At 42.5% G+C, this 277,342-nt stretch overlaps 3 protein-coding genes across 12 annotated transcripts; 1 reads left to right on the forward strand and 2 right to left on the reverse strand.

Moving 5' to 3' along the window:
• The first annotated feature begins 21,374 nt into the window (after window positions 1-21,374).
• Window positions 21,375-55,301, forward strand: TFB1M (transcription factor B1, mitochondrial). 8 transcript variants are annotated; one of them, XM_076333816.1, is made up of 8 exons: window positions 21,375-21,390; window positions 22,783-22,940; window positions 24,488-24,639; window positions 28,238-28,346; window positions 30,092-30,243; window positions 38,276-38,395; window positions 49,285-49,412; window positions 54,997-55,301. In XM_076333816.1, the coding sequence occupies exons 2-8, from the start codon at window positions 22,808-22,810 to the stop codon at window positions 55,256-55,258; spliced, it is 1,056 nt and encodes a 351-aa protein (XP_076189931.1). In that variant the 5' UTR covers window positions 21,375-21,390; window positions 22,783-22,807; the 3' UTR covers window positions 55,259-55,301. The 8 variants fall into 8 exon arrangements, with proteins under 8 accessions (XP_076189931.1, XP_076189928.1, XP_076189927.1 ...); XM_076333813.1 differs by having other exon boundaries at window positions 21,383-21,410; XM_076333812.1 differs by lacking the exon at window positions 21,375-21,390 and adding an exon at window positions 21,417-21,478.
• CLDN20 (claudin 20) lies at window positions 42,221-42,948 on the reverse strand. The gene has a single exon (XM_076333819.1). The coding sequence runs from the start codon at window positions 42,926-42,928 to the stop codon at window positions 42,269-42,271; it is 660 nt and encodes a 219-aa protein (XP_076189934.1). The 5' UTR covers window positions 42,929-42,948; the 3' UTR covers window positions 42,221-42,268.
• Window positions 55,302-55,873: 572 nt separating the features above from the next.
• TIAM2 (TIAM Rac1 associated GEF 2) lies at window positions 55,874-204,142 on the reverse strand. Of its 3 annotated transcripts, XM_076333810.1 has the most exons (27): window positions 204,000-204,142; window positions 152,192-152,303; window positions 149,912-151,114; window positions 143,597-144,032; window positions 137,844-138,016; window positions 136,550-136,774; window positions 125,544-125,729; window positions 124,182-124,328; window positions 120,501-120,563; window positions 115,553-115,717; window positions 112,783-112,893; window positions 112,241-112,319; window positions 110,387-110,479; window positions 109,068-109,328; window positions 90,831-90,934; window positions 71,870-72,049; window positions 70,276-70,344; window positions 69,772-69,897; window positions 68,413-68,521; window positions 67,655-67,834; window positions 66,128-66,246; window positions 62,213-62,321; window positions 60,529-60,587; window positions 59,580-59,685; window positions 58,745-58,832; window positions 58,020-58,174; window positions 55,874-57,152 (listed from the first exon to the last, which is right to left on the reverse strand). In XM_076333810.1, the coding sequence occupies exons 3-27, from the start codon at window positions 151,106-151,108 to the stop codon at window positions 56,509-56,511; spliced, it is 5,184 nt and encodes a 1,727-aa protein (XP_076189925.1). In that variant the 5' UTR covers window positions 151,109-151,114; window positions 152,192-152,303; window positions 204,000-204,142; the 3' UTR covers window positions 55,874-56,508. The 3 variants fall into 3 exon arrangements, with proteins under 3 accessions (XP_076189925.1, XP_076189924.1, XP_076189923.1); XM_076333809.1 differs by lacking the exons at window positions 90,831-90,934; window positions 109,068-109,328; window positions 110,387-110,479; ... (10 more) ...; window positions 152,192-152,303; window positions 204,000-204,142 and adding an exon at window positions 88,187-88,287; XM_076333808.1 differs by lacking the exons at window positions 90,831-90,934; window positions 109,068-109,328; window positions 110,387-110,479; ... (10 more) ...; window positions 152,192-152,303; window positions 204,000-204,142 and adding an exon at window positions 78,784-78,805.
• Between the last annotated feature and the right edge of the window lie 73,200 nt (window positions 204,143-277,342).

The following is a 277,342-nucleotide window of genomic DNA, read 5'->3' on the forward strand; positions in this document are numbered from 1 at the left end:
AAATGGGAACTAGGAAGATTTGGCTTCCTGCCTTGTTTTGAATAACACTGAGCACACAGCAGCTATGATAATGTGAGTGCATATGTAATGACTCTATTATTATGTTTATATATGGAAACATCATTCACTGTCAGGGAAAATGAAAGATATCTTCATGGATTTGCCCATTCAACTTCTTCAGCGGGAAGTGTTCAGCACTGTGTAGGAAAATATTAGTAAATAAAATATAGTCATAACAGCACAGACTCACCACATCCTGTGACAGAAAACTAATCGTAGACAAGGATCGTAAATATACAGATTAATTACTTTGGCTCTTACAATAAAAAGAGTGGCATTATAATGATTGAAGTTGTGTTATGATAATTTAAGTTTATTCACTAGTAAGTGTAAATTGAAATACACAGGTTTACGTGTTCTGGACTTTCCCCCTCTCCCCCCAAGTTATGCATGTAGTAGAAATCAGTTAGGTAAGTTTGCTTCTTAGTTTACATTGAAAGATTAAACAGGAACTGCCACTCTTAACAGAAAGTCCATCATACAGTGCGTGTACCATATCATCATCATTATAAGGACTCTCCTGCTTCCTTCCTGGTTTTAGATATAATAAAATGGTTAAGAGGAAATACTGTTAACTGTAAAAAAGTGGCAAACTTTTCATATGTTTGAGTACTCCCTGATTAATGGGAGATTTTGTAAGAACTGCCTTAAAGGCAGCTCAGCAGCTACGGAAAAGTAATAACTAAAAGACATGGTAGGTTTATAATCTCAACTGGTCAACAATTTCAGTGAAGTTTTTTTGAGGGAAAATCACCTGAATTTCTTCAGGAAGAGAGAAAAGGAAAAGAAAAATGTGACAATGCTTCCACCCAGCTTGCCCTATGAAGACCAAAAGCTTAAATGAAACACATATAGTCAGTAAAGTAATGAGGAATGCAAACCCATGACGGTCAAAGCAGCATAGCAGGCGATGGACGGGAAGGTGCAGTCTGTGTGCAGCAGAGGCGGATTACCCCTAGGCCTTCATCCCTTCTCCTGACACTTCTCAGGCAATCAAATACCAGGTGTGAAGTCACCTTGGCGACCACTTACAAGGTGGAGGGCACTCTACCAAGGACTGGCTGGACTAAACCTTCTGAGTGCTGGAAACCAGCTGAGCTGAGGCTTTCTCACCTCAGTCAGGTTATCTATTCTGCATCAGCAACTCCAACTCCTCCTGTGGGATCGCTTAATTGTCTGAGAAATTCCGCATTTCTGTGGAATAAAATCATGTGTCCATTTCATTAAAGCTGCAGCCACAAAAAGAATCATTTTCCAGGAATGTCTACTTACATGTTACTGAACATGTTCAAACGAGAGTGGACTGATGATTTGCATTTTAAAACTCTAACCAGTTAAGTCTATTTAACAGGAGTCTTCTTGACCTTCAACAAATAGTGTCTTACAGTGAAAAAAAATCTCATTTACACAATGGTCTTAATATATGTGAACAAATGTGTTAGTTGACATGGAAACACACTTTTTCTCCTTTCAAAAGCAAGAAAGGATGAAAAGGCTTAAACTCTTTAAAAGATATATTAATATCCTTTCAGAATACATTGAAACAAACAAAAGTTGTATAGTATAATGAACCACTCAAACCAGCATATTTCAAAGGCTATCTGCTTCAAATACTTGCAACTATTATTTCTAAACAATAATGACTTCTAACATGGTAAGACATTTGTATTCATTGAGGATAAAAGCCTTGAGCCTGCCAATACTTACACATGTGCTTTACTAACTTCAAACAATCTTTTTACTGTCCTAGAGGACTAAATATGGTTTCCTTTGAAGCTCATGCACAGAAGACTGATGTCAGGCTCAAGGTTGGGTCCTGAAGGCTGATCTGTATTATTCAGCTATTAAACTACTGGACTGTCTTGATTCTTGTCTAGAGACCGTTCCTCTGGTACAGTAATTCTGAATATGAAAGACAATTTACAGTCATGCTTGCCTTAAGGTACACAGATAAGATTGCACTTATGCACTTTAATAAAAGGCCTGGTTTTCAGTGGTCTTACAGCTTCTATTAAGCAAAAAATGTGGGTTTGGGGAGAGCTTTTCTCTTTCTTTATTTTGGCCAAATGATGAATACACAGATCTGAACATTTTATTCCATGGTTATATGCAAATAAGCAGGAGAGAGGGTAGATAGGAGCCTGTCCTCTGAGACAGAAGTCCTGGTCTCCAGCCTACTGCTGAGCATTCCCCAGCATCGCTGCCTTGAACGCTGAATCTCCTGTCCCACGCAAAGGCCTGTGCCCTTGCTTGAGACAGGGGTTCTCTGCACAAAAGCAACATCTTTCCTCCTGCTGCTGTCCAAGGCTGCAAAAACCCTCACAGGAATCACTACTGTCAAAAACTTGAACTAAGCGGGACTTTGTGAGCAAAGATAAGGAAGCATACACAAGCTCAAATTAACACACAGTAGTTGTGGCGTGGATGCACACAGGAAATTTGCAGAAACCTATCGTCTACTTTAGATCTCACAGAAGCTGATGTCCACAATTCCCTCTTACTGTAACAAGCACAATGTATTTATTCTCATGTTTCCAGGAATTGATCAAGGTTAAAAAAATGAAAGACAAACTTTGAATTCAAAAGGTCATAGGCACCTAATCAACCTGCAACACATCACACTCATTAATTATACATTACTATACAATTACATTACATTTAGATAAAAACGTTTAGATTGAAGAATACCTACCATTTGCTCATTAATATTAGTAAAATATCCATGCAATTTTCTGAGTTTGTGTGCTGCTAAGGAAATTCAGAGGGCTACACAGAATGCATACCAATGCAAAGTTAGCCATTTAAGATCGTTCTTTTTTAGATTCCTTACCATGCTGGCAAGAGGAAGATAGTTAAGAGGCACAGCTGGACAACTTTGAATGTAATATCAAAGGTTTGAGGATGAAACAAACAAACGTATGCTGTGATACCGGTCAACACAGAAGTTACTTCAAATATAAATTGTGTGGAGAACAGCTAGATTTGACTGAACTGGACCTTGTGTAATACAAACATGCCCAAGTACAATTTCTCTGACAGGAATGTACATCAACTATTTTACTATTTAATGGAAGCTGTGGTCATCATTACAAAGATGTTTCTATAGTAAGAGACATCAAGCAAAATCGCAAACACTGGCCACCCTATGTCTGTTACAGCAAGTACAACATCCTATAACATTGTGCATTCATAAAAGAGCCTGAAAACATTTTAAAAATGGTCTGATGCTGGGAGGTGCTGAGCTGAAAGAGCTTTTAGTGAAACCAAAAGAAACTGTATCTGCTTGGCATTCTGCAGAACCAGACCTTTGGAGTCCAGACAATGAAATTAACTGGAGTTTTGCCAAAATGAGGACAGTAGAATTTGGCTCAGTTAGTCAATGTCAGTGCAGAATGATATATTGCAAATATAGAACACTGAACTTCAAACGACAAAAATTAATTCACTTCAAATTGTCTGACTTGTTTATAATGAAATAGCCAATGCTTTACTACATGCTGATTGTCTTATTGCTATACATGTAGATAGCCATCAATGATGAAGTCTGTAAGTGGGGAGACACCTTTTTGGAGATGGAAGCAATTATATCCATATATATAACAGATATTATATTATTAATGTTACTACACCAGGCTCCAGTTCAGCAGAGCATTTGTGCTTATGCTTAATTGGCATATAACCCATATAAGATTTTTTTTTGTTTCAAGGGGGTTAGACACATGCTCAAGGCTCAGTCCATATCTTGAGAGCTTTGTTCAAGCGAGACACCAAATGCCTCCACAGGGAAGTTTTTCCTAAATTAGAAGAGACTTTTCTCACAGGGTTAGTGAAGAAACTGGGAATCTCCTTGGCTTTGCTCTCCAAATAAGTCTTGTCTTTTATAGGTGTATGAAATTGGTTGTCCCCTTCTCTGGGGAGTCAAGTAAGACCAATCTCAATTCTTAGATTTGCATTTGCCATAATAACTGGTTGTAATGTGGTTCCCTAAAGAACTAAGACTTATGCAATTATGATGTCTGTCTGTCTGTCTGTCTGTCTACTGGTTCCCTTTTCTGCCCCTCTACTCAGCAAATATTGCTTAATTTGCCAACCAATTTCAATCAAGATATAAGGTAGATAATCTTATTCTAAACTCTTATATAGCCTGTATCACAAAACCAGGTCTGAATACTTTAAAAGCTTTAACAAGTGGGCAATGTCACAGAGCAGTCACTCAAACAAAAACTGTCTGAACGCACGCAAGTGAGAAGCTGCACCTCTCAGGGCACGGAAGGCATGCCAAACTCAGAGCATACTACTGGACCTTGGAAATTTGTGACGCTGAAGAAGAAATTGAGGCTTTACTAGACAAACATCTCATCACACGCACTCAGTAAAATAATGCAGCAAAAGAGATAATTGTTCCTTTGTACGTGGGAGGGATGAGACTAATACTGGTATATTTCAAATTTTTCTATTGTACATCTTAGGATGTTAAGAAATTAGGGTAGAGAAAAGAGCCACAAACGTATTCAAGGACTTCAGAAAATACCTTGCAATTAAAGGGCTCAATCAGCTTAGCATATCAAAAATTAGATTAAGAGATGACTCTATAATAGCATACAAGTACCTTCATGTGGAGAAAATCTAGGCACTAGCAGGCTCTTTAATCTAGCATATTAAAGCATAACAATAACAATCTCAAACAGGAAATAAGGCACTCGCTTTAGACAGAAGAGGTGATCGGCTACCGGAAGGCCCCATCGGAAATGGTAAAACCTGTATCTCTTGCTGTCATCCAGTCAAGCCTGGGTGCTACTATGGAAGATCCATGCTAGCCAGACACAAGTTAGGCTCATTTAAGTGGAAGTTATTGGTGAAGCTGGGTAACTGGGTTCAAATTATTGGCTGCTGCTACTTAAGCATCAAGTGTAAAAGGTGTAGTGGTCCCTTTGGGGTTCAAAATGCTTTGAATGTATGTTTTCTCATAATATCCTTGTCAGGTGGAAAATTTATTACTTCCAGTTTTAGATGGGGAACTGAGACATAGAAATGCTAAACAGGTTGCCTCAAGCTCTCAAAGGAACGGCAGAACAAGGCTTAAACCACAGCCTTTCAGGACCAAGACTATTGCTTGAACTGCTACAGCAATCTTCCTCTCCCATAAACTGTATTATGTGTATTTGACATGGCCCTTAAAAATATCTGTGAGCTTTCTGAATGAACATAAAACTGAATTGAATTATTTTCTTTTTAGTGGCAATGGTTAATATTGTTATTAGGCAGCATGGTTTGAAAGGCAAGTATTTTGATTCCCAGGACCAGCATGACACATGCTTACTCACTCTTAGAATTGTATGTATGATATAAACTATTTACATGAAAAGTAGGTCCTCTGGCATACAATAAATGATTTCTGTGATAAAATAGGAGGTTTAAAACAAAAAAAAAATATATATATCAGAAAAGAAACAAGATTTGAAGTTTTCTACTAAGCGATATTATCCAAATATCTGAGTACAGATTTTGATGCTGGACTCAAACCTGATGCTGCTCTGAGCAAAGAGCACAGGAAAATGCTTGTTGCCGCACATAGTAACAGGATCCGGCTAAACACCACATAGCACAGCAATGCACTGCCAGGAAAACCAAAATTTCATTTTCATGTAGGACAGACAGAAAATTTTCAAGTGTATTAAAGCTCCTCTTTAAATATTTCATGTAAAGAATATACAATAACAAATAATAAAGCTAGGTAAATAAATAATATTCTGCTTCAGTTTCCTGGGATGCACTTATCCCCTTTATGACCATTTGAGGCTACACTGCATTTGTTTGCTTTCTGATTTCTGCCACCTTGCTTGTACTTAGAGAATTTTCCAAGATTGAAAGGTGGACCCGGTTATTTCTTATGTCTATCCTCCATTAACATCTTAAAATAAATTCTAAGAGAACCAGATATGAAGCCTTCATCCCTACTCTTTATCACCTCTCTTACTGGCTCCATAGTAATCCAAACTAACGGTATTTGGTTATTGCCCTGCTTAAAGGTGCATTAAACCTGTGTCTGCAATAATACTATTTACAAGAGTAAATTCATTCCTTCTCATTCCATTCACTAATATTTTTTACTAAATTAATGCTAGGGGAGGGAGGATTTAGTACACTTCACCTCCTGCAGAAGTAATCAGAAAACATTTATGAACCTTTGCAGTTGTGATGGAAGGAATAGAACCGAAGGCATTTTATTATGCTGTTTTTATCCTCTTTCTTTTGGCTGCTGTTAACTACTGTACAAAAATCCAAAGCTCATCGGAGAAAACAGACTGAATTTTTCAAAATTCCCTGTCAATAAAATAAATTTGAGGGGGGAAAAAGTAATTCATACCTTACTGTGTAAGTTCAACTCCACTAGCTGCCAACACCACAGAGCACTGTGACATACTGTTATGCAGAGGAATGAAAACTACTCTAAAAGACAGTATCAATCTAGAAATTCAGTCATTGAGAGCTTGCTTCATGAACTGAAGCTAATTAATGCTCTCATGTAGGGTTGAACCTAAACCATCAGAATGATAGCAGCTCCACAGCTGAATTACTTTTTTAGTATGCTGCCACTTAAAATTCCACCCAGTCACTTTAAAAGGATGGAGCACACGATTAAATTGTGCTACGGGAAAGGAAAAGATGAACAATTAAAGTGAAAATCTCCTAAAAAACAAAGATGACCTAAGATATTTAAATACAGAATGACTTATATTGCAAAAAGGCTTTCTGCAAAAAGCATCCTTTAATTATCTGCACAGAGTTACTCCTTACACAGATCTGTTTGGAAGCTCCAGAAAAGGTACCTTTGTCAGCTCAGTCTTACATAGCTGCTTCAGTAAAGGAGTTGAATATCCTAGTATCAAAGCACAATGATGACGCCGACAGCGTGAACTATGCATTTTTTTTAACCAGAATAATTTGTCCATGCAAATGTCTAAAAGAATGTGAAAATAAAAACCAAGGGTAGATTGAGCAGCATGCTTTACCTTAGGAGTGGGAAACAGCACAGATCATTCATACAAAGGGTATGAATCTGGAATATTTGCAAGTTACTTTCACATTTTGCAAAATGACTTTAACTCAGGACATTGTCCATGACAGTGCTTTCAAGCTCTTCCAGTTTATTTGCATTCCCTAGCTGCTCTTGTCTGAATACTTTGCTTTCTGAAATAGACAAGAATGAGATTTCAATGTGTGTTTAGGCTGGGAGAGGATGATCAGATGTATATGGCTATAAAACCACATCTGCTAATGTCTCTAAAGCATGCTACAGCTGCTGAAAATCATAACATTTACTTGTCTAGGTTATCAACTAAATCAAAATTATATTTACAACTGGATTTTTCATCAAATACATGAGATTATTAAAGGTAACATTTCAAAAGGAATTGAGTTAGGAGACTAAATCACATTGACTTTCAATACAATGCAGGCATCTATGTGACATAAATATGTGACATATATAGATTAGTATTTTTAATACTAACCTGTGTCAAAGGTATGAGGCCTTTTGCTGAGTTGGGAAACAGCACATTGTAATTGGGAAGACGCCAAAGGCCTTAAGGAAAGGGAGTGGCAGAGGAAGCATAACAGGGGGCACAGCTTTTGTAGTGACCATTGTTCAGTGAAGCATGCTTTTGCCCTCAACCGGGAATAGCTGGAAGGCTTGCTCATGCTGCTCTGAAGGAGCATTAGTGTCGTCTTCTGTCTGGTGTTTGGATTTGTTGTGATATACGCAAACTAAGCCAGCTTGTGAGATTCAAACCAACATGACTTTGGCAATCCCTTGTCATGGTTAGAAGACAGGAAGACCAGTCCCATAGTGGGGCAAACGTGGACAATGAGGCCACCGTCAGTGGCAGAATGAGTGGCAGGGCAGCAGGAGCTGCAGGAGGGAGTAAAGCACATGGAGACCCAGCAACTACTCTTATTCTAGCTATTGGACTGGGCTCAGATATGCCACACAAGGTAGTGTCACACAAGGAGAGGGAATGCTAATATGGCAGCAGCTCCTTTACAGATGTTTCAGAGTGATCTGTGAGGCCCGTAAATGCCCCAGGCGTGTATGGGCTGTCTTTGTGTGATTGGCATGGTGCGTGGCACAGGGCATAGAGCTGCCACCCCTGACTGTAGCAATGTGAGTGAAGATGTCTACTGACGGTGATTTAGGCAGGAAATGTTCCTTTCAGACTCATACCCAGGCCAACATCACTGCAGCTCAGGAGTTTGTGCAGCTCACCCAGAAGCATGTTCCCCTGTTGAATCACTGATTTTGCAATAGCTTTCTATCTGGCACCACACAAAGAAAAGTTTTGCTTCCAGCAATGTCTCTAGCCCTGACAAAGTGATATAACGTGCAGAAAACTGATAGGAATTTTGACTTGGGCTTTAGACAACCAAAAGAGCCAAAAGCCTAAGGTCTTGAGCTCTTAAGTTTGTCAACTCCTCCTGAACTTCTAGGCTGTCCCTCTTCTGAGCTGTGTCTAGTTTTCTCTGTCCACATACACTGAGAATCATGGTAGATAACAGAAGTGATTTAGGAGAGGTGAGCACCTTAGCAGAAAGGAGAGGTCCTTAATTTATTTCACTGTGAACAAGTCACAAACCTAATGTCTATGGTTCCCTCACGTTGGGTACCTGTAGATGTATCTCAAAGGTTGCCAGAGAGCTTCTAGAACTACAATGGGAAGGATACAGGTAGCAGACAACTCAGAACTCCCAAAGCTGAGTATCAGGCACAAGGCATATTTATGGGATGCAGCTGTGGACCCTACCATGTGGCCAAAGAGACACTGATACTGAAGTCAGGTAAGCTGATGATGGCAAATGGCTGTGACCCTGCTGCATATAGGTTTAGGCTTGAAACTGGGACCTAGGAGACTGATTTCTGTTATGGATCACAAATCAAGTTCTGTACACTTGTGTAACCGCCTAGAAGAAACCATTCTTTCCTTTTATCACTTCAAAACAATGAAAATCATGTCCAGAATGGTGGATCACTGGAAGATAATGGTGTACCCCAGAAAAACAATCTCTGCAGGTTGACTGGAAAAAAACCCTGTGTTTCTGGGCAGGCACGATTCCAAGAGAGGTGACCAGGTTGTTCAACTCACTCTACGGATGACTGGCAAGTGAGATGCCAGTTTATCCCATACAGGCTTCCCAGTACTACAGGTAGCTATCCTGATGAGGATAGCACAGAGTGAAGGGATGAGGGCTTCCCAACACCAGACCTTGATTCCTTGTAAGACAAGATCATTCAATGGCAACGGCATCCCGGGCTGCATTAGGAAGTGCAGGTCGAGGGAGGTCATCCTTCCCCTCTACTCAGTGCTGGCTAGACACACCTGGAGTGCTGGGTCCAGTGTTGGGCTACCCAGTATAAGAAAGATATGGACTTACTGGAGTGAGTCCAGCAAAGGACCACAAAAACAATTATGGAACCAGAGGATGTTTCATGAGAGGACAGGCTGAGATAGCTGGGACTGTTCAGCTTGGAGAAGAGGAGTCTCACGGGGATCTTATCGGTGTGTATAATTACCTGATGGGAGAAAATGAAGAGAAGACATCCAGACTCTCGTCAGTGGTTCCTACTGACGGGACAAGAGGAAATGGACACAAACTGAAACACAGGACTAGATTATCTCAAGGCCTAAACAATTCTGTGATTCTTTAAAGACATTGCTGTATTTCTTGTTTGCAATTTAACAAGTCTCAGGGTCATCTATGGACTTTTCTCTCTTTCCATTATTATACATAAGGTAGCACCAGGGAATATTGAATCTGCAGAAAAAAAACAGGGACCAGAAGTAAAAATGTGATCTGATATATCCTCAATCTGAAGGAAAGGTTGCATGGAGTTGGATCCTTTGCCAAGAACATACATGCCACACAGCATTCTCAACAGTAATGTAATTCAGTGTTGAGTGTTACTTACCAAAAAGCTGATCAGATTTTGCTTTCTGATGAAATACAACACCAAATTGTCAGTATTTGTCACGTCTCATTTGAGATACCAAGGTGAGCTGGGAAACTGAAAATGTCATTTGTTTAGTAGGGAAAAGTGGCCATGATAGTCTACTGCAATTTTGGAAAACAAGGAAGATGCATTAAATTCAAGGTTGCCCTGTCCAAACTAACCTTAACAATTCAAATGTGTCTTGGCAGAGGACCTAAATGGCTCCTCAGAGAAAACCTATCATAGAGGAAGCTGCATGACTGGTTAAGAAGTTGTCAGATGTGTTTATAATCAGGTCAGCTGAGCACCTTTCTAAATATATGGAATCACTGCCTAAGTGTAAGATAACACTTTGTGAGGTGGTTATCAAAGACAATCAAGAAATAGTTGCAGAAAATAGTTCATTTAAGCATCTTCAAAAAGTCCCAATTGTTTTAGCTTGAAGTATCTGCATTTTGTATTGATTTCTAGAAGGGTACTAAAAAACAAAACAGCTGAATTGGACCCAATCTGATGCTTTGAAATTATGAAATGCAAGAGACTTAAGGAATAGCCATTGAAACAACAATCTTGAGTTAATGAATGGATATTGGCAAGCTCTGTTATCCCTGAAAACCAAGAGTTACATTGACTGCCTTTCTAGTCCCTACATCAGCTGCACCTGTTCCACATCCTGCTGCTAGGGCTAGATGGAATAGTTTGATAACTTGCAGATGGGGTACTTTGATAGTATGGATATTCAGACATATGTCTTGATACACCACCGTGCGAACTGAGTCCTTGCATAGAGAGCTCCTCAAGTCTCTAAGGAATTTTTCTCCAACAGTGTCACATAACTGACTGCAGGTTTTAGTAATATCTAATAAGGTATTTAGACCCTGTGCAGCCTAGTTACTGCAGGTTTAATCAAAGGAAGTCTCCATTTCTCTCACATCAAATATAAGCCACTTATCTTCACCCCAAAGTCCCCCAATGCCCTATTTCCACTCTGCTTATGATCTCTTGTTCACTAATGTGACTCTACAAGTCAGTGAGCTACTTATCCAGGTGAAGCCATACCTTGGATTCCTGCTGACTTTAATTCCTGTTTTAAGGCTTTTTATTTAACACGGAAACAAAGTTTCCAAGGTACTTAGAGCAACAAACCTTCAGAGTCTTGGTTAGATCTCCTTCTCTAACGCTCAGCTGTCCTTCTAGATCATAGCCAGATCCAAGCTTTTGTACCCTTCTCATTTACAGCTTCAGTCCTAGTAGACTCCTCCTATCCTTCAAATACTTTCCTAAATTCTTCCTGCTATCAAGTATATGGAGTCTTTCGCAAGTGCTTTCTGATCTTGATCTTCTCACTTCACTCTTAGCACGTGCTAAGAGTAGGGGGCAAGAACTAAAGCTTCCAGTGTGTACCTGTGTGCCCAGAATGAGGCCTGGGATGGCACGGTCTGGACAAAAAACGCCTTAAAATGTTCTTCCTGCACATTCCTAGCAATGCTTTTTCTGATCACTGTCAACAATATTACCACTGTGCTCCCATCTACTCATATAATCAGACTATCATTATCACCTTGGACCTCTAACTAGGCCTCATTCCCAATGTTTGTCTTCCAGATCTTTCTGCACAACATCTGTAAGATACTTTTTCACTCATGTAGTTAAAATTTTCATCCAATTCTCAACTCTTCACACCTTGCATACTGAAACCACCTTCTCCCTGTCCTTCATAAATGCTTCCTTGTCCCACTTGTCATATCCAGCAAAAATCACACATCCTTCATCACATATCTATCTACTTCTCGCTTTGGCCAGATCCCTCCTCTCTTTACACCTTCCACTGCTTCCCCTTTTATATGGCAACACATGCCACAACCCCTCATGTTCACTTGCCCCTATACAAAGATTTCTGAGTCTGCTTCCTGAAAACTTACTCATTGTTGAGAGGCCAGCTGGTTCATGAGAGCAGCCCATGTTTCAAAGAAGCACCTTGATGTTTTCTCCTCTCTGCCCTCCCTGTAAACATCTGCAAAGTTCCCTTATTGTGCCCTTCAGATCCTTCTTTTGTGATGCTATAGGAAAAATGCTGCCTTGCTGAGACCACAGCTTGTCATGCTGACCAGTACTAACTCAGTGCCTCCTTATTCTCTTCACCTGTCAGTATCTACTTTTCCCTATTCTTTTAGACTCACATGGCAAGGTTTTCCTGACAGAGGTCATATCTTCTGCTGTGTTAGTACAATTTCTGACATGCTGGAGTTCTGTTGGGGGCCTCTGGGTGTAACTACAATAAAAAAAAATCCATTCTAAGCTTTGAATACAACATTGAATAGTGTCTATTTAATACACAGGGCTAAACAGACACATTCATTAGCAGTCTGAGCGGAGCTGTGGCTCCAGATTCAAACAAGAGTTTCACAAGTGAAGAGCCAGAAAGAAATCAGTTTATCCCCCAACTACCACCATTTTCAGATCACAGTATGACAGAATATATCTGGAAGTGAGCAGATCACTGTTGTATTTTCAAAGATGTTAGAATATTTTGGTTTAAAACCAAATCAAACTAACAAGACATAAAAGAATTAAAAAGTATTCCCACCTGTTAGAAATCAGCACAGTCACCACGACTTTAATAGAATTGTAGCAATTTATGGGAGGTAAAGCCTAAGCACAATATATTTAGAAAAAACTCACACTGTTGATTAGGGGAGCAATTTCTTGCTGATGATTTTTAATTTCAGTTTAGCACTTCCCTTAGTCTGGACAGAGAAATCATTCCAGTTAGCTTTACTCTTCCATACTCATCACTACAGCAGTGGTGGTTGTTTGCTGGTTTGTCAGAAATGCATGGTCAGAATGCTGTGGTAGCTACAGCACCCTAATGAGATAAATAAGTCAAGGTTCAAACAGAGGCACTACGTTTTATTGTACCAACTGCATTAGATAGAAAAAGCTGACTTGAAATCTAACAGTAAATGAAATGCTTTCTTTTTAAAATAGATTTCTGAATCAGTCTTCTTACCCTTTTCTTAGCAAAATACAAATTCTGACCTAGCCTACTTAGGAGCTCCCAAAAAGCAGAGCAACTATGATTAACAACCTACCCTTTCATGTGGTATATTCAGTAAACCTGAACCTCCAGGTTTCGCGGCTTGGATTTTGCTTGCTAAATCTTCCTTTCTTGTTTACTGTAAGCGTCTATCAGTTGACCTTCTGCTTTTTACTTCTGCTAAGTGGAATATACGGCGTTCATATTCTGGCAGCCTGACTCGACATAAGGACACACAGTGGCGTCAGTAAACTTTTTGTTCCTTGCTAAAGACTGTGCAGCTCACTCGCCATGGAACAAGAGTGGCACCCAGTGGCCAGAGAGCTTGGTCCAAATACTCGTGCCCTGAAGTTTCTGTCTTCTGCCTTTTATAAATCCCCTTTCAGCATTTTGAAGACAGAAATCCATCCATGCTCAAGCTCACAGCCCCCTCTCCCACCTCTGTACTTGAAAGACAGAAGCTAGAGAACTGAAGCTAAAAGGTTTCCTCTCTGTACTCTTTCTGAATATCACTTTTTCTGAGAGCATAAATAACCCACCACAGGTATTACGCGCTTAACAACAGGGTGCCGCTTATTTCATAGAATCATAGAATCATTAAGGTTGGAAAAGACCTCTAAGATCATCGAGTCCAACTGTCAACCCAACACCACCATGCCCACTAAACCATGTCCCTAAGCGCCTCATCTACATGTCTTTTAAGTACCTCCAGGGATGGGGACTCCACCACTTCCGTGGGCAGCCTGTTCCAATGTTGAACCACTCTTTCAGTAAAGAAATTTTTCCTCACGTCCAATCTAAACCTCCCCTGGCGCAACTTGAGGCCATTTCCTCTTATCCTATCACTAGTTACTTGGGAGAAGAGACCGACACCCACCTCGCTACAACCTCCTTTCAGGTAGTTGTAGAGAGCGATGGGGTCTCCCCTCAGCCTCCTTTTCTCCAGGCTAAACAACCCCAGTTCCCTCAGCCGCTCCTCAGAAGACTTGTTCTCCAGACCCCTCACCAGCCTCGTTGCCATTCTCTGGACACGCTCCAGCATCTCGACGTCCTTCTTGTAGTGAGGGGCCCAAAACTGAACACAGTATTCGAGGTGCGGCCTCACCAGGGCCGAGTACAGGGGCACGATCACTTCCCTACTCCTGCTGGCCACACTATTTCTGATACAGGCCAGGATGCCATTGGCCTTCTTGGCCGCCTGGGCACACTGCCGGCTCATGTTCAGCCGGCTGTCGACCAGCACCCCCAGGTCCTTTTCTGCTGGGCAGCTTTCCAGCCACTCTTCCCCAAGCCTGTAGCGCTGCATGGGGTTGTTGTGGCCGAAGCGCAGGACCCGGCACTTGGCCTTGTTGAATCTCATACAATTGGCCTTGGCCCATCGATCCAGCCTGTCCAGGTCCCTCTGCAGATCCTTCCTACTCTCAAGCAGACCAACACTCCCACCCAACTTGGTGTCGTCTGCAAACTTACTGAGGGTGCACTCGATCCCCTCATCCAGATCATTGATAAAGATCTTGAACAAGACCGGCCCCAAAACTGAGCCCTGGGGAACACCGCTCGTGACTGGCCGCCAACTGGATGTAACTCCATTCACCACAACTCTCTGGGCCCGGCCGTCCAGCCAGTTTTTGACCCAGCGCAGAGTACACCTGCCTAAGCCGTGAGCCGTCAGCTTTCCTAGGAGAATGCTGTGGGAGATGGTGTCAAAGGCCTTACTGAAGTCCAGGTAGACCACATCCACAGCCTTTCCCTCATCCACTAGGCGGGTCACCTGGTCATAGAAGGAGATCAGGTTGGTCAAGCAGGACCTGCCTCTCATGAACCTGTGCTGGCTGGGCCTGATCCCCTGGTTGTCCTGCTCATGCTTTGTGAGCGCCCTCAAGATGAACCGCTCCATAATCTTCCCCGGCACCGAGGTCAGGCTGACAGGCCTGTAGTTCCCCGGATCCTCCTTCCGGCCCTTCTTGTAGATGGGCATCACATTGGCAAGCCTCCAGACATCCGGGACCTCCCCGTTAACCAGGATATCTGAGGGATCAGGCAGTGACTGACTTGCCTGACATAAACACAGAAGAAGGAGGAGTTCAAGGACCTCATCTAACTCTAACACATTGTCCAGTAAGTCCAGATGAGGTAAACATACGTTTTTAAGCTGCCCCGTCGAAAATGAGGCAGCAGGAAAGGAAAACCCAGGGACAGAGCCTGCTTTGTGATCTCCCCTCATGGGGAGCGTATAGGCTCCCAGTCTGTGGCTGGGTTTTACCAGACCATAAATTAGATTGTTGCACAGAAGGTATAGATGGTGAGACAGTGTGGCGATGAACAGTTACCTGTGTGATAGCACAAATTTCATGTGCTTCCCAGAGGTTCACGTGATTTTGTATTCATTTTTCAAGATACACAATTGAGTATAAAAGTCTGGGTTTCAGTTGGTATGGTATGCTGTACTTTTAATGAAATTCTTTGTGGGAGCTGTTGCAAGTAGCGACAAAGCTTTTACTCTCAATTTTTTTCTTTAACTTAGGGATACTTAATGCTTAAAACTGGAACATCAATTTTGAAAACACTCTGCCAGACGTAAACAACTATTAACCCTCATGGGAACATTGTCTAAGATGGAGACTTGGGTGTTGGGTGAACAAGACCAAGCTCACTAAAACACCAACATTTCACAATGCTGTAAAATTCCCAGTGATAAAACGGGTGATAATGGTGCATTGGCTTGCAGTGCTGAGTCTGGGTTTGTGTTTTTCTGTGAAAATCCCCATTTCTACAGAGGCCAGCAGATAACATAAGTAAGAGTAGTCTTGATTCTTGTAATTCCTGGCATTCCTAAAATTTTTCCCTAAACTTTGCATTACCTGATATTCCTTCTAAATGCCCTAGCACCTAGAATGGTATGATCAAGTGGAAGTCAAACTGTCAACTAAAAATAAACTTTCTAGCGTGGATGGCTACAGCTAGAGCTTGACAATGTGACCCGAGTAGATTAAATGGCTCACAGATCAAAAGGCACATCAGAAGAATCAAGCATTAAAAGAAATTCTAATGTTTTAAAATAAATATAATGAGTTTTAGACATCTGCTGTGGCAATGCTGAAAGCCATGGATCTTCGTACTTCCTGAGTTATGTTCGGAAAGAACTCAGCAGTCTGGACAGAAATTTCTGCCAGATTTTCTGTTAACGAGAAGTCTTTGTTCCTTGAGTGTTTAGTTTTTGCTACACAACATTATGGAAGTGGTAACAAGGAAAATACTGTTCTTGATTATAATGTGGCCTGATGAATCCACAGTGGCAGACTGACAAAAGTAGGAAGGTTTGCACCGTAACCGGATTGTTTTGCTCAAGGGGAAGAAACGGATGTAGTAATACTGTTTTATTTCACATTGAATGTAACCATTGCACTGAGCAGAACATTTAGTTCAAAAGAGGTATTCTAAAATGCATTGCCTCCACCATCAAAGAGCAAGAAACCATCTTACAGATCCTCTACACAGTTAATACTGAAGATGTTTCATGGCAGTTTTACACTTTTTTTGCAGCCTGTGGCTTCTAAAATTACTGCGACCATGCAAATGTACATCTCTCCGCTGTTATCTTACCTAAACTTTTTCCCATTTGCTAATTTATTTTCTTCAGCATTTTATCTGGTCACAGAAGTTTCCCTGAGGGAGGGCAGTCACTGCGTTGTTTGTACAGTGCCTGGTGCAATGGGTTCCTAAAATCTGTTTAGGATCCTTATGAGGTAGTGCAACAGAAATAATAAACATTTTATTTTAACAAACAATAGAAAACAGTGTCTTTGAGAACAAGCTGAAGAATAGAGGCCTTGTGGTATGAAAATACTTCCAGCAGGGTGGAAAAGAAAAGATTTTCTGTATCTATCTAACCTGTTTTGGGTGTTACATTTCCCTATCTTTTTTCAATGCAATCTGGCCATTTACAACTTGTCATCTTATTTACCTTAAGTTGATGTAAAATAATTGCCAAATAGATTTTTCTGTCTTAGAATTCGAATTGAGTGTGGCATTTCAAGAGCATGGTGTGAACCTTGTTTTCTACAACACAATGCCCTAACATAACACTAGTAACAATAATCCCAAGCAACACAATCATTTCAGGTCAGTGACATTGTACTTCCTTTTAGAGGGGGTTATTTTTAAGTTGTAACAACCTGAACATAGAACCAGTAAATAATTAGTATGTATGAATGAGCTCATCAAGTCTGTAAATTTAAAAACTGAAATCGCCACTGAAATCCCACAATTACTGTGGAAACTTTCCACTGGTGCACATGCTTTTTCATAATTACGGCCGCAACTTCGGTTTCAACCCTTGCAATGCTGGCAGGTGAACCTGAACTGAAGCTGCAGAAGAAGAACTCCAAGTGATCCCATAAGGGTGTCTCTGCACAACTGATCTCAGGACCTGAATCTGAGCTGCTTCAGATGCCCAGTTTATCTTTCCCTGGCATCTATCTGATCTGTGGAAAACATGCTCAATGTTTCATTGGTTTCAAAATCAGCAGGCTCTGTCTCTCAGGTCAAGACACAATTGAATGATGAAATAAGTCAGATGGTGGATTCCTGCCATTCTCAAAATAAAGTATTTCACCAGCATTCCAAAATTCTGTATTATTTTGTTTATTTTTTTTTGTCAACTGCTCTCACCCTGGAGGAAGGAAAGAAAATAGATTAAAAACTTCTTTAATAGATTCTTGGGCCAAGCTCCAGCATCAAAACGTAGTTGCCCAAAGTCTAACTTGAGGGGTCTTTAAAGTTTTATTATTGCTATTTATGGTAGTGCTCTCCATATTCCAGCTGCTTTCTACATACTTAAGGACTGTCCTGACCGTGGTGTTCATAACCCTTCGTTGTTACACAAATACCGGAAAGTCAATCCTGTCACCATAGACCTTACACTCAAAGCAGGTAAGACAGCTGTAAGGCAGTGAACGTAGAGAGGCATGCACGGTATCTCCCAACGATCACACAGCAGATCACCAGGACAGCTGGGAAAAAAATCTTGATCTCCCCACCTATGGGTCACTGCCTTGTCCGTGGCAGCACAATGACTCCTCAAGGTTCTCCTCTGGACAGTGAACTCTGGAAAACAAACCTTTCACACATAGTGTGCAGGCCATTAGGCGACCACCTTCTTAGCAATGGCAGAGCTTGAGATGTGACACGATAACTAGAATAATGCGGAAGATCTTCCAGTAGCTTATTCTTCTTCTTGCAGACTTCGAGGCATGTAATCAGAAATGCCTTCCAGTGACAATTCCAACATGTCAAGGGAGAAAGTATTTTCTGTTAAGAGGCTGGAGAGTCGCAGGGTGGGTGTCAGGCATTCACAGGAATGGAAAAATTCCTTCCAGTTTCTTCTTCTCACATTTCTTCCGTGAACTTTGTTAGGACCGTTAAGAAGGAAGTGCTCTTCCTGCAGGCCCTACATAACTTGCAGAGGAACGAAAGGGCTGGGATAAGCAGAAGAAAGCTGGGAAGGCTCACTTTTCCTCTTGCAGAATATGTAAGACTTAGTTGGAGACGTCTTCTAGAAATGACCAGATGACGTGATGAGTTAAGGCTTAACTCATCCACTTTCCCTTCATGAGTTTTAGGGACCACCTTGACTCTCCAACCCATACACTACTACCCCTATAGCAACTTTAGGAGTCTGGAAAACATTTCAACTATAAACTGGAATTATTATTTTAGCAAGTGATTTTTCTACCAAAATTTTTCTACAAGTAGACCTATTAGCACAGATTGCTATACTTCTTTCAAGTACCTAAGTATGAATCTATTATATCTTGTTATTATTACAGTAAGAGTTATGGCCACATGAAATACCTGGAAACTTCTGTATGTGCATCTAATCAAGAAAGAGCTTGTACTTTAACTATGACAGAACAGTATTTGTATACAAAGACTGAGTAGACTTGAGGTTGCAAGACGAAAAAGCTCAGCCTTGGTGACAATCAAGTATGAAATGCATTATTAAAACAATGCTCTGACATGACATTCTTTATGTACTGAGAAAAACTTTTAAGCTGGCGTCTTTTTTGCTTTAGAGTTAAAATAGCCTGGATGCCTCAGCTGGTCATAAAGCTGATTCATCCCATGCCATTTTCACACTTGCTCCTCCTAAGACCCAGACCATATTCCTTCAAATTTCTTCAGATTTTAAGTAGAAAAATCATCATTATATTATTTTCTTGTAAAGCCCTTTTGGAATTGGGCGAAGTAACAAATATCATTTGAAATCCCACATTTTCACCAACAGGTGGAGCTTACATTTTATATTTCATTTATAATTACTTTAAAATCAAATAATATATATATAGACAAATACTTTATACCTCACAAACTCAAAACTCCAGTGTTTCAGATAAGATTAGGACCATGACATTTTATTCCAATATTCCACTGTATGTAAACAATAAACCCTAGGCCAGCTCCTTTTCTTACTGACACCAATTGCAAACTCCCTGTTTTTAATGACCGCATAATTAAATCCATTTTGATTTTTCTTTAAATGTGGCCCCTTCGCATTATATTCTCTGTCCTGTTGACTCCACTAATGTTCACACATGTATTATTTATCTCACACGCACAGGTTTTAACTGTGACAAACTTGATTGATCTCAGAATACGACTGAACCCACATCTGTAAGGAGATACTGATGCAGATACTGTGTATCAACCTTCTTCCACTTAATTCTTCACAACACTAAAATACATTACAGTATCTGCTGCTATTATTTAACTAGAACAGGCTATAGATGGCAGAGGCTATGTCTAATGCACAAAGCTATTTAGAATTAGACCCACTGTTTAACCTGAGTGAGGAATTACATTTTGCAAATCCTTTAATGTCTTTATTTTCTTACATCTACCTAACAATATCCTTGATTATCGGTGGCTTTTTAGTAACTGTTTAGATTTCTGGAAACATCTTCTTAGCATTCACTTGCACTGTCATAATAATCATCAAGCATGGAATTATAAAGGCAAAATGGAAAAAAGAACCTTAAAATCCAACTATTGTTCAAAAGTGCTGTGGAGAAGGGAACTTCCTTAATCCACCGTGACAAAAGAGATTGCAGAAATACTCTGCCAAAATGGCTTCTGATGCTACCAGTGAATTTTAGGATGAGCAAAACTGGATAATGTTTTAAGAATATATACACAGCTATAAATATACATGCACATATACACGAACACATGCACTTACATGTTGGTACAGTATATTGTAGCTAAAATTCTGTTGCAACATGCAATTGCTCAGTTTATATAATGTAATTACTCATAAGAACACTATTATTAAATCTGTTTCTTCAATGCTAATTCCCCAGTCAGATCAAGACATGAGTATTGTACGGCTCCAATTGGAAAAAACTTAGATATACAGAAACATAGAAGCATTCATATTTTCAAAGGAAATGCAGAGAACCGCAGGTTCTGATCACAGTCCAAAATTAACCTCTAGATACACAGAAATGAGCAGGGCCAGACATTTGTGCAATATCCAGATCAGCTGAAAAATGGCCTAGCACTTGGCTCATTCAAACTAAAAAAACCCCCAAACCTCCACTGTAAATACGGCAGGCCAATTTAATTCCAGACTGATCTGCAAATCTGTGAACCTGCGTTCCCATTCGACTTCCGTGTCTTTTGAGAACACACCACCAGCACCCACGTGCCCGATCCCGGAGCCTGCAGGTAACAGCTCTACCCATCTGAAAGGGTGTCAGACAGATCGAGTTACCACAGAAATGAATAAACTACACCTTAACCCACAATGATGACTGCCAACGGGTTTTTTTTATTGCCTAGACTCATCTTTGCCGTGGTAACGCGCACCCAGAGCCACTGCCGTTTCAGGCCCACTGCTGCCATCCCCGCCAGCGGAGCCTACAGCTCCAACGAGGCCTTGCTCCGGGGCCTCCTTCGTGGACGCGGCAGGAGCCCTCCCTGGCAGCCACGGGAGCAGCCGGCAAATGAAAGCCTTCTGGAAGGTTCATACAGTGTGCGCGGAAAGGCCTCTGAGGCCGCCCCGACCTGGCAGAGCTGCTCCGTTAACCCACGGAACCGCAAGGAAGGACGAACGGCGGCGACGCCGACCACACCGCCGCCCCCGGCCGCCCACCGCGCATGCGCACGCGGACCGGCGGGTGGCCTCCCGCCCGCCCCGGGGCGCACGCGCGGCCCCCCCCCCCCCGGACACGGAGCCAATCAGGGCGTTGACCAGGCGCATGCGCCGCTAGGGGACACCGGGGCAGAAGCGAGGCACTTCCTTTTCCGGGTTAGCTCCCGCCGTACACCGTAAGGAACCGCGGCGCTGCTGGGTGCTACTCTGAGGTTTCCTTTCCGCCAGAGCAGCGGCAGGAGAAGTGCGTGCGGCCGCATGGCGCCTCCGCCCCGCCCCGGCCCGTGCGGCGGTTCCGCGCGGCGCCCCGCTCCGCTCCTCCCTTGGATCTTGCGCGCCCTCGCTTCCCCCACCACGCTGACGGCTTCTGCGCCTGCGCGGCCGGCCGCCGTGCCACCCCTACGGGCGCCGTCACGGGGAGCATGCGCGCTGGGGCGCCGGTCCTCGGGCGGGGGGGGGGGGGGGCGAGCGGCCAATGGGTGGGGCATGGGGCGGGGCCTCCCCGAGCCCCTGTTCCGCTGCGGGCGGGGCCAGAGCGCTGCCGGGGCTCGGGGGCCCTTCCGGGAGGGGCCGCGGGGCAGGGCGGTGGGGCCCGGCCCTCTGCAAGGGGGGGCTGCCCTCCTGCCGCCGGGGGGGTGGCCGGGCCGCCCCGGCCGTCTGAGTGCGAGGGGCGGCTCGTGCTCCGTTCGGTGCGAGCGCCGCTTGTGACGGCGCTCCCCGTGGCGGGGGGCCGGGCGCTGCCCCCGGCCCGCCAGCCGCTGTCAAGCGGCGTCCGCGCTGAAGGCTCACCTCCGCCTCCTGCCCGCTGGTCTCAGCGCTCCGCGGCTTTGCCCTCATCGGTCCCTGTCGTGAGGCCACTGTGACCTAGGGTGCGGAAGGCGGCCTCTCCGCAGACGGCCCGTTGCGTGTCGGGCTGCACCTCAGAAAGCAGTAGCGTTGTGTGGCGGGCCCCGCTGCCAAAGGGCGAGCGCTTGGTGCCGAAACTTGTTGGCCCGAGGTGTGTAATGGTGAGGCTGGGGCTGGCGAGCGCCAGCAGAGAGAGGTGAAACGTTTTGTCCTGTCGTGCTGAAAGTGGAAAGAATTTTTTTTAAAAGTAGCTAATGCCGTTGTTTACACTTGGGGTTCCTATCTTCACCTCTGCTTAGAAAAGCAGGTGATTCAGTAATTAAAAAAAAAATCTTTTAATTCTTCTTCAGGGACGCTTTAATTAAATATATTGTCTTTATCTGATACCGTGAATTCCAGCAGATCATCCTTAATGAGTCTTTTTTTAAAGTAATGAAAGATTGACGTTGAACAATTGTGAGAGCGTTTTGTTTTAGCTGATGTTTTGGCAAAGTTACAAAACAAGACCGTTTCCCAAAGCCCGCAAATACATGCTTAGCATAAGCACTGCATACAGTAGTCAAAATACTGATGTTTAAAATTTAGCACTTGTGTAATGATTTGTAAATCATGTCTTGGTTTGTAAACTTAGTAGGGTTTTTAATATTAAGTACATTAGAACTTATTGCATGTGCTGCAGTCATCTTCTCAATGTCTCTCTAGGAGGAAGGAACAAGAGTTTTGTCTTATGGCTGTTCCAGGAAAGGTGGCGGCTTTCCGTCTGCCTCCCCTGCCAACTGTTGGAGAGATTATTAAACTTTTTCGCCTTAAAGCACAGAAACAACTTTCCCAGAACTTTCTGCTGGATTTGCGATTGACAGGTTAAATGTTTTATTTTAATATTTTTAACTACTATAAAAGATGTATCCCAGTTTCCTTCAGAATCCAGATTTTAGCTAAGGAGATGATTTTTGCATGATGACGTCTGTCAAACTCATGACAGCTCAATGGTAAACTTTTAAAAACTTCTTTTAAAAGTAGTTTTAGCTTAGACGAATTGATTTTACTTGTAAATTCCTAGAAAATGTTTCTTTATAAATTATAGAGTAATTTTTAGATAGAAACTATATTCCTGTATAAAATATGAGCTATAGATTGAAATGCAAAAATCCAAGCCTTAGTAGTACTTTTACCATTCAGGTACTATTATAGTTTATAAGTTTGATTCAAAAATGAGTAATTTTTTCAGATTATTATGTATCATAGAAAGTACTGTAACTCATTGTGCAGTTTAATTTACTGTATACTGTGGTTAGGAAGGTCATTTGTCTCAGTTTATCAGAAATGTTGTGGCTTTTTTGAACCAGCTACATTGTTCTGAACAATTCAGTTTTCTCCAGCTTCACGTCAGCAATAGGTGACAAAGCTGGCAGTGCTCAATCAGTGGTGAGTTTCTTTACTGTCCTAGCGGTGTCTGGGTTTTGCAGTAATAAATGCAGTGCAGCTTCTTGTAACTGGTGATTTGATTACATTTGAAGATTTGGGTTGATAAAGATTTAGGATATGAACATGAAACTCAGTTCCACTTCCTGAATAACTGGACTCTTACCCTTGAATAAAAATATCCACGTGCATTTAGTAGAACCTTACAAGTAGATGAGTCTTCGGATATTTCTTGGTTTTATTGCATACTTAAGAAATTACAGAGTGAGCCACATAATGTCTTTCAGCATCCCTCTCTCCGTGCTTCTTAATGATCTCTTTGTTTCATTAGCTACGTTTTTAATCCTTATTTTAATCCTTTTTCAATCCTTATCTGTTCTCTTTCCTGGCTGTAATGCCTTCCAGTGTTGTATCCTCCCACTTACGTACAGGTATTCTTTCCTCATCTTTCAACTGCCCCACTTTCTGTAACTTCCAGTCGCCTGTATTCCAACTTTTACTTTACTCCAGCTCCTCCCTCATAAAATTGCTCTGTACATATTGTAATCTTCGTAGAGATTCACTGTAACTTTTTTGCTTCTTAAATTTCCTTGAAACTGAGGTACTGTAGTGAAATACCTTTATAAGGATAAGTAGTGAGACTTTAGGACACTGAACACAAGTGCTTACTTGCAGGAGGAGAATAGAACTGCTAGTTTACAGATGATAAATAATACTCTCTTATTCTGTAATGAGCAACAACGTATATTAAAGCCATTAAACTTTAAATAGTCTTTTTTTAAACAGTTGAGTGTATCTTGTAGTATGAAACCGATCTGAATTCTGTGCAGTCTAGCAGGCGTGCGATCATTTAACTGGGATGTGTCACTGTTTGTGTCTGTTCTGTGATGAGCACACTTGTGCTTTAACAATAAACAGTGAGTTTATCTTAGTGAGCTGGATCTTTTGGAGAATAAAGGCTTAGTATGTTCTTTGTGTCTTGCAGACAAGATAGTGAGACAAGCTGGCGAGCTGAAAAATGCCCATGTTTGCGAAGTGGGCCCTGGGCCAGGAGGAATTACCAGATCCATTCTCAGTGCTGGTGTTGAACAGCTCCTTTTAATTGAAAAAGATGCTCGATTTGTTCCAGGATTGCAGGTACCATCTGGAGAATAGTTTGTATAAATGTATCCACAACATCGAATAACAACATTTTAAGAAAATAGAAAGGTTCCAAGTATCTTGTTGAGATCTCAGCATTGAAAATAGGTTTGCTTCTTTGGCTTAAATCAGAGCTATCATTTGTTTGAAGATGAAAATACACAGTATAGCAATTAATTGCTCCTGCTTTCTCATATGCCTTTTCATTTAAATACCCATTGTCTCTTCAGGACCTGATCCTGCAACAGAATTAAGGCTGAGGTGTGGCTGTTTTTTTCAGGTTGAGACGTTTCAGGTGCTTTAAAGGTCTATCCGTGCACGTGAAATAGTAGTTTGAAGGTGGAACGTAATGTCCTTTGGTCTTATTTTTCATTTTAACCCTAATAATTATGCTTTAAAGCTTATAAAATTGTGAACGTATTTCTCCAGTTAATACAGTTTAATGTGGATTAACATCCACATACAGAAGAATAAAGCAAGCATTTATTTTACATTTTCAAAAAACCCCACTCTTAAACTTTTGTTCCTTTCTTTTGAAGTTGGTATAAGTTCACAAGTCATTGTGGCATTTTGAAACACCATCTAGTTGTGTTGATGAAGTTTGGCTGTATAAATTTAGCAAGAAAAACTGAGTCCAAAATCTCTTCAGATTTGACTGTTTTCTTGTGCCTCTACAACCTCAAATCACAGCAATTCAAAGGGCTTTCCATATATTGTACTGTGTCTTCTGTAGTAAATCAGCAGTGAAAATAGGTAGTTCACTTGAGAACAGCTACCATCTCTTTGTAGGACAAAAACAATGTAAGATACGAATGAAACTGCTCATATCCTTAAACCTGAATATGCATGTAACTATGTCTTTTTAGGGTTAGCCACTGATAATTTACAGTATGCCATCTTTGCCTTGTGAAGTACGAAAACGTTATGTTTTCACTTTTCTTGAATGGTGGCAAATCTGCATTTTTGTTTTAGATTTTAAGAACTGTTTTGGAGAGTATTTGAGGTTAAATGATACTTACTTTAGTTAACAAAGTTTTTTAAGTACTTAGACAATTTTTCCGGTCTTCCAAAATGCAGCCACTACAACAGATTTCTCTGAATAAAAGTATACTTTTCAGGGTCTTTAATGATCTTTTGGTATGTAATTATCTTTACTATTCAAGTGAATTAACGTTAGTCATTATATTTAATTAGCAACCTCACAGTAGAAATAAATATGTCTGAATGAGGTTATTGAATATAAAGATGCTATAACTCAGTAACAGTGGATGTAAATGAACAAGAAATATGTTGCATCCATTAGTGTTAAATTTGGTATTGTTTTTTTCTCTCCAGATAAGACAATACATAACAGAATCTTTTATTTTGTGATAATGTGGGTTGTATTAGCTATTTTTTTTCTGGTTTCCCATTAAAAGCTCTATCAAAACCAAATGCTTACAGAAGGGTTGAGATTTGAATAACAGAAAATGTCAGAGATTAAAATAACAATTGGGGACTTTTACTTAAAAATATCTCTTTAGATACTTATAAAATCACTGATGTAAAGCGTACAGCTTTTTTCATTAACTGTTTTTCTATCACAAAACTGAAGTTGCGATCCTCTTTACTGCAATATTGAAGTATAGTGAAGAACATATGTGTACAGAGTAACAGTTTACACAAGCTGAGAGTCTGTCAGTTCTGTCTTGCTTTTAAAGAATCACAACCTCACTATGCCATATGCCCTAATAGTTGTTAGGCTGGAAAGATTTATGAGGAGAGAAAGGGTGCTCTCAGCTAGAGAGTGGATTGAATATAGAATTCTTCCAGGAACACCATTTTAATTTTTTCTTTGTGCCTTTTTGGTTGTGTGTGAAGAACAGGAGGATCTGTATGATGGGGAATCACTTCGCTTATGTGCTTGGTGCACAAGAGCTCCTGGAACTGTGTTAGCTGCACACATTGGCCTTAAAATGGAGAAAGTTTCAGTGGGTTTCTAAGTCTTTATTTCAAATTAGAAATATACAACTGTGTTTTTCTGCTCACAAATTAAATGCAGTTCTCAATTATGTTAAGTGTGATACTCAAAAAACCCCAAACTCCTCTTGACATGAAAACCATTATTAAAAAACAATATAACATATGTTAATAATCCATTATTGTGTAGGCAGCTGTCTGCTTCCTCTTATGCTATTTTCTAACTTTATTGATCTTACATTATCTTTCATCCTGTTACAGCATTTATAACAGCTTCAAAGAAAGATTTGAGAAATCATGGCCAATTAGTGAATTTGTATGCAATATAATTGCTAGTGTAATGCCGAAAAATCTGTTAAGTGGTTTGGAGTTGAGGTCAGATTTATTTTTTCTATTTGGAAATAATTGGTCTTAAAACATGGAACCCTTTTTTTGTTTTTTAGCACGCTACATAAAATTTAGCTGTTTTGACAGTAAAATAAACCTTTACTCAAAAAAATTTCATGCAAACATTTTGTGAACAGTATGAGAAAGCAGCACTTTCCTTTGGCTCAGAGACCTGTGAAAGCTGTTTGTGCCCCTGAGCATGTTAACACGATTCAGATTGGAGATGGAACTAACAATGGTGAGCAGTTTATTTCGTCAGTTAAGCCACTAGCACTTAACTGTTCATGGATTTGGATTTCTGTGCAAAAGCAAAATTGTTCTTTAAGTCGTTTTTCATTATTCTGACTTAGGAACAATAAATATACTCAAATGTCATCTTTGTAAAAGTTGACTTGGCTTTTGAATTATGCTGTTTGTGCATAGTTTCATACTGTAAGAGAAAAGATGAGTACAACACTAAACAATGTAACTCATTTTGATTGTGTAAACTGACACCAGAAATGAAAGAATTGGTCATCAAACTACAGCCGGTTCTGAGTTTGCCTTTCAGCCTTTATTAAATACTAGATAAGCTGCAGAAGTGGGATAGAGAAGTTGACAACAGAGTGGATTTTGTAGCATCTAACAAGATACAAATTTTTGAGATTTTCTCTAGTGCTAGGTATTAATTCCCTCATTTTTGGGAACTCCTTGGTTTCTAATGGTGTGAGTTCAGACTACTACAGGGAGTATCTTTTCCCCCTTTTTTATGTAAAAGAAAAAATGACTGAATATTTCTGCAGCCTTGTATCACATATGGCTATAATTAGATAATGGACTCTACAGCTACGGGGGAGACAGAATAAACAACATGAGCCTTGTTTCCATAGGTAATGGATGTAAAAACTTTTCAAAACCTGCTGCTTGCATTATTACTTAAATCAGGTGGGGTCCTGCTAGTGGCCCCGGGTTTGTTAATTGTCATTGTTGAAGAGACTCTTAGCAGTCTTTTTCAAGTTTAAATTCCCTGTTGAGAATTCTACAGCTGTGAATAGTAAGCGTTTACAGAATCACACATTAAACTTTTTTGTTAGTGTTTGCTTTTTGAAAGTAAATACTTACTAATAGTGTGCTCAGTTTTAACTGCTATTGTGTTTTTTTGTATGTTGAAAATAAATACATAGCAATGGTTTCATTCCTGTTGTGGCTGAAGCTGGAAATCAGTTTGGTTAATACTCACTGTGAATTCTGCTTGCTTGCTTACAAACAGATGCTATCTGAAGCAGCTCCAGGAAAAGTGTGCATTGTTCATGGAGATATTCTGACATACAAGATGGAGAAGGCTTTTCCAAAGCACTTAAAAAAGAACTGGGAGGATGGTTAGTATTTGGGTTTGGTTTATTTCATTCTTAAGGCTTCTGAGTTAGTCTTAAGTGTGGTGATATAGTTGGAGTTCACTCAGCGCAGGTGTACATTTTGAAGGTAAGAAGGGAGAAACAAGCTAACTTTCTTTCTAGAAGGAAACAGAGAATCATCTTCCTCTTCTAAGACAAAACAGTGGAATTTGTGTGACATTCACCATAGTCAACATTATTGAGGAACTTTGCAGTTATTAACCTTAGGGTATCTATCTTGACCGTACAATAACGACTCTTGGAAAGTATAAAAGCAAATCAAATGGTATACTGTTTTCCCAGCTTCTTCCTCTTTTTGAAGAAGCCAGAAGCCACCACTGCTGGCGTTCCACTGAAGAAATTTCTGTAACTTTCTTTGAAGCTTTTAGGAAACTTGTCCTCAAAAATTTAATTTTCTCATTGCATTGGCTTCAGCTGGATATTTTTGGCAAAAGTAGAATCTAATCAGAGATTTTTTTTTTTTCCAAATCTGAGGTTCTTGTAGGACTCAATTTCACTTCCCTTTAAAACATGTGATAGTATTAGATAAATCAGAGAGAACCTCCCAGGCCTCTTTTCCAAATTTCTTAATTTAAGATAGAGTCACTGTCTGTAGTGCCTGAAGAACAGTAAACTGCTTTCTGACTTAGGACATAAAAGACCATGCCACATTATGTTCATCTTGAAAAATTCCATGCCATATTTGCCTCATTGCAAAAGGTAAGTGCTTCACAAAACAAAACTATGAGCAAATGCATGTATGAAGGTGTAGAGCAGTTTTTAAAAATTTACCTTTCTTGACCACACATATAAGTCGTTGTTGTCTTTGAAGCTAACTAATTAGAGGTAAGATATACTTTTGCTGTATTACTGCTATATGAAAATCTGAAAGGCTGGTGGATTTCAGAAAAACACTTAGCCATCTCTGATATATGTGTAATATCACAAATACGCTAGAAATATCACAGCCTAAAAAGTGCATAAGTGTGCCAGAAAACCAGCTTGAATTCGGTATCATCATGTCTTATTCATGTTATTAAATGCTGTAGTATCTAAGAAACAATGACATGCTTTTGTCCACTTCTGTTGCACTTCTGCTTAGACATAAGGATCCCCGCTAATGAAATGCCTGCTTTGTGTTGTACAACACATAGATACTGATACGATACGTAATTGGACAATACGTATCACTTATTATGGCTAAGTCTTGTACTTGCTCTAAGACCTTTTGATTTCCGAGGACTCTACAGAAGGAGAGCTCTGTCCAGTTTGAGCTAGGTGATTGTTCTGGGGATTATGAGAACTCAGTAAAATGCCCCTGGGAGGAACGTGTTGGACAGAAGGATGAGTGTACCTAATAGTCATAGTTTACAATCATGAAAACACTGTTGTAGTTTTGCTGTTGTTACAGTTTTGCTATTCTAGAGTAGCTCAGCTGAAATCTACCGATCAGCTGAAAATCAGCTGAAAGCTACTGATTTATTCAAATGTTAATGAGAACCAAACATAACCACTTTTTTCCAACTAATTACTGAGAATAGTAACACAGTTTTGTCAGTGTAAGACAAGTATAAATGGAAAGGCATAATTTTGGTGACACGATAAAAATTGTTTTCATATTTTAAGTCTAGGTTGATACGCACCTATCTTTCTTACTTACATGTTCTTTCATGGCAAAATATTATGTAAAACTTTTTGACAGTTGTTTTTCTTCCATCAAATGTTAACAGAGCCACCAGATATACATATCATTGGGAATCTGCCCTTCAGTGTTTCAACTCCTCTAATCATCAAATGGCTTGAAAATGTTTCCAAAAAGGATGGACCTTTTATTTATGGCAGGACACAACTGACGTTGACTTTTCAGAAGGAAGTTGCAGAGGTAAGATGTTATTGTTTTCCCAGAATTTTAAACAAAAATTTGTTTATGTGCAACCTCTTGTTTAAAAGTACAAAACCAATCTTAGTTGGCTTTAAAAAGAGAGGAAAGACTTGGTTCAACTTTTAGTTTGTGTGCTATAAATTATGAATTTTAATGTTGAATTAATCATCTCTGATCCTTTCAGAGCACTTTTTTTTTTTCTTTAAATGTCTTATGGAGGGATATATTTCCTTGAGGTGCTTAATCTGTGCTTTTCTGAAGTCTGATTTGTTCGACATGAATAGATTCCACAGGACTCTTCTGTTTTTAAATATCTTTCTTCTCTCACAGTCATTCATGCATCGTTTCATCAGTCTGTTTTTCCTTACCTTTCAATCATCTCAAGAAGTACACTCATAATTATTTCCTTTGCCCTCTTAATTAAAATAATCTTTAAAAAAGATAACTTCCTTGAAATAAGGAAAAATGGAAGGTTAGCATTATTTCCAGTTGTGATTCAACACTTAAAACATAGGGGGTGTTCTGTCAAGACCATGGAAACTGACTCTGGCTTTTTTGAATGAGACTTCATATCAGAATTATTAATGGATTGCTGCCAGTCTTATGTGTGTAAAAAGGCATCATTTGAGTTCTGTCACAGCAAGTCCAAGAGCAAACTGAGATTTTACTTTGTCTCAATAGTTAGATTCTCAAAGAAGACCAAACTGATGAGCTGTGTAGTAGTGTTAATTCTACATCAGTTGATAATAGGTTGACTTACTCCACAATCCTTTCAGACTTAACAGTTTACCTCTGTTGCCATTGCACAAAATGTATCATATCATAGAGGCTGGAAGACTTTCTGCTTTGTATTTATGAAAAGCAGTATGGCTTCTTACCAGCATCTCACTTGCTTTTAAAAAAAAAAAAAAGGAAAAGGAATTACACATCAGTCTGAAAACTGAATTTCCATCTAATTACTCCAGTGTTCATAAATATCTGGTTTTCTGTGTGCAACCTAAATGTGTGTGCTGTTTTAATTTTAATCTTTCACAGTAAAAATTCTAATAGGAAAATTTTGCTGTGGTTTTTTCAGTACGCAGTTTAGTAATAATTATATATGCAAGTGGCATGTCTGCTGTCATTTTGGGATCATAGGAAACCATATTGTGCTGTCCGGAAACCAGGACACCTTGCAATCAAGATTCAAGACAAGTACTGGAGTATTTCCAGTAGGTGGCTCTAGAGAACTCAGGGACAAACGTTTAGTATGAAATAAGCTAGATTTCTTAATTCAGTTCTAAGCTCATGTGGTTTCAGGCATTAAAAAATCCAGATCTGTTTTCCAAAAGGACTTCATGTCATTTGAGATTATACCTCGTTGCAAAATATGGCTAATGGACTATGATATAAAATGCAAAGTGATGATGGGTAAGATGCAAAGATCTGTGACAGCAGTGAAAAAAATGGCCTAGCACTGTGTGAGAGCATAAATGCACTCTGTGCTTTATATAGCTGTAACCAGCTGCATACACCATTGGTGACATGCAGATTATAGTACTTCTGCACCCAGCATAGCTCAATGAGATGCAAAATACAATGCACTCTAAAGTTCCTTGTACTTAGAAAGCTGAGAAGTTAGAAACACTAGGAAATTGAATTATATGTTGTTCAAGGTCATGCAGTGAATCAGTGTTAATTGTTGTTGAGTTTACATTCTGGGATCTCTTGATTCTTGTTCTTACATCTATTTAAACACAGATCTTCCACTGAAGACAAAATTGTTTGTAGTTTCTGGTTTGCATTTCCATAATTGATTTGACATAATAAAAAACTCATTTGACAGAGACTACTTTGTTTTATGATTGGGAGAAACAATGATAATCAAAATCTGTGTCTTTTTTCTGGCCCTCTGAAGTTGCTGAAGTTAACCATTGTAATTTGGCATATACAGGAAAACTATGGTATAGTTGCCATCACGGAAACATGGTGGGATGACTCGCACAACTGGAGCGCTGCAATGGATGGCTATAAACTCTTCAGAAGGGATAGGCAAGGAAGGAAAGGCGGTGGGGTAGCCTTGTACGTTAGGGAGTGTTTTTGTTGTCTAGAGCTTAATGATGGTGACGATAGGGTTGAGTGTTTATGGGTAAGAACCAGGGGGAAGGCCAACAAGGCAGAGATCATGGTGGGAGTCTGTTATAGACCACCCATCCAGGATGAAGAGGCAGACAAAATATTCTATAGGCAGCTGGGAGAAGTCTCACAATTGTTAGCCCTTGTTCTCGTGGGGGACTTCAACTTACCAGATGTCTGCTGGAAATACAATACAGCAGAGAGGAACCAGTCTAGGAGGTTCCTGGAGTGTGTGGAGGATAACTTCCTGACACAGCTGGTGAGCGAGCCAACTAGGGAAGGTGCCCCGCTGGACCTGTTGTTTGCGAACAGAGAAGGACTTGTGGGTGATGTGACAGCTGGAGGCTGTCTTGGGCACAGCGATCATGAAATGATAGAGTGATGGGTTCTTGGAGAAGTAAGGAGGGGGGTCAGCAGAACTGCTGCCTTGGCCTTCCGGAGGGCAGACTTTGGCCTGTTTAGGAGCCTGGTTGACAGAGTCCCCTGGGAGGCAGTCCCGAAGGGCAAAGGAGTCCCAGAAGGCTGGACATTGTTCAAGAAGGAAATCTCAAAGGTGCAGGAGCAGGCCGTCCCCATGTGCCGAAAGACGAGCCGGCGGGGAAGAAGACCCCGCCTGGCTGAACAGAGAGCTTTGGCTGGAACTCAGGGAAAAAAAGGAGAGTTCATGACCTTTGGAAGAAGGGGCAGGCAACTCAGGAGGACTGCAAGGACATTGTGAGGTTATGCAGGGAGAAAATGAGAAGGGCCAAAGCCCAACTAGCCCAATCTGGCTACTGCCATAAAAGACAATAAAAAATGTTTCTATAAATACATTAGCAACAAAAGGAGGGCTAAGGAGAATCTCCATCCTTTATTGGATGCAGGGGGAAACACAGTGACAAAGGATGAGGAAAAGGCTGAGGTACTTAATGCCTTCTTTGCCTCAGTCTGTAATAGTAAGACCAGTTGTTCTCCAGGTACCCAGCCCCCTGAGCTGGAAGACAGGGACGGGGAGCAGAATGAAGGCCCCATAATCCAAGGGGAAATGGTTAGTGACCTGCGACACACACAAGTCTATGGGACCGCATGGGATCCAGCCAGGGGTACTGAGGGAGCTGGTGGAAGTGCTCCCCAAGCCACTTGCAATCCTTTATCAGCAGTCCTGGCTAACCGGGGAGGTCCCAGTTGAGTGGAGGTTAGCAAATGTGATGCCCACCTACAAGAAGGGCCAGAAGGAGGATCCGGGGAACTACAGGCCTGTCAGTCTGACCTCGGTGCCGGGGAAGGTTATGGAGCAGATCATCTTGAGTGCCATCACGCGGCACGTACAGGACAACCAGGTGATCAGGCCCAGTCAGCATGGGTTTATGAAAGGCAGGTCCTGCTTGACTAGCCTGGTCTCCTTCTATAACAAGGTGACCCACTTAGTGGATGAGGGAAAGGCTGTGAATGTTGTCTGCCTAGGCTTTAGTAAAGCCTTTGACGCCCTTTCCCACAGCATTCTCCTGGAGAAACTGGCTGCTCATGGCTTGGACGGGTGTGCTCTTCGCTGGGTAAAAAACTGGCTGGATGGCCAGGCCCGAAGAGCTGTGGTGAATGGAGTTACATCCAGTTGGCGGCCAGTCACAAGCGGTGTTCCCCAGGGCTCAGTATTGGGGCCAGTTCTGTTTAGTATCTTTATCAATGATCTGGATGAGGGGATCGAGTGCACCCTCAGTAAGTTTGCAGACGACACCAAGTTGGGTGGGAGTGTTGATGTGCTTGAGGGTAGGAAGGCTCTGCAGAGGGACCTGGACAGGCTGGATCGATGGGCCGAGGCCAACTGGATGAGGTTCAACAAGGCCAAGTGCCGGGTCCTGCACTTGGGTCACAACAACCCCATGCAGCGCTCCAGGCTTGGGGAAGAGTGGCTGGAAAGCTGCCCGGTGGAAAAGGACCTGGGGGTGTTGGTCGACAGCTGGCTGAACATGAGCCGGCAGTGTGCCCAGGCAGCCAAGAAGGCCAATGGCATCCTGGCTTGTATCAGAAATGGTGTGGCCAGCAGGAGTAGGGAAGTGATTGTCCCCCTGTACGCAGCACTGGTGAGGTCGCACCTCAAATACTATGTTCAGTTTTGGGCCGCTCACTACAAGACAGACATTGAGGTGCTGGAGCATGTCCAGAGAAGGGCAACGAAGCTGGTGAAGGGTCTAGAGCACAAGGAGGAGCAGCTGAGGGAACTGGGGTTGTTTAGCCTGGAGAAGAGGAGGCTGAGAGGAGATCTTACTGCTCTCTACAACTACCTGAAAGGAGGTTGTAGCGAGGTGGGTGTCGGTCTCTTCTCCCAAGTAACTAGCGATAGGACAAGAGGAAACAGCCTCAAGTTGGGCCAGGGGAGGTTTAGATTGGACGTGAGAAAAAATTTCTTTACCGAAAGAGTGGTTAAACATTGGAACAGGCTGCCCAGGGAAGTGGTTGAGTCACCATCCCTGGAGGTATTTAAAAGACATGTAGATGTGGTGCTTAGGGACATGGTTTAGTGGTGGACTTGGCAGTGCTAGGTTAACGGTTGGACTTGCTGATCTTAAAGGTCTTTTCCGACCTAAACAATTCTGTGATTCCATATTCAGTACCAGCAAATAGAGAACAGTGTAATGCAGATAATAAATGTGTACTGATATTTTATGTAATTGTGGATTTACATTCTTGAAAGGAAAATATCTTATAGTCAGAAGTTTGATGTCTTCACTGGATGTCTCTAAGCTGAGAGCCTAAATATCAAAGAAGGCCTCAGTGTATATGCCAGAAGCTCAGCAGAAGGGTAAGATGCTGTCATGGAATGGAGCCATGTGCTTTATAATCAATTAGGATAACTTCCTGTTAATAGTAAGAAAACAAAGCAACATGCTGTGTTACTTGTGGTCAAGCTCGTTTTTGCTAGTATAACAGGTAGAAAATACCTTTGCCTTTCTTGCTGTTGGTAGTTTCCTGCTTTTCTGTTTCGTTGTAGCACAGCTGCGTTGGCATGAGTTATGTCAGTGTAGACCTATTACTACAGACCATTCTGTTCTGATACGATTTGATTAAACCGATTAAAACTGTTGATGAGAACCAGCAGTTATGTTATGTACTGAATTCTGAGGCCTGTTAAGGAGGATAAGGTCAGATATCTACAGTAGTAAAAATGACACTTTTAAGTGTCAAGCAGATAATTTTGTCTCTTTGTAGTTTAACTTTGTAAAATTGTTACTTTGTGGATAAGAATTTTTGCCTTGCCCCAAATTCCTCAGTGCTTCACCTCAAATCTGGCACCTGGGCCGGGTACTTTCTGGCCCACTTCCATTAATATGAGTCATATTTCAGTTTAAATAGAAGATCTTTGTCAGTCTCTAATTTTGAACAAAACTGGGCAGAGAGAATAGTTCGCCTGAACTGCTCTGCCAGCGTGATCTGCAGGCTGGGAGGTGGGGTGCTAAACTGTTAGATATCTCGAAGACAGGCATGTTAGAAGAGCAGAATACTTAATCGTTTTGTATCCAACACTGCTGTCTATTTAGAACACTAGGCAAAAGGTGCTAATAAAGTAGAAAATATTTCAGAATTTTGAGCAGAAAACAGAAGAAAAATTACCATTATGTTTTCATAACTGATAAGGTTAGATACAAATAGTTATGTTCTAAAAAAAAAAAAATTTTTTTGCAGAAAGTGTTTTGTGTCCTAAAATTTTTTTAATATTCCTTTATATGGTCAGCTTTGCCAGTCTAATTCTTCATGTAGGTTAATTCCTGTGACAGATTTTGCAGATTCATTGATAATGGGGGTTTAATACGCGTTTATGAAAAGCACAGTTGTATGGCATAGCTTACTGAAGAACAAAACAAATAGTCGTTCCTGAGGTAGTCATTGAGAGTGGTTGATAGCAGCATTAGAAGAGATGTCAAGTACCACCTTGACTGTATTCCAGGTTAGGCTTCCGAATCTTTGTTCTGCTTCATGCCTTGCTAAAATTTTAATAGCGGATGCAAAAATGTTGCCTAGTTAGCTGAACTCCAGCATGGTTTACTTAGTGCAGTTTCAGATGCTATCCATATTTTAAAAGTAGGAACAAAGAAAATTTTGAGAACTGAGGGAAAAATCCTGCAAAAATAGGTCAGGTTACAGAAGTATGGGGACAAACTTTTTAGCAGGGCCAGTTGCGACAGGACAAGGGGGAATGGTTTTAAACTAAAAGAGGGTAGATTTAAACTAGATAGAAGGAAGAAATTTTTTACACTTGAGGGTGGCGAAACACTGGCACAGGTTGCCCAGAGAGGTGGTGGATGCCCCATCCCTGGAAACGTTCAAGGTCAGGTTGGCCGGGGCTCTGAGCAACGTGATCTAGTGAAAGATGTCCCTGCTCATTGCAGGGCACTCGGACTAGATGATCTTTAAAGGTCCCTTCTGATCCAAACTTCTATGATTCTATTCTATGAGTATATTCTCAGCATTTTTGTGTTCCTTGAGCAGTGCCATACACAGGTATGTTCCTGCAGATGTGGTTGAAGTGGTTTAAGATGTTACTGCCCAGAAGTGGATGTTGTTAAGTAATCCCTTCTGTAGCTGAGAAGCCGGAACTAACTGCCCGAGACTTGTTAGATTGTTTCTGTGGGAAGTAAAGACTGGCTTGTTTGAATTGGCATTGGAAGGACTACAAGTGTTGTTATTAGGTCTGTTTCATTTCCACTGCAGAGGTTAAGGAAGTGCATATCTGATGGCATTGTTAGACTTCACAGCCTGTTTTTTTCAGAGAATGATAACAATGGCTGATAGATTTTTTTTTTTATTACTTTTATTTTTTTTAATTAGGTTTCCTCTGAAACAATAATGAAGGTAGTCTTAAATGCTGATGTAGGCAAAAAGAATCACTGAGCTTTCTTTCTGAAAAGTCGTTGAAAAGTATTTTATTTGCTCTATGCTGATACTTAAACTGCCTTTCAGGAGAGTTGTTTAAAAAAAAAATTAAAACTTCAGCAATAGGTTTAATTTTACTTTTCAGGGATGGTTTTAATAAGCATGGCAGTGTTTTATGAGTAGGCTTTTCATCTGAAGCGACATGATGTACAGATGTTACCAGATACGCAGATTGGTTTTCATCTTTTATTTTTTATTAAAGTAGTGGTAAATAAGAACATGAATCTTCACAATTCTATTTCTGCATAGTTAGTGTAATGTCTTTTACCATATGAGGCTTGTTTTACTTGGTGCTTTTTGACGTTTAAATCTCGTTTGTGCTAGAAAAACACACAGAACATGTTTCTTGCCAGGTCATGAAAGTGTAGAAAACCTCTGTCCAGGCTACTTTTTTGATAATCTTTGTAAGAAGTTTCTTGGGAAAATCAGAGAATTACTAAATAGAGCTGTAAGTATTAAATGCTCTTACTGTTAGGTATTCTAAATTTATGTAAAGTAGATCCAGCTTCCTTGCATATATTGTAAGCGTAGACCGGTTAATAATGAAGAAATTTTGGGTTCTACCTGATTTTGAGTTTATGGAGGTTTGTTTCATCTTGAAGGAGAAAAAATAGTAATATTTGATACAGAAACAGTGGAAGGAAAGGATGTGGGAATGTTGTCAGCTGGTGTGTTTTGAATCCTGCAGTCAGAATAGTTTTAGTTTTCTCTTTTGCCCATACAAAATTCTTTTGACATTCATTAAGTTCTGCAGAAGTTCAAGGAGCTCTTTTTCATGTGCATTTGATTGCAGGACTGAGGTTGTAAATTAGCATGGTATCTTAGTGAAATGCTGCTACATTGGAGAAAAAAATTCTAGATGAAGTGGACATAAACTTTGATATGAGTTCTTAACAATCTTTTTTTTAATTTGTCTTTGCCTTTGATTATACTGAAAATCAAGCTTTAATGTAACTGACCACTTGGTCAATTCAGTTTCACTGAATCACATGTTTTGATTCTTCAATAGAGGCTTACAGCTAATCCAGGAGGTAAGCAACGTAGCAGGCTGTCCATCATGACTCAACATCTCTGCACTGTTGAAAACTGTTTCGTAATTCCAGGTCAAGCCTTTGTTCCAAAGCCAAAGGTAAGTTTTGATGTATTTCTTTGGGTTTTTTGTTAATTTGTCAGTCAAGCAATATATCTGATTTTGAGTAAGGAATGCAGTTGGGTGCTCTAGTTCAACATCTCCATACTACGAAGTGGAGTGATGTGATATTCCTGTAAATAAAGCATACTTGCTTCAAGAAGATGCTTTTCTTTTTGGTTCCTCAGAGCTTGGCTTTGACCTTCAAGCCTATCTGTAAGATCAGGGTACTTCTTTGGGTGTTTCTGGAGAGGGAGATTATGATTTAATGACAAGATAGTCTGCTAGGATTGTAGCATCTTTGGAAGGCCTGCTGTTTTACAGTTTGCATTTATAAACGGTTTGGGAATTGTGCCTAGAAAATTTGATGGGTCTTTTGAAAGACCCTGATAAATAAAAGCTTTTCATTTGTCATCTTTGTCAAAGATCTCTAATTTTACCATATCTATAATCTTTACATTTCACCCTACTCATCTTTAGCATATTTAACTCCCTCCTATTTGCTATAGCACTTTGTCACCTACATCCCACTGCCTGTTTAAAAAAGTAACAATCTTTTCTCCCTCCTGTCTGCTCTTGAGTTAGTAGAGAACAGTCTCTTTGCTGTCCTCTTATCTACTGTCACTGGTTTTTATTAATAGCCATTATGATTACAGCACTCAAGAATTAAGAAATTAAACTGCATTTTGGACAAGAATGTATCTTCTTTTCTTTTTTTTTTTTTGGTAAAAATGTGTGCCTGACACTAAGTGGGTCTGTTTTCCCTGAATGCATGTGGAAATCTACTGTTATGTTTCAGAAATGAACTTGCAGCTTCTGAAAGTTCCTCTTAAACTGGTTGGTTCAGCTCATCAATACATCTCCCTTCCTCCTTATCACAGTCTATCTCTTGGTCTTTTTATTCTTCAGGCTTATTTCTTGAGAACCTTTGGAAGGTCATTTGCTTTCTTTTATCACAATGAATTTTAAGGCCTCTATCTGGGCATATTCTGATGGTGATTTAAAATTCTATTAGTATTTTTTGAGCAAGTAACTGTTCAAACATGTTAAATTATTAGTCGTGACAGCAGTCTGTTGTGAAGAAAAATGACCGTGCTTAAGACATCTTATTTTTGGCTTTGCGTCCGTCCCCCCCCCCCGTCTCCTAGCTGAATGAAAAATAATTTCAGGATGTCATCTCAGTGTTAAATATGTGAAATAGTGTTCAGTAAGGCCAAAATTCCAATTCTGTGGTGGTGGTTTCTCAATGGTGGATACAATTTGAGGGCATAGTAGAGCTAGTGTAGTCAAAAGTCTTGTGCAGACTGTGTCTCAGAATTGGGAAGCTATAACTGGTATGTCCATTTTCCTGTACTGAAAAGGCCATAGCTGACTGAGAGGGAGGTAACTCAGAGAGTTGTGACAAATGTCTTAGTATAAGCAAATCCTACAGTCAGTTGGTGCTCTGTTGAATAAAAAAGGCAGTACTGCTAAAGGCAAGCGTATTTTTATTTAATGTATTTCTTTGAGTTAAAGCAAGTATTGCTTATATAGCAAAAGCAGAAAGTAGAAATTTTTCAGGCAGACCTGGCACCTGTTTTCACTATATTTTGTTTTCTTCAAACTCCTGTTTTAGATTGATCTTCTGTTTTGTCCCGTTCTTTTAGCCGTAGACTGACTTGTGGTTTTAGATACTACCGATTCTGATAGAATCTTTGTTTTCTTGGAAAGCTCTTGCAGCATACTGTGAATGAAGTGGCTCAGTGCTTGATTTTTGTTTCATAGGAATACAAAGAAGTTCAGGTACTTCTGTATAAAGTTCTAGGAAGAAAAATTTGCTGCTTCTGTAACCGATGAATACTTCATTTTCCTCATAGTATGCAATTATACCTTTTTCTTATGCCCTTCTGTAAAAGCACCTTTGGTTCTTATTTTACGAATGTTAGTTTTAATTCACATACCTAGCAATGATCACAGCTTAGTGTCCTGTCAAACCCCTTACTAAAGGTGGAGATGCATGTTTTTGGGAATGAGTTGTTTACCTCATTTGCTCAATGAATGAATATTATTTCAGCAATACCTATGAATGTCGAGACGTAAAAGACTCTTGGTTTATGGAATGTAATGGTACTGCCCAGCATTGTGTCTAAGCAAAGAAAATTTGGCTTTTTGGTCGTAGTTAAGTCTCTGCAGTACTGAATAACTGCTGATACTAGCATTAGGAATAGTGCAAAACAAGCTCCTTGATAAATACATAGGAAACTCAAAATGTCTACGTAACAGTAGTAATACAAGACGTAATTCCATTCTATGTATATTAGAATAAAGACTCTTTACATATCAGATGCATAAAACATTTTGCTTTCTCAAATGCTATAACAGATCTTATTTTTTTTCAACAAGCTATACATATAATTTTAAGGCCCCTTCATACTGTTTTAGTGACTTTTGGGCTAATAATAGGGAAATGAAAGTTGTATATAAATATGCAAAATAAACAGCAGTTGGTTTTGTTGAAAGACTTGTCAAACATTATCATATTCCTAAATTTCAAGGCCTGTATCATATCCCCTTTTCATTCCCTTACCTATGCTAGCAAATTAACATCAATTTGATTCTCGTTTAGGGAAACATTTAGGTAGAACATACTCTGCCAATGACCAATACAAAACAAAATCTGTGTGTTGAAAGAAAAGGTTAAAGGATCTAAGATTATTAATCAAAATAAGGGGGTTAAGAAGATAAATTTAAATGAAGAAGCTGTCTCTTTATCACCATTGTATATTACACTTTACAGTAATAGAATACATGGGAGTGGGCCTGAAACAGACCCTACTGGAATAATTAAAAATACTTACAAAGTTCTTTTAGAAGGCCAGAAACGTAGAAGACAATAAATGGTAGCTGTATTATTTGAGCTGTTAAAAGCTACTTTGAGCGAGTGTTAAAAGCTACTTTACTCTGGTATAAACCAGAACGCTTCCAGATTTTTCTGGAACACAGATATTTAGTTTGTATCCTATATGTTACAGTTGGCAGGTATTTTCATAGTCATGGTTACATTTCTGTTGTTGTATTGCTCTTCAGATCTAACATTCATTGTGTAGTGATAGATTAGCAGCAATTGGTGAATGCGCAGTAGACATTTCTTTAACAATAATAAATGAAACCCACAGCAGGTGGCAGTTTGGGGCGGGAGAGCCATTTTTGGCAAGATCTGAATGGTACTGCTGATTGTTCAGCCTGATATGCAGAATAAAACAATGCAGCTAAGGTTTGGGGCTATGGGGTTTTGTTGTGCTTTTTGTTTTGGTTTGGTTTTTGTGTGTGTGTTTTGTTTTAGTTTGTTTTTTTTAAAAAAATCTAGTTACCAAGGCAATTTAGAACTGAAAATGAAAGGCGGATGTGTCTGTTACTTAAAAACCATTGAATTGGTCTTCTTGGACAGAGAGTGGTTGGGTTTTTTTTCCTTGCATCATTATTAAAATAAAGATAAAAATGTAAAATACAGTATAAAACATTGTATGTTATTGATGGCCTGATTTGCTAAATACAAAGCAGTTAGTTTTTAAGCATCTTTGCTGTAACAAGCCATCAGTACATTAATTGTACTGTCAGTTACCTTTTAAAATAGTTCCTTTTTCTTCAATAAATGTTACTTGGAAAGTCAAAAAGAATAGTTTGAAAAATCAACAAAAAAAGTACTCTTGTAGCAGACTCAAGCATTGTTTCCTACTTTACTCTTTTTGTGGATGCTGCTATAAATGAAATACCTTGCTTAAACATAATTGCAACCCAGATGTAAGAAAAGCTAAGTGCTATGTTACATATTCTTTGAAATAATCAAACTACACTTAGCACAAAAAAAGCCTCAATGGATACGAATAACTGTATTTACACATAGTCCTTCAGGTTGTAACCTGCATTGCTGTCCTGCTCTGTGGATGGGAAATGGTGCTGCTTTGGAGGGTAAATCCATGCTCCTTGCTGCTTTTTAAAACAGGAAGTGCAGAAGATCACACCTGCGATAAGCAGAAACGCCGCTGAAATGAATCCTGTGTAAACCGCTCCTCCTGGTTCATGTTTACTGCTCTCTGGAATGGTCTGGTCCAGAAAATTTGAAATAATTTCTCTCGTGTACCAGGATGTTGGTACTAATTCAAAGATTCCTGCAAGAATGAAGCAGACTCCTCCAGCAAAACAAGCATGACTTTTGCTGTCAGTGTCCCCTCCCAACTTGGTGCATTTCATTCCAACCGTACTGATGCAGATCCCAAAGGCTGATAGGATACAAGACAGTACCATGGTGGTCCGTGCAGCCTGGATGTAGACGGGGAGAGAGAGAACGGAGTATTTCAGGGTACAGCTAAACATCCCAGTGCTGTACCATGTGCAGTCCATCCAAAGTCCTTGCATCTGTGTTATAGCTGTTATGATATTTGAACCAACATCTGCATTTACCTTCCAGTTTGGTAGCAAGGTGGCTGTGATATCTCCGAAAACACCAAACAAAGCCAGAATAAAAGCAAAGAACTGCAGACTTGCTGATGCCATGATGATTATCTGCTGTCACCTTTTGTCTGCCCGTTTCTCTCTTGTAAATGAGTGTAACCGGTTGGTAGCTTCGTAGCCAAGGCTGTAGCCCTCTGTGTAATAGGAAGGGGGGGGCGGGGAGGAGAAGTGCGAGGGGGAAAGAAAAAGAAATCAGCAAACAAAAAAAGCTTGCATTGAAAATTAGAGCTATCTGAATGAATATCTGAGCATGACCCTGCAGCAGATGAGAGCAGCTGAGCAGCTGTACACAAGGTACTTGAACATAAAACACTGTCCATTTGCCATCATTTAGAATTGCTTGTAAGAAGGAGCTGCTGCCCTTTCATACGTGATTGCAAGCCATCAAGCAAAACTTATTTTACTGGAGTTGGTTTTGGTAATAGTATACAGACTGCGGGCTTACTAGACAAATATACATTATAGATGGAACATTAGAAACTTGCAGATTAGAAGTCATTGTGGAAAATACATTGTACTCTTCAACTACCTTCCTTAAATGTGTTGATGGCTGTAGTCAGCTCCTCTTGACTATTTTATAACAATGAACATCGATAATATTATCTTTTGTTTAAAGTATGGTTAAAGGTAATGCTTTATGTCAGTTATTTAAATATTGTCTGTTCTTTTGTTTAATAACTGTTACCAAATTTTTTTTTTAAGGAGAATAAGATTGAAATTGGTTTATGCAGTATTTTCACAATTAAGTCACATGTGACTTCCCTAAATCAGTATTTTATTTTCAGTCAGTGATTCTCAGTCTTTCACTTAGAGCAGCAGTATTGAGCAAGTCATAAGAGTGAATATGATGTGCTTTTATCTATAAAATAAAATACTGTTTTTAACACTGATAGGGAACAACTCAGTTGTCTGAGTGCATTTTTTATCAGTCACTTACCTGTCTGAAATTGTTCGCAAATTTGCCATGAAGTGGCAGTTTTAAAAATTCATTAAAAAACCTCCCTGCTATTCTTGTATAGAGAGTCAAATTTCATTTGACAGTTGAGAACAGTTTAGGCAGTATGATAACTGTGCACCTGGGAAGAGAGAACTATTGCTGTTACATCAGCTGGACTGTTGGGATAGCAGATGAAGAAAAATGGTTTGAAACCTCTGTGACGAGGATTAGAAATGGTGTCCTGCCTTTTGAGTGGGGCTGCATAATTGGCAGGTCTTGTCTTTTATCAGAGTGATCGAGAAAGGGCAGTCCTCAATCTGGATTATGCTTTCTAAGACATTCTGTCTAAACATGAACAATAATATTAAAATTGGTCTTTAGCATTAGAACTTTTTTGGAAAGCCATAATAATAGGGGATAAAGTTGAAATAAGTGGAACACAAAATATCTGCAGCATCGTGCTCTTATTTCAATTCATTACACATAAGACAACAAGGTTTTGATCAATATGTATTCTACCAGTCTTTATTGGCATTACCTAACAAGTAATCCTCTAATTTATATATTGTACTTACTTCAGGTAATTGTTCAAGGATGCGCTAACTCTGTCCAGCATCTATATATTACAAATACTTAAGGTGAGAATGTTAACAGCTACTCATTTTTAAAATCTTATTTTAGATTTTAGATTTAGACCTGCCTATTTCCAAATCCCTTCAGTTTGTTCAAATACATATCTTTTGCTGTATCAGGCCCATGGGAAAGATAGTTTAACTTCCTTTTACAGAAGGAACTGACATGTCTGGATAGCTCAAAACTGATTCAAAAGAATATTCTGGAACAGCTAATTAGGATCTTGAGTTAGCCTTTTTCATTGCTTCCTTTTTAAAATTTCAGCATATACAAACATGCAAACATAAATGCAAACCACTGCAGATGGTAGTCATACATTACATTTAATGGGATCAACCAAATTAAAGGCATGATAAATTCAAGTATAAGCACTGCAAGTGTAATAAAAAATACAGTTATGTTTCATTCCTGTTTGTGTAGCACTTACTGCTGGATGTGAAGTCTGAGATGTTTTCTTCACTGTAGATGTCCTGGAAAAATGCAGTTTCTCTTGAATGGAACTATCCCTTCTCATATAAAACTGCATTGGCATGTATTAACAAAATTTCTTGGAATGTTGTTTTTTTTCTCTTCTCTATAGCAAGTGCATTACTGCTGTTTGTTCGCTCTCTTAGTTCCATCTACCCGAGAATAAAGGAGTACTTTGTTTAATGAGTTTTGTTTGACAAACACTCGGTAAGGGAAAGCAAAGAGATTATGGAGAAAAACACATGGAGGCCCTTAGTCCTAAATACATAATGATATCCAGGTTCTATGGTGAAAACTCTGAATAGTGATTAAAAGGAGTAAAATCCTGAGAATCCAGAAACTCTGTAGACTTATGGATTGGGGGGGCAGGGGGAGGATAGGATTCATTTAAGTTGAACTGAGAGCCAGAGCGTTTTGTTGTTTGTGGGTTGTTGCGGTTTTTTCATCACAGATAATCTTATTAAGAGTTTAAATTTCCTAGGAAAGAACTATGCAATTTATTTTAATTTGTAATTGGAACAGCAGGACATTTCTATTCAACTACAGGTTTTGCTTATCTCTTCTTGATAGCCATAGCCTTCTGTAGGTCATCCTGTAACTTGTTGCCTTTGTTTAAGTCTGTACAAAGAATAAAGGAATAAAGCTACTAATAAGGCTTATATGGTAACTGCAGCACATCGGTGAAGTGGCCTCAACAAGTTGGTGTGTGAAATCAAGAAGTTAGGAGAAAAGTCTTGCTGATTGCAGCAGCGATATACCCATAGGTTCTGTACCTGACTCTTGGTTTCCTGTGATCCTGTTTGTGAGCCTAGTGGGAATGGGGTTAAGTTACAGGAATTAGATTGTTGCTGTTTGTGCAGTGGCACAGTTATTTTCTGCTGGAAGTGAACCAAAATGAAACCCTCACATCAGAACAAGATCACTACGAGATACACATATCTGATGTTAGACCTAACATTTGTCTGTAGTAGACAGATAACATGCTGGTACTGAACACTTGGTTGGTGAAAGTGCTGGCTTAGAACTATCTTAGTGGGATCTCAGTCAGCCTGTTTTAATGGAGTTGTAAATGTTCTGCTTGGGTTTCAGTTCCCTATGAGTAAATTACAGCTTGAAAAAGGGTATGGGGGTTTGCTTTTAATACAGCCCCGTTGCAAGATACATGTATTGCCCATCATGAGACCTTTATTGTCAACAATTAGTAAAAATTGTCTCATTTAAGCTTATTCTGATTTAGTGTTGATTTCATCAGCAAGACAGCAGACTTCTCTGAATTAAATTGTACTGTCATGTGTTCCTCCTACCCTACTAGAACATAAACCTTCATTGTACTGATACACTAAAACAGCAAGGGGTGAATAATTGCTGTATTATTGACAGTTCAGGGTATATCAGTTGAATAATTTTCATATTCATTATTTTGTAAGAATTGAGTATTTTGTAAATACTTCTAACGTACTTGGTGGGGGGAAAAAAAAAGTGTTACTAATAAAATAATCCGCAAATTAACTTGTGTATTTTAAGTGCTGTTGTGTACTCTGTATTGGCTTTCATAATTCTGCTCTCTTATTTTATGCATATTAAAAAGGTTAGGGAAAAATAGCATGTGTAATTTTAAAGGAGTGGCCAATTACAAGTGAAAAGCTTTCCCCTGTATCTGTTGCTATAGTAACCAGGCAGCTTTCCTGGGGTCCAAAGAAAACAGCGTCTATAATGGAACAAATGCTGAGAAGGGCTGTGTTTTGTTTCAGAAGCAGAAATTATTGCCTGCTGGCCTTGAGATTGCAAATTGAGCTGGTTTTCTCTTAAACTGTACACTGCATCTAGATTGTGTTCTTTTTTTCTTTTCCTTCAGAAATTTTTGTTAAAGATGCAGCTCCTACTCCCAAAGAGCCCTCATAGCTTGCTTACAAGCAGTTCTGCAAAACTGAGGTGACTGTGAGATCCCAGATGGTCTCTGGTGGTTTTCTTATCCCTAATTTTGTGGGGGAAATACCTCGTTTTATTTCTTGACAAAAATGTAGATAAACGTATATGTGTGTAAATAGAATCATAGAATCATTAAGGTTGGAAAAGACCTAAGATCATCGAGTCCAACCGTCGACCCAACACCACCATGCCCACTAAGCCATGTCCTTAAGCGTCTCATCTACACGTCTTTTAAATACCTCCAGGGGTGGGGACTCAACCACTTCCCTGGGCAGCCTGTTCCAATGTTTAACCACTCTTTCAGTAAAGAAATTTTTCCTCATTTCTAAACCTCCCCTGGCACAACTTGAGGCCGTTTCCTCTCGTCCTATCGCTTGTTACTTGGGAGAAGAGACTGACACCCACCTCACTACAACCTCCTTTCAGGTAGTTGTAGAGCTTTTAGTGTTTCTGTTCAAGGAGCTGGTTGGTTGTGTGAAGTATATCTATGCCCTGTTCAAAAAGATAAACTTTTCTGACACTCAGTGTGAACACAAGTTTTCGCTGCGTCCCTGTGGTCTCCCTGACTGGTAGCAGCAACCTGTGGCAAGAGCAGAAGCTATCAACACTCAAGAAATTCAGAAAATGCTTTGGAAAATAAATTTATGCGCATTTCATTGCAGATTCCGTGTGTCAGGTTTTCTTTGTCACCTCTTTTTTAAATAAGTTCCTGTGTCTTTACCTTTTAGTAATTTAAGTATTTTTTCTGTCTTATTCTTGACTCTAGCTTTCAGGAAAGGTGGAAAAGTAGACAAGAAACACTATCTGTAACATATACTTGAGATCAGCAGTGCAAATACTGGAAACTTGCGGGTTTTTTCATCAGCACCGTTAATCAGTATTTTTGTTCAGCTTCATAAGTTCTGTCTACGTGAAAAACTTAGGTTGTTTGAATATCATCATTTCTGTTGAAAGCAAATATAGTACCTCTGCTGTTGAAGCAGTTGTACTGGATAGTACAGATACTTGACAGCCGAGCTGTTCCCACTGAAAGTACAACGTGGATGGATGGCACCTTTGTGCCAGAAGAATATGTCCACATCAGAGGTTACTACGATTTAATTGATTTAAAAAAAAAACCCCAAACATAGAGCAGTTTTGGTTAGAGCAGTAGAAAAAACCCTCTCTTCTTTTGAAGTTTTTTTTGATTTTCTCCAAAAGTTGGAACACTGAGAGTGTGCTTAGAACAGAAGCTGTTCTTTGGTCTGGGTGTATCTTGTATTTCAGTCAGAACTAGCACATCTTCAATTTAAAGTCACATAGAATCTGTTCTATGAATGCCAGTATTGACTTTCAGACTTTTTAAAAAGATGGATGATTGTCCATCGTGTTAGCAGATTTTTTTAATAAGAGAGTGAATATTTTTAAAGGTCTGGCACTTAAAAATTTTGTAGTAATTCAGCACCAGTACATGTACAAATTTCACAAATTTTCTCCACAGAAATTTTTCATTTTTATTGTTGTTAATATCTAGTTTGGAAGATGAACTGCTTTAGTCAATGTTGTGCAGAACTGGATTTTTAGCTCAGCCTGTATTTTGTAATACAGAAGTCTGAATTCAGGGCATTTCTGTATAATACGGTATCTCTATAATTGCATGACGTATTTTCTGTGTGTTACGTGTATATATGTGTACATTGAAGGAATGATGTTACTTCATTCTGTTTTCAGACACAGGGAAAGTGACCGTTCTGTGAACCAAGCTGATTTTAGAACTATAAAAGAATAAAACAAGCTTGAAAGAGATCTGGATAGAAGCATTCAAATATAACTGTGGATGAAACTGTAAATACAGAGTTGTATGGTCACTGCAACTGAATGCAAACTTACGTCTACCTACTATTCCTTTAAATAGACTAGAATTTTAAAATCTTAATATGTTGAAAAGTAATTCCTTGGCTTACATTTTAGAAAAGCCCTAGAGCAACAGAAGACATATAGGGAATAGGCTTGATTTCTAATTATAATACCAATTTTCTCCAGCTGCCCTTCAGCCTGTATCTTGAATATGGTCTAATTTGTGTATCATGTCAGAATTGTCTTGTGGAAGGATCGGAAGAAAGAAGTGCTAATTAGTTTACAGATTACATGGAAGTTGCTCTAGATAGAGGAAGTGCCATGGGGAAAAAAGTACTAAGTACTGATGACATGTGAACTAATTGGAAATATGTAGATAACTTAAGACAGACTAAAATTCTGCAGGGCCTTGAAAGTTAGGCCAAATCTTTATATTCAAGTACTATGACATTAGTCACTGCACAGCTATGTTACCTGTCACAATAACGTCTTCCTATGTTCTGCCTGTTTCCTGATGTCTAGCCGGTTAACTTCTTGGAAATAACGTGTCTTGGAGGAATATATCCACTCAAATTTATCTTACTTTTCCTTATAGGTGGATGTGGCTGTGGTGCATTTCACTCCATTGGTGCAACCAAAGATACAGCAGCCGTTCAAGCTAGTAGAAAAAGTGGTTCAAAGTGTTTTTCAGTTTAGAAGAAAATACTGCTTCCGTGGAATCGAGTAAGGATCTTTAACGAAAAATTCTCAAATACTGTTTTTGTAAATGCGTCAGCTGCTAAATCAGTTGAGAAACACTTGTAGCTATGCATTTGATTTTATTCCTCCCGTTTTAAATTTGTCATCATAGTTCATCAGCTCTTTCCATTTCAGAAAGGTTTCTGGAGACAAAACTGTGAGATGAATCTCTTTCTGCTGTAACTATGTAATAATTACTGTGCCTTTTTGTTAGAGCAGTTGAAGCTGTTAAAATTACTCGGATAAATCGGTGATCTTTCCAATAGTTTGTCTGTCTCAGAAACAAACAAAAAAAGCCCACCTAACACAAAAACTACAGCATTTGTTGGTTGAGTTAAAAAATGAAAGTCGCAAAATTCAGAACCAAAGATGGCAGCATGAGGAGGGAGAACATCATCTGTGGGAAATTTTACTTATTTGGGGATAATGTCAAAAGGTCAAATTCTTGTTTCTGTGCTTGCCCTTTTATGGAGTTCTTCCTGACTTTAAAATTCCCCATGTCTTACTGAGGGAATTTATTAGGTTCTCTAACTGATGCGAGAAACCTGCAGTCTGTTTGCCAAGAATCCTGTTAAAACTCTAGCATAGCCATGTGTCTGACTTGGTGTGGGGAAAACCCAGCATTCAGCGCTGTGGAACGTGTGTCAGAGCTGCTGTTAGGACTAGCGGCATGCCGCTGCACCTTGGGCTAGCTGAATTTTGCTGGGTGTGGTTTTGGCCCCGGTGCAGTCTCGAATTAGGGTGGATGCCACCTTACTGAACTACAAGCCTTGTATGTCACTATTCTAAAGGTGAACACAGAATTTTGCCTCTAGTTTTGGGTTTTTTTGCTTGAGGCAGTGAATGCCATCGATGTCTGGGATGCAGACGTTGGATCTAAAATGAGTATTGATTTGCCTGTGTTAAGGTTTGAGTACGCATTTGGAGGTGGTTAGAAAATGAGGTATCCGAACTCTGGATTGATTTGTATTTAATTTACAGGGTGGTGGGGGTTTTTTGTGCAAGAACGGTTTCAGTTGACAATGTAAGCAGAAGGCATGTGCAGTCAGCATATCTATATTATATAGAATATTTTTGCCAAAGTTTAAAAAAAACCCAACTATTGTGTAATCTCAAATTGCTAATAACCGCTCTACATTCTTTTGAGGCAAGGAGGGGGAATATGAACTTTTGGACATCACGTATCCCCTAGCAGCTTATCATACTTTAGCCCTAGTGTGCAGCTAAGAAACACAATCCTCTTATTCTTTAGCCGACCTGAAAAAAAATAGCAAATTTTGGTGTATAATAAGGCTTATAATAAGTTCATTATAAGGTATCTAGCTACCTGTCTATCATATATACTGTATAAAAACAAGGTAATAGAATCAGTTTACATTTGTGTGTAAATTCTGGCATCTGAGAGAGACATGGCATATAAGATGAAGCTATTAAGTCCATGAAGAAAAATATTGTAGTTTGAGTTGCTGTTCATAGACATTTATAAGACAGTTCATAGTTTGTATATAAAAGGTGATTAAACATTTTTGGCTCCAGGTAGATCTTTTAACTACCAAATCAAAGGAGAGACTAACTTAAGGAGGGATAGCAAAATAAGGATTGATCCATTTTAACCTTGCTGACTAGATGCTGAACTAATGGGGCATTTAATAACGGGGACAATAAGGCTACGACCTTATTGGCATCATGGAGACATGGTGGGATGGCTCCTATGATTGGAGTGTTGGGATGGAGGGATACAGGCTCTTTAGGAAGGACAGGCAGGGGAGATGAGGAGGGGGTGTCGCCCTCTATGTCAATGACCAGCTGGAGTGCATGGAGCTCTGCCTGGGGATGGATCAGGAGCTGACTGAGAGCTTGTGGGTCAGAATTAAAGGGAGGGCAGGGACAGGTGACATTATGGTGGGGGTCTGCTACAGGCCACCCGACCAGGAAGACTGAGCGGATGAGGCCCTCTGTAGGCAGACAGGAGCAGCCTCACGCTCACAAGCCCTGGTCCTCATGGGGGACTTCAACCACCCCGACATCTGTTGGAGGGACAACACGGCAGGGCATAAGCAATCCGGGAGGTTCCTGGAATGCATCGATGATAACTTCCTTCTCCAAGTGGTAGAGGAGCCAACGAGGAGAGGTGCTATGCTGGACCTTGTTCTCCCCAACAAGGAGGGGCTGGTGGGGAATGTGAAGCTCAAGGGCAGCCTGGGCTGCAGCGACCATGAAATGGTGGAGTTCAAGATCCTGAGGGCACCGAGGAGGGCGCACAGCAAGCTCACTACCCTGGACTTCAGGAGAGCAGACTTTGGCCTCTTCAGGGATCTGCTTGGTAGAGTGCCATGGGGCAAAGCCCTGGAGGGAAGAGGGGCCCAAGAAAGCTGAGTCATATTCAAGGATCACCTCCTCCAAGCTCAGGAGCGATGCGTCCCAACAAAGAGGAAGTCAGGCAAAAACGCCAGGAGGCCTGCATGGATGAACAAGGAGCTCCTGGACAAACTCAAACACAAAAAGGAAGCCTACAGAGGGTGGAAGCAAGGACAGGCAGCCTGGGAGGAATACAGAGACATTGTCCGAGCAGCCAGGGATCAGGTTAGGAAAGCTAAAGCCCTGATAGAATTCAATCTGGCCAGGGACGTCAAGGGCAACAAGAAAAGCTTCAATAGGTACGTTGGGGATAAAAGGAAGATGAGGGAAAATGTGGGCCCTCTCCGGAACAAAACGGGAGACCAGGTTACCCAGAATACGGAGAAGGCAGAGGTACTCGATGACTTTTTTGCCTCTGTCTTCACCAGCAAGTGCTCAAGCCTCACTGCCGAAGCCGCAGAAGGCAAAGGCAGGGACTGGGAGAATGAGGAGCCACCCACTGTGGGAGAAGATCAGGTTCGAGACCATCTAAGGCACCTGAAGGTGCACAAGTCCATGGGACACGATAAGATCCATCCGTGGGTCCTGAGGGAACTGGCGGATGAAGTTGCTAAGCCACTATCCATCGTATGTGAGAAGTTGTGGCAGTCAGGAGAAGTTCCCACTGACTGGAAAAGGGGAAACATAACCCCATTTTTAAAAAGGGAAAAGAGGAAGACCCAGGGAACTACAGGCCAGTCAGTCTCACGTCTGTGCCTGGCAAGATCATGGAACAGATCCTCCTGGAAGCTGTGCTAAGGCACATGGAGGACAGGGAGGTGATTTGAGACAGCCAGCATGGCTTCACCAAGGGCAAGTCCTGCCTGACTAACCTAGTGGCCTTCTATGATGGAGTGACTACACCAGTGGACATGGGAAGGGCTACAGATGTCGTCTATCTGGACCTCTGTAAGGCCTTTGACATGGTCCCCCACAACACCCTTCTCTCTAAACTGGAGAGGTATGGATGTGATGGGTGGACCGTCCGGTGGGTGAGGAATTGGTTAGATGGTGGCATCCAGAGGACAGTGGTCAACGGCTCAATGTCCAGATGGAGACTGGTGACGAGTGGCATCCCGCAGGGGTCCGTATTGGGACCGGTACTGTTTAATATCTTCATCAAGGACATAGACAGTGGGATCGAGTGCACCCTCAGCAAGTTTGCAGATGACACCAAGCTGAGTGGTGTGGTTGACATGCCAGAGGGATGGGATGCCATCCAGAGGGACCTGGACAAGCTCGAGAAGTGGGCCTGTGTGAACCTCATGAGGTTCCACAGGGCCAAGTGCAAGGTCCTGCACCTGGGTCGGGGCAATCCCTGGTATCAATACAGGCTGGGGGATGAAGGGATTGAGAGCAGCCCTGCCAAGAAGGACTTGGGGGTGCTGGTGGATGAAAAGCTGGACATGAGCCAGCAATGTGCGCTCGCAGCCCAGAAGGCCAATCGTATCCTGGGCCGCATCAAAAGCAGCGTGGCCAGCAGGTCGAGGGAGGTGATTCTGCCTCTCTCCTCTGCTCTGGTGAGACCCCACCTGGAGTGCTGCGTCCAGCTCTGGAGCCCTCAGCATAAGACAGACACAGACCTGTTGGAGCAGGTCCAGAGGAGGGCCACGAAAATGATGAGGGGGATGGAACACCTCTCCTATGAGGAAAGGCTGAGAGAGTTGGGATTGTTCGGCCTAGAGAAGAGGCAGCTTCAGGGAGACCTTATTGCAGCCTCTCAGTACTTAAAGGGGTCTTATAAGAAAGATGGGGGCAAACTTTTTAGCAGTGCCTGTTGCGACAGGACAAGGGGGAATGGCTTTAAACTAAAGGGGGTTAGATTTAGACTAGATAGAAGGAAGAAATTTTTTACGCTGAGGGTGGTGAAACACTGGCCCAGGTTGCCCAGAGAGGTGGTGGATGCCCCATCCCTGGAAACCTTCAAGGTCAGGTTGGCCGGGGCTCTGAGCAACCTGATGTAGTTGAAGATGTCCCTGCCCACGGCAGGGGGGTTGGACTAGATGACCTTTAGAGGTCCCTTCCAACCCAAACTATTCTGTGATTCTATTCTATGGTTTTGTGATTTTTGACCAAGGCCTTAAGTAGCACGTACTTTAAACCAGATTATTCCCAGAAGTTCCATCCTCCTCTTGTCATGTTAAACCCTTTCTTAACTTTGTATTCTGTCTGCCCACCAAGAGCCAACTATCACTTACTTAGACAAAGCCTTTTGACTAGCTTGTCCAGCCAGCCTGCAAAACACAGCTGGGGGTGTGGGGGTTTTACTCTATTAGATGCACAGCATTTTTAGGTCTTCTGTATGTATGACACAGGCGGATCATTTGAAAATTGCGACATGCACATGAACCATGTGCAGATTTTCTGCTTTCCTGATCCATTGTAGACTGAGAACTACTGCTAATAGGAGCTAGTCCTTTCAGTAGTTTGCACTTTGTAGTATGCATTTTTGTGAGACATTAAAAATCACTTGAACTAATACTATTCATTCAAATTTGGGGAATTGATGAGAGAGAGGTGCTAACACATCTGGCCACAGAGTAAATGAACTGATATGACTATCTCTGAACAGTGACAGAGCTGAAAACAAAATCTAGGACTCCTGGCACTTTCTCCAAGTTCTAAATATTAAAAAGTGAATGATAATTAAATACTCCTTTCCTCCCTCTTGGCTTTTTTTCCTGGCATTAGAATTGCGGTATTAATGACAAGTGATATCAATATCTTGCCCATTGGAATGAAACACTTAGCCTGAAAGAAAGTCACATGGTTTGGATATGATCTGTTTTACACAGTTTAATCTGTTGTTGCTCTCTAAACGTGAGTCTAATTGTAAGAAGGTTCTGTAACTGTATCCATACCCAAGGCTCTTTTTAATGTTAGCAAACGTGAACATATATGCATGTGTTTAATGTACAATGTATGTGTATGCTTTCCTATGTTGTCATAATTTGAATTTGCAGAAAAAGGGCCCTTACATGTTTCCATTTGCTTAATGGATATATATATCTCCATTATAATGAGATATATTAAGAGTGCCAGAGCTAAAATAATGACATACTTAATAGTAAACCTATATTAAGTAAATTCCCAGGAGGATCCTGTTACCCTTAGGGGAAGCTGAATTGTCTGTCTGAATTGTTTGAATTTGTCTTCTCCCCACACCTTTTAGGACCTTGTTTCCTGAAAGTGGACGTCTGAAAAGAACAGAACAGCTGATGATGACAGCAAATGTTGATCCAACTCTTCGTCCTTTTCAGCTCTCCATGTCACACTTTAGAAATCTGTGCAATACATACAGAAAAATGTGTGATGAAGACCCAAGCCTTTTTGCGTACAGTTACAGAGAAGAACTAAGGCAAAGGAAGAAGACAAGGAATTTACTTAAAAGTACCAGTCAGCCCGAACAGACTGAAGAGGAAAATCAGCTGTAACAGCTGTAATTGCAGCAGACTAATAAAAACAAATCAGTTTTAACTCCTTGATCTAGAGGTGTTGATTCAGTAAAAGGAGGCTTAAATATTCCTACATCTGTGCAGATATGGAAGAACTACTTTTGAGAAAGTGGTGGAGAGAGAGGTCTTTCCCATTTTATTCATTCTTTCCATTCAGCTGCAGACAAAAGTGAAAAGACAGTCCAGTTACAAGGTGCCTACAGGTTCTTTTTACTTCAGGGGAACGGCTAGAACACATACCAAGAACAAGGTGTGTTGTGAGACATGTAATTAAGATGGGATACTTCTGAAATAACTGAGTTTTGTATGAATGAAAGTGCATTATCGAAACGTAAGAAAAAATACTTTTCATACTTTGGCATGTAAGACGGCGTTTGGGTTTTTGTGCTCTTTTTATCCTGGAACATCCTCCTGTGCAGAGTAATTTAAAAAACAAAAGCCAAAACTCTTCTATAAATATACTTACAGGAGGATAAAGTGCACAGATTGCCTCAAGGTCTGCTAATAGTCGTCTTATTTATGCAGAATCAAAGAATTTGGGATTTAAAGCTCCAACTAGAGAAAAGCAGCATGATAAAAAGTAGAAGACATGGCTAAGTACAATACTTATTTGTCTTTTACTGTACAGGCTGGTAGAGAAAATAAAAAATACAGTCAAATAAAAGATTACAGGCCAAGCTTTGGTTTTGTATTTACACATATATATAAAGTATAAACAGCATCCTGAAACTTACAAAAATGAAATTCCTGCACTATTGTGCACTAAAGCACATTAAAATAACTTAATTCTGCTTTAAATAAAGCAAAAATGAAAACCAAAAAATAAAATGCCCAAGGTATTGAAAAAGTCATTTTGCAATGCTACTTTCCATTGTAATCCCCTCTGCCACTCACTAGCACCTTTTCCACATTACTTAAAATGCTAACGAGGCCATCCTTCCCTTCCCTTCCCTTCCCCTCCCCAAGAACACTACATCGTCCTAATAACTGCTTGAAAGGGATGAACTGATTTACAGACCTTGGCCAGCTTAATCTATTTTTGATCCACAATAAATTAAAATAACTTAAGAATCCTTTACAGCTGTTTTTGTGGAAAAAATGTATTAGTGCACAAAATCTGATAGTAGTTTTCCTGCAGCTTCCACGAATTTACTAGTTTTAAAGCAAAATAAGTTTGTTGAATTTTATGTGGACTTCAAATGAATATTTTAAATATAGTGCTTAGAAAGCTAGGATTTCCCATGCCTCTCCACAGCTTCATAAAAACAGTCCTCATTAACTACAGATGTTAAACTCTGGACGCTAAATTCTCTCTCTAAAATAGAGTTCAGATCCAGGTTTGCAGCATCAGAGTGACTGTCAAGGGACTGGTGACGTTCTTGCATTGCCACTAAAGTTCCTCTGTTACGCTTTGTGCTGTTGACTTTTCTCTTCACTGGGCAGAAATGGCCACGCACCAGCTTTGGATGCTCTCTTGTCTCGAAGCCGTCTCCTTCCTCATTTTCAGCAGCCTGATCCCGTTCGGAGTCAGTACTTGGTTCCTCTGAAATCTTCAGCCGTTGGAACCGTATTTCAATGTCTTTCGTAGGGCTGCCTTTCTTTAGGCTCTGATAGTCGTCGTCGTCATCATCATCGCTGAGAATATCAGATTCTTTGACAAGAACATTAGAAAAGTCGGATGCACAGCTCTGTACGTGTTTATCGGGAGATGAACTTTTGGGCTCCTGTATGCTCTCAGCGGTGTGGCAGCTGCTGCTCTGAGTACTGCTGCTCAGGCTGCACTCATCAGAGTCCTGGAAGGTGCCTTTCCCCGGGTCACCGTTCCACTCGCTACTGGATGAATTTTTCAGTATCTTCAAGGACCTCGTGGAAGCTGTGCAGAGGAAAAAAGCTGGGTTTTTTTTCAGCAAAACATCAGCTGGTTATACCGTCTGTCTCAATAGCCCACTTATAATTACAGTGTACATAGTCTCATTTGATAATCATCCCAGGTCAGACGTGTCAGCATTCTGATACCGACAGCGCGATCCCGTGTCAGAGCTCTCATTCCACCTACCCCAGGGCTATATGCTTGCCTTCATGTGTAATACATACACAATCCTCCAAAAATTCTAGTAGTGATTTACACACATCCGCAGGAAAGCAAGACTGATTCAGGCACCTCAAGCACTGGAGGGCCAGATTGCAGGTGGGAGTTGAACTGTCCCAGTTCCTGGGATGTTAAGGGGATTTTACAGACAACTGATCAGATGGAGAACTTGAAATACTAGTAGCTACTCATTTAACTAAAACATCTGAAGCCTGTTCTTAATTAGGGTATCTGCTGGGATGCAGATTTAGTGCATTGAAAGAAGCAAGACCCCTGCCTTTTGCCAGTTGTTTTAGCTTTAAATGTTATTAGGGCTGAGTTACTAAAGGGAACCCAGAGGAAAGAACGCTAATGCTGTATGCCAAAGGGAGTCTATTTCTTCCCAGCAAAATTAATTTGGGCCTTATTAAGTCTTCCCTTAAGAGAGCTAATGAAACATCACAGTGTGGGGGGGATGGCAAGCTTGCTTATCGCCTCTAGCCCTTGTCATGCCCCGAGTTGTGGAGAAACTCTACCACCTCCCCAGCCCGAAAAAGAAATGGGATTTGTGGGTCTGGCACATGACACGCTACAGTCATGGTAATAATTGCGAGCCTTCTGCCAGCGCTGGAGTCCAGACTCCATTTTTCACTTTGACAACGTGTTTCTTACCCAGTTTGGCTGTTGCAGGTACACGGTTCTTGAGTGGGACAAGGCGATCTTTACATCCTTTTTCCAGCGGTAGCTCACATTTTATGTGACGTCTGAAATTCTCCCGCAAAATAGAACGGATCACCTTCACGATGTTAGTCTTGTTCTCACAGTCACTGCAAGTTTAAGAAAACAGAGAACCTAATTTTCCCCTCTGAAGTAAGACACTGTTGGGATAAGATCTGCCCGCCTCCTTTCCGCTGATGTTCTTTAGGTGCAGTGGGTTTTTTCAGTAGCTTGCTTTAGTAGTGGTTTTGCAGCTAAAATGTCTTTATGTGGCGTTAGGCATTTCACACACTTTGTGTTTTGAGATCTTGGTTACTTCCCCTTAGAAAAACGGCCTGAAAGGTAACTTCTGTACCAAGGGATCGCCCCTTAAGTGGTCTTTATCAGAAGATAATTTCTGCTAACCAACTGAGAGTCTGATAAAATCAGTTACTTTGCCCATATCGTACTGGAACTTATGATCATACGTCTGTGCAGATTTCTGATGCTGGATCGCTGTGCCAAATTCACTCCCATTTCAAATTGTTACACTTTATGCAGTTAAACACTGGCGTAGTGCCTGGATTCAAAGAGTGAGAGCTGCATTAGAAGTGCTGATGCAAAGGTCACGCAGGGGAAAATTTTACTTTTTTAATTCCATTAATGTGATTTGTCAAATACAACCTCCATGTAAAGCTTACCTGCTGCACAACTGAAAAATTGTTTCTGGCCTGCCTTCTAGTTCTGACTTCGTGTGAATCAGTTCCCAGATACAGCTGTTCTCTGTTCCTGTGCATGGAAGGAAATGTTATTTTTGTATGTACTTCACAAAACCTTCGGCATTAGAAAGACCAGTGTAGAGCTCCTCCACCCCTGAAGGCAGTGTTAACATAGCCACGGGTGGATCTACAGAAGATCTCACCTGAGATGGGACGCAAAGGAAGTCCCCTGAACTCTCCTGTTGCAGCAGCCTAGCGCTGCCTTTGATAAGTTGCTTTCCCCCATTCTTACTGATTCTCACTGCCTTCCAGCCTTAAAAGGCCTTCTCCCAGGTGCACAAAGCATTTATTTGCTCTAAACACCTAGTGACACTTTACAGAAGATAAAGAACTGGATAGGATCATAAAGATCAACTCAAAGGGAAAATAAAAACACAGCCCTCTACTACCACAAATTACACAGTCAACTCTCCCACCTTTGGAAAAACACAAGGGTCAGCACACACAAGCATAAGGGCGTCACCAGGACGTCAACCATGGGAAATCACCTTCCTGTTCATGGTATCTTTTCATTTGGGATTTCCATTCTGTCATTCCTTCACATCATGTTGCATCTTCTCGAACTCACGGAAGAAGCCAACACACCAAATGAAGAAAGTCTGTTAACGTGTACCCCCTGAGTGTAGAGACAACAGTAGATACTGTTTTCTCTACACCTGCCTGTTTCCAGAGGCTCCAGAAAGACATACGGAAGAAGCAGTATTACAGAATCCCAGAAAAGCCTTCAGTCCTAAAGTATTCAGTGCAAGGGAACTACCTGCTGTGTTCCCCAGTCGAACTTGAAGAGCAGATAAAGGAATCAGCCAGCGAAATTTAAATGGATCCAAGTCACCATAATTATGTGCAGCACGAACATTAGTAGGCTGCGAAAAGAAAAACAACAAGGGTATTTCTAAGAAGTAAAAAAAGCGGGTTTTTTTGTGTTACTCTTAAAAGACCTGCCTCTGAAGAGAAAATAAATTCATTAGACTTTTTCCTTCAGTACCCTAATATGTGCTTGTAAACATAGTTGACATGGTGATAGACACAACCTTTGGAATTTGTAATTGCTTCAACTTTTAAAAGCACTTCTTTTTAATGGGTAAAAATAATACTTCGCATATAAGTACTACTAGGGAACTAGTTTCCCATGAAGGAACCCGCAGACTGTTGATTAGCAGAATACATTAATCACGTAGCTGCTGCTGCTACTTTTAGAGCCCCTCCGTCTGTTAATGACAAGCACGGTGCAGTACTTCACCACTGGTACGCGGGAGATGCAACTTGCTACTTGACTTCAGCATTCCAGTTTTCTAAATGGGGACAGAGGAGGTTGTGTTTATAACACCCCCTCTCCTTTCCTTCCAGGGTGGTCAAGGGTCTATACACAGAGGTCTTCAATCTACATGCTACGTTAAAGTAGGCCATTGTAAATGCCATCTGGAAGAATGAATGATTCCTACATGGCATCTTTCATATTCCACCTGACAGAACTAACGTGGGGCTCACACAGAGAAGATGCTGCTGCTTACTAAATAACAAAAAATATCTACTGCTACACAAATACTGAGCACTTGTTTTAGCTGTGATAGCTAGAATTCCAGTCTAGCGAGGGAAGGTGGCATTTCACCACAGTCACTCCCCCTTCAACACCGGTATGGTCCATCTCACACTGCAGTAGGATCCTGTGCATAAACACCCACCACCTCCACTGACACCAGACTTACCATTTTCTTTTTCAGTTTGTAGTTCTCCTTATACACCAGTATTACAGCCCTCTTAAAAACTAAAAAAGAAAGAAAAAAAGGAAAACTGTTAATTACAGGTGTAATAGTAAATGAAAATAGTATCTTGGAGAAGCTGATGATTGTAGTCAGGGGAATGTAAAGGATAAGCAAACTGATTGAAAAGCACCTGCTCTCTATTAAGATTACAACTGGGTTTTTCATCCTACACTTGGTTCATGCAATGGCAGTATTTTTTCCTCAGATTTTGTTCTGAACATTTAGGATGAAGCCCTTCTGCACCTTTATTCTGAAACTACCAGCAGCCTGTCTCCTGTAAGTCTTCACATAAGCAAATACAGCAGATGTAGGTTAGATGTAAAGGTTCAGATTTTCTTTTTGTAATCGGTGGACATTTTCAAGTGGAGTGAAGGGCTTATAGCAAGAGAGGGCTGTGAAAAAGGACACTAAGTCTGTTCTTCCTGCAGTTCAGCATTTGTTTAGTTGGAAACTCAAACATTCATCTCAATGCCTACTTTTCCATCTGCAGGAATTCTCTGGCTTCCACAACGTGCGACTGGAGTGGCTCACTAACGTTACCTAATCTCTCAGCCTCCAGGCAGGCAGGGACACGTTCGCTCCCATCTGTAAGGGGGAACAGAAACACGGGCATTGAAGCTGCAGCTGAACTAAGGGATGGCTCTGCAGAGCAGTCCTGGATCCCAAATCAGACTCAAGGGCAGTATAGCTCTATCCCTGCTCATGCATCCATGTTTCCTTCCAGTGGAAGAGGAGAGAGGGGTGATGGTATGCAGTTGAGTCTCATCCCTATGTGAAGCCGGGATGCGGCCATAGCGAGCACAGCATTAACCCCAGAGCTTGGCAGTTTCCTTCAGTTCCACATATTAGGTGCATTTTCTAAGCTGCCTGCATAGGGTCTGAAGTGAGAATAAAAGCTCATCCAAGGAACCCGGGAGGCAGTTCCTGTTTGTTCTTCTGTTAGAAGCATCCTCTCCCCTAATCTGTCATGCTTCCTGGGGAAGGAATGCACGACAGCCCTGAGAAGGAGAAACTTGTCTCTCGTCAACCTGGAGTTGTTCTGCAGGTGTTTATCCAATGACATTTTAAAGAAATATTTTTTAAAGAAACGGACAAGTGCCTAAGATGTTTCACTGGAAGATTTAATTACTTAGGTAATTATTAAATGATTAATCGTATATATACTATTAAATAAAACTCTTGTTTGTATGCTCTTATTTCCATATCCATTTTTCACGTTAAAATAACCTGGATGGGGCTTTTGATGGAGTAGCTGTAAAGCAGAAGTTAGCCTGAATTCACAGGAGTAGAATAAATCACAATTTTCCTACCAGCGTCCTTTGAAAGCTTGGTTTAGCAGATTGTTCTAAAGAGAATATTGCCTCTTGAAAATCACTGATTTCCACAGTTTACATATAGGCAGGAGAGCAGCTGAGGTTGGCTCACAGAGCAAACAGCAACAGCAAACAAACGAATGGAAACTTTTCTCGTATTAGGAAATATAACTATGTATTTTTTCAGATGTAAGTCTACCCTAGATATCACATAGCTATAGAGCAAGGAGATGGTGGCTTTCATCTTGTGAGAAGATTTGATGTGGTAATCTTTAGATTTGAAAGAGCAGAGAGTCATTAAGGAAGACACTTACCAAATACTGTAAGTTCAAGGTCTTTTCTTGCTTTGCCCAGCGATGGGAAAGGATTCAGCCAGGAAACTGTAGAGTGCATCAGGAGTTCTCCCATTGAAAGCTCTGTCACCTGCATTAAATTATAACAGTAGATAAGATAAATAAATAGTATAAATATATACATCAGTGCTGCGATCCACATGTAAAATGTTAATGAGTACACATCAATAACTTTAAGGATCTATGTTTTCCGTATTTACTGTATGTACAGAGGGAAAGGCAGAGAGATCTGCAGTACAGCAGGAAAAGTGTGAGTAATCCCCTTTTTAAAATAGGTAACAACTATAAAAAGTAATAGCCTCTAAGTCATGGAAGCTGGATAGAAGTTCTTACTATTAATAACTTAGAAGAATATTGAGTTGATCTGATGACCTGTCACTTACATACAGCCAGTTGTGAACTGGCTGATTTATTAGCTGTAAGTATCTTTAATTTCTATAGAGTAATTAGTATTAATGACACTGCCAATGGCAGAATTAATGGAGGTCTTGTACTCTGAGGCTGCTTTCTTCTGTGGGACACAACGTAACACTGTGAAGAATCTCCCAGGCTGTCAAGTTTTGCTTCCCCATAAATGATGGGAAATCAGGTAGCCAAGGGGGGCGATTTGGCTTTTACTAGGAGGAAATAGAACAACCGAGCCGGCATCTCTCATATCTGATCTTCACCTTTACAGATTTGATCTGCTTAGTAATCGTTTGATGTAAATAGCTAAGTTGAGACTCTGCTGCCCCAGTTCTGGGACATGCGTGCACACAGTCTAACTAATGGGTTTTGCCCTGACAAATACCCGTGGATGCCTCAGCACTGAAAGTGTAAAGAATGAGAATAACAGACCTTAATGTGAAATCCCTCCAACTGCCATTTTCATTTATACGGGTGAAAAAAATCTTAAAAACTTAAGAACTCTATAGCATAAAATCTGAATGCCTTGGGGCATGGATAAGCTCTGCAACATTTGAGGAGGATTTTTCCTACTGAGAATTATGTCTACTCCTGCTTGCAATTCTTCTTAGTCCAGAAGGCGGCTCTGGCAGCTGTCTGAAAATTTTACCGTAACCTACTGACAAAAAGAAACTTGACAGGCAGATATGAAATGGAAGTCATAGAATCACAGAATCGTTTAGGTTGGAAAAGACCTTTAAGATCATCAACCGTTAACCTAGCACTGCCAAGTCCACCACTAAACCATGTCCCTAAGCACCATATCTACACATCCTTTAAATACCTCCAGGGATGGTGACTCAACCACTTCCCTGGGCAGCCTGTTCCAATGCTTGACAACCCTTTCGGTGAAGAAATTTTTCCTCACGTCCAATCTAAACCTCCCCGGGCGCAACTTGAGGCCATTTCCTCTTGTCCTATCACTTGTTTCTTGGGAGGAGAGACCAACACCCACCTCGCTACAACCTCCTTTCAGGTAGTTGTAGAGAGCGGTAAGATCTCCTCTCAGCCTCCTTTTCTCCAGGCTAAACAACCCCAGTTCCCTCAGCCGCTCCTCAGAAGACTTGTTCTCCAGACCCCTCACCAGCCTCGTTGCCCTTCTTTGGACATGCTCCAGCACCTCGATGTCCTTCTTGTAGTGAGGGGCCCAAAACTGAACACAGTATTCGAGGTGCGGCCTCACCAGGGCCGCGTACAGGGGCACGATCACTTCCCTACTCCTGCTGGCCACACCATTTCTGATACAAGCCAGGATGCTGTTGGCCTTCTTGGCTACCTGGGCACACTGCCGGCTCATGTTCAGCCGGCTGTCAACCAACACCCCCAGGTCCTTTTCTGCTGGGCAGCTTTCCAGCCACTCTTCCCCAAGCATGGAGCATTGCATGGGGTTGTTGTGACCCAAGTGCAGGTCCCGGCACTTGGCCTTGTTGAACCTCATACAATTGGCCTCGGCCCATCGATCCAGCCTGTCCAGATCCCTCTGTAGGGCCTTCCTACCCTCAAGCGCATCAACGCTCCCGCCCAGCTTGGTTGATAAAGATATTAAACAGAACTGGCCCCAATACTGAGCCCTGGGGAACACCACTTGTGACTGGCCGCCAACTGGATTTAACTCCATTCACCACAATTCTTTGGGCCTGGCCATCCAGCCAGTTTTTTACCCAGCGAAGAGCACGCCCGTCCAAGCCATGAGCAGCCAGTTTCTCCAGGAGAATGCTGTGGGAAAGGGCGTCAAAGGCTTTACTAAAGCCTAGGTAGACAACATCCACAGCCTTTCCCTCATCCACTAAGTGGGTCACCTTGTTATAGAAGGAGATCAGGCTAGTCAAGCAGGACCTGCCTTTCATAAACCCATGCTGACTGGGCCTGATCACCTGGTTGTCCTGTATGTGCCGCGTGATGGCACTCAAGATGATCTGCTCCATAACCTTCCCTGGCACCGAGGTCAGACTGACAGGCCTGTTGTTCCCCAGATCCTCCTTCTGGCCCTTCTTGTAGGTGGGCGTCACATTTCCTAACCTCCAGTCAACTGGGACCTCCCCGGTTAGCCAGGACTGCTGATGAAGGATTGCAAGTGGCTTGGGGAGCACTTCCACCAGCTCCCTCAGTACCCTTGGCTGGATCCCATCCGGCCCCATAGACTTGTGTGTGTGTGTGTCGCAGGTCACTAACCATTTCCCCTTGGATTATGGGGCCTTCATTCTGCTCCCCGTCCCTGTCTTCCAGCTCAGGGGGCTGGGTACCTGGAGAACAACTGGTCTTACTATTACAGACTGAGGCCAAGAAGGCATTAAGTACCTCAGCCTTTTCCTCATCCTTTGTCACTGTGTTTCCCCCTGCATCCAATAAAGGATGGAGATTCTCCTTAGCCCTCCTTTTGTTGCTAATGTATTTCTAGAAACATTTTTTATTGTCTTTTATGGCAGTAGCCAGATTGGGCTAGTTGGGCTTTGGCCCTTCTCATTTTCTCCCTGCATAACCTCACAATGTCCTTGCAGTCCTCCTGAGTTGCCTGCCCCTTCTTCCAAAGGTCATGAACTCTCCTTTTTTTCCCTGAGTTCCAGCCAAAGCTCTCTGTTCAGCCAGGCGGGGTCTTCTTCCCCGCCGGCTCGTCTTTCGGCACATGCGGACGGCCTGCTCCTGCACTTTTAAGATTTCCTTCTTGAACAATGTCCAGCCTTCCGGGACTCCTTTGCCCTTCGGGACTGCCTCCCAGGGGACTCTGTCAACCAGGCTCCTAAACAGGCCAAAGTCTGCCCTCCGGAAGGCCAAGGCAGCAGTTCTGCTGACCCCCCTCCTTACTTCTCCAAGAACCCATCACTCTATCATTTCATGATCGCTGTGCCCAAGACAGCCTCCAGCCGTCCCATCACCCACAAGTCCTTCTCTGTTCGCAAACAACAGGTCCAGTGGGGCACCTTCCCTAGTTGGCTCGCTCACCAGCTGTGTCAGGAAGTTATCCTCCACACACTCCAGGAACCTCCTAGACTGGTTCCTCTCTGCTGTATTGTATTTCCAGCAGACATCTGGTAAGTTGAAGTCCCCCACGAGAACAAGGGCTAGCGATTGTGAGACTTCTCCAGCTGCCTATAGAATATTTCATCTGCCTCTTCATCCTGGATGGGTGGTCTATAACAGACTCCCACCATGATCTCTGCCTTGTTGGCCTTCCCCCTGGTTCTTACCCATAAACACTCAACCCTATCGTCACCATCATTAAGCTCTAGACAACAAAAACACTCCCTAACGTACAAGGCTACCCCACCGCCTCTCCTTCCTTGCCTATCCCTTCTGAAGTCAAAATATTAAAGGAGAATGGAGGAAGCCCAGCACAAATAAGTTTCCAAAATTACCTCAGGAAGAGCTAAAACACCTAATGGCAAGCAGGATAATGCTTCAGGACTGAATAAAACATGTTGTTCCTTCTCTTACCTCCTTCTCTGTTCCACTTTGATCTGCAACCAGTTGGTCAAATACAGTGCCATAATCTTCATATATCTTCTGCATCTCGTTGATGTGACTTGCTACTTTTTCCATTGCCTTCAGCGCTTCTGTAAGGTTTAAAAATTTCATAGACAGCTATGTAATTCAATTGTATTTTCTAAACATGGCATTTTTTATTGAATTCCACTTGAGGCAGGCAAAATGATGCAGTGTTGCCTAGGTTTGGTGATCAGAATTCTAGCTTTATTATCAGTGCTTTCTCATAGCAACAGTAGAAGATATGCTTCCTGGTCAGAATAAGTGAGAAATGCTCATCTAGTGTCTGAAGTGCCTGAAGAGGCTGCAATAAGCGTTCCAGTGATGAGTCCCTAAATGCATGAATATTCCTATCAACATGACAGTAAACAAGGTTAGGTTTTGCATCTTGTGTATACAGGGCCACTAGGATCTCTAGAGTAATCTACACCCATACTAGAGTAAGTCATTTGATGAGCTTTAATAGAAACAAATTGCATTTGGCTCACCACAGAATGGAGAAAGAAATACAGTGCTAGGTTGTACAACTTCCTCACTGACTGTATCCATGAAATTAAATGCTGGTGGCCAGGTTTTGTTTAAATTTTGTTTTCTAAGCAAGAATGACACTAGATTTCATTACACTTTTGTGTTAATTCACAGAGGAATTGGAGAAAGGCGCTTAGTTTCTCCAGTCCTGCCAACTCTTAACGGTGCAGCCTTTTAGAAGTTTGGCATTCATCCTGACCTGCAAGTAAGTCACCCCCAGCTTGGTTGTAAGGGCAAAGGAACTGTATTTGAAGCTCCCTTTGAAGTCAGTAACAGCCTTGTGACTTTTTGCTGACAGTGTATTCTGCCTGAATCTATTTTGTTAAAATGACAATCAATCCATAAAACAAATCTCTAGACTTTCATCCATGAGGTGCTGACAGACCTGAACTGGAATTTGCCAGGGTGAAGTCCCAAGCATCTGAGCCTAGAAAAGCAGTCAACTCTAATATATATTAGACAGAGAAGTCTTTCTATGTGGGAAGACTGCAAAGCTGTGAGACAGATCTCTTCTACGCAAGCAAGAGTCACAGCCAAACCTCAAACAACTAAAATTTCCTTCTGTGGCACTGTTAAACTTTGACACATTTCAAGAACCGAGTAATAACCACAAGATGGAGCTTTGGTCAGTGTTTCCCAAGTGGGGGAAAAAAAAAGCAACACTATGACCTGACATGCTCCTGTGCAAGAACTGAGGAGAAAGACCCCAGTCCTGTTTGCCATGGCAAATCCTGGGCGTATCTACTTCTCAAAGGGACTCGGACATACCAAGTAGGACTTTTTGCTAAAAGCATGAAAAAGCTACTGTTATTTTTAAGGAGACGGAGGGAATGCTCTCTAGGTTTTGACGAGTTCTGTGCTATCTACCAGAATGGCTACCTACATCTTCAGAAAGGGTGGGAAATAAAACTTAACTCATAGTCATTCCTGTAGAAGAAAGGAAGAAGTTACCTGTCAAATGATAGTGCTCCTCACTCTCGTTATCTGTCAGAGACACCAGCTCTTTTAAAAGCAGAGGATATTTCAGCACTCTCTGAACAGGCTTTATGAGATACGACTCCAGCGTAGAAGAGTGTTGCTTTGTGGGATTTCGAGCATCCAGAAAGGCCTTAAAGGCACTATCTGTTTTGGCTACATGTAGATAAAAGAGTTAGTCAGTTGAACATGGAAGTCACAGAAGCTACAATAATTCGAATGCACAGAATTGCAACTTGTAACCAGCACCAAAAGCCTCACCCTTTTCAATAGATGGTTTACAAAGTAGTTTACACTATTCATTTCATAATCATTTCCTGCATTAAACAACATACATAAGGGCTAAGAGAGCAATTGTATCAAGGTGAGATTATTCCTCAATGTAATTTTTCCACTGCACTGCAGTGGATGGCAGAGGAAGTAATTCCTAAGTTATTCTACCATTTGTTGCTGCTTTTTGGAGTATGAACTGGATCTTCAGACGGCACAAACTTGTGGAAGATGTTTCTGCAGCTATTCAGACTACTGCCTGGATGTTACAAAAGGAATCTTATCCCTTCAGTTCTATATCGTACTTCAGCAGAACCGCAGACCTTAGCTATTCCTATTGAATGATACCCAATTAGCCCTTGCTTTGTACCAATATTCTCTGCAAGTTGACAAGATTTGTTATGGTAGGTCACTGCAGTTTAAATTCATGCAAATGAATTACAATAATGAAGACAAGAAATTACCTCTCTCGAGAACTTTCTGAACTTTGATGTGGTTTGCACAAAAGCCACTGTACAGTTTAAAGTGGTCAGCGTAATACAGAAAGGAGCCTCCGAGGGAAAACAGCAATTTCTGAAATCCACACAATCAAAATATTAATTCATTACTAGAATCCTAAATAAATGTTCAGGCACATAACACAGAGGCTCAATGGTGTGATTATCTGATATCTTTCTATACATAACCTATATTTTTTATACATATATATACACATAACATGAATATACTACTAGTAGTAGCTCTGTGATGTTTCTCTATTTCTCTGGGTGTAGAGTTCAGCCTATTTAGGCAAAGTCTGCAATTTTTTGCCTGAGCAGGTAACACCACTGCAGCCATTCTGTCTTACTGTATCTTTCAGGCAGCACAGGAACAAAAACCAACAGACATGTAACAGGATATGTTGTGCTGGGAAAAACCATGAGCAATAGGAAGCAAGGCATAAAAGTGCCAAAGCCAGAAGGGACAGTATAAAACAAACACAGAGGATTGCTTTCCAACTGTTTTCCTTCTTTCAGGCAGGTAGTAATTACAGGGCACCTCTGATGTTCTTGGATGAAGGGGAGGCTGGGAAGATGTGGGAGGGACTGACTCATGAGAGAGATGTTTTTAGGAAAATGCTTCCCAAAGCAAAGATAAGAAAGAGGAGTAGCGAGGGAGGAGGAGGAGGAGGAGGAGGAGGAGAAAAAGGAGAAAGAGGAGGAGGAGGAAAGCAGCCCTCTCCCCTCTTTTTAATCAATGTTTGCGCCACAAAAGGCAGCAAGTGTCCGGGAGACCTGCCAGCAGTCTCGCCCGGTCCTGCGCCAGTGACTCTGTCTTTGGGGAACTAACTTCCTCCAGTTGGGGCAGGTACCGAGTGATGCCACTGTGAGTGAAACAGCACAGCGAGGGCACAGTCTGCAGCCGTTTACACGTCGTGGGCCCTCTTCTTGGACCTCGCAACATGAGAAACTCATGTGGCATTTAGCAGGAAAAGCTCCCAGTCAGTAGAGGGTGAACTGGGCACAGTGGGGAGGAGCACAGGGCAGGGCAGAATTCAGCCCAGTGACAATAACCTTTCTACAAAGGAGTTCTGCATCATAAGCATCGCCAGTTTATAGCATACTCAGTCTACTCTGCATCTTCCATGTTACATCCTCTGCCGTGGGAAAGAGAAAGATAAACCAAGAAAAATAGCACTTATCTTTCACTGCTGAATACATGTCTGTAATCCAAAGTAAAGCTTCAAACATAAAAGCAATCACATGAAACTTAGAGTTCCTAAAGGCAGATTTTCACAAACATTTCCAGGCACATTGCAAGGTATCGAACAACCAAATATTTACCCGGAACTGGGATGGCGTTTCCAGTGTATTAAAATCTGAGGAAGAAGATATTCCATCTTCCAGGGTCTCCAAAAACACCTTCTGGAAATCCAGCATTTCTGGCAGACTGCCGAACAAGGACTCCATCTGTAAAAAACATCAGGCTATGAAGTACAGCACTCCACGCACCTAACAGTGGTCTTGCGAAAACAGTCCACTAAGGCGATGTGACACACAAAGAGGTTGTAAAGGCCAGTAACATCTTCACTAATACTTTTCAAATGGGTTTTATAAAAAAATCCTTACAAAAAAGCAAAGATTTCTTAGCAGTTAAGTCAGAAGAACAATTACCCTTTAAAAAAAGAAGTGATGCACACACCAGCCATAAAGGCACTGACTGGTGTAATTCCTATTGTTATCTTCGTCGTTTGCTTTTTCTGTCATGCTCTCAGCAATTAAAAACCCAGGTGCCAAGGTCTTAACCCGTAAAAGAATGAAAAGCACATCTTTCAGTTATTCCCTCACCTCATCCTGGGTAAGGAAGGTTTCATTTTGAAGGGGCTCCAAGTATAACTCAAAGAGGCAGCTCAAGTCCTGCAAGAAAGAGAATTCGTTCACTTTTTATATAACAGTTTGAAATTGTTCTTTATGTGACAACTGTGGGATAGGGGTAATTTTCGGGAATGAACTAGAGATACAATTCCTTTTCTGTAACAGTATCACCTGCGTGTTGTTAGCACTAAAGTGATTACTAAATTAGACGCAAACTGATTTCAGTGTAATGTTTTTGTTTCATCCTTAAGGCTTTACAGCTTGATTATAACAAATTACATTTTAGTATAGCATGAGGAGAAAACGTTACAGATGATGGCTTTCTAAAGGGCCCATGTATATGAACAGCATCAAATGTTTTAATCATGTACGTTGGATAAACCATATAAATAGCCACTCATTTCAACATCAGCAGTAATATTCAGAAGGACACGTAACATTTTAAAATCCTATTAGTTACTAAAGCGTTCAGTTATGTTGTCAGGTGGGATGTGATCAAGGGCTTTTTCAGTCACTTATTGAAGCAACTGGTGCCACTTTTGAAGACTTACTATCCCACACCAAAGCATGACGGCAGGGCTGGGGCCCACTGCAGGGCTCTCCGACCCCGAGAAGAGAAATGGCAGAAATTCTTATGGAGAAGGAATAACGAGCATCTCCCTGAGAACGCCATAACGAGTATGTGCAACCTGCCAGGATTTTGCCTGGTGCAAAATGTCACACGTCAGTGACCTCCATGGTCATGCCTTTGTTCAAGCCATTCCTCTGTAAGAAACGTCAGCTGGACATACATGGGGGTCCGTGTTCTGTAAAGCTTCCTCAAGCTTTGCAGCATCTGGCTGTATTAGTGTATTGGTGGATGTACTAACAACAACAGCCTGAAAGTGTTTTCTATTCTTTTCCACATATGTTATTGCAGCAAGAACCGTTATCTGTAGGTATGTGTTTTGAGATCCAGTAAAGTAGATGATTCCTCCTTGCTGAAGGTCAATGAAATCAATGTTTTCATGTTTCTTTTGACATGCAGTCACAAGAATTCGGGGTTTATAAAAAGAAGAGACATGCATCTAACAAATTATGGACTTATCAGTCAGAAGAGAAATAACATATGTGTGATGCTACAACCAACTGGAGTTGTGCCTTTTAGCTTCGCTGATTCAAAAATAATTATGCACTATTTTCCAAAATTAAACTTTTTTTTCTAATTTGTAGGAGACTATTCCATTCTTCTACCAGATTTATTTTCATCTTGAAAACTAGGAAAACATCCCCTGGAAAACCCCTGTGTTAACATATTGCAGGTATCTACTCCCCACAAATTACCACTCTCCAATATAAATACAAATTAACTAGAAATAAAGCTACTAGATCAAATGCTACAGCCTCTATTACAGGAGCAAGCCTGTTGAAAACAATAGGACCAATTAGACAAGTGGACTTTGTAGGTTATGGCCCTCGTAGAGGGCTGGTTATGTAAAGGCAAGCATGAAATACGTTAAGACTATCCACAAATCATGGTCAGCCTCAAAAACACGGCTGTAGCTAGCCAGATTTTTTTTTTTTTTACCTTGACATAAGATTTCTCAGTGTCCATAAGTTCTTGGATGACTTTCCTCAATCTATCTGCGTCAGAAAGGTGTCGAGCCAGTGGCCGTGGAGGTGGATCCTGGTTGTCCTTCTGTCCTTCCATACTGCTGGCTTGGACTTCTTGGAAGTTTCGGCACAACGCACTGATCTGTTCTGCGCTCTGTTAAATGAGAAGAAAGAGAGAAGCGCCCATGTTTTAGAATACAAGCTATACTACAATTATTTATAAATTCCTCAAATTTTGCTCTTGTTCCAAATTCAGGGGCCTGAGCATGCCATTGATTTTTGTCAAATATGTACCCTGATAGCTTTGAACAGCTTGAATTTATAGCAGATCCAGATCACAGCAGTAAAATGAAATGAAAATTTTCTAGTGATTTTCCAGTGCAAATTATTTTCAGTCTTCAGATACAAGCTCGTGGGATGCCAAAGATGAGAGAGCACTCAGATATATCATATACTTTGATTCTTATGACACTAGCATCACACTGTTTTCCATCTCTCTTATTTTGCAAAACTCATTGCATCAAAATAGAAAGAATTAGTAGATAAAGATCTTTTAAGCATCCAGAATAACTGTTTTATTTGTCATCTGCTACCTATATAGTGCTGTGTGTTTTTTTCAGACAATGAGACATGGAGCTAAGGGTTCGGATTCCAGTGTCCTGGGTTGTCAAAAGATATTTAGATGCTTCCTCTCCAAGGAGACAACTACGCATCGATATTTTTTGCTTTCAAAAACGGCAAATGGAAACCTAAATCTTTGAGATTCTTTAGAAGAATGATAAAGATGAAAAAAACCCAGAAAATTTTCAAGGAAGGTAGGAATTGGAGATGGAACAACAACAGTTATTCTTACAAGGCAAAGATGGAAGAGAAAGAGATTTTCCCGACACTATGAAATGGTTGTGTACTTTGCTCTTGCACGACCACCACTAATATGCAAGAGCAACTTTTGCAGGCAATAATCTTTAATGCTTAATTTGCAAATTATACCACTGTTCTCTTTCTTATATGACATTTTCCTGAAAGCTAGAATATCGCTACCATTACCCAATTCTACCTTAACAGCTGTCGGTATCCACCTCTTTATACTGCATGAAACAATTCTTCTTCAGTGCTTCTGACTTTCAGACACTGTATCTCTAAGATACTGGACAGTTGCATATGCTGTGCCATATATTATCTTCTATTTAGCGAATGCATTCAAATGAGGACTACATGAATGCTGCTTTATTTCAAGTGGAAGTCCTGTTTCAGTGATCTTGTTTCAGTGAAGAAATCAGGACGTGAGTGCATTTCAGAACTGTCTTAATCTGTACTAATTTATTCCACACGCTGTTTCAAGTGGTCCTTTTTGGATCTCCTGATTTACCACTGATTATCTGTGTAGCTAGGTTCACCAACATACTAGGTCATCAAATGCGCAAATGCAAAAGTTATTCTGAAACTGAACTGAGCTATACAAAGCCTTCTATAAGGCGGAGGCTAAATGCACTAGCAATATTAAGTCTCAACCATTCATGTGACAAAACATAGGTACATCCCTCACACCTATATGATGGAAATAGATGTTAAAATGTCAAATATTTGCCATGTAGTCCATATTACTCTGTAGCTTCCCAGCCCCCAGTTTTGAACAATGCCACCACTCTAAAAAAAATTAAGTTACTTTCCTCACTAATAAGTGCAACCATCTTCACAATCCTGTGTAATGACAGCTTGCAGGACTATGAAATTTAGATACATTTTGTATTTACAACATGTATTAGGACCTGACAAAACGCAACGTAAATTGAATGGTGTTTGTTGGAATTACAGCTGCACACTGATTGAATACATTCAAAAATCAGTCACTCTGTGCCACTGAAATTAATTAGTGTTTTGGAAATAAATCACAATTTAGGAAATGGGGTGTGTATTTTAAAGCAACTTCTAAATAGCTGAATGCCAAAGTACTTGAGTTTTGTTTTCTTTGTTTCTTATGTCAGAAAGTTTTGTATTTGTATCAGAATGACTCAGATTTTACTCTCTAGGTGTGCACGGGCAGCTTGATTTACATCAACCTGATGCCTGATCAAGGACACTAGATCAAGGATATGAGACAGCCTATTGAAAGCAAGTCATAAACATAATCATCAGGCACAGTTTTACAAGGAGGAGTTAGAAGTTCTCTATTCCTCCTCAACCACCTTTGCATGTAGGGTAGGCAGACATTGGAGAACATAACATGTTCTCCATCCTCTTCAGTTTTGGCACCAGAGCTGCATCTGCCACCAAGAACCACCGGATAAGAAAGCATATGGAAACAGATGACACTCCTCAACATAAATACTATTTGAGCACCTAAGCAACATAATTTTGGTGTCAGAAATTGTTCTGCATAACTGGCCTAAACCCAAGGCACAGGATTACCTCTCAGCCATACTGCCAACAAGTAGTGATTTTTATAAACTTTAGTATGTTCCTGAACATGTAAGCGCTTTGCGTTTGCAAGTCTGGCATTAAAAATATTGCCCTTGTCCTGCAGTGCTGCTCATAAGCTCTTGTCCTTTCCTGTAGTCCTGCTGCTCTCTGTCCTTCCCTTTATGGGAGGCTTCCAGACCGTACAATATCCAGACCTCATTCTCACTCTTTGTACCCACTGTGGCATTTACATTTGGGGCAAAGCAAGCATGAAATGCTACTTGATCACAGGACAGAAGTATTTCATATTCACTCCTACACATTGCATGGACCATAGAAGACGCAGGAACCCATTTTGCCAGTGAAAGCACAAAGTGTACCTTAGGTTCTTGACCAAGAGCCCAGTATTCACGAGAAACTTCATAATAACAAATAAGTAGGGAGGAATAAAAACTATACTTGCTTCACATTTCTTCCCAAAACTCCCTTACCACCCAGATCGGGATCTCCACCTTTTTTCCACACTGCTCTGGATGCTATTTTCTGCCTCCCACGCTAAACAAAGTCCTGCTTTTTATTATTTTTGCTGTTTAAAACAGATCTTTTCTAGAATGGCTCTAGTTACAACCCCTAAGAACATCTCTTTTATATCTTTTATGTGTTGGCAGGAGAGGCCCAGCCTCTGCCCTGTTACTGATTGCAGCTGGGATTTCAAAGGCACCTGGGCATTCTAGATGTCAAAGCAGAGTTTGGCAGTCCAGTGCTCTTAAGCCAGGAAGTCTCAAGAGGAGACCCAAGTTGATACTACATACACCCACCGTAACCTTGAATTAAGGTGGGAATTAACCCTGAATTTGCTCTGACAATGACACTGCAACGGCTAACAGGCAGATTTGACTCTCAGATACATCTGGTAAACACCTCAAGCACACAGCTTCTTTTATTTGCACAAGGCCAAGACTGTCTGTACTTAGTAAATGATAAAAAAAAAATATTTATGCCAACCTTTATAGTGTGCAGCTCATCAGAATAAAAACGTTTAAACTGGTGAAAAGAAAAGCCCAGACGACTGACTGTGGACAAAGCTACAAGGTAGCTGGGTGCAGAGAAAAGCTGAGGAGAGCATACAGTGGAAGCAACAAACTTTCTCCAAAATCCATCACTTGAGCTTATGTATGCCACTTTCAGCAACATTTATAGGAGATTGCAAGCAGCTTCAGCTTACCTTTGGCACTGAACAGCAGACAGATGAGGCTAAAAATCCAAAAATTTAGACTAACGGTGCTAGAGTTGGGAAAGACAACTGGAGCTTATGCAGGTTTTATAGAAAAAACAAATACTTGCATTCCAGGGAGAATGAAGTTAAGCAGCACTGTACTGTTTTACCGGCCATTTTCACAGGTTTTCCAACAAGGCTGTATAAACACTCCTACAGACCTAGCAGTCAGGGGAAGCAGCCTTCTGCCCCATACTCTCTTGGCTTCTAAGAAAACAGAAGCATGTGTAGAAGCAGCCTTGAGAAACTTTTTTTTCATCCCTGCATATTTGTGACTCGTAGTTAGGCCCTACATCCTCTTGCACGGAGTATTCCCTGTGAATGAGGATTGCTCACAGTAACCTTAGAAGGGACGGTTCCAGTCCACATAATCGTCAGCTTGACCCATAGGTGTCAACCACCACAGTGGTGCTCAGCTTGTCAGATGGAGATGAAGCCCGTCCCATTTTCAATCATACTTGTAATAAGAAATATTAGAGATTATTCCTCTAAAGTGAACAAAGGATACTCCTACAAGGAACCTCTTACAGATTCTCTTTGCTCCTTGCAGACAAGCATATCACCATCTGAGGCTGTGCTATCCCCACCGGAGTTAAAAATCTCCATAAAACTAATTGGTGAGAGAGCAGAAGACATTAATCAGCAGTGGTTAAGCATTAGCACAACAATTTCATGGCTACCCTGTGACTTTCTACTGAATGATACTGACTGAGCATAAACGCCACACAAGGTCAATTAGTGTTACGGTGTCTCTGCTCATTGCTGTTTATCTTACCCTCATTTATACACCTCAGGTACTCCGTTGGTCGGGGTTTGTATGAAAAAGTGAGGGAAAGGAGTATTTTGAGTAGGCTTAGAAAACTCTTCAGCCTAAGAAAGACGCCGGGGTGGGGGTGGGGGGTAAAACCGTGCATGTCCTTTGATGAGTTTTCAGATTCCTGTACCCTTCTGCAGGACACTGACCACATGGAGATCACCAATCCTTTGAATTCCTTATCCAAAGAGGAAGCATGCCCAGAAAACATCCTGCAGAAACAGATTAGTCTTGTACCCTCTAAAAATGAACAGCTAACATCTCGGCTCTGCCTGATGTATGTATTTCCAGGAAATAAGACTGAATGCACCAGTCAGCAGAAGAAATACAATTACACAGGATTTTGAGAAATTAAGAACTGGCCAGAGAACTTTTTACATCCTTCGCTGTGAAAAAAGAAAAGCTTTTGGAGATGTCCATCACTTTTCCTTTGTGTTAGAAGATATTTCTCTCCAGAACGAAGGCAGCCCTAACAGCCATCTTTTTTTGTGGGTCCATCACTCTGCAGACTTCTCTGTCATCCTCGGACTGGGAGATACTTTGTAACCAACCAAAGTAAAAGGCTAGAAAATCCCAGGTCTTAGCTTCCTTAAAGACCACTGAAAAAAGTTGCCATATGTTACACACCAGTACAGTATGTGCACTCCTCTAAATTGTTTATTAAGACTGAAAAATGTCAACAGAGTTCTACTGAAAACTGCCTTGTGAGATTTTCACCATAGGTATCTGGGCAAGACTGCTGCTCAGCTTCAGGCAACAGAAGCTAAAACAAAGTAGTAGGCTCAGTCATCGCTTTTCTTCTGGTCCTTCTCCTTTTTTTCCCCCAACTTCAAGGCCACTCAGAACATGAAACTGTTCCTGACTAACACTGCTGAAATTTTGGGGGTCTGTTTTGTTTAGCTATGTCTCTTGCATGTTTTTTAATTTAAATGTTTAAAACATTGCTAAAGGAAAGGTATTTTTTAAAAAGTGCCCACTCAGATCCTTCGTAGCAATAAGCCAAGCATAGTTAGTTATACTTTAAGGAGGGAGAAGCAACCCCTCTACGCCACGTTTTGAAAAGTTGCCCTACCAGACACTACCAGACCAGACAACAGGGGAGCAGTTAAGAATAAACTTTTGTCTTTGAGTCAGAATTTCCCAATTGCAGGAAGATTTACATTACCAAGGTCATCCTGTTCTGGTAACGCAAGTAGGTATCACCAACCTCATTTAGAAATCACAAGTACAGTAAGAAGAGTGGTTGATGACCAACTAACTCTTTCCTGACAGCATAGGTTGAGGCCTGAAATAGGGCTGAACACATGGCTGTGTAAAACGCAACCCATCTGACACGGTGCCTGAGCTATTAATATGAATTGCAGGGTAGCAAATCTTCCCTGTCAGCTGCCACAGAGAGAGAGATGCCCATCTTTCTCCCTGGGTATAGAGGAAGAACCGCTGGTGACTTAGCTACTTGACTAAAACGCTAGTTATAGACCAAGTCACGCAGCAGGGATCTGGGCCCAAGAGCCTGCGTTGACCAGGTCCCAAGGACCAGCAGCTCCCACTGAGTTCATAGATGCTGTGCTCAGCATCTCTAAAACCAAAGTCATCTGACCTAACGCATACCAAAGTCAAAGGCAAAACAGAAATCATTACCATCATGGAAGGTTAAATCCCGACCGTACTAAATGTAAAGACGAGAGCATCAGGCAAACAAAAAGAGAGGAACCCTTACAGCCCAGGTCACAAAAAGGAAACTCTGGTCAGGTAATACTAAAGCACACAATGCAAATTTTCCCAAACCCTGATCTTGTGAAAATACTGTCATTCTCTCCTTCCCCGTGTCCTTATCCTGATGTTGTCAATCTTTAATGCAGAAGGCTCAAGTATTTTTCTACCACCTGTGTAATATATTTACAGCCTTCTTATATTCCCCCAGCAGTACCTTGATTGTACATCTTGTTTCCTCCCTTCTTCCACAACCCTAAATTATTAGTTAAAAACCAGAGAAATAGTTAAAAAATTCATGCTGCAGTTATTTCCAAATTTCCCTGAAGAATCTTGTTTTAACATCCCACTTCTTGTCAAAATCTGGATCATGACTTAGTTCTTTCTCTGACAGACGCAAGAAGTAACTATTTGCTTGAGCCCAGCAGCAAACAGTGCATGCAACCAACCCACCCTTCCCTCCCCGCAAACTTCAAAAAAACCTAAACCTTTTCCCATGCAGCATATTGGTATAAACTCACCTACCAACTACATGTTACCAGAATCCATTATTTGATTATTAACGCCGGGGCAGTCACTATTTATCAAGCACAGACACCCTGGCATGCTCGTGCAGCCCCGCCACCTACCTTAGCCTAATTAAGCAGCAACCCCCCAGCTTAACCCAGGCCGCTGCAGGACTCACCACAGAAAACATCCTGTGCAGGGAGCCGTACGCTGCTGCTGCCTGCTGCTGGGTTTTGCGAGCCAACGCTAAACTCTTAGCTCTGGTTTTACTCCTCCTGAAGGCAGGCATTGTGGCTTGCGAATACAAACTTTCCCAAAGGAAAAGCCCCCTCGGAAGGAAGCCACGGACGTTGCGATCCCCACGAACACACCTTCTCTCTGAGCTCAGCTGCACAAGTTTCTCTTTTGTGCCGGTTAACAAAAATCGGAGACGCTGTCAGTGTCCCAGTGTAACGGGGCTAAGAGCATACGAGGCACGAACAGACCTGCCATGCCTCCCTTTATTACTACAAATGCAGGGAAAACGTGCCAGATGAGGAGATTTTTTTATAAATAGCTTCACGTAGTGAATGCAGGACAAAGTGCAGTTATGGCAAGGGAAGATGGCTTTTATCTCCCCAGAACTGTACCTGCCTCTGTGCCCGTGAAATCGACTGCATAAACAAAACATCAGGTGCTTTGAGAAAATTAGCCAAATACCTAAAAATATCTAGAGGGTGCTGACTGCCCTGAAGGTCAGCATGAATTATCAAAGGTACTGATGCTCTGTCAAGGGTATATGCCGCTAAATGGTGTGGCATACAAATGCTCTTACAATGATAAAATGAAAACCAGCAGCTCTCTGGGTGATATCTTTACATAATTGTGCTTGTCCTTTGTTTGAACTTTTTAGTTGTAATTACATCAATAAAAAGAATTTTAAACTGTGCTCAGTAATAAACTCAGGCTTGAAAGTAAAAGTCCCCATGTCGATATATTTACACAAAACCAATCAGGTCTACAGCTAGGTTAGTCTAAAAACAACGTAACTTTAAACAAAACATTATAGGACATGACACCACTGAGCTGAAGAGTTACAAGATTGACAAGCAATTCATTAATAAAAAGAGAACTATACTAGCGGCATAATAAAACCCAGTAACTCCCATGTTCCCTCTATCACAGCACTGTTAGAGTGCAATGTTGTTGAGCTATAAGGGTTCATTCAACACTGCCCTTGCCACCACATAACGCTCTCAGGCAAGCTCTTTTCTTGAACCCAAATGACACACCAAGCTTTGGTATCCATATCCTTGGTTATGAGCGTGCTGCTTCAGAGGTTTCAAGGATATTCACCTTCATACAAGCAAGGGAATAACACAGCCCTCTCCTTTAATTACTGCAATTAAACTTACATCCATCTCTTTCCAAATCATTAGCACAACTTGACAGCTCAGCATTTGCCAAACCGTGACGCGCAGTTGCTGAGCGGCCGCCTATCAGAGGAAGGACGATGCTGGATCCCTGAAACAACATGCTGCTGATAAGGCTCACAGAATGCATCACAGTCAGAGGAAGCTCTTGAGAGCTGATGGACTATGCCCTTTCTTTTGGAGACAGATATCGGATTCACTGGGTGAGAAGACTATGTAACAGAAAACTGAGGGAATGGTCTCGAAGGAGCAAGAGAGGTTTTGGCTGCTCCCTAACGTTTCATTTTTCAATGGATGCACAGCCTGGTTTAAAAATCCAATTACGTGGACTACTGTGTAGCACGTACAAGGCTACTTTTTTTATCCACCATTAGTGGTTGCCTCTGCAGTAGTCCACAGACTCTAGGGATCCACAGACCAAGTCTGAAACGAAAAAAAAAAATCACTAGTCTGTGGAAACTAAATGTTTACAGTACTGCATATGGCATTGAAAAAAATAACGCAGGTCAGGTCACCAGATCCACGTTTATTAAGTGTATAACTATACTTTCTGGAAAGGTACTGTTTCTCCATTTTCTATTAGCATGAGTTGTGGCAATTTCAAGCTCTGTCTTTTCTAATAGATATGTGTTAAAACACAGCTCATCCACTGGGACCGGGAAAAAAAAGGCTGCTAAATATCAGGTCCAAGCAATATCATCCATCTTGATGAAAAACAATGACAGGCCTTTTTAATTCCATACTAGGAAGTCATTCTTCCCCAGATTTGCTAATTAAGCCTGAGTTATTAGCTAGCCATATGCCAGCTAAAAGATGTTACCAATTAACAGATTTTTTTTTAAACTTGTATTCATTAGAAAAAAAACAACGATGTTTTAGTAATACTTCCAACTCCTATTGAGGGACTTGGATAGATCAAAAAAGTGAAAAGCACAAACTAAAATAAACCAAATGAATGAAAGCATTTTCTTTAGCCTGTCTTCTTCTCTAGAAGCACGCAACAAACACTCAAGTCCTCTTCAGGTATATGTCTCCTACATAAAATTTACATGTAAAATAATCAATCGCCTTGAAATACTTTTAAGATGACTGGAAAAATGACATAGCCTTGTTGTTTGTTCCGGTGTGCTTTGAGTAAAACACATTCCCTTTACAGACATCTGGTTTTCATCTCTCCATTTTAGTGGCACCAGGCTTGATAGTTACCATAACAGTAACATCCTTCGTAATACAGGCTTCCCTCTATTGTCCAGATATGTCTAGGTGCGCTTATCTGCATCGAGTTTGTTTCCCATCCTGCTTTTGCCCTTAATGCATGAAGGTAAAAGGCTAATTTTGCTCTTGTATGTACTCTGAATGAAAGGAAATGGCGGCTTGCCTCCGGGACAATTCTGAGCGCTTGTGGGCTACTTTAAAAATCAGCCTGGACCACCAGCGAAGCAGAAGCATAATTTGTATACACAACATGTATTTTGTGTGTGTGTGTGTGTGTGTGTGTGTGTATGTATATGTCTGTGCGTATATAATACACACACATATACACATAAAAATATACAATAGGTACATACATACCCTGGACTAAAGAGGAGCTCTGTGATATTAGTGGTCTCTAAGCATTACAAGCTCATGCTTAATTCAGCTGGTCTCCAGATCTCTACAGTGATCTAGAAAGGACTCCAGTTTTTTATAAATGTGAGTGGATGATTTTTCTGAATATTTTTCTATCGCGCTTATTATACTTATAACATGGCTTTTAAATGCCTTCAAAATGTTTTTTCAAAGCATAATTGACCACAGTGAAGACATCTGCTTTAATTCCAGCACTAAAAAAAATTAGTTAACATTCCAGATGTTTAAAATGAATTCCTGTTTAATTTTTAATTTCAAGCATCTTAAATATTGTTTGTAACATTCTCACCCAAAGTGTTTTGTGCTGCATGCAAAAACTTTTCTCAAGTGCTGAATTAGAAACTATGGCAACCACCAAGATATCTTTGCAGTTGCATTCATCTTTCACAATATATTTTTGCACTGTGCCTTTTTTAGAGGTACAGAAGGTGACCCTTATCTCTTCTTGTTAGTAGCAGGCATATTGCATGTCAAATGTTAAAAGATGCAATAATCCCCCTGTAAAGACAAATGCAGATCCCCTGAAATCCACACCAACCTCTCCCCTGGTTTCGGCGGGGTTTTGTTTAGGCACTACAGAAAGATTCTGCTGTCTCAGAAGGAAACAATCACCATGTGAGTGAAAGTCCATGTCTGCCCACAGTATGTTAACAAGTAGAGACAGAGGCACACCACAGTGCTATGGACAACAGGTAACAAAACATGAAAATCTGTTGGAACTTCCTTGTGTATCTGACTCAACCGACCCCTTACATTTTTAATCCTCCTCCCTCTTCCTTCCTTTCACGTATCTTTTTGTTATCTCTGATTTTGCAGAATCTGCTGCAGGTAGCAGATTTTTTCAGTTTTGGCATCGTAGGTCTACCTTTGGCCTTAAAAAACCCCACCAAATAATCTACAGCTGGCAGAGAGGTTACCCAGTTCCCCGAGTCTGTCAGAAGTGTGATTAGATATCTCTGCCTTTGATTTCAAAGTGAAATGCTGCCGTCATATCCTGCACCGCAGGTGACTGGCGTTGCCTTTGGAGGCCCAGGGTGGTGGACTCCAAGGCAGCTTCCTGCCCTTCATCGGTGAAGTCACAAGCGCCTCCAGAGACACTGCTAACCATATCCTGTTGCAATGAACCAGGACTGTTGTCATACACATCCCTTTTCACCTGCAGGTAAGCCTCATGGATTTTTCCCAGAAGACTACAAAGAAAAGCTGTATTATAAGTCATCTCCCACCGGCTCCTTTCATTTGCAAGCATCAACACAACACAATTTCTTCTCCCGATCAAAACTATCCGCACATTTAACACCAACAGCTGTCACAGTACTTTTGAGAGGATGTTTCCTTCAGTCAGAGGAAAGACAACAAATACCACCTCTCCCCCAAACCCCAGCAACCCAATGTAATAGCACAAAACAGAGCAACACAAGTTCACACTTCTGCACGCAAGAACTGCACAGTCTCCCTTTGCTCTTCTTTCTTGCCGTTCTTGCGACTCCCCACCATTAACTATGCACACAGATCTTCATCCAGAGCTTGACCTAATGTCTGGTTGCAGGTTCACTCTGGATATAGCACCTTTCACACTTCAAGCTTTATGGTTTCTAGGCTCCTCACTACGTTAGCCAAGACAGGCAACTGTTGTATTTGAATTTTGGGCCATCCATAGGGTGGCTCTGCTGCATTTAAAGAACTGCAGGATCAAGGCAGCAAAGTGAAATCCAGGACTGGGGTCAGTAGCAAGCACTCACTGGTAGGTTTACAGCAAGCCTTCTGTAACCTAATCCGTCAGTTTTGGTGCCTCCTCTAAAGGATGGAATAAAATACTGAAACCTAAGTTAATTAGCAAAACTTACAGACTTCTAACAGGCTACAATTTCACTTGTATCACTGATATCCTTCTCAAAAGGCAGGGGTCCGGCTGCAGCTCCACACTGCTGGAGCCAGCAACTCTGGTTAGGCTCACCACAGGCTGGGCTGTCTGCGAGGGAAGCACAATAAATTAGCAGAGCTCCCCACGGGCTTCTGTCACGCTTTTGGCACAGGACTGTCCCCTCCAGGCACAACTGAATCAAGGAAAACCACTGCTGAGGAACATGCTATTTTCCCATGTTAGCTCTTAGACTCCCTAAACGCATCTCACATCTGGAGGGAAATGACACTTGAATTGCAGAGGAGTATACATGATTTTGAGAGTACTACGTTGTTAATCCCTTTCCTATGAAGAACAGAAAAAAAAGGATGTTAATTGCAGACTACTCCCCAAGCTTTTGGATCTCATCAGCTGCTAAAGAGAAGTTCTCACGATTAAAACAAAGGAAAGATCCTTAGTGTCCTATGGATGCTGAGTAAACCTTCAGGCAGGCAGCTCTCCTGCAATTAATGACATGCTGTGCAAGTGGGAACTGCCTGGGCAATGCAAAATAGAGCTAATGAGAAGCTATCACCTCGAACATCATTTAACTGGAATTGCCTCCATGCAAGAAATAGGTTTGGGGCCATATGGGCATACCAGTAGTTTTTTCTTCCTTTTATTTTACTTTTCCCAGAGGGACCTCTGTTGAGCTTCTGGTCATTTCTGCTTCGCTTTCTTTCAGTGTAGCTCAACAACTGGTGTTTACTTGATTAGTAGTAACGTTTGCCTTCCAAGATTTTTGATTTTTACAGTCTTTGCTTAACAAAATTACTCCACACACACTTTTTTTTTTTTTTTTTTTTTAGATTTCCCACAGTTTTATTTCAATGTTAATGTTTCTTTGGGGATGTTTTGGGTGTAGGGGTCACTAACTGACTAGCAAGAAAGGATGCCACTTACACCAAATGGAGAGAAATATGGCTCTGAAATCTACCAGACACATGTGAACATACATACATACTCTGCTACACCACCCTAAATGTAATCAAAACACGATTTGTACTTGTCAGTTTTTATGTTTTATGCACCATATTATTGCAAATCTTCCTTCTAATTCAGTATATTTTGGTAACTCTCTAACTTTCTCACCAAAAAGTCATACTAGGAAAGTGTTTAACTTTGTTGGGGAAGAATAAACACTTCTTGACATTTACCCACTAAAAGACAAGCATCCGCTGCTTATATACACACATTCAGACTGATGATCCCTATCGCATCTCCGAGAGTGAATGAGTGTCGTCACCAGATCAAAATAAATAAATGAACCACCACAACTGAATATATAGGATTACATTTACTGACAGCACCAATAGAAGGCTGCTGGGTGTGTTTTGAACAGTGATGCCCTGAACTATCCCACAGCACATATGCTACAGATCACATGCTTGTACAATGTTTTCTAGGCAACAAATCAGAGGAATACATCATTCCTAGCATCCACTTGCTTTCTTCTGGAAGATAAAATACCATTCAAACCATTCATAAACATTGAAGAACTGCATTAATTTTCTGCTGGGATTGGACTATATGAGTAATGATTACTAACTGCTTTCACCTCTACTATTCCATGGCAACTGTTGTACTTGCCCCCTTCCTCTCCCCACAATCAAATCACACTTTTTTCTTTAATAATTGAGCATTCAGACGGACTTGCAACGGGATACACATTCTTTCATTCAGGTTTGAACCTAGACCTGAATGTATATTGTACCTCAGGATTTTTACCCTTAAATTACTCTATCTGCATGAGAAGTTGATGGCTTTAGTGCTACTTCTAATGAAGTGGTTTCAAAATCAGTTTTAGACAGTTTGAAGACAAAATATTAATTTCTTCAACTTATGAGAACCATCCCTCCAGTATACGGCTATGCTGTATATACAAGAGGCCAAAACCACATATGCAGCAAACTCTTTACAATACTCGCTGATTTTTATTACAGAAATAGCTGTGTGAAATCAGCTAATAGGCAACACAAGGATTTCCTTTTTGAAATTGTGACACATGTATTTTGCATCTGTTGAAAGCACTGTTTTGAGAAGCCTGCTGTGGTAGTTGGATGATGCAGAAGTGGGAAGATGGGTTTGCTTTCTGATCCAGTCTCAGGCTCTGCATCCACACCTCTCGGGCACCATCTGACATGCAAACCAGCTGCTCAATTGCACATACACTTTAGATGGGTTGGAAGAAAAACCTCAACAGTTATCCAAGTTAGGCACGTTTGCACGTTGGCTCCTTGAGCGTGAGAAGCGGGACCGTATGCAGGGAGACTGAAAAGCAGATTTATCACCATGGTCCCAGACATGCAGAGATCATGGAAACATCTACTTCTCACTGCACTTGGAAAAGCTCTTCTCTGGCAAATGGAGGATTGTCCACAATTGGCATCACAATAAACAGAATACACAAGCTTCAAAAGCACTGGAAGGATGATTTGACATTACATAGGAAACTCGAGCATCCAAAAGCAGACTTCTGAAATGCAAAAGTACGTATTTTTTCTACTTTTTTTCCCTTGTATCTATAAATATGGACATTTCAAGCAGGGCCCATTATACTGACCTGCACCTCATCCCTACAAAAAGCTGAAAGCATTTGATGAAAATGCCTCATCCTGCAGGAGATGAAGATTTGTGTTTGCCAAAGGTGCCATGCGCTCTGCTGACCAGACTTGTCACGAGTTCTTCATTTCCTCACCAGATGGAGGGAAAGTGAATGTGGTTGTCAAACAGGAGCGGAGGAGTGAGTTGAGCTAATCTAAAGCAGCCCATGCTAGGGAAAGGTGTTCAGGGATTTTTAACCATAATTTCTGTTCATTGCATTAATAATGGTATTCCCAAGAAAAAAAGTTAGTTTTCTCCCTCTGCAGTGTGCAGTATTTTTTATTTATTTTTTATTAAGAGGTGATGGGGATAGACTTGTCCTCATATACACATACTGATGTATGATCAATAACCCTTTCTGAGAGTAGATTGACTATTTTAAGAGTCAACAGCAAAGCAAAGGCAATTTCTGTAAGTCTCTATACCCAACTTATTCCCAGAATCAATTTTACTTCATTGTTTGAAAGAAATATAGCACCACTTCAAAAGCATTACAAAATCAAACCAGTTGGCCATTCTTTAGAAAACAAATTCTTGTTAACATTCAACGTTTCTCACCACAGTAGCTTCTGTTTCTGCATCTGCAATCTTAATTTTTGAAGATGCCAGCATAAAACCATTCTGCATTCATTGACTGTTTTTACTGTGATTACAAAGCATCACACTAGCTATTTTTACTGGGTTTCTTGAGTTTCTTAAAGAACTCTAAGATACAGCTGAGAATATAATGAAGTTATGTGAAATATTTGCACAGAGTTTACTCTAAGGTTTTTTCTTATGATCTGTAAAATCTTTAAAGTGAAAATACATCTTCCCCCTCTCACACATGCATTTATATGAAGTTCCTTCTTTCTGTCTGTTAAATCTTAATATGATTTTGGAAATACTTATCTCTGATGATGCTCAAAAGATTCAGAGCAACCAAAAGCCAGATCACAGCATTCTTAAAAGACACCTTAGAATAGTAGCTACTTATATGGTAAATTTTCACCTTTTAGCTATATTTGTCTTTCATAAGAGGATATTTTTAATATATTGAAAATACAAAGTAAAGATAAGCAAATTAGTAAGAGACTACTGAACTTCATCTTAAAAGAAACCATGGGCTAGAGAAAACATTTCTAACCAATACAGTTTGCAATTAGAAATCATGAGTAGCTAAAGGAAAAGTTTCGGGTTTTTATTTATTCAGCTTCATGCTAGTTTGATGTACGCAGAGCTTGATTCTTGGCAACTGTCAACATACCAGGATTTAACTGAGCACCAGGAGCACGAACAATTAGTTCTCAAAATGATTAAACACTACTAAACCTAATTGCACTGACAGGCATACTCAATCCCCAGATTTTCTGAGGTCCTCTATTCTTCTGTCAACAGTACGCCTACATACTCGAGAACCAACAACTGCAAGGACGACATGCCACTGCCACATAAACAGTATTTTAACACAGTTTGAGAATGTACTGCAGCAGAATGTGTTAGAAGTATAACATCGATCCTTGTTAAATAAAATCGAAAATAAAGTTAAAGGTATTAAAGGTATAAATGGGGCATCCCAGAGAATACAGAGCTGACAAAACTAATGAGCATCTGGAATAGATGGTTCCTGATGTCCATGTGTTTTTAATCATATTTTATAACTTAAGGAACAGCTTCCATTTCTGGAATGAAAGAATCCTCTATTGCCCTTCTAATTCATTTGTTAGCTCTCAGATGAAAGACAAACATACAACTATTCTAAATTCATTCATTTCTCAGACTACAAAAAATGAATGAATGAATGAATGAATGAATGCAGGTTTGAATGTAGTACACATGCAAAAAAAGACTTATTCCTTTGAGATTACAAGGCACTTCTGAAATGCCTCACTGTACTTTCAGTCAAGATGATGCTTAACCTTAGCGTGGTATGAGATGAAGAAAATAATAGTGAAAAACAAACAAACAAAAATGCTCCAAATAAGAAACACAAAATCTAGAAATCAGACATGCAACCATTAAATCCAAGCTTTAAGACTTTTTTATTTACTTACCTGTTACGGGACAAAAATCAACCAAACTTCAAAGGAGTCTGCTCTCTCAGAGCCAAGTAATTACATCTACAGTTGCTGTCAACTGGGAAGTGAGCATCTCTAGCTGTCTCTCCCCTGAAATAATCCCAAACTGCCTGTTCCAGGCTGTGCTCAGAACCTCCTAGCGCCACCAACGTCTTCTCCACAGGGCTGTGCCTACAGATCTCCTCTCCCCAATACTTCTGTGACATCGCCTAATGCCGAGGTGTCTGCGCTACTGCTCTCCCACAGGCGTGGGTCAAGTTAGCACATGCAGGAAACAGAAGGCAAAGGGGGAAAAAAAAAGAAACAAACCCAAATCCAGATGCTATGCTTTTTGAGGCTGTGCAATTTCCTCAAACTAGCTTTTATTAGCAATAACTATTGTTCATCTGGCGAGCAGTCCCAAATCACAGCTATAAAAACAGAAATCATTTTCATTCCTTTTCTACCCAATCACAAAAGCCCATACAATATACACTACCTAAATTTACTGTGAGGTTTGTTTTTTTTTAATTCTACATCTACTGGAGTAATCAAAAGGGTCAGACAAAAAGCTCTGACAGTAATAGGCACCCTCCAACAGAAAGACAGCAATCAATTACAAACCATTTGCAGAAATTGTAGAGCTGTCACAGACTCGTTTACAGCTGCAGTTCAAGTCAGACTGCCTCTGATTGCCAAGCCATTCTCCCCCCTTGTACCTACAAAACTAGGACAGCTTCAGATAATTTTCAGAATGACACTAGCAGACCTGCATGCCAACCCAAGAAGTGAACCGCAATATGGCATGGGCAGTGACTTCAGCAAATTGTGCACAAGCCATTAATACTGCTAGACGTGACAGATTTGAGGCTGGAGAGAGGGCAGGGAGCAGACCTGTCTGTTTTCCTTTCTTCTTTGAGCTTTAATTGCAGCACGTAATTTAGAGCATTGGAGCAAATTCAGTGCGTTCAGAGCAACAGCTAGTGTACATGAATTGTTCTGTGTGTATTTAAATCCTCCTGAACTCTCCCTAATTTTCTGTCATCTTGTGCATTTGACACAGATGATCAGGATTGGCTTTGTTTTTCTACTCAAGCAAAGCTGCCGCCCCAGAATCTCCTCCCCTCCAGCAGGACGGGAGCTCAGTTGTGTATGTCTGCACAGTGCATGGGGGGCAGCGCGTACCCCAGGCGAGCAGGGCACCCCGAGGCACCCAGGGGAACCTGGCCAAGCACCAACCTGCTGGTGCAGCCAGCCACCAAAGCATCCTAAGCCTTGGGGTCACCTCCGCTGTGCTCCTGCAAAGATCCCTGCCTCTAAAACACTGCAGAAGCCCTAAAACAGGAGAGTAGAGAAATCCACATTACCCCTTCCAAAGGAACAATGTGTCCTGGGGAGGAAAAATCCAGTTTATTCTTGTCTGGTTGCAAAGACTTTTTGGGAGCGTAAGCAATGTGTGACACAGGATGTAGATTATCTCTGTGGGAATCCCCTGTGCAGCAGGAGATGGGCTAAAGACCCACAATCACCGGGCTTCTCCTTACTCTCTAGGGAAACTGCATAAAGTCACCTATATTAGACCGAAGTAGATTACAAAGTAATTCCAAAAGTAAGAGAGGATCAGCTCCTCTCGGTAGGTATGGCTAGAGGCACAATGTATCTTCCCTGTTCTGGTATTCTGAGTTTTTACGTTCTGCCTTATCTCTACTACCAATTTTTCATACAAATTAGTACAAGACAGTAATATATTCCAGAACCATAAAAACTCTAACTTAATTTATGTTATGCAAGAGTGTAACACAAGTGTTATCACAAATTTGCTTGGAGATACAACCAACTCATCAACAGAAGTAACAAAAACATTTCTGTTGTCAGAATGGCAATGCCTAGTAGAATGACAGCCACCAACAGGAAAACACCACCCGTGCTAGCAGTTGGAGGGTTCAAAAAAATATGCACTTGAGTTGGACACAGGTTGCAATCTGACTGACTCAGAGCAAAATGGACAAAAAAGTCACTCTTCGAAGACCAATGCATTCGAAGGTAGACACTAATTCTGGGGGTCCCTGCCTCAGCCTCCAAAGTCCTGACTGAGAGAAGGTCTACGCATCCATTACTCCAGCTGAAGTCAAACAGGAACTGCAGACACATAAAGGTTCATCCAAATTAGAGAGTGGGAATCACTGGGTCTCAAACACTGCACCTCTCCAAGTCTGTAGTCCAGTCTAAAACTATTGACGTTAAGCAAGTGTTGCTATGGTCGCTGCAATCTTAACAACAAGCCCTAGAAGTATCAGCAAAAAGAAAACATGAACCAAACTGAATCAGTTAGAAAGCTGTAGCAGCTTTACTGTTCTCTGCAGAACTGGGTTCAAGCAACACAGAAAGATAAATTTGACAAGTCTCTGCCTGTTTGCCATTTGGCCCCACCACACTGCTTTTGGAGATGCAGCAGCTGTGCCGTAGATGCTGACCTGTCAGGGTGACTTCAAGATAATAAAACACTAAATACAGCTAACGTGCATAAAAATTTTTCCAAATTAGTGCCATACATTAAAGTCTTTCCCACAAAATGCAGAGCGTTAACACTACAACACTGTCTTTTCGTTCATAAGGATTGTTATGTCGAGCATGTTCTTACCCTGAAAGGTGGATCAGTCTTTGCCCTGTGTGGCACTTGGTCCAGAGTGCCATCAGTACTGCTCCTTTTCAAGCTGGATGTGACATCAGGCACATTACTAAAATCTGCATTCAAAAGAAAACAAATAAATAAATTAGAGGGTTATAGGACAGGAACAGGAAAACTATTTGCTTTTATCTGCAAATACTTTCAGTGTCTAGTAGAATTACTGCAGGGGGAGAGAAGGAATACAAAATTTGCGATCCTCTCCACCCACCCAGAAAATAACACAAGAGGTCAAAGCAAGGAGCAACTATGCCTGGAAACTCTGCTTTCAAAACAGCAGCTGGACATCTAAGACAGTTTGAAGCAACGCGCATATTTGATCTACAAAAATAAACCTAACGCTCTTGCTAACAGCGTGCTTTCGAAGGTAGCATTATCTATAATCAGCACACCCTGTGCTGAGACAACCAGTGAGGATAATTAAATGCGCTCAGTAGTTCTCCTTGGATGAGCACACTACTGTTCAACACGACTTAGTCCTGAATCCCTTAAAGATTTGAGAAGAAAAAAGAATTTTGCCTTGGAACAAACACCACAGTTCATAATACGGACAAAATCCCTTCTTGTTACTAATAGTTTACTGATTTTACTAAGTTTGGAATCCATGTACATAGTAACTGGCACAATGCAAAAACCAGAGAAGGCACTGCCCTGCTCTACTTACTGACAGACTTAACTTTCAATAATATTTATGTGTAAACTCAAGATCTATCCAACAGTGCTGAACATTCATATAAACATGACGTTTTTTCTCTTTACATTTCCTCAATTGGCTGCTTAAAATCTGCAGACACGTTTACACAGAAATTCCAATTAAAACTCTTAGAAGTGAAGAAGTGATTTTTTATCTGCAGCATTATCAATCCAAGTAGCTGAAAAACATAAAGCAGCCATCAAAAAAATAATGAGGATTTTTAGCAACCTCAGATGATAAAATAGTAATAAAATGAAGGGGTTTTTTAATTTGCTGCTTTGTTTCCTAGCCTCTAAGCCTCTAGGTTATAATTCACACCACATTACCACATTTTCAAACTCTTTCTCAACACCTACAAATGTTGGGGATTTATTTTTAAGTGAAAGCTGAGATTCTCATTTAATCACTGACTCCAGCAACTGAGGTGGTAATTAAAACAAATATCACTCATCTTGCAGTAAAATCATGAGAGCTAGCAATAATGAAAAATTGCGAACAACAGTTGTATCTCTCCACCTGGGTGCTGCTGTTGTCCTGTCCCTGCAGAGCAGGACCAGCTCCTCTCAGCAAGAATTGACAAACATGGACTGAAGCAGGGAGGGAAATGGGAATTTTAGGCCCAGAAGAGCACCTTATAGCCCATGAGGAGCCTCCCTAGGAAGACAAAACATGGCAGACAGACTCCACAGGAAAGCCAGAGAGAAAGATGCAAATAACTCAGCACGATGTCATCTTGATACTTTATTTTTCCATATGTTATTAAGGTACCTATGCCAAGCTTAGCATTGAGGCTGACACTTTCCACCCAGATGCCAAAGACTTGACTACTCTGTCATTTCCCTATCCTTGCAGAACCAAGGTCCCATCGCTTTTCTCCCCTCCCCTTTCTACCTTTTCTTCCTGGAGTCAGGTGTGACTCCTGATATCTCAGAGCCTACATAACATGCAATACCTCAAGAGTTACCACCTTTGCAGAAAAAACATATTTTACACAACTCCACCAAACAGCCACCCATCTTTAAGATCTTAACAAGGAGTCTGCCTTGTCTATTTATTTTATTATGCTTTTACCACTCTTCCTTCACCGAGCCTGAATAATTTTCTCCTGCCCTCTGGACTTTTAAAGTAATTTTGAGTCTCTCTTCTGTATATGGGTATACATGAACGCTTATTGACTTCCATCACTGTCAACTCCTGGGTATACAAAAGGTAAGCTAACCCCTAAAACTTGAATTGACTTTTAAGTAACATTTTCTTGGGGGTGAGGCAATGCCAAGGATATTATTTCCCATTGTTTCCCAGTTGTGCTCTTTTTACTTGCCTTCTGGGTTTTAATGCACTTCTTCCCCATACCTCCAAACAACATGCACCTGAGATGGATGTTGCAGTCGCATAAAGGATCTAGAGTTTGATCTCAGGTAGCTATCTAATGAGAAAAAAACCCATATCCTTTCCCTGATTTTACAAAGTGACCATTAAACGTATTTGTCCTTTACAAAACAGGAAGTAAAACTAACCTACGCAAGCAATGAAGAGAAAGCATAAATGTAGGAAGAGGAAAATAAGGTAGAACAATCAGCAGACAACATGAACAGAAGAAATCGGGATAACAACACCCAAAATAGGCAAACAGAATATTATAGCACTTTGTCCAGATGATCTATCTTTTCCACCCTTCACCCTCATCTTTGTTTTTCCGTTGTAGTCCATAGGACTAGAGGTCCTAGAGGTAGGTCTGTATAGTCTTGCCCATTTTTATAGCATTTGCTGTTGGCAGAATATGTGTTACTGATGGTAGTTAGGGTAAGGAACAGTGAATGTTATTTTAAAGAGTAAAAACTAAAAAAAGTTACGTGGAAAGGATCCAAGGTGAAAAAGGACATCCTACTGCACGTTGTATGCCAAACTAACAGGGGGAGGGAAGGAAGGAAGGAAGGACGTAAGGCTTGTTGATCTGTTTAGCATCCATATCCTGTCTCCCTCTCCTTCTTTTACTGTGGAAGCAGACTTCCTTTGGATCTGCTCCTACAAAACCATCAAACTATTCCCAAAGAGCATAGAAGCATCAACATCAGCTGCATAGCTAAAAAAAAAAAAACAAATCAAGGGGCAAAGAAAATGAGTATTACCTCAGAGAACAGGTAATTTCAAATGCAAAGCCTAAGGACATAAACACAGCAGCAAGTTTAATATTGAAGTTCTCTCTACTTCTAGTACTAAATGGAAGGGGAGTAACAAGCCAAACCATACAAAATATATTTTCTTTAAACATTCAAATTTGGATTTAGCTCTACAATGGGATTCACATTAACAAAGATGTTCAAAAGTAGTAATGTAAAACTGTTACCTTACAGACTGGGTAACCACTATCCTTTCAGGCAAAACTAGCAATAAAACCGTAGAGAGTATGCATAGAATTAAGAGAAATGTTACAGCTGTGTGAGTATGAAATCGTTCTGGTATATAACCTTCTGGATCTTTGCTGGGAATAAGCACAGAAAAGTATTCATGGAGATATACATTCCTAAAAATCGTTCAAATGTGAGGTCAAACCAGCACTTCACGGCAATTTATTTTTTTTTATTAATATTATTATTTTTAAAAAACTATCTCTAATGTTACTTAACCTTACTACAATTACACTACTGACTAGTTAAAGAAAACATGGACTACTTTGCTGGAAACACTGCTTGAGAGGCTTTCCAGCATAGTAAGTGAGTATACCATGACTAAGTCTGCCTATACAGATCCATTACAGTAGTACATTTGATTTATTCTATTGACATTCTTGTGATAAATCTGTCTGGAAGAAAAAAGGGGCTAATAATAATGGGTTAAACAAAACTTGGTTTAAATCTTTTAACATAATTTTTCTCTACTGCAGCATACCTCTCTGTCCTGTCTACACACACACACACACACTCACTCACTCACGCATGGTGAGTTGAAATGTGTATCACTTCCATCTGGGAAGGACAGGAACCTCTTAAGCAGATATCTTCTTCTGATCTAGCAAACAGGACTGTCTCCAGACACTAAAATACCAAGTCAGTGCGGTGGGTTGACCCTGGCTGGATGCCAGGTGCCCACCAAAGCTGCTCATATCACTCCCCTCCTCAGCTGGACAGGGCAGAGAAATTATAATGAAAGGCTCATGGGTCGAGATAAGGACAGGGAGAGATCATTCACCAATTACAGTCATGGGCAAAACAGACTCGACCTGGGGAAATTAGTTTAATTTATTACCAATTAAATCAGAGTAGGGTAATGAGAAATAAAACCAAACCTTAAAAACACCCTCCCTTCTTCCTGGGCTCAACTTTATTCCCAATTTTCTCTACCTCCCCCCCGCCCCAGTGGAGCAGGGGGACGGGGAATGGGGGTTGCTGTCAGTTTATCACACGCTGTTTCTGCCGCTCCTTCCTCCTCAGGGGGAGGACTCCTTACACTCTTCCCCTGCTCCAGCGTGGGGTCCCTCCCACGGGAGACAGTCCTCCATGAACTTCTGCAATGTGAGTCCTTCCCACGGGCTGCAGTTCTTCACAAACTGCTCCAGCGTGGGTCCCTTCCCCGGGGTGCAGTCCTTCAGGAACGGACTGATCCAGCATGGGTCCCCCATGGGATCACAAGTCCTGCCAGCAAACCTGCTCCAGCATGGGCTCCTCTCTCCACAGGTCCTGCCAAGAGCCTGCTCCAGTGCGAGCTTCCCGTGGCATCACAGCCTCCTTTGGGCATCCCTCTGCTCCCGTGTGGGGTCCTCCACAGGCTGCAGGTGGATATCTGCTCCACCGTGGACCTCCATGGGCTGCAGGGGGACAGCCTGCCTCACCATGGTCTTCACCACAGGCTGTAAGGGAATCTCTGCTCCGGCACCTGGAGCACCTCCTCCCTCTCCTCCTTCACTGGCCTTGGTGTCTGCGGAGTTGTTTCTCTCACATATTCTCACTCCTCTCTCGACTGCAGTTGCGCAGGTTTTTTCCCCTTCTTGAATATGTTCTCACAGAGGCGCTACCACCGTCGCTGATGGGCTCAGCCTTGGCCAGTGGTGGGTCCCTCTTGGAGCCGGCTGGCGTTGGCTCTATTGGACACAGGGGAAGCTTCTAGCAGCTTCTCACAGAAACCACCCCTGTAGCCCCCCCGCTACCAAAACCTTGCCACGCAAACCCAATACAGTCAGCTTGTTGCAAACAAGAAGAATAGCAACCTCAGATAAATGCTAAAATTCTCAGAAAAGCACCGGGGGAAAACGCCATTATGTGAAAAGCGTAACTACATGGTATGAAATGCATACCAACCTTTTTGCTTGGTTTCTAGCAACGAACTACCAAGTACTAAGAACCTGCTCAGCACCTTCAGCTACCAACAGCATCACCAAAGGAGAATGCCATTACTCCTGCGATGTTGTGTCTTGCTGGCAGGCAGATACATAAGTTACAATCATTCAAGAGAAATTATAATGTAACCACTAAAAACTGAAAGAAAGCATACTTCCTAAGTCATGCTCCTCACTACTCATCATTCAATTAAAAGTAGTCATGGAGCACACAGATGGGACAGTCAGTGAGAAAAACAAATGCACAACGTATCCAAGAGCTCTGTACGCCTACAGGAATGTCTCTTCCCACGTCGTTGCGGTGATACACATACAAGTGGTCAATAGGGAAGTTATTCACATGTTTGTGAGTGGTGAGGTACAATGGAAACACATCCTCTAGCAGATGTATGAGACAATAATAATCTGTGCTACAATCCCAGCCGAGAAACCAAAGGAAATCAACTGGAAAACATCAACATCGACCATCCGGCAATTCATTTACCATAAAGAAGCCATCAACAAATGCAAATGTCACTTATCTCTTTTTTTCCTATTTAATTAACGAAGAAGCCTTAATTACTTTCTAGTCAGCGCTGCTCTTACCACTTTAGCCGCTCACTGCAAAGGCAAAATTACCATGAGGAGAAAGTAGGAACTAAGGATCCTGTTTCTTTTATAATTCTTTTTTTCATAATACTTCAGAACTTGTTCTGTTTTAGATTTTTCTCACCAATTTCGAAAAATGCCAAATAATCACAAGCATGTCAAGTGTTATCAAATGTCAAGCACTACGTAGGTGGTGTAATCACCCCCTTTTTCAAACTACAGCAAAAGGGTGTGTTTCCACCTGCCACTCTACTGACAACGATAAATTGAACAAAAAATTCCTTCTAGTTCTACAGGAGAAGACACAAAACACAGCAAAATTAAATGTACTCAGTCTCTCACTCCAAGACAAACTAAGACCACTGCAGGGCATCATTTTCAGATCTAGCAAGAGCAGCAGTTCTGTGCATCACTTGATAACTATCCTTAGCAAGTAAAGAAGCACTCTGACAGGCACAGGCAGTCCTGACCTCTGTAAAAATATAGTGACTACACCAATATGGAAAATCGGGTTTCCATTCTGCAGCATTTCTGAGATTGCAAAAAAGGTTTGCTTTTTATCAGAATGAAACCATGTCCTTTTTCATTATGCTATTTTATTTTTGCCAAAACGCTGAGAAAGAGACACCACAGAGCTTTCAAAAGAAGTAGCTTGACACCAGGGTATTCATCCATGATGCAGGAGAGAGAGATGAAGTCTCCTGCTCTGTCAGATTCAGGAGAGGAAACGGAACCTGGGTCTGTCTCAGCTAAGGTTAAGATGCTTGATTAACAGCTAGTAGCTGTGAGTCTTTCCTGGAATCCTCAACTCCACCTGATCCACTTTACCGCATCACCAAACATTCACTATAGCAAACAGATTCAGACTCTAAAGCTCATGATAAAGCTAGTCCCATAGGACACGACTGACCCAGGCTGAAATCTGTCTGTCCTCAACAGGGAAGAGTGAGGCAGGATAGCAATTAATGACTAGAAAACGACCATGTCTGAGGTGGGTGCAAACAGAGCTGCACTCATGAAACTCAGCACAGGATTAAACTCTCTTTAGCTCGCAACATTTAAAACCGGGCATATGAAATTGAAACTCAAGAGCAAGGATTTTAATAAATGATTCAACTGATGATGGGGAAAAGAGGATGATGCTATGCAGCTGGTGAATAACAAGCAATAGCTATGGTTAAAGAAGGAATGAGAATGTTGGGGAAATCTAATGTAGGAAACTACAGATCTGTGACCTACGTAGTAACCTAAGGCTTTCGCAATCAGTTCAAGGGAAGAAAAATTTAAAATGTGGAGATAAATGGAAAATTATGTACATACAGTATGGGTAAACAGACTGTGTCAAACTAACCTGACATCTGCCTTTGATAAAAGATGTTTTTAAAGACAAAGAACATAGGATAAATCCAACCTTCTGAAAACTTAGTTTAAAAAAAACCCAAAACACAAAACCAAAACACAAACCTTTAAAATATCCCAAGGCAAATTATTAGCTAAAATGAAAAGGATAGGAATTAAAACAAGGCAGAACTGGCTAGCAGGTCTGAATGAACTTCTAGGCCTGGGAAAGGCTAATGGTAGATTTTGTCCAAGGTGGGTTTAGGGACCAATTTTACGTGATATCTTCATTATTTGTCTCAGCAAAGAAAGTACAATAGGAAGTACTCTGATTAAATACTCTAATCATTCAAAGTTAATACACAGCATTAATTAAGAGCATGACTGGAGATGCATAAAGGAGATGCAGGATGACCTTGAAGATGGAGCCACAGTCCCAGAATGAAATCGCATAGAACAAAGTTTCAGGGATCAGTAAGAACAATTCCTTCTATAACCTGTGGTTCATCAGTTGGAAACATGAAAGGAAGAAAAGTGTGGAAGTCTGGAGGAGGTGTTAACAACATGTAGTTGTGAGCTGGAGCTACTTAAGCAATGGTCAAGGCCAGCAGATACTGATCAGTTGTATCACTGGCCAGGAATATGTCTATGCTGGCAATTAGAAGACTGGCTTTCAACCATCGCATGAACGAATTTCTGAAACAGCCTTACCTGGGAGCAAAGAATGCAAACAGTCTATCCTATTTTAAAATGGAATATGACATATGTATCAATAGGATTGTTGAAAGCCTCAACTAGCAGAGGACTGGACTCACTGAGTCTGGAAATTCCATTCCATCCTATGTTCCTCTGTCACCAACGTAGCACAAATATTACACAGATGCCTAAATACAGCTGCACAGGCAAACAGATGGCCAGAAGCCTCTGTCTGTTCAGTAGAGCACGAGAAATCCTTTAAGTTTCATTAGTGCTGGTATGTAAAGTTCCTGGTGAAGCGTGTTTATGACTAAGGGAATGCTTATATCGCAAGTGCACATTGGTGAAGAAGCCCCGACAGTTCTCCTACACCCCTGTCGCTTGCTGATTCCAGCTCAGATGTTCATGTTACTCTGCTACAAACTGATCTTTCTCTTGTTTGTAGTTCTCTGGCACTTGAGGGGGAAATGGGGCTCTCATTTCCTGTCCTCTCTGCTGCAGTTTTTAATCTACAGTAGTTAGATGCTTCAGATATGGCAACACACACACACAGAGCTTCAAGCAATTATGATGGGCTTGGTCTAGTCTGTAAAAGACAGATACCCCGATCTCAGATCAGAGCAATTGACAGCATTTTTAAACACTGGTATTGTCCAGTGATTTCAGATAGATGTTGCAAAACAGCAATAAAGTGGGCATCAACTTACCTCTGAGAATACTAAGATGAATTTTAGCTTGAAAAAAATTAAGATCCGTAATTATAAGGAATCATAGGAGGTCCAGTCTATCCACTAGGAAAAAAAGTATTCAATATTTTCACTAATTCCCAAATGCTCTAGAAACTGTCAATAAAACACAACACAGCCAATCTTCAGCATGTAGGATATTCTCTCTCTCTCCATTACAGAGAGTTTCCATAACACGGCTGCATGGTTTAGATGGAAATAAGATATTACATTTGGGTAATAAAGTTAAGCCAGGTGTATGGAAAGCTGCATTTTTCATTGTTGTGTGAATTCTCCAGACTGATCAGTTAATTACGATAAGCTTGCAGTTCCCATATTCTTCTAGCCAATGTTACTATCAAGAGAAAAGTAAGCTTCCAAGAGAAGATAACAAATATTTCCAAAATCCCTGGTGCAAATAATACTAAAGTCTGAGCCAACTCTCAGAAAGGTACAAAGCCTTGGTGGTCTTAATGCCTTCAGACTTACTGAAAAACAGGGAGTGGTAGGTGAAGCATTCCAGCATTGTCTGGAGAAGAGAAATATCAGTGTGGTGAACTCTAAAAATGCTCCCTTGGAGACTAGTACTCATAACTTCAGTTAAACGGTTCAGCCTGGCAGGTAGCACGCATGTGCTTATTTCTTTTGGTTCGATACAACTAAATATATTTCAGGTTTTCAACAGTATATTTACTCTTTTGTAATGAAGTTAAAAAATAGGTATGTAAACGTTTCGTTCTGTATCCTTTTCCTTTCTGAAAGACTTCAAGAAATATCTTTCAAAAAGTAACAGTTGATCCAAAGGAATTTATCGAATGGCTTTCCAAAGACATTCTCGCAATCTCTGTTAAAGAAGGAATCCAAGTTTCACCAGAGAGATATGAAAGGTTCTGGGTTCACTAGTTCAGTTATGAATAACTCGTACGTCTTGCTTATGTGAGGAGCAGATCTTTCAGCTCTTTGGCTAATGTTAACCCCTGGGATCAGCATGGAAGGGGCACCCAGCACCTGGCATCCAGGACAGAGCCCATGCAATCTCTGCAGCCCTTTAAATTTCTGTGTAGGTTGCAAAGAGCACATTAACTGTGGTCAGGAAGGAGAAAAGCAAGAGAGTTCTGGGAGGAGAAGACAAACTCCCATGGAAGATTCATTAACTGACCCACAATGGCCATTTGCACTGGAGAAACTGCTAGTAAAAGTGAGGAGGGTCTAGAAGATGAGGTGTGGGGATAAACCTAGGTAGGTTTAGTAAAGCTGTGATACAAGAGGACGCTGGAGTTGCTCCAGGGTTTCCATCATGAAGACCCAGATGTGGAAACATCAGGAGGTGTTTGGAGGCATACAGTTCTTTAAGGCCTTCATACAAAAGCAGGTTTTTTCCTCTAAACCCTCTTTGGCCAGAGAAGGATGATTATAAATTAGGTGATAAGTCAGCTGAAAAGAATTCAGAGCCCATAACACAAGAATGGTCTGGTGTCACAGCAGCAAATAAATAAACAAACAAATAAGTAATTTTTTTGCACTCTTATGTCCTACCAATACAAGCCTCGACATATGAAAAATGGCTGCTACAGACTGAGCTTATCCATGAGGAGGTTTTACAGCCACATTTGATTTCTAGACCAAAAGCTGTCTCCAGGTAGCTTCTGCACTAAGGAAACAGATCTAAGAGAAGGCAGGTAGGCTGCAGCCACAGATGAGAAATATCCATTGAAACACATCATATCCTCCACCACTTCAAGCTGAAAGCCAAATTTGATTCACCTTTCATCTTCACTGAGGTTCTCTATGAATCTGGGCAGACTGAGGTACCATGGACCCTAAGTGCAGATTCTTATTAATCTCCAATTAAGTCTTCCAGAATTATGGGAGTGTTCATGCTAGCTCAATTCAATAATTTTAACTGGCATTTATGTAAGTTTTTAACTATTGCACAGTGCCAGTTCATTTGTTTCCCCACAGCTGGTACTCACAGGCAAGTATTACTACTTAAGTATTCACACTCCAATGCTGGAGTAAATTCAAAACAATCTGTGGGCAGTAACTGTGGTTATTAACTGTACAGTGGTTTACAGCTTTCATGCTGCTTTAACCAACAGTTAAAAAGATAGTGAAATACTAAATTTATTACCAATTCAAAAACCCCTTCCTCTTTTTGCCTAGGTTTCAAGTTCTTCTGAAAGCCTTTGACCTAACTTCAGATACCAACTAGCTCAAATTCTCATTACTAAATCAACATGACTTGAGTCTACTAATACAAGTAACTTCAGTTTCTAGAAAACTAAAACTAAAACTAAACATGTTTAGTGGAATTCATTAATGTTAAAACTTGAGAGAAAATTAGCATACAGCTGTCATAGATAGGGTTCTTAAACACAGAATTAATAGATGCCTGTCACTGACAAGACTAATTGTTACCAAACAAGACATGCAATTACAGGCCAGACAAGAAGGTTCCCTTCATGGCTCCTCTCATCTGTATGTTTAGGCTTCAGGGAGCAAACTGTGAAACATCAGAAGGTGCTCTACATGCTTCCTGAAGGACAAGGCAACCAGGCTGCTTCTTTTTGCAGATCTGATGCTGCCTAGACAAAGAGAAACTCATACTTCTGGCCAGGGTCTGAAATCCCCAGGCAGGACAAGCCTCTCTCCTTTGTTCTCATCCTTCAGTGAGGAAAGTGATGCTTCTTCTTTAAACACTCCACATTTTCGTGTTTAGAAAAAGCCAGTATGTTCATGCAAACATTCTTGTATCGTACAGGTTGCTTAAGACATGTTGGGCCACATGCTGAACAGTGGCTTAGCTCCAGTCAGCCACTACTTCTGCAAGTGTGACTTTCTGTAGGCTGCTTTATGCTCTTTTTTCTTTTCTTTTTTTCTAAATATCTGCAGAAACATCCATTTTGAAGCTGGAGCAGAGTCCTTTAGATCCCTTGGGACTTCCTTTGTTGGTTAACTGATCATCGTGAAGCAAAGTAATTTGACTCATTTGCTAATTCAGTAATCAATAGGAGATACAAATTAGCAACATAATAGGAAATAGCTGCCTGCACTTCTGCAGCAATGCCTGATTAGCCCCTGCACATCAATGGTGTGTTTTTATAGGGTTATTTAACTTTCTAAACTTTCTCTGTCCAAGTATCTGCCCATCAGACAACTGTTCAGGCTTTTCAGTTTTAAGCTTAACACTTCACACTGGCTTCTCAAATTGTTACCTAAATACTTTCGTTTCCTAAGTGCATAACAAATGCCTTCTTAGATACAGTCTCACTGGAGGCCAGTGTCAGCCATAGCAAGTGCATCACCCTTCTATTCCAGTTCAACAACTGGAGATGTGTAGTACGGAGGAGGAAGGCACAGCAGAGCCCATGGCCACCATCCTCTACGAGTGTCAGCAAAGGCTGCAGCCCACTGCTGCCATTAGGTCTTCCAGGCTGGGGCTGCTGGACATGCAGGGGTGCTGTCAGTGGCTCCTCTCCTGGTTTCTGCTGCTACTGCAGGATTGCTTACATGGGACGGCTTTGGTCATTCTCAGAGGTCATTTGCACCGAGGAGAGCTGGAAAGCAAATGGAGCTGGCCCTGCCCAGGTACCAAGTGTACCACCTTAGTGGTACATTTTCTTCTCCATCTCATATTTATAGGCACAAAAGTCATGAAAACAGAAAGGAAAAAGGGGAAAAAAAGAAGTTACTTAATAGTTTAGCAAGAATTTGTGGCTAGCTTAGATAATTAGTTTTTGTAATTACTCAACCTACCTTACCTCTGTGAAACACAGAACATCTGCTGTTTGATGTGTTTTAAATTATGCCTAAGGCACTGGTCTATATGTGGATGTCTCTAACTTCATCATCATTAATAAATCTCCTTGCTGTCCATGTTGTCACTCTACAGAATTCAGTAGGATGTGCAATGTCATGATTTATGCCTACATATTGTCACTGAGCCAGAAGGTGCAGCTCCACAGGATTTAATGGAGTTTACACCAGGAAAAAACTATTTGGCCCACTGACTTCACAGGGATTAAATCATAGCAGCATTTAGCAAAGCAGAACAGAATGCTCTTTCAGTAGAAAAGCACAACAAAGAGCATTTAAAGGCTGCCCCATTTTATAGCATAAACAATCTTTTAATTTGCAGCATACACATCTAGCAGGAAGCCAATAGGACAGTTTGTCAAGCGCCAGCAAGGGCTCATTAAACCACCACTCTTGGGAAACACTCCGTATTGCAAAACATGCAGTAGGCAACGAGTGCTCCTATGGATCCAGCTTCTGAAGAGGCAAACGCTTTCTTTGAATTAACCTCTACACTGCTACGGTCCCAGGTATTGTCACAGACCAGACCTGTTTTTTTCCCAGTGGTTCTCAAGAGCACAGGACAAAGACACTTGCGTTAACGGCACTCAAACGGCTGGAGCGGGAGCCAACCTACCACGGTTGTCCAAGACTACTGTAAACACACACCTCACCTCTGAGCTTGCTTTGATGAACAGCCACTGCATGTGCTATCACATCTACGTGACTTCCTGCTGAAGTAAATTGGGTAATGAGTAAAAAAAAAGGAAAATCCAGCAGTCATCAATCTTCAGGCAGATAAGTAGTCATGCTGCACAGACAACTACATGTCTACATTAAAAAGAGGCACCGCTTTTCTAGTGTGTTGCCTTACACCACGCAAAACCACCAGATATCTGGTATTAGATCCACCAGGCAAGAGGGAGCAACGTGTGCAGACCTGCACAACTAACACAGATCAGGGCCCACATCTAACAGGACTGTGGGTGTCCTTGAGACTCGGGAAGCTAAGAAGCAATATTCACCTCTTCTGAGCTCAAAAGAGTTTCCTGTGAAAGAATAAAAATAAATTTCTTTGATTCCTCACACACGCAGCACAACGAAGGCCATTCACTACAGCATGATGAAGGGAATTTAAATGTCGAAACAGCAGCTAGGCAAACAAACAGGACCTGATTTGGGAAGAACTAAAAGTAGAAGTCACTTTAGAAATGTTTTTCAGTTAAGTTTTAGTTTTGCTTTTGTTTATGAAATGCTTTGAACGTTACGTTAAACGATGCTCACAAAATGCTTTAAAAACTATGGGCAAACAGCAACAAGCAGAGCGGTCCAAGCCAGTGCTCCAGGCACAGCCCCCAGCTGCTGGAGGCTACAGACCACCTTAGCTTCACGTCCTCCTGACTTTATCTCTTTTCTTAAGAGGGACACACAGGTCTTCCTGATATTCAGGCTGGGTTGGGGCTGGAAGAGGATGCAGAGTGCTACCTGGAGGGGCGTGCGCAGCAACATGCATACAGCCAGCTGGCTGCAGAGCCAACCTCTGTCTCCCTTTTCCTCCCTCAACTCCGTGGTATCTGACAAAGCTGAATGAAGCAAAGTTTTCTGGAGAATCTGTGAGTTGCAATTACGCTTTACAGAGACATGTAAACCATCTAGCGAAGCGTATTTAAAACAGAAAGTACCTTGGAATTGAATCCAGACCAATTATTATTACGACCACATTGTTAAAAAGAATTTAGTCATATCAAAATTAAACTTGTGGCCGACCGATGTGCTTTGCTTCTGTGTGTGCTTACAAAGATTAAAATCAGAAGCGGCTCATGTCTTGGGAAACAGAAGAGCCAATTCCCACGTGAGGGTTCAAACCACTGATCCTCCTCCTGAAACAGTTATATTTTGCAAAAATATCTCAATGTTTAGCTGATCAGGAGCTGAAATATCATTGCTCCTCTCCAGCACACATCCCAGCTACTTGTCAAACAGCACGAAGCCCGACTCTCTCTGACTCCAGCCATGCTTCATACAATGCGAAATAGCTTCATCAGGAGCAACTCAAACTGGCATGTCCCAGACTATGCTGCAGCCCGGGGATCAGCGCGAGAGGTGGGAATGCAGAAGGCAAAACCCGTGCTCCAAAATGGCTAGAGAGGTGCTCTGTGGGAAGGTCGGCTGAAAGAGAGCTTGCCGCCTCTGACAGTAACTCTCCTTGCAACCAGCTCTCCCCCGGCACCTGCCTGCTCCCCGCTCCTCCTCCTCCTGCTTACCTGGCTCTGGCCCTTGTCAGACCTCTGCACCCGCCGGTTCAACTCACTGAGTTTGCGGGGGGCGGGGAGAGGAGAAAGTTTTCTCCTTAATTAGCTCCGTCAAGGGCTCCAGCAAGTGCCACCGCCAACACAGGGGCGGGACAAGTGCTATGGGGCTGGGAGGGAGGGCTAAGGCTGTGCAGGGGAGGAGGAGGAGCAGGAGGAGGAGCAAGCCTCCCCCTTGTCAGCAGCACCCAAGCCTTCTTCACCGCTCTGGGACCACACCTCTAGAAAGATGGGCCAGACAGGAACCCAGACCCCGCACAGAAGGTAAGCGCCCTACCCCAAAGATGAGGAGTACAATGGGGAGTGAAGGAACAGTATGGCCATCTTTAATTTTTTTTTCTTTTTTTTTTTTAATGTTTTCTTTCCCATTTAGCTCTCTAACCCTCCCAGTTGAAAGTGTTTCTTCATGGAAACTTGTTAAAGCATATCCAAACTGCCATCCCCCACTTTTTTCTTTCTTTCTTTTTTTTTTTTTTAACCACAGAGATCTATTTACAAATTAGGGTTGATTTCAACAGTGTCAGCTAACCAGAAATGACAGCTTTTTTGGCAAAAACCCACTTGCTGGGGGAAAAAAAAAAAAATTGCCCAACTCTGACAGCAACTCACATACTGCAATGGGTTTTCACACCTACTAATGCTTCCACCTCCTGCCTCAGCACTCTATAGATATATCATTAACCCACATGGGGTTGCCCTAAATATACAGTTTTCAATTCTCGTGCCCTCTCTGTTGTTTATTCCTCAAATATGAATGCCATCTTAAAATGAGGCATTTTTTTCCTCCACAGTTGTAAGAATTCCAGCCCAATTCCCTCATTTTTTAATTCTACAGAAATACTTGTTTAATTTCCTTAGCACTGGAGCTTGAAGCAAATTTAGTTGCTCTGTTATTTGGTTTTCCACGTTTATGAGTGCATTTTTTAAAAGTATTTCATCTCATTTCTTTTCCAGGATAAGCTTATTACTAGCCAAGCGGCTAAGCAGCAAGCACATAGCGTTGCCACGTGGGAGATCAAATGACATGACCACAGCAGGTCCAAAATACAGCTACAAGGGTATAGCAAACTCTTGGAGAAAATGAATCACTCTCACAGAAAATTCCCTGGGAATGATTTTTAGGAGTGGCAGAGTTAGTGGCTTTGGAGAAAGTCAGTCACTTCCCTCCTGTACGGTAAAGGCTGCCAAAGTTTGCCACGAGGTATAATTGGGTATCCTCAACATAGCAGAATGTAGAAAAAGGCATTCATCAGAGTTATGCTAAGCAGTTACAAAACTGTAAACAAATGTGGACAAACTATTACCACCCAAGTTATACGAAGCCAGTGATTTAAAGTAAATTCTGTTTTGCTTTCGCCTGGTGGTCGTCACCAAGCACCAGGCAGGGTATTACCACGTGACTCAGTGCTGAAAATTCCCATTTTCCAAGCACTTTGTTAATTTTAGCTCATTAATCCTCATAGTACTCTAGAAAGATAAATAGAGTTAGTTAGTTTTTAAAAACAGGGAGGCGACAGCAGAAACATTAAGGTTTTTAACTCCAGGTATGTACCTTGAGCCAAATTGTGCTTGACTTTTTGAAAGAGGCCCTCCTCCGCTGGCACTAACTGACTTTCAAAGGCACTGCCTTGGAAGAACAGGCTCAGCATGGACAAGCCATTGTCAGAAATCATTTTTGAAAACTGCAGTCTTAAGAGTGACTCGCTCAACTCTACCAAAGGAGACAGAACAGTATTAAACACTGGATGTGAATTAAGAGTCTCTGGCTTCCAAATCCCTGCTCAGATCATTAAATATCCCCTCTTCTTATCTAAAATCTTACTCAATTCCTGAGCGAGTAAGAGGACATAGAACAGTTAAACCCTTTATGATTAGCTATTAATTCAAAGTAATGCCATTTTCTTCTGTTTCCATTTGAACCCTATCAGCTGATCAGACACTAAGCACTGAATTCAATAAACATGAAAGCCCTTCTCATGAAGCTTAATTTAGAACTATTTGTTCCATCTCAGAATAAAATAAATCTTCCTTAGCTGCTTTTAAGCAGAAAAGCAAATATACTATGTCCCTTTATCCACTAGTGCTTAGAGTATAATACATACTTCAGTAATTTCCTATTATAATGGAATATTTGCACAGGTTGCAAATTTATCCCGGAGGAATGAGGAATCTAGTGAATGGATACATACATTTATTATACCGAACACTCCAGGTAATGCTGGCTTATGATATCAAGCCAACAAGCTGAATGATAGCCCCGGTATAATTATGTAATTAATTAGCTCTATCATAATTTTTGTTTTATGACACTAACTTTTATGTGCCACCAGTCAATGTAATGGCATTTTAAATTGAAACAAGGCCCCTGAGAGAGATGCTACCTACTGTATCACAAATCTTGTATTCAGATTTCTTTTAATTTCAAAAGATGACCTAATAAAATTGCTTTATAATTAAATCCATTCTAACAACTTCTCCTATGTGATTCTTTTTCTTCTTCCATTTTTAATTACGAAAAAAATTCCAATCAGAAAACACTTGCCACCATAATTATATACAAAAATCAGCGATCCCTTTTTGTACCTCTTGCTGCTCTCCTCGCACAGCACTGCACCCTGGCTAGCTTTCCTGCAGAATTTTACTAGCAACCCCCAGAGGTGCAGCAAGGAAACTGCACCTTTTACACTCAAGAAACTAGAGTTAAATTTGCTTCTATCTTGTTTGAAAAATAGTCAAGGCGTGGGAAGGAAGGGGAGCAAATCCCCACGTACTTTCTATTTCAGACAGGCGTTTACAAGTATTCTGGTATCACAAGATGTGTTTCTCACATGAAGTAAGATCAGCTAAAGGAAGGGAAGGGTGACCACGGCTCTCCTGCACCCAGCGTGGCAGTGCCCCTCTACGTGCCACCTCTTATTTCCAGCTGAAAAGGCAACCCAGCAGTGAGCACTGGCACTTTCCTTGGGGCTGGGGGGCCGTGGTGTCATCCAGGGGCAGTCCTTACCACGTAGGCTTTTGGCACCTTCCCTGCCTGGTGCTCCTCATATGGAAACCCATCAGGATGTCACCCTGAGACAGCACTGTTAGGCTATGTGCTCCATTCGATGCTTAATACAGTGGTATTGCATTGAGTAAGAAATAGGAGCAGGTAGTAGCAAAACAATCCCTATGAAAGCTGTTTTCATAGGCGTTCTTCTACACAGTGAGCAGCTGTATCCAACGGGAACACGATAATATCATTGGGTGGGAGCAGAGCTAAATGACTCCTTTCTGAGGTGATGATGATTATTGCATTTAAGGTACCCTTAATGCATGTGGTACTTTACCATATGTAAAGCATGGTAAACACGGAACAATACTTCTGCCTCTGAAAGCCATCACATTATTTCAACCACCGATGCCTGGGAAATGGATGTATTGGAGGTACCCGAGATGACACAGAACAGTTAAGAGAGCGCTTGATAATACTGGATGATGCAGCCAAATAGATTAAAAGACTAACATTTCCCTGCAGAAATGATCATATTCTGTTCCATTTCTACTTTCTAGAAAATAATAAAATAACAGACAGATATGGAGCATAAATGGAACTCAAACAATTTGTACTTGGGTTTCTCACTGAGGCATGCACAGAATTTTAAACATAATTGAGTTTTAAAAAACAGCGATATTGGAAGTGAGGTGAAAGTAATGGAATTATTGTCAACCTCTTACCATTTGCTGTGTTCTTTTTGAAGTTATCTAGAAACTCTTCCAGGAGCTGCGACTGGTTTGGGGGGGGCAACAAACTCTTTGCGTCCCTGGAAATGTCGCCATCTGACCAGGATGCACATAAGGGTTGCTGGGTCCCGTAATGGTTTGTTCTCAGAGTGAGCATTACGCTTCTCTCTGAAAACAATAACTCCATCTGCCTGAGGTCAAGATCAGACACAGCCTCTCCATTTATGCTCAGGATTTCATTGCCTACTCGGAGCCCTGGGAGCATGTGAAAGGAAAGAAGAAGAAAAAGAAAAAAAGAGGGACTATAAAACGTAAAGGGTCACAAACCAAACCTTATGTTGATTCACCTTTTATTTTTATAATTTTAATTCAAATAGCCTAATCTTACCACAAGTCCATTAAAATCGATGGGAGCTTTATTTGTGCTATAATTATACAGATCAACCTCATGCTTACTTTGATAGGTGTTACACATAGTATAGCAATCCAGTTGTTTCTTTCTAAAGATGCTACAGAATTTGGTGGGTGGGAGGGCAGCACAACTTTCAAGATTAGAACAGAGGCACCTCTCACGACTCTGATACCACCAGTGTACAGCACGATAACACATATTTCATTATCTGGGAAGAATAAGGCACTAGTCACGCAGATCAAATCATTCATGCAAAACTGGAACAACAGCGGACGGAGTCTTTATCAGCTTCTGTATAAATCTAAACAGTGGCAACCGCTGCCTTTCAAGGTCAGCAACAACCAAGTGGTCATTACCCTCAGGTAGCAAATGAAACTCTGTCTCCATTTTTCTGGGTTTGTCTCCCTGTTTTTCAGAGAGAACTCATGTGAGCCTGCTGTGCCGATGAAGAGAAGCACGGTTTCTGAGCAGCGCAGTAGAGAAGGCACTCACAGAAACGTATGCAGAAAACTATTTTGGGGAGGGAGGCTACTTTTCATTGCCAGCAAAAGTGGAAGTGATGGGTCTTGGAGACTGACCAAGCCCATGAGGTTCCCCAGTGTGAGATGAACTCTTTCTCCAGCCTGTTCCTCTGTGCAAAAGCACTTGGTTGGATGGCTGAACGCAGACTTTGTCTCCAAGGGTGAACAAGAACTCTCCCCACTATATTGAAAGGATAAATCAGTTACTCTATGTACATTATCTTTCCTAATATCACATACTTTCCATGGTCTTCAGGAAAGAAAACTATGAATAGTAAAAGCCAAGAATCATTTCAGACAGCAGTACTAAAGCTCCTTCATGTTTTCGGACTTTAAAAAGATAATGAAGTACAGTATTAAACATAAATACAATATAATACCTTCCTTGTATGCCAGTCCATCAGGGAGAACATCACTTACAAATATACGGGTGAGATGCTGATTTTCATCAACTTGTGCTGTGACAGCAAAACCTGAAGTAAGAGAGGTTTAAATGAAATAAACTTTCTCGGAAATATTTCCCTTTTATTTTGTGTATTTAGTAGACTCTACACAACAGAGGGAGGATACTTCTGTGAGACACGTGCACCCATGGAGCGCAGAGAAATTATCACACTGTTTCTCAGTCATTGTAAGGCCTGTTAAAGTTAATGCAACTTTTCAACTTCCAAGAAATGTCATGCTGTGCTGTAAAAAAACAAATCACATTTCAAAAAAATATTTTCTACCTCAGCCCCATATGACATTTCAGTTACACAGCTCATCGTTACGGTACGATTTCTGCTGTGTGTCCATCAGACATAGAGGTGTCTTAAACAGATCCAAAAACTGGAAACCAGAACTAAAAAGCAGCAAATCCATACAAACCAGTGAGTGAGACAGCCCAGAAAGGAATAATTTATACCAACAGACTTGCAGCTAAAGAACAGCACAGAGCTGCCTTACAAAGGTATCTTCATAGAGTCATAGAATAGTTTGGGTTGGAAGGGACCTCTAAAGGTCATCTAGTCCAACCCCCCCTGCCGTGGGCAGGGACATCTTCAACTAGATCATTGCCCACCTCTCTGGGCAACCTGGGCCAGTGTTTCACCACCCTCAGCATAAAAAATTTCTTCCTTCTATCTAGTCTAAATCTAACCCCCTTTAGTTTAAAGCCATTCCCCCTTGTCCTCTCACAACAGGCCCTGCTAAAAAGTTTGCCCCCAACTTTCTTATAAGACCCCTTTAAGTACTGAGAGGCTGCAATAAGGTCTCCCCAAAGCCTTCCTTCTCTTCTCCAGGCTGAACAACCCCAACTCTCTCAGCCTTTCCTCATAGGAGAGGTGTTCCATCCCCCTCATCATTTTCGTGGCCCTCCTCTGGACCCGCTCCAGCAGGTCCGTGTCTTTCTTATGCTGAGGGCTCCAGAGCTGGACGCAGTACTCCAGGTGGGGTCTCACCAGAGCAGAGCAGAGGGGCAGAATCACCTCCCTCGACCTGCTGGCCACGCTGCTTTTGATGCAGCCCAGGATATGATTGGCCTTCTGGGCTGCGAGCGCACATTGCTGGCTCATGTCCAGCCTTTCATCCACCAGTACCCCCAAGTCCTTCTTGGCAGGGCTGCTCTCAATCCCTTCATCCCCCAGCCTGTATTGATACCAGGGATTGCCCCGACCCAGGTGCAGGACCTTGCACTTGGCCTTGTTAAACCTCAGGAGGTTCACACAGGCCCACTTCTCGAGCTTGTCCAGGTCCCTCTGGATGGCATCCCATCCCTCTGGCATGTCGACCACACCAGAGGGACCACGCCACCATATCTTTGCAAGGTATATAATTATTCCTAGGCACAACAACCTCCCACGGATAAAAAGCCTGTCAGAATTTGTACCAAAGGACACTGTTGATACTGTGCCAACAGGGGATCCCACTACCAGAAAAGAAAAGGGCAGACCTTGACCATGGCCTGAGACCGATTGTATTAAACCTGGCAAAGGACATTTGTCTTCTGACGATTCCACACTTGAGTTATTTGGCCAGCGCAGCAGAATTAGAAAGTGGACCCTTCCCAAACATAAGAAATGTGCTTCCCAGTGTAAAACAACCAGTTTGGATCTTTGTTATAATGCCTCGAGTTCTTTGCAGACTCAGACTCCGAGCTATCAAGGATGGCTCTACCTGCTCTCAGAGACAGAAAAGTCCTGAAGAGAGAAAGTAAGCAATGAGAAGAATAAAAAGAAAAATTCCTGAGAGCTTACCAAAATCACTTATGTTTTCAGTCTTCGTAAGATGAATGTGATAAACATTTAATGGACAAATTTCTATTTCATCATACACCTGTTGGAAAAAAACAATAACAGAAGTCATCAAATTCTGAAGTTGCAAGCATCAAAACCCAAAGGTACTGCATGAGAAATAAGCACAATGCTCTTTGCATCAATAAAGAGACGAAACTTGCTGTCTTTACACAGAGAACTGTGTTACTGTGCAAGCATCACCGGTATCAGTGGGACTAAACGCAGAGTAAGCTAAAGATAGAAAACCCAGCCTGGAGCAGAGACTGACGCTTTGCTTTTGTACCAGAAGCCCCACTTAAATCTTCAAACGGTTCTTGAAGAGAGTGTTTGCAGTGCCTAGCTACCCAAATGTCTGCATAGGCATGGACTGTGTGAATAAGGATGGCAGAATGCAATCCAGGAACAGCTTTAAAACCTTCTTTTAGATCTAAATCACACATATTTATAGGTGATAATCCAAATGTTGCTACAGACATCACAGAGCTTTATCTAAAACGAGTCACACTTTCCTGGTCTACTATATATTCGTATGGTTCAGGAGCACAATACTCAGTATTTTCATCAACCAGTCTTCTGAGTTGTAGGCCATAGTGTCTTGGCTCCAGCTGTTTCATCTAAGGAATAAAGAGAATGGTGTTTGGAATTTGTTATTTATTTCCAGAATCCCAGAAGACAAAGAATTGACACACACATACAAAAAGGTCATTAGAAATCATGCAAAAGCAATCCTCAACATTTTCTAACTATTTTTGTGGTATAAACAAAACTAGCTGCATTGCTTAGAAGAGAAGGTTCAAGTGCAATTTCCATTTTCCCTTACGATCCTCCCAAATCCTTTCATAAACACTGTCTTGGCTATTAGATTAACTGAGCACTGCTATATATTTCCAAAGATATCACAACTGTTTTCTGTCCTTTTGAACTTAAACTCACAACCATCTTTTTCTGTGACTACTTTTAATGACTCAGTTCTGCTGAGCAACTTTTTCTTCTGATGTAGAAAATGTCTATGCATGTATGGGCTGTTAGGAGAGGGGATGGGATGGGAAGCAGGTTCCCTAAGGGTTTGCCTTTATTGGATTTTATTTTTATTGCTGGGTTTCATCTACGATCAGAGAGTTTCACCTATTTTTTTTCACCACGTGAGGTCAAAGCAAAAATCCTGTCTCAACAGGAAGTCAAAGGGAAATAGGAATATTCCCAAAGGGTATTAGCCCAAAAGTGTCGAGCCCCTGATGGGATTCTCTCTGAAAATCAGGATGCTGGTGAGACCGCTGCACAAAACATTTCATTTTAGCATGTTAATAGAGCAACATTTCTAAAACAGGAGGAAGCAACATTTCTAAAAGAGGAGGAATGACTGCATCCCTGAGGGTTATTTAACCTCTTTAACGCATCTCTGCAGCTTGCAAAATCTAAATCTACTGAGTAACTAGCAATTACCTTAACATTTTATTATGTGTAACAGTTTACGAGTTGCATGTGTTCTGTATCCTGAACAATTGTATTCAAATGCACATTTTTTTCTATATGTGCTATCCAAAAGCCTCAGATGGAAAACAGAAATGAGAAAAGTATAAACCCCATAAAGCATGAATGAAGGGAAAAAAAACAACCCCTTTGAACTTTATCCTTATACACATAACATTCAAACATGTTCTGTTAAGAAGAAAGATTCCTTACACTCACCAGAGCAGAATGAAAATGTAAGAAGGAAAAGAACCAGGACAGATTAGCAGAAAGTATTCAGCATTAGAGAATGCTTATGAAAAGCTTTACACACAGAACAGAAAGAAAAAATAAAACAGAAAAACATTTAAGAAAAAAATCAAATAATTTAAAACTAAATTTTCATGCGATACAGGCAACAAAAATTAAAAGTCAACTTTACAATTACAAATACTTTGAAATTATGGAGTAAGAGAGGTAAGGAATTTTCTTTTCAACTTAATTTTACGTTTATAAATTTTATTTCCCCTTTCAGAGGTCGTGCATGTCACTGTAACTACTTCCAAATGTTTCAGCTCTACCGTGCCATCTGGTGGTCAAATAATGTCTCAGACGATCCCTTTAGCCTGACTAGGTACAGTGAATTTTTAAAAAAGCCAGGCATTAAACTGTTTCTCCAGGATTCAGTCTCCACCAGCAAAAGCAATGAGAAGATAATTTATTCTCAGTGATGCCACAGAGACGCATTGTGACTTGGCTAAATCTCGTGCTTATTTTCATTTAAAAACTATAGTTCGCCCTGGATTTTTAGAAACTTGTAATAATTTTTTTTGTTGTTTACAACATTGTCAGGTGCAAAGAGCCATTAAATTGGGTCCTTTCCTCCATTAGAAGCCTCAAAATTCATTAACTTCAAGCCAGTTGAATGAGCTCACCTGAAAGTTCACACTAACCTATGCCAAAAGCTACAGCTGGATTTTGTACAGAGCAGGACTCCTTTTTTTCCTGTTTTTCCCCTTTATTTGTGAAGTAAATAAACTATATTTACCAGTTGTCAGAAAACAGAACTTGGGAGTAAAGTTAGTTTTTCCAAAAAGCCTGTTTGCATAATTTAAGTGACTTGATTCATTAAGTTGGAGCTAAATTCAAGCACTGACACATACGGAGACAAAGGTGCTAGGTACGTTGCGATGTTCTAGAGGTGCTGGTCTTTTGTCTGTAGTTAAAATTGGTATTTCTACTTTACCCTCAACCTGTGACTCAGTTTTCTGTCCCAAGATCTATAGCAAACCCTCTCAAATTGCTGGCACTGACTTTCAGAAGGGAATGCACTCTTTGAAATTCACAAGTAGAGCTGGTATTTAATTAAAAGCTTAAAAGGGTCCTTTAAGAAGCAAATATATATCATAGCCTTTGTCACAGCAGTCTTAAATGTCTTAATCTCCTGGCATTAACTCAACCAGTCCCCGTTACTCCTCTGTGATTAATTTGTACAGAACAACTGGGGTCGCTGCAATGACAACGTAGAGTGGACACGTGCTGAGATTTCTCAGGGGCTGACTACCTGGCAAGCCGTCACCGCTCTTTAAGTATTCACTGTGCGCTGACTGGAGCAACGCTTCTTGAAAACCTTTCCACAACCCTGCTACCTCGGCTACAATACACAAATAACACAACTAAAGGAAACAGAGCAGTGTGCCTTAATACAGTGAGAGGGAGATGCTGGTATCGTGCTCTCACTATTTAGACATCCTCTGATATATTACGTTCCTTCTCAAGTCCACAGCTATTAACAAGGTGCAATTGTACATGAAAACTGAGTACCTTGCATGCCAAAGACAAAACATCTTCCACCCTGTGCTCTGGCTTGAGGGTCAGTGCCACTCCTTGGCCGTCACAAAAGTGAACATATGTTTGTGTTTCCCAAGCACTCTCCTTCTGGATGCTCTCTGGCACTGAGCAGTAGACATTCAAAAAGTCATCGACTTGCTGCTGGAAACAAGGGAAAAACGTACAACATATGTGGATGTTGCAAAAAAACCCAAAAGTACAATTACATTGGCAGTTTGCAGTGGATATGTACTTAGACATGGTACTGTGTATTTCCCCATGGCGAGACAGGGACAAAGTTCTGTTACCTGCTCTCATTCACTATCAAAGACTTGATTTTCTTAAGAACAGACTGCACTTCCTCTGCATTCCCATTACGGGCTTTTATGCCTTTATCTGATATTAACTGTTGATTTAACTCGTAGCTACCTGATATTATATCACAGTGCGAATGAATTCTTAAGAAGAACTGACTACTACAATTTTACCTAATTGACAAATGCAAAAAAAGCGGAATTATTGTAATTTTGACAGAAAATGATAATATAGTAAACTTCCAGCAGAGAGCACTGTGGAGCAAGGCTTGCCATAACATAATAAAGGACTAAAGCAGGAATAAAGTGTTCCTATTCTATTTACAGTTTAAGAACATATTGTTTCATAGGTAGCACAGGGTATTTGCCTGTTTACCATTTTGCTTCACATTCACCCTCGTCCCAAAGCCACTCCGCTTGATCAAATAACAACATCCACCCTGAATAAATTCCCTGTCATTTTCTCACCCTTCATTTTCACACTTTCTCTTGTACTGCACTTCAGGCTACACGTCTCAAAGGAAGCCACACAAGAAGAAAAACACTGAGAGCTGTTCAGAATTTCGAGTGTCACCTATATATTTGGGTCTGCCTATTCAGCACGTCACTCAAATACCCACATCAAGGCATTTAAGTTTATGCAGATAGGGTCCCTCAATTCCCCTCACAGTCAATGGAAAGGGCCAATAACCCTGCAAAGTGGCAGAACTGCCACCCAAGACATGTCTTAAGATATCCTGAGCTGTTCTCGGGAGTGCCTACCTCCCTAATGCTTTTTCTTTGTATTTTTGTTTGTTTGTTTGGGTTGGGGGGGGTTGTTGCCTACATAAAGGCCCTTGATTATGCAATTCTTACTCCTGGCTCTGCAAGGTACAAGCCCAGGGGTGCACTGCGATTAAAAGTTGCAGTAAAGTCACTGCACAGGGACTGCTTCCCCTGCTGCAGGCAGCAGTTATTGACAACAATCTACCAGTAGCAACAGAGACACCAATATTATTTTGTTTTTCCAAATAACAACTGTGGCTGTGAAAATTATGTAGTAAGCAATCTTACTCAGGTAATTACCAAACAACGCAGAAATTCAGGTTGCAGCCAACCCAGAGTATGGCACAGTAATAATTCGATGTCAGCGTAACACTGCTTTTGGCAGAATAATATTAATGAATTAATGGCATTCACGAATCTTATACCTGTTGCTCAACTGTCCCTTTTAACTAGTTGAAAATGAAATTTCAATTAACACAGGTCCATGGAAATCCTACTAAAATCCAGCAACTACTATACATAACAGGAATGCTGTTATGCTACTGCAATTAATGGAGCGATGAAATCTACACCAGGTGAAGTTTCACCTCGGTGGCTGTGGTTCCAGACTGCTCATAACACTGGTGTCGTTGAAGAAGGTAATTCCCATAGAAGCATGGTCCTCTCAGGAAGCACTAAATCAAGTGCCTGGGAATGAACGCTGCCCTCCTTCCACGGTGTAAATAACAGAAAGGAGAAAGGGCAAGGCAAGCAGGCTGCGAGAGTTGAGCAGGAATGAGTCAGACTGAATTCTCCAGCGGCTTCCTCCAGGGAAAACCAAAGCTACGGTGCCTCAGCTAGGGAGATGCTCCCAGCAGCTCAGAGGTTTGTAACTACCACAATGGTTTATTGCACTGCAACAGTAGTTCTTCAAATCTGTCCAACAGAAATAAATCTCACTATTGCCAGAGATAAAAACAAAACCAACCCAAAACAGAGGATGATGGTGATAAGAAATAGGTTTAAGGCCACCTTCTTCCAGAAGCTTTTAAGACAGGACAGAAAGTTCTGCAGCCAGTGTAAGATGCTCTCCTTTCCTTGCCACGTACACTGGTGCTCAAGCATACGCCTTGAGATAAATTTGCCTCTTCTATTAAACATTACTACGTTCCTTAACTGCAGTCAAGGCACTGTTGCTTCATCCACATTTTCCATCTCAGAAAATCTGACATGAAAAGGGACTTTTTTTTTCCTTGTTATGCCTGCAGTGACTAATTCTACAATAGCTCATTCATTCATTGCCACATAAAGTTATAACAACCCATCCAATTTTCCAGAAATAGGTGCCAGGATTTGCAGACTGTCACACGTTGTGCCACAGGGCTGCTGCAGGACCAATAGGTTACTTCATAATTTCCCCCCACTATTTGCCTCTGTTTTTATCATCCTTTTCAGGGAAAATACAGCCTCTCTGGCAGACTTCACTATTCGTCATTCACTGCACTCCTCAGGTAGCATTTTATAAAAGTTTTGATGCTGTTTTTGTTTTTCATTTGAAATCAGCCAATGAAACTGGGCTGATGCCAAAGTAACGGTTTTCAGAGTTATGATGAATCATTTCTGAGTTGTCGTATGATTCATCAAAATGTCAGGATCTTAAAAATGCCCACGCTATATTTAATCCCCATTAAAAAAAAGGTTTTAGAAATGAGGTTGAGATAATAATAATAATAATAATAATAATAATAATAATAATAATAATAATAATAATGTTTTTCTAGAGATAAGGTTTAGCTCCAAAGCTTTGCTTCAGCATCAAAATTGGGGTGGGTTTTTTCAGCCTTGAAACACAACCCTGCTAAGCTTTGTAAAAGCTTGGCCCAAAATCTGCAGCGACACTGCCCCCACGCTGGTCCCCTCTACCCAGGGAGTGGGCCTGCGAGCCCCTGCCCGAATTTGGAGCAGGCTGCTTTTATCCAGCAGCTACAGAGAACACATAAACCCTGTTGCAAGAGCTGGGTCAAGAAGCCAGACCTTGTCCCTTCCCCAACACGGCACCAAAGGGAGAGGACTTCATTCTGCCTGCTCCCTGGCACCTTCAAAACCCTTCTCTGTCTCCTCAAAAGGGTTCAGGAAGAGCAAATGCACTTATTACGCCAGAGTACAGGAGACCCACTGCAGACCCCATTGCACAAGGCAGCACCGTCGACCTCCCAGCCCCGAGGGGATCGGTGCTAAACCGAGGGACTGGTGTCACAGCCCTTCGGGAGAAACCTTCAGGGGCGCACCCAAGAGATTCTGCCTCTCCTCAGGTTTAGGAGGGACCAAACCTTTCCATGTTTTAACAGGACCGGACAGGAACGAATTGTGTTTGCTGTCTCTGAGGTGGGAAATGGATGCCATCCCACACCACACCCAATGGCACATTCTGGAGGAAATTGTAGGTGTTCTCTACAGGAGATCGTTTCACCCAGAAATCCCTCATAATTATAATTTATTTTGAAAAGAGAGGAGTGATTTGGTTTCAATACTTTCCCACCCCAGGACATAACAAGCAAGTGGTCAAGTAACTAAGACACTTTCAGGAGGCAAAACAGCATTATAGGATTAGCTGCTGTCAGTGGGAGATGCCTCTCCCAGTGGTATAACTTCTGCATAATTATATATTTCTTTCCTACCCAGCCATTAAATGAATGCACTTGAAGAGAAAATGAACCATGTGGCACATAATGATACAAAAATCGAACATAAAAACCTATGAGAAATGATGAACTTTGTCCAAACCTTCCTCACGAGATTCATTACAGCTCTTCATTATAGTTAATCATTTTCAAGAGCAATATTTCATTTTAAATGCAGATTTTGACTTTTGTCTAATACCTGGTACACAAACTCAGCTGAAAGGGAACAGTACTGTAGTATGATTTTTTAAAGTCTTCTTTCAAGTTTTAAACTGCATCGGGGGAATAACTAGTTCAGGGAACAAAGGAGGAAAAGGCACAGGGGGGAGATGGGAAGACAAATATCCCTTTGAGTCTGGCACATGTTGCTGCTAAAGAAATTCAGCTATACCATACAGAAAACAAAGTCCAGAAACCCTGTGCCTAAGACTTAATTTGACTTTTTTATTTGGAGCCTGCACAAGCCTACCGAGGGAGAAGGATTCTGTCTGTGTAAGCCCCGCAGTACATAGACAACACTCAGTGGTCCTACATGTATGTGATCATGGATTTTGGAGCGTCCTGCTTTGCTTCCAGACCAGGGGACGGCAACACTATCCCCAGCGAGGATGCGGGAGCTGAGAGGGACCGTGACTCATGCCAGGCAGGGGTGAGCAGCAGCTCTCCTCCTCCTGGGCACTGGAAAAAATCAGCCGCAGCTATTTACTGAGTAATGCAGTTGAGGGGATGCCACTTCCTCTTCCTTTACTTGGGCAACCTCCAGCTATATATTAACTCACACTTCTCTGCTGGTATGCTCCACAGACTTTAATTAGACTTTATTTGCCTTTATACTCAAAACATACAGCTTCTGTTGAAGTAGGCAAAGGGGAAAAAATACACCTTGGGTTTTGCCATACTGTGAAGGATGCTTTCAAACAAGCTCGGTTCCAAATCTCTCTCAGACAGCGTATACGCTGTAAGGATTAGTGTTGTGAAGAAGCTTCTAGGGATTTTTTTAAAATTATTAGTTTTTTTTAAAAAAGGCTACCATGCATGTTCAGAAACTTACGTTAAAGTGGTTTCATTAGCAGAATTACAATCCTGCCATCTAACGCTAACTGCATTTTATGAAGCTCTGTGGGGTTTCTGAACCAGCCTCATCATACACTTAGTGAAATATATTCAGGAATTTGAAAACAAACGAGGACAGGCATATCTTACCTCAGCAGAGTTGGCTGAATTTTGGACACTAGCAAATCCATGTCCTCCAGCTGAATCAAAAATCTATTAAAAATATTACAGATAAATAAATAGATTAAACAAATAAAACCCTTTATTTCTTACCTGTGTTAGGTAAATTCTTCAAAAAATAAAAAAGAAAACTAAATGAATAAATATATATCAACCTGCTAAACCCCAGGGATCTTTTTGTACTTTTTATCGCTTTATTCTGACTAGAAGAAGTATTAAAGAAATACAAATCTCCCTCTATAAAGAAAACTTAAGCAAGTTTTCTCTTTCAGGCTACATGCACACTCACATTCAAATATGTATAAAAGCATTCATGTCCTTGTTTTTTCCTATCTACTGTTTAGCAATAAGATTAAGGTCATTTACCTTCAAATCATGCACTATGCTCAAAGTTACAGTTTCACCCTTCGCGGTACTGTTAGGTACAGCTACAAATCTCATAATGATTTAAAGGTACTATTTCAAATCATTGTTGCTGTTTTCTAAACCTTCTTACCCTACAGTTTTTCATCTCTTCTAACCAAGCAGTTAGCTTGACACTATCGATGGGAAACTTTAGCTTAGCTTTAAAGGCATACTTGACCCAAAACCTGCACTATTAAGTAATGAAAATAGCTGACTACTGTGTCTGCTTTGGAAGTGATGAAAGCAGAAACTGAGACTTACATTCCCCATCTGTTTTGAAAGCTTAACTACTAGTATCTCACAAAGGCGTTAGGCTTATTAATGAAATCTTTAAAAATCCAATAAATGGCTATGGATACAATCAGATATTTTGGTGATAAGGGTTGTATAAACACACGGATAGATCGATACAGTTTATACACGATGTTGAGATTTGCAGGTAACAACATTACCCTCCCAAAGTGCAAACATAAATAGCATTTTTTTACCTCCTTCTGCAGTCAGCAAATCAGGACAATATCAAACTTACACCTGAGCTTTTTTTGCTTAAGTTTTTCTTTTCTTTTCTTTTTTTTTTGTGCTAGCAAAAGCTTTTGGGATAATCCAAGACAACAACAAACTCTCTCTTAAAATTTCATATGAAATCCAGTTTCTGCCAATGCAAATAAAGGTCACCACTTCTGAACTTCCTCTTCCTTGTCTCACCCACAGATGTAATCAAAGTATTTTATTGTTTATGATTTCTCAAAACAGTTTATCATTTAGACACAAGAAAGCAGATAAGCATTTAAGAAACTGAGGATAATGTGAGCCTAGACATCCTCCATCTGCTACAGTGCAGTTTTATTAACTGATTTGTAAAAGACTGAGCCACTTCATTAACGTTTACGAAAGCCTCCCAGCATAGAAACTCTGAACCTTTTTTTTTATTAATACCATAAAATTAAACTTAAGATAAAATTAAAAACTTCTCTGACACAACGATGTTCAAGAATATACCATCTAATTTTGAAGCTAGGGTACGGCAGATTAAAACATACCAGCTCCAGTCAAATGAACTTTAATTAAATCCAAGAAAGCAGGACATTTTTAACCTATTGTTTGACACAGACATAGCAGCACAATGAGCAGAGAAGCGAGCTCCACTTCTCTTCTTAACCCAATTCCCCAGTGGGCTGAAAGAGATGACAAGAAAGGCAGCCTCAGGCCTATTCTGATTTTGATATACAATTATGTGCATACACACAAGTCTGAGCAAGGACGTGGCTCCCTTTTCAGCCACCTTCTAGGTTCATGGGTCAGTTTGCAAGCCATGCCCTTAAAAATTCCTCACTGTTATGGGTATGACTCATAGGTCGGTGTTATTCATATGCAACGCTCAGCATTTACATTTCCTTAATTTTATTGTAGGATGTTTAATTAAAAAAAAAAAAATCAAGAACCTTAGGTCGTGGATGAAAATGAACACTTTTTTGGGCCAGCTGGTTGCAAGGTTTGGAATAAGGAGCGTGAGGACGTGCCGGGGGCACCTCCACCTGCACCAGGGCTCCCTCCTCCGCACTCGGAAAAGCACGGGGAGGGCAGCAGGAGCCTCCTCTCCTTGCCACGGAAACAAGATTCCCCGTCCCCGAGCTTCACAGAATCCCCTTCACAGGCTATAAAGCATACGGGAGGACGTACTACCCAGTTAAGACAGTGCGAGCTATCAGCTCCGCTGGGAACGGAGCTAAGGAGCATAACATGCCTTCCCTCAGGACTCTTATTAATAAAGAAATAGAGGTGCAATACTCGCAGACCGGCCTCACCTGCTGGGGAACACAGGGAAATGATGTAAAAAGGATGACCTGGAGAATATTTCTCCTTCAGTTCCCTCTTTCATAAGACAGACTTGAGTTTTATTCTTACTCCATTTCACCATGTAAACACATCTCGATTGATATGCTAAAATGCGTAACAGTCACCCAAAGAAGCTTAATCCCAGTGTAACACATAGATATTTACCTATTAAAAATACAAACCACTAGACCAGAAAATCCTGACGTGTTATTTTGCAGCATTAAATCTGTTGCATCAGGTCTGGGACTATTGCAGTATGCGTACAGATAGGCTTGTTTAAATATTCCACAAGCAGATTACCAGACATGCAAGAACAGCTGATTTTCAAGTGCCTATCATAGATTTTTGACTAATAAAATCAAAATACAAGGGCCAGGGAACAGCAGGAGCAAAGTCACCTAATCAACAATGCACAAAATACTGCTTTGGAGAAGAAACAGCAGACAGTGCAAAGGCTAGTGAAAATAGTAATGTTCTGCACGTGGGTGCACCTCTACACCTTCTGCCTCACCGTCATGGAAGTGTCTCTACTGTTACTTACCTTTTTGTCAGGGAGAAGACAGCGAACTTTTGTTTCACATTTAATTGTGTTTTTATTAAGAAATACAGACTCCTGAATTGTGGGGTTTACACTAAATGCGTGCACGGGCCATTAGTTTCACAAAGAGAAAATGACCCTGTGAGATGCTGTAGCTTCGTTAGCAGTAACGCAGCCCTTCAGCGGGGGCACGCACGAGCACAGCCCCTCTTCCCCAGGCCAGCCTGCCCCACCACATCAAACCTGCGCCAAGCCTTCAGCTGGTCTAAACTGGCAGGGCTTTATTAGTCAGCTGTCTGCACCTGCAGCTGGCCTCCTGCGTGACAGCAGTCTTCTCCTGTTGGCTAAAATGTACTTCCAAGCAGGGCGTGTTGCTTTGAGAGGCCATGCCAAAGACGGCTGTCTTTGCAGCAGTTTCTCCTCTTTTTCCCTTGAAGACTCACCTGTGTTACTCTACATTAAATTGCAATAGTGCTTCAGAGTCCCAGTCATAAGCCAATACAACACCATGTTAAGGACCGTGCATATAGGCTATCTCCAACGAAACCCTACTTCCAAACAGTTTGCGATATGCCAGAAGGCAAGTTTTCTTACAAATTCAAACCTGATGGTCTCGTGCTGCTGATAATAAACTACTGGGTCAAAACCTCCCATTCACCGATCTTATTTTTCACAAAGAAACCCAAAATTAGATACATACTCTTCACAAGTGATGTTCCCATTGCAAGTCTGCCACATCTACTGAAATTGCGAATGCAAATTCCATGGACAGACGTCACCCTCCACCTGTGTTGGTGCACCAACAGCACCTCGCAGGATGAGCCCCAGCAGAAACAAGCCGTTCTATGCTATCCTGAGCAAATAAGATCTACCTGAGTTATGGAAGGTCGCTTTTCTTTTCCTTTTCTTGCCAATGTGTCCAGTCCTTTTAGCGAAGAAAATAAACCCTTCTTATTTCGGACTCTTTGTGACAGAGATAGGGTACGTTTCCTGAGAGCAGTTTCATCCCTGGAGCAGATCTATTTAAACACAGAGACAGGCCTTCCTATATCACTTTCATAAGAGCAAAACATGGACAGTTATTTCAATTTGAGGCATCAAATGAGAGCTACTTCAGTTCACCTCAATGTAATATGCCAAGATGCAAGGACAGTGTTTTAAACTCAGCAGTGATGCTTGTTTTGGCATTCCAGTGGTGTGATAGTATAATTTTTTTGTCACGGGGCAAAATTAGAAGGTCATAGGAAGGGAGGAACTGAGAAAATATTGCTCTGTACAATAAAAGAAGTTAATGAGAAGACTCCAAAGAAGAATGATAACCTATCATTCAGATATGAAATTGCTAGAGGAAGAAAGACCCTCAAAATTGCCAAACATAGGCGATAAACGTGCTATGGCATTGAGTTATTAACAAGCAAAGACATAAACCACACAGATAAAAACAATGGCAGAGAGAAACACATTCCCTGATGGGACTTTCAGGACTACTATTCAGACTGACTTCTCACGCAGCAGATGTGGTCCGTCCCTCTCTGCCAAGGTTAAAGAGCAGAGGCGAATCTGCTACAGCCATACTTCACTTAAAGCTGACAGGGTGGCAACAGCTTACAGGAGCTGAGGATCTCCCTCATTCTTCTTTGCAAACACAGGCCCCAGTTCTTAAAAAGTTACTTATAATTTTGGATTCTCTCTAGTTTTAGCCTATTCTAAAAATACTTCCTCTTCAGGAGGGTATTAAACTGTTTCTGAAAAATAGAGCCCTCTGGGACCTCCAAAAAAGATCAGCTCAGCCCAGGGGGACCTGAATCACTTTTGGGCATTTCAGTGTGAGGCTCTTTTCACTCTAAGTGACTTAGCCCCTATACACTTTAAACTCTGAACTCAGTGGAGGTGAAATCGTAGTGACAAAATTTCAATGCAATGACTCATCTACACCTGAAGAATATTTTGGTTTGTTTCTTTTTTAGATATAGGTCAGAAGTACCCAATTCTGGAGTCTTCGGGGACCAAAAAAAAGTCATGGCCATATCCTCATGGTTTCAAAGTATGTGCCTGTGGAAGAACATTTTTTTTTGCAGTCAAGGAACAGGCAGAAAGGGTGAGAAGGGAACAGGGCTGTCTGAGCCAATGCATGTGGGTGCAGCCATGTATTATCCCAGCACAATTCCACATCTAAGTACAATATTAATGATGGTTTTGTGTAACGCACCCATGAAAAGTGCATTCGGACTTACCAGTGCATGGAAGGATGAGACGGAGAAAATACCGAGCCGCCCCAGTGCCAATTTTGAAGGACGACTGGCAGCAGCCAAAAGGCTCTTCGGGTTTGGGAGCTCCCCACCTTGCAAACTGGCTAGGTAACATCGCATTCGGAAAAGGTCCATGTTAAATTTTTCCAGATTCTGTTCCCATTGCTGGATCTGTTTAGATACAAAAAGGGACAATTAAAAGGGGAAAAATGTCTTTGTGGGCGGCACTGAAAATTCAAGCTCTTCCACAAACCCATAGTAAATTACTTTCATCTGGTGGTATATGGATTAGATTAGTTATTCCCTGCCAAAACACATTCAGTCATATTGTGTTACATCAACCCAAAAGATGGCTTGAAATAAAACAAAGCTGGTGGTCTTAAATGCATACTGACAAGATGAACATACCATGAACTTCGGGTAGTTTGATAGCCACAAAAGCAGTTACATAAAAACACAACCCTGTGGTTCACGAAGCCTTCCCCCCCGCCCTTCTCTCTTTCTCTCTTTTTTGGAGATTAGCTTTGTTTCCTTCATTTTTATGAGCTTAGATTGTATAGCTGGCTGGCTGAAAGCAAAGCTGCATAGCTACACTAATGCCTACGCAAAGTGAAGTAGCTACACTGACAGGTCCTGCTCATTCTTTACTATCATCCTGTGGCCTCTCTATCTGTGAACAGGAGACAATATTGGCAACACCAGCATGTGCAGTTCTTTGTCTGACATGCTTACGTTAAGGTTAAGACATGCTTATGCTCAGGCAAACTGCAAAAATGAGCTATATATGCCCAATACAAATCACTGGACCAAAAGCAAGAACATATACGCACCCTTCATGCAATTTTTATCCATATCTAACACAGGTACATGCAGATGTAACAGACAGCTTAATCCAGTTTCAATGTAAAATTAGGAAAGCGTAGAGATTAAAATATTTACTAGACAAATAAAGTTCTCAATCAAGACTTAGATGACAGATTTTAAGGATCTAGGTAGATACACACTCATCTACACAAACACATGTTCTTATGCACTGCACAAAAGCCAAATTTTGCTTTTCATTTCCCCAACTTACAGATTGGTAGTTGCAGCTAAAATCTGCCCCGCAGTGTACAATATACATTAATACCAATAAATAGTACAAATAAAAAGGCAGCTGTGTTTAATAGAGTAGGCACATTCACACATGGGAAAGCAGAAAAGGCATGTCCATTAGGTTAATGTACACGAAGTCCACGTACTGAAGATCGTTAAAATCCCCTGACAATGCTGATCTTTCAACGTCAGCTCCAATCACTGCATGTTGGTTGTTCCAACAGGTGGTTTAGGGCTGCGGAGAAAGTTCATCACGTTTTCTCTAACGTGCATTGACTTCATACCTTTCACCGGCATGCCCTGCCTGTCCCTGTGCATACAGGACATTATCACCTTACATTGAGATTAGCCAAGGTTGGGACATGCACCTTTATGACTCAGAAAACAGGCTGATAAATCTAATAAAAATCTCAGGTGAACTATGATCTGCAGGCTCATCTAGAAGCAAAATCAGTTCAGTTTCCTTATAATGCTGCCAAATATCACAAGAACTAAACAAGAATCTTGCCTCTTACTTTCAACAACTAAGAAGTGAGCAATGGAAGGGTGAAGGGTGAAAAAGGCCCTGTTAACAAAATGGTGCTGAGGCTTGTACTACAACTGAGACATTACCTATTCCGACTTCCTTACACGTGTGCTCAGAAGCTGTGGCATCAGTTATGGCTATACTTTTGGAAGTAAGAGGTAATCTTATCTGGTGGGGAGGGTGAATAAAGGGAAGACAACATACCATCTTGTACATCTGCAAATGCAAAATTTACAGTACACTTAAAAAAAAAACCCTTTCAAGGAATGGCTATTAAAAGCAAAAGATAGAATTTACAAAAGCTTATCATGAGAGCAATTCACAAAAGTCCAGAGAAAAAGGACAGAGAGATACACATAACGAAGACGCCTCATCTAATCTCTCACCACAGACATTCAAAACATGCATCCTTTGTGCCTCAGAAAGAATAGTCATTTTTTTCTTGTGTTTATTTGATCATTGCCCTTTACTTTGCATTCTTCGTGCTGTCAGACACTCCTCACAGAGCATTCTTCTGCTTGCCAGTACTTTACGCATGGGACGACTCCAATAGGAGGTTTTGTGACAAGCTCCTTCTCTGTGTCAACACCCAACCAGAATGAAAACATGGATGTCAGCTTTTCACAAAGCCAAAAGCTACAAGCTCAGGTGAAGTCTTTCCCTTTGGGATGACACCTCCATGGGTACAGAGCCAAGCCAACTTTGAATAGCTTGGGAACAGAGCAAGGCTTGTTCTGGGCGCTGCTGGAGTGGAGCATCCTGTCCCCATTGAGCACAAGCTGAACACAGGCATCCTTGTGTTTCTGAGGCCTTCTTCAAAATCCCCATTAAACATTTCTACTAAGTTGTATTTTAAAATAAAGATAATCTAAGAAGGGGGAGTGGGATACAACACGAGGACATTCTGAAGAAATAATTAAATTACGGTGTTTATCAGTCACACAGGATGCTAGCTAATCGGCTCCAAAAGCATCGGTAATCACAACGTTACATTTAATGGCATTAGCAAAAGCTGTGGGCAGGGAATTTCTGGAATTGTCTTGTAGTCTTATCAAAACCAGGGATGTCTGGAACCAATTGGAGACCATGAACCAATACCAGCTGCTATTTGTCTAAGCCTTTTAAACTATGATAATTCTTCCTAAAGATTTATATTCTTGAAGACTAAATGGGGGAAGCACACAAATGAAAAAGCAACAACTTCAAAGTGCAGTATGACCTGGTCCATGAAGTTAATTTACAGCCTGCAGACTAGCTGCTGCAATCCTTATTCTGCTATTGTGTGAGGCAAATCTCTGCCCCACGTGGGAGGACTGCCCGAACAACGGCTCAAGGACTTAACTTCATCATGCACAGACAAAACAGCCCTTTTGAAATATGCTCGAAAGCAAAGAGGAAAAAGTGGATGCACCAGACTGCTGTGAGAGCAGGAATGGGTGACAAAGGCCAATAGCAGCATGAAGCGAGTCCGCAAAGAGATAAGATATGGCCTGACGTGAGGCACGCCAAAACAAGCGAGCACACGTGAAACACTCCTCGTATGACCTGCTCAGCTGTTGCGCTTGCCTGCACTGCTGGCTACAGCACCCGGGGCATCCAAAACCATGCTCTCTCAGTCACTGCTTCAAAACCTCCATGTTAATTTCTACGAAGAGCATTAAAGGCTTTTCCTAGAGGAAAGGGAGGATGTCATTCTCAGTACAGGCAAACGCTAGGCAAGGACTTCTGGGTTTAGTGGTCGTATAAGAGCACCGGGGAGAAAGGCAAGGAGGGGCTACCCAAATAAATGTATTCAGGCTAATAGGATCCCTGTAAGGTAGAGAGAAAAAGGAGGCTGTGTCAGAGAGATAGAAAGGAGTAAAATGTGGGAAGTCTTAAGAATTAGGGCCATGAATTATTTAGCCTGGGCCACCAGGAGAATTCATGCAAGGAAGCCTGGTGCAGGGACAAGACAGTAATTATGCAGGGAATGCTAAGTGAGGGGACGAGCTTTTGCATCAGAGACTTAGTTCAGGAATGAGTTTTTAAGAGTTAACATACAAAGGAACATCACCACGGTACTTTTGGCAGGACTTTAGCAGTAATGATCATTTTCAGAACATAAATAGCCAATTCTCCTCCAGGTTAGTGAAAAATCTATTCAGACACTACGAAACAATTGTAAATTAATTACATTTTAAATCACACAAACATATGAGCTAAAGGAAGATGCTCGAAAGCAGGTCTCTGTTAATTCAATAACCCTGCTAGGTTTTCTATAGGTAAACTCTGAAGTGGGAGCTTGGGAAAGGCAAGGGGTAAGTACATTGAGACCAGACAATACAGACCAGTGGTTTCCAGCAGGTGACATGGGGATCCATAGTTCCTACGTGCCATACAGTCCTCTCTGCAGGTAACATTTCTAGTGGCACCTCCACCAGAACATGCCTAGGGTTTGCAGACTGTAAAAGGCAGGGTCCCGACAGTCCCAGCAAAAGCAGCGCCAGCAGTGTTGCTCAGGGATGGTCCCTGGCTCCTCACCCTTCTTATAGTACAGTGCAGTGTCTTTTGGGGGGCTGGGGAAGGACTGTCTCATTTTCAAATACCTGTTCTGTACAAAGTAAGAAGAGCTCAGTGTAATAAACCCCAAACCAGTATGCGAATGGTGGAAAGCAGTGCCAGAAATGACACCGTATCAACTTGAAGTAGCAATACTTCAAGGACCTAGAGGAAGGATGGAAGAAACTTCCTGCACAGCTCGACTGATAACAAAATACCAGTTTTCCACTTGGCACTTTTTAAGGTAGCACAAAAGAAAAGATGCACAGGGAGGAGGGCCTTCTCTCGGTGCTTAAGCCTCTAAAACTGCTTGGATTTAGTAACAGTTTTTATACCATATAGAAACATGAGCTCCTCACTGACACAATTCACTATCTATAGCAGTAAAAATTCAGAAATTTTCCCCTACGCAACATCTTCTTCCCAGATGGAAAGTGTCCCTGCAAGCTGATGTAGAGAACTCTGTGGATTTAAAAGAAACTTCTGCTGCTGTTTTATATGAACAGCTTTTCAACCACATTACAAACAACACCAAACTCTTTGCATTCCAGTCCCTGGTTCTCAGACACAATTCATACTGTACCCATCTGGATAAATGAGTCACTCGGTTTCTGGGGACAAGGAGGAGATTTTTATTGTCATTACTTCCTAAAGAGAACTCGAAGAACCAAAAACATCACTCTCCCAGAAATTCCATTACTTTAAAGGACACTACAGAGATACTGTCATAACTTTTAGCTCAAAGAAATAACAAAGGGACCATAATAGAGTACAACAACAATGATGTGCCATTAGCAATACCCTTTATTCTTCATTCTGCCTAGTGACTTAAAAAATGGTTAAGAAAACTTCCTGAAACAACAAGACAACGACAGCTTTTTTTACAAGAAATGCCATCTTTTTGCTTGTTTTGGAAGGACAGAATTTTCATCATTTCTAACCAAAACAGACAGGAAATCTTATTCCAAATACCACTGATAGCACAAAAGTGCACCCACGTGTACCTAATTTACGTTCGTGTCAGTAATCTGATTGAAATTGGCAGTACCACCTGTATGTCTATAGCTAGGGATGTAATTAAGAAAGCCAGTGAATCTTATTATCCAGCTGCCCCTCCCCAAAACACAGAAGACCAGCCCTTCCTGCACAGGCTCCCCCACCAGCTTAATCATATGAGATAATGCTATGGAACTCCACATTCAGTAACAGTTTATTCGTTATTCATTATTTTATACTAAATCTTTGTGAAACAAAGATGGAAATTCACCCATCTGCAAAACAGTAATTATAGCGGTGAGGAGAATGGAGATGACCTTCCTTAACTTTCTTGGCTGCCTACTCACTTCATTCCTTAGTGACCGGCTACTACCAAAAGAGAAGGATTTTGCTAATGATGTAGACAGAGACCGTCCTACACTGAAGAGTGACACCCAAAAAGAAATAGTACTGAATCTCTCAGAAAGCAGAGCTCTGCTCTAGCCAGTTCAAAGACCACCCAAACTGAAGATCTGTTGTAACAAGTTTAGAGATTGTTTTCTAGTTTAGGAGGATATGGAAGAAAGAAAAATAACTGTATATTGTGATTCACATTTAATTTGTACGCAGCAAAACTGGCAAGTGCTAGCAAAGTTCCCTGAAAAGATTCTCTTTGAGTGTTGTTATTGGAGTTTTCATCAGAATGTCAGACGATATTTCATCAGATGGTTTAAAGAAAATGAAGACATGAAATTCGAGCCTGAATAATAAAATCCCCCAAACTACTCCAGTTACCTTCCTATAAATGTGAGAGAAAAGAGAAAGTGTCAGGTACATTTTAAACAAAAACAGTAATGAAGATACGCTCTGTGTAAAAAGCCAAAGACCACCACAGGGAAGGGAAGAAAGGTACTAATGGATTTAGTGATTACCCAGAGTAAACAGGACACTGCCCTACTGATCCCCTTATTTTGATTTTTATGGCAACAGATAAACTACTTTTAGTTGGAGGACACACATGAAAACTTCCATAAAAATCATCTCCAAGTGTGCGCCTGTTCTTCTCATTAATGCCTCATCATTTCAGTGCCTGCAAGTAAATACCTATGTTCATAACCCATCTGACAAGCAAGTTAAGTATCATGTGCACAGAAAATATGAATCACACCAGACACCTCTGAATAGCTTGAAAAACATGATTATACTAATATATTAAAATTTGAAGAGAAAAGCCCAGAATGCTTTCAAGAAACTATTATTCATATTATTGTTCTAAAATGAGACAACACAATAGCACCTCTCCTGTGAAAAAAGGCTGAGAGAGTTGGGGTTGTTCAGCCTGGAGAAGAGAAGGCTCCGGGGAGACCTTATAGCAGCCTTCCAGTACCTGAAGGGAGCCTACAGAAAGCTGGAGAGGACTTTTTACAAGGGCATGAAGTGATAGAACAAAGGGGTAATGGCTTTAAACTGAAAGAGGGTAGATTTAGATTAGGTATAAGGAAGAAATTCTTCACTGTGAGGGTGGTGAGGCACTGGAACAGGTTGCCCAGAGAAGCTGTGGGTGCCCCATCCCTGGAAGTGTTCAAGACCAGGTTGGATGGGGCTTTGAGCAACCTGCTCTAGTGGAAGGTGGCCCTGCCCATGGCAGGGGGGTTGGAACTAGATAATCTTTAAGGTCCCTTCCAACCCAAACCATTCTGTGATTCTATGATTTACGTACCAAGTACATAAAGAAGTACACCCAGAGCTCCAGTGCCCTCACTGTGAGGTAGATTCTCCATCCCATTAAAACCAGTTCTAGAGGCACAGACAGTCTCACTTTTGACTTCATGTGCAATATTTTGTTAAAAGAGCTCCAAAAAAAAATGCTAATAATCCCTTTCACTAACTTCAGTAGCAGTTAGACAGGGCTCCATATTCACAGCAAACACTGTGATTTCTCTAGCAGGTTAAACAGCCAGGAAAACTAACATTTTTTTTTAAAGACTGTGACTCCACAGGCTTTGAAATCCATCTCGGTGCCAGGGGATTTTCAAACTTGCTACCTTTCATCCTAATTCCCTTTGGTTTAGGGGAAAAGTTACACCCTGGGGGAATACCACCCCACACAACATACTTATTGCATATAGTAATATAAACACACGTGACTGTAGGTAGTATGTGCAGAGCTGGGATTTCCAGCCATGCTGCCAGTGGTCTACTGGGACTGGTTGCTATACGTACACTGGCTCTCGCAGATGCTTCACTGATCTCTTCTAAACTGCCCAAAGATATCAATAGCTATGTGAAGGGCTGCCATTTTCTCTTAAACAGTTACTAAGTCTATTATTATTATTATTGGACCAGTAAACCCAGATAGAGAGAATCCCTGATCTAGGCCACAAGGCTGAAGACATTTCTCAACCAGTTCAATAGCATCAAGTCTCTAAAACAATCATTTCTCTAGAAAACCAACATTTTCCTTGTCATTTTTTTGTTTGCACTTCTTCTGTTTACCAATTGCTTTACCAATTGCTAGCCTGCAAATCCACCACATTTAAAAGATAGTATCAGATGAGCTTCTCCAGCCCATTTGCTGGACACCAAAAAGAAACATGTATGTACATTAAAATACCTATAGCTATTTTAGAAGTCCAGGTTTCCTTACTGCAACTGCCTTTCAGGTGATGGTAACTGTGAAACAAGAAAAGGTTTTGCGTGCTTGCAAAGCCCTGTGAATTACTAAGTCTTCAGCAGAGAAGTATTGGTTTTAATCAATACAGATGTGAAAGAAAATAGAAAGTTGAGGTTGGGTGGTTGCTTTTCTGAGAAAGAGGAAGGAAAAGGAGAAAGGATTTAGAAATCACAGTTTCCAAGATAACTGGAATAATTAATTAGATAATTCCCCAGTGGAAAGAAATTAAGACTATGCCTCATCCTTCTACATAAAAAAACCATCGTGGTCCCTCTGAAGTCAATCACACTATTTCTGCTGACTTCCCAAAATATACCACCAGTAAAATTTTCCAGCACAGGATGTAGGGCATGCTTATAAACTACAGTACTGGCAATACAATATACTTCAGCATGGAGGAATCATAACTGCCACATGAATGAAAACACCACCAAATTTACACAAAACCAAACCCAGAATGTATAGCCCTCTTATTACTTAAAGTGGGCAAAAGTCAACTAAACAACCACAGTTACTAAACAACTGAGCTACATACATGCAAACTTCTCCCTCAGAGGTAATGTTTTTTCAGAATTGTTAGCTTACTAAGCATATTAAGAATTCTTCGTTACTAATTACATCAAGATTTTTTTTTCCTTTGCAAAAGCCCATCTCTGAGACATTAAATGAAAAGATTAGGAAACCCAGTTATCTATTGACTTTTCTCTGAAGTGACTTTGCCAACAAACCTTCAGCAGTTGTAAGGAGAGATTTTATACAGATCAAAGGGATCAAGGCTGGAGAAAAGGCTCATTATAAGTTTATTGTTTGCTAACTAATGGATGTTTGCACATGATCCATCTCACTCTTTGTCTCACTGGTTTGCCCTCATTCCATGTTTTGAGACATTCACAGACAGAAGCTTAACAGGAATAAATCTTCTGCAGCCCTAGTGATGGATTTCAGTTCTAGCAGAATGCAGCCAACTTCTTCCAGGGACTGAGCTGGAAAATAACGGCAATTGTTCAAGGACAGAGCATCTAATTAGCAGATATTAAGAGAGCAGCATTAATACTCTTCAGTTGACTCTAGATAAACTACTAGCATCAGTATCTAATGGGGGGAGGGGTAAATTAAGTTAATATACATCACAATTCTTCCTCAGTGTATCACATGTTACAAGCACTAGACATCTCTAGAAATCTGTATATTCTTCTAGGTCTCAAAACCTATGGCAATAAAAGGATGCTTAACGTTTTTCCCCCTCCATTCACCTCACTAGGCTCTGGACCATGAAGTAAAATGACCTGGAAATAAATTATGAACATCTGAGCACTCAAAGGGCTTATGAACATCTGCACCACAAATCCCTACACAAACCTGCATGCTTACTGAACTCTGCTCATATAGCTTCAGACTGAAGTGTGCTACAGGAGCTTGACAGTGAAGTCAGTACCAGTCAGCCTGCCCTTCGTCAAGTTCAAACCAGTACAGTAAGAATTTTAAATATTACAAGCATCAAATTCATGAGACTAAAAGTGTTCCACTAACCAAAGAAACATAATTATGCTGTACTGGATCAAAGGAAATAAACCTCAGTTGCTACTCAAGGGGCTATAATGTGCAGCCTAAAGTAATGACAGAGCAATAGCTACTCTGACTGAAAAGGCAGGTAGGGATGGGCTCTCAAATACCAGTCAACGAATTCAAATTATCAGATGTCTTCTGATAATGGCCTAATAAAAAAAAAGATACAGCAACCTCAGTCCACAGACCTATCTGGCTAAACTACTAGACAAGTTCAGTACACCAGAGGCCCTGGGTAGTGAAGCCTTTGTCTGAACACTAAGCATGCCTAATTAAAGCATCTTTTGCCAGTTGCTGCCTGCAAAACTGGGGACATGGGCAAGATGTCAACACCTCAAGATGTACTTCCATAAGGTATCACTGGAGTAATTCCTGGTTCACGTGCTGGCAGTGAGAGCAGAGTAAGGCTTGATGTCTATGCACCACCGTACAGACAATAAGGTGACCATTTTCACTGATGAACAGTTCTAGCTGCTCATCAATCTGCCCTGACCTTTTGTCTTAGGCATGGCTTGGCTAAAATCCCAAGGTACATACACACCATGAACACTAAATTTTGGGGGGATTGTTCCGATTTTTGTTTTAAAAACAAATCTTAGTGGTGAATCTTCCTCAGGACTAAGCTGCTGCTTTAGCCAAGATTCAGGCATTCCTACCACCATAACTTGAAAACATGATCAGAATAAGACATCAGACATTCAGAAGCCATACTCAGATTTGCAGGGGGAGGCAACTGATGACTCAGCTCATTTCTTGCTGCAACTTAACAAAATTAGCCTAGACACAAGTTTGGATGCAAACATGTTGTCTGCTCCAGCCACGGGCAAAGATCTAGCCTGTAGTATGTCAGCTCTCCCAAGCTAAGCAGCAATGGGCCTGGGCTTATACTGAGATAAAAAGTTCCCAGCACGCAACCAGAGAGTGTTACAAGAAGTGCTATTAGCGACTAAGTGTCCCCCTTTTCTTTGAATTGATACTGGTATAATGCTCCAGTGGCTGCCAGTGGTACGCTCATGGCAGTGCTTTTCCACCTAGGATGGAAAACTGCGGTCTTTACTTCTTGTTCTCATTTAGACTCCCACGGGGCTTTTTAAGAAGCCTAGTGGATCCTGGCCTTCTAGTCATGGCTAAATCAAACTGAAGCACATGGTTTTGTCTGCCTCAGTCCTTCCTCCAATTTTATTTGGATAAAGTACTCTTCACATCCTGTCTTAAGGTGCAGAACAGTATTGTAAGTACCTATTCTTAAATCTCTACTGCAATTCACTAATAAATTAAATTATTCACAGAATGTACTGTATATTCTGTGGTATGCTATGTAACAGCTAGATATTATTAACAGCTAAGTATATCATAAAACAGTGAAAATTAATTCCATTTTTCCAGCAGAAAAAAGAAATAGCTTTGTGCTCATAAAACAGATTGGTCTGATCCTCAGCTTTGAGAAGCCTACCTCCCGCACTGCTCTGGATTGCTGTAGAAACCTGGCAATAATTACAACTACCATGCCAGCTATCCCCAAGACAATTACTCTCAGGCCTAGAAAGCACTGAAAGTTAGAGCCCAAAGCAAGAAATAATGATAAATATGCTTCTGTAAAAATATTGTTTCCAGTACCTGATTCTCTATGGCCTTCCTGTTTTTTGGATCGCTAACAATTGAGAGCTGCAACTCTGCCATCTTTTTCATCTTGCTATCCATGTCAATCTTTTGGAAGAGACTCTTGGTTTGATTTTTCAGCAGCCTAACAGTGTCCTCTTTCCCAAGCTTCTTCGCAAAGAGGGAAGCACAGGCTGAATGTATGGCAGTAACCCAGTTTTCCAGATCCGTCTGGCTTGTTGCCTGTGAAACAAATCAACGGTACAACATTACGAGCAGACAAGAGGAAAAAAAAAATTAAAAATCATCAGCTCTAGGACATGAAGTGCTTGACGGGTTCACTGAGATCTTGGGCACATTATCTTAAAACCAGTGAAATAAGGTTTTATCTTTAAAACTGTGCAAATAAAGGAACTGTGAGCTTTTCCTGCACTCTGTCATGACTTGCCTCCAACCTTCAGCTTCTGCTTCTTAGATCTGCAAGGTCTGAGGGCTCTGTGAGCACAACAGAGCCCCCCAAGCTGTGGGAAAGATGTAACTTGCATCCTTCATCCCTCCAATTACTTAAGGTAAAATCCAACAGGTTTCAAAGATAAACCTCCTCTTCTGCAGATAACACAGCAACAGAGATGATTTTACATGTAAGGTCTGAGGAGAGGTGTTTGCTTCCTTAAAATACACCAAGTTAATGGAGAGAGGACAGCAAGGTATAGAGAATACATCTGCACAAAGTGTCTCTGGAGATATTTACAAGTACGCCTATGAATTGACATGTTTTTATGCAGGCAGTTCCACATAATACTGTTCTTTATTAACATTTCCAGTGGTGCAGTTAAGCAGCCAAGATCTTTAGATTATTTTTAGCCTTCTTTTTTGAACGTCCATCTTAAGCAAACTCTGTTTGAGGCCACCAGAGTCAGGGCTGAGCCCATCATTCTGCAAGAGTGAAATGCTAATAGATGGCGGGGGGGGGGGATGGACGCGAAATATATATGGTAAGAATTCTAGAAGCTTGTAACCACTAGGTACCGAAAGTGTCTTGCAGATTTGTGATCTATTCTTTTTATTTCTGAACCATAATTAACTGAGCCAACTGATATAATATCATGTACCTGAAGTAATACCATACAGTTAAATCAATATTATAATAGTATAGTATAATAGTGTAACTATACTATTATTTTTAAGTCAAAGGCACAAGCATGATGTTGTGTGTACGTATGTGTATATACAATCATATACATGCATGTGCATACTCACAAACACATCCTAAAATGGAAACAACCACAAAGTTATGTATGCATACTGTTACCTGAAATAGGTAGACATCTCCAAAAGAATTGCTGAGACAGAACACATTTTCTTTCTTGGGATGTTCTGGAACAGACTGTACTATACTGTCTTCTGCAAAGAGGGCGTATCGAGGCAAACTGCTCTGCTCCATCGAGTTCCTTCCATAGGTCTCATAAAACAGCAGAGTACAACCTTTGCAGTTCAGAGGGACAAAAAAACATAAGGAGAAAGTAAGTTCTGGATCTCATATTTGAGTTCTCTTATACTAATGCTTTTGTGATTGAGATACCCTTCAATGACAGGGAACATCAGTTCTGCCCCTCTTTCAAAATAGAGAAAAAAGGAAGATAAAGAAAAAAGAAAGGCAAAGTTAATGATGAATTTGCCCATGAAAAGTTGGAACAGACATCTAATAGGGACACAACAAACACCCATAGAATGAAGGGAAAAAAAAAAAAAAACAACAGGGTACCTCAATATGGAAGTGTTCGAGGTCAGGTTGTATGGGGTTTGAGCAACCTGATCTACTGAAAGATGTCCCTGCCCATGGCAAGGGAGTTGGACTAGATGATCTTTAAAAGGTCCCTTCCGACGCAAACCATTCTGTGATTCTATGAATAAACTCAGCCTATTAGAATGTTAAAGCATGTAGAAAAGATTAATTCCTGCTTAGTTAAATCGGCTTTTGTGTTTCTTTATTAAATTGAACCAAGTCTCTCATAACAGCCACCTAAGAAATATTTGTATTTGTTGAAAAGATTTGCAGAAACTTGTCTTCAAACAACACGCTTAGTGAATAAACTTCTCAAATTTAAACTGGATTTCATAGAATCATAGAATAGAATAGTTAGGGTTGGAAGGGACCTCTAAAGGTCATCTAGTCCAACCCCCCCTGCCGTGGGCAGGGACATCTTCAACTACATCAGGTTGCTCAGAGCCCCGGCCAACCTGACCTTGAATGTTTCCAGGGATCCATCCACCACCTCTCTGGGCAACCTGGGCGAGTGTTTCACCACCCTCAGCGTAAAAAATTTCTTCCTTCTATCTAGTCTAAATCTACCCCCCTTTAGTTTAAAGCTATTCCCCCTTGTCCTGTTGCAGCAGGCCCTGCTAAAAAGTTTACCACCATCTTTTTTATAAGCCCCCTTTAAGTACTGAGAGGCTGCAATAAGGTCTCCCCGAAGCCTTCTCTTCTCCAGGCTGAACAACCCCAACTCTCTCAGCCTTTCTTCACAGGAGAGGTGCTCCATCCCCCTGATCATTTTTGTGACCCTCCTCTGGACCTGCTCCAACAGGTCCGTGTCTTTCTTATGCTGAGAATTTCCCTGAATCTACCTGCAAATTGTGGACTTAGACAATGAACACAATCTGAATAATTTAAAGGGGTTGAGTTTGAGCACGTTCAGTCTCATAGATCGTATAACATGTAAGGCACAAGACTTGCATCCAGAAAAACTTCATCCTTGATGATGACAATCCTGAGTATAACAAGAGGAATTACTTCTGGAGGACAGCAGAAGAGACTTGATCCCAGTCCCCAGCAGTACGACTACATTGCCATGTTGCCTTTGGCAGTGAAGCTGGCTTAAGAAGGGCCTGTCCCCTCCATCCCTGCTATTCCTGCCCCACGTTACAATCCACTGTCCTCTGAGATGCACCGATTTGCCTGTCCAAGGGGTCACAGACTGAACTACATTACTAAAATCACCTAGTTAAAAACTATCCTGTCTTTCTCAAGACTTTCTTAGGCTAGTTGTGCATCAAGAGAAAATAAGTAAATAAACCTCACTTTCACCCCTGGGAAACGGCAGTTTAATAATAGTGAGTTTGGTGTGGTTTTTTTTCTAATTTGGAAGATAAATTAATACTATACTATGGCCAGATGTTTAACCTGGAAGAACTAAGACCAGATACTATAAATACATTTTGAAAACTGAGAATAACCTAAGCAGTTAGAAAAATCTGAGGCTGGTGGTGGTTTCTGCAGCAAGGCGAGCCTTCTCCAAAAGATATGCTCAAATACATTCGGGAATTAATTTAGAGAAGACCTATGGTTGCACTACATAGTGAGTCAGACTAAATGATCACAGTGGTCCCTTAGGGCCTAGTAATCCATGAATATATTACTGTTGTAATCCCTATACATATTCAGTAGAGGGCTTGAAACTCAGCCAATATAAGGATTAGGTTTGCTAGGGCTACAGCATTGCTACCTCTCTAGTCCATTTTCTGTTGTTGTTTTTCCTTTAAATCAAAGAGGCACCACAACACAGGGCAGCACCAAAACTGAGATTTTGGGTTGACTTGTTGATTTTCAGGCTGTTGGTGTTTCTCTGTGTGACACACTGTGTGTATAAATGCAAGACGCAAATATGCCTAGGAAGTACGTATCAAGGGCATGTTGCAAAACCTGCAAAATAGCAACATTTCCTTTGTGGATGCTTTTAAAATAGTTAGGTAAAAACAGAGTTCAACCTTATTTTAGTACTTCTCTAACATTTACACTTAACACTGTATTAAAAACCCCAGACACACCATCCAAAGTCACGTAAATTTGAGGGCAGCTTCCTCAAAGGTCAAATCTGAAATCAGAACCAAAATCAAGGTTTTTTTGATTCTTCTGTCTGGTAAAGGGGAAGGATGGGCCTATTAGCATTTATGGGGCACGTCTGCTGTGAAAAGTGGTGGAATATACTGGTCCTCATACAGCCCAAACCCAAAGTGTATGAAAAGTGAGATCCATCAGATGGATTTCATCACATTCTCCAGTGCCAGTGAATGTACAACAGTTACAAGAAAAAGGGAAATATATGTCAGAGGTTACTGACCAAATCATCTGATGACTGAAAAGTTTTCAAAGGAAGGAATCCAATAAATCGAAATGCCTCTATACTACTTAAGTGCACCTTTTCCTATTACTGTCCAGAGTCTCCGGCAGAATAATTAGGGTAAGAGCAAATCCTACAGAGTTGGTCCTAGCCTTTCCCCTTAGCAGCCCTCACTTGACCTTCTTTATGACACAGAAACACTTGGAGATCTCTGCAGTTGGAAAAGAAGGTGTCCTGGTTTTGGCTGGGATAGAGTAACAGGGCAAACTAAACCAACAAAACCAAGTCCCCTCTTGTATTCAGCAGCAGCAGCAGGACTGTACAACCACTTCCACTTCTGCATTTTAGGAAAGTGCAAATTAAGTTCTATTTTAAACTCCCATATTTCCCCTATGTGTTATCAAAAAGGTAACTAAAGATATGTCATTTTTTATCCTGACAGTTTATATGTACATAAATAAAAAATTTTGAAGGGCATGCGTGTGCGTTTAGGTGTATGGCACCCCCGGTATATCTTCGGGTCAAGCCAAGTGATCCCTGGAAGCAGCTAGTTTCATAAACTCTGACAGACCCACTGGGACTGATTATCGTCCAAGTTTTTTAATCAAAACTTGAACTGAGGGGGGATGGCAATGGGAAAGCAATTTCCCTTGTTAAAATAAACTAATTAGACAGGACAGATGGAAAAGAGAGTTCCTCTTGTTAAAGGGTTACTATTCAAGCTCAGGTCTTGGTGGCCCTGAAAGTAGAGCAGAGGCCTCAGGACATGTATACTTTGAAGTCTGGCAGGTAACCAGGTGGTTATAAGCCTTCTGCATATTTATAATTAAACACATCTCAACAGAGTGCAGAGAAACATGCTGTTCTCCATTTGCATTCTGTGGCTATTTTAAGTCATATTTTAAAATATCTTGGCTATTTAAACTTCAAGAACAAATTAAATACAGATTTATTCAAAACCCTGTATAAGGAGAACCAAAGCAAGCACCTTGATCTTGATATAGCGTATTATGAAAACAGAACTATGCCTTGATATTCAGACAGGCAAGTTTATTTTGGCATCAAAAGTCTCCACAGCACAATAAAGGTACAAGATCAAGGAAATGAGGAATGTATATTTAAAACAGCTAACAAAGCGGAAGAGATTCTGCACCATGAATGCAGCCGTATCACCCATCCGAAGTAAAAAGCGTTGTATCTAATATTTGTTATAATGTCAGAAGTTAATAAAGCTTTTTACAAAGAATTTTATTATTCCTTTTTTATAGCTGGGGAAATTCAGGTAGCAAGAAGGGATGTGACTTGTTCAAGGTCACCAATAAGCCAATTTTATAGCAAAGAACTGAACACAAAGCACCTAAATTCCTTCCCAGAGCTTCATTATCCCAGAAATGCACGAACTACTAGTATATAGTATTATATATATTCAGTTTAGAGCTTTGATAGGATTGTTTAGAAACTACTTGAATTTTAGAAGAGGCAGATCAAACTCATATTCATACTCCATAATGCACATACAATAAGAGGGTGGCATTCAGATATTGTTTTTCCCATTGTATACACTGCTTGTAAGCATGAATCATACTATCTGATGATCAGGATAAATGATTTAAACTGTTAAGACTGCCTACATTTTGATCCCTTATTAACAGGGGATTTGAATTATTAGGCAGAATTGCTACATTCTTGCAAGTTTGCTTCTTTTAAATCAGCACTATCAAGGACGACATTCCCAGCACTTGCTCTTTGCTGTTCATTTTTCTTCAGGTCTACACCCATGCAGAATTTTGAAAATGGCAACCTGTGGGAAAGTTGTTATTTTCTCTCCTCCAGTCCCAGATATGCTAGGAAATTATTAAGTTTGATCATTTCCTTATTCATTAACTTAGCATTATATTTACTGAAAGGCAAATCCTTTGGATGCAGTTAAAAAAAAAAAAAAGCCTATGAACTCACCCATTAAATTCCTCTTCCTCCCCACAACAGATGTTATTTTCCTTCTCACATTTCCTGACACCCGTACACTTCTTGCGGCACACCTACCTGCTCTGTTACTCTGAGCCATCAATGTGCACTGCGAGCGCAGCGCTGAGCACAGCAATCACACCGCACCCCACTAGCAGCAGCCCCTTTTAAGTGGATTGCCTTCCCACATGGCTGTTTCACAGCAGGAGCAGCTGGGGGGAGGTGGGAGGGTGGGCATGCCGAAAGCCAGAAGGGGTTGGTATGGCGGGGAGTGGGCAAGGTGAAAGACCATCCAGGGAAAGGAGGGAGACTGGCGAGCCCTGGGAGCGGTCCATGGTAGCTAAGCCTCGGGCACTGCAGGGCTTCCCCTGCTGCTGCTTCGGCCTCCTCTGCCCTGAATCACACGCTTTTTTGTGTAAATGTGAATGGGGAGTTCATGTCTTTGTTATGTTGCCACCTGAAGCACTGGAAACGAACTGAACATTTTTACATTAACTTACCCCAACTTTAAGTAAACCTCATAGCAGAGCCCAAGGAATTGCATGCCTGTGACAGGGAATTGGGCACTGAGGACTTCTCCTGATCCTTAAATTTTGAATTCCCCTGATATAGAGGTGTAACTTCTGTATTTTTCTCAGTTTTGGTTCAATTTGGTCTTTGACCTCCAAACATCCAAAAGCGTCTTCTAAACCCCCAATTCTGTGTGAGTACAGAAACTGGGAAGTCAGAAAAAACAATTCCCGCTATGGTATGAAACACAAGGCTGTATACGCAATACCAAACACATGAGCACCACCTCAATTTAGTGGGCTGCTTGGGCACATGCTCCACTTTAAGCATGTGGGTAGACTGTGTAAAGTTAGGCATGAATTTCTGACCCCCTGAACCTGCTAACAGAAACCAGCACGCATGAAAAGTTACTGAGACACAATGGAAACAACTGCTGCCACCAAGCCAAAGGAGCAATGTAGTGGTTTACCTTTGAGTGTGACCCAGTACTGCTTCCACTTTCGCCGTGTGACCAGCTCCAGCTTCTTCTCCTTCTGCAGGGTCACCAAGGGTTTGAAGAACAGCCACCCTGCCTTGCGCACCACTCCTTGCTCTTTCTCATACAACAAATCCAGCTGCTCCAAGGAGCTGAGGGACTCGCCGCTGGAGTCCTCCGTTTCCGACGAGGTCTCGGTGTTCTCCAGGTTTGTCCTGCTCATCTCCAGCTCCCTCATGAAGTTTTCATAAATGTTCTGCCTCAGGACATCGCTGCCGACAGCGTTGGTGGACTCGCTTCTCTGGGACAGGACATGGCTGGAGCCAGGTGACCACAGCAAAGCAGAGAGCTGTGATGGTGCCAGCGTGTCCATGGTGAAGTTATCCATTCTGCTGTCAAAGTATTCGCTCCCATCTTTACACTTTGGCTCCTGTGCAAAAAAGGAAATTACCAGCGATCAGTCGCCAGAGCTATGATGAAAAGAAACACCTCATTTGGCATTTAAATTTGTTTCATGTTTAGCCACGGCCAGTTCCTTCATCAAGGGCCACCTCCTTTCACCATTACATCACAAGCTTTGCCCCAGCAGCCACTGATACTGTCAGTGCCACCACTCACGGTTTTCTCAGCAGAACCCCATTAAACCCTAACCACTAAGTCTGCGAGCTTTGGTAACTCAGAAATCTGCGAGTAATCTCCAAATTCACTAGTAATTACTGGGGCTTCTACTGGCTGAAACTTGATGGACTCCAGGAGACAATCACATCCTCCAGCTGAAACCCAGGCACCACCGCTTACACACCTGTTTGAGTAGAAGTGGGAACAGTGTCACAGCAAGTTTCTTTATTATTACAGGGTTTTCAATACTTTGGTGACACTCCATTTGTGTGAGACAGCTACATTTAGTGTCAGCACAGCTAGGCTGATTTTACCTCCACTTTCTATTATTTGTCATATAAACTGTGCTTAACCAACACAAAAAAGGTCAAAAGTTGAGAATATTTTAAGCTTGTTAGTATTGACCAATTGACAAAAATCTAATCTAGCAGAAGATGTGATTTAAAAAAAGAAAGACATGCTTGCTGACTGACACGAATCCAGTCTCCAGACTGCAGAGGTGTGTATTTTCCGACCTGGTGGAAACCCCCTGGGAGCTTGACTATCTCATCAAGCACCGACGGGCCTTTCTCCTAATTGCATTGTGCAACGTCATCCCTTGTATAGAGAGGGCTGGCCAGTTTTATTGTAAATACTCAGGCCTGATGGTATGACTTCAACTTTGCCTTGTGATATGGATGCTAACATAGGCCCATTTCTTGCCACTGCTTGTCGACATGGGACCTCGTTGGCTGATTGGGCCTTTTCTTTCTTAAGCCTTTCCCAGTAATGTGCTGACTGCTCCCAACTCTCGCAGGCTCCAGTGATGGACAGGGATTTTCATACTACCCAAGACAGAGCTCTTTGGACTAACTTCACTGTCGAGAACCACACCATCCATTGTAAGAAGCCATTTATTGTCTTCCCAACTCAAGCATTGTTGATGCGCAACCAAGATTTAAGAACACAAGACACAAAAAACCTGCTGCCTTTTGCAGTAAAAGTGTGAGAGAAGAGAAAAGAAGAGATGGCTATAAACAATTCAAGAAGTGAAGCTATTACCCTCAGTAATAATAAAGCTATTATACTTTCAAGTGTAGACTGCCTCTCTAAAAGCATTTATTTGCTCACAGACTTCTGTACATGAATAAAGTAAATAAACCTTGGTCTCCTGTGAGCTGCTCTCACCAGCAGCTTTGAAAGCAACTACTTTTTTGTTCCTTTGCTTCCTACTTGATGCTCTTCAAAACTGCAGCGGAAAAGCTGTGCCATGTTTTGATAGCATCAGGACCTCCAGCTTGCAGCCAAGAGCAACAGTGGGATCGCACGCTCTCCCAAGCATCACCAGACAAGCCACTTCTCAAGCAGCAGGACACTACCGGTCGTGGCCTCGCAAAAGCCAGCTTGAACTGAAACCCTTGTTCTCTTGTGGTACGTTGAAGTTTGAGTCTGGCGACAAGGATCCAATTCTCCTGGTAATGGAGCACCTTCCTCAAATCTTATTGCAGAGTGTTAATCAGCGTTCTCTGAGAGTAACTCTCTAAACTTTAACAGTTTTGCTTTTTATACAGTAAAGGGAGAGAAACCGGGGGGGCGGGAGGGAGAACGGGGAAATAATCACGCGTGTAATGTGTTTATGCCCACAAAGCAACCATACAACATGGATTGTACAACTGCGCCGGCCATCTGCAGTTCGGTGGGGAACTGGAAGCTTTCTCCACCCTCTTTTTAATTACTGTCACTGTATGTGTGTGCCAAAATCCTGTATTTTAATTGTTTGACTATTCTCCAGGAACTGCCAGTGTCCTCTAGAAAACATTAACATACAGTTTATTAAGATTATGTATTTCTTTCAGTCCCAAAGCACTAGTAAGAAAAACAACACGAGACACATACATAAGAAGGTGTCTGCTGTGAAGGGCCATTACTGGAACAACAAGCATTAATGAAAAGGGTGGGATACAACCTGTCCATGAACAGCCACTAACCACATCCTATGTTTCCTCCACGCACACAGAAAGGGTAGAAATGAGGAAGTACCAGAGTAGAGTAAATGCACACAGAATCCAAAATGAATATATACACTTCACCATGACAACATCACTTGTATTTTATTTTTTTAAAAGAACAGAATTGGCAGAGTCACTTAGTCTCTGCTGGTCCTCAGGGAGGCTGTCACTGTAGCAATATCTGGTCACCGCTGAAAAGGTCTGACCCAAATTGCTGCTGGTGGTGGTTTCCCAGTCAGGCGACTTTCTGCTCGTTTTCTCTCTACTGTATCTAGCGATGATAGAAAACTACCACTGTTTCTGCTCAGCTGCATTCAAGCAGGTCTCTCAATGTCTGAGATATACCCTGGAATAGTTACAGATAATGCAAAAGATGAAGTGGCTAACTAAGATACCAATTAGACAAAGTGACGCATGTAATAATTAGCTGTAAAGAACAGCGCAGGAAACAATGCAGCCTACTAAATTCACTAGGACTCAAGCCGAAAGTAGAATCTAATACCAGTTTTCAGCCAAATAAAGAGATTGTCTCAATGTACTTTTCTTTTAAATTCTCTTTATACCACACTTCAGGGCTCTGGCTTATAAAGTCAGGAAATTTCAGAAATTATTCCCTTGAAGAGGCTATTTACTTCATTGAAGAATCTATCTGCAGCAGATGTTTCTGGTGGCTGGATTTTCATATTACACAGCGTTTGCTCATTTTCTTCATGTTATACAGTTGCACACTGAGTTTACACCACCATCTTTGGCAGTGGCTGACTGTGCAACAAGTCTGCCTAAATTCCATCCACAGGTCTCACATGCATCACGTATACCTTGCTGCTCACACATAGTGTATTGTGATACAGCACCTCCCCAATGCCATTTCAGCAAGGATTAAACGAAATGAGGACATGCCATGCAGTAGAGTACCAGTGATGCAACGAGGGAACGCATTAGGACACCCTCATGCAACGAAAGCTGGGTCATGGCACAGAATGACTGCAAGTCTTGACGTGAGACCATTATTAGAAAGGCAAACTCAATTCCAGGATATATCAGACCAAGTATCAGACCAAGTCAGACATAAGGAAATATCCAAGTCACTGGACAGGGCACAGCCAAGGGCTCCTCTGGAATATCCTATATCCAAATCTGTTTATGGATGATTTAAAACAGGTGCAGAGGAAGGCTGCCAGAATGAAAAGGAAACAAGACTTCCTACCTTAAGACAGGAGACCAAAGAGAGTCTGCATAGCCCCACAAATGTGAGCAGAGAAAGGACACCATTTCTCCCTTTAAATAAATCCTAACAGATTAAATAATAGGGAAGGATAAATAATGTAGCAGACAATACTGGCATCAGAACAAACTGGCTGGGACTACATTTCGTCTGCAAATTAGCAAGCATCAGAGTAAGAGGGTTTGGAAACAGCCTTCAAGCTGGGGAAAAGCCCACCTGATTTTAAGCTACAATTTGTTCACAAAGGGGATTAAACTCCACTGCTTTTCTAGTGGCAAGGGACTGGCCTCAATATCCCAAGACTGTGCCTCCTGGTCCTGCACCCCCCGTGAAGCAGGAGGTTTGGCTGACTTGTTTCCACTGGGGCAGCTGGAGGGACCTATCCACCCAGCCAGCACCGGCGCTTAGGCGTACTTATAGGGAAATATTCCACCTTTCACCTACGTTCAGCCCAAGTGACTCACAATCAGTTATTAGTAATGTACTGAGGAAGGGACACGTTGTTCAGAGCAAAGCACGGAGGCTACAATCACCGTGATGAACAGCCCTACAAACAGGGACTAACCATCTGGCAGATCGTAACTGGTAATTCTGCATTTTTAAGCCAAAGGACCCGGTGAGAGTATAATCGTTACCAAACTACAACACGGCAACCCCCAAAAGAGACAGCAGGTTACTCAAAGCATGCAAGCCGGAAAGGAGCTGACCAAGCCTCATGAGGAAGGCAAAATCATAAAGCATTCGCTAGCTCTCTTATCCTTCCTGCCGCTGGATACTTGTCTGATAAAAATCAGTAACTAACAATTTCCTGTGCCTTTTTCTAAGAAATCACCATTTTTGGAGCTAGGGCCTAGTTCCTTCTACCAGAATCAGATTCAAGCTTGATGCAATCTTGCCAGCCAAATTTCCTTGCTGTGTCTGAAGTCAGTTCACTGCACAGTGAATTCAAAACAGCTATGAATCGTGTACCACAAATACCATTCTGAAAATGTCATAACTAAGTAATACATGGCAAAGGTCTGGGATGCAGAGATCGCATGTAAAGCCTGGCTGTAAAATCCAGAACAGCTACAGATGTTGAAACCGGTGAAGAATCCTGGCACAAGGCGCTGAGGCTCTTCACTGATTCCGTTTTTTCTGCCTTCTCTTTCACAGCTGAGTAAGAAGGTGAAAAGATAGCATCCGATAAAATACATGAGCACCAACTCACAAAAGAAGTGATCCAAATAAATGGCTTTCATTTTCATTTTCCCAGTTCTGTAGCCCTTACCAGGGATTTATGCTGGCAAACCTTACGCTGACCTAATTTCTGAGCCTAAGGATCCATCAGAGTTTTACATTGCAATGAGAGATGCCTGTTAATCACGATACCTGTCTGAATTTCCAACACGGGAGACAGCATTTGCTCTACATGCCACAGAAAGCGTGTGTTATGGGGTTCCCTTCACTCTCCGCTCACTTCTGAAGTGGCCAGCACCCCAATGTTGCTGAAAGAGCAGTTTTGCTGAAAGAGTTCATTTAGAGAAGCACAGTGACTGTTCCTGTATGAGAAACACTAGGGAAGATTAAAAAAAAAATATATCCAAACCAAACCCAAAAACAGTCTCTGCCCTCCATCTCAGCTTGCGAACTCAGGTGCAGAAGTCCAGGCAGTCTGGCATTTAAAGAGCCGATTCTGGGGCCTACAACTAGAGACGAGAATTTCATTCCTGACCACAGGCATTCTAAATTCCTACTAATGGGATTAGCCTTAAATTCTTCCAAAGAAACATCCTTTCCCTCCCTCCTGCCCTCCTCCCATCTCCTTCTTCACACCACCATCTCGCGGCAAGCCAGACGGCAACTCAAGCTTTTCCATCTGGTGAACTAAGCTGACACGCAGGAAGGAGGAGGGCTCTCCATGTAATGCCTTCATAGCAGGTGGAGGCAGAACCAGCAGCTCTGGTCGATACTCTACAGTTCCTCACCCTGCTAGAGATGGACCGACAGTGAAACCAAAGTGAGTGATGAAGCCAATAATACGAATAGGGAATACCTGCAAAGATATTTATAACATCCTTCTACTGCTCCTTCCACACTCTTTAGATAATGTATGCTGATTCACAGCATATCTATGATATCTAGGTTATATTTTCATAGTTGAAATAAAGAGAAGGCTTAAAAACCCCAAGTCACTTTGTAAGTAATGCAGTTATTTCAAAAGCTAATTCACTGAGAGATTAGGCTGCAGAGATCGGAGTTAGCTAAGAAGGTGACAAAATAGCAAGGGAAAATTTGCACACACAAACATATATCTTTTTTTGCTGTTGACATTTCGCACAGCTCCAGGGATGCAATACTTCTCAGAATTCCACAAATTACCAAATGAGATTAGCAAGTAATTATCCTGCGAGAAAGATAAACATGATGCAATCACTACATTTATAAGAGGACTCTACAAACCAACTTTCAGGCACTTAGGCTGGGGTTTGTACATACCTGCAGCTTCCTTTTCTTCCTCGAGAGACTTCCCGTCCAGTCACTGATGCGTCGCATTCGGTTTTTTAATGTATCTTTCTTAGATGCATCCTCACTGAGGGGCTTGGACTTTCTGCATGGGAGTGTGTAGGAGGAGTAATGTGCAGGACTTCCCTGTTCTACCCTGGAGGGAACATCAATGTCTGAGGCAAATGAGACACGGTTGCTTAGGCTACCATGAGTGTCAATATACTCATCAGACAGCCTGATCCTAGGTGGAGGGGTGCTTTCCAAATTTGTATCCTTATAGAGATCTCGGAGTGAGGAAAGAGATGAACTTTGGTTGAAGGCCTTCTTGTTGTCACTTGCTGGGAAACTGGCATGAATGCTTGTATCTGGAGTGCTCCTGGTCAAATACGGACCATCCAACTCATTGATATCCCCAGCATTTCCCCAGAGAGAGTCATACCATGAAGACTCAGAGCTGAGGGAGCTTCCTTTACTAGATCGAAGTCTTGAATCAGTAGGTGACAGACGATTGCTTGAAGAACAGTCTGCGCTGGAGTTCCTCCTGACATCGAGTAGGTTATTCGGCTTAGATTCCAAGGCAGGCGAATACCTCAGCAACTGGACTGGTCCACTGGACTCCTCGGTCGGTACCTTGGTGTTGCTGCTGTTGTGGAACTCGACCCTCAAGCAACCGTCCAGCTTCCCCAGTGTTTTAATGAGAACTTTTGGACTCCTCCTGTCCTCTGACGGGGAGGTTGATGCAAGACTCTCATTCTTTCCATAGCAATTTAAAATGTGTCCATTGCATTCTCGAGAGGCAGCATGATTACTTCCACCTTGAAGGCCAATATAGTGGAAACCGTTCTCAGGCAGAAACACTGCATTATTTCCTTGGCAGTAGTCCCCTGAGGCATTTGTCCTGTGTTTGGCAGGGGCATTGCTTTTAGAGACCTTCACCATAGTGTCACTGAGTCTAGATGAGTAAGGTTGACTACTCTTGAAGTGCGAAAGGCAGCTTCTGGCAAGGGACCTCGATTTGTAGTTTGAGCCGCTACTGGTATGTCCCCATCCATGCACAGAGCAAGACTTTTCATCTTTAGCATGAATGCTGCGAATTTTCAGAGAGCAAGGCTTCTGCTTGGCACCAGCTGTAGCAGCAGCATGATTTTTTGATCCCTGAAGGCTGTATTGGCTTTCGGAATTCCCCATTTTCCACTAAATTAAGAAGAGTTTCATTAGAAACAATGGCTAGAAGACAGAGCGAAAAGTAACAGACCATTTTTACCCTCTACACAGGAAAGTGCCTTTTTAAAAAATGGTATGAAACAATTGTTTCAAAAAAAGCCATTAAATAGCCATTTACAACATTAAATTCATAACTGAACTTATTTTAGGGGAAGGCTAGAAAAGCCTATTCTCTGTATGGTTCATCACCCCTCTGTTATAAAGCTGGAATCTAGCTCCATTGAAATCATGTCAACACCTTTCTCCACCCACACCCTTGGCAACATCCCTTTCTTATAACTTACAAAATCTCTGGCTCCCAAGAACAATGGCATAATGAAAGGGAGACAGTAAGATAATCATAAGTTAGATGTAAAGTGAACCATACTTTCAGAGAAATCCCTTCTGCCAGGAGACAAGCCCACTGCAGTTTCAGCTTGACTGGTTTCTTTGCAACCAAGTGTTGCCTCAGTAAACTGTTGAGCAAACCCCAACTTTGTGTTTAAATGGAGTCAATCCAGGAGAAAGGGAAAAAAAAAAAAACAAAAACCCCACACCAAAAAACAAACAAAAAATAACTTGGTTAGCGAATAGCCTCATCTTCCGCTACAGCACAAAACTGCATTATGTTCATTCAGCGTGGCGCAGCTCGATAGTTCGCTTAGTAAAATGCTCTTCAGCTTTCTACTGAATTCACAGGGAATAGCACACACTGGAGCAGTCAAATTGCCCCAGTGAGATGACTGAAGATTTTGGACCTACATGAAGTGTACCCCAAAGTAAAAAAGATTGATCTGTTCTTTTTGTTACTTGGAGTGAATCTCCACTGTTTGTAATTCACAGAAACAACATCAAAGCGCTTCTTCTATTGGCACCGTGCTGCTCTGCGTGTCGGATCTCAGACTATAACTCTTAAGAGAATACACTGCAGCCTCATTAAAATTTTGTCAAAATAAGCCACTGTGAAAACAGAACCTTATCTTCTAGAGTTTGTATATATTTTAACATCTCTACTTCTAGCCCTTAGCACTTTTAGATGAAAAGCATAGTATAAAACGAAGAGCATACCTGTAGGATCACTCTTAAACACAGGCACGGTTAGCAGTTAGCATGCTCTGCATTGTCTTCGTGGCCAGCTGCTACACTTGCCAAAAACAGGATGGAGTTGCATACAGCCTTCCTAGAAAACACCAAAAAGACAAAAAAGGGCTCCCAGTCAAATAGAACTTACACTTTACTCCAGCTGTAAGCAAAATTAATACCAAAAAAAAATCAGACAGAAGTTACAAATGGAGAAGAGAGGTCTGGTTAAGGGGATTCCTGGACTTTTAGACATACGTTTTTATAAACATACTTTAACAACTGACATGAATTAATACTGTCACTGTTGGGGTAAGTGGTTTATTTTCTAATTCTGTCCTTCTCCCCTCTCATTGACAAGTTAGGGCAAACTTTGAGCCCCCTCCAGTTTGCTTTTTGGAAGACCAATTACAGATGGCAGGACTGTGCAGTGATCCATTATAATTTGGACCAAACCGATCAGAGCAATGGCCTGCAGCATCTGTTTATCCTGCCCCATGCCTGGATTCCAACTATGACCCTTGCAGTGAAAGGCCACCGTGCAATTCACTCCACCAACCACCCAGCAACCTCCCTCTTTAGGTTTGTTCTGCTTTTAAGTTAATCTGCCAGTAAAACAAGAAAAAGGCAGCACCAAGCACTGCACACACCCAAAGGTAACAAGACCCAAGTTCTTCCTGACCATCTGAACATATTGGCTCTTCACTTGGCACACACAGGCTGCAACTCCAAATGAAAGGACAGAAGCCGAATCTCACAAAATACACCAGCAGTTTAAGGATTGAAACACTCAGCAGAAGAAGCTGTACAAGATCTTAGGCTCAGCTTTAGAACAAACTTTTTAACTAGAAACCATTCTGAATACACTACCCCCAAAAAATACTCTTTTCTGCATAAATTCAGTGGCTACTGTTCATAATTTTCAATTGAATAACTACCTGATTTGAACACGCAGCATTCTGCTCTTTTTTTTACTCATTTTACTGTATAAGTACCTTGAAGATATTTAAAGGACTTCACTGGTAACCTAGGTATTTTGCTAGCCTTACCAAAAACAAAGGTAAAGGTTGCAAACTAGAACTAAAAACGGTCCCAACAGCAAGCTTAGAAAAAGGTTAGCAAATAAAGGACTTAAAAGAGATGTATCCTTTTGGATCACGCTAGACATGCTACAGACCTATAAACACAAATTTGTGGCTGTTATCACAAAGATATTTGATAAAACAAACAAGCAGCAGAAATTTCATCTTACCCTCCAAAAATTAAAAAAAAAAAAAAAAAAATCTGTTTAACTTGCTTATTCTCTCTAACACTTCGGAAGGTTGCTATTTAGGAGACCCTTGCCTTGCAGGTTTGATTTGCCTGTGCTGCTGAGTGCACCCATTTGTGTAAACAATTTTAAAAACGTCATATGCAACATGGATTGAACAAAAGACTTTCAATTCAAGGTAAACAGAAGACAACACACAAACTTCCTAAGCTCCAAGCTGCTGAACAAATTGCGCACCCCCCAGCAAAACTGCCTTCCTCGATCCAGGAGGTGCAGACCACAAACAAGCAATGAGTTTACATTCAGAATTCTTCATCTGGGAGCAGAAACTACATTCAACAATGGGCTTTGAAGGGCTTATATCTATTCATAAGGGAACACTGAACCCAATTTGTCTAAAGAAACAGGCAAAAAGACCATCTGGTCTCCATAGTGATTGTGCAATGGTTAGGTAATCTTTTTAACAGAGTGGGTAGCGAGAAAGCTGCTGTCGTGAACCTCAGAAGATAGGCATTCAATTCGTCAAGGCTCGAGCTGCTGCTACCAGGGTCCATTGTACGTGTCTGATCCAATACACAGGTCACATAATGGGAGAACGAATAAATTTATCTCGGGGTACAATGTCTACAAAACAGTGTCTCAGTCTGTGCAGGAATCAGTCAGCAGTACAACAGAACAGTCAATAAATCCCATAGAAATAGCCCAGAGGGATTTTTCTCAGCATCTCGGCCATCCAGAAGGCTATGGTAGGCTAAACATTCGCACACGCTGCGATAACCAACCGGGGCATCTGCGAGGCTACACAAAGATCATCACCCTGAAAATAGCTGTGATGCCTTTCTCTTGCCTCACACTCGTGTGGAGCAATTTTCTTTCTGCTAATTACAATGAGGGGGAGGGGGAGCGGAGTGAGTCAGCTTGTGCCCAAAGGCAGCGTGACACCGGGACAGGGGGGCGGTCGTGGACAAGCTCTGGCCGCGCTTGCTCCAAACACTCACACATTTTACACTATTTGAACTACGGAAGCACTGGAAATTACAGTGCAGGGGACAGACTTCAGCTTCCCCTATATTTCTCACAGCAACCTACCACCGCAGAAGACAACGTGCTTTTCTCTCTTCCTGTGCAGAGGGATGAATACTTCTTGTGAGCAAAACCAGTTTCTATGAATATTTTCTGCAATTATAATCAGTATATTTAGAAAGCAGCTCACTGCGCCTGAAGATGACTATTAAGAGTTTATTTGCTTTCAATTATACCCACATTCCCTAAAAAAGAAGTTTTTAATCTTCACCCCGGTTCCCCTTGACACATTAAAAAAACACAGCTATGCAAACATACTAATCTGGGAACCCCACCATCCCCACCACACCCAATAATTAACGCAAATCATAACCCCAGAGCTAAAAACGTATTTCCCCACCTTGGGGCTTCTCCACATGAAGTTCCCCTAGACTTTTTTGGCTCCGAAAAACTAACACATGAGCTCAGGAGCTGTTCCGGAGAAGCGCCTGCCACCTATATTCCCTCATTAACACCACCACAGCTAGACTGCTTTATAAATGCTAGAGAGGAAAATGCCTTTCTTAAGATTAAGGTGAACGCACATACAAGTAGTGCTCTGCAATTGTACCGGTGCTTTCCTCCCCAGCCTTAATCTCTCAAAGTAACGCTCTACAAAGCTTGACTCGCTAACCATATTGCAAGCAAAACTGAACCGTAACAATAATATCCCAGTACTAGGTTTGCTTATGAGATACAACAAGGAATTACTATATTATGAATTAGTGGGAGATCTGAGTCAAGGGAGACAGGCTCCTGCACTGGTCTGATCTGCTACAGCAGGAACACACACCAAACATGACTTTGCTACTGCCAGCCATCTGCTTCCAGTACAGTCACACTAACCAGGCTGAGACTCTCTAAAACTACAGGTCAGAAAATGGCAAGCTCCAGACTGACGGGAGGCAAGCACAGAGCCGTAAGTAGACTGAATGCTCCACAACCACAGTCAGCATCGGACAGTGGCCACATATACCACTTACAAAAAGGCAAGACATTGTAGTAGCATCTTCCTGGGGAGGTTCAGCAGATTTCCTTGACTGGGACTGACAATCTCGCCACCCAGGATGTTGTAAGAGCTCAACTAATGTCAGCCCTAGCAATGTTAAGCTTTAGCCTGGATCAAGAAGTTACCCTCATGAGACATGAACACATGCACCAAAGCTATCTCTCTGATATATTTTGATGCCTTTATTCCTCTGGATGGCTGGTGACAACAAACCTTCACTGGTAGATGTGTAATAAGTGATCTACAAACCATTTAATCCCTGCTGAAGCTTCCCCAAATATCTACTGATGAGATGCAGGGAAGCCCATTCTCACTTCACTAAGCATGGCATCAACGCAAAAAAGGCAAAAACAATGACAAAAAAAATAACGGTATGGATTGGTCCAGATGAAGATAACATCATCCCATCAAATTAGCACCGAGTGAGGACTCATTAAGAAATGTAGGAACTCATGAGAGTCTTCAGGTTACCATGAACAATAACTCTTTATGAACAGCAGAACAGCTTAAATTTAAAACCTCCTGTCTAACAAGAAAAAGGCTTTTAAAAGAAGAGCTAGAAAATAGAATCATAGAATAGTTTGGGTTGGAAGGGACCTCTAAAGGTCATCTAGTCCAACCACCCTGCCGTGGGCAGGGACATCTTCAACTACATCAGGTTGCTCAGAGCCCCGGCCAACCTGACCTTGAATGTTTCCAGGGGTGGGGCATCCACCACCTCTCTGGGCAACCTGGGCCAGTGTTTCACCACCCTCAGCGTAAAAAATTTCTTCCTTCTATCTAGTCTAAATCTAACCCCCTTTAGTTTAAAGCCATTCCTCCTTGTCCTCTCACAACAGGCCCTGCTAAAAAGTTTGCCCCCATCTTTCTTATAAGCCCCCTTTAAGTACTGAGAGGCTGCAATAAGGTCTCCCCAAAGCTGCCTCTTCTCTAGGCTGAACAACCCCAACTCTCTCAGCCTTTCCTCATAGGAGAGGTGTTCCATCCCCCTCATCATTTTTCGTGGCCCTCTTCTGGACCTGCTCCAACAGGTCCGTGTCTTTCTTATGCTGAGGGCTCCAGAGCTGGACGCAGTACTCCAGGTGGGGTCTCACCAGAGCAGAGCAGAGGGGCAGAATCACCTCCCTCGACCTGCTGGCCACGCTGCTTTGGATGCGGCCCAGGATACGGTTGGCCTTCTGGGCTGCAAGCGCACATTGCTGGCTCATGTCCAGCCTTTCATCCACCAGTACCAACTCCTTCTTGGCAGGGCTGCTCTCAATCCCTTCATCCCCCAGCCTGTATTGATACCAGGGGTTGCCCCGACCCAGGTGCAGGACCTTGCACTTGGCCTTGTTAAACCTCATGAGGTTCACATGGGCCCACTTCTCCAGCTTGTCCAGGTCCCTCTGGGTGGCATCCCGTCCCTCTGGTGTGTCAACCACACCACTCAGCTTGGTGTCATCTCCAAACTTGCTGAGGGTGCACTCGATCCCACTGTCTATGTCATTGATGAAGATATTAAACAGTACTGGTCCCAATACGGACCCCTGCGGGACGCCACTCGTCACCAATCTCCATCTGGACAGTGAGCCGTTGACCACTACCCTCTGGATGCCACCATCTAACCAATTCCTCACCCACCAGACAGTCCACCCATCAAATCCATACCCCTCCAGTTTAGAGAGAAGGATGTTGTGGGGGACCGTGTCAAAGGCCTTACAGAGGTCCAGATAGACGACATCTGTAGCCCTTCCCATGTCCACTGGTGTAGTCACTCCATCATAGAAGGCCACTAGGTTAGTCAGGCAGGACTTGCCCTCGGTGAAGCCATGCTGGCTGTCTCAAATCACCTCCCTGTCCTCCATGTGCCTCAGCATAGCTTCCAGGAGGATCTGTTCCATGATCTTGCCAGGCACAGACGTGAGACTGACTGGCCTGTAGTTCCCTGGGTCTTCCTTTTTTCCCTTTTTAAAAATGGGGGTTATGTTTCCCCTTTTCCAGTCAGTGGGAACTTCACCAGACTGCCATGACTTCTCAAATACGATGGATAGTGGCTTAGCAACTTCATCCGCCAGTTCCCTCAGGACCCACGGATGGATCTCATCGGGTCCCATGGACTTGTGCACCTTCAGGTGCCTTAGATGGTCTCGAACCTGATCTTCTCCCACAGTGGGTGGCTCCTCATTCTCCCAGTCCCTGCCTTTGCCTTCTGCGGCTTCGGCAGTGAGGCTCAAGCACTTGCTGGTGAAGACCCAGGCAAAAAAGTCACTGAATACCTCCGCCTTCTCCATATCCTGGGTAACCAGGTCTCCCGTTTCGTTTCAGAGAGGGCCCACATTTTCCCTCATCTTCCTTTTATCTCCGATGTACCTGTAGAAGCTTTTCTTGTTGCCCTTGACGTCCCTGGCCAGATTGAATTCTATCAGGGCTTTAGCTTTCCTAACCTGATCCCTGGCTGTTGGGACAATTTCTCCGTATTCCTCCCAGGCTGCCTGTCCTTGCTTCCACCCTCTGTAGGCTTCCTTTTTGTGTTTGAGTTTGTCCAGGAGCTCCTTGTTCATCCATGCAGGCCTCCTGGCGTTTTTGCCTGACTTCCTCTTTGTTGGGATGCATCGCTCCTGAGCTTGAAGGAGGTGATCCTTGAATATTATCCAGCTTTCTTGGGCCCCTCTTCCCTCCAGGGCTTTGTCCCATGGCACTCTACCAAGCAGATCCCTGAAGAGACCAAAGTCTGCCAAAACAGTCTTACCAGATAGGTAAGAGCTAGAGCTAGCTGCCTCACCCCTAAAAAATAAAAGCCTACATCTTTTCAGTTCTTTACAATGACACACCAGGACACAGTTTAAACTTTTTAAGAAGGCCTTTCCTTGAGGAACGGACAGAAAACTATGTAAGAGAGAAATAAGCTAACCAAGTATTTTATTCCTACTTGTAGCTTAAGCAGCAACCACGTGTCACAACCTCTTCAGACTTTCTTCATCAACAGAAGGATTCTTACCTGCTGTACCTTTCAAGTGTTGTACAAAGTGTTGTACCTTTCAAGAGGACATAGGACCAATTCTCGAGTACCTGCCACCAGGCACAGTCCCTCACAGCCATCCACATGGGTATAAACGTCTGCCAAAGAAAGGCAGAGCTTCAACTCACTTTGCGGTGATACAAATACTTATACAAAGGGCCTTTATACGCAAAGGGCAGAGTATATCTCGTCAACTACTCTCTAGTAATGAAGCAAGAGGAGTCAGTCACGTGCTTTCTGCTGTGTTTGAAAACTGTATTTCCACGAGGGCAGGTAAGGACTCCCAGCTACAGAGTGGGACTGTGATGGCCACCCCCGGACTGCGCACGGTGGAGCGGGGAGGCATGGAGAGGAGGAAGGGCAGCATCAGGGTCTTTACACAGGCGGCTCCTCTGAGTGCGTGGTTCATAAGTGCACTACAGGAGACTGTCATCAGGATTAGTGGAGCTGGGATAATGGAGAATCTGGAAGTATTTCAGAGCAGTAAAAAAGGAAACAGAAAGCCAACTCATTTATATGAAATGACCAACTTGTATTCTTTTAATGGCAGATCTAGTTAGAAATGTTGCAGGCTTTGACGTACAGCAACTACGTTAGTGGTTTTTTACATCAGGAAAAGCTTTTTTTTTAATTGACTGCGCAATTCCTGTTTTTTCTTTCAAACTACTTTTACATTATCTTTCACCTAATGGTTAAAACACCACCCATTTTTAATGGCTTATAAAGTCTTAGAAATTGTATATAACTATCTTTCAGATACTAACGTGTTCATAAATTTTGCAAAGAATCAATGTGCTTTGTGAATTCTTACAGGGATACAGAATTACAGGTTTAAAGTTTTAATTAACTTTTAATCTACTTTGGGTTTTAATATGAAAGTAATACAGAATGCTAGAATGTGAACCTGCCCTCCCCTTCCTGAACGGCTGTGTATGGACGGATACATGAAATCAATGAGGGACACAGGTTAGCACAATACTGTAGCTGGATCAAATGTGGAGTTTCTTACTGGAAATAATTTACCATATTTTTTAGAACTACGCACTTTGGTCACATGCTTCCACAAATCAGAAGCAGATTTCTTATTCCTGCAACCCCAAACACATTCCTATTACAAAAATATACCATAATAATTATACCGTGGTATTCTTGGCAGGATACTTTGCATTATATACCACTGTATTCAAAGAATGAATAACCAAAACACCACAAGTATGTCTTCCTTTAAAAAAAATAGGGCTATTTTGCCTTAAAAATCCAATTTGAAGCCAGAATTCCTCACTCATTCATTAGTCTCTTTAGAGTTATAGCCTCCTGTATTAGGAACTGTTTGGAAGCTCACAGATCAAATTAAAACCAATAGTTTTTCTCATTAAACATAAGTAGTCATTATGACCCCAGACACTTCTTTTCATGCTGTGAATCATACCTACATTGCATATAGACTTCTAATTTCACAGTTTAAGCCAGAAAGGGACAATCTCCTTTTCTGCTTCCTTCTCTTCAAATAACATTAATTCCAACAGGTCTACACTGCATCACAGATGTATTGCATCAGAATTACACATCCCATACCTGGGACATGATTCCTTCTTTTACTCAACCCATTCTTCTGAGTCCAAGACATTGGCAGCTTAATTAAATTATGCTTTATAGCTTTCAAGTTAGTGCAATATGGAAGGCTGAGTCAAGCCTGAAGATCCTTATCATATTACACCAGTGCTGATACAATCTAAATCTCTAGGGACTTATTTTTCTTTGGCAGCAAAAACAAATTTCACCATTTGTAAATGTTATTGAATTTATACACAATGGCTAAAGTGCACATCCATTTAAATAAAAGCCATTAAGCTTGTTTAAAAAAAAAACCAGGAATGCCAGCTAACATCTTGGCTTAATGCAGTAGCTGCAGTAGTTAAAGAGTTGATATGTCAAAGGGTCTATTTCCTGCCCTTGAAGGGGAAATGAACTCAGTGATCTGAAAGGTCTTTTCTTCTCCACCTACTCTGGTTGTAAACATACTGGCAGGTCCTGATGCAGATTAACATGGTGCTTTCAAGGGATTTGAAGGCCTGGGGCCTCGGGCAGAGCAGGGAAGATGGTGCACCTGAAAGGAGCCAAGATGCTTCAAGCAGGGGAGCCTTGGTTCCAGCCTCGCTGCCTGCCCTGGGCTGTGGAGTAACACCACTTCAGAGACCAAGCTCAGGTCTGCAGACTTCATACCTGAGCTTAGACAAACTCCTGAAGAGGTCTCTCCCTCAGCCCTCCTTACTTATAACAACAGGAGGTGAGACTGGGGCTTTCTGGTCAAAAAGGGATTCCCAGATCGCCACCAGGAACATCTGCCTTTATCCTCTCGTGTGCTTCAGTAGCAACCAGCTCATGCTATCAAATACAACCATAGTCAGCAGGCAGCTACGGAGATATTCTCTCACACATACCCACCCAAAACTGTAGGTGCCAAAACATCAGCTTTGGGGAGGGTAGGAGAAAGGTTATTTTTGGACTAGGACACAGTTTACAACACCACACCCCTAGCAGCCCCGTAGACCCTACCAAAAGGAGAAACAAACGGCAGCAAGGACGAGCAATCCCGCGCAGGAACATTAACCATTCTGCCCCCAAAGACCCTTTTCGGTGTAACACCTTCCAAGTCTATTGGACCAAGTCTTAACCCTTGGCACCAGAGAAAAACTTCCAGTAGCAACTGGCAGGACAGCATGGCTGAGGGACAGGGGCTGGGACGGCTGCGGGACTCCCTGCCTGCCACCTACTACACAGCCCGCTCCACAGGCAAGAGGGGGAAACCACCCTGCATTTGGCCTAGTCTTTTCTACTTCTCACTTTACACATTCATAAGCACCTGAGGGTGTCGATTCCAAAGTAAATGCTTTCCCACCTTCAGCCCTGGGACTTCCTGAAGAGGACAAAGGATCTGGGAGTTAGACATCAGAAGTAAACTTGAGACACAGTCCCTTGGAAAATTAAAAGCAGATCTTGATTTTTGCATGCCAAGAGCCCTACAGCAGTAACATGGCTTAGGGCTTCCTTTCCTGTACCCCAGTAGTACCAGCATGTTACTCACACATTAAAAGAATAAAAAAACTACACTGAGGATTAGGTTTCCCCACTAAAACACTTGCTTTGTAGCTTCACAGCTACAGAGTCCCCTATTCAGAGAGTCCTCTCTTCCATTGTATGTGGATACCCCTTTCCTGTTGAAGGTGATCAGATAAAAAAAAATTCCATCCCTTGCCTCTAACTAGTAATTTGCTATACATTGTATAATGTTATCAAATCATCCACCCTAAAGAGAAAGAAATGCATGATTTCCAGAATGAAGTCACCAGTGTACAAAATTAACTCCATGACCACATCAGCAACAAGCATAAACAAAGTAGCAAACTTTGGTTGCATTGCACTAGCAATTAATCACCCCCCCCTTAAAAAAAAAGCGGAGGGGGGGAAGGCACTTCTCCATTTCTTGGGCATTTCCCTCTTTTTTATTTTTTCTGTGCCACAGAACATAGCATTTTCACAATTTGTGTACAGTTATGTATTAAAAATCTACGTAGTATTAAAAATCTATGGAGAAAGATCAAAACCTGTGCAGGACCTACCTCTGCCAGATGCAGAAGCTCTGGTTTCCCATACCATCTCAGTTCAGTAGTAGTAGTAGTAGTAGTAGTAGTAGTAGTAGTAGTAGTAGTAGTGTTGACTGGAACTTTTTCCTCTAACACTTCACAAACATATAACCCTTCCTTGGGTACACTATTTATTGCAAGTTACTTTAAGTATTAGTGAGAATAGACAGAATAATAAAAAAAAAAAGATTCAGAGGGTTTATTAATCACACTGTATTAGGAGAGTCACTTTAATGTTGCAGAAACTGTAGCAGTCTCAAACATACTTTCTCATACTTTGCCTTAAAAAAAAAATCCAGCCCCATCAGAGCAGAGATGTAAAATGATCCTAGTGGTGTTTTATTTAGCAATTGAGGCAATTGAGTTTGACAGATGACCACCAAGAATTGCTGTCTGGAGGGAAACCATTCATCTTGGGCACAGCTGGCGATAGCAGAGGCAGCGCAGGGGCTGCAAGTCCTGGCACTGCAGCAGCCCACTCTGCCCTCCGCTTTCAAAGGCTTCCCAAGTCTTTCCCTACTTTTCCTTCAGTTCTCCAGGTCTGGCTGGCAGCCGGCTAGCGGAGGACCACAGAACCCCAGCAGCCCCCTCCCCAGATCAAGCCCCCCTTCTCCACTCCCGCTTACCTTCCCCAAGGAGCCGGCTTCAGCCTCCCGGCCCCCACAGCCGCCCCAGCTCTGCTGCGGGGACACGGACATGCAGACACAGGGACTCTCCCTGCCCTGGGCACGCCAGGAAACTCTGCCTAACACTTCAAAACGCTCAGCCGTTAGGAACTAAAAACAGACCCTGCGCGAGGCTGGATGTATTTTTGTCTGCAGGCTACACACCCTCCTCCTGTTCAATTTTTTCCATTGGTGGAACAGCATGATGCAGACTTAACCAGAGGGTGGTTTTCCACGGGCCGCCTGAAACGATTACACGGGCCGGCCTGCCACGATGCTGGGCAGCCGCCGGGGAATACGCCGTGACTGGGCTCTTGTCTGACCCCGCATTCCTCAGCCGCCAGGCTGCTTCCACAGGAAAGCTGCTAGCAAGGCTGCCGAACGGAGAGGGGTCTGCTTGCCTGAAGGTAGCTCCAGGGTCTCCTCCTCTTTTTTTTTTTTTTTTTTTTTTAAAACTTGCTAGGAGGGAGTAGGTACTCCTAACGTCCTTGTGTGAGACGCCCTGGCAAAAACTTAACTGCCCAAACCACAGCGGGAATGTTGGAGTCATGAAAACCCACTCTTAAGAGCGGCTCTCAGCCGCGTTTAACGGTTCTGCACAACGGCATCACGTATACAACCACAAACTCTACTGCTCTCTTCCTTGCTGCTTTCTTCTGTCATACTTTTTATACTACCCTACGGAGAGAATTAGTTGGTTTTTAATAACTGATAAAATGGGTCTCTGAAGATGCAAATGACATCTCCAAGTTTCAATATACAGAGCTAGGCTGTTAAATCTGTAGCTAGGCACATGAACAATTGCTTTATTATCAGAAAAGCTCAACACTTCATTGATTGCAGCAACAGTTGGTGAACAAACTCAGCCAAAAACCAAGGCATTTATTAAAATATTCTAATAAAATTGCAGGGTCACATTCAAGTGCCAAGCATGAAAATACAGCCAAGTTACACTGCAGGTGACATATTCAATTGAAAAGAAACACATGAACATTATAATAGAAATTATTAGTAACCCACAAGAGCCCTAAATCAATATTTATGCCCACAAAAACAAAATAACGATTTGCATAGTAACATAGGAACTGCCACCTAAAAGTGGATCTCTGTTTCACTGTGTCCACTATCCTGTCTCACTACAGAGGAAACTCCAAAACCCAGCAGCTTTGGAATAATTTGGAACAAAATCCTATTTAATTCCCAAAGCCCAGTTATAGTTAACTCCTACACTAGAAAACAACCACTTGGATCTCTTCTCAAACTTCACAGGTTAACAATATTTGCACTGAATATGCTCTCCTCATCACGGCAAAGGTCAAATCCTTCTTTTAATTCTACTGACCTCAATTAAGTTTTCTGTAAGTGAGTTCCATAGGTCAGTTTTTGTAAAATGTAATAGAGCAGTACACGACTTAGCATCTGTACTCCTAATCCTACGCCTGAATATACGTCTGGGGGCTTCTCATCTGCTTGTTTTGGTGACAAATTTGCTCTCTGTGAAAAGCAGACTATTTTCTTTTTCCTGTTCCCGGTACAGTTATATTCTCTTCACTTAGCATTGCCATGGTCCAACTATTTCACTAACAGGCCAGATCCAAGTCCTGAGACTAACATGGAAGCAATGACAGCTCATGAGTCAAAGCACCAGGTCTCTCTCAGGAGCAATAGTTGGCCTCTGGTCCCATCCCTCTTCTCACACAGAGTACTGCATTTCCCCCACGAGTCCACCTCTTAGTTGATTAAATAAACCGTGTTCGAATGATTCCTTAGATAAGGTTAGCTTCCAACCAGCCCAGGAGCCTTTCATCAGCAGCTATTTTGTTGAATTTATCTCTCTTAAAGGTGAATGTTCAGAAGTATAAATTCTATTCCCAAAGATGCCTCTCCAGCACCCTGTTCAATAATAGTAATTCTTCCCTAACTCAACGAAAAATAGCTGGACTGACATAACCTAGGACCCAGCTGAATCACATTAGTGCCTCACAATCTTCCAGCAACGGATAATAAAGCTGTCCATTCCCTTCCTCTTTCATTTTCAGAGGGTGACTCCCAAACGTCAACAGGCATTCTTGCTATTAGTGCAAAGCACTCAACCCTGTACTTTCTCCTTCTTCAAGTTCACAGCATTTTATCATTCCAGTCCTAGGGGTCATTCAGCTGTTTACTACGTTATTTCTAATCTACGTGTGTACCTACTATGTCTTCCACTTTTTCTCAGCCAGTTTCATCAACGCATTCCCACTTTCTGTGACAAGCCAACCAACACTCATTAAGTTTGCTCTCAAGACTTCAGTTGATACCCCCCAGGTTCTTTTATTTTTGTTTCCACCTCTAACGTACTTAACTGATCACTTTTAGCACACTGATATTACATGTTGAAGGCATACTTTTCTGACTTCTACTTGACTTACATGGAGCTTTAACATCCTCCATCTCAGGGCTGCTATGAGTGCCTCTCTCTGACCAGGGGGCCTCCTCCTGCGTTGCTCCTTGAGGAGCTCCTTGGGGAGCAGGCAGGACAGGCTGAAAGGGCTTTGGTACAGTCTAGCTCGTGGGTTACAGCATGAGGGTCCTTCTTTATTACACCCCCAAAACTGAGTCTCCACATCCACCTTGTCCCCCTTCTCTCACCTGCTGCCTTGCCATTATCAACTTGGGACACCTGATAATGAAATACTCTCTGCAGATCAAAAAGGAGTAGGCAAGCTCCATGCTGAACACAATAGGTTAATCTCTTATTACTATCCAAAGTATGCCTCACAATCTTCCAGAAACGTATCGTCACAACATTGCTGGGAAGGAGAAGGGTGCCATTATCCTCATTTTCTAGAGAACTGCTAGGTCACATAGGAAATTAAAGGGTATTTCAATACAGTAAGAGGAAGCTCCATAGCTTGTGTTAATGCATGTCTCTCAACATCTGTTTTGCAGTAAAAACAAATTGTAGTTTGCACAGAGAAGTCCGTAATGGAATTAAAAATAAAAGTTGTGCCTCGGATAGCAGGTTGGCTATATAAACACCCTAGATCAAAAAGATGTTATGAAGGTTGTATGTTAAACAATGTGTTCTATAGAATGTTTTAAAGCCAAGAACTTATTTTTATAGATGGAGATACATGAATTATCACAATTAAACAGATAGCTATGTCAACCTATGTTTTACACTACTTTTGCACTACAAAAACGTTTAGATTTTACTTTGAAAGTACTAAGACATCCCGTTGTTACCACTGTTTTGTTTTCTAAGCAACAGAAATCCACTAAGAAAAACCACAGAAAATGCACATATCCCCAGCATTCATGCTAAGAAGACGACACACCTCCTTCCCTAAAGTCAGCCCACTTTTACAAACATATACCACCCCTATAAAATATCTTTTCCTAGACACAGTCCAGTCCATTTCTGAAAGGCCAGTTCTCCACTTTGCCTCTTGCCCTCTCCTGCCTGGCTTACCTGACAGCTGAGCTGTGTAAAAATCCCTGGTCCATAAGGTTCCTCAGCCAATACCCAACAGACGGGCACTTGACAGGCACATGTGGAGAGATTTTGGTATCTTGCCGATCATGGCTTAACCACAGACTGGCAGATGTGTACAGAGACTTCCCATGAAATCTAAAACACGTTCCCACATTTCCCAAAACAGAACATGTGTAGGAATTAAAGAAGTCTCAAGTAGGAAATCAGGTTTCTCAAATCAGAAACGTCCAATGGAGCTCTCTAGAAAGCTGGGAAGTTGTGCTACACTAAGTGTAACTAAGCTGCTAAAAAATAATTACATGTTATTGTCAACAAGATAATAACCAGAGATGAGTTCCGAAGCCTTGTTGATTTCATGACTAAAACATTTGAATCATGCAACATCTGCTAGAGAAATATTCTCATTAAACTGTACTCAAGGTCTACCCTTGGTGTCTTTGGCCTTGGAGGAGAACTGCACAAGAAATGCAGCGGTCTCCCATTCAGCCAGCAGTGAAGGGAAACCTTACACCACATGAAATTCCTCTAGAAGACGTCAATTCAATTTCTGAGAACTTCTCATCTTTCTGCAAACCAGTGCTCACCCACTTGGCTTCCTGGTCTCATCTCCAAATGTTTGTCAGATGGAAAAGGACAAAAATCAGTGAGGTAATTCGTTACTTAATTCTGATTCAGAGGAGTTTGGGAAAAGAGTAAACAGGAGCCTATGTGTTAGCATGTTCCTTCTTGCCAGAGCTCACAGACCCCAGCAGGCCATTTCACTTACTGAGTGACAGCATCAACAGAAGTCTAACAGCTCTGGCTGTAGGTCAGAACAGATGTTAAGCAATGAAAAATACTGCAGATGAGCACAATTTTATACCCTCAGAGGGTATAAGACTTACAATGCTCTAAGTGGCTACTACCTTCCTGTCAGAGGCTCCTGTTCTGCTTGTGAAATGCTGTAATACAGGAGATCAAAGGGATGCTCCCCCTCCCCACCTCCCTGTGGAGCCAGCGTGTCCTTGCCCAGCTCAGCAGGGGAGAGGGGCTGCTGTCCAGGCACTCTCCACACGCACCTCATGCTCCTCTCAAATGGGTTTTCCCAGCATCCAAAACAGAGAGAACCCACTGACATTTAAGGTATGCGATTAACCACACCTGATGTTTAAAGGAAGATGAAATGTTTCCTTTATGTTGCGTGGTTCTTCAGCGCTGCTGTAGACATGGGCTTACTATTTGTGGTTGTGATCTATCTTCAAGTGAGTTAGAAAGAATAGTTGGGGAATCAAAGTGCCTCTGGTTACTGTCTTATTAATTTCAGCATAATTAAATGAAGAAAGATAAAACATGATCACGTGATGGCAGGGCATGTGGCAGAAGCATTACTGAAAAATGGGAAATCAATTAGAAGAGAAAAAGAGATGAACTACGCAGCAAACCCATCTCCTCAATTTAGATGACCGAGCATACTGGATGCGAGCAGCCTGGCCTGCAATGATCATTAGTCCCACACTAGGTCTGGCTGGGGTGGAGTTAATTTTCTTCATAGCAGCCCCTATGGTGCTGTGTTTTGGATTTGAGACCAAAACAGTGTTGATAGCACACCAATGTTTTCACTATTGCTGAACAGTGCTGGCACAGCATCAAGGCTTTCTCCATTTCTCACTCTGCCCTGCCAGCGAGCAGGCTGGGGTGGGCGAGAGGCTGGGAGAGGACACAGCTGGGATGGCTGACCCCAGAGGACCAAAGGGATGTCCCACACCATATAATGTCGTGCTCAGCAATAAAAACGGGAGGGTTGTTTTGCCAGGGTTGCAACATCCGAGACCAACGAGGCCCTCACAACAGTTAACATCTGAGACCAAGGTGGTCCCCAGAAGCGGTGATAGCTACTGCTACAGAGAGGCTCGCCCTGCACGGCCTCAAAGGCTCACACTTTTTAATTTTCTTTTTTCTTCAGAACTGACAGTAAAAGCTTCATTTTTGAAAAACAAAGTGAGAGAGAAATACTGATACACCAGATCAAGATGGGAACCCCTTCTGAGCACTGTTTGCTACTTTCTATATCACTAGTGCAGAACTGATGCGTCTTTTTTGACAAGCACCCTACTTCAGCAATACACTTTTACAATACATAATGGGCAGTAACAAATTTTAGTTAACTAGGTAACTGTATCTTCCAAGCTATAATTAAAAGTTCTTTTACTGCAACAGATAGGTGTAAAAATGCTCGCAATTTAGGACTGTTACTTTGCAGGAACAAAAATCTAAAACTTGGACAAATCTCACAAAAATAGGAGTTGAAAGGGTTTTTTGAACACATTAGGTTAAAAAACGAGAACTGAAGCCTTCACACATGCTGTTAAGAAAAAGCACATCTATTAAACACGTAAAAATATTTGAAGGTGGAGTCATTTGTCACAAGAATATACTAGGAGATCTTACAACATAAATATTTATAAAGCACAGATGTTATTTCACATTGCATTACTACCATAGCTTGTTCTATTAACTGATCCAACAGACCAGCTAATTGCTTGTGCAAGATTGACTATTTGCTATCACCCATTCAAGACAGAAGCACAAACAATTGCCGGGGGGTGAGGAAGCTTTAAGGGGTTGTTTTCTAACCAAACATAATAAATAATTTTTCACTATAATACTGATCATTGTTTCATCAATTAAGTTAGAAAAATCTGCAGACATAAATAAACATTACAGAAGGATAAGTATGGCAAAGTTTTTAAGAAAATTATGTCAAATCAGTGTTTGCTTCAATAGCATGCACCAAAAGGCATATAAAATAGATCTTGTTGCATACTGAATTTTAACTGAAGTAGTCCTGTATATGCATATGATTTTATAGGAAGTTTCAAGACATGAATGTTCCCCCTGAAGTTTCAGATCCTAGGGTTATATGAGTATACAGCAAATTCTGCTTGACAATACCTCTAATCCTTCTGTTTGTAGAGAAGCACTTCAAAATGCAAAGTAAGGAATTAACACAACAGAAGGAATATTAAAGAAGTCAAATTTGGGGGGGGGGGGGTGTTTACTTTTTTATTTTAAGCCTTGCTTGTGGTTTCTCATTATAGCTGGTTGGCAAACCTACTAAAAGTGGTAAATGGCAATATTAGCAGCTTATTACAATATCATTAAATTAACTAAAAGAAATACTGGGGTATAAAAGCTAGAAGAAGCCTGGCTAACATGTGTTGATTATACCCGCACGAACCGCGACGCACAAATCCTGTAAGTGGCTGCAAAGCTATTTGCCTGAAGCAGAGTGAACAATGAGAACAAGTTCAACATCTGCCGGGGTGTCCAACTGCTCGCAACCATTTTTCTGGTCAGAGGGGACATTGTTTAAGTTGACAGGTTCCTAATGGTCTGAATTATTTAGCAATTCTCAAAAGACTCTTTCTACTCATTAGAGGGGAAAATGTGAATCACCGCTGCCAGGGTTCCCTTGCTCCCCAGGAGCCTATCATGCTAATTGAGGAGAACATCACAATGTGTCCCTTTTTAATCACATGAGTTAAGTAGGCAAGAGGCTTCTATTATCCCCACCCTACAATGGAAGATGGAGGGCGCCGGCTTCCACAAGGATAGACACCACGCTATAGCGTCTCAACATTCTTTAAAAACCTCACTTTAAACAAAGAGGACATATGTTGCTGATAAGCACTGCACCTACCAAACAAAGTAAACAAGTAAATTATATTAAAGAGAAATTTGAAACATACTGTTTCAAGCCTGAATGCTATGTGAGCAACAGTAAGCATCTCAACATATGGGAAGTTATGGGGAGGGGGAGGCAAAATAGCTATTTATTGATTTTTCTTCTCATCTGCCATATGATAGATGACAGGTATAAACAAACTAATGTAGCAGCACAAGAGGTTACAGACAAATGACACTCATACTTAAAGAGCCAGATCATTCAAAGATACTCCCACATCCAATATCTATAGAAACGAAGGGGAATGCTACTAGTAAGGAAGGAGAATAACAGCAGCTTTACTTGTGACGGATTATTTCTCACTTAACAGCAATCAAACACACTCTGCAGCAGTAATTGTCTCATGTAATCCTAGCCTTTCTGAACATGGGAAAAAACGCAAGTCTTATAATCAACAGGACTGTCTTATTTTCTTCACAGCATCAGGAGACCTCTAAAATTTGGAATCCCTTCAAAATTGTAACACCTGAACAGAGTTCCTCAAGTAAACTTTGTAAGGAATGTTAGTGTAGTAATTATGAATGCCTGCACTGGTCCTCTATTACCAAAACACAGACCATGTGTGAGAAGAAAGATTTACAAACACATTCAAAGGCTATAAAGGAAGACATGTAAATATTTAGTAGGTTACCATATGGAACACCACAGATATAGGGAATTGCCAGTTTGATGGAAGGACAAATGGAAGGAGAAGACTTCAAAATTAGTATTATTACTTCTGTTCCTAAGCAACCACAATGTGGATAAGAAATAGCAAACATAAATTACCTTAATGCATATAATAGGAGTTCGGGAAATTCCTTTTCCGTTCTTTAAAAAGATGCTACAGAGATAAGCCTTTCAATTAACATGAACAAAAAGTAAGCCACCAGTTTACATAGAAAATCTGTATTTTGTCATCTGCGTATAAACATTTGCAGAAGCAGAAGATTAAGCCAGCGAGCTAAATGGAAAGACATAAAATATTTTGCCGGCATGACATTGTGAATAACTAACTAAAAGCCCAAAAAAGCAAAGAGACAACATGATACCAGCCTATTCAGCCATAAAATTCATTTCCAATAACCACATTTCAGCATGCAGCTTAGATCATACGTAGCATTTTCCTGTTTGAGAGCATGCAAGATTGATTATTACGGGCTCAATTGTCCCATACACAGGCAAACAACATGTAAGGAATAATTAAATCAGCAAGATTCCCCCCACTGAGCCTCCTACACATGCTTACACTCAGGCAAGGGAGAGGTGGGGTCTCTCCCAAGAAACAAAAGCGTAGGATTATGCGAGAAGCCTAAGACCATCTGCACAAAGTCATGTGGCCAGGGATTTCCTCCTCCCCTTGTTGTGTACAGGGCATCCTTTCCTACTTCCAATCTGAGCCATGGGGAGGGCAGCAGAGCTGGGCTTTAGTTCCAAGCTCAGGGACAAAAGGGAATCAGGGACCAGGGGCTTCCGAGGTCCTCTTTGCCCATACTTACTGCCTTCAAAGCTAAGCCACTTAAGGATGTAATCCTTAATACCCCAATGTGCAGAAGTTCATAATGTCTGGGTCATTGTGAAAATCTGCATACCCTGGTCCCAGCCCAGCCCCACTTGCACCCCTCTCCCACAGGCTGCACTCCCCCCGGAGCACAGCCGGCCAGGCGCGGTCACCCTGCTTCCATCCATCTCCAAGACAGAGGCAAGGGGCTCTTCCCTGCAACCATGAAGACTGCAGGAAAGACACAAGCCTTTCCCCACACATATCCCAGAGTTTAATGTGAATTAACAAGCGGAGCATCAGCATTTTCTGTTTCCTATTTTCTCTCAATTAATTTGACTTCCTTTCTCCTTGCCTGAGGTAGAAAGCTCAGATCAGGGAAGAAAAAAAAATGTTCTCGACCTCAACAGGATATCTTGTTAGGGTATGGCAGCCTCGAGGACTCTTTCCTCTTTCCTGGCATCTGAGAAGGGGGTTACAATTAACGTTCCTGTTGGTTCACTTTTTCCATGGGGCCCAGAGGGGAATTCTATACCATTTTTCCATATATAATGAAACATTAACTCTATTTGCAGTAAAGGCAACCCACAAAGCAATGTTTGGATCCTCTTTGACTTCAGTATCCCTAAACAATTTGCAGAAGCAGATCTGTTTTTCCGAAGTGCTCTACTCTTTCTAAACAACGCTCAAGCCTGCGTGAACAGCCTATTCTGAAGCAGTGATTTCTGAATCCTGCCTGCTCTCTCCCACCTTATCAAGCTGCCTTTCAGCTTCCTGAAATATTATTGCTGACATAATGGCATTACTAAGATAGAGCCCGATCCAAGCCAACCGCAGATAATAGAAGGGCTCCCACTGACTTCTGTGGGCTTTGGATCAGGCCGAAAGCAGTGAAAGTACCCAGAGGATGAAGTCACACAGATCTGCTTTTCATTTCAGTATGGTCCTTAAAAATATGCCTAACTTTAGATATTGTACTGTGTTCTTGACTTTATGCTGGGCTGGCAAGGTACACTGAGCCAACATATTAAAACATATCCCTTGTCTCAGCTTAAATTCAGATTATTACATCTTTATTTTTCCGCAAATTTGAGATAATAAAGTAAAAAATGAATAAATAAAATCAAGAAAAGGTTACCTTTACATAAAGCAAACTATGACCTTGTTTAACTGTGCTAAATACAGAAAAGGAACACTCTGCTTACCTAACACACTCACTACATACTGAGTTTATCAACGCTGACACTAGTTTTGCCATGTATGAGACAGTCTGCAACCTCTTCTTGCAGGCTGTATTTGTGAAATGCAAGACGACCTCAGGGCCATCCCCAGGAAATCCTTAACTCCTCTCTATTCATCAAAAATATTAGGTAGTCATTACCTTCCAGGTCCAATCAAACCTTGTTAAATATCCCCCAGTGATATATAAATTGGTCAACCTTCCAATGCAAGATTCATGTCTGGACCTGGATTTTGAACAATATTCAAAAAGTAGGAATGTCTGGATCTCAAAGCTTCATTTAATTGTGTCTGGAATAAATCAAATCCACAGTCTAGTCTGCATTTCAGTTCTATGTTTTCAAAGTGGTTCCAATCTAGTATTTTAATTTGGACAAATCGCTACTTTTAGTAATTAGAGGTACTTCAAACTTTTAAAAAATCATGTGTTTAATAAAATGCTTTTCTTGAAATGTGAAATTTTGGAAAAAACAAAGTCCATGTAAAAATCTGCAACATATTCTGGTGACTTAATCATTTTTCAACAACAAACTGCTAAGGTTGACAACTATGAAATTGATAAATGAACAGAGAGACACACAGAAACACATGGAAAGAACCTCATTTTCAGTGCAGCGGTCTGTATTTGCAAGGTTAAGATAAACTGTCAATGCTCAACGTCCCTGACAGGCAGCAAGTCCTCTCTACTGGGGACAGCTGTTAGGCCCACCGGCACCTGAAGAACTGAGTGAGACTATACTGATAGTGTGGCCACAGTACATTGCTTTTAATAAACCAGATTAACCTCAGTTACATGGTTTGTAGCCGTTACAGCAACCAAGCTAACACCTCAACATGAACCAAAGTGAAAACTCAGCAGTGGCCCTTGCAGAAATTGCAAACATTTTTGAGTTTGTTACTTGTTACTTTGTCAAGGTACACAGAAATAAATGATTTAAGCTATGAGCAATTCCATTACTAGTAAATGAGAATGGTCAACTAACCAAGGGTCATGGTAGGTTTCACAGAATCACAGAATGGTTGAGGTTGGAAGAGACCTCTGGAGGTCATCTGCTCTAACCCCCCCTGCTCATGCAGAGCCACCTAGAGCCAGTTGCCCAGGACCATGTCCAGATCGGTTTTGAATATCTCCAAGGATGGAGACTCTACAAACTTTTTTTGGCAACTTGTGCCAGCGCCTGGTCACCCTCACAGTAAAAAAGTGTTTCCTGATGTTCAGAGGGAACCTCTTGTGTTTCAGTTTGTGCCCATTGCCTCTGGCCCTGTCACTGGGCACCACTGAAAAGAGCCCAGCTCCATCATCTTTGCACCCTCCCTTCAGGTATTTATACACATTGATGAGATCCCCCGAGCCTTCTCTTCTCCTGGCTGAACTGTCCCAGCTCTCTCAGCCTCTCCTCACAGGAGAGGTGCTCCAGTGCCTTCATCATCCTTGTGGCCCTTCATCGGACTCTGTCCACTACGTCTATCTCTCTTTTGTACTGGGGAGCCCAGAACTGGACACAGTATTCCAGGTGTGGCCTCACCAGTGTTTAGGGACAGAAGAGCAGGAGGACTGCTTCTTTGTGTGTTTTGGGGTTGTGTGTTTTGGGGTTTTTTTTGCCACTATTGCTTAAGAAAACTATTACCGCAGCAGAGGTAGGATTCAGAAGTACTGACAGAAAAACATGCAGGAGAAGGAAGAGGACCAGAAATTTTGTCAATGCTCCACACCTACAGCTGCCAGAGTTTCTGGGATGTTTAGTCAAGAGCAGGAACAGAAACACATCTTCATGCTTTCTGGCAGCAGGATCTGAGAAGCCCTTAAGCCAAATGCCTATCACCATTTGCAAGCCACAGGCCGATGGGAAAATGGAGATGCTGGCCAGCCTCTCAGCAGGAGTCTGACTAGAGCTTTCTGGCCAACAGCTGTGCTGCCAGGCTTCCTGCAAGGCCAAAGCCCCTCTGCCTTGGCTTGGAGAGAAGCCCAGCATCATTATGAAACGAAGCTAGTAAACGTAGCTCACTGGCTCACCGATACTTGGTGCCCTTTTTCATGCCTGCTTTCTACAGGTTTCTGTGGTGGACACCTGGTCATTACAGATGGTGAAAGAAAGCAGTTGCTCTGTTTGCACGTAGCACATTATTTGGCAATAACAGGCAAAATGTCTTTCTCTTCTTGACTCATTTTTAAATACAAGAAGTTATGAATAAACACAAATAGATGCATGCGCATTTCCTAAAGACAGGATTACAACTCAAACTTCATTCCTCTGAAGAACATCCAGCTCCCTTCAAAGTAGTCTCTACAGAAGACTGTCTCTTATTCTGCAAGTGCAGGCTGGGCATCAAATTTGACCTGTCACAGTACGTAGCACTTTCCTCCTGCTTCATACCAGCATAAATGAATGCACAAAACAGAAGGTTCTTGAGAGATGTTCCCTGTTTAATTTTGTTCAAGAATGGAGTGGAAACAGGAGATCTGGTCTTGCTTTCTCTCATTTATTCTTACCGGTTGAGAAAATCAGAAAAGTTATAATCAAGCTTGTCTCAAGTATGATCCGGGTGGGAGACCACTCTTTCCAAAATACTGGAAGCTAGGTTAAATAGATACCAGAGTTCAGAGCACAGACTTGGAGGATGGCATTTCTGGCAAGTGTACGACATGGACTAAGAAAATCGTATCATATTGTTAATCTGGGAAACAGAATTTCTGGTGACCCCAAAAGTACTGTTTACTAACCAGGAAATACAATTTATCTGGAGAAAAGCGTTGTGCGGCCCTTCTGCTATTCACAAATTTATATTTAGAACTATTGATTTCTCCTTTCTTTCTGTATTATTGCATTTCTCATACTACACCAAGCTTTATGTGGGTACTCCTAGGAAGCCCATAAACAGCAACCTTCTTCCTGTGCTTGGCTTGTACTGCTCAGCCATTGTACTGCTTTTTCCTCTCTCCTCCCTGGGGACTAGAAGCACCAGTTCCTTTCACTTTCCCTTATAATACAAGTCTTGCTCGGTATTATTTTTTTCTGTTTCCTATTATTATTTTGTACTCTAGGAGGTGATGTAGCCATTTAGGATCCAAATGAGGTGACAGATGAAACAGTAACTTTATCCCGCAGGCTGCAGGCTCCAGGTTTATAGCAGAACTGGGGGCACTAAGGTAGAAAGAAGATGATCCCCTTCTCAGGGTTCACCTCATGAATTCACATTTGGCTGACTCTAAACCATGAGGCCATATGTGAGATCTTTATTTTAAATGGATATTGTTTTTTCTTTAAAAAGGAAGAAAAAGAAAATCACACTTTTGTGGTATTTTAAAGCAATTTGGTTGGTAGCACCTACAAGACCACTTACATGACAGACGAAGACCACCGTAACGATGCCCGACCAGCATCTTTACATCAGGAATAACTCCAATGAAATCAGTGCAATTATTCTGAAGCAAAGAAAGAAATGCTGGAGAAAAGGACAACCAGGCTGTTTCACTGCGTTTAATTCATCTATTCCATCTATTTCATCTGTTTCTCTGCTTCCTCTGTATCATCAGCTGAAGACTGAACCTGTGAGCACTCTGGAAAGTAAGGGAACCAAGAAACCTGCATTTCAAAAGTACATGGAAGATTTGCATGACTTACGTAAGTCAGTTAGGGAACAGCGGGGGGGATCTATTTCCTTCTAAAAAAATGGTCACACCAGATTTTTCTGAAGACAATAAAGGCTATGTGAAATGATGGACTCTAAGGTCTCTTTTTCTGTTGTTGTTGCTAGAGCATGCAGTTTTCAAGTTGTCTCTGTCCCTTTAGAAAACAGTGTAAAGCTGACAAATGGGAAAACAAAACCAAAACATTTCACTTGCAGAATATTAATCCAGCAGGAACTTCATGAACCGAACATCCTGAAACTATGGCAACTCCCCCCTCTCCCCAAAAACCCCCACAACAGATGACAAAAGTATCAAAATTGTCTAATTTTCCCACTAAAAATGCCTGAAACCAGATGGGGTTCCCCAAAGACATATGATCTCGGCTCCTACTTATATTAAAGTAAAATTCAGACCTGATCATTTTAATCCACCATAGCTAATCCTATTTGCCTAACCAAGAGTTAAAAGAACTAGCACAGCTCTCCTTCCTCTGATGGTTCAATAGGTGGCAGCTACTCTGCTTTTCCCTGCTTTAAGAATTCAAGATAAGTAGCTCTTAAGATCCGCAAGTCATTACTCTATAGGGTATATAACATACATGTTCCTCCTTCTTCAGCTTTTGGGAGGCAAGTTCTCCATTTTGCTTTCTCATCTGAAGCTCTGCCCTAAGAGACTGTGTCCTGGGTTTGGGGTGGGTTTTTGGGTTTTTTTGCAAAAGCCACATCTGTGGAAGTTTTAGTTACACCACCAGCAGACAGAAGAGGAAACCCACACCTACAGTAACACAGGTCATCAGTCAGTCCATAAAACTGTTGTCAAGACCTGGACTAAGTTCACAGACTGCTCAGTGTTCGTAAGGTTTTCACCGAACATCGGGTGGGGGGGGGGGGGGGGTGGGGAGGGAGTCTAGAGCACTTAAGACAATTGATTTTGCCAAGATTAGGTTCAAAAAAAAAAAAACAACCCAAAACCAACAAACCACTGGTGTTCAGATCACGTATCTTAGTGTGCCCCCTTTTAAGTTACTTTAAAAAACATCTTCCACCTGGCAAATTTTAATCTTTTTCCTCAACTCTGTCCTCAAATACTCATCGCTGTCCTACTTGCTCCTTTTCTTCCACAATAAATTCCTCTTTGGCCAACATCACATGGCTTCCAGGTATCATTTAGTTGTCTCCATACTTACCATCATTTGCTCCTTTGATAAGGAACTGGAGGCCAGGACATCTTCAGTGCCTATGGACAGGGGTATAGGAACATTAGGGGTCTGCTGGTTTCTAGCTTCCCTCCCCACCGGCAGCAGCCCACCCGGCTGGCATGGAAGGGGCTGGGAAGGGGGACAGCAGAGCCGCACTTCCATGGGTCTTTTTAACTAACTTTTGTCAGTTCAGTAAAATAACTGCATATTTTGATAAACTTTCTCCGTTCTCCTCTCGTAGCCACCACATTTAAGATGTTCTGGTCAACAAACTAAAATAAATACATTGTTTATCCATTTTAAATATAACTCAAATTTCCAAAAAAATAGAACTTGACACAACTAATAGATTAACAAGCCATGAAAACGTTATGTGTAAATGTACACATAAAAGTGCCAAATTAAGAATTTGCTAAAGTCAGGTACAATCATACAAATGTTTAAATAAAAATGATTCGGTATAACATGACTTACTGACATGCAAAAAGTTAAGTATAGTGACAGCTTCTCAGCTGCAAAGCAAAATTTTTAATGGTAAATAACCAAGGAGAGCCATCCCATCTAACAGCTGAGCAAACACACTCACTACTACCATACAGAGGTGGCCCTTAGCATGGCAGCACAGGCCACTCCAAACCCTCCCACGCTGATGAAGCCCAGTTTCCACACACGTACAGGATTTGAACACAGCAAAAGCCTGCAGTGAGAGACACCAGACACTGGTCTGGTTTTCTCCTCCCCCAAAGCAGTTCACATTTAAAACTCTGGTTTACTACCAGGGAGGTAACTGGGTTGGTTTGCTCTGCCTTCCCTTCCCGCTTCCCTCCCCAGGCCACACATGAAGGTAATGCGATTGCCTAACAAGAATCAGATGAAATGCCATTTATTGCTGCATGTTCATACAATCGATGCACTCAGTCGGGGGCCTCTTCATACAGGCACTGCATGAGGAGGCAACCCCAAAACCCTCCTTTTCCAAGGCTGTTCCCCTCAGACAGCGGTTAGATGCAATAGCACTTAACTTTGAGGCATCTTATATCCACTTGAAAAGAAGACTAACGCTTGTTGTTGTCACTTTTCCAGAACAGAATAAACCCAATTTTGAAAAGAGGAAGAAAGGTCGCACACAACCCCTGAAGGGCAGGGTACAGTCTCTTTACGCTCATTCATACAGCCAGGGAAGCAATGAATTCATGGCGCTGCTACTTGCAATTTAATTGCACGAGTCACTTTCTACATGAAAACAAACATTTTCAGTATGCAGCTAACTACTCAACTACAGATGAGATACCTCAGCAGCAGAGAAAAGAATATTAAAGGGCTCCATCTTGATACCCTAGGCACCAGTTTCACTTACAGTGAAGCATGTACAACAGCATTTACATGACAGCAATCCTGTCGGAGTCTAAGGAAATTAAAATATTGTTATTCCAAGTAAAAATTAACCAAAATTGCTGAACAGAATAGCTGCCCTTCATCCATGTGCAGCTTTTGGAGCAAAGCATTTGAGCAGCAAGGACTGCAAATAGAGACTGTAAGCAAGGCCAGCCAGTGGCCGGGCTCTGCGTTTGCTGGGAAGATGAGCACATCTAGCCTGAAACATCAAACCAGCAGATGGAGGAAGCTGCAGAAATTCAAGGTCATTGAGGGAAACACTTTTGTCCTGGCCCTGAGATAAATCAAGACAGCACTGTCTCAGTAAAGTAACAGCTGAAAAGAGGACTGGGATGTTAAGGAAAAGCAGAAGATCAATCCTACTGCCTCCCACTGCTTGATTCCAGCTGCTTGTGAAGGGGGGACTTTATATATTCACCATAAAGGAACAATGCTTCCTCAAAGAAATGCTTAATTCTTTAGGTCACTCTGCTTCCTAATGTAAACAACCCAGATAGCAAACCAGCACCAAAAGGCATGCCAGTATTTTACACAGGAAATGTTACGGAGATCAACTGCTGACTTTCATTTAAAAAAAAAATAGCTTAAGGACTGATATGTATTTGTTGGTCTGGCCTCTTGGGTCCTTGAATCCACTCGGTTATGCCCAAAGAAAAGTCTTTTAAGGACACTTTAAAATATACTGGCATATACTTCATGACAGAAAGCTATTCTTTTGCTCTTCATCCCTATGACAGACAATCCCAGGAAACTGCAATTCTTGAGATCTCTTGATCAGCTTCTCCTGTAATCACAGTCAAGTAGCAAGGTCAAAAAGGAAACAGTAGGTATAAAACAATTTTTAATTCTACTTTTAAATTTAAATTTTTTTTTTTGTTATCAAGAGTTACATTGTAAGGAAGACTAGAGAAAATGTGCACAGTTTCTCTCAAAAGGGAAGCATTTATCCACATAGATTTCAAAGTCTGTCCTTTCTTTTTTTGCTTTAATGCTTTTGTTCCTTCCAGGGAGCAAGGAGAAGAGACCAAAAAAAAAAAAAAAGGGGGAAAGAAAAGAAATAGAAGTGATGTATCGTGATCCCAGCCAGCTTCCTGTCCTGGTTTGCATCAACAGTGTCATGAAATGAAGAATGACATAACATGCAATAGTTCCCCCGGCTTTGAAAAACATATGTTAGGGTGGCGCATGCAGTCCAGAATCCTGCAGACAGAGTACACAACTGGAGCACTCAGAGTTTCCATTTGTGAAAAACCTCAGAAAAGCATTTTAAGCACAAGTTTAACTTTTAACACATCCTTATCCTACTGAGGTCCTGTATCCTGAACTAGTGCTTAAGGCTTAACTGATGCTTACTCCCTTTAAAAAGCACTTCTTTTTTCATGAATTTTCTTTCACATTCTTAAAGGTGAAATCCCAGCTAGACCAAAATTAGCATGAGGTCGCTTACTGCAGAGCCAGGGTTTCACTCCCAGCTATGAATTTTCTTCAGATTAGCTTGGGACAAACTGTATCCCCAGAGTCGCGAGACTATTAGATAAATGGTACAAAATTGAGCCCTTGCTGTGCACTTCTGCCTGCAGTCCCCGCGAGAGGGTTGGGCTGTGCGGGGAGGGCAAAGGCAGCGAGAAGTCCAAGGGACGTTAGCTAAAGACTGAAACTGCACAGATGAATGACAAGCATGTTTTTGCCAACTTTCCTTGTAAGCTCCCTCCCCTTTCTTCCCATAATCAAAAATCATGAGAGAAGTTACATGCAGGTCATTGAAGAGAAGTATGCAGAGACTCCCAATATGAGCTGTTCCCTCTCCTTCCTCCTCCCCAGGCACTGTCCCAAGAACTTGTTTGCAGACCCAAGTTTTGCAGAAATCAGTATAAAATCAACAAATTTCACTTTTGACAAACTTTTTTTTTTTTTTAAATTTTTAACTCTTCCAACTAGCTGGTGCTGCAGAAGCCAGCACATATGGGTTCTTCTCTTGTTTTCGTCAGTGGCAATCTCGATGTGTTTTTCCTTACTGATGTCTGAGGAGGCACAGGAGACAGCAAAGGTGGTCAGATTACCACTTAGCCATCCTAAACTGCAGAATCCCTTATTTTGACATGGATAAAATTGTTTTACATATTATTTCCTGCATTATGCTGGAATTCCATTAACTGGAACGTGGAGGAGCTGCAAACTGGGCAGGAACCAGGGAGAAGGGAGATGATAAGGGTGCTCTAAGATGGTGACTTTCTCATGGCTGCAAAAGTATCGTGAAACTCAGTGCACGTGCACTGTATGGGGAGGGGGTGACTGAGAGGAGGCGATAGCTTTAAGTCCCTCTCCATCCTGCCCAATAAATCTGTCTCTGACAGATCCCCACAGGCCGGTATATCATTTTCCCTTTTTGTAATTAGGAGACCAGCTGCAATTCCTTGGCCAGAGCCCAGCCAAGCTTCCCATGCTCCTATAAGCCTCTCCAACAAATAGCACTAAAAAGCAAAGAAACTGAACACAAAATTTAGCATGTGACAAACTCTTCCATGTGTGACCTCTGTACCAGGCAACCTGTGAATCTACATCACACTGACTTTCTGCATAAGGTTATGACAAGAGAAAAAAAATGGATCTGGACAGTCTATGAACTTTGTTTTCCACCCAGCCTTTCCCCTTTTCCCATCTCTCCACACATCATCTACCATTTCTCCTCAATTTGAATGAACAAGAAGCACAAATCTCAAGATAAGTATGTGCCATCTATAGCAGGGTAGTTCCTTGTTTAATTCTGATGAAGATGCAGCCAGTTAAATATTTACTGGAGGGAAGCATATTGCCCCAGAAAACATTTTCACAGAGCCTGAGAACTTAATCCCAGCAGCAGGGAGAGGCTAGTGTCAGAACTCACTTCTGTTCTGTATATCCAAGATAATGAAATATAGCTTCCCGTAATGCTTCCCCTTCCTCTTTCCTCCAAGAAAAAAAAGTTACTCTTTCAGGAATTTGCTGGTATCCTGAGACTTGCCACTGGAAGTAGCAATTGCTTGCAAGAAGCTGGAAATGAAGAGTAAATCTAAACTGTGCATGCCAATCTGCCACCAGTGAGCTTAGGAACAGAGAAACTTTAACTGCTGTCCTGTGTATCTTCCAGGGCGAGACAGGAGGAGCAGCAGATGGAACACGCCATTTAAAATAAAAAATAAAAAATTAAAAAAAAAAAAAGAGATCAAAATGATTCCCCAGCAGGCACTGAATTTCTGTGCACCTGAGGTGCAGGTTTGATTACAGCCTGTGAGCTCAAGTTACCCTCGAAGCTTGGCACCCTTTGAATTTTCTTCTTTCAGAGAAAAGGTAAGGAACAAGCACCTAGGGGCTGCTAGAGCACTGCCTGGAAACCTCCCCAGCCTGACCGCTGCCACTTCCAGTGCTGCTCTGCTGTAGTAGCACAGGAACCAAGACTTACCCATCCAAGTCCATGCTCTTTGGAAAGCAACGGCAGGGATGCTCCTAAATCCATTTCAAAGCTTATTTCACAGTAAGTCTGTATAGTTTCCATGAGAAGCAGCATATTTCATCATCAAACTAACTCTGAAAATACCAGACGGTGCTGAAGCAGTTTCTTATCAGTACAGCAAGCTGGCAGTGCAAACACGAATGGCTGAAATCATCACTCCCTCCTGCTCTCATCTTACTCTATCTTCAGTCACATCCCCAATGTGTTCACCATGGAGCAGCACTCAATATTACATCCAGGGCCTCTTCAAACCTAACCAGATGGGTAACAACGGGTCATGTTTTAAATGAATCTTGAGAGGACCATTCAAAGGAGATGAAAGGACAGTGGAAGAAAAAAAAAAACGTGTGTAATAAACAACCTTTGATTCACCTTAGCCTTTCAAGATAGCAATCAGACAGCATGTTTATTTTGTACAGGATACAATGGGGGGGATCATGCTCCACACTCCTACAGACTGGCTTGATGCTCTGCCGTTACGGTGATAGCCTCAGTAGCCAGAATTAAAGAAAAACATAAAAGAAAGAACTGCTGGGAATGGCAAGTCTCTCAAGACAGTAGGGAGCACATTAAGTTGCTACCAAATCAAGTGCACTTAAAAACAGTCCATGCCATGATGCTTTCTTCTCTCCTGTAACAAGATATGGCAGATCACAGGTTTGCTGTAGACAGAAAATATTGGTAAAGGGGCTTTCTAGGCTTCTTGTCAGATGCTTTAACCTCTCCCCAAATCATGGCAGGATGGTGAAATTGTGTTGCTGTGTTCCCCTGGTAGGTGCATGCTCTGCGCTGGGGCACGGGAGCAAGCAGGGGCACGGGCAGGCTGGACCCCAGCAGCTCCTGGACCCCTCGAGTGTCCAGACAGGTAACAGCCGTGTGGCAAAGCCCACGCCCGCTGGAGCTGCCTCGGACGTGCCGAGAAGGAAGGCCACCACGGCGAGCCAGCAGCGGGGTTGGCTGCCCTGCAGGGGCATGCTCGCAGCGGAGCAGAGGGTGAAGAGGCAGATAGCCAGTGACAGGGGCCTACCCGGAGCACCACAGTAACATCCTGCCACCACCGCCCCACACACACCAGGGGTCCATGAGGATGACTGCACAAAGACTCCAGCTCCTGGTCTTTCTTACAAACCCTTAATTCACTCCAGTTTTAGCCCCCTAAAGCTGCGTGCAGGCATGGCAGATAACACGGCAGAAAATGTTAACAAGAACAGGCCCCTAGGGTGAGATTAGGCTCCACCTATGCCTTAGAGGACACCGGGCCCATCCAAAATTGCCCTAAAGAAGTTAGCGGAGGACTCAGGTAATCAATTTGGTTCGCTGCTCAGAATGTCCTTTGCCCCCAGTTATTCATCACTGCCCTGCCTAATTCACCATGAAGGAATTCCTGAGGAACTGCCCTGCCGTCAGGAAGGCTCTGTTTACTCAAAGACCAAAAAGCACCAATAATTGAATGATTTCACTTGGCACAGACTGCTTAATTTAAGTAGATTTCTTTAACAGAGCAACAGTGGCCGGGGGGGGTGGGGGGGGTGGGGGCGGGGAGATAACAATTAAGAATAATAAAGTTTTTTTTAATTAGCCACCAGAAAACAGGCTCTGAAGCTAGGAGAAGCCATGCGCAGTAAGTGCCATGTTTTGCTACAGACCCGTCAGCATTCCTGCAGAAAGCACACACTGCAGCGAGAGGAACTGCCACAAGTTCGATACCGCTAGTCCCCCTTTGGCTTTACACTTTATACCACATTTCTGGAGTGCTGGGGGTGACCGGTGAAGAAACTGGTTCCTGTCCATATCTTCTGATTAAACTTATGCTATTTTCCCTTATTTTCAAATTTTAAGGTGGGGCCCTTCCTGTCACAAAATGTCTGAAATGTATTGGCTGATACTGGCAGAATACAAATTATTATTCAAACAACACATGCATTGGCACTCATATTGTCTTTTTAATGTATTATAGCAGTATAATGATATTTCCCTCCCTCAACATTTTCTACCCCATTTTATTCCCACTGCAAGCAACCACTCTACACATCAAAAATACCAGCTGCTGTAAGGCAAACAAACTGTTTATGCTTGCAAATGGTATCAAGACTCAGTATTTGCAAGCTGTAGTATAAGATGTTAAATAGAGCTTTCATCGCTCTATTTGGGTAATTTCTGTTTAACCTTTTTATTCCCCCCTCAGAAATTCAGAAAAGGAGAGCGATAGGCCAAAGCTGTAGCAGAGCCTCAGAAAGAAAGGTGCACATTTAAAGTATTTCAACTCTAAGCCAGTGATTACAATACAAACCTAGCATTATATTTCCCAAAACATAACGCAGGACAGTATGAGACAAACTAAAGAAGAGGATATTTGATAGAAAGCCAGGGAAAAATTGGAAGCGTAGCCCACAAGTTTTGCAGCATAATGATCTCTCTCTGATAATATCTTCCTCTTTCTTGCATAGTCACATTAAAACATAGGTTGTGTAGACACAAATAGGTATTCCTCTACCACAGCCACTTGGCTTTATTGTATCACCGAGTTTAGCATTTGTCACTAGTCACATCTCTAAAAAAGCATCACTGTAGGAGTCCTTTTCAAGAAATCCTTCTGCAACATGTTGTTCCTGGCCTGTACCATGTACTTAATGTCAGAGATGCAAAATAATCTTTTCCAAATTATTTGTATGAAAGCTTCACACTCTATCAATTAAAGCAGGAAATGGGATGTTAAAGAAAAAGCCCACACTCAGATAAAACCTTTGCTATTAATACACCCAGATTCACTCCACGCTGTGTTTATGATTAGAAGCCTTTGCGGAAACATCAGCTGGTTAATAATCATCTACATCTGTCACAGTATCCCATTTATGCCTCAGCCTACATCCTTCCATTGTTTTATTAGCTACCTTCAATAAATGATTGTCAGAATTATTTCCTCTTCGTTTGCAGGAATAATCTGAGGACGAAAGAGAAGAAAATAAAAACCAAAAAGGTGACGCTGACTTGTACTACAACAGGGATGGCAAATAAATAAGATTTTTAGAGGTCTTGCACGTTGTTCCACCACTAAAACAGAGTGCTTATTAACTAGATTTTTACAGCCCAGCATGCCCTCCGAGTTTTTAAGGGTCTGACCTGACTGGCCCTGGGTGGTTTGCCCTTTCTCACGGTTCATCCCAGGAGTGAAGCCCCGCGACCGTGGTGGCGGAGGGCACAGCTGCTTCACCGCGGGACCTGCCAGCACTGCCAGCCACTGCACCGGCAGCTGGCAGGGGCTCGAGGCAGCAGGTCTCGGCAGGCCCCCTAATGAAACCTTCGTCCTGGGGATATTTATGTCTAATTCACGATGACACAGCTACTTAGCCTGCAACATGGACTGAGCCCAGAAACCTCTGCAGATGTTTGTCAGGTAAACGCACAGCTCGGTTCAGTATTTTCATGACCGGTGCCACCAAAATCCCTGTTCTGCTAAATTCGTTAAGTGGACAAAAAAAGCTAGAGATCTCAATATTTCCACAGATTGAAATAAATTGGTAGGACCAAAGTGCAGTCTGTGACTTTGACAAGGAAAAAAGGGAGGGAAAAGGACAACATACATTTTGCAGGTAACAGAGACCTAGGGCCACATTTAGAGCCAGGACAGTTTCCAGACTGATTTGCCCCATTGCAATCCTCATTTTTTTATTTTAAACAATGCACGCTACCATTTTCCTACCAGCAGTAACGTGTCCTCCTCTGATCACCCAGGAGCCTGGGGGCCGTCCTGGTGGGCTGAGGAAAGCCCAGGAAGCCTGGAGGGGAGCACACAGGCACAAGGCTACAAAGCCTTCGCTTTGAAGCTCTGTCACAGTCTTTGCAAGGACAAAAAACCCTCACGCCTACCCTGCAGGGACCCCTGCCCCCTGCCTCGGGGCGGGGGGTGGGGGTTTGGTTCCCCTCCCACCGATGCCCTCAGGAGGGAAGCAACTGGCAGTTTGGGCTGACGGGTAATGTTACCCATCACAAAATGCTGTAAGATAACAACTAGCACCATTGAAAGTTAATGAATAGCGATGATAACAGAGGTAATGTTACCGATGTCAGATGTCCTCTTTTAAAAAGCCAGACTGCAGAGTTAACCGGAGGCAAAACATGTTTCCAGCCACCAGGTGAGAAACAGAGGAAAGATGGTTCTTAAATACATACAACGGGTGTCTAAGGGCGATCCACAATCTGCTGGAAACTTGCTGCCGAAATTACTCAACTGATCTACTAAAAAGTCATTAAGAATGAGCAAACATTGCTGAAAGCAGCGTTTCAGGCCAGCTTTTGATGATGCCTGCTGCATATTAAGGCATTTGATGCACCCAAAAAAGCACTTAAAGAAAACAATAACAATATGCAGAGTATTATCTGAGCCTTCATTTGTGAGCAAGATAAACGCTGGTTCCACTCAAACCGCCTCGTTTTGTTTTGCCATCAAAAAAGGCAGGCTCTACTTGAGTTAATTTTCCTGAGTGCTTTAACTAATCAAGTCTTAAACACAAACATTTGACCAAGAGAAAAGAAAGCACGAAAACAAAACAGCATTGTTTTCCATGGTGTCAAGCAGGAGAAGAATTTGTGAAGTGCAAATAATAACACGCAAGAACACAGCATGTTCTGTGCTGGGGGGGTGTGTGGGGTGTGGAAATTGCCATTTTCCCCGGCCTGCGTGGGACGCAGCCCACACATCTAGCCTCGTGCTGAGCAGTGAAGGTGTCGCCGTTTTCTAATCAAAGGTTATTAAGAACAGATAGTTCAACATGACTCAGGTTTTTGCCCCATAAGTAGGGGTAGAAGAACACGCTGCCTGGAGCTGACTTTTGGGTAGGTATGCAGCCAGGGCAACAGTACCTTGCTCCTTGTCTGCGAACAAAAGCACTCACTAAAACGAAAACCTTTGTCGACGTACTTGAGAAAGAGAGGAAGGACCGAGTAGCCAGAGGAGACGGAGTAAGACAAGAGAGAAGAATATGTCGGTCTGACCCTGGGACCCAGCAGGGAACAGCAGAAGCAGACGGTCAGCTGCACCTCAAGACCTTTGCCGCAGCGAGCCCTGCAACTCGCAGAGCTCTCGCCTGCTGCCCACCCCCGCAGGGACCACACAGTCGCTCTCCTCCTGTTATGTGTTCGCTTCTGGCGACGTGTGAGTCCATGATGGCATCATCACAAGCTATGCCAGTCACAATAAAACTGTACTTTTTTCCCCCCCTTAATTAAGTGCATACAAATGTTCAATTCCAATTTTCAACAAAACTTAGATGTCTCTAAAACAAATGTTTCATGTCGTTCCCCATCCCTCCTCCTCTCTGTTCCTCCGCAGTTCAACTCTGAGCAGCCTCACAGCAGGAGGAGCACGGTTCCCGATGTACAGGAGCCAGCCCAGGCCAATCCCGGGCACAGGCACCTACATAAGCAAGCCACCTGCAGGCAGCAACCTCAGAGCCAAGGCTGGCCACCAGCTGAACACCAGGTACGGCCACGGCCACTTTTGCACGAACACCCGAACCCAAGAGCCAGCTTCCAGAAAGGAAAGCAGAAGCTGTTGCTGCGATGCAGACCTCCCCAGGCTGGGCCTAAAAGCAACACAGCCACAATAGCAGATGTCCAATTCCTGAGTGTGGCAAAACGCAAGGGAGAAGTCTGTAAGTTCGCTCTGTGGCCAGGACTGCTCCTCTGCACCCCGCTACCCCCCCAGCACTTCTGCATCCTGGGGGTGACCCAGAAGCCCACCCCGGCTTCCCTCCAAGCTGCACAAAAATGCCCTGGGAGCTGCCCTGGAAACAAGCTAGTCTGTGAAAAACAAGAGCTGGAGACTCACTGCTCATACCAACCAAGTACTGTGCCTCTGAGCACCATAAACACATCATTTAATCCTTCTCTAGGATCTTACGAGGTAAGGAGAGAGAGGCAGGTATGTCCTACAACAATTAAAGCTATTGCTTTGATCAGTATTTCACAGAAGAAAACTATAAAGCAACAGCATCTATTCAGACTCATGATATCCTTGTCAAAGTTTCAAAATAATTCAGAAGAAACATCCAGTTCCTGCACGCCCGCTCAAGTACACAGCCGCAACAGGCAGCAGAGGCTGCCTTCCAACACATCCACTTCCGTACAAACGAATGAGAAGATACCAGGCCTTACAACAACTACCTAAATTCTGGTTTTAGATTAATTTCACTTTAATGAACCACGATTTGAGAAACCACAGTTACAAAAATGGAAAACACACATGAAACAATAAAGACTTACTCAAAAGACTGCCTATGCAGGAAGCGGCTCCCGGCTTCGAATACCAGATTCAATACCACCGGTTTGCACCTTTGATTACGCTTAGCTTCTCCAACGGCAAATTGAAAATAATATTACTTCTTCTATCTGGGAGGGGTTGTTAAGACTGTTTGATTAACAAGCAGGTCTAACAAGGCCAGCCACATAACTGGACAAGACCATTTCTTTGTAAATACAGCAAGTAACCCCATCTCTATAAGCAGCATTAGCTCAATAGACATAACATATTCTGCAAATCAAAGATAATTCATATTACAATTCATCATAAATATCTCTAACTACCATTGTTCATGCAGTCTATCAAGAGGCATCTCAACAGAAGTGTGATTCACAACTTCACAGGAATGCTGGTGGAAGGTTTTTGCTATCACTGTGACTGCTGATAATTGTATTACTACTGAGAATAACTTGCAGTAAGGCAGTGCGTAGTAATACTAGATGAGTTTTCTGCATCTGAAAAAGGGAGAGATTTCCTCTTCTGAATCCACTGCAAATATATAAACCCCCGGATCAGTTTCTAATCGTCAGGTTCTCACCACTTCATGCAGGCTTACGTTTGCTGCTAACATGTCAACAAGCTGCTGTGGTCTGTAAAAACAACTCATTGGAAAACAACACCTTGGAAATTTTCAGATTTTTCTTACATAAAGAAGAAAAAAAAAAAAATCTGTGTTAACCAAAGGTTTTGATTAAACGCTACTGGTTAAGCCCTATAAGAAGTACAGAGTGATAGATCACAAAGCAAAAATGTCATAAGAAAATTAAAGTCTTAGTATGTCTTAGCACAAACTTGCCGTCCCTGTGTCAGGCAAATGCTCTGCAGCCCTTCACACAGCAGAACAATGGCTCCCAAAGTGACGGAAATGGCACCATCCAAGAATCCCAGCAACATTAATACTGCAGCGTTTCCTGAAACCGCTACAAGCCATAAACAACCGTGGAGAAGTCAGCCTGAAATGCCATTTTGACTCCATCTGTGCAGCAACCAAACGGTGTACGAGAGCTGGTACGTGCTCCTACTCAGAGACAGCACGCAGCTCTGCCACGCAGCCCAAACCTTGCCAAAGCGCCGCCCGTACACCCGCTGAACGGCTCTTCTGCACCGGGCATCTCCAGTAGCGAGGAAAGAGGGGGGCCGGATTCATCTCCTCTGATCTTAGTTCCTGCTACAGTCAGTGGAATGACCCAGGCATTTCAGAGACTAATTCATCCCCTTTTAAATAAGTGCCAGAGATAGCTGGGTACTCATACTAGCTGTTCTCTTCTGAGTAATCTTGCAGCCAGAACATATGCATGCCTCCTCTCTTGCTATGAAAATAAAAGATATAAGCTACTCTATGAGGTTGTTTCAGGGGGTTTTTTTCCCCAATAACATACTCATCAACACTTTCAACTGCTACTTTTCCTGGAAATAAGCCTTTTCTCTTTTGTGACAAGTTGCACATCTTGCAGTAATTGAAAAAAGGAGAGCACCAGATAAGGGTATCCTGTCTGCCTTTAAATAACTCCCCTACTTCCTTCTCCAAGAAGATAAGAAACATCTGCACATACGGGCATTACTGCAAGAAAGATACCTCTCTTCAAGGAAAAGCCTAATTGAAAATTCAAATAATTTCTACAGCTAGAAGAATCCTCATGGACATAGCCTGGTGTAGCAATTCAGGTATGCTACAACCTGAGCAACAAGGGGGTGCCGTCGAGCTGTCCAAATTACGTGCAAGCTTTGTCTCTCATTTAGAGACTAATCTCATAGTTGCCTTTTTGCTCACCGAGTAATTATAAAACACAAACTACACTGTGCATTGATTTTCTTTCCTGTGCTTCCCGTATTCTTTTTCTAGCTATTCTTCTCCATCACCTCCTCTTCCCATCTTCCCTCACTCTTAATCAGCGCCGCAAATTTCATCCGCTGAACAGTTATTCTCCATCCCCACTCCCCCTCCTGCAGAAGTTCCCCTTCTTCGACACACGGCTGCTCCCTCCAGCCCCTGCCAGCCACCCCACCGCTCCTCCTCTCCCTGCTTCCCGCTCCCGCCGCAGCCTGTGTCTCCAAAACCCAACCAGTTACACATGCGAGGTGACGCGGCAGGTCAGGTCGTGCCCGCTTGGTTCACCTCAAGCAGCCTTCTGCTGCAGGCGCTGGTTTGAAGCCAGCTGCTCAGGAATGTGGGCAGCGAGGGGGGCCGAGCTCCTGGTGGAGGGGAGCTCCTCTGCTGCATGGCCCCATCCATCGCAACCGCCTGGCTCTTCCCACACGCTTATCTCACTGCATCACTTGGCTTTTGTGACCTGGCCTTTAGGATATGGGTTACATTTTGTGCTACAGCTGCGTGCCACAAATCTCTTGTATGAGGAGAACTGAGGACATCTGAGCCTGCGAGATGGCCAGATGGCCATGCTGTCATCCTGCAGGTTTATGTGGGCTTCTCCCACTCACATCTGTGGACTTCAAGTTCCTCTGCCCACCCCAAGTAGCAGGAGCATCAACTTCTGTTATATTTCTTTATTCCGCCTGTGCCGTGGCATCAAAACTAGCTTTGAATAATCTTTGAACAGCTATCTTTTCTTCCACTATAACAGCTTATTAAAGAAAACAAAATGAAGCAGTGAATATGAACTGTTTATTACGCAGAGAGAGCACCGATGCCCTGAAATCAGACAATAAGTGAAGATCAGTTTTCCCTTGCAACATAGTTATTTGTAAATAGCTGCCTCCCTCCCCCCAGAAAGCCTCCCAGGCTAAATGCACCATGACACCCGACTTGCTGGGGTTTTGTTGCTCTGAAAACAGAGAGGACGGGCGCAAACGTGTCCTAACCACCAGCTGAGAGAAGCAGAGGGACTCCAGAGGTGGTGCAAACTGTCATGCAACTGTGGTGTACAGGCGAGCGGAGAGAGGTGCTGCCTGCCCAGCCCTGCTCGCATCCCTGCCTGCGCCCCTCGCACCAGACCTTTTTTGGTCTTTGCCCAACCGCTTCAAAAGACTTGAACCTGGGAGAAGGCCACCGTCAGGCCCTTTTCTAAGGGCAGTACGAAGGGCTCACCCAAAAGACAACTCTTCATGTGTTTTGGCACCCCCACCTTCCAGGGACAGTTATCTTCCCACCAGCACAGCCCCTCCAATGGGCTCTCGAGCAGGTGCCAGCCTCACGGGGCGGGGGGGAGGGACCCCGGGAGGGACCCCCTTCCCTGCAGCTGCTCTAACGGCTCCTGGCCTCTATCTGGTGATGCAGGCAGACCCTGTCACCGGCTGGGGCTGCCAACAGGAACCCCACCCCAGACCACTGCTGCTCCCTGACGCACCCGATACTGCACAGCCCATCTCCACATGCTCCATTATCTCACCCAAAACGTCTGAATGCGTTTTCACGTAGGGACTCTACAGCAGCACAAGGGCCGAGAGCCCAACTCTCCTTCTCAAAGGTGCAAGGAGGGAGATTTGATCTGTAGAAGTCAGGTACAGAAACGCAAGCCCCATCATCCAATTAAATGGATAAACGCATCGTAACATTTTGCAATTATAGCCATCTACCATCTTCCTTTCTTTAGCTAGCAATATCCCAACTGTGTATTTGCACATAGCTGAATTTAGGTGATAAACTCCTCTGAACGTGTGACACGTTCTTGATCTTTACCAGCAAAACAACTCCATCCTGTATCTTTCACACTGGTGCAACTGAGAACCAAAATGAAGTCTGCATTTTTCCATTTGTCTGAAAAGCACGCCCTACAAATAAGTCACAGAATAAAACATCACGATGACAACAGGTAGGGGAAAAAAATGATGAGCTTTGAGTAGCTCAAACAATTTCCTTAAATAAATGGAAATTAATTTACATTTTTTGTCCTCATGGAAATCATAATTTTTGTGTTGTTGGTTTTATTTTTTTTTCTTTTAGTACATCTTTTTGTTTTCAGGTGTGCATGAAGGAAGTAGGAACAACACTACAACTAAGAAGATAAAGGCACAAAACAATATGCGTCAGAATTTTTTTTTTTTACACAAAAATATTCTTTGATTTATTAAAATGATCAAAGATAATAATTCTATCTTTCATCAATATTGTTGGAACTTTTAGAGAACTACTTTGTTCAGTTATTTAAAAGAAAGACATAGGCAATTTGAAGAAATTAAAAAGGAAGGACAAACCTCTTTAGAAAAGAGAACAAAAAATGGAAAGCAGAATATTCTTTCAGTATATAAAAGGCTGTTATAAAGATATTTGGGATCAGCTGCTGGCCAGCCTCATCAAGAATAGATGAGAAATAAATCAGCTCGATTTTCAGTGAAGAAACCTTTGTATAGATGTCAGGGAAAGCTTTCTAAGTATAAGGACATCTAAGACCAAGCCACTTTAGGAAGGTTACATATACAAGACGAATTAGCAAAAAAAGGCAACGTGGGAGGGAAATGACGTATTATCCCTCACAATGGTGCTAAAAGCCTCCTGTAACCGACTGTGCCAAAATGAAACAAAAAATCGTTGTTCCAAGTGTCAGCAGGTTGGATCCATTTTTACAGGAATTAGGCAAAAGCAATTATTTCCAAATAAATAACGCACAGCTTACAACTAATGGCTTTGAAACTTTTTAATACTGTATTTGCTTTAAAATAGCCCTTTCAGATTTAGAGTACATTTTGGGAAAAATCATAGTATAAATTTTCCATACACTCCTTGCAGGAGTGTTTGGAAAAAAACATCCACTAGCTGACAGTACAGTTCTGCACTTTTTTTTTCCTAATGAAAACTGATCTTCATGACAAAGTCAGTTTTCTGTATGACATACAGAACATTTTGTTACTTTTTAGCCAAAAACTAAGCTACCACTTCGCAGTGTAACACTTGCTCTTTTCTTTCCACGGTCTAGACAGAAGTAGTGACTCCGTAACTGCTGTAATAAGGTTTCCAAATCCCTTCAGTTCTAAAAACCTCGGTTTTAAAATTTCACAACATTTTAACCAATGGCATGGTTCTGACCGGGACTGTCAATAACCATAACTGTTTGTTGCAGGAGGCAACGCTCAGCACTACAATCAGATTGCCATCGCTGCCCCAGGAGGGCAAATCTTCCTCAAACTTGCCAAGGGCAAGGGGAGAAAGAAAAAAAACAGCAGCGGATGAATGCTGACCCAGATCTCATAGATGGTAAAATCCCCACAGTGTTCAGTGATGCCAAGACTTTGTCTAGGGAAATTACGACAATTTTCTGCCATCATAACTAGTTCAAAAATCAGGCTGTTTACTGCTGAATGCCACCTGCTACTGCCTGGCAAAGCATGTTCAAACAATTACACGGGGCATATTATCATAACGAACAGGGCTTTTCATTTACAAACCCAGAAGTGCTGTGCTGAAGTGGTATCGTTATCCCCAGTGGAGGGTGGGGGGAAGAGGGGGAAAGACAGGGAGAAGACAGATGGGCGCACGGAGAAGAGGGCTTCTCCAGACAGAATGGTGGCCAAGGGATGGTGGGGCTCAGCTATCCCAAGATCTATTGCTGCATCTTTTCTTACAGGCTGCTCACTTAATTCAGCAGGAAAGGATTTCACATTGTATGTTGTCTGCCAAAACACATGCAGAAAAGCAGCAGCTGGTAAAGCAACATATATTGCTTATTTCATCACATTCTGCAAGAACCTGGAAGGGGACATGGTGGGTCAGGCTCACAGGTCCACTTAGGAGAACCAGTCTCCAGCAGTGACCAGCAGCAGCAGAGGCAAAGCAAGGTCTGGGGGGAATTACAGAAATACAGTAATCATGAGGCAGTCTATCAAGGACTGCTGCCTGTTTTCTTTTTTTAAATTAAAAATATGTCAACTAATGCTTCTTTAGAAAGAAAAAAATTCTGGTCACACAGTCTGTGTTATTCAGGACATCAAACTAGATGATCACAGTGATCACTTCTGGCCTTGTAATATATTAATTTTAAAAAATTGTCAAATGTCAACTTCATTCTATGTTTTTTTCCCCCCATGAAGTCCGAAGAACTTTGGAAACCCACCCTTCATCTCCTGGATTTTACTATAAATCTTCCTTTACTGATTCTACAAAAGCCTTAGAAATCAAATATCTTTTCATTTCCAACTTCTGTGAATAATCAAAACTTTGTTCAACACTATGGCTTTTATTCCAACACACATAAATAGCTTCTTGACTTGCACAAAACCTGAAACCACTTTAATCAATCGGCTATATATAGTCTGGATAAATACTGATTTTGAGATTCTGGGTATACAGCCAATCCTGTGCTATTTGCTAATACTTTGATCTAAATTCACATTATTTTAAGAAGAAATGAAAAATATTCTGGGGAGAACAAAGCCAACAGTAAAGAAATTACAGCCTGTAAAAGCTAGAGGATATGTACATTAGCTAAAAACTCAACTTGTTCCAAAAGCATTTCAGAAGACAGAAATACATTTAGACTTATCACAAAATGAGACACAAATATCCGTAAATTTGTTATTTTGTTACTCCCACAGGAATTCACTCTTGATTTTCTAGAAATCTACCACTATATTAAGTATATTTAATAGCATTAGAAGACAGCACTACAGTCTCATTGCATGTGTGCATGTGTAACATACTGCTCCATTTTCTATGGCAGCAGGTGATTTATGTCTGTGTAACAGAAAGGGCTATTCTGTAGAAATATCACAGGAAATGACACACAGGAAATAAACCAACACAGACATCTTACAATCATTTCCTAAGCTCTAGCACAGCAATCTGCTGAGCTCCTGAAACAACCCAGATGCTGCTGACGCAAGGAATGAACAAGCACCAAAAAGGTTTCCCTCTTCCAGCATGGTTTCTGGGTCCTGAGAGGAGAAAAGGACGAACAAAGGAACAAGCTATGGAATAGTTAGTTATTTGCCACCTCGAAATATGCTTTATTGGGTATTAACTGTTCAGTACTGTCATGGTTCATCTACAGTTGGCTATGGACAGATGGGGGGACCTGCAGTAGCTGTGAAAACAAGAAAGCTGAAGATTAATGTGTGGTGAATGCTCAAGTAATGGCTGGGGAAAAGAAGGCCACGTGGAAAAAAGTCGCAGTAAGCCTCATGCCAGAGCTTTCTCGTCTTCCCCTTGTCTGTCTCCCTCATGAAAGGGGGCTTATAAGAAAGATGGGAATAAACTTTTTAGTAGGGCCTGTAGCAATAGGACAAGGGGGAATGGTTTTAAACTAAAGGACAGTAGATTCAGACTAGATATAAGGAAGAAATTCTTCACTGTGAGGGTGGTAAAACACTGGCACAGGTTGCCCAGAGAGGTGGTGGATGCCCCATCCCTGGAAACTTTCAAGGTCAGGTTGGACGCGGCTTCCAGCAACCTGATCTAGTTGAAGATGTCCCTGCTCATTGCAGGGGGGTTGGACTAGATGACCTTTAAAGGCCCCTTCTGACCCAAACCATTCTATCATTCTATGATTCTATGAACTACCCCAGTTCCATTCAGATACCATCCTGTTAGCACGTGTTATTCTGCTCTAACACTCAAAAGCATCCATTCCCTTCCCACAAGCTCCTACTGCATCAGGTAGTGGACAAACTAAAAATTCAGTCCCTGCCCTCAAGAGCACTTAATTCAGGTTACAGCAAGATATCAACAGATGCAAAGAAATAATCGTGTTTCAGTCAGGATTGCCAACGTGCAACAGAAGACCACGTCCTAGAAGCCAGATGAACACAATAACATTTTAACATGGATTTTATTAAGGAATGCTAGGACATAGCTCTTGAGGGTTTAACTGAATGCACAGTATAGAGAACTGCTTTTCATCTAAGTAAATTTTATCAGTTAAAAATAGCCAGAAAATGAAGAAATATCTCAGCCTACTATCTCATTATTGCTCAATATTCTACTGTTCCCACTCACCCTTCATACAGCCTTTTAATGGAAATTAAAATATATGAAAGCCACATATGCAGATATGTATACAATATATTAAAAAAAAAAAATGCATCTGACATCAGTGTCCTAGGCTAAGAATCAATGAGACATCTTTATACTATTATTTTCTAGGAGAAAGACCAGAAGTATTCTATATGAATTCGAATACACAGAGGTCTACACAAGCAGATTACACACTTTAAATGTAATTATTTCTTGATTTTTTTCCTTATCCACTAGATGAATTAGCAGGGCTGTTTCAAGACAGCAGTCAGGAGAACATCCATGTCATTCCATGACACTTTTCTGTTTTGTTTTGGTTTTGAGACAGAAGTCCTTTCCTCTAAAGATTTCGTGTGCAATTTTAGCATTAAGTACATTGAGGTCACACAGCTGGTGAAATACCTAAAGCATGTCAGCTAAGAAATATAGCATAAGCAAAGAAATATAAGGCTAGTTTTACTACTGTATAACTTAAAAGTCAAAAGATATTGTCAAAAGATATTGTCAATTTTTGTCTTAAGTGAAAGACAGTCTGCCAGTAAAACCACCCTTTCCTGAAGACCAAAAAGAAGTTTTGAGAAAATCAGTACAAAATCTGTTGTAATTAGGTGAAACTTCCACTGTAAAAATAAGTATAATTTTCTTCAGGTAACTGAAGAAGATACCTAACACTTTCACTATTACCTACAAACCAAGAAATCACAAAATACACACATGCTGTATAAACACCCAAACCATCTTACAACACTGCAGGTGAAATCTTGGTCCCATTAAAGCTTATGGCAAACTTCCCGCTAACTTCAATAGCGACAGAATTTCATCCATTGTGCCAACTCATAAAGCAGAAAACGGTAAAGAAAAAGCTTTGAAATATAAAACTAAAACAATAAATAAGATTGCTTTAATCAACACTTCCGATGCCTCCGATCTTCCATGCCATTTCTGCCCCTCCCTCTGATATCTCTGATATGCCAACAAGCTGAATGTTTAATGCTTAGATAGTTGATTTATCGGTCCCTGCGATACAGATTTGGACCATGCCCTGCCCTTTCCGCTGTTTCATGCCCAGCAAAACACAACACAGCAGCTCTTACACCAGCCGCATTTTAACAGTGCAGGAAAAGATCCGCAACATTAAAACTCAGTTTTGCAGTGACTCAATCCAGAGCACTGCACTTCCTAAAACTGGGGTTTTTTTGTTTTGTTTTTTTAATGTTAGAGGGAAGTTCCTCAGCAATCAGTGTGCAAGATCCCTTATCAGCGATGCAGGAAAGTGGGTGGCACCATTTGGTTTCCATTCAAATTCCGCTCTGGTCCCAAGTGAAAGGGAGGTTTGCAATTATACTGTCACCTCCTCAGATATACTGCAGAGACTTCGAAGGAAGAACATTTCTGGAAATCAAATGGCTTGGTAGGTCCAAAGGAAGGAGTATACCTAAAGGCCAAATGTCTTTCATAAGATACTGGACTCTTAACAACAGCTGTTACTCATACACAAACTACCCACTTATGGGCAACCTAAACAGCAATGGTATCAGTATATGAAAAGCAGAGATTTCACACAAGACCTTAACGAATGAGCTGAGACTACGTTTACTGGCCCAGCCACCTGAAAACTAAATTCTGCAGCATTGTAGAAACTTCTACCTGATTAGTGTTGCTACAGGGAAGTACACTGAACTCCAGACTGTTGAATTATTATATATATTGTTTTCCTAAAAAAAAAAAAAAAGTATTTTTAATTATGTTTAAAAATCCTAAATTTAGCACACCTGTTTTGTTCAGATCCATCAATAATTGTTTTTTAAATGCCAAGAACATGCCAGACAGAAAAGTAAGAAAAAATGCAAGTCACGCAAATGTATGCAACATTAGGACTGGACTAAGCACTACATTTGCCTATAACAGCAAATACGGAGAGACATTTTCTTAAATATTGTCTTTTAGACAGAAAAAAAAAAAAACAACACAGATTTCTTTTTAATATTGTCCACAAACCTTTCAAAGGTTGTGCAAGGCATGAGCATGTGAACAAGAAACACTGGTTTTGTTTTGAAGTGAGAATACTCAATATCCGCTATCATTTTCTTTTCTGGATATTCTATTTCCAAGATCATTTTGCTACCCTATTTAACATTATCCTGTATTACACAGTCAACAATTTTGAAATACGTCATTCTCCAATATGAAAGCGGAACGTGGTTTTTAACAGATTAGCTCCATATGCAAATTCAGCTGAAGACTGTAGAGAACATTTGATGTACATAATTTTAAGAAGAAAAAAAAAAGACCCCTCTGACATATCAGGATAAAAGACAATATTTCAGTAGGGAAGGCAGATTATGCTCTAAGGTTTCACAGGACATTGGAAGGAGGGAGAAGAAATGAGAGCTCATCCTCAGCAGGAAAGTACATCTCTGAGCAGACAAAAAGCAGCAGCTGTCAGAACCTCGAGCGGGGATGTCTGTAGCCTGTTGATCACAGTGGTAAGGCTCAGGTGGGAGAACAATGATCTACCTTGACTGACAGTGAGCTCAGTTAAAATGCCTCTCAGAGAAATATGAACACAAATACTCCTCCTCACTACTCATGCTCACGCACAGAGCACCACCGTTTGTGCTCAAGGCCTGGCCACACAGACCAGGAAAAACCTGGTGTGATGCTTACCGAGTATCCGCCACACTACCTACACACACCAAGCCCCTGCCACCTCGCATTACAGCAAAGGAGGATGAGCTCTCCGGCATGAAGGATGAGCTAAATCTCACCGGCCGCAGAGCAAGAGCGGGCACACAGGCAGTTATCCTGGCAGGGCTGCAGGTCGGCACCCCGCGCTCCCCCTGGGAACTTGTGTTCCCCTTCCCACAACACACCCCAACAGCTCCACGGGGGAAAGGTGCCACTTTGCTCCTTTCATCTCAGTGTCTTGCCAGCAGTGCCAGCTTACAGAAGTGTCAAACTGGATATACGTAACAGGGAGAGCTGCCCCATGGCTGGAGGGTAGCACCATTAAGCTTTGTCAGGCATGCCTAACTTTTCGGTGTCTTCTTTAGTAAGGCTGATGATCCTTGCTGACAGTGCAGTCAAGCTGTCAGGCAGTGGAGGATGAGGCTGTGACAGAGAACACCGAGGCAACGGGGAAATTAACGTATGGCTAGAAAGTAAGGATAGGCAGTAACTACAGCTAGCCAGCTTTGGAGATACAAACATTATCTCACCTTGAAGTCTTTATGGCCTTATATATTCCTTCTAGGGCTACACTGCAAAAAATGCATACACCAGATTGATTATTTAGAAAATCAGTAACTGAGTTTACTGAGTTCATCCACTGTTGCCTGTCAATAAGAAATTGTTTCCTGAATACAGAGCTTAACCAGCAGGCCACAAGGTTTCCCTCAGTTTTCCTCCGCTTCCTCAGCCCGTTTTGAACCTTTCCTCCTCTAGACTACACCTGAACATCAGTCACAGGGGCTTGCCCAAACAGCCACAAAGCTTCTTTCTCCCCTGTCCCTACCTTGTTTCACATGAAGTTTGAATGTACACTGTTGGTACCAACATTATATGTTATTGAAAGTGTTTTTAAGATTGCTCTGTTCCACAGTTTATGTGAAAGCACTGGTGCGTGTCCTTCTCCCCACGTTTGATTAGTTTCCCGGTCATTCTATCACAAATTTGTTTGTTTTTTTTTTCCCCCCTGGGTCTACAGACTTTTGTTTGGCATTTTCTCATCCAATCAACCACATTAGTAAGACTTTCACTTGGAAAGGAGATAAAGAACCAAGCCTTGCTTTTAATTACTTTAACCTAGGAACAATTTGTTGCAAGAGTCTACAGATGGAGTTACGATCATATCTTAATCAAACATCTGAGTCCACAGTCTTACTGCATATGCCAGCAATGCTGCATCATAATTAAACAGCTATTAAAGTAAGCACACAGTGACCTACTTATCCCAATTATACATCAGCTTTGCTTCAAAAGAGGCTCTTCTGAAAAATCAGGTGTCCGTCTTCCTCAGGCTACACCACCACTGAAGATCCAGCATGAAGACATACCAAGAGGCACTTCACTCTTACCACCTTCAGTACGTCCATATCTCATGCTAACCAGCTCTCTTCCTAACTCAGGTTTTCCACACCTCGCACACGCACAACAAATCACTCTCCAGAGCAACTTGAGAGTCGGTGTGTAGTATGGGCTTGCGTGCTTGTGTCTTCTTAGCTGTGCTCAAAGGCAGAGTGATACTTTGAAGCCTACATGCAAAGCGCAGCAAGCGGGTTCTTCGGCCACATGAACCAAGAGCCCTCGGATCTGGGGAACCAGAGCCCGCCGCCCTGCAAAGGAAACGATCCACGTACCTCCTTCCAGTGGGAACTCCAGCCAGCCAGGAAGGGCTTGCTCCTGCAGAGCCCAAGGAAGCACGCCTTGCCAAGTACCTGCTTAGTGCCCAGCACATGCTGCCTCTTCCAAGCACACTCTAAGCTGGTAAATCAGCACAGGGCCTGCAGGATATCAATGCCTTCCTCATAAGATTAAGTTTTAAACCACCTCTATCTCCAGAATATATATACTTTGCTGGAACACTTAATGAAGTCCAAGCGGTTATTAACACTAACAGAGTCTGCACAACTCTGCTTGTACGGGCCATCTGCTGTAGCAAAATTCAGCTGCAACTCAAATGCAGGAACAATCAAACTTGTTACTGCGATTCACCGAGTAATTTCAGGTTGTAAAACTGAACAGATGGCACTTGTGAGCTTTACTCAATATCTTGGACTTTTTAATTAGATTCCTGTTCAAGTCAGTCTGCTGGTCTACAGTGGGAGACCCCAGGTTTCAAAGTAACCTAAGGAGTCCCATTGCTCTGTCTGATAGAAACCACTACGTCAGAGAACTGCTGCAGGCACAGCTCCTGCTGCTTCCACCCCAGGAACCGGTCAGCAGGTAATTAACAGAGCAGAATTAAAGGGACAGTCCAAAAATGCAGCTATACCTCAGCCAAAATGCAAATTAATGCTTTAATGCACCACACTGCTTTATAATTTTAGGATGCTCTTCATATGTTTATCATTAGGAATCTGTATGCCGTAATTTTCTCTTCCATGTCTTCACACGGTTCTCAAATTCACCTTCTGCCACTGACAAACTCGCTCTGGGTTTTCACTGCTTTTTGGAAAGCTGCAGGTGATCACAATCAAAAAGAAACAAAACATACTGACTGTTAAAAAACTGAAGAACTTGCAAGGCAATAAATAGTTCATCTACCCCACAGCACTGAAACATGGCAAAACCAACCACAGGCTCTGATGGTTGTGGGACCCAATCCCCAACAGACATTAGTTTCATTAAATTTTAGAATCAGGTCCAATACTTCCTTTTACCAATACAGGTGAAACAAAAACAAAAAAAACACCCAAGCCCACAACAGGTTGACTAACATGACAAATTAAGACTTTTTATGAGTGCTGCAGTGTATAAAATCTCAGTGACACTTTTAACCAAGGCAATAGAGCATGCCTATTGCAGAACAGTAAGTCTAGTTGTATCAATCACAATGGCACAGCATCACGGATGTCCTTTTTTCAAAATCAGTTAGAAGTTGACTATTTTGGGATTGTTTGTTTGTATTGCTTTACCTTTTTGAGGAAGGAAAACTCCAAAATTCAGAAGAGCTTCTAGACTGTTGTAATCATGTTCAACATAACACTGATCACTCCTACAAATCCATTTTCATTTTATAATATATCATGAACATATAAGCTAGTTTTAAAAATAATCTGTCTGTTTTAGAAAAGAACGGGTCAAATACTCTACTAACCAAGGAACAGCAAATGCAGAGCTCATGCATATTTACTTCTGTGGCATTGGTGCCCTAAGTTCCTTTCAAGTGGCAGAACTCTAAAGTCATCACAAAATATAGCAATGCTCCATTATATACTGATTTTAAGAGAGATGAGTGGGTTACAAAATGAACTGAACATATATATATTTTTTAATTTTTTTTAACTGTTTGAATATCATATAATAATCAGCTCTAAGAGTCACCTGCCTGGCGTGCATCAGTCAGAGAAAAACCTGCAACTTGGAGAGTTCCCTTGTTTATTCAGCACAATTTCACCCCAAGGTGTTTTGTCAGGCAAGAAAAGCAATCCTGTCCTAGCACGGGATGAGACCAAATCCCCCTGAAACTGCAGCCCTTGCCAGTGGATGTGTTTAAGATCGCTTCAGACAAACTCCTGGGGAGTGAGGATGAACTGGATGTGTTCAGGTCCAATCCTGCTCCCTAGGACTTTGTGATGTGCAGAACTGCCCACGGGCCTGAACTTCCTAAAAGGTGGTTTTGCCAGGGTTGTGCAGTGGATTCCTGCTACAAAGCCCAAACACGTCTGGATTTTGTGTTAACTAGTAGCACACATGGTGTAGTAGATAGCACAGTATTGACAACAATGTGGAAGTTCTTCAATTAATAACGGCAAACGATGTTGAAGCAATTAAAAATAATGAAAAGTTGAATAAACACTCTCTCATCACCCTTTTATAAAACATCATGATTAAGTCTTTTAAAATCTCTAAAACAACCCCTTTATTTCACATGACAAAACTAAAGAGGATGGAGGAAACCCGCCCTCCCATAAGCTCAGTTGCACCAGGTCTTTCAAACCCTCAACCAAAGCGTCTCCCTCTCTCATATGCCATGCATAAGGTTTGTGACTACAGCAGAAAGACATCTGATGATCACCAGAACTAAACTTTAATGCTGCTCTGTCCTTTGGGGACAGTGAGACATCAGAAGTAGGGCATCTCTTCGCGGGTAATTTTCTGTCTAATTCTGGAACGATGCAGTCTACACCAGAAATTGCTCATCCATTCCCTCTCCTTTGATAGACAGACATCTACCACATCATAACACTCTTAATAGCTGGGCAGGAAAAAGCCTAAACCCCTCCCTCTCCCTCCTCAAGTTCCTCCTCAAGTTAAGTATAGAAAACTGCATCTGTGCTATTTACAGATTTGGATGCTTGTCTGGACTGAAGTTTTGTAAATACAACCTATTTTGAAGTCAGAGGCATTAGGAGTTGGATGAATGCCTCGAGAGAAGCAATTCAGATAGCCTATGTTCCCCCCAGTGCTGGTGTTCACTATTGGTTGACTCTAAAACCTCAAAGGCACCCAGCCAATATGAAACGTTAAGACCCAGGGACTGAAGCAAATTTTAAGCTGGTTGTATCTGGACCTTGGCCTATAATCGTTTCATAATCCATTTATACATTCAGAAATAAACAAACCGACAAAATAAAAACAAACAAACCTTGCATAATTTATTTGCTCTCCGCATGCCTTGCTTCCCTCTGCATCCTGGGGTGAAAGCACGGAGGGTGGGTAGGGTGTATTCTCAAGACTGTCCTTGCTGCTTCATGAGCTGAAGACTTCTTTGCTGGAAGTCTCTATTTTCGTAGCACTGGCAATCTGAAAAACAAAAACTGTTTTATTAACACGTGTATCCCTAGATACATAGAATCATAGAATCATAGAATCATTGAGGTTGGAAAAGACCTCTAAGATCATCGAGTCCAACCGTCAACCCAACACCACCATGCCCACTAAACCATGTCCCTAAGTGCCTCATCTACACGTCTTTTAAAAACCTCCAGGGATGGGGACTCCACCACTTCCCTGGGCAGCCTGTTCCAATGTTGAACCACTCTTTCAGTAAAGAAATTTTTCCTTACATCCAATCTAAACCTCCCCTGCCGCAACTTGAGGCCATTTCCTCTCGTCCTATCGCTTCTTACTTGGGAGAAGAGACCGACACCCACCTCGCTACAACCTCCTTTCAGGTAGTTGTAGAGAGCGATGAGGTCTCCCCTCAGCCTCCTTTTCTCCAGGCTAAACAACCCCAGTTCCCTCAGCCGCTCCTCAGAAGACTTGTTCTCCAGACCCCTCACCAGCCTCGTTGCCCTTCTCTGGACACGCTCCAGCACCTCAACGTCCTTCTTGTAGTGAGGGGCCCAAAACTGAACACAGTATTGGAGGTGCGGCCTCACCAGTGCCGAGTACAGGGGCACGATCACTTCCCTACTCCTACTGACCACACTATTTCTGATACAGGCCAGGATGCCATTGGCCTTCTTGGCCGCCTGGGCACACTGCCGGCTCATGTTCAGCCGGCTGTCGACCAACACCCCCAGGTCCTTCTCTGCTGGGCAGCTTTCCAGCCACTCTTCCCCAAGCCTGTAGCGCTGCATGGGGTTGTTGTGGCCGAAGTGCAGGACCCGGCACTTGGCCTTGTTGAATCTCATACAGTTGGTCTGGGCCCATCGATCCAGCCTGTCCAGGTCCCTCTGCAGAGCCTTCCTACCCTCGAGCACATCAACACTCCCACCCAACTTGGTGTCGTCTGCAAACTTACTGAGGGTGCACTCAATCCCCTCATCCAGATCATCAATAAAGATATTAAACAAGACCGGCCCCAGTACTGAGCCCTGGGGAACACCGCTCGTGACCGGCCGCCAACTGGATGTAACTCCATTCACCACAACTCTCAGAAATAAGTTTCATTTTGAACCACTGCCAACTAAATCATTAACCTCTCCCATGCAAAGCCAACAACTCGCATGCAAAAAAACCAGCTAGAAACATCTCCGCTCAATTCATACCTCACTTAAGCGTTCTACGCAGACCGCTCACGCACAGCAGCTAAAAGCTTCCCTCTATATACAAAGGGAAGCTAGAAACCAGTAATGCAACACATTACCATGCTTCAAGAGGAGTTTTTGTTGAGCTGTCCAGGTTTCCATCTGGGAAACACACAACCAGGCAGCTTGAAATGGGCCAGCACCATCACGGTCCCTTTTCTACAGTGGTGGCACCAACCGCGAACAGTGCCTGCACCACAACAGGACTGTGATCCACGCAAGAGCACCTTGAGGTCTGTTCCCTTATGCTCTTATTTAAAGCTTCTCGCATCCCAGACCCGCATAGGCTATCAAATCCCATCCAGGACCTCTGCAACACAGCCACGCGTCAGCGACAAAGATTTCCCATAGAAGTTTTCTTGCACCAGCTGAGCCAGGCTCTGAAAAGCCGGCCACTGCTTTTGAGCAGACCGATACGGAGTTACCAGCTGCTTTTTTGCCCACACTACCCAAAAATGGTAAGACAGAAGACATAGCTGCTCTTCTTATTCAATGTGAATACACTGAAAATGGTGTCTAACTGAGCTCCCAAAAGCTGGCAAGGAGAACTTCGTGCTCTACAAAGTCTGTCGTTTTCATGCTGCAAAGTGTCAGACTGTATTACAATATTTTCTGTGACATTTAAATTGGCATGGCTGATTTTCAACAGCTTCTTCACGGCACACAGCACCTTGTCATAAAAATATCCTTATTTCTACAACAGTTAAACTGACATACCACAGAATAAAAACTAACACAAGAATTTTATCATACTCATGCTTCAAAAGGCAGATCTTACTGAAAAGCCTGGTGATGGAGTCAGTATACAACAAAACAGACTCTCAATTAAAATGTTACATGTAAACATGTAAAATAGAAACTAGGGGTTACTGCTCCATCTAAACCTGTCAAGCATACAAATAGGGCAACACAGTACTAGAAGTTTTCTTTTTATAAGATTATTCAGTGGAATTACAGCAAAGTCCCAAACTGACTTCACTGAAAACAAGGACTGTCCCATTAAAATAAAATGCAGACAAAATAGCAAATAATACAAGCTGCAAAACCACCACACAAAAGGGACAAATTAACAATGGGCCAGCAAAGTAAAGAGCAGTATCAGGCTGCAAGTTACACCCAAGAGGAAACGTGAGTAATAAGGTGTAAGTAATATTTTTCTTAGTTGTTACCATAAAACCACTTGTAAAGTTCCAAAGACAAAATAGAGACTTGCTTTGCTGGTGGGGAAGGGTATGCATCTATCCACACAGAACATTCAGAGCACAGACCACCAAAACCCTCATCATCATCGCTGTAAGAGACACAGAGCGAAGAGCTGCAGAGCAGGGCTGTGAGTGCCACGATGATGGCATTCAGATAACACCGCCGTGACCCATTTGTCACGGATCCCTTCTGTCGCAAAGTTCATAGCACTGCTGCCGTGCCCGATGTGTACTTTTTGTCATACTTACTTTTCCTACACAATGGCACAGCATGGATCCGCTCCTCAAAGAGACACAGCGCTTCCTTCACCATGGTACCCAGTTCCCGAACACTAGCAACTGAGACTCAAAAGACCTGGACAGTAGCTTGCTCTCACCCGCATGATTGCAAAATCCCTAAACTGAGAAGTGCCGTTTTTCTTCCCATGTTCCAGCTCACTGCGGAGAGCTGCTCGGGCATTTTTCCTTTCCTGCTGGAACCACATTTCCAGCTCTTCACAGATGGGGCTTCTTTACTGATGCTTTGATAGACACGGAGTGAGACCTAGTATGACGCTAAATGCAAGACCCATGTCAGTATATATGTGTAATTTCAACAATGTAGAGTTAAACTCTGCCCTCATGGGCAAACCTGACTCCTGGGGTTTTTGCTGGCCCATAACTACAGGGGAAATGCAGCTGGCTGTTAGCTAATTACAGCCGTGGTGACCTCATAGTACGAACACTCAGTCATCCCAGATTTGTAAATGTACAGCTAAAACATTTCAATCTGGGCAAGAACAGGCAGAAATGAGAGCACAGGGTTTATAGCAGGCAGATGGTGTACTACTTTTGATATAAAAGAACCAATTTATGGCAAAGTAATACAAGAGCTCCCTACAAGTCAGGTCTTACTCAGAGACTTATTAAGGATGATATCCTGCTCTGTTTGAAGAGAACTTCGGGGCCAGAGAAGAGGGCCAGATTTTCTGAAGTGCTTCCAGCACTCCCAGCAAGCTACCTCTCAGGGAGGTCACAATGCTCCCCAGCAAACAGTCCATCAAACGTTGAAGGAAGTTTGCCATGGTGAATACAAACTTCCCAGCAATGCTCTGCCAGCTCTGCGATACCCGTTTCCCGGTATCTGCACAGTCCTGAATAACAAGGCTTAACATAAGGAAAATCTATAGGCCTCCAAATAAAGGGTAGGATGTTGCTGCATACATACAGAGCTTTACCCATTGAAGTATCTTTTTATAGCAAGCTAGGAGGAAACAGGCATCTTACACCGGTGACCTTGCAACACTCCTCTTTCCCCTTTCCTAAAACAAGTCTTTTAATACCAAGGATTCTCATCCAACTTCTACCGAGGGCAAAGCACTTCTGAAGGAATCAATCTGGGAGGAAAAAAAAAAAAAAAATCTTTTGTGTATCAAAAAAAAGGGAGAAGGGTAAAAAAGAGAAAGTAGTAATTAAAAGACAGAGAACTGCTATACTAAAGTAACAGTCACATAAACCTCACGCATCCCAGACTGAGATTCTAGCGTCCTGTATACTAACAATGACAAAATCCCGTGCACTAAACATGGCAAATACAACACCACAGGCTCTGCCATTTAGTTAAGGATAGACAGGTAGGCATGGCTGTGAATGTCTAAACAATAGATTAGACAGTAAGTGCTATGGCACCAGAACTTCAGTTTGTCATTAATCTTGTACTCACACTTTCATTTTCCTGCTGAATAGGGGAGTACACAAAAATAAACACCAGCGAATGGCTATCTGGTATGGCAGTGAAGTAAAGACATTAGTATGAAGACACCATGGGCCCCTTCCAGCTCTATTGTAAAGTAAGAGTGAATTACATTACACACGCAATAGCAACATTCAAGTCACAGATGTAGTTCCTCAGTTGCTATCTGGGAAGGGCTGTACAAACTGAGGGTAGGTGCCACCTGCACGAGCAGGGAGCAAACACCAACTGTTGGGTTTTGGGGTTTTTTTTGCTGGGTTGCCAGACATCTTCAGTACAAACTATAGCCCCTGGTTAAATCCAGTGTACAATGACCAGGTGCTGAGCAATTCAGGAACACAACTCTACAAACACCTCCATTCGTTTCAGCTGTAGTACATTTCCTATGTCGAAAGGGAGGCATGAGATGATACCATCAACAGGTCTGGCAAGAAGGAAGCAGAGAGGTGACACTTGTTCATGTGGTTCCCCTGGAGGATTAGCTGCTTGTAGCCAAACTAACAACAGCACAGTGCCCTCCTATAAAGTGCACTGCAAACAGCTCTCCAGGCTAGTTACGTGCAGTATATACATCCAGACCTTGACCTCTCGATCATCAGACAGGAGAGAGATTTTAACTTCTTCTGTGCCATCTACGTTCAACCAACAACCAGTGAACAGCCTTTGGCAGCTGTTGTAGCTTTCTGCAACAGTCCATCAGTTTGCTGCATGTGGTTTTCTTGGATTTCTGCCCCTCCTCTTTCCCCTGGAGAAACTTGGGAATAGTCTGCAGATCAGATGTAATACCATGGAAAGCTGCTTCTGCTTACAAAAAAAAAAAAAAATCCCACAACTTTTTCAGCCCCATCAAACAACTCTAAATGTGGCAATGTACTGGACACACACATTCAGCATATATTCAGTATAAGCAGCAGCACAACTCCTGGGAGTCCAGGCTGCCCAGTGACACACTGAGCATCAGCTCTGCTGACGGACAGTAAACCCGCAGGAAGGGACCATTTACCAAGTGCATCCGTTCGGCCTGCCCGCAAAGGCAGGGCTGTGCCACGGTGTGCAGCTCTGCCCAGAAGGCAGAAGCCATCTGCACAAGGAAAGCTGGACTTCACTTCCCTGTGCCTGGGTATTCGTTTCAGGAAACTTCACATTCCCAAGCAGAGTTTCAGGATCTACCCTAACTGCTCTGTCAGATGCAGAACTGAGCCAAGCAGGTATGTATGTCTGGGATGATCCAAGGCATTTCTTTACCCGCCTTTCTTGCTATTTTCAGAATATATTTCTGAAAGCACTTGAAAGTATTTTTTTATGTTTGTTGATGATTTACATTTCAGAGGCAGCACATGAACAAAAGTGCTGACCTTTTTCCTAACCTTTGACTGATCCTATGAGAAAAAGGAACATCTTGTTAACATTACTTATCTTTAATTCACTGATTCTACACAAAACTAATGATCATCAGCTAAAGCCTCTAACTCTCTACAGAGAGTAGTTTAATTAGAAAGATGATCATTGATTAATCCACTTGAGTTACTCTGGAGAAGGTGTGACTGAGCAGAGATCACTCTACCCCAGAGAAATGTGCATTAATTAGTTCTGCATTAAACTGCTTTCCTCTTTATTCAACTTCAAAAAAAAAAAAAAGAGCAAAAACCCACAACACAACAACAAAACCCCCAAACTTGCAACGTTAAACTTCTGAGGTATTTTTTATTTTACTTTATTCTTTAGGAAATCTCACATTTTCTTGCCTTGGATTTCATAGCCATCTCTTTAATTTTTTTGAATTACTGTGTTCTTACAAAATAAACAAACCCAGGCTGGAGGTTCAATACGCATTTGCAAAGCCCTGCCAAAGAACTGCAATCATGAATTAGTTGGCTCGGGCAAGCAATGAAGGATGACACTGATACTTGATAGGAATGTACACAGTGTTACATACATACCACAACTGAAATCAGGTATACTCCCGTCCAGTGAGCGGTTTCAGTGTCCCGCCTAGGAAGACAATCAAAAATAAAACCTTATTTAAAGGTTTCCTCACTCTTTTTTAAGCTCTCATCAAAATTTCTCCAGCCGCAGGCTGGCCTACAGCCTGATCGTGAGTCTTTTATCCCTGAAAAATGGGTAAGCCTTCTGTGACCTTATCTGTGCACCACAACTCACACTGCCCTTAGTCTGGTAAAGCTCACGCGTCACCTGCCCTTAGGGTCACAATTCTGTCTGCTGATGCTCTGAACAGCAAGAAGGACTGGATAACTTTTCTCTTTCCATGAAAATCCCCTCCTGGTCTCTACACATTAATAGAAAGCATCCCCACAGCATGACCTTCTCCTTGCCCACTGCCCTGTGACCCAGGGGGAGGCCACCTCCTTCCCACAGGTCTAGGGACAGAATGGCTGATCCCCAGGTGATTTCAAGCAAATAACCCTCCTGCTCCATCTCCCTTTGTCCAGGAAGGTCTCCTGCAAGGTGGCCGGTAAAGTTGGTGCCTCAGCTCTGTGTACAGGAGCAGCCCAATCCTTCTCCTGGTCACCAGAAAGTGACATTAGGAAGGCAGACATGGGGCAGACCGGACAGCCAGGCTAGGCAGGGCAGGGAGGGAGGAGCAGAGCTTTCTCTTCCACATCCTAAATTACATGCTTCATATCATGTCTTCTCCTGTGTATGCTTCTTCCCGTACTTGCCATTATTTATTCACTTTCAAAGCACAAGCCACCATGCAGGACACACCACAGTCCCACAGAACTCCTGGTATGTGGTTAGAAAGGATTTTTCCATTGGCCTCTGTCAACTTAATACATAATCAATACGTGGCATCAGCAGAAGTCAAGTGAGAAAGCTGATCCTACATCAACATGCCGTTTTAAGAGCATCCAGAATCAGTCCATTGTGAATCCCTTCTCTGCTGCCATTATGCCTGCTGGTGGAAAGTTTTTTTCTAAAACTGTTTATTTCAACGTTATTTCATCATCAACAAGTTATGGAGAAAAGAAAAGAAGCCTATGTTATGGCAAAGGACTGGGACCAATAACTGAATCTTACTGAGGCTTGATGGTCTTGCCAACACCCATAGATCAGTTCAATGATGCAGACTTAAAAAGAGGGTGACCGATGGGGAAGGGACACAGAAATTACAGAATTGAGCCTGATCTACGTGAGGTCCATCACAAAACCACAGCTTTCTAGTGGTAAAGGGATTAGATCTGCAGAGAGTGCAAGCAAGGCTCCATCACCAGCTTGGGACTCTCAATTTCAAAACATTTTTGCAGTGAAGCAACTTAAGAAAATAAACATTCCTAGCCAGGCAGAGATCAGTCATAAACTTTTTCTGAAATGGAGATGAACTCTTATTGTGTATTTAAAGCAACACTATAAACCAGGCCATATCTATATAAAGCAATGCTGTGGGCTTAAAGCAACAGCGGTGTTATTCTCAGTCAGAGCTCAGGCTGAATACCCCAGGAAAGACCCAGGGGAAGGGGGAAAAAAAAAAAAAAAAGCTCCTAAGCAAAATTTCAAAAGAAATTAAAACCTTTTGCAGAAAAAAAGTTAGAGATTATTTCTGTGAAATTCTCCATGAAGCTACAAAGAAATCCAAAAAGAGTTGCATGTAGAAAGGTGAGCCTCATATTTCCATAAAGCTAGCAACATTATCAACAGGTCATTGCTCACATTTGGTGGTACACACCAAATTTAACTTTTAGATATCTACATTTTACAGATACCATGCTGTAAGAAATGCTTCAGAATATACTGCACTATCTTACATTTTTCCAAGTACTTTATTTTCCCTTTTCTAGCACATTCATCTTGTATAATTTTTTAGTACCTTATGTCATGCACAAGAAAATAGCCTGGTATTTTATTCTACATTTTCATCAGGACATTCATAATTGATTAAAAGCAACAGAAATGCTGACTTCAAAATATTAACCTGAAATATAGGCCAAAATTCTGTCTTTTTCCTTAAATATGTTTGTGAAAAATTCAGCACATCAAGATAAACATTTAAGGGAAACACTGGAGTTCCTCCTTCTTATATCAGCACCCAAACTCCCTGGGAAGTCACCCACCATTAACTCCAGCTGCCAGGCAGACAAACCTATAATTCGCCACACTGATTAAGGCTTATCTAAGATTTTATAACACAGGGTCTTGAACTGCTTGATTTTTTTAGTTCACTCTACAACCCTTATGTTTTTTTCCAGATTAAGAGCATAAAGTTGACGCTGATGATAACATTTCCACTCACACAAGTTTTAATTAGTGGCATTTTTGTTGGTGGGAGCATGCTTTGAGATGGGCAGTCTTAGTGCTAAGGAACAATCCTTACAGAATATCCTAATAGCCTGAATAGGCTGAAAATGCTAAATGGTGTATCATGACTGCTGCAGGTTGCTAGGACGTCCATGGTAACATTCACCTTTGAGTGTGAAATGTGAATGCAAATCTGAAGGGAGACAAAACATCATTCTTCATCACGGTTAGCATGACAGATTAGCAGAAAGATTGTAAAAACAACCTAGTCATTTATACTCAGCAAGCAATTAGCTATTTGTTGCAATCCTGAGCTATTTCTTAGCCCACAAACTTGGCCAACACTAGGGGCTGGCAAGTGCTTCCCTCTCCTTTTCCACCTCACCTGCCCAAATTCAAACTCTCCCTTCCAGAAAAGCTCTTGGTGCCTTTCAGGGATCACAACTGAGAAAGCAAAGATCTAAAGCACTTTTCACTACGAGGAGTATTTTGTGCCTTCTGAGCAAGCTGAATATTTTAAAAGGGCTTAAGATAGGGAGAAGCAAGAGTTATTAATGCCATTATAAATGTGAAAGAACAAGAGGAATGTGGGAAGAGGGAACCCAAATGACATGAAGCCTTTAGACCCTGACTGGAGCAACGCCAACATATCAGCAACTTCATTCCCACCCTGCAGAATGACTCAGACCTGACCTTAGTCTTGCCATCAGCCTCAAGTCATCAACCTGTGTTACCCTGATTTCTTCAATAGCTTAAAGACAACATGCATTAGATTCTTGATTTTTTTGTTTTATTTCAATCTTCATAAAACATCCCAGTAGTATTTTCATGCTTATCTATTTTTAAATAAAATAGATAGATCCAACCCTTCTATGGAAGTCATGACTCCGAGAGTTGTGACTTTAAAATAATGAAGAATTACCGGTAAAATCCTAAAATCTGGCAGTACTAGATCCTCCCTGCAATCTGGGAGAAAGAAAGGTAGAAGACAGAAAATTATTTTTCAAACCTTGTTCCCAAACTTTGGGGATCACACCTCTCATCCTAGGCACTCCTGAGAGTGGTATATGGACCAGAGTATAAATTCTACTCCCAGCTTCATCAGAAATTAACTGCATGAGTGATGACTAGTAAAACAGTAGTGATTTCAACTGCTTTTCAATTACTGTCTCAAGTATGCCTTGGCATAAAGCTTTACTGAATTTGGAAGACTATTAAACGCCCAGTCACCTTTTCCTCTGACAAAGCAGAGGCAGCGGGAATCACGGAGCTACCCAGCCGGGTGCTCGGTACCACCCATCATATTCATCACCCCAGGCACAGACAGAGGCTGGTGGGGTTGAAGCATGTTTTATAAAGTGGGAGTATTTGAAGATTTTATCAGCAAGCCCCTAATCTGCTCTTGCAAGCACGTGCAGATAACAATTTTCACCAACTCTGGTAGGTTGGCAAATCTGGGTTAATTTCCATGGGGCTGCAAAAAGCACCCTGACTCCCCCCTCTACTCCCTGAAGGTATAACAACTCTTTGAAGGAATGGCTGGCTAAATAAAGTCGACAAACCTCTCTAATTTTCTGTAATGCATTCTTTTAAAAACAGTTGGAGTTCTTCCGTTGAAAACCTTTCCAAGAGGTTTCAGCCTGAAGCAGAAAAAACACTGTGGAAATTTTTTGCATGAATGACTGAAGGCTGGCAAGAACTAAACACAGGTGAAAATACGATGCTAGAATATGGGAGGCATGCTTAAAGGCGCTCCCACCACCTCTATCTACCATATTTTATATATAATATTGTTTAATGCAGCTGGAAATCTAAAGGCATATTAAAACAGCTTTAAAACACTAATGGCCACCCTTTCTGTTATTGTTGTTTCGATATTTTAAACCGGGGAAGGCAGGATTACTGCAGTTTTAGCAATATAAAGTATGAACCATCCAGATTTCTGTGCTGAAAATCCCTCTCTTGGGATCCGAGGCCAGGAAGGGACCACCTGGTTCGGCCAGTCCTGCCACAAGCACCCAGGCACTGCAGACATCTGGTCTGAAGGGTCTGTGGATCATATAATCCGTCCGTCCACATCACAACCCACAAAACACTTCACGAGATCCAAGGTGAAACCTGCAGCCTGCGGGAAGGGACCAAAGCCAGAGGCACAAAGCATACGAGAGAGCGAGAGACTGGAGACCTCGCAAGGGTCCTACCGCAACACAGGATTTTCTATACTAAAGGACACAGCTCTATTGCCAATCCTCATCATCCATGGAGAAAAGAAAGTAAAAAAATCAACCCGCTAACTCCTAAAAAGGAATTTTGAACCAAATTACATACAGCTTATATCACAAATCACAGCAGGTCCTTGGCCTACCAACCACATCCCTCTGGGTTCCTAAATCAGTGCAGCCTACACCACCCCTGGTGGGTGGGTTGGGGGAGTCACAGCCATAAGATGACATTGAGCAAAATCCCCTCTGCATATGACCCCCTCCACTGTGCACGTGGAGAAGCTGGAAGACCACGCTCCTAATTTAGGCACCTCAGTACATTGCTTGCCTGACGTAAAACAAATCTGAGCCACAGAATATCCTTCCTACCTCTTTTTGAGCAACAGCAAGAAAGAAAAAAAAAAACAGAGGAAGAAAATTTTTTTTCCAGTGGAATGTAGTTTAAGAGGCTGATACCCTGGTAAAAACTTAAAGGTATAATGAATTCCAGGATTCATTCGAGTACTCCATTCTTAAAAAACACAATAATGAAAGGCTTACATATGAAATCTACTAGTAATAACTTTGGGGTCAAATCCATAGTGATTTCTTTGGCAAAGCTTTCACTGACGACACTTAAATGTGATTTCAGTGGGTGTTCCGCCTGAGAAAGGACTTTGGGATTGGCCCACACTCTGTATATTTAAGTTACCCCAGTCCCAGTATTATACAGCGCCAACCAGTCACAAAACCTAGCATTATTTAAACCATTTGCATGCCAGAATCTCCAATTGCAGGGTGCAAAAGCCAGCAGGAAGCATTGATCATTCCCTTAGCAGCAAACAAAAATGCAACCTTTTTTTACTTGGCTTTCTTATGATATCATTTACCTTCTATAATAGCAATTGCTTTTTTTAAAACGTGGATTTGCATGTATTCAATTTGCCAGTTTCCCCATATAGATGTAAATTTACTGAAATAGCTGTTCACAAAATCCAAAGCCCAAGGGTGGAGTCCTAAAAAGATCTTTTATATCCATACACGATAAGAAATCTGGTTCTTTTCTGGTGAGCCATAAAAGGGGAAGAATGGGAAAACCACAAACAAGCAAACAGAAAATAAAAATCTGTATGTTTTGACCTACCCCCTCAAAATTGCATGGATACTTCAATGCAACCACTTGGCTAAATGTTTCAAATGTTGGTTTTGCAAAGTATTTAGCCATATAAACTACCCTTCTGTTTCTGTTGGCTTCAAATGTTCCTAGGCTCACGAATTCTTCCTTACGTCTTATTATTCAAAAAAATACAGCCAACATTGCCTTTATGGAGCAAGAAAAACCTGACTATCATTTCCCAGTTAACTCTTCTGGATCTGCATGACAATGAAATCAGCAACAGCAATTTCAGGCCAGGTTTTCTAATTATTGCACCTAATCACTACCATTTTAAAGTATTTTATTTCCCAAGTTGTACCATAGAAAAATCTCTACAATCACAACGCAAACTCAGGTCACAAGAGTGGGGGAGCACATGCTCTAAAAATTTATAATGGTCTATGTACCCAAAAAACAAGAAGCAGCAGTAGGCAAGACTTACTGCCCTACTGAATGCCACAATCACAGAAATATTTCAGACAGAAAGCATTTCTTTTTTTAATTTGAAAGACTTAACTAAGTCAGACCTAATACCGATCTCCCACCTTCCAAATTCAAGTATTTCAGTGAACATAGCCTTCATTGGCACTTCTATGCTGTACTTTTACACTACCGTGAAAGGAAATTTTATAATCATCACCTTCTTAATTTTCCAAGTATTTTTTCAGTCTTTTGTCCGGCTTCTCTAACCTATCAGTGACTAAACAAGCGATTCGTCTCCACTTCCATATTTTCCACTTATTTAACCTCACAGTCAAATGGTGAATTTGTGACGTAGCTATTTCCACAGCAGGTCGATGACTTCACGGCCAACAGCTGTCAGTCACTGTCTAAAGAAGTCCATGAAAAGGCTGCTTCAAACACCAGCCACCCTAGCAGGCATCAAGACAACACAAAGCAGTGAGGTCTCCCCCCTTAAATACCACGGGTACACTATTTGCAGGTCCTTCCCTTCGTTCCCCAAGGCCTTCCTTCCTGTAGCATTCTTCAGGACCAGAAGAGCCAGCCAGGAGGAACTCCAGACGACTCCAAACAGAAACATATTCTCCCTTGCAAGCATATAAGTTCTTCCACCCGAGCAGAGGAATGAACTCCGCAACACAGCAGTGAAAATGTGCATGCTGCTATTTTTCTGAAGAAGCGCTGCCCATCCCAACAATTCCTGGATGCAAAAACAGTATTCAAACTACAAAACCATGAGCTTACAAGCTGACTCTTTACTCAGAGAAACGTGATTTCTTCCAACTTTCAGGAATGTGACAATAACAGCAAATCTGACCCTGCTTGATAAGTGGCAGGCAATTCTCCATATAAGGTGAAAAATGTGCTAGTGCAGCTCATGCAACACTGCTAATTCCTTGCCTGTTCTCAATATTCAAGAACATAAATGAACATATAAATCAATTTTGTAAGTAAACCTTTTGCAAGCTTGCAGCTATAAACCATCTAGACCATGCTCAGCACACAAGGAATTTTGAACTTAACCATTTAATCCCTTTTAAACAGAGTGCATTTACGCTTGGTATGTATATCACAGTAGCGCATAAATGAATGTAAATCTGAGAGGTCCCAGCCCCATTCAATTCCTAAATTCCCTTTAAACTTTACCTTTCCCCTGTCATCCTGTGCATTCATAGAATCATAAAATATTTTGGGTTGGAAGGGACCTCTAAAGGTCATCTAGTCCAACCCCCCTGCCGTGGGCAGGGACATCTTCAACTACATCAGGTTGCTCAGAGCCCCGGCCAACCTGACCTTGAAGGTTTCCAGGGGTGGGGCATCCACCACCCCTCTGGGCAACCTGGGCCAGTGCTTCACCACCCTCAGCGTAAAATATTTCTTCCTTCTATCTAGTCTAAATCTACCCCCCGTTAGTTTAAAGCCATTCCCCCTTGTCCTGTCGCAACAGGCCCTGCTAAAAAGTTTGCCCCCATCTTTCTTATAAGCCCCCTTTAAGTACTGAGAGGCTGCAATAAGGTCTCCCCAAAGCCTTCTCTTCTCTAAGCTGAACAACTCTCTCAGCCTTTCCTCACAGGAGAGGTGTTCCATCCTCCTCATCATTTTCGTGGCCCTCCTCTGGACCCGCTCCAGCAGGTCCGTGTCTTTCTTATGCTGAGGGCTCCAGAGCTGGACGCAGTACTCCAGGTGGGGTCTCACCAGAGCAGAGGGGCAGAATCACCTCCCTCAACCTGCTGGCCACGCTGCTTTTGATGCAGCCCAGGATACGATTGGCCTTCTGGGCTGCGAGCGCACATTGCTGGCTCACGTCCAGCTTTTCATCCACCAGCACCCCCAAGTCCTTCTCAGCAGGGCTGCTCTCAATCCCTTCATCCCACAGCCTGTATTGATACCAGGGGTTGCCCCGACCCAGGTGCAGGACCTTGCACTTGGCCTTGTTAAACCTCATGAGGTTCACATGGGCCCACTTCTCCAGCTTGTCCAGGTCCCTCTGGATGGCATCCCATCCCTCTGGCATGTCAACCACACCACTCAGCTTGGTGTCATCTGCAAACTTGCTCTTCCTCTTTTCCCTTTTTAAAAATGAGGGTTATGTTTCCCCTTTTCCAGTCAGTGGGAACTTCACCAGACTGCCACGACTTCTCAAATACGATGGATAGTGGCTTAGCAACTTCATCCACCAGTTCCTTCAGGACCTGTGGATGGATCTCATTGGGTCCCATGGACTTGTGCACCTTCAGGTGCCTTAGATGGTCTCGAACCTGATCTTCTCCCACAGTGGGTGGCTCCTCATTCTCCCAGTCCCTGCCTTTACCTTCTGCGGCTTCAGCAGTGAGGCTCAAGCACTTGCTGGTGAAGACCCAGGCAAAAAAGTCATTGAGTACCTCCACCTTCTCCATATCCTGGGTAACCAGGTCTCCCGTTTCGTTTCAGAGAGGGCCCACATTTTCCCTCATCTTCCTTTTATCTCCGATGTACCTGTAGAAGCTTTTCTTGTTGCCCTTGACGTCCCTGGCCAGATTGAATTCTATCAGGGCTTTAGCTTTCCTAACCTGATCCCTGGCTGCTCGGACAATGTCTCTGTATTCCTCCCAGGCTGCCTGTCCTTGCTTCCACCCTCTGTAGGCTTCCTTTTTGTGTTTGAGTTTGTCCAGGAGCTCCTTGTTCATCCACGCAGGCCTCCTGGTGTTTTTGCCTGACTTCCTCTTTGTTGGGATGCATCGCTCCTGAGCTTGAAGGAGGTGATCCTTGAATATTACCCAGCTTTCTTGGGCCCCTCTTCCCTCCAGGGCTTTGCCCCATGGCACTCTACCAAGCAGATCCCTGAAGAGGCCAAAGTCTGCTCTCCTGAAGTCCAGGGTAGTAAGCTTGCTGTGCGCCCTCCTCGGTGCCCTCAGGATCTTGAACTCCACCATTTTGTGGTCGCTGCAGCCCAGGCTGCCCTTGAGTTTCACATTCCCCACCAGCCCCTCCTTGTTGGGGAGAACAAGGTCCAACATAGCACCTCTCCTCGTTGGCTCCTCTACCACTTGGAGAAGAAAGTTATTGTCGACGCATTCCAGGAACCTCTTGGATGCTTATGCCTTGCCATGTTGTCCGTCCAACAGATGTCGGGGTGGTTGAAGTCCCCCATGAGGACCAGGGCTTGTGAGCGTGAGGCTGCTCCTATCTGTCTCTAGAGGGCCTCATCCGCTCGGTCTTCCTGGTCGGGTGGCCTGTAGCAGACCCCCACCATAATGTCACCTGTCCCTGCCCTCCCTTTAATTCTGACCCATAAGCTCTCGGTCGGCTCCTCATCCATCCCCAGGCAGAGCTCCATGCACTCCAGCTGGTCACTGACATAGAGGGCGACCTGTCCAACCCCTGACTAACAAACTTGTTGCTGGCAGCACATCCAGCATGCCAGGAGAGCAGCCAGGAGAAGGGCAAGGAGTGGGCTGAGGACTGGGTGAAGCCCAGAAGCCCGACACAACCTGCACGTCCCCTGGGCTTTTCCGTGGCAGAAGCACCAGGGTATCGGCACAGGACTGCTGCTACTACTGTTCAGCATTTTTATCTTAGCTCTGATCGTCCAATAATCTCTATGTAATAGCAACAGAAAAATAAGCAGCATTTACTTAGTTGTCCATTACAAGAAGATTGCAGGCATCGCTCACTAAGAGACTGATGGAAAGACTGCTACCGATTTTAATGAGCTCTACACCAGGCTGTGAGAGCAGACAAAAACTACTTTATATGATCCCTTCCCCACAAAGCAAGTTACAGCATCTGCAAAAGATGTATCAGACCTGGTAATGAAATCCACTTTGTTTTGAAGTTACACCCAAGCCCCAGACCCCCATTTCACTGTTTTTTACACAATGGTGTCAACACCATTCTGAGTTATCTTAATGGTCTGACAAATTGCCCAATGAACCAGCTGGCACACCAATGGACTTTTTTTTTTTTCCTTTTCCCCCCTCCTTTTTGTTAAGGAATGAAGTATCAATGGCCAATAGGGTATAAAAGAGAGGAGATTCAGAAAAAGTCCCCAGGGGTCTTTTGGAAACCACTCAAAACCAATGGGATTATCAGGGGACAGAAGACTTCCTAAAATCTCATTGGTAATGGCAAGAAAAAAACAAAAGGATTAATTTTTTTTTTTTTAAAAACAAAATCCGCAAGTCCATGAACTACTCTGCAGAAGTTGTACTCTAGAAGTCAGTGACCTGTATGAGAGGTACAGAGGAGAAGTTTCCACACATACTGCACATATACATATAAAGTGTGGGTGGAATAGTAGGGGAAAAAAGTTCATAATTTTCTTGAACCTTTATGAGAGGACATGGAAAATTTTGATTTGATTATTTTAGCCACAGAAATTTCTTTACATCAAAGAAAGCTCAGATGATGGCTTCAGATTGCCAGTCTTCCTAGTTTATCTATATTCAGCCAGCTTGTAATACTCCCAAGGCGAGAATATGTAACATGATGTGCTGAGAAGACATCACAGACTGCTTCATTGCTCGCATAAATCTAGGCTTCTATTGCACCAAATATTTAACAGCCAAAAAGTGAACGTGGCCAGGAAAGGAGAAACAGAACACATTAAACGTCTCAAACAACAGGGATGAAAAGTGCAATCGGCACCTGAGTTATACTAGTCTTTCACAGCGTTGCTTATTGCAGGTCCCATGAAGTTCAGGTTACTGGTCTGCAGACAGAGCACAACATGCTGCAATGTCACAGCTATTAAGAAACTCAACAATCAGGGATGACTGGCTACAGTGACTTCTTCCAAGAGGTCTCTCTCCATCTATTAACCACAAACACCTCGTCAAAAAACTCTTCCACTTTTGCTTTAAAAAAGTCTTCAGCCTCTCCCCGTGACAGTGGCCTGACACACAAAAACTCTAGAACTGAGGGGGCTGAAAATGAAGAAAATGATCAGTGTGCGTTTACCAGCTAATTATCCTGCATTTGGCTAATCGTGGTAGTATTAAATCATTTCTGTTTGCTGACAGTGCCATGACTAGCTTGTATTTAACTTTCTGTGTCTCAGCTTGCACATCTGTAAAATGACAGCACTGTCTGGTCTGCAGAGCTTGAATGAACCGCCACAATCTGTGACCCATCCAGTACTGCTACTGCTGCTGGGCTACTTCACTGCTTACTTTCCAGAAACATCTTGAAATTTTTGCATCCTATTATTGACATCCTATTCCTAGGATGATTTCAACATTTAATCAATTCTAATTATTAAAATACTCAATCTAATATACCTTGATTGGCAAGTTACTTTTGAAGGGATTACTTTGGTACTTGACAAGTTTAGACTAATTTCTGAGATGTAACTTGCAGAATTCCACTTGAGGAAGTGCTAATGAACCACCAAAACCCCCAAAACAAAACAAAAAAGCCCAGCCTGGTTGACACGGTCATGCCGCATACACTTCACAACCTGTCTCTATTGCCATTTATGAAGCATTAAGAGCATGTTTCATAATTCAGAAATTTGCCCCCTCTATGGTTTTGCATTTCAGAAAAAGGTAAATATATAGTATAATATAAACCTGTTAAAAACCTGAAAAAATAATTAGGAGGTTTGTACCAGACCCCATTCCAACCATTTGCAAAATGGACTTTAATACAAAGAGAGCCACTATCTTGGTGGTTTCAAAGAATCATAAAACTGCATGCAGCTTTAACAACAAATATCAAAAAATACATCCGCAGTCAAGAAAAGAAAGGATGCATCAGGAAAGCTTGATGGAATAGATTAGCAGCTTCGGTAGATTAATGTTTAATATGTTTCTGGGAAACGGAAAGCAAAGAAGGGGTCTACTTTAATTACAATACTTACTTGCCTGTAAAAATAAAAACAAACCAATCAACAACCACAAGAACAACAAAACACTCGAGGTGAAACGTGTTTCTTTTTGCAAAATAAGTATAAAACCAAATGGGACTGCTAAACTGGATAACAAGCCGATATTCTTCTGTCACATGAGCTCTAAACCAGAGAGGCTAGTGAACATGGACGTAATCCCAGGCACAGGTCTGCTACCATCTAAATCACTGGAAATAGTTGCATACTTAACACTGGGTATATACTGGGCTCACTGGAACAACCAATAGTTTCACTCAGCTAAAGCTGCTATTATAATTAAAAATACAAAAACACTGCTCAGAAAGAGCAGTGTTACCACGTGGACAGGCAGAGAGTGTCAGCATTCACTTGCTGAAGGATGATCGACTAAAAGGTTTTACCGCAACAGGAACTCCAGGGAATTGGCGCCCTGCCTTCAGAGCAGTGACCTGGAGTCGAAGGCATCACTTCCTATTCCAAATCAGCTAGGACACAAAATCCTCACCCACTAAAAAACGGCTCCAGAGGTTTCTGGCTGTCAGAGATTCTGTCTTGTTGACTTTTTTTGCATAGCACCTATTGCCTTGCCATGTAAAGTAGCATAGCCCATTAATTACTACCAGGCAGCAAAGCATTGCAATGATATGCATCTGGATTTTAGGACTCAAATTACACAGTTTGCTGTGTTCTAGAAAAGAAAAAAAAAAATCAGGAGAATTAACTCTAAACATTATTTAATTCTTACAGAATGACTCTTTAAGCATGTTTACAGTCATTCACATCTAATACTCGTTCTCATTTCCTGGAAGCTTATCTACTCTCAATTCCATACAGAAGTTTTTAGTGGTATATGAAGACGCATACAAATTAACCACACTCCAATTCATTCAGATGAAATAAACCAGTAAATTTAACAGGGATGAAACTAGAGCTGTCAAATTATATCTGAACTAACAAAAAAAATTCTGACCTTTTTGTAGAAATTTACTCTTAAAGGACCTATTATATAGCCTTAATTCAGAGGATAACTCTGATGTGGCTCAGTACAAACATGCTTCCAGTCGACTCGCTTTTTATGCGGGGAATGCAAAAGGGAATGTCTGTTATCCACATGATAGCAAAGAGCTCACGCGGCTAAACCACAAACTTGGAGCTTTTCAGGGTTCAGCGCTTAAAGCTTCAGAGATTATGGCTCCTACTCCAAAACCAGTCCAGAAAGCATGGCAGGAACCAGGATAAGAGACAGTAGAGAGAACTTTTGCTGTACCTTTACTGACATGGCTCCCCCATAAGCTTCCCATGAACTTCTGAGGACACCATTTAATCATTCCTATCTTTTCTCTGCAAGATTTTATATATATTATAAATGTGTGTATATTAATAATACATACAATAATAAGTACAATAATATATATACACTTATAATAAAATGCCAATAATAATGAATGGAAAAAACTTTACTCAAAACAATGATGAATAAATTATCAATAATACTCCATGCCATGATACTAAGTGCAACATGGTAAACAATGTATTACGAATTCAACTTCTACTAACAACCAACCTCAACTACCGCAATTCTACAAAGAAATCTATAGAAGTGAATGAAAAAGCCGTCAGCAAACCATAAAAGTTCCCCATAAAAAGGTCTTTGGCTAAGGAAGATAACTGCACAACAAGAACCACATATCTCAAGAGGATATAGAGAACATAAGTGAACAAAAAGTTAATGACGAGCTCCCATCCTGAGATCCCAAACCAGTTAGCTCACATAGCTGCTTGAAGTATTGACCAATCACGTTTTATTTGGGAGACTGTCTTCCCTATAACACAGAAGTCCCAGTGAAACACGAAATACTGCAAGATATAGAAGCAATGTCAGCATGTGGATCAGAGGAAATAAAGAACTGTTCCAAACCAAAGTAAATTGTTTTGAAAGAAACAAAACGTTTAAATGGGTGTATTGGTCGAGCACAGCTCAGAAACTGGAAAAACCTTTTATTATGATCTTGTGATGGGGAAAAAGAAGTAGTAAAAGATAAGTATTTTAAATAACCCCGACACTTTTTGTGATGATTCAGCCCCATTTGTTACTCTTCATAGTTGGCAGCTGAATGTCTTAATTGCTACACCGGTTTTATACCGGTAAGAAGTAGCCACTGATTAAGAATTGTCTCCGTCTCAATTCAGTGAATGGCAATTAATATCTCCTCTCCCGTACAACTGGGATTCAACGTTCATAAAGTGCAAGAGGACAAAAGTAACTGACTAAAGGCAAATTTGAAAGCAGCGATAAAAGCCACCCTTTACACTTGTTCTTAGCCCTCAATACACACTGCCATTTACAATACAAAGTTTAGCGAATGACCTGTCAGTATTGGCCTTGGGCGACACCCTCTCCACACAGATAACTGTGCACGTGGAGATCTTGCAGGACATGTTCTCGAATAAAAACATTGACTCAGAGATTTGACAGTGACAATTCATCACAGATATTTTCACCCCAAGCATTATACCAACAAAATCCCACATGTTTTATGGTGCTAAACCCCCTGTGTATCATTCCAGGAAACATTTCATCATAACAACATCACTGACGGCCAAATACTGCAACCAATCCTCATCCTGCCAGTGAAGGGCTGCCTCCCAGCAATCCATATTCCGATGTCCTGCGTAGCCTAAATTTAAACATCTCTAGGGACAGGGCTCCCAGCCTTTCCCCAAAGAAATGCTCTGCTACTTATGAGATCCGACTGTGAAGATGCTCTTCCTTTTATTCAGATTAAACTTACTACTAAGCTTACTACTTCCAATTTTTACCATTCATAATCCCTCGCAGTGTCTTACGTAATAGCCCCTTATGCACAAGGTGTTATAGCTTTCAGGTATGCCGATCAGTATGTTAGCCCTCTCCCCATGACCATTAAGCTAAGTTATCCCACCTTCACATCTTAGTTTACTTCACTTGAATCAGCCTTCAGTATGCGATCATTTGTTACTCTCTTACAAACTCTCTCCAAAACACACACCATGTCCTAAACACCACACGTTTTTAGACTGCTGTGAACTGCCTGATAGTTTATATGTATTATATTCCTTCCTACCGCTGCGGTGCCCAGACCTGAAGGCAATAATCCAGATGTAGCCCTACAACAACTGCAACAGACCAGCAGTGTTATCCCCTCCCCGATTTCTATAACTCAGTTTCTGGTGGTCAGTCTATGTTTCCATAAAACACTAGTCTGCCGTGCAAGAATATTCCACGTCTCTACAACCACTACCACCACCCCCTGTGCCTGGTCCCGTCTTCTCCTTCCTCCAGTTATTCTCAACTTCAGCAGTACGCCTCGAATTCAGCTCTGTCTCTCCAACACTTAGATCATCCTGAAGGATTTGCAGAGTATCTTGAACTGTTTACAAGTACCAATCTTTTTCTTCATCCCTCTCCAGAGCGATCTCGCGCTACTTTTGAAGAACGCACTGGAGACCGTCAGACACGTCCCTCCTTTGCCAACGTGGAGGGCAACCAGTGCTGAGCGCTGGGGTCACACACAAAGGCTCTCTCGAAGCCTCATCTGAAACGCTTACTGACACCGCAAAATTAATAAAATCTTTTCCATTACCAGCAGTAACTGGCAAAATCCAAGGCAGCAAAAAGGATCTGTGGCTTTATAATATGCTACTCAAAATATCTGCTGATGGTCATAAGACAGAAAGAATAAGCCAGAAAAACTGTATGATGTAGTCAGTTGGCAACCGGGGAAAATCACACACAAAATGAAATGCGTTCAGCACTGTAAAAGCAGGGCTGTGGGAAATTGTTGGTTCTCCATATAAGGATCCAATATTTTTTCAATTTGCCAGCATAGCATAAAGCACATAAAATCTTAAAATAAAATTCTAAATGTTTACCATGAAGAACACTTTTTACAATATTTCTTAAGAATGTTAATTCTGTACACCCATGAGTCCCGATTTTACGATTTGCAGCCAGCCTAAATGAAAAATAAGAATTTTTAAATTCTCCATATAAAAAGTCAACCACCTTTTTAATTGAGAGTTAGAAAAGTGTAATTGAAAATTACTAACCTCAACACACTCATTAGTGACAAATCCTAACCCCAGTTAAACACAGCCCTAATAGGATTAAAGAGGCATGCAGGATGATGTATGCAGCCCTGGTATGTAAGAAAAGCCTAAGAAAAATCTGGATCCATCCGCAGAGCAGGGATCAGACAGAAAGCTCTGGGAGCATTGGTAGCTTGGTGCCCGACGTGCACACGCACCCCTCCCGGTACCCCCCTTCATTGTTTGAGCTACAGATGCTGGAGCTACAGATGCTACTCACAGGCACCCTCAGGACCGCAGGAGCTGGGAGCGTGCCCCACTGCCGCCTGGAGATACCACTGCTGGGCCCAGAAGCCGCAAGGTCACCCAAGCTCCCATGGGAAGGAAGCGGGCAACGGCACACCATGCACCTCACAACAAGGTGTTTCGCAGAGCACAGATGCCCTTTCCACGTTTTTAATGGTCCTTTGCCACTTCTCCTGCCACACAAAGCTCTTCAACAAGTGGGCAGTTTGGTCCACCACAGCTACAAAAATCGCACATACAGGTAAGCAGGACGCAGGCTGAGTTTCATGGTCTCAAGGTCCTCCCGTGAGCATCAAAATCATTGAGCATGAGATTTCCTATTGATCGCATGCCACTGGCTGCACATCTAAGGAGGCTCAGGAGGGTAAATAGTTTTTTCCCAAGTCAATTGTAAATTGGCTTTCTAAATTGTCTCCAGATCCTTTCCAGACAGCAGAATGGAAATAATTAGAGGTGGTTGGAAAATGGAATTTTTGTCCTGCGGGGAAAGTCTGATAGTCCTGTACTTATTTTTATCCTGACACAGGCCAAAGTGTAAAAGTCTTAAAATATTTAGTAGAGCAAAATACTGCAAGGTATTCTGATATATACTGAAACAGCATCCTGAACACACTTTGACCTATTTTGCTGCTACAGAAGAAGTCGAACAGAAAGCACCTTTAGCTCGACTACCCCGGTGCCAGCTGGGGATGAGGGTTATGAGACCCGACAGGCACTGCCACACATGAGCGCACCCGGGCTGGGAGGCAGGGAAGCCACAGGAGGAGGGAGCCGGCCAGGGAAGCTCTCAATACTTGAGGGTAACCTGCAGCACCAGGGAAGGACGACCAGCCCTGCTACCTAAGGGCTAGACAGGGGCCCGGGCTGGCGACCACCCCAGCAGCACCAAAGGGCATGAGGCGTTACACAAAGGGCACTTTCCAGATTTGGCAGCACACCCCGCCACGACACAGCGTTGGACTGCTCCCCGGCCCCATCATGCAAAGTCACATCCAAAGCCTGGGAAGAAACCAGGCCATCACTGCAACTCCTGATGGACAAAGCTGCTCTCCTCCAGCAAGGGGAGCAGCCCAAGTCACGCACCTGGATGGGGAAGACCGGGGGAAGGTGGTGTTGCCTGGGCAAGGCTGACTGGGCCAGGGTGGCTTTCCTAGCCCAGGCAGCGAGGTGCAGGAGCCACCACCTCCATGCCTACAGCACCCGCTCACCCCAACACAACCGGCACAAGGATGACCCATTCCTCACATGGACACACCACCAGCCCACGTAAATGACTTATTTTCCTCCCCGAGATCCTTTCTGCCCCCCAAGACCGCATGGCAGTCACTAGCACTGTTGACACAAGCTCTCCGCACACCTCCTCCTCCTCTCGCTCTGGGTGGGCGACAGGAGGACAGTGGGAACTACACTTAATCATCACTCCCTTGTTAATCTTCTGAAGACAAATTTAAATGACATGTTTTGGAGGTTTGGGTGAGGAGGTTCCTCCCATTTTAAAACAAACCTTTACTTCAGTCAGCAGTGGTTCATCCTAACTTTTCCTGCTGCTTACTGTGCAGGTAACACTTGCCCGCCACCCACATGCACACTGACTTCTCCACGGAGAGCAGACCCAGAGGTGGGAGCTGAGACACCATGGGGAAATTTGCAGAGAAGAGATCTGTAAAAGTTGTACACAAACTGTGAACAAGAGTAGAAGGGGGATTCACTCTCAACACCTCTCAGGGAAAGGAAGAACACATCTTCCCTCCTGTTCTCCATGTACAGCACTATGCCTTCTGCTGCCTAACCAGAGACACGCTGTTGAACCGAGGACCTAGGTAACTCTAAGTCAACTGAAATTCTTTCTTCCTGACACCATGGAGATGGCCGCTTCATGCAAGTCATCCAAGTAGGATGCCTCATGGGAAAACCTTCAGTGCCATCACTCTGCTAGGGGTCTTCTCTGAAGCTGTTTAGCTGACAGAGCCATGGAAATCCTGAGCAGATGCGAATTCTGCATCATCTGATTCTTGGCTTCACCAAAATGCCCTTGACTAGTACTCCTGATGAGGATGACACCTCTGCCTGTAACTTGCTCTAAGCCACCATTCCCTCAATGGAACTTTCCACCGTACAGCTAAGGAGGTCTCCTTGGCATCTCTTCCTCTTCAGGTCATCTGGCAACTGTTCCGAGAGGAACCTGCAGCATGCCATCCAAGCACAGCTGAAGCAGACAGGGCCTGAAGCACAAAATGGCTAGATGTGGACACCAGAAAAAATGCTTATATCATTGTATCTTTCTCTGAAAGCTCTCTCCAAGCCAGACCAAAGTAGCAGGGGAAAAAAAGGAGCCCTTGGTTGCATATGGGGAAGGGAGTGATTGCATCGGTTCAAAAGATTCGCCTCTCCTAACCTTCCCACATAGAAATGCTGCTTCCAAGCAGCTTTATACTGAGGACTGCTGAGTCTACGGGTACAGGGCTCAAAAAAGAAGGCTTGATGAAGAAGGTGAAACACAGTCTGAAAAAGATCTTTGGTGTTTTGGACTTAGATGGCCACCAAATCAGGAACTAATTGCTTCTTCCTCTTCGTATTTCTACACAGTGAGGCAAGCTTTGCAAGTTACCAAAAAAAATCCCCAAAAAATCAAAAAACCAAAACCAAACAAAAAAAACCACACCAAAAAAACCCCACAAAAAACAATTAACAAACTCAAAGGCAGTCAAAGAGAGGCAAGATACTAAAGGCTGCCAGTTTCCTTTCATCAAAGATGCAGATTCACAGGATATGTCTATAGGTTATGATGCCAACAGGTTCAAACTTGTTCTGAACAGACACAAGGAATCCCTGCCCACACTCGGAGATAACCAAAAGCCTTTTGAACACTTAGCATGGCTCTGGGCCAAACTAATAAACTCTGCTGAGCCGCAGGGACATCACCTTTAGCTCTGTCCCATTACCTTGGGCTCAGCACATGCTGGCAACGTTCACAGTGCTTCATGCTGGCTCAAAACACGGGCAGAGTTCATTGCCAGCTGCCTTCACCGCAACACGCAGAGGGAGGTGCTGTCACGCTCACAGCTTTGTCTTCAAGCCTTCACTTCAATCTTGGGGCCATTCATACCCATTACCTGCATTATCAATCTAACAGAAAACATTTGAGGCCAGTTTTTGACTCAACTGTCAATGTTTTGACACAGAAACAAGGTTTTTCACCCGAAGGTGATGAAAGGTGTTGAAACGAGAGTCTAACTAAACCAATACACTTGACTTTAGCTTTGAATTACACCGTTTTACAACAGCTTTTCTATTGAAAATTAGGAATTTATGCATTTGCGCGAGACTTCTTAAACAAAACAGCATTTTTATTCAAGTGTTCCTTTGGAAATACTTCTTCAACCCTCCAAACAGCACATCTGCTTAGTGAGTTGGATGGGGGAGCAGAAGAGGGGACAATGCGACTTACACCATGTTTACAGTGGGTACAGCTGCCGGGCTTCTATCCAGCTTTAAGACTTACAGCCTCTGAAAGCCTGGTGTCTGGTCTTTGACTCAAAAATGACATCTCTACAGACAGACAGAGGGGTATGGGACTGTAAAACCAAAGCATATTTTCTTAACACTGCTCCAGAAATATCCTCTGCTAAACGTGTAACAGATGCATGTTCCTCATTAAAAAAGTGTTGCTATACATTATGTCTTGGCTGTAGACAGATTCTGGCAAAGCCTGACACACTGCGGACATATAATTCATGTGTATAGTATGTGAACTCTGTACCCTGCTTCTCAACCTGCTGAGGTCCTGTTGTGGATCTCGGGATGTGGAAATGGGAGTGAAGGGAGAAAGCAGATAGATGTGGAGGACCACTGTGAGGCTGATGCTGTAACTGAGAAAACAACAAAGCTTTTGGATGTACTTTTCCTAATACCATCCCCAGGCACCCAGCTTTTATTCCCACATGTGTCATGAACTAGAAAAGCAACACCAATTCCAGCTACCTTTCTTTGACAGGAAAAAGAAATCATCACTTCGTGGTGACCATTTTGTTCCTTGAGTAATTTCTCGCCTTTTGTTGAAATTTAACTTCTGGGTTCTTGGAAAGGTAGGTCCTAATGATGAATTACAATATTTTTTGGCTGATTGGTGCTTAAAACTAGCCCATGCTAAGCATAACTTCGTATTCCACAGGGAGACCCTCAGTTTTATTCCTTGCCTGGTATTCAGACTTCCATTTAATTACTGGTTACTTAGATTTATAGGCAGATTTGCTAAAAACAGTGACTCTCTGTGCGCAGACAATAACCTTTTGATGGCTATGGTAGTAAAACTGAAATTCCTATGTAAACAGGACCAAATTTTAAAAGTAGCTGGTGTAGTGCTCTAATGAAATTGGCAGCACTGTGTGGGTACTTTGTCTTGGAGAACGCTAAATGGTGCATAGCCAGCATTTGCTCCATAAACTGTCAAACAAGAGAACCGCAACTGTTTGGTGATTTGTTTTTCTAATGTAGTTCTCCGCTATGGGAAATGTCTTTTCCATGACCAAACGTAAAAGCTGTCGAGATCCAAAAGAAATACAGGGGAGAAAGATGATGTCTAGAAGGTATCTCCCAAGAGAGAGAAAAAGTAAAGGAAAACATTTCTCAAAGACACAGGTTTGGTAGCGTTATGAAAGAGCACACTGCTTAGGAAAGAATTACTTTAACAATGCTAGCATTAATTGCTTGTATCAATTATGCTACTATAACACCCAGATCTTTCTTTTCCTTCATTAGGCAGTACTGATGATAATATTGTTGCATGCTTCAACAGAAAGAGCAAACAACAATACATGCGTCTGGTAACTCTTCTGAGGGCCTTCTACTACTTTACAAAATGAAGCAGACTTCATCACCTTAGAAAGGTAGAAAATACTAACACCCACCTTTCATTACCGAAGAAACAAACGCTCTGCAAGCAAGTGAGATCTGAGCTACACCTCGCTAAATAAAGCTGTACAGGAGCACTGGTCCCAAGTTCCCCATTTTGTTCTATATTCCTTTTGTCATTTCATTGCAGTTTTAGGCTCATGTCAGTACCACAGACAACAACAACAAAGTAGTTTTGCTCATAATAATAGAGGGTAGGTAAAAATCAATCTTTACTACTGAGGAAAGGATGTCCCTGATTCAGATTTTAAAAGCAACCAGTATGGACTGACTTTATTTCAAATAGACGCTCTGGTGAAGTCTCTCTCAATAACGGAAAAAGCAGCACAGCTCTCCTTTTTCCTACTTCTGTTTCGACCAGACAGAAAGAAAGAAAAAAATAAAACACAGATTTCATCATCTGAATTCAAACCTCATCTGACTCGGTCCTTAGGAAGACACATTGCATTTAGGTATTTGTGATGGCTATTAAGGGGTTGACGCTGGAGAAGTAATCAGATACACAGTATTTTTACTGGGGTTCAAGTGTCCACAATATCCAGTGAAACAATCAAGGCAGAGCAGACTGCACGACTCCTCTGTACGTGTAGATACTTCCCAACGGTGCAACTGTAGCTGTTAATTAGGCCTTGCTGCTATCTATTGCACACTTTCAAGTGGCTGATGTAACAGTTAGTTGCCCCCTACCCTACAATTTCCCTGCCTGCTGCCACACTAGGAACTGGTTGTTCATAAGAAGAGCAAAGGTAGGACGGGACTACTGCGTGGAATTTGAGAGCTATTAGCAGTAACATACCAACTGCAACAAATCTGCTCAACAAGAAGGGAGCATCGACACACATCAGTAGCCTACATCATGACTGCTGAGAATCAAAGTTCACATCGTTTTATGTTCCCGAAATGTCAACTCAATTGCAAATTTAAAAATAATAGTTTTATCACTTTGCCAGTCCTAAGACGAATCTTAGTAATGTTGTGTTGACCTTGACCTGGCTTGAGACAAGTAAGTCACAGATGCAGTGAAAACCAGAAGCCCACAGAGTAGTTACAAAAAATAAAAATCACAGCCATGATATGACATGCTAAAACCCTGTTCAATCCCTATTACCAGTTGCAATCTATATTAACCTTGGGAGATATTAGTAGATTAAGCTGCCTGCGATCACCATCTTCTTTCTTCTAATGTCCAATGCATTACTGGCATTATATAAATAGATAAACCTTACAGAAGGGAGAGTATCGTGAGTGTTGTGCAGATATTTCCCTTTATTGCTGTTAACTACTGGATTGTGATACAACTTAAAAATTTGTCTTCTAATTCAGAACTCCATGTGCCCAATGCGCTTAGTCAAGGCAAAGTTTTTTTACTTTCAGCAACAAAAATGATAGTCTCACCAAATAAAAAAATACGAAGGGAGGGGAAAGATTCATAGCAAGACATGAACATGAGGTCATGAAAACCCAGACAAAGAGGGAGTTTAAAAAAAAAGTCAGCATGAGTAATTATACTATTTAAAAAAAACAACCCACCTTAGAATTATTTACAACAACTTAGCTTTTCAGGTGCTATTTGTACTTTGTGATAATGAAAGAGCATAACAGCACTTAGGACCATCTAACATTTTTCCATATACAAAGGATTTTATAGGTACAGTATGCCAAACAAGGACCACAGTTATGTGGATAAACAGCTACACTGAAATCACTGTTGTCAGGTGACACTGATTTATTTTGTCAGTGAAAATGAATCTCAAACAAGCAGCATCATATCTGTTCCACCATCGGTTTCTGGCTTTAGCACCAGTACTATCACAACTGGAACCTCAAAGCTTGCATGCAAAAAGTGTGATGCAGTTAAATGAACAGATGTATTTCTCCTACAGAAATAACTAACCGCTGTCATTTTTGAGAATCAAAGCGTTAGAAAAACCCACTGGACTTCTGGTGACAATATGCCCTCTTGCTTGCATGGATACAGCGGGCTAGGAATTTCCTTCCCTTTTTTGGCACTTTCTGCAAAAGCTGATGCCGAGTTGAAGATAACATGGAGGATAAAAAGCAGGGGCAGGCATCTCCCATATACCCTGTTCTTCCACCAGCCAGCTGAATACGATAGACAACTAGAGGGGACCGTGGAGTCAGCCGATACATTTACTTGGTTACAGGAAATGAAAGCTCATGGAAGGGGAATCCCTTTGAACTGGATCCGATTATGCCTCCTGGTGAGCAGCAGGATGGAGGTGAACATCAGCCTGCACGCATCTTGAATGGAAGAAGCGTGAGGATCAAATTAGTAAGACGCCTTGTACCACAATGAGAAGGATTTTAGAAAGCTCACATTCAGACCAAGTCAAACCCAACACAGGCATGTATTCATTGATGATTTCAGCTTAATTAGTTTAGAGTGAAATGCCTGAAACTAAGCGATGTTACTTATCTGAAAACTTGAACATCTTTTAAGCAAATATTTTCCTCCTTGAGATCTGATAAAGGGGAATATATACAAAATATTTTAGTTCAAATAAAACATTCCTGTTGGTTTAAAACCACAGAAAAAAAGTAAAATTATTTTAACAGTTTCTTTTTTCAAACAAGATGCCTTGCAGTCAGTTGGTAAAGCTTGAAAGCTTATAATTACCTAACAAGCTTTGTATTCCAAACAATGGTATCTTAATGGTTCAAGTTTCTCTCCTTTCTGCTGTCGTATATACAATGATCACACAAGTTAATTATAGGGAGTTAACGCTGCCAAATATCACACACTAAAATTGTGATACAGTTCTATTAGAAATCAGGACAATTATACACTAATCATTGGTACCACTACCACATTAAAGTGCAATCTCTCTGTATCTCTGGGCAGGTCACATCTATCGGCAGTCAAGATAAAATCTGCACCAACTGGCCTAAACGAACGCTCTGCAGCAGGAACATGGCTGCACCAACATCGGCTCCAGAGCCGGGACTCAGTCCTTCCACAGTAGGCTGGTTTCTTGAACTAGAATGAGGGGTGAATGTCCTGTTTTTATAGGACTGCATTTAGTGTTTCCTTTTAAAAGCTATTTTATTAATATTGTGGTGCTTCATAAAGGAAACTAATTCCACATATGGTTAATGCACATAAACATGCCTCCTACCTCTTAAGAGATACAGTTTTTAAGAGCGTTTTCAAGTGACTAATATCAAAGCAAATCAGCAATTTAAACTTTACAACATCAACTGAAGAAGACGTTTTGGCATGTCAGTATCCAAACTCTTCACAGTGTCCCTGCAGAACACATCTATAACTCCCATTTTTATACTCAGAGAAGATGCACACAGCCTTTCAAATGATGATGATGCAATCTAAATGATTTAATTAGAATAATATGCTCTAGTCCTTGGCCACTCTCTCGCCATAAAGCAGGAATTTCCTCTGGGCAGGCACTGCACACCAGCCAAGCTGCGACTGCTCTTCCCAGGTCCAAAAAATGTAGTCTTACTTCCCATTCCTGCGAGACACCAGAAGGGTCTGCTAACTTCTTTGACGTGTTTCCTTTCTTCTCTTAAGTCTAAATCCATCCTAACAGTACAAGGAAAACAGAGGCAGTTGTTACCATGATACAGAGTTTAAAACACTAATAAGAGCTACTGAAAAGCACGTACGTTGGTACTACCTTCTGATTTACTTTTCAAATCAAAACTAGAAGTTAATTTCTTCTCCCAAGAGTGTTTTCCTTTTTTAATTAAGGGACTTCAAAATCTGAATCTCTCTTTTTCTGGGGAAGGCATGGGAGAAAAAGACAAGATAGGCCCTATTGCCACCCCAAATTTATCTCAAACCCTATACTTTGTAAAGACTGATTTCTCTAAAACCCGATACCAATAACTTTTTTTTTTAAATTACAGCAGAAAACTATTTTATACAACCTTTTCTCTACAGTGCTTAAATATTGAGAGTGACAAAGTTGAATTTAACTTATTTCACTTCCAAAAAGCCGTAAGGAAGAAAAATAAGTAGTAAGAACAGTTTTCCTGCTTTTAATTTTTATTAATGACTCAGAGAAATTAATTTCTTTACACACATGAGAAGAAGTTGCTGACTTGAGTGAGCAACAAACTTTTGCAACTGACTTCAGTGGAGCCCCAATTAATATCCTCAAAGGGAACATTTGTCTTCTCCTTCCTAGCTGGCGATAAGAAGTTCACTTCTAAATTGCATCCTAGAGACATTTGACTAAAACTATTTTCCTCCAGGCAAAAAAGTAAACATCTCTAAACATTTTATACTAACACTGCAAAGCAAAAAAACAGACTAAGCACTATTAACATGCACTTTTTTCCCCCCCTTCTTCATATTTATAAGAAACAGGCAGTGATGCACACCACAAGGCTGGGATCTAATCAGACACAGTAAGGCCCTGTCTAGACAGGCAAAAGTTAATCACAATCAGTTAGCGTGGTTGAAGAACTCTATTAAGATGCAGGCCAGCAAGTACAAAACCACATTAGCAAACGATGCAGCACAACCAGGCGACAAGACAGCCAAGGGGCTTTCTGGTACCTTCAAAAATCAAGGCCCTCCTCAGATCACTGGCACGCTGGCATGCTGCAGCAGGGTTCCTTCATCACTGCCGAGTTTGACAGACTACAGACACCTGAGCAGCGGGCGACCGCGTAACCCCACGGCTCTCTGACCCAGCCACAGTCACAGCATCACGCAGGGAAAAGGAGCTCACAGGGGAGCAAAGAGGAGCCAGACTGCTATGCCATGATGCTGTGCCCAGGCACAAGCTGACCCAGTCCCAACAGCAAGGTACCGAGTGCCCACAACAGAGAAGACACTGTTTACTCAGCGGGCGAGCACCTGGCAAGGGTTTCATTCTCACCCTTCATCCCTTGGAATGATACCACTTTTGTTTGCAGAGAAACACACTTCCCTGATGTTTGGGATATAAGCACATATAACCTAGAAAAAAGAAACCCTATACTAAAGAAGAAAGAAAAACCAAACTAGACAAACTATGAAAGGAATGAAAAATTAAAGATGAGTGATAAGAATTACATCTAAAGCAAAGCAAACTTGCTTCCTTTCCTGTGATCTTCCCCATGACCTCAAAACTTTCTAGGCTTCTCAATATCACCTATTTGCTTTGCAAACTGCGTATCACAGCATATTTGATTCCGTGGCAAATGTGATAAAACAAAAACACAGGCAATCTATTTATTACTCTTACTTTATTACTCTTTTTCAAATAATTGATTTTAAAATAAACGAAGAAATAGACAATTCTAAAAAGAGAAAGGAGGCAATGAGATCACCTAGGAAATCTTTATCTCAACGTCTATAGTCAGGAGCACTTCTAAATCCAGACACTCCAACATTTAATCATGGCCCACAAGAAATAGAAACAAAGCCCAGAAGAGTGCTCATATTTTAATTGCCACCAACAGTAAAACCTATTTTCAGCTATGCTATCCCAAGCAACGAACTACAAGCTTTACAACTGCTTTTAAAAGGTCTCACACACCATTTGCTGAAGAGGAATAAGCATATACTGCTGCGGTTACACAATACGATACATACGCTTTTGGGAGGGGAGAGGAAGCTATAAACTATCCACAATCCACCAGGGAAAATCTTTCGTCTTTGAATCAAGAACAGGCTTCGTAATAAATTCCTTAGCTATTGTATTATATAATCTCATCGGTAGCATTTGTCCAAACTTTTCCAGTGCATTACTTTGTGTTGCTGCAATTTAGTTTCTAGACAGGGAAAAAAAAATCCCACAGAAAGTTTGACAGTATATGCAGAAACAGTTGCAACTTTTCTATTCCATTATATTATTATTATTCCATTTTCAGAAGCAATGCACTTCACTTTGGCACCGTCAGAGTCTCATCTTTGGCTCTAAATGGTACAGCAACCCTGCCAATCTATAAGGGTGTTTCACAGCAGCACGAAGGATCCTTATGGATGTGCCTACGCACTATCAAACACAAGGTCTGAGTTGAATTTGTCACTGCAAACGTGAGCAGACAGCGCAGGGAGCTCACTAGTGCACAGTCAGCAGGCAGGGCACCCACATCACCCTCTGCAGGCATCTCACCGAAGGCGATTCAGTGAGGTCTTCAGCAGTGCTTGGTGGTAACACCATCAGCTGAGCATGGAAGAGCGCAGATCTGGCTAACAAATGCAGGTTTTGGAAGCACATCTGCTGTTAAAAACAAACAAAAACCAGTCCTTCAACCAACTCACGGTCAGCCCCATGAAGAGCTGTACCATGACACAAGGGGAAGAGTGCCCAAACGCCATAAATCAATACTGTCAAGCTCTGCATGCAAACACATGGCCTACCTCCCTTTTGTAGGCAACAAGTAATAAGAACTAATTATCATTAGCACTTGCCGCAACAGTTATTACTTCCAGATAGTCAGAATACTTACAGGAGGGATCTAACATGAGACAGCGAGTGTTCCCCAGGACCCGAGCTCTAAATGAATACCTTTTGCCAGCTTTTCAAGGGACTGCAATAAGGGGAATGGAAGGAGCAACTGCACTATCGACTTAACATCATCTAAAACGGCACTGCCACTAAAAGGGGTGGTCTCACAGCACCCTCCATCTCTGGCCATGGATTTCCACCTCCTGTCTTGAGGCCACGTTATTACAAGTGTTGAAACAGAAGCAGTTCAGTCAGTATACTGATGGGTTTTTTCACTTGTGAGATCTAATTTTCAGCCTGATCAGCGACCTGATCTGACTCACACTCACTAGAGCCAGCACAAGCGACATGCTGGGATGGTGTAAACCAGGAGGGGAAAGGTCAGATTCCCCGTCTTCAGCTGGAGCAAGGACTTTGCTGCCTTATGCTGGGAACCAGTTTCTACTTTTCAACCAGCTCCGGGACTGAGAAACACACACAGCTTATTTCACCCAGTAGATCAGCACCCATTGTTGTCACAAGCCCATGTGATAATTACTTATTACTACAAGTGTCATGACAGCCTGTAAAACTTCTGACTCACCCTGTGCATTAAGTGCTAGACAGACACATTGCAAAGAATAGCAAAAACCGGTAAGAGCTTACAAACTCACACACTTTTTATAAAACCCCACACGTTGTGCTGTGCCATCTACAGTGTTTACTGTTGTCCGGAGCAACAATTATGCAAACACTTGGGCACTTGCTTAATTTTCTGTTACAGACTACTTCATTACGCTTAATAGATTAATTCGCAAAGGCTCATTTTGACCCCGGGAGGGAAGGCTCCCGAGGCTACATGCAGAATCACTGGACAGGCTCCCGGGGGAGCAGGGAGGGGGAGAGGCAGCTGGGAGCACCTACAGTCACACTGCAGCTCCACAAGGAGTTTTGGCAGCGATATCAAGTTTTGCCAACTTAAAAAAGCAGCCCTACCTTCTCCACACCCTCTTTCCTCTTCTCTTACCCCCCAGTGAACCAAATCATGGAACTGATCCAGGTTAAAATTAAATCTGCTTTTTGCTTGGTGCCTAGATCCAGTTCACCGCAGGGCAGCATAAGCGTTTGTGCTGGCATGAACGGGGAAAAGAGGCAGAGGTAGGCAGGGGCTGCCAGGGCGACACCAGGTTATGCCAGTTTAAACCAACGCAAAGTACAACCATACCCCAACACTGTCGTTTCAGCCCTGCTACACTCTTCTGACTGTCACTGACAGTGGAGCTCCTGCCCGCATCTCCCTGCCCTCTCCCCATGGCATTGGGGCTCAGCAGCTCTCCCAGACCCTCCTCCGGGAAGCCAAAGCAGCAAAAAATTCGTGCAAAAAATGCTCGGGCCGGGTTAGGTTTTTGCTACATTGGCTCCCGGAGCTGGCTCTCCACAGGGTCAGATGAACTTGTGCAAGGGAGAGGGTGTGATGGGACCATGGCAGCTCATCCTAGCGCAAAAGCATCCAGAGCAAGATGTCTGTATTTCCCCCAACTACAGAGAGCAAGCCTCTCCGGGACCAGCTGATGCCTCCCACGGGGACCAATCACAGAAGTAAACCCAAATACATAGAGAAATATTTGTAGGATTTTACGTTTCACTTATGCCAAAAACATAAAAGGACATTACTGTAAGTTAAGTTAGATAAAAAAAGGTCACACAAAGTACTGGTTTCCTTTCACATTCTTTGCATATACAAAGATCCCAGCGGTTCCAGTGGGATTTTCCTGTATAGCTTTACTGAAAGCTGATTAAAGAAAATGACCATTAATCTCACTGTTAAGTTAAAACAAAATGTTAAATTAATTTCAGTGGGAGTTCTGGATGTGTAGGGAACCCAGCATGGCACCCTTGGATTCGTACACGCAGCTCTCTTGGGAAATGACAAGAGCCCTGCGGACATATAAAAAGGCAAGATTTACTCCACATTATTGAAACTCAGTACAAAAATTTTCTTCACCAAGCCATCTTCACCAGACTTAAAACTATTTCCACTAGCCTGACCTTTTCAAATCGTCATTTTTAACTACATTATTTCCTTTTTTACCTCTTACTTTGAAAGCTCACCTTCCAGTGATCTTTAAACCAAGATCTGCAACAGCAAACCTTTTCATTTTGCTAAAATTTTGATCTGTGTCTTCTCAGACTGCCGAACCCTGTGTTGCAACGACCACCCCTGACGGAGTAAGGTTTCCCAGTAAATACCCATTAAAGAGCCGGGCACTGGCACACGCATGTGGCAGCTGCCAGACTCGCTGCAGGGGCTCTGGAGGAGCCCGGGTGCCCCGCGCGTCGCTGATGGGCACCGGCCGCAGCAGCTGGGGCGGGGAGAGCGCCCGGAGCCGGGGAGCCCGGCGGCCGCCGCTGGTCGGCGGCCGGCAGCCCCGCCGCGGCCCCGCTCGCTGCCGGGCTCCGGCGGGCCGCCCCAGCTGCGCCTCCTTCGGCGGCTCGGAGCCGGCTCGGCTCCCCCGCCGAGCCCCGCGCGGGGCGCGGACCCGTGCGCGGCCGCGGCTCTTTGTTCGGCGGCGCCAGAGGCCGGAGCGGCCGCGCCCCGCGGAGCCGAGCAGGACGCGGCTCAGCGCCGGGGGCGCCGACGGCGGGGCCCGCCGGACGGGGCGCCGGGAGCCTGCGGAGCGGGGCGGCTGCCAGACCCCGTCCCGCGGCCGCGGAGCCGCCCGCTCCCGGCCGCAGAGATGAACAGCGGAGGACAGGTTTCACCACGCACGCACAGACAGACAGACAGACAGACAGAAGCTCCTGCCGGGGTCTGGCAACCGGCCGCCCTCCGCCTTACCTGTCCGCGGGTTGCGGAGCGCCGCAGCCCCGAGGACTCCGTCCCGCGCCCTCCGCGGCGCCCCCGGCTCCCGGAGAAGTTTCTGCCTCTACTTCGCTGCTCGCACCGGCGGCGGCGCTGCCCCCGCCCGCCCCCTCCGTCCCTCCCTCCCTCCCGTCGGGGGCGGCGGCGGCGGCGGCGACACGGAGCGCGGCCTGACCCCGCCCCGCGGCTCCTCAGGGCTGCGGCCGGGCCGAGCCGAGCCGAGCCGGGCCGAGCCGGGCCGGACGGGCAACGCGGAGCCCCCAGACGTCGGGCCCGAGCGGGCGAGGCTGCGGGTATGGCCCGGGCAAGCAGCGAGGCTGCCGGGCTGGCAGATGTGCCCGCCCTGGTAGTGCCCCGGGAGGGGCTGGGGGTGCTCACCTGTACCCGCCGGGTCCCTGCAAGGGCAGGCAAAGGGTGCAGGATCCAGGCGTTGCCGCCCCATCCTCCTCCGTTTGCCTGAGCAAGGTCTCCCGTGTCTTAGCCTTCGTTTATTTACAAACTTGCTGCAAATTACCTGCCCGGTTAATACAGCAGCAGGAGAAATTAAACCCACTAGGAACCTCACACCTCTTGGGTTTTTCCCCACACAGGTTTTTAATGGAAGAGAAACCACCTGGGAGAGCTCTTCCAAGAGGGGCTCCGCAGCAAAGCGAACTGCAAAAGGAACGGCTCCATCAGCGCAGATGCAATTCTTGCGGCTATTTAGGAATGCTGGGGCAGGCCACTGCCCCTGCGCAGCCGAGTCATAAGAGCACGGAGGAGCAGGCACACCTTCTGCAATTAACTCCTGCCTTCAGTTCTTCTGATGCATTTATTACTATTATTGCACTGTGCAAGCACAGCTCACTTGCATGTTATATTACATGATTAACTTTCGTTATGTTGGTAGCCCTGTCATTCTCTCCCCAGGGGAGATGCGAGCCTGGGGAGAAGGACTTTATTTCATGACAGTCGATTGCTTTATTATTTTTTTCTGACAATTTTTGTTTGTTTTGATTTAGTTTTGTTTACTGATCTTTGGTTTAAAATATACCTACTAAAAGTCATATTTATCTGCTGTACTGTGCATCTGTGAGTTCTAATCCTGCAACGAGACCTGAGTGCTATTGCCCCTGCTCCAGATTGCTCACCCAGCAGACGTAACAGGAGAAATACAAGAGTGTAAAGGAACAATGCATTTCTCATCAAAAGACTAGATCAAAAAATGTTCTTTGCATTGGAGAGCAGCGTGGTGAACATTGTGGTGGTCCTTTGCTCCTCAGCTAGTTCATGCCACAGCTGGCCCTTAAAGTTTTGTCTCCTCCCCAGGCGGGCTATACCCTATCTGCAGAGAGGTCCATTGAGTCAGAGTAGCAAAACTGCGTGGAAGTGAATCTCTACGAGAGGCTGGAGTGAGAATCAGAAGACATATATTCATGGTAGGCTCAGCTTCTTAGATAATATACTATGTTAGTTGGAGTTTTCTGCTGGCTTCATGCCTGCAATTTCATTTCTGTAATCTAGTGAGAGATGAAGTCGTCAGAATCATAGTCTGTCGGGAGAGAAGAGACTCTTCTGGCCAACAAGTGCTTTCTGACGGAAAAAACTACCTGTGTAGTAGGACGCCTATGTGTATTGTCAGTGAGGGATACTGACAGTGCTCCTGCCCTACAAACTAGCTTAGCCAATTGTGATTATGACATTTCAGTGAAGAAATCTGTACAGTGACTATGAACTCTTTAAATATAAAGCACTAAATAGTTTTAAGACTAAAATGAGTGGCATCTCCTACTTGGTATGGTTTCTCCTACTGATCTTGCAGAGAGCATTTAAGCAAGATGTACTGTCTAGAGAACTAGGAATATACCTGATCATCATTACTGATGGAAGGAAGCAGAGGAACACTGCAAAACTATTACAGCATAAGCATTTTTCATTATGTGAAAAAAAATAAAAGAAGTATCACGCAAGTATCAGTCAAAAATCAGGTTCTTTCATTGTGTTTAAGGTAATCATTCAGAAAAAAAGGAGTAGACTTTCCAACACGGGGTGGAAAGAGTCTGCTGAAGGTTACGCAGAGGAGCCATCTGCACCATCCTCTGATTTAACCAATGTCTCCGTGGACAGGGATCTCTGTTACATAATCAGGACGTTTAATTTGGGATTGGGGTGTTCATCCTGTTCCAGATCACCTTCTCCTCCCCGGGGACAGTTTTTCTCCTTTGTATGCCTGTAATTAGAGTATCGCTTTGCTTACATGTAACACCCCTCAATAAAGACTCTAGGGACAGGCTTTCAGCTGGTGTCCATGGTGCCGGCTCTACGCACCGAGCAGGAGACGGAGTAGAACAGACCCATGGAGAGCTGTTGGAAACTATCAGTGGCAGTACTGCTAATATGACATATGAAAAAGTCATACGAAAAGTCATATGGAAGCCCTTAAAAGCTATTTTTAATTCAACAGCTAGCTCTTGAACTTTCAGGATCATGCCAGGGTTGTGTTTCCAATTTATTTTTCACAGGCCTGAGAGCTAACTACTTACTTTTAAAAAGAAATGGAAGCTTGAAATTGTCTCATATTCAAATGACCTCTGGAACCAGGGATTTAAAAACAAACTATCATAAAAACAAATTATATCATAAAACTCCACTAATATCTGTGGTGTTGGTAGCACTGCAAAGGAGGTGATGGAGGCATTAATGCCCCACTGAGCCCTACACGTTTGTTCCACTGTAATAGATTATGTTTATAGTAAAATCATATTAGTAGTAAATCCAGTTTGTAGTGTACTCCAGGGAGGAAAATCTTTACATTTGCAAAGTGCTAAACGAGTTGCCTATCAAAAAAGACACAAGGAAGAGTCATACCAGCAACTTTCATCTACTGTCATGAATATTTAAAGCTAGTATCACCATCAAATGCTACATACTGTAAATTTACTCAAGACCACCATTAAAATTCTTGAAAACATCATGAAATAGTATGTCCCTTGCAGACTCACATATTACAATGTTTTGCAGTCTCAGGTCCAGCCCTTACCTCATGACTCACTCAAGAAAAACCTCTATTGAAGTAAATGGAAGATAGAGATGGGCCGAGATCAAAATATGGATAGAAACGCTCTGGTCTTTTAAGGCAGTTTGGTTCCTTACGTGAACCCAAAGTTTGCTGTTCAGAGCTTAATTCTCATGTGAGATTACCAAAGGACTTCCGATGGGCCTGTACGTGGCGGTGTCCTGGCTAAGTAGGCTTTAGCGAACACCATCTGTAGCGGTTCCTCATGCACACCAGGGTCCCAAGGTACACAATGAAGTCCTATTTTTGTAAGAATATTCACTTCCCCCTTTGCCCCTGTATTCCTTGGTTTTCCCTCTCAAGGAACTGTTGTGTTAGACGTTTCTTCGATCTTAACCGCTTTAATCCTCCTCCCCTTTGGTTTGCTGTGGAGCAGCGTGTCTGACTGAGTCAGTGCTTGCATGGATTTTCTCTCGGTGGTTGGTGTTCCTGCTTGTCCTCCGAGCATCTCTCTCTCCCTTTTAAGTAGTGAAATCCTTTATCTGTCCCCTCCTGACCTCCCTGCATGTCTGGCTTCTGGGCGTCTGCTTTACTTTTGTTCTCTGCTCCCTGGCAGCCATCCTTGTCCCATCCGGCCATGGCGGCTGGTCATCATTTGGTCTACCTCTGCCTGTTCTCGTGGGGGCTTCTGGGACCCCCACATCCCCAGCACAAGGGGTACAGACTCTGGAGCTGGCCATTCTCTAAATTTCAACTCATAAACTCATGGTATTCTGCCAGTCAGGAGCCTGGGACTTCTTAAATATTTGGGATCCCTTCTATCCCACCTACTTTTCTCATCAATACAGTATGGAAGCGTGCAGACAATTTCTAGCTCTGTTATTGGAAAATTATATACGTGATGCAAATCATCAGATGACCAATGCTATATATCCTCTGCAGATATACTTTCTTTCAACATATTTAATGAAACACAGTCTCCAAGAGTATTTAATTAAGACAGAACACGTTTTCACTGAGGGTAAATTAGTAAAGGTAAATTAAAGAATATGAAAATGTTTCTCTTCTAGTCTTTGCATGCACACACATGCACACATACACACAAACACACTTAGGGAAAAATGTCTCTCGCTGATACATAACCAAATCAACGTTTTGGCTTCTGTGCCCCCTCTACTGGCCTTTATGCATCTGTATTAACAAAGGTACTTTTAAAAGTTGTATTGGAAATATTGACAACGTTGGCACATAAAATTAGCCACGCTAATAAAACTACTACAAACGATAAGTAACTTTACCAACCCCGCAGAATTGTAATTTCAGAATTATTTTCTCCAAACATATATTCAGACTCAAAATATTTTTTAAATGTTAAGATATGTCCAAAGCTGACAGAGCACTGTAAAAATTCCTAAGAAAAGGAGCATCTTCAAAACACAGATGTGTGTGGATGGGATGTTGTATTAATTCCTTTGTAATTTCCAATTTGTTGATGTAAAAACTTCCTCCTTTTTGTATTTTTCCTCATCAAAAACAAATTATGAAAAACCTATTTATTTATCACTCTCTGTATACTATATAGATACAAATATACACGTATGTCAATATTTTGAGGTTATGCATTGAAACTTTTAAGGAAAAATGCTATTTAAAAAATAAATTATGAAAAAATCCAGAAAGATAAAATTAAATATTTGATACAAGCGTAAGTATATACAGAGGAAAACAGACAACGGCATAAAACTTAGATAACAGTTCCATTAGAGCCATGCTCAGCATCTGGAAGACTGAAACCTGCACCGGTCTCATTGACATCAGTGGGACTGGGCTTTACCAGCCAGAAGCTTTCAGCAGGAAGGTAAAGCCATTCAAAGCACATCCAAACCCCAGAGGACCCACCAGTTCCAGTGCAGCTGTGGAAAGGGACCACAGCTGACCTAGCTGTGGGGCTGAGAGGCCTGGTGAGTAACATCTGCAGATCTTCTGAACTATAAGAAGTTGAGCTGTGGCAGTCTGAGAGAAAAAAAGTAAAGACTGTCCCACTCACCAAGCAGTTTTTATTAATTACTAAAAGAGAAGTTATGTATTGTTCAAATAGCCGAAGTATAGTTTAATTCAAGATGTTACATGTAAAGAACTAAAGGTATCTGTCTTAAAAAAGGTATTAAAATAGGAAGCTGTTCTGCAGCTTTATCACTTTAAAAACAGCAGAAAAAGCTAAAATGGAGAGAGGAAGCTGATGGGCTCAAAGAGAAAATGAGCAGCAAGGATCCAAGCTCCCTAAACTCGTCTTGTTCATGCCCCCATGTGAGACTGACCTCAGGCAAGGCTCATGGCCGTGGCATTATTCTCAGTGAATATTTTCCATGTGACTAGGTATCCGGGACTGTATCACTGCAAGACAAAGCCACTTCTTTGCATTGACGGTGCAAATGAAAGCAATGACATTGTGCTCTTTAGTCAATACACGGGCTAATTTCTGCTGAACTTAATCTAAAATCTCTTGCGGTTCCTGCAGCACAACCCCTCCTCCCCTGCACTCACCCTGCTGCATACGTGGCTTAGCTACCACCAGCCTTGTATTATTTCAGAGCCCCTGGCTGTTAATGCATGCAAACAATACAAGAACAAAAATGTTTTCTCTGTCCTTTAGCCATTGCACCAGCCAGGACAGTCAGGGAGCAATGCACAGCGAAGCATGCATGGAGCCTCTCAGGGACCCCCTTGCATGGCACCCCTGAGCCGGCGTGCCCTCCCTTGGGCAGGAGAGGCTCACCAAGCCTGTCAGGTCCTCCTCTTCTCAAACCCCCGTCACCTGCACAGAAAATGCCCTGGCCAAAGTCTTCAACAAACCAGCGCTCCAAGGCCAATCTGGGATGCTAGCATTTTTCTGGCACGTCAAATCACCCCCAGAAGCCCTTGTCCGAAGCCTGTAAAGCCAATGCAGTTTTATATTGAATTAAAACAGATTCATCTTAAGCCCAAAGAGGTGCATTTTCATTTTCAGAAATGACCGTTACATGGGTGCATCCTATGGTGAAGGCTGTTTGCCCTGTTCGGCAGTAACAGAAGGGGAAGATAAAGAAATGGCAGCCTCTGGAACACACAAAGTCATGCCTAATTTCACAGTTTCCAAAAGCTCTACTTAAAAGCTCCCTGTGTGCCAGGCAAAGCCAGGCCCCTCAGCTCCTTCGAGATGCTAATTTCACTTAGAGATACCAATTTCATTGTGAGATACCAAAACTTAGGGTTTTAGCACATACTTACATTCTCAGAACATTGATGGGGAGATGACTGGTGGGACTCCATATCAAAGTCTTTCTCAAGCTTTTATCATGTTTTGACATTATCATTTTTCAAGTCAGAAGTGGCAGAACTGCCAGGACTGCTGATACAACCCCTCTCCTAACAAAACCAAAACCAATGCCTCTGCTGGCACTGATACCATCACTGGTACTAAAGATACTGCAGTCACAACATATCTTATCTTCCACGGCAGGGTGTTTACAGACTCTCCACTTGCCTTATTGTATTAGCACATGCCAACCTGCAAGACAGCTCCTAAAAGGGACTGTGCTCTCCATCACTTCATTTAGGTGTCAGCATTTAGTTTCTGTGCTCATTCTGGTCTTTTCTTCTTCTCCTTCTATGGATTCCTGTTGTTACAGCGGGCAGTATATAAATCCAGTTCTCATGTGAATTCATTAGCCCCTCACTGCTAGGAAAAACAAAACAGTAATCTCCCCGTTCTCCCTTGGTAGCAGCAGACATGACTCCAAATAGAATGAGGGGGCAGATTTATTATACAGTAAGATGATTTTTTTTAATGCATTAACTTTATAAAACAAGCATGCTTTTTAAAGGAACTTTTGCATTTGTACTTTCTTCCTTGCAATTTCAGAGCTGTATTTGTTATCTGTAAAGAAAGCATAGAAGTTAAGGTCATATGACTAATGCTGCAGATTAGTTTTCCTTTGAGTCCTCAATAGGTGCCAAAGCATGTTTGACATATTAGTTTAAAACGCATAATCAATGCTTTCTTAAAAATACCTTTCTTCATATAGACATGGCTTTGTAAACTGACTAGAATAAGGTCTCACTTCTTCATACAATCAATACTATGTGGCCCAGATTTTTGGCATGAACTTCGAGGCACTGTAAAAATGTATATCATCACTCATTTCCATGGTTTTCATCCCCTAATTCCTGTCATAGAATAGAATCATAGAACCATTTAGGTTGGAAAAGACCTTTAAGATCATCAAGTCCAACTGTTAACCTAGCACTGCCAAGTCCACCACTAAACCATGTCCCTAAGCACCACCTCCAGGGATGGTGACTCAACCACTTCCCTGGGCAGCCTGTTCCAATGCTTGACAACCCTTTCGGTGAAGAAATTTTTCCTAAAAGCCAATCTAAACCTCCCCTGGCACAACTTGAGGCCATTTCCTCTTGTCCTATCACTTGTTACTTGGGAGAAGAGACCGACACCCACCTCGCTACAACCTCCTTTCAGGTAGTTGTAGAGAGCGATGAGGTCTCCCCTCAGCCTCCTTTTCTCCAGGCTAAACAACCCCAGTTCCCTCAGCTGCTCCTCAGAAGACTTGTTCTCCAGACCCCTCACCAGCTTCGTTGCCCTTCTTTGGACATGCTCCAGCACCTCAACGTCCTTCTTGTAGTGAGGGGCCCAAAACTGAACACAGTGTTCGAGGTGCGGCCTCACCAGTGCCGAGTACAGGGGCACGATCACTTCCCTATTCCTGCTGGCCACGCTATTTCTGATACAAGCCAGGATGCCATTGGCCTTCTTGGCCGCCTGGGCACACTGCCGGCTCATGTTCAGCTGGCTGTCGACCAACACCCCCAGGTCCTTTTCCGCTGAGCAACTTTCCAGCCAAGTAGTCTTCCCCAAGCCTGTAGTGTTGCATGGGGTTGTTGTGACCCAAGTGCAGGACCCAGCACTTGGCCTTCTTGAACCTCATACAGTTGGCCTCAGCCCATCGATCCAGCCCGTCCAAGATCCCTCTGTAGAGCCTTCCCACCCTCAAGCACATCAACACTCCCACCCAACTTGGTGTCATCTGCAAACTTACTGAGGGTGCACTCAATCCCCTCGTCCAGATCATTGATAAAGATATTAAACAGAACTGGCCCCAATACTGAGCCCTGGGGAACACCGCTCGTGACCAGACACCAACTGGATTTAACTCCATTCACCACAACTCTCTGGGCCTGGCCATCCAGCCAGTTTTTTACCCAGCGAAGAGCACGCCCGTCCAAGCCATGAGCAGCCAGTTTCTCCAGGAGAATGCTGTGGGGAATGGTGTCAAAGGCTTTACTAAAGTCTAGGTAGACAATATCCACAGCCTTTCCCTCATCCACTAAGCGGGTCACTTTGTCATAGAAGGAGATCAGGCTAGTCAAGCACGACCTGCCTTTCATAAACCCATGCTGACTGGGCCTGATCACCTGGTTGTCCTGTACGTGCCGCGTGATGGCACTCAAGATGATCTGCTCCATAACCTTCCCCGGCACTGAGGTCAGACTGACAGGCCTGTAGTTCCCCGGATCCTCCTTCTGGCCCTTCTTGTAGGTGGGCGTCACATTTGCTAACCTCCACTCAACTGGGACCTCCCCGGTTAGCCAGGACTGCCGATAAAGGATTGCAAGTGGCTTGGGGAGCACTTCCACCAGCTCCCTCAGTACCCTTGGCTGGGTCCCATCTGGTCCCATAGACTTGTGTGTGTCGCAGGTCGCTAACCATTTCCCCTTGGATTATGGGGCCTTCATTCTGCTCCCTGTCCCTGTCTTCCAGCTCAGGGGGCTGGGTACCTGGAGAACAACTGGTCTTACTATTACAGACTGAGGCCAAGAAGGCATTAAGTACCTCAGCCTTTTCCTCATCCTTTGTCACTGTGTTTCCCCCCGCATCCAATAAAGGATGGAGATTCTCCTTAGCCCTCCTTTTGTTGCTAATGTATTTATAGAAACATTTTTTATTGTCTTTTATGGCAGATTAAGTTCTAGTTGGGCTTTGGCCCTTCTCATTTTCTCCCTGCATAACCTCACAATGTCCTTGCAGTCCTCCTGAGTTGCCTGCCCCTTCTTCCAAAGGTCATGAACCCTCCTTTTTTTCCCTGAGTTCCAGCCAAAGCTCTCTGTTCAGCTAGGCGGGGTCTTCTTCCCCGCCAGCTCGTCTTTCGGCACATGGGGACGGCCTGCTCCTGCACCTTTAAGATTTCCTTCTTGAAGAATGTCCAGCCTTCCGGGACTCCTTTGCCCTTCGGGACTGCCTCCCAAGGGACTCTGTCAACCAGGCTCCTAAACAGGCCAAAGTCTGCCCTCCGGAAGGCCAAGGCAGCAGTTCTGCTGACCCCCTTCCTTACTTCTCCAAGAACCCATCACTCTATCATTTCATGATCGCTGTGCCCAAGACAGCCTCCAGCCGTCCCATCACCCAGAAGTCCTTCTCTGTTCGCAAACAACAGGTCCAGCGGGGCACCTTCCCTAGTTGGCTCGCTCACCAGCTGTGTCAGGAAGTTATCCTCCACACACTCCAGGAACCTCCTAGACTGGTTCCTCTCTGCTGTATTGTATTTCCAGCAGACATCTGGTAAGTTGAAGTCCCCCACGAGAACAAGGGCTAGCAATTGTGAGACTTCTCCCAGCTGCCTATAGAATATTTCATCTGCCTCTTCATCCTGGATGGGTGGTCTATAACAGACTCCCACCATGATCTCTGCCTTGTTGGCCTTCCCCCTGGTTCTTACCCATAAACACTCAACCCTATCGTCACCATCATTAAGCTCTAGACAATCAAAACACTCCCTAACGTACAAGGCCACCCCACCGCCTCTCCTTCCTTGCCTATCCCTTCTGAAGAGTTTATAGCCATCCATTGCAGCGCTCCAGTTGTGCGAGTCATCCCACCATGTTTCCATGATGGCAACTATATCATAGTTTTCCTGTTGCACAATGGCTTCCAGCTCCTCTTCTTTGTTGCCCATGCTGCAGGCATTGGTGTAGATGCACTTCAGTTGGGCTATTGATCCCGCCACCTTTTTGAGGGGAGAAGCCCTAATTCCTACATAACCATTCTGAGGCACTTCCATGGTTTCTAACACATCCATAACCCTTGCATCTTTGCTGCCGCATGGATCTCCATCCTCAGCCTCCACTGAGATGGCAGACCGAAGGACCTCGCTAGCACACCATCCCTCAAACGTTGGCATGCCACCCTGAGGCTTATCTCTAGCAAGCCTGGTTTTATCCCTTTCCCCCTTCAAATCTAGTTTAAAGCTCTTTCAATGAGCCCTGCTAACTCCTGTGCAAAGATCCTTTTCCCCCTTTGAGACAGGTGTACCCTGTCTGTCACCAGCAGGCCTGGTGTCATGTAGACTGACCCATGATCAAAACCCCCAAAATTCTGCCGGTGACACCAGGCTCGGAGCCAGGTATTGATCTGCTGGCTCTTCCTGTTTCTTCCCTCATCATTCCCTGCAACTGGAAGGATAGAGGAGAACACTACTTGTGCTCTTGATCACTTAACCAGTTGTCCCAAGGCTCTGAAGTCTCTGTCTATCCCAGCATTCACAGTCATGGAAGAGCCAGGCAGTTGTGACTTGGTTTTTACGTTGATTCACTGCTGGTTCAAAAAAAAGGGTGTGTTCTAATTAGGTTCCAGGTTTTAATAGACCGAAGCATGTACCTATGTGTTGTCCTGAACCAAGATGTCATCCAGAGTCCAGCACTAAACTGCCAACATAAGCTTTGGTGCAGACACAGAGTTTCTTTGGAGGCCTCTTATCCAAGCACTAACTCTCTCTGAACCTTACTAGCACGTGAAATGCAAAGAAGTAGGAAAAGTATCATGCAAACTCTGACCACTTGTACAGGCAAAGTAGAAGGCTGCATGCATCTCAAAAGCTAATGGTTACTTAGAAAAGTCCAAAGTAAAACCACCCTGGCCAGATACAGACACGGGTTGAGAGATATAAGGCTGCATATATCAAAGGACTTCTAGATGTGCCGCACGTCCTAGCTTAACCTAGTATACATGACTGAACTTCTTCCTGGAACAGGAAAATTATGCTATTGCTCTTTCCTATGTACTGTAGCGTTTGGACTCATGGAGCTGCCCAGCAGTGACTTATTTCTTCTGTTTGCCAGCAGTTGCTCCAGAAGAGTGCTTGAATAGAGAAAAGGGTCAGCAATACATGTCTGAGAGGCAGGCTGGTATCCTTTTACATAATAAGCCTGTACCACTGAATCCCAGACCACAAGTTTCCACAGCAGGCAGATTTTTCATAATTAAATCCTGATGAGGAACAGAGCCTTTAAAAGGATCGTGCTAGCCTGTGCTGTTGCTTTGCAGGACAAGCAGACAATCGTGGAGCACGACAACAAGGGTCTGGTTGTGTGTGACCCACGAATCTGACTTTTACTGATTTACACCACGCAATCCAGAATTAAGGCAGAGACCAAATTTTCCTGGTCCTCCACTTTAGGTTCACGCTGTAGATGTCATTTTAGGCCGTTTGAGGGCTGGCAAAAGACAGACTGGCTGGTTTAGTTCTTTCCCTTCCTTCTTAGAGGGTTTATAGGTATTTCCATCACCATGAAATCTGAGTACCTATTTCCTTCTTAATTTTCAGAGGAAGAGGGGGGCATGTGGATAATTCTGGTGGAAGGTTTGATGGAGCCCTTGCCAGCACAAGGACGTCCTAGAGGAAGGAGCTGGTGGGAGATGAGAGCTGACAGTGGGTTCAAAGAGGAGCATTTGGTAGGAAACTAGGGGCAAGCTGGAAGCCACAGCCAATGCTGTAATTAGAGCACATCTGAGCAGCAGCAGTGGATCACACTGAGGACCATAAATGAAGGCCCTGTGAAGATGGCAGAGATGACACTTCATGGCACTGACCACTTGCGTTAGGTGACATTGTGATCCTTTTTTGCACATCAGTCTCCACACAAAGGGGGTAGTTTTACATGGAGTGACTCACAACCCACACTTGCCAGCTAATTGCACCTTCGGCATCTGAGTCAGGAGGAGGAGCCAGTATGAGAGCAGTCCCCAAGACTTGAGGAGGGAAGGTACTGCTAGGTTGTCAGACACAGACCTTTGGTAGGCAACTGCCTTTTATCTTCCCTTTATGTTCACTGAGCTTAATTTACCAGGTTTTTCTCTCCTTTGCTGTTCTAATCATTCATTATCTCATTTCTCTGTCAACTAGAAACCTCTCAATAACCAGGTTACAGGCATTCATTATCAATTCATATTTATTTCTTCTTGGCTAGGTATTGTATTCTAGATTAAATTTGTCTTCTGGTGTTTTGCTTCTCACATATTCATAGACAGAAAACATATCCCTCCTCAGAGAGAAGGATTTGAAAGAATTTCCTTTGGGAGAAGTCAGTTTTTCTGCCCTAGCTGAAAAGATCGACGTTGCCATGAAGGCACAGCTTGCTTGTCCTCCTGACACAGTAGAAATGAGCATTGCTACTACGTCTTTGACGTTCCAGCAGAGCTACCCCAAGGCTGAGCGAGCATTTCAGGCCACTTTGAGGGCTTGCCAGTGAGAAGGCAGGTCTCTGTTGCTATGCTCTACCTAGGGCTTGGTAAGCACCAAGCACACCCAGAGGGACACTGGATAAGTACAATGTCTGGCCAGAGAGAGGGAGGGCTGAAGCCAAGCACACATGGCTTTTGGAGACAGAAGACAAAGCAAGGACAAGTCTACGTGGGGTGTGTTTTACTTATGAGTCTGGACTGTGCGAATAAGAGGAGAACTTGGCCACCTTTTTGCTCCTTTTTGGGAACGGGGAGGAAGAACGGGCTGCGGTAAGATGATGCCAAATAAAAAAAATTCTGGATTTAGCAGGACTGGATCCTGCTGGTGGTTCTCACGGGCCAGGGCTGACCAGCACACATTCCTTGTCTTTCTCCTAACCACTAGTGGGTTGAGCATGTTAATTTCAGATCGATGGGTTTAAAGTCAGTATTAATTAGAGCACAGCATCATATCCCTTGGACTGCATGGAAGTTGATGTGACAACAGACCTACGTCTTATCTCTTGGCACTAACCCTCTTTGGTACTAATATATTATGAAGTACACAATAACAATGAACCCATAGCAACAACAGCATAAAAACCAGATCTGTCAACCGCAAAGCACAAGCGAGAAGGGTTTTTTTGATGTTTCTAATTTGCTTTCAGTCTGGTTCCTAAGGAAACAAGACTTATGTGAACTGCTGTCTATCTGCCTGTCCATCAGTTTTCCCTGTCATCAGTCTTGCTACCTGCAATACCTTTTGAACTTTAATCAATTTCAAACAAATGTAGTGAAAGAGATCTCAAAGCTGCCCACATTTAGTGTGAATCTGTTAAGGAGATAGAGAAGTGGCCACATTGATGCTGCTAGTGATGGAAAGGCAGTCACCGCCATTTGGCTTGTTTGCTCTGAAGGGATTTAGGAGAAACAGTTGGCCAATTAGCACTAATGTAGGTGGCTGCCTAAACAGCAATTTCTGCATGGCTTCTGAAAAAGCCACAAAACACACTGCTTTCTGCTCAGCTGCTGGGATAAGTAAAGGTAGAAGACCTGCGAAGGAGCTGGAGGTAGTGGAGAATTGGCCTGAGGGAGCTGTTAGTGATACAGGGATGTGGAGGTGATGGGGACACAAAAAGGAGCTGCTTATACTGTTTTGGGAAGTGGGAATGAATGTAGGAAAATACAACACAAGTTTATAGGGAGGGTACAGCAGAGATCCAGAAAATAACCCACTAGGACAGACAATTTCTCTCCTCCAGCTGCTTCAGATTCAGTCCCTTGCAGAATTCCAGCAAAATCCTCCTTGCTATGGACCACAGCCTCATCACTGCAGCTAGTAACTGCATTTGTTGAAAACACTTGTCAAGATTTGACTGCATATTTCATTTTCCATCCTGTATGTGCTTTGGAAGCTCTTGAAAAGCACCAGCCTTAAATATTATACATTGGCTTGAGTTCAAAACCCAGGAGCGGCTTAGGCCCCTTGGGGTTTTTGCTTTTTTTTTTTCCTCTGCTCTCTCAGACTCACATAGTGAAAATAAACTATCTGTCACATGAGTGTATGTTACTCACTTCATTATAAAAGTTAGGCTTTCCTTCTGTTCAGTTCTCAAGAGGATTGTTAATGATTACACATACATATAAATATATAAATATTAAGATATATAAATACTAAGAGATATATATAAATATTAAGATATGTTGGGTGTTGGGGTTTTTTTTCAAGAAGCCCCCTCCACGTGGCTCTGAATGGTTTCAGGAGGAGCTAACTGGATTGAACACATTTTCCACACGTGAGCAAAGTTTGGTTTGACAGGGGGCAGCTTGAAGCAACAGCTGAAACGCCAAGTGTGTCAGCGCCGGCCTCCTCAAGGGTACAGTCTCTGAACTAAGAACAGCAAAGGCTGGTGAGTTTTGTCTCCAGAAGACCCCAGCCACAGCCTCTGAGTATTTCTGGAGATAAGACACAAATGGTAGGAGTTGCCAAGGAGTAGGAAACAAATACACGGCACCCCTACCTATTTCTGCCTACTGAGAGCCTTTGCTTTTTCTCACTGGTGGGGGGACCACGTGCTTTCGAGGCAGTTATAAGAACCACAGAGTCTAATTGTGCTTTCTGGGCATTCATTTTACAGGTGTGCATTACATCTAGGGGGGACAGTCCCTGGAGATAGGCAGCCTTTTAATTCTGTATTAAGATAATCTAATGCTTTATGCATAGGACACAAGCAGCCTGGAGCATATTTCATTATCAGATCCTTTTGCAAACATTGAATAACCAGTTGTCATGATACTCTTGAAGCTACTAGGTGAATACAATCAACCTTTCTTTACAAATGCAGTTACTGAGACTAAATGATTGGGATTTTTCCAAGCCTCAAGAAGACAGTGTTGCAAAAGTGTTATCTAAGCTCCAGACTACCTACAAGTAAAGACCTCCAAGATTTGTGTGCAATTTGTGATCACATGGTAGACTTCTGAGAAAGGGTTTTGCCACATGAATAACAGAGAAGGTCCTTCACAAATGTGTAATTTACCCCCATAACTGGTATAAAAAAATCCATGCCAATATGTGATCGGACAAAGACAGAGCTGACTCAGAAATGGTGTGAGGAGAAACTGGTATCTAGCATTACCAACCTTGGTAATCAGTTTGTTTCTTTGTTCAAGCAACAAACTGTATAGCCTACTAGAAGGATGTAGAAAAACTGACTTTAATGAAAATCTAACAAAAAAAATTTCTTTGCTTAGACAGGATTTTTTCTGTTGCCCTGGTATGTGCATGCTAGTTCCATAACAGCATTATTCTTGGTCATTTCTTATTCCTCATAGACCCTATGAGGGTACCAACAAGAAAAAAAAATCTGTGGTTTTTCAACGAATTATTGCATGGTGGTAGAGAAATGTGTATGTGTGATTCTGTGTGTATCAGATACCTTGCTCATTCTCTCAACTTGTAAAACTGCATAAGGAGTGTCCAAAGTCTCCCCCCCCCCGCCCCCCCCCAAATTCTGACTTGAAATGGCTGCTGGAAGTTCAAAGTCTCCCTTGCCTACTGAGGTTCCCCTGTGCTGACTTGCAATATTGCTGCCCTTCCCTTGGCTCAGTGCATGCTAAATATACACTCTTTCTTCAGTACAAGGAAATCGCATGCACAAATGCCTTTAGCACAAAAGGGTGGGGTGTAAGTGTGTGAAATACGTACATGTGAGGATGCAACTCTGCCTTTCAGAGCTTTGCTGAAGGTACTGATTTAATGCACTCTTTATGGTTATTCTGCAACAACTTAATGGGCCATACAGAACAGTCCCGCCTGCTAGGAAGCCTTCTTCAAAATTGTTTTGCTATCCAATATCCAATAACCAAAATTAACTGGAAAATAAACAGTATTGTACAGAGATAAGGGCCCTTTGACTAGCCAACTTCCTCTGCAATCAAAATATTCCCCTAGTTTTGTTTCCTTACAGTCTGTCCCTTCTTCCTCTTTTCTATATGTTTTGTTGTCTCTCCTGAATTGTCATGACAGCAAACAGCCCATGAAAAGTCCTCGCTTTCTCTGAAAGCACTCAGAAAACTTCTCTTGCCATGATAATTAGGTTGAATTGGATGACTAATCATAGGAAGTTCTGCCTAGAGCAGTAGCACTGTGAAAGGGCTACACAGAAATGCGAGTATAAGTGAAATGTGACTCACAGTCACACTCAGACTTTTCCTGCAACTGTGCCAACACAATGCCCTTTTTATACATTAGTGATGGTGAACTTAGCTGCTTAAGTACAAGAATAATCTAACTCATAGCTAAAGGCACATACATACATCTTGTTAGGTTATGTGGCACCATAGTTTGGCTCACTGTCTTTTCCTAAGATCTGCTTCCCTGGCTCTGAGTAGACACCAAGATCTGCAGCGTACAGCAAAGATGTCCTAAAATCTACCTTGGACCTGAAGTCTCAGGCCATGGAAAGAAGAACTGGGCTTCAGGAGCTGTGTTCTGTGTCGTGGCACAAGCTCTCTCTGGCTGTATCTATATGGCCAAGTTAAACACTGGCAGGGAACACTCAACTGCGATTGATTGCTGGGACTTGAGTTTGGCTTTGTTAAATCGTTTGAGCCATGCCCAGCACACTTTTGCCTCCCAAACTATCTCTGAGCACAGTTGGGCTAGGCCAAGTACTACTCCCCATAGACAGTTTAGGTGCAGCCATCCTGTTTTGGAGGGCAGGAGAGTTTAAGAATGGGGATATGGTTGGCTTCAGTCCAGAGAGTGGTCCTGAGCATTGGTTTACTAGTATAGGTGTAGCTTATGCCTGAGGCAGAAGCAGTGAGCACACAGCAGATGAAGAGTAAAAAGGTGGTGAGATTCATGTTGCTCATCTACCTTACAGTGGATTTGGGAACATAATCTATTTAAGTGCTCTGAGATTTTCTATATGGAACTAAATAGCAACTATTTGTCCTCAAATCTATTTCATATACATATATCATAGAAAATAATATATATTTCTAAGGAAAAGCCTTAAAGGGACTGACACATGCTGCTGCTTAACTAAGGTTTCTGAGAATGCTTATTTCACCAATAAAAATCAAGCCATTTCCAAGCAGCCATGCTCAGTTGCTCTCTTATCTTACATTTGGGTGAGTTCTGTTTTTTTTTTTCTACCATGTAAGAACTGTGCATAACAAAGCCAACAAATAATTCATAAAGTCGAAAGGAATCACACTAAGTTACACATACCAGCAGTCTCCAGCTCCCAGCAAAGGAAAAAGCAGGGGTTCTGGAAGCACTGAATAGTAACTGAAGTGAATTCTGCAGAGCGCTGTTATCTGGGGAGATGGGAAGTGGAGAGGAAGGATGTTCTTGGATCACATGTTTTGCTGCACCCAGGGAACTGCAGATAATAGTAGTGCTCCTGACGTTTGTAAGGGCTCTGCAGCCCTAAGATAGGACCAGGACAAAGCAGAGAGAGCAAGGGGTGGGGTGGGTACTGAAGAAATTCCTACTAAAAAATACCTAAAAGCACTCTGGTTTCTTTTCAGCATATTTTTTGAACAGCTGAGATCATTTTAGTCACTTATATTTTGTCTTTACTTAACATAGCATCTGCCATTCCCCCCTTCTGCCTGTGTTGCTCAGTTATTCCCGTTGTCAAACTGTCACAGAAGACTTCATGGGTGATCTGGGGCTCATTGCAGGTGTTGAAAGGCTTAGAGCTCACATGCATTTGTACTTAAAAATAATTCAGTTAAAAACTGGAATATAAACACAGACTTTTTTTCCCAGAGAGAGGCAAAGGGAACATACATAATTTGTCTGATTTATTTTGATTCGTGTATGGCTTCACTCCCCTCCCCCCCCCCCCCCCCCTATCAATTTAATTTTATATCCAAATAAGCCTGGATGGGGAGACAGCACACTGGAAGGAGATAAGCAAAGAAACTACGTAAGCCAGGTGGGAAATGGTCTGACCGTTTCCTCCTCCTTCTTCAAGCTCACTGGCTGCATGGGGCCACCCTAGAGTAACTTAGGAAACCAGGACAAACTTCTGGACCAGCTTTGCAAATCCAGATATTCCTCATCCTTAGGTGCTTCTGAGGACCCTAATAAAAAAACAACTGGTAGTAGTGTGCAAGAGTCTTTGCTCTTACAAAGCACCACATGGCATCTGCTTTGCATTCTCTTGCTTCCTCTCCCCCTCACTCTGAGCAGCTGTTTCTTTACAAGGAAACCACAGAATGGATACTGCAGAAATACCTTCTTCCAAACCCTTTGTGAAATGCTTTTATCCAAGACTGAGAGGTAAACAGACACAGAGTTAAGGGGGGGACATTGCTTTAAATTGCCATCAGCCCAGTACAGCTGTGGGAACCAGTCTTCGGTTCCTCTTGTAATCTGCACCACCCAAGGCAACGCCATGGAAGCCTGAAAGATCCAAACCAGGACCTGCTATAACACAACTACTGCACAAATACCATGACCATGTCTTTCTGTTCCTTGTAGAAATGACCTAGCTTCAAAGTGCAGTATCTGGCTCTACTTTTCATCGAGGCTGTACTTAGGAGCACTGCTCTTAATGCAGCAGGGCCTTGGAGCTTTATCTTCCATCCTCTGGAAGATGAAGGCCCTACATCTTCATGCTGGCGTGCTGGTTTTAGTCTGGTGGAGCTCATCGGTGCTCAGTGGAATTGCACCAGTGTAACTGGCATAATGGAGCAGAGAATCAGGCCCGCAGGCTGCAATTTGTTCTGACATAATAGGATAAAACTATTTGTCTTATACGTATTATCAAGTGATAGTGCTGATGAAATGTGTCAGAATAAAGCCCTGGAAATTGAAATCCTTTTTCTGTCCATTAATCAGGCACAGAATGAATGGAAAAGCAAAAGCTTCACCAGCAAGGCTACGTGCCGCTCTCCCAATAAGCCTGTGCCAAGACCTGGGTGTGCCCTCTCCCATGTGACAGGACAGTTTTGTTTCCTCGTCCATTTATTTCATGGCATCTCCGTGGAGATCGCCAGGGGGGACACCAGTCAACGTCAATGTCAGTTGTGATGCTATTTTATTGTGCTCTGGAAACGTACCCGAGAAGTGGATCAGCACCCCTCACCCCACATAGCAATTGGATAACCTACTTCCACTCCTTACTGACCTACTTATATGCACGCTGGTGACCTAGATATGAAAGGCCCTGTATCCCACTTAGGTCTCTGGGTCCTACTACCATGAATGAGCTCAGGATGTTATGTGTATGCACATTTTACCAGCATAAATTTGGTGCTACAGAAGCACCCACTGGGAGAGAAAAATCACATTCAGAAGAGTAGCGATTGAATGAAGGAAAATATTAACTTTGCCTCATATTTTTAGACGGGGATCATTTGCAGCAACAGAAAGGACTAGGATGTAAAGAGTGGTGATGGATTAGCAAACGGTAGAGAAGAGTCAAGAGAATGTAAGAGAGAGAAATTGTTATGATTCTGCAATTTAGTAGCCCTTCACTGGTGCACAGTCTTTGTCAAATACTATCATGTAAAGCCTGAACACCATGTGTTATTATTGACAACTCAAGTTTTCTACACATGTAAATTATGAGGAGGAGTCTATATGGTGCGGTAACAGATCAGGCATACAACTATTTTAGCCCATAGTTATCTGAAACAATTATCTGTTTCTGTTACATATTGGATTGATAAAAATTCTGCAGTTACTGACATTCCTATTGTTTGGTGGGCTGCGTCCTCAGGAAGTGCAAATTAACACTCCTCCATCACTCTGGATCACTGGGACAGTCTGGCTCTCGATATAGGATATGGAAGAAAATTGACACATTCACAGACACTGGCCTTGTAGTATTTGATGTGAGAATAATGATCAATTCTATACTCATTTTATCAGGAGCAGATCCACATTGGGGTTCACAATATCAGAAGCGCATATGCAAACCGGGCTCTCCACACCTCCCAAAGTCTCACGGCAGGAGAACAAATAGAGGCTGTAAGCTTTACGCAGACACATCTTACAGACTGTAAGAAACAGATGTCTGCCCTCACCTATCTGCTTTCCAGGCCCTTGTGGTCAAGGAACAGGTTTTGTAGCTCGTGACACGTAAGAAACTGGTACTGCCAAAGCATCATATCTGGCTACCCCTGGTGGCCCAGATACCCGTATCTGGGCTCGCTGGGGGAAACCTTTCACGCTTGGCTAGCAAGGCTCAAGTGGCTAGCTTCGGTTTTGTGGTGAGGCAACTTCACTATTCACCGGACTTCTCACGTTGCACTTGCTAAATTCAATTTTGTTACTGCTCGTCCCCCTTGGTTTTGGAACACACTTTAAATCCATGTTCTCAGTAATATGATTTAAAACAAGAGCTGGAAGCAAGCAAACGCCAAGCTGGCCAGAATGACCTCAGGTCCTTCTGGCATTGTCTGTTCTCATGGACTTGACTGGTGTGACGTTCATACGCTGTTCCTCTGCCTTGGCTGTTTATATCTGCTGAACAGGAGCTAATGAGATCCCCTCAGGTTGGCTGCTCTGGGATGTACAGAGTTATCCGTGCTCCTCACTGTCCTTTCGGGTTGAAGGTGGAAGAAGGCAAAAATGAACACTGCCTTTTCCCTCCCCATAAGGCTCTAGAGCCTGACACAAAGCCAAATCCTGTCTTTTCCCCCAAACAGTAACATTTGCTGTTGACAAAATTCTGCTCTGACTGACTTGCTTTTCCTGACAAGTACAGTTGTATTCTTTTGAAAAAATTTTGGAAGTAACCAGGTTGTTACAGCTTTTTAGCATGCCAATGGTGAATGGGAGGGGAAGAGATTGGGGAGAGGTGTTTGTCTACCTGCTGCACTATAAACCATCACCTTGAATATGCTGTGCAGTACTCTTCCCAATTTTACACTACTCCACCCTATTTCCTTTATCTATTTTTTATCTACAGTGATCCATTCACAGAATTTGAATGTGTAGCCAGGGGAAAATGAGTTTTTCAAAAGCGATTTTTCCAAAAGCAGTCATGTGTGCCTGTAATTTGATGTACGGCTTTGTGAAAGCTGTCACACAGGTACCCCACATGCTCCAGGACTGATGGATCAGCATACTGGCATGATGACACAAATACAATCTTTCACCATTGGCAGTACCTTTTGACTCTGCATTTTAAACCTTGACAATTAAAAGCTCTGGTTTTCCATTAGCCTCTCGCATACCCTCTGCCTGTGCTAGAACAGACTTACAGGTATGATGAATGAGTCATACACCAAAAGTCCAAAATTTTGCAAGGTTCACAAAGTGAGTAATGGGGTGGTTCTGCATCACATAGTGACACACTTTAGGATTACATGCAAGGGAAGTACTCTTGCTTCTATATCAGTCCACAGTAAGGACGTAAGATTTTCTGAAATACTTTTGCCTGAGAAGCAGCGAGTTGTTGTGACAACTGGTCAGCCCATGGTGAAAGGAAAGCCCAACGAGGTTTCTTCCGCAAGATGGAAAGCTCATCACTATGATCTCCTGTCTGGACTTCAACTCTGGTCACCACGTGTCACTCTGCTATAGTTACTCTGATGTCTGGTGTGAAATGAGGTTGTGTCCTTTGACAAAATGTCGACCTTCTTTTAACCAAGTTGATGCACAGCCCAGGGAAATCCCACAAATGCACCATTGCAACAGCATTCCCTCTGACCTGCTGCAGTCCCAGTCACTGCAAAGAAATTAATGTTCGTGGAAAAAGAATTGTCCCCTGAGCACCTGGCGTGATTGGCCAGCGCGACAGGGAGACATGCTGTGGGCATTGTCAGCTCCTGCCCCCGGTCCACGGGGAGAGAAGCCTCCCGGGAGAGGCAAGTGGTGTATTTTTAAATCAGAAACAGGACAAAGTACTGTCACAGCAGCTGGTTGCAGATACCAGGCACCAGACTGCTTTCAGGAAAAAAAGAAACCCCTGTTGCCAGAAAGTCTGTAGGCTGATAGCTCAAATTTGCACACGAGGCTTCTTGTTATCAAATGCTATTGCGTCTTTCTGGCAGAACTGGCGCAGCAGTAAGAGGTTCCCTTCGTCTCAGACAGGCTTTGCCACCTGACCGAACCGACCACAATTTCTCCCCTCTTTTCTCAACACATGCTTTTGCCTGTTTTTGTCCATTTATTTCAAACAGTACAGTAGGTGGGGGCAGCTTAAGGAAAATGAAAACCACCGGTCAAGATGTCAAGTAAAGCCAGAGCACGTGAATACATGAATAAATTTGCTTTCCCAAAAGTCATTTGCAACAAAATAAACACAACCAAAATTCTGCTGGAACTTTTTACCAGGGGTAAACAGATATTAGCACAGAGTAAACCTATCCCTATTCAATGTCTGCAGTATGCCAGGGCCTGCATCCAGACCACAGCTCCACAGCTGGCTCCCCAAGGACTAAGCGCTTAAGAGCTCCTCGAAAATGCAACACTGCCTGCACTGTTTCTAAATCAACACGTCTTCCCCTTCAATTAGGTTCAGCAGGTTGACATCGCTGTTACAGAGCTGGATCCCAGCAGGACCTGCAGCCACCGTCAGCCTTCCCATGCTTGCCACAGGAGTCGGCCGTGTTGCAAGGCACGGCACCGGGCGGCTGCCGGCAAAAGCCAAGGTCGAAATCCTGACGAGTGCTGAATAGCACGAATGTCACCTCTTGTGGGGAAACAGAATAATCCCAAATCGGTGTTTGATAATTGCCCTGCCTTGTAGGTGAAAAATACTACAATACACCTGGCATTTATAACACTGCCTAGCAGCCAATTTATGACAGATGCAGTTGCAACACCAATTTACAGATCTGTACTGTTCATGGGAAAGGAAGGGCAATATTCTAGTGCTGCTCCACAGAGCAACAATTATAATAGCACGACGAATAAAATGTGAAAGGAACAGGTTTTTTGCAATGTTACCAAGGAGAGTTTAGTGCTAAGACAGCACCGTGGGCTGACGCAGGGTCTGTGTTCATAGCACATGTGTTTTCTGAAGAGGATGGGCTCAGTGTCTCCTTTGCTACATGCGTTTGGCCTTTGTTCTTGTTTAAAGGCAGACAGATCCACAGGCAAAAGTTTTTATGTGGCTCAAGTAATAATGGCTGGCAAATCCTTCCGCTAATGGGTTAATCCTGACTGCCTAAAGGGGTTATCATTGGCTGAGAAGGGACTTCTGCACAACATACTTGACAGAGAGCCCTTATTCCTTTCTTTTGGGTCTAAAGCCAGTGGTGGGATCATTGAAAATGCTTTCTAGTCCTACTGTCCTGGAGCAGAGCGGTTGAAAGTTTCTTTTTCTTTTCCTGTTATGCCATTTCTCTGTTAGGTGCAGAATTAGGTACTGGAGTCACTGTCTGGCGTCACTACTGGAACTGCTTTAAATTCAGCACAGGACTGGGGTGACGCTGTATTTGACCTGAGAGAAAGTCAGAAGGTATTTTTGGTTCACCTGGCTCCTTCATGCTGCGACGACTCTGCTCAGTACTAACAGCAGAGGGATGAGACAAAGATAATGTGACCTATGTCAACTGAGATGGGCTGGGACCCAGAGCTCAAAATTCATTTCTTGTCCATTCTGCCCACATACTTCGTTGCAGTGCAGCGCCAAAGCAATGTGACGGGTGTTCAAACATCACGATAGTGCCTGTGCAAACCACAGCCAAAAGCAGGGAAAGGAAAGGAAAGGGAAAGGGAAAGGGAAAGGGAAAGGGAAAGGGAAAGGGAAAGGGAAAGGGAAAGGGAAAGGGAAAGGGAAAGGGAAAGGGAAAGGGAAAGGGAAAGGGAAAGGGAAAGGGAAGGGAAGGGAAGGGAAGGGAAGGGAAGGGAAGGGAAGGGAAGGGAAGGGAAGGGAAGGGAAGGGAAGGAAGGAAAGGAAAGGAAAGGAAAGGAAAGGAAAGGAAAGGAAAGGAAAGGAAAGGAAAGGAAAGGAAAGGAAAGGAAAGGAAAGGAAAGGAAAGGAAAGGAAAGGAAAGGAAAGGAAAGGAAAGGAAAGGAAAGGAAAGGAAAGGAAAGGAAAGGAAAGGAAAGGAAAGGAAAGGAAAGGAAAGGAAAGGAAAGGAAAGGAAAGGAAAGGAAAGGAAAGGAAAGGAAAGGAAAGGAAAGGAAAGGAAAGGAAAGGAAAGGAAAGGAAAGGAAAGGAAAGGAAAGGGAGTCAAGAGGATGTACATCAGAGACCTAAAAAATATATGTGTGTAAAAAAAGTCTTAAATGGTAGTGGTAAACACTGATTCAAAGAATGAGAAAATTCAATAGCCATGTGTTTCAGACTGCTACCAGTTGTAAATGAAAATATTCAAAAAGTTTCACTAAATTTCACATGAGCAATACTTAGTATGAATTCTTACCACAGAAATCCACAATTAGGGTGGATTGAAATTATTTAATACTACTTTTCATGGTTGCATTAATTAAAAATGCAACTAATTAGTTTGTTTAAATGATTAAAAACTTCAGTTACAGTTTTATCTGAAATGAAAAAAAAAAGTTCACCTCTTTTTCTAAAGAATTTTGTATTACTTTTCATCCATTAGAAAGGAAAACCAGTAGGAATATAGATAAAATGTTAATTGGGGAAAAATTAAAAAAAACTTTCATCAAGAAATATATTTCACTTATTTCTTGCAAACTGTTGGTTAAAGAGAATGATGAATATAAGGACTTTTCTTACATTTTTTCTTGCTATAGCAAGCCCAGTTTGTGGTTAGAAAAACCCCTGTTAATTAAAAAGTTTCAAGAAGTTTGGTTCACGAGCATCCTTTTCAAACGGAGGGTAGAGCCAATACCAGAGGGTTGGGGCCCTCAGTCCCACAACACCAACGCTGAATAGCCAGAGAGCACAACTCAATAAGAGATGCATTGCCTGCAGCATTTGTATGGGTTACTTAGTAACTACCTGTGAATAATGAAGGTATCCAGAGAGAATAAAGGTCACTTTGCAAATGCTATTAACAAAAGGAGGCTAAAATTTCTTGTGAACATATTTGGGAGTGACAGGTTGGAGAAGGGAAGCTCCCAGCAAGCAACAAAATTTGTATGAATTAGATAGAGTGCAGGCTTTGCAAATGAACTGAAATAAAATACAATGAGATGGTTAATGGTAGATGAGTGGGATGTTTAAACAAAGACCTACTGTAGGGGACTTTTAAAATGCAGTCCTAAAACATACAGAGCATTAAGGAATTTTTTAGATCTATAGAACAGCAGCTGATTATGTATAGATGAAAGTTAATGAAACGGTATACTCTGAAGTGTCTTCCTTTCTAGATACGGCTCTGTAAATTCCATTAGCATCCACAGACTCTTAAATACACAAACACATTAGTCATGCATCAAATCACACCGTACTTTTTGTTAAGCATCCAAAGACTGAAGTGGCTCACATGGTCAAAATTTCTTTTCCCATGTGAATCAGATGCAATGCTTGACAAATCTCCACTGGAAAAGAAGGATGCCATCTTTTGAGTAATATCTTTTACAGCACCTAATGGCTTTAGGACTCTGCCTGTAAATTAATCACACTGATTTCAAAACTGGGTTTTCAAAACTGTACGAAAAAGCACATCAAAATGTTAGAAAGCTCTTGCCAGTGACAGAAATAAGGTCCAGCTCAGCATTGTCCAGCCCACACGTAGCCAATTTGCGCCACTAAACACGAGCGCCTGGTGTTACCAAATGGGGATGGTCATGTTTTGCAATCACGTTGCGGAGCATTAATGAATCAGATCTCAAAGGCTAGAATTAAAACTGTCCTCACTCTTTTGCAAGGAGCCTGCTTTATCCGACATTTTCCCTTCAAAATCTCCCTTTGGTGTCCAGGTTGGGAATGAGTCATGTCACGACTCCCGAGGAGTTGAACAAATCGATGCATTCCACTGTGATTCACTGACAGCGGTTTTGCCGTCTTCTGCATATGTTGTAACCCCAAGCAGCGACAATTATCAGAGGGTTAGTGTTTGGCTTTTGTAACTCCTAATTCTGGTTTCTTCCCCCCCCCCCCCCCCCAGCTTCTTAATCTGTTTTTAATTAAATTCAGACTCAGGCAAATGTTGAATAGTATGAAAAAATTCACCGTCCGCATACCATGTAAGAGCTGCAGAATCTGGCAGCCTTCAAGTGTGTCACTGTGTTTTAAAAAAGGCAACTGGCCTCACTGCGTGCATACATCATGTTCTTTGAAGAGTTTTGTTTTTTCTGTGTAAACACGGCCTGTTAATGACGCATGTAACCCTTTCTTTCTGCCTGGAAGGGGGCTGTGGGCACCAAAGCCTTCAAGAAAGTACACATGGGGCTCAGTAAAACACAGCCATGCTGGGGCCACCAGCTTCAGACCAGCGGTGGGCCTGCAAAAGTAGATGTGGACCAGGTAAGAGGAAACCCCTACCCCTAGGGTGCTCTTGCATTGCCAGGCTGAGCTCTGGGGAGCTTGAGGGGTTTCACCCAAGTGAAGAGAACTTGCTCTGTGGCTGTACTCAATCTTCCTGGGCCTGAGGGAGACCGCTGATATATTTTCACAGCTGAAAATCCATTGAACCTGCCTTCATGCCTATCTGCTTGCAGCCATCCCTCCGCTGTGACACGCAATAAATGCCACAGTGCAGGCACAGGGGATGTGTTTTCACTGATGAAAGAGATAATTTTTTACACTGAGCACAATACACGTATACTGAAAGCTATCTTGTACAAGAGCCACGGAAAGCAACCAAAGAGTTCATACTCGTGAGTCCTCCTCGGACTTGACCCACAGGCCCACAAATGAGGGGACTGAGAAAAGCTTTTCCTGGAGAGAGGAGAAGGCCAATTTAAATTCAAAATGCTTTAAATGTGGGGATCGGGTGTAAAGATGGAGGAGCAGGAGCATGGCAGAAGAAGATGGTACAATAGGCTGGAAAGAGAAGGAGAAATGTGTTGAAGAAGGCAGAGAGGAAGGAACACAAGACGGGGCAAGGTCTAGCTCTTGCTAAGGCATGAAGGACACCACTGTATCTCTCGCTCCTCGGCCTGTCCCTGGCCGCCCGGCATGGAAAGTGAGTGCTACAGCTGCCGAGGAACATAAAGCGAAGCAGACAGAGCCACTGAGTAAATGGAAGAAAAGACAAATGTGTCCAAGTGAATGAGTATTACTACCCTGGCTGCCACCTCTGCTCCAGCTAGGCATTTCTGCTAGCTGTTTAACCTAGGCTCAGCTGCTTTGGCTTCAGCAGCTTGATGTTTCTGGGTCTTTCAGGTTTAGTGCCAAAGGTAGAGGCTTTCTATCTGGGACAAGAAACACCCCACCTGATGGAGGAGGTCTCAGTATTCCCTTCTAGTCTGACTGAGTTATAATAGATCTCCTTGTCTGCTTTTCTGTGTCTCTCTCATCTCCCGCTACAATGAAATTGGATGGTCTGTTATTTCAATCTATCTTTGGATTGAATCTTGCCTGAAAACACAGACAGTTGCTAACCAGTGTGCCAGGGACCTACATTCCTGTCTCTGCCTGACTGCAGCACTTTTCTTTCACTGCTCACATTACAGCCTGCCCGGTTTCAGTATTCAAACTGACTTCTACTTCTCCAAGCATAAAGTTCCTCAGGCAGTGAGAAGATGAGATGCGGTTTCTCTTTTGGGCAAGTTTCTTTTCCCTTTTCCAGTGCGAACAGGTGTGTACAGTAACTCCCCTCCCAGTTCCCCACCTCTGACTCTTCACACAGACAGTAAGGAGACAATAAAAGCGCCTTACACACATCCATAGCCCTTGCTTCAGGGAGCATCTTTGCTCATTCTCAAATGCTCCATAAGGGTTTGTGTGCTCTGCAACCACCGCATAATTTTGTGGCATCTCAGAGAGCTGACAGGTGAAGGATTTGGCTTCACATCCCTTCTCAGTCTTCCTTTACAGACCACCCCAAAGGTCATTGCAACTCTTTACTGGCCAGCTATATTTCACTTTCTTGCCATGTGAAGATCCATGGTCAAAATAGGATCTTCGGTCAAGCTACATCTGCACAGCGTGGTTCCAAGTCAGTTCTGACCATGCTGCTCAGAGGCAACGGAAACCGTAGCAGCCATGTTCGTGCACAGCTCTGCTCGGGCTAAGCTGTCCTGCTAGAAAGCACCTTCGTTGCTCTGCTCATGCCGGCAAGCTCCCATGTTGACTGCTGAAGTGGAGACAGAGCTTGAAGCCAGCTGACAGGGCTTCCAGGCACACCCTATGCATGGCTACGGAAAGCTGGGGGCTAGTTTACCTACTTTTTGGCTTGGCCTCTGCATTGAGCCATTCCTCCCTGCCCAACCACGCAGGCTGGTTCAAGTAGCAAGTGCTGTGAACGCACCAGTGCCTAGACATAAAAGCTAATCTCTTAGTTAGCTGTTAATCCCCAGACCCAGCTTCAGTGTGCAGAGACATGCGCGGGTGTTTGCTTTCCGCTGGGCAGCCTGCAGATGGGCTCAACCGCAGCTGAATACTGAGGAACGTAGAAAATTTCTGCAATAAACCCAATAATGGTCATTGCAGGAGAATATGTCATTTCCCATGGAAGTAATGATTGAATGGGCTGTAAAATATAGGGCCAGTCTCAAAATGACATTTTTCTGTTTATTTCTTCGATTTTTTTGTCTCGCTGTTGCTGCGTGAAAGGCTTCCTCAAATAACGGGGGAAAGCGGTGATCGGACCGGAGCATGAAAGCAGCAAACCTGCCTGCGTCCACCCCAGCCCCCTGAAGCGCAAAAGTGGTTAGACATCCCCCCCCTTCCCCCCTCCCCCGCCCCGCATTGTATTTTTCTCTTTTATTTGAAATAGTTTCGAGTAGGAAACCATATCTCTGCGAGAACGGACAAATGACCGAGAACAACCGCTTCAGCCCGCAAGCACCCTCCCCCGGCATCCCCCGGTTACCCGGGCGGGGGCGGCCCCGGCCCCGGCCCCGGCCCCGGGGGGCGGCGGCGTTGGCGGCGGCGGCGGCGGCGGGCTGGCCAAGGGCTCCCTCCCGTGGCAGCTGCGGGGAAAAACGGCCGCCGGTTGCCGGAGTCGTTCCCCAGCCCCTGCCGGCCCCCGGCCCGGTCCCCCGGTGCGTGGGCCACCCGCGGCGGGGGCCGGAGGAGCGCAGGAGCCCTGCTAGCGATTTGGGGGAATGACCCGCTTGTAAGTGGCGCTGGACACCCTGGGCCACTCTGCAAATACGGGAAAGCGAGCCAGGAAAAAAATAAAGGGAAAGGGAAGAAGTCCAAAGTCACTTTGATTCTGAAGGATGAAAAGGCTTAACAGTGCACAGGGGAAAAAAAAATGCGCTAGATTTACATCGGCCAGAAGGAAAAACGTACTTGGGCAAACAGCCCTTGCTTTTGAGTAAGAGCTCTTTTGAGAGGTGTTTTTATTCAAGTCTCCCAAGGAATGCAATCAGTTACTCTGCCTTGTCTAAACTTCGACTGAATACATAATTTCATTTAGCTAGTAATTGGCTCCCTTCGCCTTCATGCGGAGACCCAGGAATGCTGCCAAAGATCCCTCCCGTCTGGAGTCTGCAGTCTGCAGTGGCAACAACCCAGCTCTCGGGTTCTGCTTCAGCCCTTTAACTCTTGGCAAGCCCATCAGGACATGCCGCCTGCTCCTGGGCCTGGCGGGGGGGGACCTGCCACCCTGGCCCATGGGCCGCTGCGGAAAGGGTGGCAAGTGCTGCAGCTGGGAAAGGAAGATACCCCCCACCACCCTGCCCCTGACCGGGGGGGGGCACAAGCTGCCCTGAAAAGACCTTGCGGATACAAAGTGCCAAGCGTGGCAGAGTACTGCTCTTAAACCCACCTAAGCCACAGTCGTCACCCCTAAGAACATAAAGCTGCCATTGAAAAGCGTACTTGGAGCATGTGTGATACTTAAAAAGATGTTCTGAAGTAAATATGAAATGGGTCCTGACAACCTGGACTTTTTAAGAAGACAGACAGAAAGAGTTAGGCTGACTGGAATTATGGCATACCACATACCACTGGGCATGTGGTAGCAAAGGGAATGGCAAAGAATCTGTACTTTTTATGTAGTTTAATAATCTGAAAAGCCTAAGACTGAAGTTAAGCTTTACTACAAGGCCCTGTTCGTCTGCGTTTGAAAGTTATATGACCCACGCTTCCAGCTGCAGCAGGTCGATAGCTGCCGACATCATATTGCTTTGCTGTGCTGCTGGAGCTCTGACCTCAGATGTTCCTCCTTGATTTACCCTGGAACACAGCAGCTGTTTCGCTAGGAGCGCGCATCAAAAGATCAAAGGTGGCCACACGCTCACACTGGCTCTGCTGTGGTCAATCGCCCGGAAAGGACGCACACAGCTTTGCCACAAAGCAGTGACCAACATTTCCAGGATCAGCAACACTCATTCTCGTTTTAATGAAGCAAAACTGGTCATTGACTTCAACTTCATTGCATGACCATGACTCAGAGGATGGTTTTACCTTCCCTGTGCACAAACAGAAACACAGCAAGGATGGGAGGAAGCACCTACAGGGGACCAAGCCAGGTAAACATGTCACCTCAACTTTGAAGGTGCCTTTCCAAATCTGAATGGCAGCATTTATCATTTGAAGTGCTACCGCTGCTGAAGAGGCTTCAACTGGTCTTCCTTTGTTTCTATTATTTTTCATTGCTCTTGACTAAAGACCAGGAATCTTGGGGACAAGAGAGCTCTTGTTTGGCCTCAAAGCCTAGTGTGCCCCTGGAACCGCTGGAGACTTATTTAAGATGGTAACCGAAGTTTCCTTTTGGGCTTTTGAAAGATGAGAAATACAATTATTTCAGAAAAATGCATTGTGCCATTCTGTATTTCTATGCTTGCTTCTAGTTTCTTTTGGGTTCAGTTGTTGCTAGCCTTGAATATTTAGGACTAATTGATTCCCATTGACTTAACTGGGGAAAGAACTTGCTACGTTACTTACTGAACAGACTCATATGACATGGATATCTTCATCATCCAGGACACTCTTTTCTCCCTTGAATTTCTATGTCTACACTGGCTCACAGCAAGTTCAGTTACACAGGGATGTCATCATGATGTAGACAAGAGCTTCCATATGTGGCAAAGAACTGTGATTTTCTGCGCAGCAGTTTGAGTTTCTGCTGTGCACTGATATATATTTACCACCCCAAACCAAGCCTTGGTCCCATGGAAGCTTGTGCAAGTTTTGCCAAGGACTTCAAGAGGCAATTGAATTACCAGAATTCAGTCTGTAGTTCTTAGCACAAGTATATCCTGCAAAACAGTGTAGGCACATACTCTGTACTATTACGGGAAGAGATAACGAAGTGATTACCTACAAGGGCCCAGGACCTGGAAAGCAATTCATTACAGAGCTGATTTGGTATTTTTATGTTCTCCTATTGATTGCCTTTGCCACAGCACATGATGCTTTCCAAGCCTGCTTTGATTCATCACCTAATACATGTTTCTTAGTGCTCCTGGAGGTCCTGAATTTATGCCTAGGAATAAAAAGGGGAAAAAAATCACTGTCTCTGGGTTGGAACATCTTAAAAACAAACACAGAAAATAACAATGACAGCACAAAAAATGGAGCCTCGTCACCGACTATATTTTATAAACTGTGACATTTGGGAAATCTAATGTTCTGGCCTGAAGATGTGATGGGATGGACTGCCCTTAACGATGAATCACTGCTCCCGTATTCCCTGCAGAGTTGATTGTAAAACTGCCTGAGAAGTGGATCTGGAATAGGAATGAATATCCTTCTCTTTGGAGATTACGTTAACAGCGATGTAAATTCCATACTCTTCTTATTGTAACAGTACTTGAAATCAGTTATGTGAAGTTAAACTGCAATACTGAGTGAAGAAACGATGAAAATTTCAAAGCTATGCTAACAAGTCTTTCTCTTACTCTGTCACTGTGGTAAACACAGGGAGGCTGTGAGAATGCCCATGGAAAAAGCATGGGCTGATGTACAGAATACGCACTCTAAAAAGGAAAAAACAAAGATGTTTTAGTTCCTTTGAGTGTCATCCAGATACAGATGACAATAATTGTTCAAACTCTGCGGGGATGGTTTTACTTATGCTAGAGGCTGTTCCTGCTTCCCCTGCCGCGCAAAGGAGCTCTTTCACCAAACATAAACGACAGGTCCCATCTCTGCCAACTTATGGCTTGACTTCTTCAGAGAGCCTATTCCTCCAGGTCTGCAAGTGCTTCAGTTCTTACCCAAGCTAAAGAAAGCCAAGGTGCCTAGCACCTCACATCGGCCACGTAGCACCAAGCATGATTTTGTGCAGGGCAGGGCTTTCATCAGAGAAACTTCGGCACAGCACTGATCAGTTGCTTAATATGCCCACTGCTGGGGAGTGCGGGGGGTACGCCTGGCATCAGACAGGGTCTCCCAGCTGGAAACCATGAAGGTCTCTGCCTTAGCTTACCTGGACTCACTTTTAAATTCTGACTTTTATTTTGCAGTTCTTTTGTTAAGGAAGAATAGTAACAAAACCAAAATAAACCGAACAGCAGATCCTAGTCTGGGCCTCGTGAGGGTTATTGATTAGAAATCCACCTGATAAAAACTGCTATAAATGAGGGTATTGAGAGAATAATTCCTGAAACCATCCAAATCTGTATTGCACAGGACACCAGTGTCGCAGCAAAAGCAAGACTAACAGAAATGTTTTATAGCGCTTATGTGATAAGAATCTGATCTGGATCTCACATATATTTTAGGCTATTTTTCAAAACAAAACATCTTGTACACAAACAAGTAAACGCTCTTCTATTTTTGGCTAGCTTCCAGAATTTTACTGAAGATGATAGGTGACACAGGGTTGAATATTTAGTTTCTAATTTTCCAGTTTAACTGGATTTAATAGGAAGCTTTGTGCCTAAATAAGGGTGAGGGCCTTTATTTTGTTCAGTCTGAACATACATATTTGGGGTTTTAAGGAAAACATCACTGTTTGGCTGACTACCACAGGTACAACTGAAATTGCTATTTTTCTGACATCCACTGATGGTTAGAGCTCCGCACTTCCAGCTTCCCATGGAGACGGAGCGTGAACTCTCTAGTGCATACACACTAAGTGAATACCGGAGTAAATTGAGGGTGGTAGCTGTGAAAGGTGTCTGGGATTAGATGAACAGAGAGCTTGGGGTCATTCTAGCTTCAGTGCAGTTCCCATTCATTGCCTGCTATCACTACGATGGCTGTGCTGTCCCCAGGAGTAATGACCAGCTAGGAAAAGCTTTCCCTCTCCTGCCGAAGCTCATCTGCCATGAAATGTGTCTTGCGGGGCCTCGGCTGGGCAGCGCCTTCTGCCTCCCAGCAGCTCTGGCTGCAGCTCCCTGCAGGACGGTCAGGCAGGGCACGGCTCCTGCAGCCAGCAGCAACTGCTGCCTCCTGCTTCTAATTCAGGGACATTTAATTCAGCTGTTTGAGTTAATACTGAATCTCCCTGTTTCCCTGTAAGCTGGAAGGTGGCAACTTTTTTTTACACTGGTTTTTCTTTTCAAGTTGATCAAACCATTTTCTGCTTATTTTTAGTGGTAGTAATAAAAAGGTAGGAAGTCTTTTAAAGCTCTGTACTGGTGGCAATAGGGAGCCTTGGTGAAAAGCAGAACTGGTGTGAACAGCACATTCCCCATTTTCAGTACTGCTTTGCAATTTTCTGACTCCACCAGTTCATTAATTTTGTTTGTGAGAGAGTGCCTGGCTAGCTTTCCTCTTTTAACCTAAGTAATCGCATGGGAAGTTCTTCTTACGGATGGGGTTTTCCAGTCAGGTTCGCTATCGGCCTTTATGAGCACTCTCATAATTCTGCCCATTGCTTAAACTTCCAATTCTGCCCTGGGGTTTAAGAAAACAGTGACAACATCTGGGAAATAAACTCCTAACTGACGGTGACTATTTCATTAACTCTGCACCTCATATCCGACACCTGGAGCAAATGCACGTGACCCCACCTATGGAGGGCTTTGTGCAGAGCCCAGTGACACACCACAGAAACTCTCCTTCTTTATAACGCTCCTAGCCAGGAGCGTGCTCGCTCCCTCTGACTTCATCAGCAAAGACTAACTTCAAAACCAGGTGTGACCTCAAGAGCATCATTTATCGTTAGGACGGAAAGGTGCCAGCCACGCCAGAGAAGACAGCCTTGAAATTGGTCAAGAACTGACCCAACACAAAGTACGAAGATGACCCTTCACAGTGATTCCCGGGAGGCAGTTAAAGATATCATGTGGAGTAATACAACCTAATTGTTTCTTGCAAGATGGAGAGGGGACAGGTACAGAGCTCCTGCAGAAGCTGAGGTGAAGTGAAGCTGCTGACAGAGGGGCTCTCTTTGCTTAGAAGGAAAACACAACAGGGAGTGAGAAAAAGCATGCTAATAACTTTCTAAGATGTTGGCTTCTTTACAAGGTTATCATTAGTTTTGTTGATTGTTGATTGCAGCGCAGCAACTTCTTCTGAAATATCAGTGAAACTACTTAGCTCTCCAGTGACTTGGCTTATCTACTTATACATTAGAATAAAATGTATGCTGCCTGGAAACTTTTGTGAGACTCCCTTATTTAGTATTTGACAAGTATTTGGAGATTTCTAGATGAAGGTTGCAAAAGAGAATTTAAAAAGATAGATAATTGCTTATGATATATGCAATTGCATATGAAGTATGTAGTTTCTCCAAAATTTGGGCTTTTGTGAGTAATAACTAACAAATAAATGACAATTTGATAGCCAACTGTTGGGGTTTCCCTTGTATGAATAGTATGAATCAACAGCAGCATGTACACACACATAGTTCAAAACCAAGGGAAAGTAACTGTAAGGAATCTAAAGCAAGCTGGTATTTGTAAAAGCCCATGCTATCACAGCAATGCAGACTGGCAGTAGGAACAGAACTGCAGTCGAAGGTAAGATTTGGTGTGGTCAGCCGTAGCAGAGACATGCTCATACTTTGTCACCAAAATCCCAGCTGTGACCCGAAGAGTCAACTGTTTCTTAAATGTCTAATACCCAAACAACGCTGGACAAAAGACCTGTCTCTAAACCTACTATTTCTTTCAGGTCTGGGCCCTGAACAGATGTTCTTATTCTTGGAATGGATCATTGTCTGCTAAGGAAATGACTTAAGATCATCTTATTTGAATGTGAACTACATATTCACATATTACATTCATTCAGCAAGACCGACACTCTTGCCTGCTAAGCCACATAGTCCACATTAAGTATTTGTTCTAACTGTGCAAATATTGAATTGCTCCAAGTCATCAAAGTCAGCTAATACTGTTTGTAAAGCCAGCGCTACCCTGATTCAGATGTTTAAAGTTGCCAGAAAATAATGACTTTTGAAACTTTCATTTGAAGCTGACTGAAGAGACGGGTGCACTGCAGGTCTCTCCATATTCATGTCCCTTCGCAAAGAAGGGCTTGTCCAGATGCCGAGGGAAAGCACGGGGAGGCTTCTCAAAGGGGGATTCATCCAAAGAACAAAAAGCTCCAACCTCTGCCCTTACCAGAGTGCCGGGAGGTTTGCCTGTTTTGTTGTGTTTTGTTTTTTAATCACTCCTTCAACAGATGGGCAACAGTCACACATCTCGTCAGAGAAGTTCACCCAACAGGACAGTCAAGCTTCCAGCAGCCCCCGGTACAGCACAGACAAAAAGCTGTTCTCTAAAACAGGCCCTGCTCTTGGGGCAAGTAGTTTTGACATTCAAATTCAAATGGTGCCACGGTCAAGCTCAAGCATCTGCAGTTCTGGTGGGTCCAGCTGGCCACATACCGAGCATGTACCTCATGAATAGCTAAAGGTCTGCTAGCACAGGAGACTTACACTGCCCTGGTATTGCTAGGGCATACAGCTTTCACTTCTGTTCTTCTGAAAAAGTTTTGGTCTTCAGAGTAATTTGAATGGCAAGAATGTATTCCTTTCACGGCAATGTATTTTTCTTGTACCTCAAATACTGCCACTGACAGGTAATTTTAAAGGTGTTATTTTGTTTTTTCCTATGGATTTAATTCATTTCCAGTGCTTTATTTTCTTTGCAGTGTCACTGAATCAAGGAATACTTCTTAGCCATAAGGAAGCAAAAAAGAAAAAAAAAAAAAGAAAGCTTAGGTAATAAGATCAGTCAATTGACAGCTAGAGGGACCTGAAGGCATGGTTCCTCCATCAGTGTAAGCCGACCTGAAACTAAACTGCTGATAAAAAGGTGTTTGTTCCCACCCTCTTCCTGGTGTCAGAGCTGGCACAAGAGCTAAACTCTCACACAGGGACGTTTTCGATCAGACCAGGAAGCCTCACAGGTGTGCAGCTCTTCGAGGGAGGTAGTGGGAAGGTGTGAGTGGGGCAGAAAGGGAAGACAGGACTTCCCCCTGTGAGCAGGAGCACGGCCTTAGATTAGCTTAAATTGATCGGGAAACTGCACTGAGGTGCTGTTGTCTGACCCCATTCATGCTTAAATGCACTGGTATGGACTGCACAGCAGTGAGCACTCTGCCATCCGTATGCAACTACATAAGATGCAGGGTAACGGTGACGCCCGGCTGAG

This window comes from Aptenodytes patagonicus, chromosome 3 (genome assembly GCF_965638725.1).
Source record: "Aptenodytes patagonicus chromosome 3, bAptPat1.pri.cur, whole genome shotgun sequence".
Taxonomy (NCBI): Eukaryota; Metazoa; Chordata; class Aves; order Sphenisciformes; family Spheniscidae; genus Aptenodytes; species Aptenodytes patagonicus.

Coding starts and splice junctions, on each gene's coding strand:
- TIAM2 (XM_076333810.1), bottom strand. CDS start 151,108: ATGGGGAATTCCGAAAGCCAATACAGCCTTCAGGGATCAAAAAATCAT. Junction 70,345..71,869: donor CTGAGAAATCTTATGTCAAG/GTAAAAAAAAAA, acceptor TCTTTCTTGCAG/GACTTGAGCTGCCTCTTTGA. Junction 59,686..60,528: donor ACAAACTGAAAAAGAAAATG/GTAAGTCTGGTG, acceptor TTCTTTTCGCAG/CCTACTAATGTTCGTGCTGC.
- CLDN20 (XM_076333819.1), bottom strand. CDS start 42,928: ATGGCATCAGCAAGTCTGCAGTTCTTTGCTTTTATTCTGGCTTTGTTT.
- TFB1M (XM_076333816.1), top strand. CDS start 22,808: ATGGCTGTTCCAGGAAAGGTGGCGGCTTTCCGTCTGCCTCCCCTGCCA. Junction 28,347..30,091: donor AAAAAAGAACTGGGAGGATG/GTTAGTATTTGG, acceptor AAATGTTAACAG/AGCCACCAGATATACATATC. Junction 38,396..49,284: donor CCTTTGTTCCAAAGCCAAAG/GTAAGTTTTGAT, acceptor TTTTCCTTATAG/GTGGATGTGGCTGTGGTGCA.